This window comes from Schistocerca serialis, chromosome 4 (assembly GCF_023864345.2).
Source record: "Schistocerca serialis cubense isolate TAMUIC-IGC-003099 chromosome 4, iqSchSeri2.2, whole genome shotgun sequence".
In the NCBI taxonomy this organism is placed as follows: Eukaryota; Metazoa; Arthropoda; class Insecta; order Orthoptera; family Acrididae; genus Schistocerca; species Schistocerca serialis.
This window is the reverse complement of record NC_064641.1, coordinates 677821557-678109914: the sequence shown is the minus strand read 5'-3', so window position 1 is coordinate 678109914 and position 288358 is coordinate 677821557. Positions and strand designations below refer to the sequence as shown.

Sequence of the window (288358 nt, the reverse complement as noted above, 5' to 3'; positions counted from 1 at the left end):
CTCTTTATAATCAAAACATGACACCGGTTCCCAGGTGGATGGCGTGTTTCTTGACTTTCGCAAGGCGTTTGATACAGTTCCCCACAGTCGTTTAATGAACAAAGTAAGAGCATATGGACTATCAGACCAATTGTGTGATTGGATTGAAGAGTTCCTACATAACAGAACGCAGCGTGTCATTCTCAATGGAGCGAAGTCTTCCGAAGTATGAGTGATTCCAGGTGTGCCGCAAGGGAGTGTCGTAGGACCGTTGCTATTCACAATATATATAAATGACCTTATGGATAACATCGGAAGTTCACTGAGGCTGTTTGCGGATGATGCTGTAGTATATCGAGAGGTTGTAACAGTGGAAAATTGTACTGAAATGCAGGGGGATCTGCAACGAATTGACGCATGGTGCAGGGAATGGCAATTGAATCTCAATGTAGACAAGTGTAATGTGCTGCGAATACATAGAAAGAAAGATCCTTTATCATTTAGCCACTATATAGCAGGTCAGCAACTGGAAGCAGTTAATTCCGCAAATTATCTGAGAGTAGGCATTAGGAGTGATTTAAAAAGAAAAGACCATATAAAATTAATCATCGGTAAAGCAGATGCCAGACTGAGATTCATTGGAAGAATCCTAAGGAAATGCAATCCGAAAACAAAGGAAGTAGGTTACAGTACACTTGTTCGCCCACTGCTTGAATACTGCTCACCGGTGTGGGGTCTGTACCAGATAGGGTCGATAGAAGAGATGAGAAGATCCAACGGAGAGCAGCGCGCTTCGTTACAGGATCATTTGGTAATCGCGAAAGCGTTAGGGAGATGATAGATAAACTCCAATGGAAGACTGCAAGAGAGACGCTCAGTAGCTCGGTACGGGCTTTTGTTGAAGTTTCGAGAACATACCTTCACCGAGGAGTCAGGCAGTATATTGCTCCTTCCTACGTATATCTCGCGAAGAGACCATGAGGATAAAATCAGAGAGATTAGAGCCCACACAGAGGCATACCGACAATCTTTCTTTCCACGAACAATACGTGACTGGAATAGTAGGGAGAACCGATAGAGGTACTCAAGGTACCCTCCGCCACACACCGTCAGGTGGCTTGCGGAGTATGGATGTAGATGTAGATGATTCTCCACTGTTATAACACTGACATTGTGTTCATTTTATTTACTTTTATTTTTTTAATCCCGAGGAACATCTTAAATTATATGCTATGTTCCCATCGATAGAACGGTACCAAATAAGTCTAATGCGATATCCGTTTAACGCTAGAATACGAAGAATAACTATTACTCCGGCAGCGACTGAGTATCGCTGTTGCATGACGGTGGCAGATAGACAGTGCAGCTCAGGCCAGCGCACGAAACGAAACTCTATCGAAAGGAAACATGTCGTGTCAAACTGGCATTACAATGAAACGTCGTAATTATTATCTTTTTTTTTAACCAAAGTTTTAGTATGTTTAGTCCATAAGTAGTTTAATTCAAATATGAGACATAGTGTAATTTTAAATTTATATTCTCAAGGAGAAAACAATTTTATTTAACCGTTTTAATGAGCAAAGTGGTATCCTCCGGACATTTATTTAGAGAACACATCTCATTATCCTGCAAGGCAGGACAGACCAAGGAAAGAAAGGACAAATCTGGTGAGTTCAGTGTCCTGGGTCCATTTTCTGTAGGTCGCAGGCAGAAGGGTGTAGCTAGGTAGAGGAATTGTGGGCAGAATTAAACGGATTGTAAAGCCCGATTTGGAGAAGTATGTGCCACATAAGTGGATTACAGACGGAAAAGACTCAGAGTGGTTTAATAACAGAATTTGGAAAGTGCTGAGGAAACAGAAACTGTTGCACTCTTGATTCGAAGAAAGAACACGCAAATGACGGCAGGCCGAAACGTTAGTAGAGATTTGAATGTCCGTAAACAGATCTATGTGTGAAGCTCATAACAACTACCACCTTAGCAAGATATCATGCCGAGAAAAATTTTGGTTCTACCTAAAATAAAGATTTTGCGAAAGAGCTTGCTCCCCTTCTAGCAATAATTTATCATAGATCGCTTGAGCACCGAAAGGTACCTAACGACTGGAAAAAAAATCGCAGGTCATTCCCGTTCTTAAGAAAGGCTGTAAGACAGATCCACACAATTATAGACCTATATCGTTGACGTCAATCTGTTGGAGAATTATGGAACATGTTTTATGCTCAAGAATTATGACGTTCTTGGAAAATGAACATCTCCTCTATAAAAATCAACGTGGATTCCGTAAACAGAGGTCATGTGAAACTCAGCTCGCTCTGTTCCTCTATGAGATCCACAGCGCAGTGGACAACGGCGCCTAGGTTGATGCCGTGTTCCTTGATTTCAGTAAGGCATTTGGCACCATCCCGCATTTTCTGTAATGAAAAAAAAAATACTAGCGTACAGAGTATCAGAGCAGACTTGCGATTGGATTCAAGACTTTCTTGCAGATAGGACTCAATACGTCGCTCTTAACGGATTAAAATCGACAGATGTAAAGGTAATATCTGGAGTACCAAAGGCAAGTGCAATACAACCGTTACTGTTTCCAATATATATATATATATATATATATATATATATATATATATATATATATATATATATACATGATCTAGTAGAAAGTGTCAGATGCTCTTTAAGGCTATTCGCAGCTGATGCAATCGTTTATACCAATGTAGCAAAGCCAGAAGATAGTAAAAATTTGCAGAACGACCTGCAGATAATTGATGAATGGTGGCAGTTGACCCTGAACGTAAATAAATGTAACATATTGTGCATACATAGGAAAAGAAATCCACTATTGTACCGTAAAATATCCAGAGCGACCATAAGTGGAATGACCACATAAAACAGATAGTGGGAAAAGGGGATACCAGACTCAGATTCATCAGAGGAATCTTAAGGAAATGTAAATCATCCACGAAAGAAGTGGCTTATAAGGCACTTGTTCGTCCGATACTTATTGTTCATGTATCTGGGGTCCCTATCAGGTAGAACTGATAGAGGAGATAGAGAAGATCCAACGAATAGTGGGTCTTTTCGTCATGGGATCGCTTAGCTGGCGGGAGAGCGTTACGGAGATGCTAAACAAACTCCCCTGGCAGACGTTACAATAGAGGCGTTGTGTATCACGGAGAGATTTACTATTGAAATTTCTGGACAGCACTTTTCAGGAGGAGTCGGGCAACGTATTACTTACCCCTACATACATCTCGCGTGTTGACCACGAGTAGAAAATTCGAGAAATTAGAGCCTATACAGAGGCTTACCGACATTCTTCCCACGCACTATTTGCAAGTGGAACAGTGTTGGAAGGATCTGATAGTGGTACCGGAAGTACCCTCCGCCATATACCACTAGGTGGCTTGCGGAGTATGATGTAGATGAGGCCCAAGGCTTCTATCCAGTCACTCGTTACCAGTCTGGTGTAGCAATGGAAGACAGAAAAAGGAATGCTGAAGTTTTAAATTTCACGTTAAAGAAATCATTCGCGGAGAACGATCGTACAAACATACCATTGTTTGACCGTCGCGCAGACAGCCGTATGGACGACACAGCAATAGGCATCCATGGCGTAGAGGAGCAATTGAAAGAGCTGAAAACAAATAAGTCGCCAGGCCCAGATGGAACCTCAATTTGGTTTCACTGAGAGTACTTCTCGGCACTGGCTCCTTACTTATCTTGCACTTCCGGCGAATCACTCGCGCAGCGCAAGGTCCCAAGCGACTGGGAAAGAGCACAATCGAATCCTGTGTAAAAGGACGGACCCACAATATTACAGACCAATATCTACAGGCTGTTACAAAAAGGTACGGCCAAACTTTCAGGAAACATTCCTCACACACAAATAAAGAAAAGATGTTATGTGGACATGTGTCCGGAAACGCTTAATTTCCATATTAGAGCTCATTTTAGATTCGTCAGTATGTACTGTACTTCCTCGATTCACCGCCAGTTGGCCAAATTGAAGGAAGGTAATGTTAACTTCGGTACTTGTGTTGACATGCGACTCATTGCTCTACAGTACTAGCATCAAACACATCAGTGCGCAGCATCAACAGGTTAGTGTTCATCACGAACGTGGTTTAGCAGTCAGTGCAATGTTTACAAATGTGGAGTTGGCAGATGCCCATTTGATGTATGGATTAGCACGGGGCAATAGCCGTGGCGTTTGTATCGAGAGAGATTTCCAGAACGGAGGTGTCCCGACAGGAAGACGTTCGAAGCAATTGATCGGCATCTTAGGAAGCACGGAACGTGCATGGGGGCTTAATTAAATAAAATGCAAATAATTTTAATTTTTTTTTTTTGATTTAGTAGCTGTATGTCCGATTATGCTGTGTCTCGTAAACGGTTGGCCCTGACTAGTATTATTACGCAATCTGACTGCATAGAACAACAACAAAGAATGAAATGAAAATTTTCGTTAACACAATTAATTAATTAAGTCCCCAGCAACTATAAAACCTACGAAACCAAAGCACAAGTATAACTGTTCTGTGTGTGGAAGTATAACTCAACGTACACATCTGGCACGGTTCTTCTTCAATAAGACAAGAAATTTCAAATACCATTTATACTGACGTGATAAAAAAAATTAGAAATACTATAATTGCGCAAGAAAACCAGAATTACACTCTAATACAAGAACACAAGCCAGATGCTTTGTTGACTGAACCTGTAATGACACATTATTCAGGACATTGAAATAATGAGAGAAAAAAGAAAAGCAGTTTGTTACCTTCATTTATATTGATGAAAAGCACTTTAATCATTACAATATCTCCACACCGACTCGCTACTACCACATCTCAACAAGAACTGACTACTGCCACATCTCGACAAGCACTCTTCACTACGACATCTCAGCAAGCACTGCCTACTACGAGTTCTCAACAAGCACTGCCCTCCGCTACTTCTCAATAATCACTGCCAGTGGAGGCGGTGAAACAAAACTCTCTGGCGCTGTGGCTCAGTGTAGCCACCTTTCATATGCCCTTCCTCCACGGGCTAGTATTTGATGGTATTTTTGCCAGCATTGTTGGTGAAAATACCACCAAATTCGTCAAAAAAAATACAGACAAAAATAAAAGATAATATTAATACGTAAATATCACATAATTAGATAAAATTTTGGCTTTGCACTGACCTTTCAATAACCTAATATATAAAATACAGTAGGCAATACAAATTCTTTCATACATGTGGCTTTACATAATAGTTTACACAATACACAAAAAATCAGTTTATACAAATGTTCACATAAAATACTTTTAATTATTAAAAAAAAAAAATAGTTGATAGTTCCAGCAGCAGCACCCAGCAATGGTCAACAGGTGCAAACACCAATAAGTGACATCATTTTAGTAAAAGCAGTTCCATCTGTGGCACCCAGTAATGTTGAACAGGTGCAGACAGCAAGAAGCAACATCATTTCAGTAGAAGCAGTCCATCAGTGGCACCCAGCAAAGTTGAGCAGGTGCAGACAGCAACTAGTGACATTATTTCAGTACAAGCAGTCCATCAGTGGCACCCAGCAATGTTGAGCAGGTGCAGACAGCAACAAGTGACATTATTTCAGTAGAAGCAGTTCCATCTGTGGCACTCAGCAATGTTGAACAGGTACACACAGCAACAAGTCACATTTCTCAGCAGAAGCAGTTCCATTAGTGGCACCCAGCAATGTTGAACAGGTGCAGACCCCAACAAGTGACATTATTTCAGTACAAGCAGTCCATCAGTGGCACCCAGCAATGTTGAGCAGGTGCAGACAGCAACAAGTGACATTATTTCAGAAGAAGCAGTTCATCAGTGGCACCCAGTAATGTTGAGCAGGTGCAGACACCAACAAGTGACATCATTCAGCAGAAGCAGTTCCATTAGTGGCACCCAGCAATGTTGAACAAGTGCAGACACCAACAAGTGACATCATTTCAGTAGAAGCAGTCCATCAGTTGCACCTAGCAATGATGAGCAGGTCCAGAGAGCAGTCCATAATATTCACTACTGATCACACTGTTCATCAGAGTTTATAAGCAGAAATTAAACATGTCCTAGTGGCACCAATCATGTAGAAAAAGTACAAGTAACAGTCCATAATATTCACTATCACTAATCACACAGTTCATCAGCAGAAATTAAACATTTCTAAGTGGCACCCATTATGTTGAAAAAGTGCAGGTAACAGTCCATAATATTCACTATCACTAATCACACAGTTCATCAGCAGAAATTAATCATTTCTAAGTGTCACACATCAATGTTGAACAAGTGCAGGTAACAGTTCATAATATTCACCATCACTAATCAGACAGTTCAGGCATGAACAATAGTTTGAATGCACATACAAATGCTTTTACAAAATTATTCTCAATGCTCTTACACTAAACATACAAATTCTAATAAACACACAAATGATATCAGATAATTGTCATATTAACTATTACAAATACTCAAATATCAGTAAACCTATAATATTTATGGGTGTCAGTGCAAGCCACTACAAACAAATAAAATAATGTTTAGGAGATAGGTGGGTAGGATTAGGAAAGGAAAACACACAAAACACACTCACTCATCTTTCATCCACATTAAGTACTACTGTGTAATTGAATAGTGTTAACTGTGTAAATGCAATTCTGTCAAAATTTGATGTTCATCATGTGTATCAAGAGGTAGTGGCAGCAATGTATAACAGTCAATAATAGTTAGTCAACGTCATAGTCATCATGTCAAGACCAATGTTTGCCAAGCCAGATCAAAATGTACGGTTGCTGAACAACTGTCAGTGAGCCAAGATATGCAATTACTACCTCTCTCCAAAAAAAAAAAAAAAAAATATGTACTGCTTATTGATTTAACAAAGTGTGTGTAGACAATCTTCCTTCTACTTGAGTGTTCTAGTCTGCTATCTTCATCCTCCTTGTTCCATATAGACCAACAAAAAAAAAAAAAAACTTGCACCTCACTTACTTTACCTCTTATCCACCAAAACTCCAATAATCATCAGCATCACATAATCTCAATACTTCAATAATACCTCTTACGTCGATACATATAAATCTTATCATCAATATCATTTACCTTACCTCTTGTCCACAAAAACTCCAATAATCATCAACTTCATATAATCTCAATACCTCAATAATACCTCTTCAATACGTCGACACATATAAACCTTATCGCCAATATCATTTCACTTCCATAACAACTCTTTCCTCTAGTCAGTCTCCTCGAACAAGTACAGATAAAATCCTAATGCAAACCTCATCATCCCATACAATCCGAAGACACACTGTCAACACACAACCTCTGTGTAATCCATCTGACCCAAATCTTCTACTCATTATGAATTATAAGATGGAGTTTGGTTACCTTGTCCATCATTAAATAAAAGAAATGCATACATGACCTCTAACAGACTTAGTTCGAATAACTCTCAGTAATTAAGTACGATTACGGAGTGTGAATGATCATAATATTTCACAGTGTGTACATCACTTCAAGAATTATGGCAAACAGAAGCAAACATGTGGAGTATTTCTTGTGTCAAGTGTCACTTCCTATTTCAATTGCTCACGAAAAATGCAGTGTAATAACTGTCAATGGTCTAAACCTAGTTTTGGTATGTCATGTCGTTAGCTTCCTTCCTATTAGCAAAAATTTATACAGCTTCCATAAAACCTCCAGCTCATGTGACTTCTATGAAGTTTCTTGTACTAATGTCGTTCGTCGAATTATAGCAGTTCATTTTCTTATCTTAAAAATATCAGGCACTGAGCGTAAGCAAAACATGCAATAGCGAGTAAATATACCAGTAGAGAACAGAATGTCAACAAGTGGATGCAGCACAATTCCTACAATGAGGCTCTGCCAAGCAAACAATCTATAATTAATACCATAGTGTGACCTAAACTCTATGTTTGTACACAGTATATCAGCATTTCTATATACCAAATTAAAGAGTAGTTATGACAACAAACAGAAATGTATAAATATGCAATCCATACGCATAGCAGCAAACATATATCTTACGTAATAAACAGGTCATTAGCATCATATCAGCATAAGCAAATAAATGTTCATATGTCATCTTAATAAGTAAACATGAAGGCACAAGCAGATAAATCACAAAGTATAACTTACATACATATCAGCACAACTAATCAGGTGACAATTATAATTTAAATAAATAAGCACAGCAGACACATAATAAAAAAATATGACATCAGTGAAAAAGCAGTGCAGCCAAGCGATGCATAATATATACAAATAACAACCCTGTTCATTAATAAAACATTGACAAAAATCAGCAAATGTACGCAAGCACATCGCTTCACAAGTAAATTCATAGAACATGAAATTAGCACAAAGTATGAATCGCGTAATTGCGAGCAGCAAATTACGTCTAAAGTACGTACCTAAGTGGAAATATGTTACCTGAAAAAATAAACTCAATTAATAGTTACCTTTTTAGTTTATTAGTTTCTTCTTGGAAATTACATTCTTTCTGAAATTTTCTCGATAGCAAGTCCTCTTAACATCGGAGACACACAGAATTTACCTGAAGTTCTTAAATATTTTATACAACCGTATCCTGAAAAATACTGAACGTTAATAACATAATTCATCAAGTCACTATAGCTTTATACTGAATTTAGTCGGAGAAATTAGACTGTGTATTTGTTTACAGCTGTCAGTGCATTTGCACTGAGCGCTCGATCAGCTGTAGGCGCGTGACATAGGAAGCAATTGTTTGCGGTCAACGACTGCCTTGTGCGGCGCGCAGACTTGACTGTTGCTTTGAGTATATGCCGCCGCCAAAACACAGCGTGGTATCCTTGTATTCTCTGCATGTTTACATCTAGCTGTTAGTTTCTCAAAAGTATGTCATTCCACAAAAATTTTTCAGAAGTATATCATTCCACAAAAATTTTAACGTTAGATATATGATGTATTCCCTTAGAGCGTCGAGATTTAAGAGTTTCTACTTCGACAGTGTTATCATGAATAATTTTGCGAATTCTATATGGACCGTTATAAAGCAGAAAAAATTTGCGACACAAGCCTTTTCCTTTGTGAGACAAACGATGAGACTTAATTAACACCTTTTGGCCAACTGACAAGATTTTTAAACGACCAGGACGCTTAGCTGATTTCTCTCTTCTAGCAGCCGCAGATGCAATATTTTGTAGAGCCAGGTTGACAACTTCAGAATACCGCAGTTTCCGTGAAGGCGGAAAAGGAACGATTTCAGATATGCGATTTGTTGGTGCTTTGTTTTTTAATATCAGTAGAGGCGGTAAAGAAGCTGAGTCATTAGGAAGTTCATTCAGAATGTTTTGAAAAATATGAAGATACTGATCCCACGTTCTGTGATTCTGATGACAATAAAGACGACACAATTTATTGATTTCCTTCATCCATCTCTCTGTAGTGTTAGATTGAGGGTGAAAAAGTGAAATGAAAATTTGTTTAATTTTATGACGCCGTAGAGTACGAAGCCAAATTTTAGAACGAAACTGTGATCCATTATCTGATATAACCTTATCAACATGACCCACTTCCTTAAGAAAATGTTTGATGAAAGCGTTAGATACTGAACGAGTTGTTGCTTTGTGTAACGGTGTAAAACACACATATTTTGATGTCAACTCCACTGCTACGAAAATGTACGCAAAACCATCAGTAGAACGAACCACTGGACCGAACAAATCGACTGCAGCCATGTCCTTTAATTTCGCTGGAATGATAGGAAACAACGGTGCTCTGTGAGAAATAGTTGGCGGCTTAGCCTTTTGACATAATTTGCATTTGGCAAGAACAAATCGAATACGTTTTTCCATATTACTGAAGTAGCAATTTTCTCGTAATTTATGAAAGCATTTTCTGGGACCAAAGTGTGCATAACTGAAATGTGTGTACCAAATCAATTTATTGACCCACTCATCAGGAATACAAACTAACCAAACAGAGTTGTCGACCGATTTTCGTTTAAAAAGAACTTTCCAGATAGTTCACCAAAACGAGGTGTGGCCAAATTGTCCAATCTAACAAAGTGTCTAAGAAAATTACAGACACCAAGGAAACTACGAACATCACGTTTTGTGGTAGGAACAGCATAATTATGAATAGCATCTAATTTTTCTGGATCAGGAAGAATACCTTCTGTAGAGATAATGTGACCGAGAAATTTCACCTGAGAACGACCAAATTCAGATTTTTCTAAGTTCACTGTAATGCCAACTCTTGCAAAGATACGTAATAATGAATCCAAAATTTTGTTATGCTCACTCCAAGAACGTTTAGCAATAAGAATATCGTCAACATATGAAGTAATATTGTCATGAAGATAAACAGGTAAAATTTCGTTTAAACTACGAATGAATGCTGCTGAAGGTACAGTAAGTCCAAACGGTAATTTCCGAAATCACTTTTGGGTAAAATAGTTATATCCGGTTATTCTTTAACGATTCTCTAGATAGATTGATAGTAGAAGAGTTGTTTTTGACAGATGCAAAGAATAGTAAAAGAGTAGGCAGCGGTACAGAAAACTAAAAGGGAAATAGCACCACTACAGCTCGGGGCCCTATGCACGCTACGGCACATATTCACTTAGAGTAGTGAATCCCCTGAGGACCTTAATAGCCGCACATAATTTCTAGTTTGTGACTTAGTGGCAAATTTGGCGGAAGTGCGTACGCAAATTGACCTGACCATGAACATGGATGTATGTCCTTCTTAGAATTGCGGAAGATCTTAAATTTCCGAACAGTCAAAATGTGTTTATAGTCAAAGTTTTCTCCTCGTGGCGACAAAGACCTACCGCGACTGTTCCAGTCACAATGACGATTATTGTTAAATTCACGCGCCTGGCGCTCTGTTGTTGCATCCCGTACACGAAACAAATTATTTTCTTCAAAGCCCTCTGGTATCTGTGATTCTAAATTTCTTCTGCTATCTTTTCCTACGATTTCGCCTTCAATTTGCTTGACTTGCTTTCGTAATGCCTCAACTTCCCTTTTAACGCGTTCATTAAATTTTCCCTGATTTTCAACATGCTTATTTATGTTCTGGTACTCTTCGGTTTCTGCAAATGGCAATGGTGCTGTATCATCTGAATCTCTGTCCCCATTTAAACTAAGACTTGTCAATTTATCTGAAATATCCTCAACTCCTTCTGATAAGTCACCTAATTGTTCTTTCTGTTTATTTACGTCTTCCGTAAGTGTCGCGACTCGGGTTTCAGTATTGACACATCTGGTAGTTAGCTGTTCGTATTGTTGTGTTAGGTTATTTAATCTGTCATTTGGTACGGATTCCTCGATTCTCTCAAATATTTCATCCTTATCGTGTGCACGTTGTAAACTTAACTCTGAAAATTTTTGTACTATCACGCGATCTCTTTCTTCCTGTTCTCTATCCTGTTCCTTTTGTCTAATCTCTACTGCAATTAATCTGTTATTGTGAGAATTCAAAATCGGTTGTACTTCTTCTCTGATTTCTTTCTTTAATTCATCTTTCATATTTTTGAAACATGTCCCTATTCGTGAGTCTAACCGTGTTTCCATTGTTCCCATCTCAGTTTTAATTGTCCCTATTTGTGAGTCTAACCGTGTTGCCAAAGTTCCCATCCCTGTTTTAATTGTTCCTATTTGTGTTCCCAGTGAGTCTAACCGTGTTTCCATTGTTCCCATTTGTGAGTCTAACCGAGATCCCAAATTTAATATTGCACCCATCAACTGCTCCATATTAAATGGTTCAAAATTCTTTTCGACCCTAACATTTCCCGCAAAACTAACTTCCTTCTGCATACCCATAAAGCTATCTGTGTTCGATACTATTCCAGAATCTTCTGTCGTTAATCTCGGATTCTGTGAATTTTGTGATTGAGAAAAATTTTGAAATGGTTCCGGACTATTTTCCCGACTTATTAAATTGTTTTCCACTCCATTATTCATCATACTGTTCCCCTTTGTTGGCGAGTTCGCGATGTCAACAATTTCGTCATTCTGACTATCCATCATTTTTGCCTTTTTCATCGATCGCGTAATCATTTACAAAACATACAAAACTCGTCACTGTACGAAAATTACACACAATGCCTCCTTATCTCCAACAATACCATTCACACGAAATGTTTCCCTCAAACACGATTAACGAACAATTGAAATAATTGCACTAAATTGTCAAACGCGTATACAAGACAACTAAATTAAATTCTGAAAAAAAAATACCATTAGAAGAATGACAATTACCAAATCTACACATGCAATATAGACTACAATTACTAAACTACAAATTCCTACAACAATACTACTGTCTACTATTTTTACAATCAGAAGAATTCCAAGGGACGATCCGAAGCAGCAGTCGCCACGTGCATGGGGGCTTAATTAAATAAAATGCAAATAATTTTAATTTTTTTTTTTTTTTGATTTAGTAGCTGTATGTCCGATTACGCTGTGTCTCGTAAACGGTTGGCCCTGACTAGTATTATTACACAATCTGACTGCATAGAACAACAACAAAGAATGAAATGAAAATTTTCGTTAACACAATTAATTAATTAAGTCCCCAGCAACTATAAAACCTACGAAACCAAAGCACAAGTATAACTGTTCTGTGTGTGGAAGTATGACTCAACGTACACATCTGGCACGGTTCTTCTTCAATAAGACAAGAAATTTCAAATACCATTTATACTGACGTGATAAAAAAAATTAGAAATACTATAATTGCGCAAGAAAACCAGAATTACACTCTAATACAAGAACACAAGCCAGATGCTTTGTTGACTGAACCTGTAATGACGCATTATTCAGGACATTGAAATGATGAGAAAAAAAAGAAAAGCAGTTTGTTACCTTCATTTATATTGATGAAAAGCACTCTAATCATTACAATATCTCCACACCCACTCGCTACTACCACATCTCAACAAGAACTGACTACTGCCACATCTCGACAAGCACTCTTCACTACGACATCTCAGCAAGCACTGCCTACTACGAGTTCTCAACAAGCACTGCCCTCCGCTACTTCTCAATAATCACTGCCAGTGGAGGCGGCGAAACAAAACTCTCTGGCGCTGTGGCTCAGTGTAGCCACCTTTCAAACATTCCAGCCTATGACTCGCGACTGGGGAAGACCTAGAACGACGAGGACACCTGCAATGGACGAGGCAATTCTTCGTGCAGTTGACGATAACTCTAATGTCAGCGCCAGAGAAGTTGCTGCTGTACAAGTTAACGTTGACCACGTCACTGTATGGAGAGTGCTACGGGAGAACCAGTTGTTTCCGTATCATGTACAGTGTGTGCAGGCACTATCAGCAGCTGATTGGCCTCCACGGGTACACTTCTGCGAATGGTTCATCCGACAATGTGTCAATCCTCATTTCAGAGCAAATGTTCTCTTTACGGATGAGGCTTAATTCCAACGTGATCAAATTGTAAATTTTCAGAACCAATTCCATGGCCTCCACGCTCTCCTGACCTCAATCCTCTTGACTTTTATTTATGGGGGCATTTGAAAGCTCTTGTCTACGCAACCCCGGTACCAAATGTAGAGACTCTTCGTGATCGCATTGTGGACGGCTGTGATACAATACGCCATTCTCCAGGGCTGCATCAGCGCATCAGGGATTCCATGCGACGGAGGGTGGATGCATGTATCCTCGCTAACGGAGGACATTTTGAACATTTCCTGTAACAAAGTGTTTGAAGTCACGCTGGTATGTTCTGTTGTTGTGTGTTTCCATTCCGTGATTAATGTGATTTGAAGAGAAGTAATAAAATGAGCTCTAACATGGAAAGTAAGCGTTTCGGGACACATGTCCACATAACATATTTTCTTTCTTTGTGTGTGAGGAATGTTTCCTGAAAGTTTGGCCGTACCTTTTTGTAACACCCTGTATAACATCAATTTGCTGCAGGATTCTTGAACATATTCTCAGATCGAATGTAATAAATTTCCGTGCGACGGAAAAGTTTCGTTCCACATATCAGCACGGATTTTGAGAGCATAACTCATGCGAGACTCAGCTATCCCTTTTCTCGCGCGATATCCTGCGAACCATGGACGGAGGGCAACAGGCAGATTCCATATTCCTAGATTTCTGCAAAGCATTCTACACGGAACCCCACTGCAGACTGCTGGCTAAGGGACGGGCATACGGAGTAGGTTCACAGATATGGGAGTGCCGTGAAGACTTCTTAAGTAATAGAACCCAGTATGTTGTTCTCGACGGCGAGTGTTCAGCAGAGATAACGTTATCGTCAAGAGTGCCCCACGGAAGTGTGACAGGACGTCACTTATTCTCTGTAAACATAAATGAGCTGACGAACAGGGTGAGCAGCAATCTGCATCTGTTTGCTGATGACACAGTGATGTACGGGAAAGTGTCGTCGTTGAATGACTGTAGGTAGGATGGCACAAGATGACTCGGACAGAAATTCTAGTTGGTGTGATGAATGGCAGCTTGCTCAAAATGGGCCGGCCGAAGTGGCCGTGCGGTTGAAGGCGCTGCTGTCTGGAACCGCAAGACCGCTACGGTCGCAGGTTCGAATCCTGCCTCGGGCATGGATGTTTGTGATGTCCTTAGGTTAGTTAGGTTTAACTAGTTCTAAGTTCTAGGGGACTAATGACCTCAGCAGTTGAGTCCCATAGGGCTCAGAGCCATTTGAACAATTTTTTGCTCAAAATGGCGAAAAATGTAAGTTAATGCAGATGGGTACTAAAAATAATTACGTGCTGTTCGAATACAACATTTGTGGTGTGCTGCTTCACATAGTCATGTCGATTAAATACCTAGACATAATGTTGCAAACCGCTTTGAATGAAACGAGTATGTAAGGATGGTAGTTGGGAAGGCGAATGGTCATCTTCGGTTTACTGGGAGAATTTTAGGAAAGAGTGGTTCATCTGTAAAGGAGACTACGTATACAGCACTAGTGCGACCCATTCTTAAGTACTGCTCAAGAGTTTTGGATCGCCACGAGGTCGGATTGAAGGAAGACATCGAAGCATATCAGGGGAGGGCTGTCAGATTTGTTACAACACGCAAGTATTACGGAGATGCTTTGTGATCTCAAATGAGAAACCCTGGAGGGAAGACGGTGTTCTTTTCACAAAACGCTATTGAGAAAATTTGAAGTTGACTACAGAAAGACTCTACTGCCGCCAACGTGAATTTCGCCTAAGGGCAAGCAAGATAAGAGAAATTAGCGCTCGTGTGGAGGCCTGCAGACAGTAATTTTTCCCGTGCTCTGTTTGCGATTGGAACACAGAAGGAAGTGGATAATGGTGGTACATGGTACCCTCTGTCATAACCCACACGGTGGCCTGCGGAGTAAGTATGTATGAACAGACGTAGATAAATACTGCGTATTTTCCGTACCAGAGAACCCCTGGGAAGATGAGACCACCCTCTGTCGAGCTATGTGTTTCTCACAATTGTAGTATTATCGTCATGCAAAAAGTCATACACAATCTGATCAGAGTATCTGCACACCCCTACATAACGGGGAACTGATCACTAGCAGACACGAGAGGGGGACTCACCAGTAGAAAAGCGATAGGGTTGTATTGTTTATCAGTAGAGAAACAGTAACAGCACAGCGGTCTCCTAACCGACTCATTCGAGTCGGCGACCGCTGTGACTTCGAACGTGTACTAGTTACTGGATGTCATCTAAGTAACGGACTGATTAAGGACATTTAAACCCACCTAAAACTGATGACGTCTGCTGTTGGTGATGTAATAGTGAAGTGAAAGCATAAAGGAAGGACCACAACTAAACTAGTCCGCGTGGTCTTGCGGTAGCTCGCTTCCCGCGCACGGGGTCCCGGGTTCGATTCTCGGCGTGGAATCTCTGCCTCAAGATGACTGGGTGCTGTGTGTCTTTCTTCACCATTTTACCCTCATTCACTCGCAAGTCCCGTAGTGGCGTTAAAGAACTTGTGAAGCGGCGGCCGAACCGCCCCGCGAGGGGTCTCCTGGGCACCAATGCCATACGCTCATTATCATCATTATCATTACAGTTAAACTCAGACCAGACAGTCCTCATGTACTGACGGATAGGTATCGTCGAACATTGCAGAGAATGGTTATAAAAATACGCGTGAAATCAGCGGAAGGAATCACTCGCGAGTTCCAAAGTATTACCAGCAGTCCAGCTAGTACAAAGAGTATGCGTGAGGAGTTGAAAAGAATAGGGTAGAATGGCCGTGCAGCTCCTCCTAAGCCGCAGATTTCTGTAGTAAATACTAAGCGACACTTGAGGTGGTATAAAAAGCAATGCCGCCGTTGGATAAGCAGCTGAGCAGCAAGTCGTATACTCCTAGCTCACTCATTTGTTACATAGTTTAATTCTTAATTTCTTTGCGTGTTTTTGGTACTTGCATTGTTTAATTCATAAATTTCGAGCGTATTATAGTATTTGAGAGTTGTAGCATCGCGTTTTAGTACCTGAATAGTGTAAATTCGCGTAGTCGTTTGTCTACTGTTTTGTTTTGAACGGCCAGTGTCGGTTGGTCGCAGTCAGTGTGCTCCCTGCCGCCGTTGGATAAGCAGCTGAGCAGCAAGTCGTATACTCCTAGCTCACTCATTTGTTACATAGTTTAATTCTTAATTTCTTTGCGTGTTTTTGGTACTTGCATTGTTTAATTCATAAATTTCGAGCGTATTATAGTATTTGAGAGTTGTAGCATCGCGTTTTAGTACCTGAATAGTGTAAATTCGCGTAGTCGTTTGTCTACTGTTTTGTTTTGAACGGCCAGTGTCGGTTGGTCGCAGTCAGTGTGCTCCCTGCCGCCGTTGGATAAGCAGCTGAGCAGCAAGTCGTATACTCCTAGCTCACTCATTTGTTACATAGTTTAATTCTTAATTTCTTTGCGTGTTTTTGGTACTTGCATTGTTTAGTTCATAAATTTCGGGCGTATTATAGTATTTGAGAGTGTAGCATCGTGTTTTAGTATCTGAATAGTGTAATTTCGCTTAGTCTCCTTCCGCCGCCGAGCAGTGTCAGCAGTGCGCAAGTAGCAGCATTACTGCATTTACTAGGCAATCTTGTATTTTAATAACCGTTTAAATTTTGTCGATTTGTTTGCGCTCTCTGTAGATTAGTTCAGACGTTCTTAGCAAAACAGTTTTTAGCATGGATAGGAACTGCAACTGCTGTGTTCGGATGCAGGCTGAGTTGGCATCCCTTCGCTCCCAGCTTCAGGCAGTGTTGGCTTCGGTCACACAGCTTGAGGCTGTTGCCAATGGGCATCACTGTGGGGGTCGGGATGGGGGTTTGTCGGGGACGGCCAGCTCGTCCCACGCATCCCCTGATCGGACTACGACTGTGGTTGCCCGGGATACTGCCCGCATTGAGGCTGATCCCTCACCTGTGGTAGAGTGGGAGGTCGTTTCAAGGTGTGGCAGGGGGCGAAAGACATTCCGGAGGGCTGAACGGAAAGCCTCTCCAGTTTGTCTGACGAACCGGTTTCAGGCTCTGTCTCAGGCTGATACTGATCTTCGGCCTGACATGGCTGCTTGTCCTGTTCCAGAGGTTGCCCCTCAGTCTGCAAGATCCGGGCAGTCGCAGAGGGTGGGCTTACTGGTAGTTGGGAGCTCCAACGTCAGGCGCGTAATGGGGCCCCTTAGGGAAATGGCAGCAAGAGAGGGGAAGAAAACCAATGTGCACTCCGTGTGCATACCGGGGGGAGTCATTCCAGATGTGGAAAGGGTCCTTCCGGATGCCATGAAGGGTACAGGGTGCACCCATCTGCAGGTGGTCGCTCATGTCGGCACCAATGATGTGTGTCGCTATGGATCGGAGGAAATCCTCTCTGGCGTCCGGCGGCTATCTGATTTGGTGAAGACTGCCAGTCTCGCTAGCGGGATGAAAGCAGAGCTCACCATCTGCAGCATCGTCGACAGGACTGACTGCGGACCTTTGGTACAGAGCCGAGTGGAGGGTCTGAATCAGAGGCTGAGACGGTTCTGCGACCGTGTGGGCTGCAGATTCCTCGACTTGCGCCATAGGGTGGTGGGGTTTCGGGTTCCGCTGGATAGGTCAGGAGTCCACTACACGCAACAAGCGGCTACACGGGTAGCAGGGGTTGTGTGGCGTGGGCTGGGCGGTTTTTTAGGTTAGATGGCCTTGGGCAAGTACAGAAAGGGCAACAGCCTCAACGGGTGCGGGGCAAAGTCAGGACATGCGGGGACCGAGCAGCAATCGATATCGTAATTGTCAACTGTCGAAGCTGCGTTGGTAAAGTACCGGAACTTCAAGCGCTGATAGAAGGCACCGAAGCTGAAATCGTTATAGGTACAGAAAGCTGGCTTAAGCCAGAGATAGATTCTGCCGAAATTTTTACAAAGGTACAGACGGTGTTTAGAAAGGATAGATTGCATGCAACCGGTGGTGGAGTGTTCATCGCTGTTAGTAGTAGTTTATCCTGTAGTGAAGTAGAAGTGGATAGTTCCTGTGAATTATTATGGGTGGAGGTTGCACTAAACAACCGAACTAGGTTAATGATTGGCTCCTTTTACCGACCTCCCGACTCAGCAGCATTAGTGGCAGAACAACTGAGAGAAAATTTGGAATACATTTCACATAAATTTTCTCAGCATGTTATAGTCTTAGGTGGAGATTTCAATTTACCAGATATAGACTGGGACACTCAGATGTTTAGCACGGGTGGTAGGGACAGAGCATCGAGTGACATTATACTGAGTGCACTATCCGAAAATTACCTCGAGCAATTAAACAGAGAACCGACTCGTGGAGATAACATATTGGACCTACTGATAACAAACAGACCCGAACTTTTCGAATCTGTATGTACAGAACAGGGAATCAGTGATCATAAGGCCGTTGCAGCATCCCTGAATATGGAAGTTAATAGGAATATAAAAAAAGGGAGGAAGGTTTATCTGTTTAGCAAGAGTAATAGAAGGCAGATTTCAGACTACCTAACAGATCAAAACGAAAATTTCTGTTCCGACGCTGACAATGTTGAGTGTTTATGGAAAAAGTTCAAGGCAATCGTAAAATGCGTTTTAGACAGGTACGTGCCGAGTAAAACTGTGAGGGACGGGAAAAACCCACCGTGGTACAACAACAAAGTTAGGAAACTACTGCGAAAGCAAAGAGAGCTTCACTCCAAGTTTAAACGCAGCCAAAACCTCTCAGACAAACAGAAGCTAAACGATGTCAAAGTTAGCGTAAGGAGGGCTATGCGTGAAGCGTTCATTGAATTCGAAAGTAAAATTCTATGTACCGACTTGACAGAAAATCCTAGGAAGTTCTGGTCTTACGTTAAATCAGTAAGTGGCTCGAAACAGCATATCCAGACACTACGGGATGATGATGGCATTGAAACAGAGGATGACACGCGTAAAGCTGAAATACTAAACACCTTTTTCCAAAGCTGTTTCACAGAGGAAGACCGCACTGCAGTTCCTTCTCTAAATCCTCGCACAAACGAAAAAATGGCTGACATCGAAATAAGTGTCCAAGGAATAGAAAAGCAACTGGAATCACTCAATAGAGGAAAGTCCACTGGACCTGACGGGATACCAATTCGATTCTACACAGAGTACGCGAAAGAACTTGCCCCCCTTCTAACAGCCGTGTACCGCAAGTCTCTAGAGGAACGGAGGGTTCCAAATGATTGGAAAAGAGCACAGATAGTCCCAGTCTTCAAGAAGGGTCGTCGAGCAGATGCGCAAAACTATAGACCTATATCTCTTACGTCGATCTCTTGTAGAATTTTAGAACATGTTTTTTGCTCGCGTATCATGTCATTTCTGGAAACCCAGAATCTACTATGTAGGAATCAACATGGATTCCGGAAACAGCGATCGTGTGAGACCCAACTCGCCTTATTTGTTCATGAGACCCAGAAAATATTAGATACAGGCTCCCAGGTAGATGCTATTTTTCTTGACTTCCGGAAGGCGTTCGATACAGTTCCGCACTGTCGCCTGATAAGCAAAGTAAGAGCCTACGGAATATCAGACCAGCTGTGTGGCTGGATTGAGGAGTTTTTGGCAAACAGAACACAGCATGTTGTTATCAATGGAGAGACGTCTACAGACGTTAAAGTAACCTCTGGCGTGCCACAGGGGAGTGTTATGGGACCATTGCTTTTCACAATATATATAAATGACTTAGTAGATAGTGTCGGAAGTTCCATGCGGCTTTTCGCGGATGATGCTGTAGTATACAGAGAAGTTGCTGCATTAGAAAATTGTAGCGAAATACAGGAAGATCTGCAGCGGATAGGCACTTGGTGCAGGGAGTGGCAACTGACCCTTAACATAGACAAATGTAATGTATTGCGAATACATAGAAAGAAGGATCCTTTATTGTATGATTATATGATAGCGGAACAAACACTGGTAGCAGTTACTTCAGTAAAATATCTGGGAGTATGCGTACGGAACGATTTGAAGTGGAATGATCATATAAAACTAATTGTTGGTAAGGCGGGTACCAGGTTGAGATTCATTGGGAGAGTGCTTAGAAAATGTAGTCCATCAACAAAGGAGGTGGCTTACAAAACACTCGTTCGACCTATACTTGAGTATTGCTCATCAGTGTGGGATCCGTACCAGGTCGGGTTGACGGAGGAGATAGAGAAGATCCAAAGAAGAGCGGCGCGTTTCGTCACTGGGTTATTTGGTAACCGTGATAGCGTTACGGAGATGTTTAATAAACTCAAGTGGCAGACTCTGCAAGAGAGGCGCTCTGCATCGCGGTGTAGCTTGCTCGCCAGGTTTCGAGAGGATGCGTTTCTGGATGAGGTATCGAATATATTGCTTCCCCCTACTTATACTTCCCGAGGAGATCACGAATGTAAAATTAGAGAGATTAGAGCGCGCACGGAGGCTTTCAGACAGTCGTTCTTCCCGCGAACCATACGCGACTGGAACAGGAAAGGGAGGTAATGACAGTGGCACGTAAGGTGCCCTCCGCCACACACCGTTGGGTGGCTTGCGGAGTATCAATGTAGATGTAGATGTAGATAACTAAAACGAGCGATTTGGAAAGATGAATAACGTTATACCGTGTGCCAATCCGATGGAAGGGTTTGGGTTTGATGAATACCTGGAGAACGTTACCTGCCTTCATGTGCGGCAATAACAGTTAAGTACTGGAGCAAGTGGCGTCAAAGTGGTTAGGAAGTGGTCCCCTTATGGCTCTTGCGAAAAGTCTAAATGCAGAGGAATATGAAGGTATTTTTCAGCAGTGTGTACTGCCTACAGTAGAAGAACAGTTCGGAAACGGTGTATCAGCATGACAATACACCATGTCATAAAGTAGTACCTACACTCCTGGAAATTGAAATAAGAACACCGTGAATTCATTGTCCCAGGAAGGGGAAACTTTATTGACACATTCCTGGGGTCAGATACATCACATGATCACACTGACAGAACCACAGGCACATAGACACAGGCAACAGAGCATGCACAATGTCGGCACTAGTACAGTGTATATCCACCTTTCGCAGCAATGCAGGCTGCTATTCTCCCATGGAGACGATCGTAGAGATGCTGGATGTAGTCCTGTGGAACGGCTTGCCATGCCATTTCCACCTGGCGCCTCAGTTGGACCAGCGTTCGTGCTGGACGTGCAGACCGCGTGAGACGACGCTTCATCCAGTCCCAAACATGCTCCATGGGGGACAGATCCGGAGATCTTGCTGGCCAGGGTAGTTGACTTACACCTTCTAGAGCACGTTGGGTGGCACAGGATACATGCGGACGTGCATTGTCCTGTTGGAACAGCAAGTTCCCTTGCCGGTCTAGGAATGGTAGAACGATGGGTTCGATGACGGTTTGGATGTACCGTGCACTATTCAGTGTCCCCTCGACGATCACCAGTGGTGTACGGCCAGTGTAGGAGATCGCTCCCCACACCATGATGCCGGGTGTTGGCCCTGTGTGCCTCGGTCGTATGCAGTCCTGATTGTGGCGCTCACCTGCACGGCACCATACACGCATACGACCATCATTGGCACCAAGGCAGAAGCGACACTCATCGCTGAAGACGACACGCCTCCATTCGTCCCTCCATTCACGCCTGTCGCGACACCACTGGAGGCGGGCTGCACGATGTTGGGGCGTGAGCGGAAGACGGCCTAACGGTGTGCGGGACCGTAGCCCAGCTTCATGGAGACGGTTGCGAATGGTCCTCGCCGATACCCCAGGAGCAACAGTGTCCCTAATTTGCTGGGAAGTGGCGGTGCGGTCCCCTGCGGCACTGCGTAGGATCCTACGGTCTTGGCGTGCATCCGTGCGTCGCTGCGGTCCCGTCCCAGGTCGACGGGCACGTGAACCTTCCGCCGACCACTGGCGACAACATCGATGTACTGTGGAGACCTCACGCCCCACGTGTTGAGCAATTCGGCGGTACGTCCACCCGGCCTCCCGCATGCTCACTATACGCCCTCGCTCAAAGTCCGTCAACTGCACATACGGTTCACGTCCACGCTGTCGCGGCATGCTACCAGTGTTAAAGACTGCGATGGAGCTCCGTATGCCACGGCAAACTGGCTGACACTGACGGCGGCGGTGCACAAATGCTGCGCAGCTAGCGCTATTCGACGGCCAACACCGCGGTTCCTGGTGTGTCCGCTGTGCCGTGCGTGTGATCATTGCTTGTACAGCCCTCTCGCAGTGTCCGTAGCAAGTATGGTGGGTCTGACACACCGGTGTCAATGTGTTCTTTTTTCCATTTATAGGAGTGTATGATGCAATGGTTTGTGAACAATAACATTCCTCAAATGGATTGGCATGTCCAGAGCCTCGACCTGAGCCCAATGGGACACCTCTGGGATGAGCCAGAATGACGACTTCGCTCTAGATCCCAGAGTCCATCATCACTACCTTCTCTGGTTTCCGCTCTTGAGGAAGAATGGGATGCCATTCCTCCACAGACATTCAGGCACATCACTGAAAGTATCCCCAGCAGAGTTGAAGCCGTCATAAAGGCGAAAAAAGGGTGGACACACCTAATATTAATGTCCACTAATAGGTGCCCAGGTATTTCTGATTACATACTGTACTGCTCGGGCTGTCAAAGATTGCCACCAGTACTGCTAGATTTTAGACACAGTGCGAAATGTTCAAAAACAAAACAGGCACGAATCTGTGCATGCCAAATTACCAGCGCGGATATATACAGGGTGATTACAATTAAAGTTAAACTTTCGAAAGGCTGTATTAATAACACCACTGGTCAGAATGACTTCAAATTGCAACGGAATATTATCGTGGAAGGAGGAAAACGTATGGTTCAAAAACGGTTCAAATGGCTCTGAGCACTATGGGACTTAACATCTGAGGTCATCAGTCCCCTAGAACTTAGAACTACTTAAACCTAACTAACCTAAGGACATCACACACAGCAATGCCCGAGGCAGGAGTCGAACCTGCAACCACAGCGTTCGCGCGGTTCCAGACTGAAGCGCCTAGAACCGGTCGGTCACACCGGCCGGCAAAACGTATGGCAGAAGAAAAAAAATAGTGTGAAAATTGATCAATAGATGGAGCTGTATGTGTCAGAATACGTAAATGAAAACACCTGTCATGCCACGAGCCATTGAAGTTGGCATAAACTCGCTGGGTTCACGGCTTCTCCTCCTTACACGTCTGCGACGTTCGCCACGACTGGCCCAATGCAGGATCGCGCTCTGCTTGTAAAGCTGTATTACAAGAATGATGAGTGTGCACAAGTCGCTCTGCAGAAGTTCCGTACACTGAAGGGTTTGAAAAATGGTGTTGGTCCGTTGACTGCCGTGGGTCTGGAGAAAATCATTCGGAAATTAGAAAAGACCGGTTCTTTTGGTGTGCAACCTGGTAGAGGGAGGAAACGAATTGATTCGACATCAGAGGAAGCAGTGGCCACAGCAATGCAGGAAGAGACCAGTGGTGATGTGCAGACGTGTAGAGCACAGAGAATTGCCCAAACATTGGACATGCGTAAAATCCTAAGAAACATCCTTCTTTGCTATCCATTCAAAATCACTCATGTGCACGAGTTGCTTTCTGTTGACCTGCCAGCAAGAGCAAACTTTGCTTTAGAATTTCTTGCGCTCATGGAAGTGGACAATGATAGGCCATGGAAGATTTTGTGGACAGACGAAGCCCACTTCCATCTGACAGGATATGTCAATACACAGAATTATCGAATATGGACAACGGAAAATCCACATACAAATCAACCATTACCACTTCATCCTGAAAAGGTCACTGTGTGGTGTTGGTTTATGGCATCACTTATCATAGAGCCATATTTTTTCGAAGAGACAGGTGCTTCCGGTCCTGTTACCTGTACCGACTCTGGTAAGCGGCTAGTGTGTCTTTTGCGCAATCACGTCATTCCAGCTCTCCAAGAGTGTGGATGTGTGGATGGGATCATTTTTATGCAAGACGACGCACCTCCGCAAATTGCAAATGCAGTTAAGCAGTTGCTGAAGCGCCATTCCGGAAATGCTAGAATTATCAGCCGTCATTTCCCTACAGCCTGGCCGTCCCGGTCACCTGATCTTAATCCGTTTGACTTCTGGCTGTGGGGCTATTTGAAAGATGTTGTGTTCAGTGTTTCGATTGTAAACTTAGCTGCATTGAAGGCATGCATTGCGCAACACATTCTGAACTTGACCCTAGGAACATTTCGATCAGTTGTGGAATATGCTGTTTCTCGATTTCAACTTGTTGCAGAAAACGGTGGACAGCATACTAAACGTGTTTTGCGCCAGTCACACGCAAATTAATAATCCGATTTTATTTTATTTGATGGAAGGAATATATAGAGGGTCTATACAAAGGGCGATGTACTTGAGGACAATATTATGGAAATGGAATAGGATGTAGATGAAGATGAAATGGGAGGTATGATACTGCGTGAAGAGTGTGACAAAACACTGAAAGACCTAAGTCGAAACAAGGACCCCCGGGAGTAGACAACATTCCATTAGAACTACTGATAGCCTTGGGAGAGCCAGCCCTGACAAAACTCTACCATCTGGTGAGCAAGATGTATGAGACAGGCGAAATACTCTCAGACTTCAAGACGAATGTAATAATTCCAATCCGAAAGAAAGCAGGGGTTGACAGATGTGAAAATTACCGAACTATCAGTTTAATAAGTCACGGCTGCAAAATACTAACACGAATTCTTTACAGACGAATGGAAAAACTGGTAGAAGCCGACCCCGGGGAAGATCAGTTAGGGTTCCGTAGAAATGTTGGAACACGTGAGGCAATACTCACCCTACGACTTATCTTACAAAGATTAAGGAAAGGCAAACCTAAGTTTCTAGCATTTGTAGACTTAGAGAAAGCTTTTGACAATGTTGACTGGTATACTCTCTTTCAAATTCTTAAGGTGGCAGGGGTAAAATACATGGAGCGAAAGGCTATTTACAATTTGTACAGAAACCAGATGGCAGTTATAAGAGTCGAGAGGCATGAAGGGGAAGCAGTGGTTGGGAAGGGGGTGAGACAGGTTTGAAGCCTATCCGCGATGTTATTCAATCTGTATATTGAGCAAGCAGTAAAAGAAACAAAAGAAAAGTTCAGACTAGGAAATAAAATCCACGGGGAAGAAATAAAAACTTTGAGATTCGCTGATGATATTGTAATTCTGTCAGAGACAGCAAAGGACCTGGAAGAGCAATTGAACGGAATGGACAGTCTCTTGAAAGGAGGATATAAGATGAACATCAACAAAAGCAAAACGAGGATAATGGAATGTAGTCGAATTAAATCGGGTGATGCTGAGGGAATTAGATAGGGAAATGAGACGCTTAAAGTAGGAGATGAGTTTTGCTGTTTAGGGAGCAAAATAACTGATGATGGTCGAGGTAGAGATGATATAAAATGTAAACTGGCAATGGCAAGGAAAGCGTTTCTGAAGAAGAGAAGTTTGTTAACATCGAGTATAGATTTAAGGGTCAGGAAGTGGTTTCTGAAAATATTTGTACGGAGTGTAGCCATGTATGGTAGTAAAACGCGTACGATAAATAGTTTAGGCAAGAAGAGAATAGAAGCATTCGAAATGTGGTGCTACAGAAGAATGCTGAAGATTAAATGGGTAGATCACATAACTAATGAGGAGGTATTGAATAGAATTTGGGAGAAGAGAAATTTTTGCACAACTTGACTAGAAGAAGGGATCGGTTGGTAGGACATGTTGTCAGGCATCAAGGGATCACCAATTTAGTACTGGAGGGCAGCGTGGACGGTAAAAATCATAGAGGGAGACCAAGAGATGAATACACTAAACAGATTCAGAAGGGTGTAGGTTGCAGTAGGTACTGGGAGATGAAGAAGCTTGCACAGGATAGAGTAGCATGGAGAGCTGCATGGAACCAGTCTCTGGACTGAAGACCATAACAATAACAACTTCTTATGCGGTTTTTGACCTCAGGACAATTAAAAACCGATGTGAATGATGCTTTTTATGCGGTTTTTGGCCTCACAACAATTTCCCGTCCGATGTGATATGACCTTCCATTATGGATGGGCTTACGTAACTGAGTAGTACAGTTTGTTTAACGTCAAACGTACGCTTTAGGGATTGTTATATGATTCATTTGTCATTTGTAGTCGACCACTATTAAATTATGATACCTACAGCACCAGCTATTGCTACATTTTGTAACTATTTGTTTTTCTTCTGCCATACGTTTTCCCCCTTCTCCGATAATATTCCATTGCAATTTGACGTCATTCTGACCAGTGGTGTTATTTCTACAGCGTTTTGAAAGCATAATTATAATCACCCTGTATATAGGCTTCTAGCCCAATAGACAGACGGAGAATGAAGCTGAAGGCTGTGGAGTCGCCCATGTCACTTCATCGCTATCGCCTTTCCACTCCGTCCATCCACAGTGAGCGACCACAGCTGACCGCTGCAATCAATCTGTCGCAGCTACGGACTTCGCTGCAAATAGATGAGTAACTGCCTTTGCGATTGTTTTCTGTGACGATCTCTGGTTATATAGTTTCCTAATATTTAACTTTTGGGGAAAATTAAATAAACGAATGAAGACAAAGAAGATGAACTTTCCCAGCATTTCTCCGTTCTTTAATAGTTAGTTCCTTGAGCTAATGTTAAGTATTAGGAGACACGATCTCTACTACGATCTTCCGCCGGTGCCAGTAAGTCCAGAAGAGTACGCTAATGGCAGTTCAACATGTAGTACAGATAATATTGCATTTCTTCCAGCAACTGACTGACGCAGCACCACTCTTACAGGTACCTAAGGCTTACCAGAGATCTGTAAGGTGCCAAGTACGTCACAGTGAGGCAGACAAAATGTTTATCAATGGTTTCTGTGTACGATTTTATTGACTGCATTGGAAAGTCATATCATCATAATCAGTTATCTGCTATATTAGCAGGTCCTTTGCCTCTCCATTTTCTACGATCCATTGCTTCCTTCTTAAGGCTGCTGTATGTTGTACTGTCCATCAAGTCATCCAGCATCTGGAATCTCTTCCTTCCTCGCTTCCTTTTCCCTTCTACATAACCTTCTAAAACTGTTTTTATCAGTCCGTCATTCTTTCTTAATATGCCAAATCCAATTTCTTTTTCTTGTCTTTATTACATCTAGTAACTGTCTTTTCTCTCCCAGTCTTCTCAGTACCTCTTCATTTTTTACTCTGTCCATTCAACTTATTCTTTCCATCTTCTGCCATGTCCAGATCTCAAAAGCCTCCAGCCTTTCTCTGTCTTTTTTCCTCATAGTCCATGTTTCAGTGCTATATAGAAGAACAGTCCATACAAGACTTTTATGAGTCTGTTTCTGAGTTCTCTGCCCAGACCGCTGCAGAAGATTCTCCTTTTCTTATAAAACGCCTCTTTTGCAATTACTATCCTTATTTTAATTTCTGTGGTGCACTTCCAGTCGGTGTCAATCCTGCTTCCAAGATACTTAAAATTTTGCACCTGTTCTAGTGTTTCTCCATTCAGCATAATTTCATTGCCTTATTTCTTCCTAGTGCCAATACTTTTGTTTTATTTGTGTTAATTTTCATTCCATATTTTTTCCGTTAGTTGCAATGGTGTCCACCAAATCCTGTAATTCTTTTTCCCCTGTGGCTAGAAGGACCATGTCATCAGCAAATCTCAAACACCCTACTCTTCTTCCTCCAATTTCTACTCCTTTGTCATCTAATGAGCATTGGTCAACCATATTTTCCGAGTAGAGGTTGAAAAGAGTAGGTGATAAACAGCATCCTTGTCTTACTCCTTTTAAATACTAGTCTGATCCAGTTTGTACTTTCTCCTCTCACTTTAACTGAAACTTTTTGATTAAGATATAATGAGTGTATAAGTCTTCTGGTTTTCCAGTCCACTCTCTTTTCCCTCATTATAGTCCTCAGCTTGTCCCAAACCACATTGTGAAATGCCTTTTCTAGATCGATGAAGCACATATTTAAGTCTCTTCCATTTTCAATAAACCATTCTCCCAAGATTCGTAGGAGCCCTATTGCATCTCTGGTGCTCGTATTCCGTCTAAAGCCAAACTGCTCCACGCCAAGATTCTCCTCCATTACTTTTTCAAGTCTTTTATTAGTTATTCTTAACCTCACTTTGGCTGCATGTGAAATGAGGCTGATTGTCCTGTGCTCGCTGCATTTCTTGGTTCCTTGTTTTTCCGGTAATGGAATCATTACTGTTGTCAGAAAGTCCTCAGGTCATTCACCACTCTCATATATTTTATTACATAATCTCAATATTTCTCTTATTCCATCGTGGTTCAACCATTTTAGTATTTCTCCCGGTATTGTATCTATACCTACTGCTTTGCCATTTTTCATTGCAGCTATAGCAGACTTTACTTCTTCCATTATGATGGTCGGTCCTTCCTCGTCATCACTTCCACTGTTGTGTGATTCAAGTTCCAGAGTTTCTGGTTTGCTATTTGTGTCATATAGCTCTTTTATATATTCTTCCCATCTCTAGAGGACATCGTCACGTTCTTTGTACACTACCTCTTCGTCTTTACTCAAAATTTCCATAGTAGCACTTCCTGCTCTGTTTTGTTCCCATGTCATAGTCTTTACTCTGTTGTATAGTAAGTCATATCTTCCTTCCTGTCCAGTTCTTCATTTTCATCACATTCCTCTTTTAGCCCATTTTTCCTAGCCTGCTCTGTTTCTCTTCGCAGTTCATTATTTAACCTTCGGTATATCTTTCTTGCATCTTCAGTGTTTTTGTTTTTCAATTTTCTTCTCTTCTCCATCTTGGAAATCATTTCTTGTGTGACCCATGGTTTTTTTTACCTTTTCCCTTTTACATATCCTATATTTTGCTGTCCTGCTTTAATGATTCCTTCTTTCAGCATATTCCAGTGCTCGTTGGCTTTATCACGTGCTTCTTTGTCTCGTAATGTGTTTAGAAAGTCCCGAGACAGCATTTCTGTAATTTGTTCTTTGTTGGATCTTATCTTCTCTAAACCCCACTTCTTCACCATGGTCGCCTTCTTCAGTTTTTTCATTCTTATTTCTATTTCCGCCATAAGTAAGTTGTGGTCACTATTAATATCTGCACCTTGTAATGTGTGCACCTTCTTGATTCCATTCCTGTATCTTTCTTCTACCAATATAAAATCATAGCAGCAACATAAATAGTTGCAGTACTAAACAGTCTAGAACAGCACTGAAACAAGTCTACTGGAATTTGTTATTTGCATTTCTGGAATTTGTACATACTCGAGATGTCTCAAATGAAACGATAATTCTGAATCGCTTGTTAAACGCATGCAGTCTTTGGTCAGAGTAGCTGTGGCGCTGGAAGATATCCATGTTTTGTCATCGCTGCTTAACAGCGAGGAGCATGGGAGTTCTATCCATGGAGGTAAAAATAAGAGGAGTTGTCATGACGTCACAAACTTGAAGCCGACCCAAGTGAAGATCCGTCATGTTAGCTACCCCAAAACATTCGCTTCTGGTGGTTTGATTCCGTGTAGTCGTGAAGTGTTTTGATAAAAAGTGGCGGCTTGCGTCGCTTATGGGTGTACTAATCGTTCTGATTGTAGTCTAAAGTTTAAACAAATCACATTTCATTCGCAAGCGTACTTATTTAAACGCTATTTTCTTATATATACTTGAAATTCTGATGCACTGTAAAGTTTTACAGTACAGTTTTATTTCTGTGATTTCACTTTAGATTTCCTATCAATCCAACGCGAAGAGCTCTCTGGAGGTGAGAAGTACACTTGGTTTTCATTGTTTGGTTATTCCCAAGCAAACTGAAAAGTCCTGGGAAGAAATATCTTCGAAATGGGGACTAATGTTTTAAAACGCAATAATTTAATATATAAGTAATGTAACTACATGTGGTTAATTAAATCTCCAGTAAAATATTTGGAACACCTGTTACAGTGGCTAAATTATAAGTACTTAAAGTGTTACATATTTCTTAAAGCAAAGTTCCCTATCAAAGTCCAGACTATTTAGATCATTACATTAATCACTGTGTTGTCGTGTTACCCTGTAAATTGCTGTTATTTGCCGCACTGAATGTCACTTGGTAGGTACAATTTAAAAACAAAGCAGTTGTCTAAACTACAATGGGCCTAACAATCTTAAATTCAGTTCTTTTCCATCGTAATTTAACAAATCTTTCACTTTGTTGACATGACAGCTGGCTTGTTTATATCATCCCTTCACACATCTGTGGGACACCAAAGGAAATAAGGTAAGTTTCTGGCATACTGGAACATTTAAAATTTGCATTTGACTTGAAAATGCAACGAATACAAATCGTTGCCTCTAAACTATCAATCATTGCTTTTGGAGTTCTGGCTTTATCAATTATCGACACAAACACAACGAAAGTGAATAGAAATGGATTACGAAAGCACGCTTTTCATAGCACATACTTCTCTTCTCGGTTATTCGAAATGTATGAACAAAAAGGAATTACAGTACTGAGACCAGAAGCGTCATATTTTCGTGTCGTATTACTGTATCGAATGCGCATTTAAGGCCAGAAGAACGTTTGAAGTTGTGTTCCTTATAGTGTGTTGTTCACTAAAACAGAGTAACATTTACTATATAAAATAAATATCACCTGTACATGACAGAAATAACGAACAAGAAGCAATTGTAAACACTCGTCTGCTAATGTTCTGGGGGATCCAAGATGGCGGCAGGCCCCGCCCACTGGCTTCAAAACAACGTACAGCGTGGCTGTAGCGCCATCTCCCCTTATTCTACCTCTATGGTTCTATCGTTTGAGTGGCAGTGAGAAAGACGCCGAGCAGAGGACTCATGTTAATGTAGACATAAAGTTAAGTGCATCTGTGTCTAAGTAAAACGACATGTGTTTGACTATTGTGAAATAGAGGACAAAGATTTAATTAGCGATTTGGAATGAAAAGAGTATCTCGACTCAACACGCTTTGGTTAAGCTGCCTATACACAGACCGAGGGCCCCATTTTTTTTTCAAAAAATCGTAAAAATAGCTTATTTTGTAGAGTGAGTGAGGAGAATAGGCTCCCTAAGCAATGAGCAAGCGAGCGAGCTACCTACACTGGATGAAAACGTGAACCAACAATTTGCAGATGGCACCAAGGCAAATTGTTAGTTTCGATATGTAAGTTAAATTTAGTCTCAAGTTTCTATCTTTATTTATGTAGGTGGTCTAGTGTCGGCGGAAGAATTTTTGAAACACTTTGCATTGTTGGCGTACTTATGAGAAGTTGTGGCTTGGTGAAAAAAGATCGCATCAATCATTTGTTGCACTAATGGCATAGCTCACTTCTGGTTTCCCATCGTGCTGAGGCTCTTCATGTAAATGAAGACTTATTTTCGGTACTCGAATGTCCTGTGTTCCGTGAGCTCACGTATTCCCATAATTGCAATCGTACTTTAACATAAAAAGGGCATCACAGCATGAACCTCTTGTGTAATACCTGCAGCATTATATATAAAAAATATAATTAACTCGCATTTTTATGTTCTCTGACAGTGTGCCATTTTAGTAAATCAACTTCACAATTGCTACATCAATTTATGTCATTAAGTGAAGCTTGGATTTTCATTGAATATCGCACTTGGTCTCTAAACAATAATTTCCAAAAATCAATACGTTATTCTCTGTGTGGATAAAATACATTTGTAGAGATTGCCTATCAGGAACTACTTCAGACCTTTAAAACATGCATTTGCACATCAGAACACACTAAGAAATGATACAGAAAAACACTTTAAAAATTGTCACTGTTTCTGAAAAAATTTATGTGGTGGAATTTATAGAAATAGTAAGAGTTATACCAATTTAATGAAAATATATCTACCTTTCTTCTGTGTGTTGGTTTTACTTTAATATTAATGAACAGTTAAAGAATCTCACTGTTGTCGATCATAAATAATTAATACTTGTTTAGGTATTGCACCAATGATTTTTGTGGAAGGTGCTTTAATCCCACTGCTCAAAGTGAGGTATCAGTGGTATGCTTATCAGTCTTGCTGGACGGTCACCACTGTATTAACAGAAAGGTTATCTTGAATTCTGGTGATGTTCTTCAAAATATTATTCACGAAAAATGAAACTTTGCATTATTTCCATCTTTACCGTTATTTATTTCCCTTGAGCCCTGTTAGAATAGCGATTTGAAATTGTAGCTGTTCGTCTAGAGCTGGAACAATGCTTGTAAATCTCGTCAACATAAAGTTTTTATCGTTTAGCCAAACACGAAAATTATTGTTCACACAAGTCACATTTAGTTGGAGAGATAATCACTGAGTTGACAGATCCCACTTACACAGCCAATTGTACTTCACGCCAGTTTCAGATTGCAGTTATTGTAACACTTAGTACTTGATGCACTGGACAAAAAAAATAAACATTTTTCAGGTCAAGAGCATAAGTATTTCCATTTCACGTAATTTTTCACTCACAACACGTTTGGATCAGCCAGTTCATAGTACTTGTATTCCGAGTGGCTTCCTATAACGCTTTCATTTCAGTACAAAAAGCAGAAACTGTCAGTACTGATTTGTATTCCATCTATCCGTTCTTCAAACAAGCCAAATTTGTAAATTCTCTAATATCTGCTCTACATTATGCTCCCTTGTCTCTTCGCACACTATTTGAAAACTTTTACACTGTTTGTTTCTTGCTTTTTAGAATGTGTTCAGCTTTCATGCAAATCACAAATATCCCATCACTCCCGAAGTCCAAAGCCAAACTCACAAAATTACGTGTTCCTACTTATGCTCAGGTTTACAATACTCGCCTGGTATTAATAGCAAAATTAATACGAAAACCGTTGGAATTCGAAACACCTTCCAGTCGTCTCTGAATGGAAAAGTACAGGTTCTGTATGGTTTTCAAAGCAAGCTTATACTATTCTTCTAGCAAAATAGTGGCAAGTTCAGGTAACTATGATGATGGAGGCAGATAGCCACCCTGCACCTTCTCTCCAAAGTAGACCATAAAGGCTCAGTACTATTGAGATCTAGTGACTGGTGGCCAGGGAACGCGGCAGCACTTCCTATATGTAATGAACCTCTGACTTATTCAACTAAATCGAGAAACCTTCCATCCTATGTCGCAAATCGAGGAATCTCTAGCCTCCACAGTCGTAGGACCATCTGATCGTCTGAGTCAGACTCTCCACTGCACAGTGTACCAAAGGCTGCAGTCTGCCCTGTTGATGATGCTACAGATGGTGAGCTCTTCCTTATCTTGTCGCAAGACTGACGATCTTCACCAGTTCAGATTGCAATCTGAAAGCAGAGGGAATCCCTTATGATCCAAAGCGACACACAACGTTAGTACTAACATGATACACCACATGCAATTGGCTACACTCTGCGCATTTCATGGCAAACACCTGCTCCATATCTCGGATGACTCACCAATGTGCATGCACCCAGAGTGCATGCTGGATTGCTTTCCCTCCTTCACAGCCATATCCCTAATGGGCCCATTACACACCTAACATTAGATTTCCCACCTACCACCAATCCCATCCTCTCTGTGATTGCCGAGATCTTGCAAGCCGAGAGACTTAACCTGAAACAGAGCAAGTTACTGCACCTGACAGTGAAGGATCTTTATCAGACAGAGATAGCTCCTGAAACCTGTTTAGCAGATGGAGAGGCCCTTTGATAAGCCCTTCAAAAGTCTTTTGCTGCCTGCAACACCTTGGAATGACCTCCCAATAGACCACTGGTACCGGTAAGGTGTCATCTTCAGTGTGGGCAGTAACTGGGGTGGCCATAATAGTGGACCAATTGGGGGCACAGGGGTCGTGCTTGATGACTGTTGGATCTCCATGTCTGGCTTCCCACAGTATCACCCATTGGTGACAGCCTCAATCTGCATAACTGAACCCAGCATTGCCTGGAACTGTGAGCAAGGGGTCGCCTAATGAGCTCACACCTGAAATGAGCGATGACAGTCCCTATCAACACTAATGATGGCAGAAATTTACAGCTACACACCTATTAAATCTCAGACTTATGCTTGATAAATATGCAAACACGAAAGACATTTAAGAATTTAAGCTAAAAATCGTACAGGTAAATAAAAATAAACTGCTTCCTATTGCAAGCTGTATCAACTCACAAACAAAGCAATGTGTCTGCTGTGGCGCTGCAGGGATGGAAGCTGCTGTCTAATTTATTCTCTGCGTGCTAATCTTGTGAGTACTACTCGACAATTGTTGGGTTATGTGAGGTGTGTTAGAAAAGTAATGAAACTGATTTTTTGTAACCATGAATTTTATTTTGTTATATATCAAGGCTGTCCCCTCTGGCATTGCAAAGCGGTGGAGGTGTTATTTCCAGTCAATGAAATACCTTTCAGCTCGTCAGCTATGGCCTTCTGGATATTATCCCCAGAACCAAAGCGATACCCTTTCAACTGTCTCTTGAGATGGGGGTATAAAGTGAAGCCACAGGGATTGATAAAGGCGAATGGACAGGCTGGGGTACCACAAAATAGCTACATCGTGTCAAAAATTCATTGGAGATTATCACATGACAGTATGCATTGTCATGATGCAACCCTCCAAGTGCTTGCAATGCCTGTTGGCTCATGTGTCACCTTTTTCTTTATTTTTCACTTACTTCCCAGTAAAATGTTTGGCACATGATACGAATTCATGTGGACAATTCCTTTAGTGTAAAAGAAGTGTCAGTTTAATTTTGGATTTGCTCATACTCGTTTTCTTGGGACAGTGAAAGTTTGTGATGTACCGCTCTCGAATTTGGTGTTGTGTCTCGGGATCACACTTGAAAATCTGCTGTTAGTTATCTGTGATATGATGTCAAAAATTTCTTGCATCCATGGAATTGCTCCAGAAGATCATGATACAATTTCTTATGATGGTTCTGCTCAGTCGTGAGGTTCTTTGCAACCATTTTTATGTACATTTTGCTTCTCCAAATTCTGTGTTGAAATTTGATGGACACATAAAACACATCCAATTATGCCTCGCTACTGATTATTCTAATCGAGAAATGAGCTTATGAACTTACAAGAACTTCATAGTTTCCACACAGCCATCAATTCTTCAAGTTGATGGTCTTCCTACATGACATTTGTCCTCCATTCCTGCTAAAATGGAAGTGCCGTTTGAACATGTGTGCCATGGTTAGGAATGTTTTCCATAAGCTCTCTGTAACTTTGCATTAGACACAGAAGTGGTTTCATCATTCACGCAAGTAATTTGGTGGCACAGCTTTTGTCATACTTTTGTCAGCCCATGTTTGTATTGCACTTGATAAACAACTTGACTCGGATGCTGTGGACACTTGTATATCAACATATTTGTACTAAGACGACGATTCAACCTAATTGCCGTGAGTAGTGGAGGATTACAGATTTATTGGTTCACTTGACATTAAATCCTGAGCCTTTTGGGACCATGGCTCATGATGACAGGCCACCAGCTACCTAATACTGCCACTAGATGTCACACTGAACGAGTCGTTGTTTTCCAAACTTATGAAAAATACTTGAATGTATTTGAGCTATTGTCGGATTAGTTATGCACTGTATAGGTGTTTGCACTTTGGTCAGATATCAGGTTGTACAGATTTTATGCCTGTGAGCGTGTATTTGAGCTTTTACCTGACAAGGGGAACTTATGAACTGGCCCTCTTCGATTTTCTTTATGTATGTATTTATAGGATTTAAAAATTTGTGCCCAGATATCAATTTCCTAAAACAGTGTGACACTGTTTTAAAAAAGCGAAAGTTGAAAAAGTTGCATCTAAAAATGAGATGATATCTGGTCGCTGTTAAGTGCAAAACATTTTGCAAATGTTATACAAATGCCTGTTGCAGAATCCATAGTATTGAATCTGTTAATGGAAGGGTCTCTGGTTTTAATCTCTATTACAGAATTTTGTTTTTACTTTGATTTAAATTCTATATCTTTATCAAGTGGAAATTATAGTAAAGAAATATGGAATCATAATTTTCTAATGAAAATAGCATCTTTTTTATTTTCAGTTACAGGTCAATGAAACAAATAAAATTTGATACAGACATTTGAAAGAACTTACATCAATCAATAGTAGGCCTACTCCAAAATGAATTTTCACTCTGAAGCAGAGTGTGCACTGAAATGAAACTTCCTTACAGATTTAAACTAGATTAAGGGGGTAGGATGCCAAAATTTTAAAAAAATTGATTTTTCAAAAAATGCATATTTTGTAGCACACATCTTCCTGAATAGATTGATGTATAGAACATACATATTTGAGAGATTATAAGGCACGTTAATTGGTCTTAAGTGTACCAAGATGCAGTGGCACACCCATTTGCACAGCATTCTTCTGTCACATAAGTGTATTTCGCTCTGTAGAATTCGAGTGTATATATTTGCACCAGAGATTGTCATACATGAGATAAATGACTATTGAAATCGATATTTTCTCTGCTGCTATCGATGTGCATTGTTTTGATCCCTGATTTTCTTTATACTCTGTTTTGAAAGGCTTGCAGCTTGGTGATGAGAATTTCGAAACAATTTGCATATGGCTGTGTTGTTCTGTGTTCGTTTGTGGCATATTATCGCACAAGATGCCTAGAGTTCGTTGCTTGAACCGTAAACAATGTCACCAGGGCAACAGATGGACAGTAAAAGGTGCTACAACAAATGTTACACCAGTGGCTCAAGTCTGCAAACTCTCAGAGCTGTAAAAAAAAAAAAAATGTTGATGTTAACATAATGTCATAGTTAATATTGGACAATGTTATATGCAAGCATTGCTTTGGTGTGAAATGTGTTTCTGTGGTGAAAGATGAGGGTGCAATGAAAGGCCTTGCTACGAACTTATCTGTGATATGTGGCAAATGCAACGTTGGTACATCTTGCATGACATCTAAAATCGTAAACAAAGGTTATGACATGAATTTGAGGGTAGCACATGGCATGTGCTGTATTGATAGGGGACAGAAGACAGCTAGAAATCTTTGTGCAGTGATGAATCTTTCATCTCCTCCAGCAAAATTAGAGAAATAATATGGCTTACTGGTTGGGGCTGTAAAAGAAGTTGCAGAATTGTCAGTGAAAATTGCTGCAGAAGAATCTAGTATCGAAAATGATGGTGACAGGGACATAGTGGCCACTTTTGATGATACCAGGAGCAAATTTTGTGATAGTTGAGCGAAAGGGATTCCAGGTCATGAATGTAATATGAAATATAAAGGCTCAAGTGGAGGTATGGAAGTGCAGGGAGTTGTCAGCTTGTTTACCAGAACTGTTGCCCCCTGTGGCCTGTGATATGTGAAGTACCTTGGTGATGCTGATAGTAAAGCTTTCCTTGAGGTTAAAAAATATGCTCTATATGGAGCTGAGACTATTACACAGAAGTCAGAATGTGTGGGACATGTACAGAAAAGACTTGGCACTAGACTTGGAAGGATGAGACAAGATGTATCAGGGAAAAATTACCTGCTGGGAAGAGAATAAAAGGGAGAGGGAGACTGATGGCTGTAGAAATTGACAAGCTACAGGCATATTATGACTTGGCAATAAGAAGGAACACAGGTGACTTGAAAAACATGATGCAAATAGTTTGGGCATTATACCTTCCACAAAATGTCCACAGAAGATAAGCCTATCCACAACTTGTACCCGAAAGGAAACGAATCACAGTGTGGCTACCAAAGGTCAATTGCTCATGGTGAAGAATATCATCACATGAATTTTCTACCAACTGCTGTAATAGAAGCCATCGAACCTATATTCAGGAACTTTGCATATGAAAACTTCAAGGCGGTACCCAAAACCAAAATGGAAGTTTTAACCAATGTGTATGGGAAATATTTCCAAAAACCATTTTTGTGGGAAGAAATGCATTTGCTATTGGTGTTTGTGATGCAGTTTCATGTTTAAGCAGGAAATATGTTGCAGAGATAATGAGAATTAAGCCTGGAGTGAACTACATCAAAGCTTTGTGTGCAGTAGACAAAGAGCATGTAGTGAAAGCAGATAAATCATTTTTGGAGGTGATAAAATCAAGAACCGTGGATCATAGGAATGTGAAAAGAAAGAAAACTGATTTATAAAATGAAAGAGAACCTGCTTATGGTGCCAGACAGTTTTAAAGGAATGCCAAATACAAGCAGAAGCTTTAATGGCCATTTTCTGAAAAACATAAATGTCTGTGCTTAGGTATATGTAACATCCAAAATAAATATCCTATTGCTTTCAAACTTTGTGTGCTTATTAAACACAAACTCCTTAATGCAAAACTCTAGAATTTTCCAAACCTATTAAAAGCTTTGGTAAAAATTGAGATAATTAACTATAAAATTTGAGTTCTTCTCTGAACATGAAGTTTCAAGTGTAACAGATTATTCATTTTTCATACACTAAATAAATTCTAGAGTTTCATACATCTGTAAGTATGGTTTGCATGCTGCACAAAAGTCACTGAAGAATATCTCTTACTCATGTAGAAAAGTATACCTATAGCAACAAATGCAGACAATAGTAAGTGAAAAAATGATGAAATTTCACATGTACAAAAATTTATTTTGTTATATTTTTGAACTTCCACTGTTATGTGTGTGAATGCTGAATCCTTCCTGGTAATGCTGACAAAGTTTTATGAATTTATTTGTAAAAGTATAGACAATGGAAGTTAAAAAGTCCTGTGGTGCCTCTCCTGCTCCAAGTCGGCGCGGTTGACGTCCTGCCCCTTAATCTGACAAAATCATCAATAATATTGGTGAATTTTGTAAGTGTCTTTCTCCATGGAAGAAATTAGTAGGCGTTGTCAATAAACAGAAAATATGTAGCATTCTGGAGTGTTATTGATGTTTGTAAGTCATCTCACATGTCTCTATCAAATTTCTATTTGTTTCATACAATCCATTACTGAAAATAAAAAGAGTTTATTTTCATTTGAAAGTTATGGGTCAGTAATTGTTTGTTATAATTTAAATAAAACTTTAAAAATTGCTGTCATGGCGATTCACACCAGAGATCCTTTCATTACCAGACTTTGATTCTACACATACAGCTGCAGGAATCTGTATGACATTTGTGAAATATTTTGCATTAAAAAGTGATCAGCAATCATCTAATTTTTAGAGGCAACCCTTCCAATTTTTCCTTTTTTAAAATTGTGTCACATTGTTTTAGGAAATTGATGTATTGGCATGACTTTTAAATCCTATAAATATACATAAAGAAAACCGAAATGTGCCAGTCCATAAGGTCCACTTGTCAGATAAATGCTCATATATAGACTCAAAGATGTAAAATCTATACAACCTATTGCCTGAACAGAGTGCAAACTCACAGGAGAGTGCATAACAAATCCATCAATAACTCAAAAACATTGCAGTTATTTTCACCAGTTTTGAAAACAATGACTCGCTGAGTGTAACATCTACTGGCAGTGTTAGGAACTTGGTGGCCTAATATCAGCCCTGAAAGCCCAGGATTTAGCTTTGAGTCTCAATGTATGCCCAGAGTTGCCACTCTCATTACTTCTTAATACACCTTGCATACATTCACGTTGGCCAGAATCAGCAGCTTGATCACAAAAGTTTATCACTATACCTTTCGCCACAGAATGACAGAGACTAGGAGTAGCAGTCTCATCCACGACAATAGCATGACCCCACCATACCATACTGTTTACCTCCATGCATATTCCTCAAAGGATTGACAATCAATCCAAACTACATAATTATTTAAGCACTTGCTCAATCTGAAGTACTCAAGCCATATACTGAATTACCAACAAACTAACATCTGAAACACTACCTCTTAAATAAATAATCATGCTACTATTTGCAAACAGAGAATCATTTCTCTTTGTTGCAGGCCTATTCAGATTTTATCACTGTGTCAGCACTCAGATAACTAACTGGGTTCATGTCACTTCACACACTGTGTGCAGAAATCATTCATCAGGTAAGTATAAAATTTATTTGCATAGTGTATTTCTGCCTATCTGTTTTCCCTAATTTATAACATATTAGGGTCAACATATACAACCATTGTAAAGTGATTGTAATTGAGTTATTTATGTTACTATTTCAGGTTATGACCAAAAACGGTTGATTTTCATAGGTAGGTACAAGGACTTTGTCATTGAAAGTATGTGTGACCGTATTACCCCACATTCCCCTACAGAAACCATAGGTAACTTGTGTGCCTCAACCATACTGATAACCAGGTGCAGCCATATTAGAGTGGTATCAGTATAGAGTACAGACTAATAGATAGTTCTTGAAGTGGACCAACAGACTTTCAGTAGTTATAGGATGATTAATTTATTGACTGATCTAGGCCAGCAACGTTGGCGAATATTGTTTTCTATACTGGTATGAGAACAGCTGAAAGCAAAGGAAAACTACAGCCACTGTATTTAATGAGGACTTGTAACTGTACTATACGGCAACCTCAGAAAGCAAATCTGTCACTCTGTGGGTTGCATTGCAGAATGTTAGATTACTTGTCTGTACAGGTAGAAAAGAAAAACTTGAAAAAGGAAAGGGACAGGCTGACATTAAAGAAAGTGAGAATTGTTGAAGAACAGAATTTCTGTCAAGTAAGTGAAGAGTTTCAGTACAAAATCAAATAGGAATTGATATGTAGCAGCGAGCTGCTAACTCACTGGCCACATTCTCTTCCACTACATATTCAAGACAGTGGATTAAGATAAGAAATAATTCTGGAAAATAATATTTTTATATGCTTTATTTTATGTAAATTTAATTAATGCAAACCACTTCATAATATTATATTACATTTCAATTTCAATTGAATACTGGCATCAGAAATTATTGAGATATGCACTGGTAGAGTTCGACTATTGTTGCACAGTGGGCAACTGAAGGTCCAGGTACCTATGAGTCACCCAGGTGGGGACTGGGAGCGAGGCATCATAAAATTTCTGTGGACGTGCAGACGGGATACGATGGGAAAAAATTAAAAGATAGAAGCAGTTTGTTCCATTAGCAACAATCATATGAACTTAGCTGAAGTCTTGAAGCAAGGAGAGGAAAGGTAGTACATCCATAAAAATACGTTTTAAGTAGTTAGAGCGACAAAAAAATTGTTTTAAGGAGTGGTACGAAAGAGATGATACTGGCGGAACCAGTGTAGGAAAATGTATCATCAAAACTATAACTGTTAGGAATGTGACATGTCTAATATCACAGCCAACAGAAAAGTTATAGATAGGGATGACAGACCATTGCGCAGGCAGAACATGTTGTATGTTACCTGAGGCAGGACCTGTTTCTGATAGCAGTTTAACCTTAGTGCACAATAATTTGTATTTGTTTTGAAAACGAGAAGTCACTTGTGCAGCGTCTAATTGAGAAGCTCATTTCCAAATGGTTCCAAACCCAAAAATTTGAAAAATGAGATAACAGATGACAGCACTACTTAGAACCATTACTTGCGTAATAAGAACTTTTATATATGCCAAAATTCACCTTATCCGTTATATATTACGCCTTAAGACTTGCTGTTCATGGTGAAGAGTACCAAATTCAGTCTTATTTCGTTCCCAAGAAGTACCAAATCCTGGCAACAAACCGTTGTTCTTCATGGTAAAGACGCCAAACACAATGTGTCTCACATTTGCTTACATGAGATTGTCTGCTGCAAGTATGTATCTCGCTTTTTTATGTTTATTGTGAGTTTTTAATTAAATTAAGCATCTGATATGTCAGATGAATACTATGAATCATCAACAGAAACTCTAGAACAACATTTAGCAAACTTAACACATTTTTCTGCCAAACAGTAGCAAAACAATTTTTATTTATGCAATAACAATTAAACAAATAAACATTTAACAGAGGAATTGAGGTAATGTGTCTCAACATCTGTCTGAATGTAACAACAAAGCTACAAAATATATTCTGATACCATTGTGGTTTTTAAATGTTTTATGTCACTCCTATTAAATTAGATTTTATGGATTTGGTACCTTTTGGAAATGAGCTTCCCTCTTGGTGTTTTGAAAGTATACTTTTAAATGTAACAATACCTTCAGACTTAGACGTTGGTAGCATAAAGGAACAAAGCTTATTATGGAGATTTATATTATCTCTCACCTTGCTGTTTGTAGGTTGGACGGATCTTATTATCTAATTGAGAACTTTCTCACTGTATATTAAATCATCGTGGATGACATTCTGTCAGGACTGTAAAATTAAATTTTGTATCTTCTTGGAAAATATAGTTCAAATTGTTGCCAAACAGATTCAGACTTACGCTGACGTTTCGTTTTCTACTCCTTGGCGGCAGCAGGTGTGTTACTGCGATTTTGTATAGGAGTCACTATGCAATTAAAAGTAGAAGTGGTTCATGTCAATTATAATTTGTGTCTGTCGTATAGACTCCATGAATTCTCATGTGTGCCCATTGTAGCTTCCAGTCAAATCTTTTTTCCCCTTACTGCATGAGGTAGCACAGTGGTTGGCACATTGACTTCGCATTCAGGAGGACAATGGTTCAAATCCACCTCCAGCCATCCTGATTTATGTTTTCTGTGATTTCTCCAAATCGCTCCAGGCAAATCCCAGGCTGGATCCTTTGAAAGGCATGGCCAATTTCCTTCCCCATCCTTGCATCAATACAAGCTTGTACTTCATCTCTAATGGCCTTGACGTCAATGGGATGTTAAATCCTAATATTCCTTCCTTTCTTTTTATCTTGTGGTTCAAGAACACCACAAATCGAAAACATAGACTCTCAACAATATACTACAATTCCTCAGAATAGCGTTTTCTTTAATTGATGGTGTCCCAACCTCTCCCAGAGTTGGGTCATTACAAAGCTTAATAATGTCACACCAGCTAAAGCACAACATAGGATGAGCTGCATAACAGGTAATTGCAGATAAGGTTAACAGTCTGAGGATCTGTGGATGGACTTCGCGTACACAGACCAAAATGATAAGTCCCTGTCAGGTGCAGCTCGTGTGTTCTGTACTGGGGAAGGCTGTAAAATTTATCAGTCGGAGTTAACCTTGTCCTCAGGCTATGCTAGAGATCAGCTTGTCACCAAACCAATATTTCAGGGGGCTGGAGGTAATATCACACTCTGGCCAAACGTTTACATACTGAAACTTCCTTCCGTTTCATAATGAACTGCTAAGTAACATCAAAAGCTATCTGTAAGATAAAATCTATAGGTAGCTTATTTACCTTCCATTGTCGCATTTCCCAACATTTTACCACAACAAATGGCAGTAAAATGCGCGTTTTGGAGAGATGTTTATAGCGGTATATGTTAGCTTCTTATCTTCATTTTTAAACTTCAGATGTTTAATGTTTTGTACGGTCAAGCCGCGGCTTTTATGAGTTCGTTTGACGAAATAGTGACGTTGCCATGATGTAACTGATCTTGTGCTGTTATTGGCTGACATGAGCCATGAGCCACCTGATCAACCACCATAGTAGTTTACACATAGTATGTATCGTATCTATACTAGTGAATTACGAAAATATGCATTTTAAGTGTGGCCTCCACACCACCACTCATCTGCATTTTATACGTTGCTCTCTTAAAATTTCGGGTATACCATTGCCTGCTTTTGTTTTTCGTTCATGTTTACATCGGGTCTTGGCGCACCAACTCAAATGGCTCAAATGGCTCTGAGCACTATGCGGCTTAACATCTGAGGTCATCAGTCCCCTAGAACTTAGAACTGCTTAAACCTAACTAACCTAAGGACATCACACACATCCACGCCTGAGGGAGGATTCGAATCTGCGACTGTAGCGATCACTCGGTTCCAGACTGACGCGCCTAGAACCGGTCGGCCACAGAGGCCGGCCGCGCACCAACTACCTTCACTTTCATCCTAATGTCATGTTAAAAATTTTACCTGACAAATTGCACACTGATTTCATATTGTGTTGTTTTCGAACTCGTTGTATGCTGCTATTATTCGCATGAAAGAAAAAGGCACTAAACTCACGCATAATACACTCAGGAAAAGAAACTTGCTGTTAACACACGTTACCTGCAGCCAGCAAGCAAGGAAATTAAAGGAATGGGACATATTTCGCGTACTTGTTCTTAAATCATTCGCGAACTTCTCACTAGGTGGTGATACTTATGTTACCGTACTCTAGTGCACTCTGGCAGGACATATGCAAACTTATTCCAACAATAGATAGAATAGCCAATGGCAGAGCGTAGGAAAAGTCTAAAACATCATCAAAACAACAATACTAAACGTCGATTAATCACTCATAAAAGCATTATACAGATATACAGAGACAGGAATTTGATTGCGAAGTTTCACCAACTCTGTTCATTCCCTTGTGATCTAAGGAAGCCACACCCCCAAACTGCTGCTACAGAGAGCTAAGCAGCATTTCAAAGTGTAGCCTTATTACTAGCTGCTATCTGTTCGAAAATCATATATCAACAGTTCCAAAAACGTTGACCTGCATTACTTAAATTCATGTGAGAAATATGCGAAATGCGGTCTGATAATTTAAATTCTGTAATATGTTATTGAGAAATTTATTGTTATACATATTTTGATGAGGCTTCGTTTCAGAGCCTTTAATTAATAGCAAACCCTTGTCTCTGTTATCACACTGTCATGAACCCGTGTTATTTATCTGCTTCCTGTGCCAGGCAGTTCGTTCTACTGTGCATTGCAGAAGTGATTTTGTGCATATTCCTTCTCCCCATGCAAAATGATGTATGAATTTTCACGACTAAATTTTCTCCAACACCTCCCCCCCCCCAACCACTCTGGGTACGTCCATGGTCATTATGAATGGTTGATCACACAGATACATGTGAAGAGGCAATGAAGTCCCCTGTGGGCTGTGTGTATGTCCATAGCTACAGTTTTCTCTGTCTTCATTACTAAACGATCAGCGGAAAAATAATCTGAGATGCCATGTGTGACCTCCTGAACGTGTTTCATCTTTGTTTCTTTTGTCAATGCACTAAGCCCATCTGCAAATATCTTTTGTATATAATCTTTGGAAAACACAGTGCACTAATATATGGTTCTGAGTAGAAAAGAAATGAATGTTCGCACAACTACTTAGATATGAAGATGATCCAGGGCGATCGAAACATGTAATCTAATTAAAAATATGCAACTGAGATGGAACAATAAGTGAGAATATCTTAAATAACAGACGAAGCTTTAATCTCCTCTTGAATGCATAGTTGTTTTGCATAAGATGCAGGTGACAGGACATTTTGTTCTGCAGTCATGCGGCTGCAATGGACAAGGACATGGAGATAGATTTAATGTCATACAAAAGTACAGTCAAGACATATCTGACCTGGCATTGCAGTTATGGAATAACGATATATATTTGACATATGAACACAGGTATTGAGGAATCAAGTGACTAAAGTCGTGTTTCCACGACCCTGAATTACTTACACACATGCCCCCACCACCACTTGCATAAGTCAGCTTATATGTGGAAACACCCTACTTGTACACTGACATGTCAACTTACACATAGGTTATGAAAGTTTCTTTCATGCATTCCCTTCCCTCACCATTGTACAGGAGCTTCAGCAACTGCTGCTATGTGGATTTGCTCTCATTCTGCCAACATGGATCTTATTACATCGTTTGTTTATGTCATGGAGGTAAAACCAAGAGGTAGTTGTTGTGACATCAAAAACTTGAAGCCGACTTTATTATCTTAGTTGCCCGAAAACATTACCTTTGGGTGTTTTGATTGTTTTGAGTCATGCAAGTTGTTTGATCGAAAATATGAGCCATGTTCTGATCGCAGTAAAAAATCCTTTGTTGGAAAGTATTTCATCATATTTATAAAATACAGAATTCGCAGAAGAAAGCAACTGAGCACTGAATGAATAAAATAATAACTGTTTCAGTAATATGTTTCATTGGTTGAAATATTAAGAAGCGGAAGATTCTTTTAATAATTTACACAGATTACTTTCTTAATCACAGATTTTCTGGCCTTCAAATGTTGGGAACTCTCAATCTTGTTAAACTTGTCTGCTTTCCCCTTATGTTCTTCATGTTAAGTTGTTAGATTTTTTAGTTCTGGTTGAAAGTTTGTTTCTTACTTGCATCTTTCTCGTTATTTATCTGTAAATCAAAAAACCTATCCTAAATTTGTAACACATTGAACATCTGTCAATTCTGGGGCACCTACAATGTATTTTGTAGTCAGCCACAAAAATCAGTCGAAATTGTTTGTACAGACAGGGTTTGGAGGAATTTCTCTGAATATAACAGGTATAAATTTCGAATATTAAGTACTTCTGGTAAATAAAACTGTTTATTATTACAAATGCTATAATGTGCTTTGTGGCCTCTAAGTGACTGTGTGTGTTGATCCACTTTTGATATAGTTTTTCTTTTAAGTTTGTTTTGTCTAATACTATGTTTTCCTCTCATCTCAACACATGGTTTACCAGTAATTTTTAAGATTAATGAGATGTCTTTTCGTTATACCACGCAATGCCAAGAATGTTGTATGTGTCAATATATATATATATATATATATATATATATATATATATATATATATATATATATATATAGGAAAAATAGGAAAAATCATGACTTGCAGCTTTATCAGGAGTTTTCTGTGGTCTTCTTTGGATGACAGGATTTACACTGATTTGTACAGGTAAGTGAGGTCTGTGTATAATAGGAAACCATTTAATAATTGAATTACTTCATTAGTCTATTCCTTTCTATAAATGGAAAATTCTGAAAACATCTCTATCGTAAGCATTTGCCGTAATTGTCTGTAACATGACTCATGCCCCATAATCTTTTTACTAATCAGAAATACTGCACTAAACTTTCCTTTTCCTTGTATTTTTATTGTGCACACTTCATTCTCCAACATTTATGATACCCTTATTTCACTTAAGGAATAACTTTATACTTGGTAACAGTAGCCCAAAAGTGTTTCTGCTCAAATTACTGAGATAAACTCCTTTTCTGTCCTACTGTGTATGCACAATGTGACACTTTTATATCGACCTTTCTTTTATTTTTTAACATTGTAACAGTTTGAACTTTGCTTATAATATTTTTGACATTGGTGACTATTACTGGTTAACAAGTAGCATGAAGTGACAACATTAGAAGATGGAATATAAAAGGAAAAAAATCTCTAAGTAGAAAATGAATCCTGAACATTCTTCCTCAACGGCAAATAGTGTTTGATCGTTTTTTTATATACATCAAAACTGTAGCACAGACTTTGGAGCACCTTTATCGTTTTTACAAAAAACAAACCTTGCTGCATTATAGTGCTTCCAGTTCTCTATAAGGCGGCATTGTGAACTAAATTTTAAACTTTGATGGGCTTTGATCATTATTACCACATATCCTTCATCTATACATAATATTTCTTATTATGTGCACTCATGTTCATGATTGTATCTGACAAGTGCATTGTACCAAATTTGATCTCCTATAAGACTGATGAATGAATAAATGAAAGTAGTAGTGGCAGGGCATCCTATGGTTATTATTAGTTTATCACAAAGCTTGGTGGAAACTTATGTACTTTGAAAACTTCTAAATGAAATTCAGAAGTAAAATCAAGCAGGTTATTCCTGAATAATGACACAGAGAGTTCCTGGCAAGAAGTATTTTGGAAAGTGAAACAAATAGGCTACTCTTAAAAAATTAAAATAATTTAGTGTGCAAATTAAATGGCAAACTACATGCTATTAAGGGGCTCCGGAAAGGCTCAAAATCATGAAAGTTCAATTTTTACTTTTTTGCGTTTTCTGAATCTGCAGACTATTACCTTTTAATAGATATATAATTTATTCAATTCCGAAGTCTACAACTATTTTTAAATTTATTTTGAAATGTGTTCTACATGGGTGTGACCCACTATGGCGCTGTTAAACTGCTGTCAAATGGTGTTATTATTAACGTCCGTGTTCATCAGGTACATTTTAGTGATGTGAGATAAAGTATGTGTTGTGGCTAACCTGTGATGGTTCAATATATATCGCTGGTGTAATTGTCGATTGTTTCATGTTTATTTACTCTGTCGTTATCTCGAAAATATTCATAATTAATTCTCTTTCTTGAGTCTCTGTTTTGTTGAAGTGTAATAATGAGTAAAAGTAAAGTTATTAGAAATCCTCTGAAGGCTTTTAAGAAAAGGAGAAATGTTGGAAAGCCAAAGGTATGTGTTATTACTGTAAACAATAAAGACGATAACCAAGTGAGTGAACCTAACCTCTCAAGTACACCTGCCCATAGCAGTCAAAGTGGGAAAGAAAATACTTCACAGAAGAAGCTTGGTTCAATGAGTGAAAACTATGAATGTTTTATGGGCGAATCGGATGTGAATGAAATATTTGATATGTCGGTTCTCAAAGGAATTTTTTCAAACTGTGTAAGATGTATTCATTGTAGTGAAGTTGGTCTGGAACTCTCCATAATAAAGCACGTAGGACTTGCTAGTGAAATACAACTGAAATGTGATAAGTGTTCATACATGACCACCTTTTGGAACAGTGTTGCAGTAACTGCAACTGAAGAAAATGGTAGCAAAATCTACGAACACAACATTAGATTTGTTTATTCCTTGCGTTCAGTTGGTAAGGGTGCTACTGCAGGTGCAATTTTCTGTGGCATCATGAATCTTCCAATCCCCCAACCAAGTTTACGACCTATAATAAATTAATAGGGTCTAAAGTAGAAGATGTCTGTATAGAATCTATGAAGAACGCTGTGGAAGAGGCAGTAATGGAAAATAATGGTAACAGAGATTTGACTGCAGCGTTCGATGGTACCTGGCATAAACGGGGACACACATCTCTTCATGGTGTAGTATCTGCCACCATTATGTATACAGGGAAAGTTTTAGATGTAGCACTAATATAAAAGTATTGTAGATGCCCACAAAAATATAAAGGTACACATGAAAATAATTGCAAAGCTAACTATAGTGGTAGTAGTGGAGGAATGGAAGTGGCTGGTGTTGCCAGTACATTCCAGTGTTCTGAGGCGTGTGATAAAGTGCGATATGTTAATTACCTTGGTGACGGTGATTCTAAAAGTTTCAAACATGTTCAAGGACTGAAGCCCTATGGTGATGATGTTGTAGTGCAGAAATTTGAGTGTATTGGACACGTACAGAAGCGAATGGGAACAAGACTTCGGCGACTGAAAGCTTCGTACAAAAAACAAAAACTCAGTGATGGTAAAGGGTTGGATGGGAAGGGAAGGTTAACTGACAGTGTAATTGACAAAATACAGAACTATTATGGAATGGCTATTAGGCAAAATACAAAAAGTGTCGACGAAATGAAGAAGGCTGTTTGGGCTCTTTTTTTTCATACTTCTTCAACTGATGAAAATCCCCAACATAGCTTGTGTCCCAAAGAAGAAGACAGTTGGTGTAAATATAACAAAGGATTGCTAACTGGTGAAGTGTACACTCATAAACATAGTCTGCCTCATGCAATAATGGAGGTGATAAAACCTATTTTCAGAGGCTTAGCAGCACTTGAACTGTTGAAAAAGTGTATTCACGGAAAAGCTCAAAACCCCAATGAAAGTGTAAATAGTGTTATATGGTCGAGAATCCCCAAGACTGTATTTGTTGGAATAGAAACACTTCACTTTTGTGTGTATGATGCTGTTGCGACTTTCAATGATGGCAACATTGTAAGGTGCAAGGTATTTAGAAATATGGGAATGAAGATAGGTTCTAACATGGTACGAGCGATGCTTGCTTTAGACAAGGAACGCCTTCGGGCTGCAGACAGAGCTGTAAAGAGTCTAGAAATACAAGCAAGAGTAAACAGGAGGAGGAACAAGAGGAAGCTGGAGGAGGAGTTTGCAGAGGATGAAGATAATCCATCCTATGGACCTGGAATGCATTAAAAAGTTAATCCAATCTTTGTCGCTTGATTCGCAAAACTTTTATTTTCTCATACTAATTACATATTTTCTAAGGATCTTCCAAACATATTTGTTTCAAACTTTCAGTAAATGTTACACAGTACCTTCTGCATAATTTAACACAGCCTTTTTCCAAAAAACTGTATATTTTTGAATATATAAATAAAAAATTGCAAAAAAATGTTGTGAATTTTCATTACAATTGAAAAAAATCATCTTTAACAACTGAACTAAAATTTTGTAAAATCCCTGTTTGAGTTGTAGCCCATATTCCAATAAATAATCTGTAAAAAGTTCAACTTCCTACCTCAAATACTTTGTGAGGAAAGATGTAATTTATAAGTGTTATTTTAACATTGCAAGTATAGGGCGTTCCGGAGCCCTTTAAGTAAATCTTTATTAAAATATTTGTAAAACACCTGTTTTTAGTGCAGATATGTAAGAGGTATTCTGTCATTACTAAATAATAATCAGTTACATACTTGTTAGATTAGATTAGATTAGATTTACTTTCATTCCAATTGATCCGTAGTGAGGAGATCCTCCAGGATGTGGAACATGTCAGTAAAACAACAATTCATTCCACAGGTCCCTCATGGAATGATCGTCATTTTTTAATGAACACTACATGAAAGAGTCATTTTACTTATACTAATGCACTGAATTTAAAGTAAAAAAGTTTTTTATTTATTTATAAGGTAATAAACATGTAATCCAACTACTATAATACTTATTTACAATGAACACATTACTGCACTGAAATGGTGCAGAAGTTTGATTGTACACACACACACACACACACACACACACACACACACACACACACACACACACACACACACACACACATACATTTACAATGAACACATTACTGCACTGAAATTGTGCGGAACTTATATTGTACTTATATATATAAATCAGTTGGTTTTACTGAGAAATTCATCAATGGAGTAGAAAGATTTGGCCACCAATAAATCCTTTAGGCTTCTCTTAAACTGAATTTCATTGGTTGTTAAGCTTTTTATGGCTGCTGGCAAGTTATTGAAAATGTGTATTCCTGAATAATGCACACCTTTTTGTGCAAGACTAAGTGACTTTAAATCCTTGTGAAGATTATTCTTATTTCTAATATTGATTCCATAAATTGAGCTGTTGGTTTGAAAAAGTAATATATTTTTAATGACAAATTTCGTTAAGGAATAAATATATTGGGAAGCAGTAGTTTAGTTGAAGTTAAAGATACATTTTACAGGGTCTAGGCTATTTCAGTAGTCTGCATTAATAATGTAGGAGGCATTATTTTAAATGCTCATTTATAGCATCAGAATGGCCTACTGGTGATATTTATCGTGTTGCAAATTGCTGGAATATACATTCATAAATGAGTGTTTCATTTTTTGCTGTTACTGGGCACACACAGAATGACACTTCAAAGGTAAGATTTCAAAGCAAGGAGATATGTAAACTACAATGACATTGACATACTGACAGTTAAATAAAACAAGAACTCAGGTCTGTACAGAGGTATACGTCCAAGCAATAATGTTCTTTCAACATTTCAAGAATCTTTCACTTTTTCGACAACCACAAGTTACGATGGCATGCCTTGCTTATTTCTTTCCTCATTGCACACATGTATGGGCTAGCAAAGTAAATCTAGGAAATTTTTTTTTGCAAATATAAACATTAAACATGTTGTGCACATGATTTGAAATTTGAAAATGTAACTCGTAAGAATCAGCACCACTAAGCAAACAAGCATTGCTTACTGAGTTGCAGCTTCACAGGTATCGACGCAAATACAGTAAAAGAGGATTTAAAAAGGATTGCGAACGCATCCTGTTTAAATAACGTACTTCTGTTCTTGGTTCTTTGAAATGATTAAACAAAAAGAAAGTTACATTTACCAGGCCAAAGTTGTCATTGAGTCAAATACAAATTTAAGGACAGAAAAAGTTTGAAAATGCTTTCTAGACACTATATTAATAGTGTAAGCTCTGTAATATTTACTGCTTACTGGGCAGAAATTACGAACAAATTTAATGGCGAGCAGTCTCCATGTAACCAACAGTTTGCTAACATGGCTGCACTGGCCTCAAAACAACGTACAGCGTAATCATGCACGGCCATCTCCCCTTTTTTCACCTCTAGGAATTATGTACATTAAAAGTTAACATAATGACAAACTAATGGTATTACCCGTCAACTACGAAAATGAATACTTTGTGAAGTGACTTTCTTAAACCTTGTGATAAAAATCTCAGCATTCAGCAATCCCTTATAATCAGTTATTTGTAATAAAGTAACACAGCATTGTTTGGTGTGATGAAGTTGATTCTGAAAATATTGCAACTGACAGTGTGGACTTGCTGAAGTTCATATTTCTGCAGAGCTGTCAACATTGTAAAGGTATTTCTTATTTCAGTATAAACAAACTACTTCTTTTGCTTTAGTCATTGAATGTATTACAGTGAAGTGGAAATGAAAAAAAATATTTGTGCAATTGGAGATTTCAGGCTGCTTTTGGCTTTAATTAAAATCCTGCGTAAATACAAACTGTTCGTATTAGTGAAGTCATGGATTACTGATTGTTCTGCACAGCAGCACAAAGTTCGGATCCAAAGTACTGTACAGGTAAAGGAAACTTTACATTTACACACCTTTGACATACAATACCTGTATCAGCACCTTGACTAAACGTTAAAATGAAAACAAAGAAAAACTACTGCGAGAAAAACCTTACTTTCGTATGTGTCTTCAGTCTGTTGTAGATACCAACCAGTAAGCCTAATTCACATAAAAATTTAGAAATAGTGCCATTCGGAATGCGACACATGTATTGCAGTGATGATAAAGTGGGGTGGGGGGGAAGCACATGTAAGTAATTCGTGCTTGTCAAAACCCCCCTTAAGAAATTGATGAAGTAAGACAATGTGTAAAACTCACACTTTCTGGTCGTTTCCAGCACAAGGAAGGACGTGCTTGATTAAACAAAAGAATATTGTATACATATTATATAAAGCAAGCGTTCTTAATTTTGTTGAGTTGTAGATTTTCATTACTTGAGCCATTTTGAACTGCATCACAGTAGCGAAGATATGGCAGGACCAAAGACAACTGATTTTTGTTCATTTTGAGGTGGAAACAAGAATGCAGGTAGGCAGGAGAGACATTTCCTTCATTCTGCAACAGTTAATTCTACCAATTTAGATACTCACCCAAGTTCTTTAATTTTTTTATAGGGTAACTGGGTACCATTAAGTGGTCTTGGAGGACTGTTTTTGTTAAAGGTCTGCTGATAACCTTTCAGTGTGATACGAGCATATCCTGTGACTTCTTTAGATTTCGTTTGGGACCCAGATTTTATGCCAATAGTGGTACTGAACGAGTGGCGACATTTATATCTGATATGGCAGCAGAAACGTTTTTAGAGCTGCCGTTTCGATGCAATACGCTGAAAAAGCGGTAGTTACAGAATTATGCATGTATCAAACCATTTGGTTTGACGTATACTTACAAAATGTTTAATATTCATGAGTATGATACAAGGCAAAAGAAAAAGTTTCATGTCCAGTCAATATGGGCATCAGCCTTTAAAACTTCCACTACAAATAGTTCTACATAAATTTACGATCGTCATCCATATAATGTAGAAATTATCATTCTCACTTTTTGCAAAATTAGGGTATGTTTATAAGATAATTTCTTCCGCATAGTAACAGAATTCTTTGAACATGTGAAATACAAGAGACCTGAAACAAGGCAAAGCAGCTACTGCAAACAGTACCATCTCTATTATGGATAAAGCAAAAACATATTTTTTTCTGATATACTACTATTTTTGTACTTTATATGTGTGTGTGTGTTGGCAAGTTTTCTTGGATGAATGAATAAATAAATTAATTATCATGGTAGTTGGCCGAATACTTGTATCTCATTTTCTGTGTAGTTTTATCTGTTTACATATGATTTACACTGGAAGCTTTACGACCATTTGCATATGGTTATTATCACAGTTTAATCTGATACGGTCTACATCCTAGCAATAGGTACAATCGCGTGAAGGATCCAAAGAAATCGAAAATAAATAAAATAACTACTGGATTGGAATTTGTTTCGAGTCTGAATTACGGCAAATTGTTCACATGTCACATATTGTTTGAAAAAATGAACGTATATCGTTTTGTGCACCGACAGACTATATTTATTTTCTCTTAATCATTAATACGCTGTATTGTTGAAGTATGGTCGTGATAAATTTGTCAGAAACGCCATGTTGGGCGCGATTTCATAGTTTGTTGAGAGATCGTTTTTGGTCACCTTTCTCAACATTTTTCCTGGTGGATGGGCAATCTTCGACAGACTCTAATTTTTCAGCATTTAATCTGTTAGTCCGCAATGACTTGCTTTGTCCCAAAAGTCCGCCTAAGACCCAGGCGAATCTTCATCGCCTGTTTTCCTTAAGTGTGACAATTGTAGACGTAGACACTGTGCTGTCAGTTGGATCTTCCTATAGCAATCAACTAATGAGGATTATGTCCGAATAATAGGAAGAAGATAGTTTGCATTCAGCAAAATGCGACACCCTGATTGTCGCCTATGGAAACAAATCGAAGTGGAAGTTGCGTTAATGTGTCCTTTTTGGACGATAACTGCATCTTTAAGTTAAGCATTTTGTTCTTCAAATAAAAGATATGGCTGTCCTCTGTTTGCGATATACAAAATGCGACAAAACAAAGTAATTAAATATTCTAATAACAAAATCTTAAATACATTATATAAGCTGGACATCTTGCGAAACAAAAGAATAACTAACAGTCGAGTTCAGTGATACTCAATTGGTAAACTCAGTATGAATCAGCTGTGTGTTATGTGTTTTGGTTTGTTTACATAGAAAATTCAGTTAACCTCTTAATTCGGTAATAATTGTGAAACAAATTTCCTTTAAGTGCATGAAGTCTTATTAAAGTGACGTAAAGAACTTAGGCTCCCTCTATTTCTTTCTTTTTTGCCTTAAAATAATAGTTTGACAAGTCGTTCACTCAACTGCCAGGAGTTTGAAAAATGTTGTTTTGCTGAAGTGTTCAGGTCCACGTATTGTTACCTATTGAAGAAATTGAAAGAGTTCTCTTACGAAATAAATTAATTGTGTTGTTCTAATTAATGATGTGTGAATAATCTGATCTCATTAATCAAACCACACCGTCTCTGGTTTGACTACTCAGATTTTTTGTAATGTTTTTCAGTGCTTACACTGACTTTAAGAACGTGGGTTCAGTTTATAGTGTGATGTTACTGGCAATATTGTAAACTGAAAGAAGTCAGCTTACTTACCAATGTGGGATTGGCTGTTTTGTTTTTGTAAAATCCAAGTACTCAGACTGTAGAATTAAAGAAAATGTCAAAGTCATTAATTTCACGTTTGATTTCAAATACCAAGAGCCTTGGTTTGTAGTTTTCGTTCAGGAGTTAAATTTGCTTCTTATCATTTGACTTTTTCGTGCAGTTGAATCTGGAAATATTAAAAAAAATAATTTTAACTTTACAGTAATGGAAATATTGACAATGATAAGGGTAACACATCAAAAGCGCCCTTGATATGGGAATGAATTGATTTGATCGAGATGGTCCATATTCCTAACACATATGCATACGATTTTTGGCTTGAAAACACACCCGATCCAGTTGTTGAGCTGAGTTGTCTTATGCCAAATAGCATATTCATTCCTCTGAAAGTTAACAGAAATGCAACACTACATGAAATCAAGGAGGTATGTAATCTTTTCTTTTCCTGTGATAGTTATACCTATGATAAAGAAAATTAGTTGTATGTTACGTTTAGTGAAAATAGCTGTGGTGTTGTCTCATGAATCAAATTTTATTTTTAGTTCTACATGGTACACCAGACTGCATTCATAGAGCAGTGTGTTGGTGTACTCTTGAGATAAAGCAATCATATTGGCCAACAAGGATCACGTTAACAACTTCAGTTCCTACTCTTCCTATGTTGTTGTTTCCTATTTTTCCAGTATTCTCTCATTTTCTTCCCATCCAGTCTCTTCCTTTCTTCTGTCATGTCGTTCCCAATTTTGTATTTCTTCTGCTTTGAAAGCCTTCAAAATTTAGTAGTTTATTTTTAAAACTGTTTCTTTCTGCTATTTCTGATTCTTTGATGTTGTTTCTCTCTAGATCTTTTCTTACTTCTGTAATCCGTGCTATTGTTGATTTCTTCTTCGAGAAATACAGGAGTATTTGTTTTGTTTATCTATTTCCATCCATTCGGTAGAGGTGTCCGAAAAAGGTTAGTCTTCGTTTGGCCATTACTTCAGATATTTTCGTAGATCTCATCATTACTTTGTATTTTCCAATTATCTGCAGTTTTTATTGCACCCATTATTTTTCTAATAATCCTTCTTTCCAGTACCTTTAGTTTGCCCATCTTATAATTCATCATTAGGCATTCAGATCCATATAAACATTTTGGTTACCACTGTGGTATAGTATTTTAGTTTTATTTTTCTAGATAGACATTTCTTGTTGTAAATATTTTTGGCCAAACCATATGCTCTTTCTGTTTTGTTAATTCTTAATTTATTGCAGATTTTTGTAGTCCATTCTGTTGTATAGTTTCTCCAAAATATATAAATTTATTTACTTGATCTATGTTACCTATTCGTGTTTCAATGAATTTTTTTTTTATATTTGTCATGAATTTTGTTTTCTCAGGTGAAATTTTGGGACCAGTTCTATTTGCTATTTTTTTCCAGAAGGTTTAGGCCTATTTGAATAACTGCTTCTCTCAGGTTTTCTGGAAGTATTGCAAAATCATCCACAAAAGCCAAGCAGTTTACCTTAATTCCATTTGTTTCCCATCCCTGAGTTATTGGTTCAATTTTGTGATTTTTTTAATTTTTTTTAGCTCTGATTTCCAGATCCTTAACAATGTTTCTAGAAAACAATTAAACAGTAAAGGTGATAAACCATCACCTTGTCTAACTCCAGTTTTTGTTTCAAATGGCTGAGATACTTCTCCCATAAATCTGACTTTAGATATTGTACCTGTTAATGTTTCACGAATTATATTTACTAATTTTGATTTAAGACCAAATTCTCTAAAGACCTTATATATTGTTTCTCTGTCTATACAATCAAATGTTTTCTTGAAATCAATAAATGACACTATTATTGGTTTGCTTTTTAACATTGTATGGCAAATTATTGACTTTAAGTTAGATTTGTTCTGCAGAGGATCTTCCCTATTGAAAACAACCCTGATAGTCTCCCAGTTGTTTGTTTAATGTGTCTACCATTATGTTCAGGAGAATTTTTGATAATATTTTGTATGCTACTGGCAAAAGTGACACTCCTCTGTAATTATTGACATTTTGTTTGTCTCTCTTTTTATGTAGCAGGTGGATTAATGCTATTTTCCATTCAACTGGAATCTCTTCAGTTTTCCAGATGTTCTCAAAAAGCAGCTGTAGGCCTAGATCCTTTAAGATTTTTGTTTCTGACAATTCAATAATTCTACTGTAATCGAGTCTTCACCACTTGCTTTATTGTTTTTGAGTGTTTTGATGCCTTCATGAATTTCTAACTCTGTTGGTGGGAAATCTTCCTCTAGACTGTGAGGTGTCACTGGAAATTCTAATATATCTGTTGGAACTGGACAGTTTAACAGATTTTCAAAAAATTTTGCTAAAATTTCACTATTTTCTTTGTTATTTAACCCCATTTTGCTATATTCATCTTTGAAACAAATGCTTGGTGCCTGATATCCTTTAAGTATGTGTTTAAAAGTTTGGTAAAAATTTCTAGTATTATTTTTTGTGAAATTTTCTTCTATTTCAATAACCTGAGAATTTTCAAAGTTTCTTTTGATTTTCTGGATTATTTTTGATGTTTCTCGTCTTTGTTGTTTGAATTGTTCAAGGTCTTCCTCTGTTTTTGAACATCTCCATTTTTGAGCTCTCTGTTTTGGTGCTTTTTCACACTCCTCATTCCGCCATGTCTTCTTTTTATGCTTGGCCAAGCCTAAAGTTTTCTCTGCTGCTTGAGTTATTTGCATCTGGAGTTCATGCCAATCACCTTCCTTCTTGTCTCAATTTCTTCTCTAAATTTTTCCATGTTTTCTTTTATAATATTAGCTGTAGTGGTGTTGTATCTGATCACTTTCTTGGGTGCCTTTTTTGTTTTAGATGGGAGAAATTTTATTTTAATCTCAGAGAGATAATGATCTGTATCGAGTTCCCCATTTCTGACTATTTTAACATTCATAGTTTCAGGGATATACCTTTTAGATGTGGCTCAGTACATCCAGTTGAAATTCTCTTAGGTTTGGATTTGGATGTCTCCAAGTTTTGGCTTTCTTGGTAGTTTGCGGAAATGTGTGGACACGAGTTTTAACTGGAACATTTTACACATTTTGATTTCTTGTGTGTGCTGGATATTCACCTACAATAGTCCGAAATTTCTTTTCCCTCACAATCTGCGCATTGAAGTCACCGAGTAGTATTTTAACATTCTTTTTAGGTATGATAGAAATTTCATATTCTAAAAGATCCCAGAAATGATTTACTTTCTCCAGATTTCTTCTGTTGTCAGTATTTATAGGTGCATGGCAGTTTATGAGGGTGTAACTTTTATTCTTGCACTATTCTTAACATGGATATTCTTTCTGAATTCGATCTAAATTCTGTTACACTGTCAACAATATTTTTGTTTACATAAAATGCTGTTCCAAACATTGGCATGTTTTCCATTATTCTCACTGCTGGTTTCCCTTTATAAATTCTATAACGTTGTGTATCTACTACATTCTCATCTAAGAATCGTGTTTCCTGGACTGCTATAATTTGTATATCATTCTTCTGCAGAAATAATTCTAATTCCTTGTGTTTCCCAATTTTCAGAAGAGAATTTACATTTAATATTCCAAAGTAGTACTTATTCTTGAACTGAAACTTGAGAGGCTTTTGAATATATTCCATCTCTTCTTCAACGCAAATGTTGGGACTCTCCAGAATCATAGGTCCCGTTGCATTACATGATGTAATGGTGAATTCCTCATCAGAGTTACCACCTAGGGTAGAGCATCATTTGTGCGAACTTTCCATTTTACGACTTGAAGCTGTAAATTGTAAAGATTAGGGAATCTATAGTCATCCCTGAATTCCCAAAGTGAGACCAGGGTGTTAGCCTGGAATATTACTTATTCAGCTGCCACTAACATGTGGAACAGACACTGTCGGGGTACCACCACTAACATGTGGAACCATTGTGCCCTTGGTCCATTTTGGCCTTGGACAAGAGGCTGCCTCTTCTGCCAGCTCCGCCGTACTGAGTCCATCTTCTCTGCCTTCTCTGTCGTTGAGGTCTTCACCATATCCCTGGCAAGGGGCCGTCACGAGGTACTATCACCTGGGCCAGGTGAACCAAGGTTTTTTAACAAGGTGTTACTCCTCCCCCTCCTCCTCCTCCTTTCTCAACCGGACTTGGGACCGGCTATGGCGGAGTTACAGCATTATTTTAGGTAATCTTTTTTTTATGTGCTTCTCCAATTTTACTGAGCAAGAGGATTTTATATAAAGCAGGATTTGCTAATGAATAAATTAATTTTATTGTAGTTACTTAGAGTCTAAATTCTGGTTTGTATTTCGTCTTTCCAACACATCAACATGTCAGAAAAGCTCTGCGTCTTGGGCTGTCATAGAGTACTGTGCACCGTTTTGTGATTTTCAAGCTAAACTTTAGTTTATAATTATCAACAGCGTGAAAAATCTGACGGTACTGTGTGTCTACAGTTCATTAAAAAAAATTGCTATTTAACTTAAGACTGTTATAATAAAGAAACATCTGTGGTTCTGTAAACAGATAATCTCCATTTCCTTTCTGTCAACAAACTAAGCTTTTGAAGACTTCTGCAACACATATAATAGAACTACCCAATGACAAACAATAGACACCAGGCAACTGCAAATGTAGACATGTATGAATGCTGAGAAAATGTATGTGCCTAAGTGTACTCTATTAATTATTATGTATCTTACAGTTTGCCTGAATCACTTCTGTTGAGTGGAATAAAGTCATGGTATTGTCTACATTTTTATGTCTATCCTCCAGAAAATATGTTGATGTTCACTGTCAGATTTATCCTCAAAATAATTCAAACAAAAAGGAACTCACTTGCTTTACCAGTAAAAATGTTTCTATTATTGTATTGGTATTTCTTTCAATTGGTTTACTTTTTTTTCCAATAAACCTGGTCTGTCAGGTGAATTTTTGGGACTTGTTTTCCTGTTTCTTTCTTCTCCTGTCATTCTGTGTGACAGAAAAGGTAAAATACATTCTTTTTTGTCCAATTAAAACACATTGGATGATTGTTTTCCTGTCCTATTTTCAGATTTTGTGATGTGCTTGCTGACCAGTATTATTTTGATTGTTTCCGTCATTTTGTATGTATTAATGTACCTTTCCTCCCATCCTGTCTGATTCCACGCACACTTATTCCCACTTAGACCTCTCGATATGCTCTGCCCAACTCGCTCGACGTCTCGAGTGGTGTGCTCTTTCCAATACTTACTCGAGTGACCACTTCCCTTGTGTGACTCGCCCGTACAATCATACCCCGCCACAGCGGCCCGCTCATTGGAAATTCTCTCTTGCTGACTGGAGGCTATATTCCTTCTTGGCAGTCTTTGACGAACAGCCGTTTCCCAGCTGCGATGATCAGGTCGAGCACCTCGTGGATGTTATTCTCTCGGCTGCCAAATCCTCTGTCCCTCATACTACTACTTCTCTCCGTCCGGCCCCAGTCCCTTGGTGGAGTGTGGTAATGCGATTCGTGCTTGACGATGTGCGCTTTGTGTCTTTCACCGTCATCCTACGTTAACAAACTGCATCTGCTACACAAGCAACTATGTGCACAGTACCGTCGCACTATTAAGGAAAGCTAGAAAGCATGGTGGGTTTCCTTCACCAGTTTTACTCCATCCTCTCTCATTTGGGGTGCCCTGCGCTGGCTTTCCAGGACTACCGCCCACTCCCCAATAGCTGGTCTGACTGTGGTGGGAAACGTCATAGTCGACCCTGTCAATGTTTCCAACACTTTGGGCTGGTACTTTGCGGAGGTTTCAAGCTCTACCCATTGCCATCCGGCCTTCCTTCCTCGGAAACAGGGGGAGGAGGCTCGTGCACTCTCTTTTCTCTCTTACAATACTCCTTTTACTATGAGGGAGCTCGAGCGTGCTTTCTCCTCATCCAGGTCTTCTGCTCCTGGGCCCGATACAATCCACGTCCTCAAGCTGCAGAATCTTCCTCCTGCAGGAAAACTCATTCTCCTCAATACCTACAACCGTATTTGGACTGACTGTATTTCCCACGCTTTGGTGTGAAGCTATTATTGTTCCCCTACCTAAGCCTGGTAAAGATGAATCTCTTCCTTCCAGCTGTAATCCAATTTCCCTTACCAGCAGCGTTTGTAAGGTGATGGAATGCGTGATTAATAGTCAATTAGTGTGGTGGCAGGAGTTGTCACACCTTCTTTTCACTAATGCTCAGTGTGGGTTCCGAAAGTGCCGCTCAGTGGTAGATCATCTCTTCACCCTGTGGACGTTCATCATGAATAATTTTCTGCAGAAGCAACAAACAGTGGCCATATTATTTGATGTGGAGAAAGTCTATGATACCTGTTGGTAGACAGGCATTCTGTTTACTGTGCACACAGGGGCTTTCGTGGTCGTCTTCCCACTTTCATCCGGGAATTTTTAACGGACCAAGTTTACTGGGTACGTGTGGGTGCCTCCGTATCCCAAACCTTTTCACAGGAGAATGGGTGCCTCAGGGCTCTGTACTGAGTGTTGCCCTCTTCGCTATAGCTGTCAACCCAATTATGGACTGCCTTCCAGCTGGCATTTCTGGCTCTATTTTCGTTGACGACTTTGCTATTTATTGCAGCTCCCAACGGATGTGTCTCCTGCAACGCTGTCTTCAGCGTTTTCTGGACCGTCTCTATTTGTGGATTGTCACAAATGGTTTCCGCTTTTCTACTAACAAATCCATTTGTGTCAACTTTTGGTGGTCCAAGGCATTTCTTCCACTGTCCTTGCAACCGGGCCAAAATGCTCTCCTGTTCGTGGATGCAACGAAGTTCTTAGGGCTTATGTATGATAAGAAACTCAGTTGGTCTCCACCGAGCGAGGTGGCGCAGTGGTTAGCACACTGGATTCGCATTCGGGAGGAAGACGGTTCAATCCCGCGTCCGGCCATCCTGATTTAGGTTTTCTGTGATTTCCCTAGATCACTTCAGGCAAATGCCGGGATGGTTTCTTCGAAAGGGCATGGCCGATTTCCTTCCCCATCCTTCCCTAATCCGTGCTTTTGCTCCGTCTCTAATGACCTCGTTGTCGACGGGACATTAAACACTAATCTCCTCCTCCTCAGTTGGTCTCCCCACGTGTCCTACCTGTCTGCATGCTGCACCCGGTCCCCGGTCCCTCACTGTCCTTTGTGTATTGAGTGGCACCTCTTGGGGAGCCGACCGGACTGTCCTCCTCTGCCTATATCAATCTCTTGACCGCTCCAAGTTGGATTATGGGTGCATTATCTACTCCTCTGAATGGCCGTCTAGCTTACGCCGTCTAAATGCAATACACCATTTGGGGATCCGTCTCGCCACTGGTGCCTTCCGTACTAGCCCAGTTGAGAGTCTCTATGCATAAGCCGGTGAACTACCACTGTCATACCGGCACGACATCCTACTTAGTAGGTATGTGTGTTGGCTTTCTTCCGTGCCAGGCCCCCCAACCTTTGACCTTTTTTTTTTTTTTTTTTTTTTTATGACATTCTTGACCGCCAGTGCGAGATGTACGTTTCTTCTCCGCGGCCTCCTGACATCCGCTTTAGTCACCTGCTTTAGCGGCTGCTGTTCACACTCCATGCTACTTTCTGAACAGGTGAGAGCCCTTCACCACTTTGGCTTCAGACACAGGTTTGTGATCATTTTTACTTCAGCTCATTCCCGAAGGATTCGACTCCGGAGCTGACCTATCGCTGCAAATTTCTCGAACTTTGCTCACAACTTGCTGATAGCATATTTTTGTACACTGATGGTTTCAAGTCTGCCCACAGTGTTGGCTGTGCTTTTGTCATCAGGGATGATAAGTTTCAATACCGGCTTCTCGACCAGTGCACAATTTTTACCACAGAACTTTTTGCCCTCTATCAGGCTGTTCACTACATCTGGAGGCACCAGCTCACTCGCTGTGTGGTCTTCTCTGACTCCCTCAGTGCCCTTCAGAGTCTGGATGATCCAGATCCAGTCCACCCCATTGTTCGACGGATCCAGGACTGCCTCCATTTGTTCCTGGATGGGAGAGCCCAAGTGATGTTCATATGGGTTCCTGGCCATGTTGGTGTGCCTGGGAATGACACTGCTGATGCTGCAGCCAAGGCTGCAGTCCATCTCGGTCGGCCCGTCTCTTACTCTGTTCCTTCGCAAGATATTCTTACTTTTCTCTATCGGCGTATCCTGTCACTTTGGCATGACCATTGGTGCTCCCTTCATGGGAGCAAACTTGGAGAAGTCAAACCTGTCCCAACAGCCTGGTCCACTTGCCCCTGACCATCTCACCGTGAGGAAGTAATGTTAGCTCGGTTGCGAATAGGGCACTGCTGCTTTAGTCACCGCCACTTGTTAAGTGGTGACCCTGCACCTAGTTGTCCTTTCTATAGCCAGCCATTAACAGTGAGACATTTCCTGATCCTCTGCCCCTATTTTAGCCACTTACGTCTCAGGATCGGGCTGCTACCCGCTTTGCCGGCATTTTAGCGGATGATGTGCGACCTGTGGCTCGTGTTTTAAGTTTTTTAAAAAGTGGTAATATGACAAAAGAGATTTGATTTCTACCTGGTGAGTGCGGTGTCTTGTCGACGTCTTTTAGATACTCTTCCTTAATGTCTTGACATTTTAGATTTGTTTATTCTTCCTTCCTGTATTGGGCCTCGAAACGCTTTTTATCCTCACAGTCCCAGCATTCTATGGTTCTATACTGGGTGCTTATGACCTTAGATAATTTGTGCCCAAAAATAGCCTCCCACATATTATGAAGTTGTTGTTTACTGTCTAATTTGGTAATAGGCAGAAGACAGCTAAATTCACAATAAAAATATGAGAACCTACAAGTAGCATAAGGTCTTTGCTCTTACAAGGTTTTCTTTGAAGCAGCAATTAACCATGGACAAATGAAAAGAAATTAATACTTTCTGGACATGATTTTTAAGTTTCATTCCATTACTAGAGGCCATATGCAAGTTGTTTAGCATTTTTTGTTTGAAGATGTTGCGACAGTGATCACTGTGAAAACTGCTCTTTATTGAGCGGAAATATTAAGTATTAAAAAAAAAATCACTATATAGAAAACTTGTCCATTAACAATGTTAGATTCTGTGTGAATGTTACATTATGCAAAAAGAAGTTTACTTTCTGCATTACTTTTGCGATTGATTTATCCATTAAGTCTCCTGGAGATTCTTGATAACAGCTATTTGTATGCATCGTACAGTATTTATATTATGTTTTTTGCTGAATTCATTTTTATAACTACACTTGATGTGTTTTGTTTTCTGCAGGATCTGTGGGAGGAGGCTGCGCGGTATCCCTTATATGGGATGCTGCACGATGCCTCCTCATACGTATTCGCATGCATCAATTCGATGGCGGAGAACGAAGAACTGGATGACGAGAACAGACGCATATGTGACATACGCCCATTCTGCTCCGTGTTACGAATTATTGAACGTAAAGGAAATAAGGCGGAGAAGTCACTAAATAATCAGATCAGCCATCTTATAGGAAAGGGTAAGTTCTGCATATGTCGTCATAATGATAGTAGATCTAATGTAGCCTGTCAATCAGTCTGCATATGACACAGGTTGATGTGATAACTTCTGAGTTTAAAAGCTAGTTACCTGTCATTGTTTTTTTTTTTTTATTCTATTGTGTCCATTAAAGTTGGTTCCTAGTTGATTATTTAAGTATGAGAATTTTCCAGAAAGTAATACTTCTTTCTCTCAAAAAACTTAAAAAACAGTTATTTTTGAATAAATAAATTTCCAACTACATATTTTTGTTCTTAGTTACCATCCAAATTCAATAACTTGTTATACTGTGTGATGAATTTCTGTACACTGCTTCAAATAGCGCTGCTCAAGGTTGTTGAGTAAGAGAGTAATTAGTTCCTTAAGGGATTAAAATGTGAAAATGTGTACCTCACAATATCTAGTTTAATGTTGTAAAAATGTGATACTGCAAAAACTGGCTGTATCCTGGAGAATGCAACTAGGAATTGGAATGCCAGATTATAGATACTTTTGGAGAGATTCTTGACAGGTTGTAGGTTTTGAGGAGGAGGAGGAGGGGAGAATAAAACCATCTGAACATTACTGTGATTTGGAACTGAGCTATAACTGAATAAATCATATATGATTATTACTGATTAAAGTCAGTAAACAATAATACTATATGATTATTGCTGTGGCTCTTCCACCCGTGGTGGATATTAAGTTCTTCCAAAGATGGTGAAAGTTTACAAGAAATTTGTTCATTATTTTCTATAATTAAGTACTGTTATGTACGGGATGTTGTATGGCTGCGTGGGAAAATGATGATTGCAGTACAGCAGAAGGCAGGATGCATAAATTGATATTTAATACTAAGTTATAAAAGGAGATAAACTTTACATTTGAACAAAAAGGCCAAATAAAATAAGAAAAGACTAAAATGCCATACAGGAGAGAGTGAGTTCCTCAAGACTTGTTTCTAAAGAAGTGTGAAAGTTAGCAGCATGTAATGTAGTGCAGGCTGTAGAGTAATGTTTTCTGATAAGATATTGATATTTGTAGACCCTACAGGGAATGGAGATCTTGTGCTTCTAGACAATTAAGTTAGGTATCACTTAATGCTGGATAGTGTGCGCTGTTCTGTATCTCCTTTGAGATGTAGCATTATATTCTCTAACAGAAAAATATAGCAGCAAAATCTCACGTAAATTTTGAAGATTAATGTTTTTTGTAACACTTCATACTATCTCTGCAGATATACTGAATATTATTCAATTATTAACTAAGAGTTTTGTTTTTAGTGCAGTAATTGTAAAGGTTAAATTTTGCCACTTTTTAATTAGTATACTTTCATTTTATGTATCTACATTGTTGATAAAGTTATTGTATTTTTTAATCTTCCAATAATGTCCATTATGTTTTGTCACAGGACTTCATGAGTTTGATTCTTTAAAAAATTCTGAAGTGAATGATTTTCGTTGGAGGATGAAAAATCTTGGAGATGAAATAGCGCAAAGTCGACAAAACATGTCATGGTTAGATAAAATGAATTATCAGTACCCTCCAAGGCTTTCAGCATCTCCTGTTCCTCCTCCAAATGTGAGCTGTCGCTTGAGAGAAGGCAACTTTGTGCTTGTAACAAGATTTGAGAATACAGAGGTAAAATTAATGCTAAACACCATAGATGTTGACACAAGTAGTTATATTAATATTTTGCTTCAGGTATAATTATATAAATGCAGTCTGAATAGAACCCGTAGCATTGTGCTTTATATATAACAGCCAATAAATTGTTCAAATACAATCTGTTTTGATAAAAACGAAGCGGTATTATGACTAATTTTATGAAGAAAATAATATATTTAGAGTTTACAGACAAATTTTAACAAAAAAGTGTATAGATAGCTTCTTGTCTGAAAATGAGTGCTCAAGAAGGGAATACACAAGCTCAGTAATATGATGCAAATTGTGGAGAGGCCTGCAGCAACATAAAAATGAAGAAGGAAAATAGGTGTTACGAAGTGGTGAAAAAAAAAAAAAATGTGCATCATTCAATCCCATTCTTGAAGCAATCTAATGTAGACAGTACAAATTATTATTGATGTTTGTTTTATGGGCAGAAGGCCATGGTCCGAGACACAGTTCTCTGCCCAACCTTTCATCTTCCAATGCAGTGACATCATCAGAAGATTTAACAACTCAGAAGGCAACTACAGTCTAAACCAGTCTCAGCAAGCCGAATTGTTTATATGTATCAATGCAATAGTTGCTTCGCAATGTCATCAGACCGCTGCCTGAGATCACGGAGGTGCTCAGACATATGCTGTGGAGCTTGTAGTGAGGAAGAGTTGGTGTTGTTTGTTTTATTTAACATGAGCACTAAAGTCCAAAACTCGTCTAATTTCAGTCCTTCTTCTTTTCTATTGATGTTGTGCCTGTGCTTTCGAATGTCTGTGGCCTCTTAGTAAAGGAATGATTAGATCTTGTTAGAGAAAAATTGGTGGTTCCCTGGCCCCAAAGCATGATCTGCTACTTCTGATTTATCTGTCTTGCCCAGGCAACTGTTACTCTTGTGTTCCTTAAGTTGGGCATTAATGCTTCTTTTTCTAGTTCCCATGTAACTTGACTGCAAGTGCAAGGGATGTACTCCTGCTGTGGCAAGTGGCGGGTATATGTTTTTTGCAGTATTAAAATATTTGCTCACTTTTGTAGTTGGTTGAGACACTGTATCAATACTGTGTTTTCTGAGTATTCTGCTGATGTGATCTTTGACATTTTTTGCAAATGGAGGGAAGCCTGGCTCTTTATATGGTTATTTTTCTTTAGAACCTATTGACCTGTAGGATTAAAATTATGCAAGTTTTGGGCCTTAGTGGTAAATAAAACAAATATCACCAACTCTTCGCCCCCTAAAAGCTCCACAACATACGCCAGTGTGACTCCATGATCTTAGGCAGCAGTCTGATGATGTCATGAAGCAGCTGTTGCATGGATACATATAAATAGTGTTGTTTACTGATTTTGTTTGAGACTGTAATTGCTTTCTGAGTCATTTAAGCCTCTTTCGATGTTTCCCAGCATTGGAAGACAAAAGGTTAGGCAGAGAATTATGTCTTTGGCCACGGCTTCAAGCTCATAAAACAAATATCAGCAATAATGCAAATACTGGCCAGGAAAGCCTGCATTCTATGAGTACAAAGTATGGTGTAAATTTCTGCTAGGTTTCTTGGTGTTCTATTCACACATTCTTTGTTCATCGTAATACCAAGTTTGCTGCTACTGCTCCATCTGAAGAAACTTGTGTTCCAGAGTCTTGAGTTTAGGAAATCTCTTATATATATCTAATCATGATTTTTCTTATTGATTTGTGAATAAATTTATTGTCTTAACAACATTCATCTACAGAATGAGTTATTGTAGTTGATTTGAATTTTTGAAGTTTTTTGGACAGACAGTTTCTCCATCTCAACATAACGTCATACTTTTTGAAGTATTCTGAAAAAATTGGGAAAGATCTTCTTTAATCACCCAGGAATGAAAATTCAATAAATAGGTGCTAGTTTTGTTTAACTATTTTCTCATAAAATGCTGTATATTGCTCTTATGTAGTTATGGGCTGTTTCTGCTTTATTGGTGAAACCTGCATCACGTAATTTACAAACAATGCTGACCCCAGTTAAGTCACTTCGGTAAGCCAAAGGAAATGAAGGGCCGCAGAGTACAATTGCTTTAGTATCAGAAAGAGAGCAACAGTGAGAGAAATGGGTAGATATAATTGTTTTATAGATTAATTTTGCTTTTCTCACACTGGCTAGTTAGATATGAATTAGTGCTATGTCCATGTGTTTGATATTTTCATTGTGTGTTATAGGAATATATTTTTTATGTAATGTTGAATAATTTTTCAGACATCTTTTACTTTCAATATTCCATACACTATGACTCCGCACAAGTTGCTGGTGACTGTTCTGAACAAGAAAGCCATCACACTCAATTCACGAGGTGAACACCCATCGGACTTTGTGCTCAAAGTTTGTGGACAGGAGGAGTATTTGGTGGGTGATTATCCAATCATTCAGTTCCTGTATGTTCAAGAGGCATTAGCCGCAGATCTTACACCAACACTTGTTGTGGTTTCAGTCAACAGCGTTCCAGGTAATTGATTCATTTCTAATAACTAAGTTTTACTTACAAGGAGAGGTCCCCAGCAATGGGCTCAATTTTTTGAAACGATCTACACAGTGATGTAGGTTAAGGTCCAAGGAATCATATCCTGCATCAAGTGCCCTGGTAGGCACTCGTTAGTGAGTAGTCAGCGGGGTGGGGGCATTCATGTTCGTGTAGCATAATAATTAAGGTACTGACCTCAAACGCAAAAGATATTACGTTCGAATCTTGTGAGGTACTTTTTTTTCAAATTTTTTTATTGAAAGTATTTTGATCACTGTTCATTTTAATCAAAGCTTTAACTTCTTCAGTCACTCTTATTTTTTCTTCCTATCATTCTTTCTCCACTTGCAAGCTTTGTGCATGTGAATTTAAGTATTTTTATATATCTGTTATAACCTTTAAACATTTGAAAATGCTGATCGGTCTGGTAAAAAACAAAAGGTGACATAATGTATTTATATTGACAGTGGATTGACATTAAGAATGATTTATCATTACAAGATATACGTCATTTTGGATGGCGATCATCATACAAACATTTGAAACAAATTCTTATTGCACTATGGACAAAATAATGCGGATGAGGATTTAAACAAAATCAGGGTTTATCAGTAAAACAAAATTCGAATAAAACAAGGAACAGAAATAATGAATGTGATAACATGGACAAAAATGTAGGCTGATAAAATGGAAATAATTAAATTGAAGTTACTACATAGCAATAATCAAAATCATGCGAACAAGGATTCAAAATGGAAAAAGACTGAGAGGGAGAAAAATGAAAGCAAGTGATGTATTTCATATAATGACTAATATGATGTGACAAAGGAATAGAAAAAATTACACTTAAACCAATTAATTAAATAAGAATAATGATCAAAGTAATTCTGATAAAGATTTAAAAATAAAAAATTTCAAGATTCAAACCCACATCCTTTTGCGTGTGAAGTCAGTACGTTAGCCATTATGCTATGCAACCAGTCTGTGGATTCTTACTATTTTTAAAGCTATAGAGCGTGATGTGAATTTTGTTATTTTTTTCATTAATTACTTGCAAATGAGGGCTCACCAGGGTGACTGCTGCAGTGTGCAATTTCTTGGACCTTAATCTACGTTAGCATGCAAATTGTTTCAAAAAGTCAATCCCACCATTGGGAACCTCTCTTTGTTAGATTGTTATGCTGTACGTACTGAGCAATATTAGGTAATATATTTAAAAACACAAGTTATTGTAATGGTTTGGAGAGGCTCAGTGGAGTTAACCATATTGTTGTGGTGTGGAAGCCATCACATATAACTTTAGGTCATATGGTGCCATTTTCCGACAAGACGAAGGATATAATGGCTTTGTGAAACCCTTTTCAGCCTAACCAGTGCAAGCATCCAGTCAAGATAGGAGTTCAGTGTCATAGTGATAAGTGGACTCATTCTGCCAAGTTCTTTGTAAATTTGGATCAGTATTGTAATCGCTGAAATAACATCACAAGAGACCTGAAAATTTTTTATTTGTTCTAAATGCAAATATAGATGCAGCTTCTGTCTCAAAATTTGAAATTACCTATTAATTGCTATTTCATAGAGAATTGTCTCCATCTGAACTGTTTTATCAGAGGTGGTTTAAAATAACTGTATTTTCTCCATGTGGCCTTGAATCTTAGGACAAAGAAAGCATACATTTGTCTTCTAACTAAAGTTGAAAAGTTGGACACTTTTTATGTGGCAATTTTAGACGACAGATGTTTTGAACTACTGGGATGGGTTGAGCCTGAACTACCTCGTTAACGACTTCAGCAAGCACTTGCACAGTAGCCATTACTGAATGCTTTGCGTTGTGGATTGCTCATTGCTTTCATTTCTTATTTTTAAGTGAGAGGAGTTACTTTTCTTTTTCATCACGGAGTTCAGTTATGACTCACGCAACAATGGAAGGGGTTGGAAATCCATACGACCATATGTCAGTTCTGCTTTCACAGAATCTCAGAACATGGGTGTAGGCTGGCTGCCCTGTGAGAGAGAGGCGGGGCTTGTTCCCCCCATTGCTCCTCACCCATCTGGTGGTCATAATTCTAGTTTGATTATGCTCATGGCTGACTATCAATGTATAGTGTCCACACTCTGTATTGTAGTGACTGGAAACAAAACCTGTCAACATATTTCGACTGTGCTGAAAGTCTACACCTAACATGTGACTAGAGTTGTTTTTGATTTTATTTCTATGCTGAGTGCCTTATTCGTCTAGCTATAGTGTCGTCAAGTGAAGATTACGTTGCTATGAAAGCCCACGAAAAGTTGAAATCAATATTCTGCATGTTTTGTAATTATAAAAGAAAAGAAAAATAGCATCGGGAAACACCTTAAGTCAGAGCAGCACTCTAGAGCAGCACTCTTTTAACTGGTGAGAAAATGCTGCTGATTCTCAGCGATATGATTCATTGGAAGTTTAAATAGATCCAAAAGAAGTAAGTAAACAAAGATCATTTTGGATAGAATTGTTGAAGTTTTTGGAAATGCTAACATTCCTACGTATTTCAAAAGACTCGTAATTCATCTTCAGGCACGTGGCATTACAACCTTTAAATATATATGCCAAATCATTTACAAATACAAAAATTTTGATGCAAATATTGCCAAAAGTAATTGCTTCATTTTCAGGTCCCTAAATGTCACATACTCTTCAACCCACGAAGTTTCATTTCTTTTCCTCCTTCCCTTCTGTATGCTTCACTGTTTTTGTCAGGCATAGAGCAGATGGCAATAACTAGAACTGACATCTGTGAGGATGTCCATACTGAAACTTTTGTCAGTGACTATGAGGCAGTTGTAGCAACAACGGTTGCTAAAGTTCAAAAGGCATCCATTACAAGTACGAAGAGTTATATATTTAGTAAGTTTGATCAAGAGGCAATTGTAAATCTGAAAGAGGAACTGAAAACGAGTACTTTTGGACAGGAGCATGTAGAAGTACTGTGGCTCAAGTTTAAAAGAATAGTTGATCATACACTGGGTAGATATCTCCCTGGCAGAACAGTTCGTGATGACAAGGACACTCCATGGTATACAGTCACCGTAAAAAAAGACTTGTAAGGAATCAGCAATTCCTGCTTTATAGGAATAAAACAAAACATAGGTCACAGGTAGAGGAATGGTGAATGAAACACATTTGTTCATCAAGAGGGTAATGAGGGATGTCTTCAGTGACTGCTGTAGCAGAAACTTACCAAAAGATTGCTCAGAAAACAAGAAATGTGGTCAAATGTAAAGATGTGGCACCAAAGAATGTGTTCAGACTCTTCTGAATGACACTGTAATTGAAACTGAGGATGACAAAGCAAAAACAGAAATACTGAACTCTGTTTTCTAGTGTTCCTTTACTAAGGAAGATACAGATGTACTGTTTCAGGGTATTTCATGCACCATTGCAAAACAGAGTAAGTAATGTGGATATTAATGCTAGTGGTGTTGAGGAACAGCTAAAATCAAACACAGCTGATGGTATCCCTGTCAGCTCCTATATAGAATTTGCAGCTCAGTTTGCTACTGTTTTACCAAAATCATACTGCAGATCCCTTGAATAAAAAACTGTGGCCAGTGATTGGAAAACAAGCACAAATCACACCTGTCTACAAGAAGCAAAATGGAAGTGATCCACAGAACTACCATCCAATCCCAGCGACATCCACCATCTTAAAATCCTACAGTATATTCCAAGCTCAGACATAATGAGATATTTCAAACAGAAATACCTCATCTATGCAAACCAGCATTAATCCCAGAAACATCAATCATGTGAAATCCAGCTTGTGCTTTTCTCACTTGACATCCTAAAAGTTATAGAGCAAGAAAATCAAGCAGATGCAATATTTTTTACCTTCTGAAAAGCATTTAACACAGGGCTACAAAGATGTTTATTGACCAAAGTATGATTTGTGACTGGGATGGAGATTTCTTGGTAGCTAGGACACAGAATGTTATCTTGGATGCAGAGTTTCTGAGAGAAGTGGAAGTAATCTTGGTGTGCCCCAGGGAAATGTGTTGGGGACAGGACCCATGCTGTTCACAATATATATGAATGGCTTTCCAGATATGGTAGTGATGTTATCTGTAGTCAATTATTGCCTGAAGAAAGCTACAGAAATAGTTGGTAAAATCATGATAAGGTTTCAGAGTGGAGCAGAGATTGGCAATTTGCTTCACAAAACAAACAAATGTTGTACCCTGTGACTACAATATCAGTGATTCACAATTGGAATCACTCATCTCGTACAAAAACCTTGGTATACCAGTTTGTAGGGATATAAAAGGGAATGATCACATAAACCCAGTTGGGATAGTTGATATAGTACTGAATCAGCAGCATTTTAGAGATCAGTAATTATTGAGTCCATCTTATTACTATGACCCATAGCTTGCAAGATGTCATAGGAGAAAAGCACATGCTGGGTTTTGCATAACAGGTGTTTTTGTAATGTGTGCTGGTTGGTGTGGAGGTGGTCATTCTATTTGAGACACCTCATTACCTTTAAACTTAGAACATGTTCCAAGATCCTGCAATAAGTGTTGGATAGTAGTTTTGTGGATTATTTCTGCTGCTCTTCTTGTAAAGGGGTGTGAACTGTGCTTTCTTCCAGTAACAGAGTAGAGTTTTTTGTCCAAGGGAATAACAGTGTATTATGGTTAAGAGAGAGGTTGATTCAGTTGAAAATTTTTTGTACATTCTGTCAGTGATTCCATATGAAACTTTATTCAATTTTAGCGATTTCAGCTGTTTCTAAATGCCACTTACATTTATATCTATACTGCTCAATTTTGCAGAAGCACCAGAGGTGGTACTCTGTGGTACTCTGTGATCTTCCTTTGTAAAGAAACATTTGAAAAGAGAGTTCAGCATTTCTGCTTTTGAATTGCTGTCCTCAATTTCAGTTCTACATCTGCATCTACATCCATTCTGTGCAAGTCAATGTTAAAGAACAAGGTTAGAGGTACTTTCTACTGTACCAGCTGTTAGGGCTTCTCCCTGTTCTATTCACATATGGAGTGTGGGAAGAATGACAGTTTAGACACTTCCAAGCACACTATAATTAATCTGACATTGTTCTCATGATCCCTATAGGAGTGACATAGGAGGTTGTGATATATACCTAGAGTTAACATTTAAAAGTGGTTCTTTAATCTCTGTAAGAAGGCTGTGATCATCTTTTAGGATGGGTCACATGAGTGATTTGTGGGCAATCTCTTTTGTGAGACTAAATGCATTTGCCTAGTATTCTATCAATAATCCCAAGTCTGCCTTGAGCTTTACCTATGACTAGGTCTATGTGATCCTTCCGTTTCATATACCTACAAATAGTTAAACCAGGCTTTCATGAGTTGACTGGTTCCAGCTGTGACTCATTGACACTGTGGTCATAGGGTATTACTTTTTTTTTATTGCGGCATGCATAATTTTACATTTTTGAGTATTTAAAGCAAGCTACCAGTTGTTACACCACTTTGCAATCCTACCAAAATCCGACGAATTGTTGTGCAGCTTATTTCACACAATACTTTGTTATAGATAACTGAATCATCTGTGAAAAGTCAGAGGTTATTGTTAATATTATCTGTGGGTCATTAATATGCAATAGGAAGAGCAAAGATAGCAACACACTTTTGTGGGGTATGCCTGAAGTAACTTCTACTTCTATCGATGAATCTCCAACCAAGATAATATGCTGTGTCCTCCCTACCAAAAAATCCTTAATCCAGTCACAAATTCCACTCGATATCCCATTTGATTGTACTTTTGATAATAAGCGAAGATGTGGTACTGAGTCAAATGCTTTTTGGAAATCGAGAAATACTGCATCTACCTAACTGCCTTTATCCATGAGTTTCAGGATGTCATGTGAAAAAAGTGCGAGTTGGGTTTTACATGATCGATGTTTTTGGAATTCATGCTGGTTGGCATGGAGGAAGTAATTTTTGTTTGAGATACTTTATTACATTTGAACTCAGAATATGTTCTAAGAATCCACAACAAATGGACGTTGAAGATATTGGATGGTGGTTTTGTGGATCGCTCATGCTACCCTTCTTGTAAAAGGGGTGTAATGTGAGGATGTTTTCCAGCTACTGGACTTGGTTTTTTTTTTTTGTTTTTTGTTTTTTTGTTTGAGGGATCTATGGTAAGCTGTAGTTAAAAGAGGAGAGTTCCTGCATCATCCACAAGTGTCTGTGCACTGACTTTGGTGCCACTGTCAGCCTCATCTGTTTGATGCACTTCTTTGGGTGGTATACTAATAGGTCACATTCTACGATAGCTATCATTATTCAGAGTGAATGGAGAATCACCAATGCAAGTATGACGTCAAGACCAGGTGAGGGACATCATTCATTCCAGTAATGAGTTAATTCAGGTATTGCAATATTGGATATATATTAGCAATATTGCAATATTGAAATAATGCAGTTTGTTTTGCCTATGATAAGTGATTCATAAAAATTATTAAGATTGCGAGAAAAGCAGCTGATATATAACAAGTTGATAGGAAGACTGAAAGACATAGTCTGCTGTCAGGCTTTAATGTTGCAAAAAAAATTGTGACAATATTAGTAGTTGCCATCAGAAGCTTTTGAGTCTTTTGATTGATCAAGATGTTCTGAAATACTTACGTTTGAGTATTGAAAGTGGTGGTGAGATTTTGCAACTGGAACTAAGGGAAGTAAAATTCTTTAGAGCAGGTAACAAGTGGTTGCATGCTCCCTCCCTCCCTCCCCCCCTGCGCCCCTAATCCTCCCAACATACACCCCCCCCCTTCCCCCCCACACACACGCACACATTTAGCTTGTCAGAGCATTGTTAGTGCATCATTTGTAGAGGTCACAATGAACCAATAAATTGCTGGATTACCTGAATTGTGCGTGTTCACGGCAAGCATCGGGTTGACCTGACCTTTAAACTACTAAAGGCACTCCTGTATCTAATTACACATTACATCAATTAGCTCTGAAGAAGGACATTGTTTGGGAGCTTGCTATGAGTTCAAGTCAGTGTATGTGCCTATTTACTCTTCAACATACCAACTATACAGTGAGATGTAAAAGCGAGATTATTAGCGTAAAAGTGAATCGGAGACTAATACGAAGATCGAAGCTGGCGAGATCTGGTCTTCTTCCAGCTTGTGTACTGGCTCAGCCAACTTGTTTTGAGAAATTTGCTATTTTAATCTGAATTTTGAACTGTGATCCAATTTGGCATTTTTTATTCCAACATAGCTGTGCCAAAGGTAAATATTACACTCAGAAATGTGCAAAGATTTAAGTAAAACGAGAAAAAAGGAAGTTTGTCTATCATATCTAGTATCTGTCAGTAATGTCTGGTTTCAAGCTTATAATTTCAAAATCTTTCTGTACAGCCACTGAAATAGTCTGTTCCAGCTGAAATAAGCAGCCACAGGCAGGCGGCAGTAGGGGTGACACTCACATGAGTGTAGTCAGGGAACCATGCAGTATGGTGCAAAGTCTTACTGCCACTGCTGGGGACTCTTGGTCATGAGTGGCCAAGTGGTTTGCTCTTGCACCACCTGGAAAGTAGCCTACACTACCTGTGCCTGCCTATGAGCGAGCTGTCAGGTGTTTGTGGATGTCCATGGCCATGAGACAACATTGGAGCAGCCTGATTTAAAAGTTATTTGAACATGACGTTAATATTCATGAAAAATATTGCATTTTTCTTCATAGACCATTACGTGAACCGACTCTGGTTAGACTCTTTGATCCCAGGATAAAAAGTTAAATCATAGATACAACTTTAACTCAACTCATGTGTACAATAGCAAGTTAATCCTTGTCTCACCAGCAGTGCCAATGGCCTTGCCATGGTGGTAACAATGGTTCCCATCAGATCACTGATGTCACACTGGCCTTGGCTAGCAATTTGGTGAGGATGACAGGACACTTGTTGGGCATTCAAGGCCTGTTTGGATGGAGTTTGAGTTTCGACAGCAATAGTGGCGGAATATTTGAAGAAAAATTTGGAGAATATTTTGTGTAAATTTTCTGGTCATATTGTAGTTTTAAATGGAGATTTCAACTTATCAGTCACAGACTGGGAGACTCGGTGATTAGGGTGATAGTAGGAACAGGAAATTGTGTGCAATTGTTCTAAGTGCCTTATCTAAAAATTACTTTGAGCGTTCAATCATAGAACAGACTCGTAAAGGTGACATCTTAAATTTGCCAGTGACAAACCAATGTGAATTGACTCAGTTAACATAGAAAAAGGAATAAGGCCATTACATCATCATTAAATACAATTGTGATTTGGAATAGAAAGCAAGGTAACAAGATCTTTCTGTTTAGCAAGAGTGACCAGAAACAGTTTCAGATTACCTGAGCAGTCACTATAAAAGTTTCATTTCCAGTGCTAGCAATGTTGAGTATTGAGGGACAAAGTTTAAGAGTGTTGTATAATATGTTTTAGAGTGGTATGTGCTGAGCAAAGTTGTGGTTTGACAACCATGTTAAAAAGCTGCTATGAAAGCAAAAAGTGCTTTTCTGCAAATTTGTACAAACAAAAACTAAATGAACCCAAAATTAATGTAAGGAGAGCTCTGCATGTAGCATTCAGTGGATTCAAAAGTAAATTCTAGCTACTGACTTGACAGAAAATCCAGGAAGCATTTGGTCTGATGTTAAATCAGTAAATAGATTGAAGCCATCTATCCAGACACCCTGTGATCATAATGGCACTGAAGTGGAGGATGACTTAGAAAAGACCAAGGTTCTAAACATCTTTTTCCAAAACTGTTTCGCAGAGGGAGATCATATTGTAGTTCTTCCATTAAATTGTCACACAAATGACAAAAGACAGATTTTGAGACAAGTAACAATGGAATGGAAAAACAACAGTCTAATTGGATGCCAACAAGATTTTACACAAAATATGTCCCTCTTCTAGCAGCAGTGTACTGTAAGTCTCTGGAGAAGTGGAGTGTTCCTGATGATTGTGAAAAATCACAGGTCTGTATTGAACAGACACAAAAAACTACAGGCCTATATCTCTGATGGTTTGTTGTTAAATTTTGGAACATGTTTTATGCTCATGTATTATAACATTTGTGGAAACCAAAAATCACTCTTCAGGAATCAACAACAGCTCCAAAAATGATGACAGTGTGAAATCCAGCTCGCTCTGTTCATCCACGGTTCTCAGAAAGCAGTCAATACGGGCGCCCAGGTAGATGCTGTATCGCTTGACTTCTGGAAGGCATTCAATGCAGTTCTGTATTGGTACCTAATGGACAAAATATGAGCATACAGAATATTAGGTCAACTGGATTAGATCAATTGTGTGATTGGATCAAAGAGTTTGTAGCAGACAAAACACAGCATGTCATTCACAGTGGAGAGAAGTCTTCAGATATAAAAGCAACTTCAGTCATAGCCCAAGGGAGTGTTATAGGACCATTACTTTTCAGAATATATATAAGTGACTTAGTAGATAATGTTGGAATTTCCATCAGGCCTTTTGCAAATGATGGTGTTATGCACAGAAGTGTTGCAGTGCTAGAAAATGTGGTGAAATGCTGGAGTACCTGCAGAGGATCGATGTTTGGTGAAGCGAGTGGCAATTGACCCTCATTGTAAACAAATGTAATGTATTGTCTACACATAGAAAGAGCCATTATTGTGTGATTGCAGAACAATTGCTTGAGTCAATTACTTCCATAAAATATCTAGGTGCATGCGTACAGAGTGATTTAAAATGGTACAAACACACAAAATTAAATCAGCAAAGAAAGTAACTTACAAAACCCAAGTTTGACCAATAATTGAACATTACTCACAAGTCTTTCATCCATACAAGATAGGATTGATACTGGAAATGCAAAGAAGACCAACTTGTTTTGATACAGGCAGTGCCACCTCCCCCCTCCCTCCCTCTCTCTCTCTCTCTCTCTCTCTCTCTCTCTCTCTCTATCTCTATCTCTATCCCCAGGGGGCTCACAACTCTTTTGTGAATATGTGCATGGCTACCATGGGGTCCTCGCCTTTGCAGCATTTCTTCCTTTCCATATTGCATGCTTATACTTCCACACACTCTCTCTCTCTCTCTCTCTCTCTCTCTCTCTCTCTCTCTCTCTCCATTGGATGATTTACTTGATACCGACTCTGCTTGGACCTGGTTTATGATTGGGTCTTGAGTTTCCAGTCCAGCATATTCTACAACTTTTCATCAAATAAACACTTGGTCCCCATTGTTTCATTTGACCTGCTACCAATTTTCAAAGTTCCTCAGAAGTGTGGATCATGCAGAGGAGGTCGCCCAATGTGGTGTGTGCTCCATCATTTTCCCTTTCCATCTGTTTACTCATCCCTTTCATACAGTAATACACCAAAAACCCAACATGGTAGCCATCCTGTTGTGGGGGAGATGTTGTCAGGTACCTGCACAGTGGTAGCCCCCTGACCATGCGGAGATTTCTGTGTTGATGCCCGAGCTGAAAACTCCCCATGCATGTCAAGGAGTATATGCTCATAGTGATTCGAGCACAGGGACTCTGAGTAAGGGATTACTGGCCAGTCAGCCATTGCTGAGTCTGGGTGGTGCCTAGGGGGAGAGCCCCTGTTCGGAGTGGGTGACAAGTTTGGGGAAATGGCAGCCATCTCTAAAATGAAAAGTGGGTCAGTTCTGATTGAAATAGCATCCCTTGCCTAGTCATGGGCACTGCTCACTCATAACGAGCGGGGTGACGTACTGGTGACTGTCATTCCCCATAACAGTCTGAATTTAGTTCAGTGCATCATTTTCTACAGAGACCTGCTCTTACAGTGCGATGATGGGTGCACCAACTTGGAGCAATATGTTGTACACTTTGTCCGTCGTGTACATAGGGGGTCAAAGGACAATAGTGTTGCTACTCGTGCCTTCATCTTGGCATTTGAGGGTGATTCATTCCCTGAAAAGATCAAGGTGATAGTATACTGATGCGATGTCAAACTGTATGTCCCCACCCCTGTGTGGTGCTTAAAATGCTTGAAATTTGGGCACATGTATTTGTGTTGCGATGCTAGCCCCCTCTCTAGAGATTGTGGATGAGCGCTGCATGCGAAAGCTCCCTGTGCACCTCCTCCCATCGGTGTCAGCTGTGAAAGCACCACTCTCTTTGCTTACAAGATTGCGCTGTTTATCAGAGAGAAAAGAAAATTCAAGAATACAAGACTCTGGACAAGCTCGGTTACCAAGAGTCCAAGAAGAAGTACGAGAAGTTGCACCCAGCAGGCCAAATAATGTCATATGCTACAGCTATAATGACGCCGCCCCTTTGGCAATGGTACTCCTGCCCATTACACCTCCTACAGTAGGCCCTCAAAGCCGCTCAACCATGCATGCCCCTGTGATACTTGGGGGCTCTCCTCTTGCTGCGTCCCCCACACTTACTTTGGGACCAGTAGCTTCTCACCCACCAGGGACACTGGCCCCCACCTCTCAACCAAAGATAAATCCCCCTCTTCCAGCTTCTCTCTCCGGGAAGGGGTCCATTGGGACACTTCCTTCGATGTTTCCACCAGTCTATAACCGAACACCAGCCATTAGCTGAAGAAGCCACAGGTTCATGGTTGCAGGGATTCGTGTTCATCTCTTTTACCTGAAACTAATTCAGAGAAGCCCTCACATTCATCAGAATCCTCTAATGAGAGGAAAGACAAGAAAAAGTTCTCCAAGAAGGATATTCTGGTGGACCCCACACCACCATATCCAGCCGGTTGCCCTCCTGTGTCTGAGGCGGAGAGTCCAGCGGGCCCTGAGATCCAACCTAAGGCATAACCTGCCTCCATTGGTCCCTTCATGGCCTCACTGTACATCAATGATGTTATTCTCCACTGGAATTTGTAGCAGTTTTTTCCACCACCTGGCTGGGCTATGACATCTTTAAAGCATATTACCTGCCTTCTGCATTGCCCTTCATAGATACCAGCAATGCAAACCTGAGCCATTTATGGATACTAGGGATATTATAAGAATTGTGTTACCTATGACAGAGTGTCCGGCGGAGTTTGCACTTATGTGCTAGACACTCCATAGCAAAATCATGCCTCTTCATATCCCTTAGGAGTCTGCGGCTGTTTGGGTAAGGGCATTTCAGGATATATCTGCAATGTTTACCTCCCTCCCAATGATGAGGTGTCTCAGAACACACTTTGCATTTGTTTGTTTGCTGTCCCCACCTTTCCTAATCGTGGGTGATTTCAAAGTCCATAACCCTTTGTGGGATTGAAAGATGACCGCTGGCTGTGGCAAAGGCCTCAAAAATTTACTAGCACAACTTTACCGTTGCCTCTCGAATAGTTGTACCCCAGTCCACTTCAGTGTAGCATACAGAATCTTCTCGGCCATAGACCTTTCCATTTGTACCCCTTGTCTTCTCCCATCCATCCACTGGAGAGTCCATGATGACCAGTGTGGTAGTGACTACTTCCCGATCTTCCTGTCCCTCCCTTAGTGTTACTGCCCTAGATGGCTGCCCAGATGGGCTCTCAACAGTGCTGAGTGGAATGCTTTCACATCTGTTGTTGGCCTCGGGCCCCCTGCCCACACAGAGATATCGATGATGCAGTCCACTGTACAAATACAGCCATTCTTTCAGGAGCTGATGTAGTAACCCTCTTTTCCTCAGGCCTGCCCTAAAGGAAGACAGTACCTTGGTGGTCCTTGGAAATCACAGAGGCCACTCGAGATCATTAGCGGGCACTCCAGCAACATAAGCAGCACCCACCATTGGAGCACCTCATTGCCTTTAAGTGGATCTGTGCCCAGGTCTGCCACTTAATAGAAAGCCAGAAGGGAGAATGGTGGGAACGGTACATGTCTACCATCGGACCATGTATCTCTCCTTCGCAGGTTTAAGCGAAGATCAAATGTGTCTATGGATACCAGACAGCTACATGTGTACCTGGTATTACGTTGAATGGCACCGTCTACACAGGCCCAGGAACTGCCGCCAAACATTTTGCTCTGCGTGTGAGAATTATCAACATGCATTTCATTTTCTAGAACAGCAGTTGGAGCGAAAGCAGTTTACTACATGCCACCTGGAGCTATATAATGCTCCATTCAGTGAGTGGGAATTCATCAATGTCCTCGTCAACTGCCCTGATACAGTCCCAGGGCCAGACCACATCCACAACCAAATGATCAAGCACATGGCAGTGGATTGTCAATGTCATGTGCTTTCCATCTTTAACTGCATCTGGAGGGAGGGCCAATTCTCATCGGAATGATGAGAAAGCATCATTGTCCCAGTACTGAAACTGGGTAAGCACCCTCTAGAGACAGACAGTTATCACCAAATAAGTCTCACCTGTGTCCTCTGTAAGTTGCTTAAATGCATGGTGAGCTGGCAGCTGTGTTAGCTCCTTGAGTCTCAGGGTCTTCTGGCTCCCTCCCAGGGTGGTTTTCATCAAGACCGTTTCACTACTGATAATCAGGTTTACCTGGAGCCTGCCATCTGAACAGCTTTTACCTACATCAGCTCCATATAGCTGTCTTCTTCAGCCTGCAAAAGGCTTATGACACTACATCCTCGCTGCCGTATGTGAGTGGGGTCTCTGTGGTTTATACAGATGTATAGAAGTATCTGATACATAACATATTACAGAAAACATAAGAAAAATATCTACTATACAAGTCATAGTTTATACATATAGCAGGACATGGCATTCAGATTTTCAGATCTGTGGAACATTGTGTCACAAGACAATTGATACAAAGTCAAAACCACAGCATTACAACACTAAACTATAGAAATAAGTGCAGAGACAATCTAAATTACTAGAATTACAAATTGCAAATATAATCTATAAAGTAACACCTTTAAATTCTTCAAAAGAGAAGAGAAAGAATTCAGAGCCTAAGTGTACAACGAGTGAGCTGACTCGAAAAACTCCAGATGACAGGTACAGACCAGAAGAATATACTCAGTCATGAGTAGAAATATAACACAAAATCAATCAGCCAGATAAACCAGAGTATTTAAGGATATGTTGACTCCTGAAAGGACAAAATAATGAAACAATATTAGGGCCTAAGCATACGATGTGGGGACCGACCCATGAGTCCAAACTGCACCAGGTACACACCAGCAAAAAATGTTTCAACACAACAAAATGAATAAAGTTTATAAACATAGTTAAGCATGAGTTTGCCCACGGCTCATGTTCCAGTGAGATACAGTATTGTTCACGTGACTGTTGTCTCTAAACAAGTGCCACGTCAGTGCTCCTGGAAGAGAGCTGCGGCAGTGACATGGCTCCGTTATTGTTCCCACGTAGTGATTTGCGAAGGTGGAAAAAATCGAGATTTGAGCAGTGATTAAGTACTTAGTGAAGAAAGGTATGAAAGCAAAGGACATTCATTCCGATTTCCAGAATACACTGGGGGCTCTGCTCCTTAATATTCAACTGTTGCAAGTGGGCAAATGAATCTACATTTGGTCAGGAGAGCTTAGCTGATGGTCCACGCAGTGGTCGGCCAAGATGTGTCACTACTCCAGAAATCATTGCAAAAGTGCACAAAATGGTCTTTGAGGATCGTCGATTGAAAGTGCGTGAAATTGCTCACACTTGCCAGATGTCGTCTGAAAGGGTATATCACATTTTAACTGAAGAATTTGAAATGGAAAAATTATCTTCAAGATGGGTGCCCTGACTCTTGATGTTGGATCAACAACACATGCCGTAGCAAAATTACACAAACTAAGGTATGAACTGTTGCCACGCCCACCTTATTCACCTGATATGGCTCCGTCAGATTTCCATCTCTTCCCAAAACATGGACGAAGTTTTACTTCAAACGAAGAATTGATAGCCGGAATTGGCAACTATTTTGCGGGCCTGGGGGAAACTCATTTTCAAGATGGGGTCAAGGCACCGTAACATCGTTGGACCAAGTGCATTAATCTACAAGGAGACTAAATTGAAAAATAAAAAAAGTTTCAGTGATATAAGTACCTTTTTCTATTCTCTTCCAAGAACTTTTCAAACCACCCTCGTAGTAAATGCCTTCCACACTATTTGATAATTGTTCATATAAACTATTTACGTACATAGAGGTCTAGAAGATCAGTAGGGTACAGCCATACAGCAGTGTGGGAGTGGATCCACCCACATCTTTCAGTTTCCTCCTTAGATTTCTCATCACATGCTTCAACAGATAGCTTAATTCCGTTCTAGCATTCACATCAAATCCTGCAGCATTATTTTGTGTACTAAATATGCTGTTCAGTACCTTCCTCACACTGTACGGCATATGCTCTGCCTATTTATATTGCAAAAGTAAGTATATAGGGCTTACGTCATAATGGATTAAAAAGTGTTCGCATATGAAACTTTAATAAACAGAGCTAAATGCAATGAAAAAATGAACTAGTAAGGTGATAATGCAGTAATCTATTACAAAACATAATTATATAGTTGTATGAACCTGCAGATACAGTGTATCATAAATTTAAACTTAGTCAATAGATAAGACAGAATTTTAGAAATCGTATTGTACATACTACATTCCTGACAAGCAAAACACAACTATATAGTCATATGAATCTGCAAACATAGTGTATATCTTCTTCTGGACTATAGGTCAATATGCATTCATGTTCAAAGGTCTTGTCCTCTATACTAAAAGTTAATAGTACCTGAGATTTTACTAGTTTTCTTTGCTTACTCTTACTCCTCTTTACACTACAATGGACATTTCCACAAAATTCTTACTATACTTGACCTTGACTCTAGATTGTTCAGATATACCACAAAGTGGGCTATCTGTATCAATCAGAATCATCTTCTCTATTGTCAGACACGTCATGTAAAAGATCGATTTCAATTTCATCAAGTGCTACATCCATCCTGTCTTCACAGGGTTTTATCTGCTTTACTGTTATTGTAGCATTGCTTTTCTTACTTGTGTTGTCAGGTCAAGATTGAAGACAATGAATGGCTTCCATGGCATAACTAACATCGCATATTACAGAAGAACACAAAATATATTACTGTCAAAATTGCACCTCCTTCTTAGGTCTTCTTTCACTTCGTTCCACCAATTTGGATACAAATTTTGACTAACCACAGCTAGCTTATTCTAGAGTGCCCATTTATCTATCTTATCATCAATCTGGTTCCAGACAAACTTCAAAAAGTTTTCACCTTTATTCTCTAGGCTCACAAATAACTTATCTTTACTGTTTGATCATTAATCTGCATGACATTAATGAAAAACTGATTTGACTGGACTGGTATTCCATGACTCTCACTTACATACATCACTTACCTGACCTCTATTGTCAGCATCAGTCACAGGCAACTCTGACACTTCATTATTCTTAAACTCCACAAATACCCGATAATCATCATCATCATCATCATCATCATCATCATATTTCTCCAAAATTACCTCATCAGCATCATTAATAACACAAGTCTCATCTCCATCAAAGTCACTTACCTTACTGACATTCATTTGACATAAGCTATCAGTCTCATACTTACCGACCTCAGTTATTTCATAGCTCTCATTCACATCTACATCGAAAATACCACTTATTTCAGATCAAATACAGTCATCACCTGATTTACATACATACCACTGTTTTCTGACCAAGAGTTCATTAATACATACTATATATAAATTCTCACTACTCTCACATTCTGATTTGTGATTAGCACCTACATCACCATAGTTAAACATAATATCCCAAAACTTTTGATCAAAACATAAATGAGAAATCTGATATTACTTCTGTTCAATTTCAGGTACCTGTGTCGTACCATTAACATTGTTATTGTTGTCTAATTGCAAGTGCAACCTAGGGTTCCCATGCTTGTTGTGTTTCCTCACCTTCATTGAGGCGAACTGCCATTTCCCGAGTAGCTACTTCTATGATTGTTTCTTCTATTAAAATGCCTATCGTTATTCCCATTATTCCTGTCCTACTGATGTTCAAAATTTCTCTTATTGACACTTTGATCCTGATAGAAGTTACCATAATCCCTGTTTCTGTAATTATTCCCATTGTAATTTCTATCATTCCAATTGTTAATGGGTGGTTTATGGTCGACACTTCCTTATATTCTCACAAATATTTAAAATGTTTCAAACAGCCAACAAACTAAAACGTCTCACTACATTAATTAACAAAAGCGTTTCAGATTTCAGGTAATTGATGGGGAAACAGAACTTTCAGGCACTTTTGAGGCATTCAGAAAATTTGTAATATCTTTGTGGCTGTTTGGTGTATACATTAAAGTCGTACATTCTTTCTACTGCCCTATCCAGCCTGTCAACATATTGTAAAAATTGTTAAAGACAATCGTTGGGTCCATGTACTAAATCCCACTGCAACATTTCTGGTAATGTCCTTTGCATGAAATAATGAGTAGGCCACATGGTATAGGACGTTCTTTATAAAAAGAAATTATGTTCACGTCTCATCACAAAGCGTGGAGACCAGAGGATCGTCCACTGTGACAATAGTATACAAAGTACCCTCTGCCACACTCCATAAACTGGCTTGTTGAGTTTTGCAGAAATGTGCAGACATGAAGACTTGTGGCATTTTTTGGAGAGGCCTATAGAAAATTGACCAGACTTTGGTGGAATTTCATTGATAACTTTAAGAAAGTTACACATACACAAATTAGTGAATTTGTAAGTCATTTAGTACAGATGTAGTGCGCACATATAGTGTCCTATAATGTAGCACCAATTATTAAGATGACTATTACTGCATGCAGTAAGCTTTCTGGTTTTAATTGTGAACTTCCATGTTATGTTTTCACTTTTTGATCGACTATTTCTGCTGTTTTATAATTGGATAATTGTACAATACATTGATACCGTGCTTGGAAACAGTGCACAAGGCCAAAATTGGACATTTGTTAAAAAAAAAAAAGATGGGGTACTTGTCAAAAATAATGAAGCTGGAAAGCTTAAAAATTCCTTTTAACAAATACTTAGCTGTGGTACCCAACATTAAGAAGATAAAGCGAATCGTCTGTTCATTATTAAATTAAGGTAAAAATACTGACTTAGATTAAATGGTAACAGCTTTTGAATAAACATTTCTTTTCTGACTTCAAGGCAATTTCAGAATTTTAAATCACATTTACTGTCTGTGACAAAACTACTGTGTATATTCTTTGTTACAGAATTGCCATAGTAATAAGGAAAGAGAAACAACATTCTAGTTAAGTGAAATTTATATTAGTGTGGATGGTTGAATGAGGAACTTATGAAAAATTGAAAAGTGTCATTGTGTGACTTCAGGAAGACAATAATTGATTCTCCCATCCATTGTAAAGATCAAGGAAACCTGTGTTGCGTAAATTGTAGCCTTTGTTCCTTACACAGATTTCTGGGTATGAAATGAGACAACAGTCAGATTGACACATTTTTTTTTTCTTTTGAAACAATTAATATAGAGAAATCATCCCAGCACTGTTTACAAAAACTTCAGTCCAAAGACTGGTTTGATGCAGCTCTCCATGCTACTCTATCCTGTGCAAGTCTTTTCATCTCCGAGTAACTACTGCAACCTACATCCTTCTGATCTGCTTACTATATTCATCTCTTGGTTTCCCTCTACAATTTTTGCCCTCCACGCTTCCCTCCAATACTAAATTTGTGATCCCTTGTTGCCTCAGAATGTGTCCTACCAACTGTCTTATAGTGAAGTTGTGCCACAACTCCTTTTCTCCCCAATTCTATTCAGTACCTCCTCATTACTTACATATCTACCCATCTAATCTTCAGCATTCTATTGCAGCATCACATTTCAAAAGATTCCATTGTCTTCTTGTCTAAACTGTTTATAATCCATGTTTCACTCCCAAACATAGCTACACTCCATACAAATACTTTCAGAAAAGACTTCCGGACACTTAAATCTATACTCTATGTTAACAAATTTCTTCAGAAACTCTTTCCTTACCATTGCCAGTCCACGTTTTATATCCTTCCTACTACGACCATCATCAGCGATTTTGCTGCCCAAATAGCAAAACTCATCTACTACTTTAAGTGTCTGATTTGATAATCTAATTCCCTCAGTATCACCTGGTTTAATTCAACTAGATTCCATTATCCTTGTTTTGCTTTTATTGATGTTAATCTTACAACCTCCTTTCAAGACACTGTCTATTCCATTCAACTGTTCTTCCAAGTCCTTTTCTATCTGACAGAATTACAGTGTCATCAGCAAACCTCAAAGTTTTTATTTCTTCTCCCTGGATTTTAATTCCTACTCAAAGTTTTTCTTTCGTTTCCTTTACTGCTTGCTCAGTATACAGATTGAATAACATTGCGGATAGGCTACAACCCTGTCTTATTCCCTTCTCAACCACTGCTTCCCTCTGGTGCCCCTCGACTTTTATAACTGACATGTGGTTTTTGTACAAATTGTAAATAGCCTTTCGCTCCCTGTATTTTACCCCTGCCATCTTCAGAATTTGAAAGAGAGTATTCCGGTCAACATTGTCAAAAGCTTTCTCTAAGTCTACAAATGCTATAGCATAAAGTTTCCCATTCCTTGACTACCTCTGTAAATGTAACTACATTTCTACAGAATCCAAACGGATCTTCACCGAGGTCGGCTTCTACCACTTTTTCCATCCATCTGCAAAGAATTTGTATTTTTATTTTGCAGCTGTGATTTATTAACCTGACAGTTCAGTAATTTTTACACCTGTCAGCACCTGCTTTCTTTGGAATTGGAATTATTGTATTCTTCTTGAAGTCTGAGGGTATTTTGCCTGTTTCCCCACAACTTGCTCACCAGGTAGAAGAATTTTGCCGTGGCTGCCTCTCCCAAGGCTATCAGCAGTTCTAATGGAACGTTGTCTACTCCTGAGGCCTTGTTTCAACTTAAGTCTTTCAGTGCTCTGTCAAATTCTTCACACAGTATTATATTCCCCATCTCATCTTCATCTATGTCCTCTTCCATTTCCATAATACTACCCTCAAGTACATCGCCCTTGTATAGACCCTCTATACATTCCGGCCTATTTGCTTTCCCTTCTTTGCTCAGGACTGGTTTTCCATCTGAGCTCTTCACATTCATGCAGGTGGTTCTCTTTTCTCCAAAGGTCTCTCTACTTTTCCGTAGGCAGCATCTGTCTTATCCCTAGTGATATATGTTTCTACATTCTTATATTAGTTCTCTAGCCAGTCTCGCTTAGCCATTTTGCACTTCATGTTGATTTTATTTTTGAGACATTTTTATTACTTTATGGCTGTTTCACTTACTACAATTTTATGTTTTATCCTTTCATCAGTTAAATTCAATATCTCTTGTGTTATCCAAGAATTTCTGCTAGCCCTTGTCTCTTTACCTACTTGATCCTCTGCTGGCTTTGCTATTTCATCTGTCAAAGCTACCCATTCTTCTTCTACTGTAATACTTTCCCCTGTTCTTGACAATCATTCCTTAATGCTACCGGTAAAAGTCTCTAAAACTTCTGATTCTTTCAGTCTATCCAGGTCCCATCTTCTTTAATTTGTGCCTTTATTGCAGATTCTTCCGTTTTAAGCTAAAGTTCATAACCAGTGAATTGTGGCCTGTGCCAACATCTGTCCCTGTAAATGTCTTGCAATTCAAAATCTGGTTTCTAAATCTGTCTAACCATTATATAATCAATCTGAAACCTTCCGATGTCTCCAGGTCTCTTCCATATATACAGCTTTCTTTCGTGATTCATAAACCAATTGTTAATGATGATTAAGTTATGCTCTGTGCAAAATTCTATCAGGCTGCTTCCTCTTTCATTCCTTACCCCCAGTCCATATCACCTACTACTTTTCCTTCTCTTCCTTTTCCTACTATCAAATTCTAGCCCCCTATGACTATTAAATTTTCATCTCCCTTAACTATCTGAATAATTTCTTTTATCTCATCATCTGTGGTGCTAGTTGGCATATAAGCTTGTACTACTGTGGTAGGCATGGGCTTTATGTCTATCTTGCCTGCTGTAGTGTGTTCACAATGTTGTTCGTAGTAGCTTTTTATTCGGTATTAAACCTACTCCTCCATTACCCCTATTTGATTTTGTATTTATAACCCTCTATTCACCTGACCAGAAGTCCTGTTCCTCCTGCCACCAAAATTTATTAAATCCCACTATATGTAACTTTAACATATCCTTTTCCCTTTGTAAATTTTCTAACCTATGTGCTTGATTAAGGGATCTGTCATTCCAGGCTCTGATCCGTAGAATGCTAGTTTTGTTTCTCCTGATAACGATGTCATCCAGAGAAGTCCCCACCAGGAGATCTGAATGGAGGACTATCTTACCTCCAGAATATGTTACCCAAGAGGGCACCATCATCATTTAACCATCCAGTAAAGCTGCATGCCCTTAGGAAAAATTACAGCTATAGTTTCCCCTTGCTTTCATCCGTTCACAGTACAGACACAGCAATGCCGTTTTGGTTGACGTTACAAGGCCACCTCACTCAATCACCCAGACTGTTGCCCCTTCAGCTACTGAAAAGGCTGGTGCCTCTCTTCAGGAACCACTCATTTGCCTGGCCTCTCAACGGAATTAAGAGGAACAAGGAAAAAACCTTCTGAAAACCCATATTGGATGAAATATTGCAAATGGATGAAATACTGCAAAAGCAAATTGAAGAAATTTGTAATGTGGAAGCCATACCCAAAGAGTGGTGAATAGCATAGATCTGTCCATTGTGCAAGTGAGGCAGCATGAAAAGTGACAGCAATTACATATGATTTACACAATTTTATCATTTGCCACTCTGGAGTGATCAAAAGGTAATTAGCAAAGAACTTCAGGAAAAATTGCTCAGTAACCAAATAGATCCACAACCTCAAAACATTCAAAAGTATTGTCTGCTTAGCTCTAAACAGTGTGTGTCAGCCTTTGACATTAACAGTTTGACTCTTTATATTATGAGGCCAATGTAAATTTGGGGTTGACCTGAAACAGCACACCATAAGTACAGTCACCCTGGTAGACACAAAATACAAGATGAGTTTCTAAGGGTGTCGCTTTTATTCCTTTGAGGTCAGAATAGTAGTGCAGCAAGTGGATGACTTGTCTGTGCTGCTTTTCATCCAAACCTGATGAATAAAAATAACATAAAACAGCTGCATCCCCGGAAAATGGAAATGAAATATACTATTTTGTGTCTTATCCTCTCAAATAATGTAGAAATTGCTAGAATCCAAATCAACCTGCTAAAGGAATTTGTGGAATGAACTGGCACACACACATTCTTAAAAAGACGATCATCAAAGATCCCCTTTAAAATTCCATGCATAATGCAGGTACATCAATATATAACGCCCCTTATAATAGTAAGTTTGTTGGAGGTACCCTTTCACGGGGTTTATGACTATGATTGTGTAATTAATTGAGTATAAGCAATCAGACTATTACTTTTATCTTCTAAACACAACATGCAGGGTGATGATTATTGAACTATATGAAATAAAATTGTAATAACTTCTGAATGGTTTGTGTTGGGTTGTTCAAACTGCACAGTTGGCCACGGTGCATGATGGCAAATAGTATGCGCATGCGCCTTGTGGCTGTCGGCCATTTGCACATGAAAATGTCACAGTACAACTTGCCTGAGTTTATAGTGCCGGTGAAGGCTTACTACGTGAGCAGTAACAGCCCAACTGTGGCTCAAAGAAAGTTTGCAACTGAGTTCAAGATGAAGACAGCAGGTCCAAGTGTGCTAACTATCAAGAATTTGATTTGGAAGTTTGAGAGAATGAGTAGTGCTCGTGATGACGGTGTTGGCAATGTCGGTCATTCAAAAAGGGTGAAAACTCTGAAAACATCAAGAAGACGTGTGCTGTGTGTCAAACCAGCCCCAGGAAATCTATCAGACAAGTGAGAAATAACTGGGAGACACTGCGACAAATTATTGTTAAAGATCTGCATCTCCTCACACACAAAATTCAAACCCATCAGCCACTAAGCCCCAGGACCATGAACAGTGGTTGTGTTCTGTCAACACTATTATCCAGAGAACTGCCGAACAGGACTTTGATGTGAATATGATTTGGTTTAGTGACGAAGCCCACTTTCATTTGGAGGGATTCATCAGTAAGCAAAATTGGTGCATTTGGGGGACTGAGAATCTGCATTTCACGATCAAGAAGTCTCTTCACCCTCAACGGGTGACTGTGTGGTATGCAATATCCAGTCACGGAATAATCGGTGTGATATTCCTTGACGGCACGGTGACTACCGAACAGTACGTGAAGGTTTTGGAAGATGATTTGATCTCCAGTGACCCTGATCTCAACAAGATGTGGTTCATGCAAGATGGAGCTCAATCCCATCAAAGCAGGAGAGTGTTTGATGTCCTGGAGCAGCACTTTGGGGATCACATTTAGGCTTTGGGGTACCAAGAGGCTACTGACATGGGCCTCAATTGGCCACCATATTCTCGGAATCTATAAATATGAAACTCCTTGTATGGGCTATATTAAAGAGAAGATGTACAGCAATAAGACCAGAACCTTGCTGAACTGAAAACAGCTATTCAGGAGGTCATCGACAGTATTGATGTTTGGACACTTCAGCGAGTCAAGGAGAACTTTGTTATTCATCTGTACCTGATGATGGCAGGCATATCGAACATGTCTCAACCTAAATCCTGTAGTGATGTTTACATGTTGAGTAAAGTGTGTGCAAGCTTTAGTTTGTAACTAATTTACATTTTTCATATAGTTCAATAATTGTCACCTTGTGTTTTCTAAATGAGAGTAGAGATTAGAGTACAGTATTTGAACATTCGTTTAGCTGGTGTTATTATTTGTAAAGAGGTGAAAAAAATTACTGGCAGTCTAAGTTGGACATATAATTTTGAAATAAGTGTTAATAATTTTAAGCTTCAGAGATTCATTAGATAAAATGAAACCTTCTAACATTTATCTCTTGGAAAGAGTTTTGCAAAATCAGTCATTAACAAGAGCTTCTACATAGCACTCTACTATGAGGTATTAACAGACTAGCAATACTCTCCCTCACAATAAGGTTTACCAACTGAACAGTCTAACTTTGAAAGAATGTTTCTCGTACAGTATCTATTCAGGCAATGATCAAATGTGTTTCTAGAATAAGGAGGCCCTCTCAGTAGGTACACTTACTTGGAATGCTCTTAAAGCAAAATCACTTTACTCAAAATTCAGCTTTTTATCAATTCTTTGTTTAAGACTGGTTTCATAACAGAGTGGAATAATATGTTAGTTATTTTTTCAACAAGTAAATTTTCAGTTCAGATTGTGAAATCTAAGAAAGCAATCTTTCTTAAATTTGACTAGTGATTTTATTCCTGTTTTAAGCACTTCAGCTATTACATCATTATAATCATCACCATCATTATTAACAAAACCAAAATGCCCTTTAAAATTAGATTCAGTATTGTGGACACTCAGCATAACATCAGGAATTGGGAATAGGATATGAGCACAGGTTAAATGCCTAAGGTCAATGACTGTTTGGTAACACATGAAATTTAAATTTCACAAATATATTAGTTCACAATAAAGGAGATACTGATTCATGGATGGCATGTATTAGTATTGCGCAAGTGTGATTCATCACGTAAGTTGCTCTAATGTAATTCTTCTTTCTGGAGCTTGCACAAACATTCCATGTTGTAGTAAGCTGGTAATGCATTCATTTGAGGCTCATTTTCAGTAGATTTGCAGATAATTACCCATGCTTCTGCACCAAGATGTTGACAGTCTAAAGGCTAGTGACTGGCTGGTGGCCATTCTGCTCTTGGTGCATTGTCCACCTCCTACATGCCTAGGGTCTTCCCTCCAGCTTTTCCTTCCTTAAAAATACATTATTACCTATCAATCCCTGTGTACGAATCATTAATAGGACCATCATTTTTTCATACATAAATAAAACAAAAAATATTCATTGCTACAAATAGTGAAAAATATATACATTTATGAACAGACAATAATGATGCAGCAGTTACATTAATGGCATAAAGTATTGGTGCTACCGACATAGTAGAAAAAATTAAGTATATTGGTAATATCGTTATAAAAACAGCTTGACCATGAATATGCGAAGTTGCGATGACCTCTCTCAGCAGAATATGTAATTATACAACAGTTCTGAAACCATTAGTTTTGTAAGTAAGTGAAACCTTGTTCTTGGGTGGCAGTAAAGGACAAGAATGTGTACAGTATCATTAGAAGAAAACTGGGATCCAATAACAAGAATGGCATTCATGAAAATAATTGACAAAGGAATTTACAATAAAGTATATAAACTCATAGGGATGATACGCAAAAGATAAGCATGATGTTCTGGTCAGCTGAAATGAGTGGACAGAATTAGGAAGACTATAAAGATGTTTAAACTGTTTCGGTATAAAACCCTAAACCACAATGCCCCGGTTTACAAGTACCGGAGGAAGCATCCTATAAATCTAGCCTGAAGATGCTTTTGACAGATATCTCTTCCACAAGAAGATAGTGAGAAACAGGCTGAATTGAAACTAATGACCAAAAACAAGATGTGAAGTGTGAACAAACCATCTCATGAGCCGGCCGAAGTGGCCGTGCGGTTAAAGGCGCTGCAGTCTGGAACCGCAAGACCGCTACGGTCGCAGGTTCGAATCCTGCCTCGGGCATGGATGTTTGTGATGTCCTTAGGTTAGTTAGGTTTAACTAGTTCTAAGTTCTAGGGGACTAATGACCTTAGCAGTTGAGTCCCATAGTGCTCAGAGCCATTTGAACCATTTTTGAAACCATCTCATGAACATTGCAGGAATAGTGTGTTTAGAAGGAAGCAAAGCTCACTGCTTGTGAAAACGTTATGTAATCTCGTGAACTCAGTTCTGCCAAACCAGAAAAATTACCCTGTTGGCATTTTCAGTGATATTTCCATAACCTATGATTGTTGATTTATTTTACAGAAGTACCAGCAGCAGATGCTTTTTCCCTGTTAATGTGCATCTTTACTCATCCTACATCATTGAAGGCTCTCCTTGATGATGGAATTTACGAAATATGATGTGTGAATGAATGAATGCTGTATGCAAAATGATAGTGTGGTCCAAGAGGCCCTCAACAAATAAATAATAAAAGTATAATATTTGAATATGTCTGTAACAGATAAATAAAGTATTAATGTAACATCATCATAAGAGGCAAAACACAGATAATACTGTTCCTACCATGTCATGAAATGGTTGTACATGATGGAATGACATCAGGGACACTGCTAGAATGTAATGGTACCTGCTAGCCCAGAACCAAGTGAAACCGAAGAGGCCACTTTTCACCAGTGGAAGGACGATGGTTGAAATTGCTGACCATTTTACTTGCTTCTCTTTTTTCTGCACTTTTTTGTGTAGATATCTACAAAGAGGTCTACTTTTAAGTCTAAGCTCTTTTTCATTCTAACCAACAAGTCTTGGTCACTAAAAATTAAACCCTTTTAAACTAATTTTGCACCTGGCATTTCTAGTCTTGTGTGAAGGAAGTTCACGTTTTGTGATAAATTGTACAAGATATTATAATGTTTCTATTTGTAAAACTATGTTATGGACAAACCCATTATTTTCAGTTGATATTGACAATGTGTATGAGGATGCTGAAGATGTAGAAAGGAAACCAAGGTCATCGTCTTCAACTTTAACTTGGAAAAAGAAGGGGAAGCATTTGTCATCGTGGTCCATAGATGTGAAATTTGCATTCCGCATAAGTGCCATATGCCGCCTGAACTGCGATGTAACACGAACAGAGGTAATGTATGTGCATTAATATTTTGCATTATTGAAATTCCTTTTTATTGGTAAGGATTTGCACTATTGACACACATCTCTATTAAGAATGGTTGACTGTTGCATGTTAGAAGTTTTATTTACTGTTTTAAGTTTGGATGAATGAATAAACAAACTTTTGAACTTCTTGAAATATACTGTTCGTTAGCACAAGCTATAACTTGTCAAAATTCAATAGAAAAGCAGTGCCCACCATTTTAAAAGCTTTGTGTGATAAGTGTAATCTAGCAGTACATACTCTTATGTAATGGTACAGCAATGGAAATTACAGAATGAAAACAAACTAACAAAAATTACGAAAGGCAACTGCTGACCTGTAGATGAATGAAACATGACACATATCTATGCTCTTTATCAGAAAATTGCAACAGTTACGTGGTTCATTCCTTTTCTAATGGTCCCCCTCCTACACCTCTCCTCCCCCACCCCTGCCCCCCTTCCTCATTCCCCTCCTTTTCCTGTATTGTAGTGTTGGACACAAGATTCTCATCTCATCGGTTTAATATTCTAGCCTTTGAAATGATTTCCCAATCTCTTTTTTGAGTTAGATGTTAATGATGACTGCATCTCTGTCAGTAATTGACTTCTTCCTCAATGTTGCCATTAATTAACTTAAAACTCAGCCTCTGATCAGCACAAAATGTATATGTGAAACGTCTTCTGAAAAGTCTGAATCATATTAAAATCTTCCTCTAAAATGAAAAATATGTCCTGATACTCCAGCAAAAGTCACCTGTAGTTGAAGAATTCCACAGGCCTCATCTAGCTTAGAAGTCAGCAAAAATAAATGAGAAAACCATTGCTCATTATTACAAGGTAAGCTTTAAGTGCTCTGAAATGAGAACCACTTACTTGTGATCAATATAGATGTTTATTGTCTACATCGTGACTCTGATAACATTAAAAATGTCACACCAATGAATTAATAGCAAAATTATACAACACTAGTTTATTTTAACAATTCTAAGAATGTCCCAGGACAGTGAGTGTATGCTTCTCATTGAGTGATGGAAATTAGTGGGGCATGCAGTTAGTGACCAATTGCTTGTTGTGGCTCAGTCAGTGGAGGCATCACATATTCTCCCAGTACTCAGGAGTAACTGAAATACAGGACAAATGATTTTTCGTAGTAACAGAAAAGTGCAATACTCCTACTTTAAAATACATTAAATAATGATGAAACCTTTGGCATGTACATTCGGTTGGCGGCTCCTGAAAAACAGGTGCCACAAATGAATTTGCTACACTACACTTTGCATTGACGTACCCTAAAAATATATTGCCTGTTCTCCATTAGAGAACATGGTTTTCTTTCTCCAGTTTATATCCATCCAGCTGATGTGCTTTTCAGCAGTTGAAGACAGTATATAGGTTCCAGAATATCCAATTGCAGCAAAAAATCTAGCCTTTGTGAAAGTGTCTCATTTGATAACTGACTACATAAGGCAGTGCATACACTATCTGCTTGTGCATTTTTGTGGGGTCAAAATGATCCAAATTTCATACTGAAAAGCTTTTGTAAAATGATTGAACCTCCAATGGAAAAATTTGGTCAACTTAGTCAACTCTACTTTCTTTTGTTATGTGCATTCGTAGTACTTTCAAGATGTATTCATACATATCATGGTGTAATTCCTCATGTTCAGACAGTTATGTAGCAGCCCTTCTTTCCTAGCAGTTGTTAATGATTACTGGTGCTAGACAACTGCAGGTATACCAGCAAGTCAAGAGTTAGGAAAATATTACGTGAGGTCAAATAACTGATTTGGTGCCACACACATTAAAACAAGAAATGGCATTTTAATTCTTTAGTTTCAATTAAATGAAGATGTAAGTTAATTGCCCTGTACAGCTCAGAGTGCCTGGTGTGGTTGAAATGTTAGTTGTGAAGATAATAGCATTTTGCATCACTTATCACTCACTGATAGTGATTCTTTGATTTCAGGTGACAACTGCCTCTGGTTCTGGTGTGCACTTCGCACCATTGAATGAATTGTTAAATGCATTAGACACACAAGGTTATGATAAACACCTGCCTTTCTGAAAAAATGAAATATGTTAATAATGCATATAAATTTAAGTGCTAGAAAAAATATGGCTGGAGTGTAGTCTTATAAGAAGGTGATATCTGGACAATAAACAGTGTAGATGAGAACTGATTCAAAGGTTTTGAAATGTCGTGTACAGGAGAGTGTTGAAGACTCGATGGGTAGATTGCATAACTAATGTAGAAATAACTCAATTTGGAAGGAAAGAATTTTTGGCATATCTTGACTAAAAGAAAGATGTAGGTTGATGAGACATATCCTATACAGTAAATAAGTTTAAATGGGTGTGGATTGCAGAAGTTATTTAGAGATGACGAGACTTGCACAGGATAGTTTAGTGTGGAGCACTTCGCAAAACAAATCGTGCTACAGAGAACCACAACAAAACAACAACAACTCACTTAATAACAGATTCACAGATTATTGTAACACTTGACACTCACAGTTGCTTCTGTTATGAATTTTTATGAATCCTGCTACTTATTCTCTCTCTAGTAAATTGAACACGTTCATACTATTTCAGGTGGGAGTGCAAGCAGGCCTCTTTCATGGAGGTAAGTCACTTGCTGAGCCGCAGAAGACAAGTGAGAAGCAAGTGTCGAAGGATGGGGAGTGTGAGTGGGAGGAGGATTTGCAGTTTGACATACAAGTCTGTAACATCCCACGAATGGCACGTCTCTGCCTTGTTGTTTATGAGATCTCAAAGACTGCCAAAGGTTCCAAATTTCGCAGATTAAAGGATTCAAAGCAGGTAGGTCTCAAGTATTTTTTATTTGATAACAGGTATTACAGTTTGTTGAACTTTTTTAATAATATATGAAGATCATGTGTCATAATGAGTTACACAGCTTACCTTCCTAATGGAAATAAAAATCATACATTACACTGGTTGCATGTAAACTTGTATTGCTCCTTCCTTTGTTATGCTTTAATTACATTTTTGGCAAAAATGTTACTTACTGAAAACCCTGGATTTACTATTTTTTTAAAAGTTTACCACACAAAAATAAATTCTAATTACAATAAAACAAAGACAGAGAAAGCTTTCATTATGAACATCAGCTAATTATTCTATACTTACAGATTGTGAGAATGAGTGTTGAGTAAGAGTATAATAGATCAAAGTCCCTGCTAATTGAAAGAGGATGAGGAGACCAGTGTAACAAATATTAGAAAAAGAGTAAATAAAAATGTAGTTAAAACATCAACCTTAGTTCTAATGTTCCATATATTTATACCTTCAGAGCTCGCAACAGCAAGATTCATATGCCTAAAGTCAGGCTGTACGTAGAAAACTCAATATACCATTTTAATGGTTTGACCACACGATACTGGTCTCTATACTTCAGTTAAAATAACTTTGTGACCTATATTTCAATGAGTAAATTGGTAGGGGCTGGTATCAGACAATCACAGACGTTTCTCAGCTCCACATGCTCAGTCTGATACTTGTTTTGCAGTCACAAGCAGTACAGCCACACCAGGTGATAGAAGCTGCATAAGTTATTGAGAGTGTGAGCATATGATATGTTGTGTCTGAGCCAGAAACTTCACTCCCCACTATTAATGAGTGTCAGTGACAAAAATGATTTTAGTTGAAGTATAGAAGGCAAGTTATTCAAGTTTGTTCTTTATGATATTTTAAAGGAAGTGAAAAAAAAGTAGAAAAACCAAAATAATGAGGGGATAATCTATATGAAAGCAAAATAATCCTATAAGGCCAGGAAAAGGATAACATCTTATTTATTATCTTTCAAACAGTGAAATAGTGTCTGATATTTGCTATGTAAGTATTTTGGCCCTTTCATGTTTTATATTAATGAGTAAGACTGGATTATAATCATTTGCATGTTGTATGTGTATTTTGCATATTTACATCCTTCTCACCAGTCATTGTTGGCTAAAAATTGGTCATGATGCATGTTTTTGCTCTATGTTTACAATATTTTAAAAATCTAGATGGGCAATCTCTAGCTCAGTCTTGTTTCTATGTCTCACAGAGTGAGTGGAACCTATAACTGCAGGTGATTGCTAACCAAGAGACAACTAGCTAGTGGACTGATTACTGAACAGAAACACACAGGCAGAGTTCTTTCTTAATGCCCTCCTCTGTCATACTGCACATGTCGTGCATGTGCATTGTTTCAGTTTAGTTTTCATTTTATTTGTTCAGATTTTAATGTGCCTACATGTACCGTGTAATGTCTTGTGCATAATGCCACCTGGAAAAAGAAATCTTGATTTGTGGATAGCTGACCATTCTGTAACATTTACACATGACAGAAATGTTTTATATTGTTGAGTTCGTGAGGAAAACGTTTTGTGAAAAAAAAAAAAGTTTCAAATAAACCAGCATGTCAAGCCAAGTCTTTATCACTGGATGCAAAAGACAGTGGCAAGTAGCAGTAGCAGGGATTTAACCTCCAAAGGTAAACAAAAAATCACTTAAAAATGGATTTATGTGAAGTACTCATTGCAAGTAATATTCATCTTTGCACAAACTTAAAAGCCCTGTTCTGAAATATTTCCTGCACAAATATTGCTTAAATCAAAATATACCAAATGAATCAATGTTACATAAAAATTACATAGTGACATTTTACCAACATGTTCTGGAAAAAATATGCAAAGAACTTGAGGACAACTTTATTTGGCTTTCAGTTGACTAAACTACTGACACTTGTGGTTGTTACATTGGAAATTTAACTGTTGGTGCACACCAGATTTGTGAATGAGAGTATTAGAATAATATTTCCAGAATCTTTTGCAGGTCAAAGGGTGTTTCTCTCAGATGCTGCTTCCTATATGATAAAAGCAGCAAAAACACTCTTAAGCATTTTATCCCAATTTCATTCATGTGATGTACTTCGGGCACAGAGTAAACCGCCTTGCTGAAGAACTACGATCCATGTTTGTGAATGTAAATAAACTGATTTCATCCACAAATAAAGTGTTTCTTAAGGCACGTGCTTGCATAAAGACCTAGGAAGGAAAACTACCAAATGTGCCTTTACATGCAGAACCAGTGGTAACTGATTGGAGTATGTGGGTCGAAGCTGTGTTGTTCTACAATGAATGAATGTTTTGAGGCCATCAGAAGTGTAGTATACGACTTTGATAGAGCAGAGGCTTTGGCAGTTTTCCAGTGCAAGGAAGCATTTAATGATTGCTTCCAGTATTAAAAAAAAACATTGCTCTCATTAGCACCCATTTTTTCATATACCTGTGAGTATTAAAAAGCTTGAAACTCAAGGTTTGGTGTTGAATGAATCCTTTCATTTAACCAATAAAATTAGCCTGGTGAACTCCTCATTTCTGGAGGTATTCCTGAGAAAACTTAAAGAATAGTTTGAAAACATTTTGAACAATAACTCAAGCTTTGAATCCTTGTCTCATATTGATAGTTTTATTAATGGGATGGGTAAACTTGTGCCAGAAACAAGTGCTGTAGAATGGTCTTTTTCTGCTTATAAAAATGTTTTAAGTGTTTTACAACACAAACTTACTGCTGAACATTTGGAACAGTACCCAATTGTTTATGGGTACGGTAGTAACAAAATGTAGAATTTGTAAACAGTACTTCAGTCGGTAATATTAAACATTAATGTTGTTCAAAAAAATTCCTGATTGTATGTTGTTTTTGAAATAAAATGTTACTGAGTTATTGTATGTGCCCCTCTGGGTGTGACCTATCTCGAAGTTGGACCTGTGCATACCGATTGTTTTGCAACAACTGAATGCATGCAGCATGGCCACAGGTCTGTTTGACCCATGGGAGAGTGTCACAGAGATGCCAAAGAAACTGAACTGGTAGACTCTTGAACATAGATGTAAACTGTTCTGAGAATGTCTGCTGTTGAAGTCAAGAACCGGCTTTAAAAGATGACTTTAGGAATATACCACAATACACTACATATCACTCACATAGGGATCGTGAGGACAAGATCAGAATAATTGCAGCATGCACAGAGGCATTCAACCAACCATTCTTCCTGCACTCCATAAATGAATGGAATCATGGGAAACTCTGTTAACTGGCACAATGAGACGTACCCTCTGCCATACATTTCACAGTGGTTTATGGAGTATAGATGTAGATATTGGAAAATTCAAGTTTTAGCTCTCTTTAACTTTTACTTGTTCTCACATCTGAGACCCATCCATCACCACTTATAAAAGAATGAATTATAAAATATTTTGTGTCCAGTGAAGATCTCATGGTAATCATAGATGGTTATTTTGTATGGAATATTCTCAGTGGAATGATGTTGGACAGAATACATTGACCTAAAAAAGAATATGTAAAAAAAAGTACTTTTTTACATAACAGACATTGGTTCACTGCCAGGCTGAGAAATTTTCTCCTTGCCTTCATAATAGGCTATGGTGCTCTGTTACCATTTGCTACATAGCTTAAGCTCTTATGGTGGCCACTTATTGTCAGAATAAATATATATTCTCAGTGTGATGTAGCATACATACATAACAACTGCTGTAAGGCCATTCTCAGCCATTAAACTTGTAACATGCTAACTTCTCTCACAGACAATGCTCAGGGGAAGACATTTGATGACTTGCGCTCTACTGAGTGCACCAAACTGAACAGATCCTGAAATGAAACTGACAAAACAGTTGCTCAGCATGCTGAACTACACATGACATTACCTGATCAAAATTATCAAGATACCTATTACTGAACATTAATAGGGCAGCATCTACCTTTTGCCTTTGTGACAGATTGAACGCTGCTATACTTTAAATGCAGTGCCTGAATATCTATGGGGAAATGGCAGCACATCCTCCTCAAAAACCCAAACCAGAGAAGGTAGTGATGTTGGACACTGGGCAAAATTGATTTACTAACTTATCCCAAAGGTGTTCATTGGGTTCAGTTCAGGATGCTGTGCAGACCATCCCATTTCAGGAATATTATTGTCCACAAGCCATTGCCCCACAGATGATGCTGAATGACAGGATACAACATGAAACTTCCTGGCAGATTAAAACTGTGTGCTGGACTGTTACTCTGGTCTTGAGTTCGAGTCTTGGTCCGGCACATAGTTTTAATCTGCAGGAGGTTTCATATCAGCCCACAGTCAGCTGCAGAGTGAAAATTCATTCAGGACACAACATGTTGATACAAGTAATCACATTGAAATTGTTCATCTAATGTATGCAGTTCACAATACTGTACAATGTGTTCATATCCTTCCGCATTTATCGTTTTCTTAAGTGCGATAAGAGGACCACATCATAACCATGAAGCTCACTCTCATACCATAACACTACCTCCTCTGTATATCACTTTTAGCACTACACCTGATGGTGGGTAACTTCCTCCACGCATTCACCAAATCCCTTGCATCAGATTTCCACAGGGTATAGTGTGATATATTGCACCAAACCACTCATTTTCAATTATCCACTGTCTAGTGGCATTGTTCTGTACATGAACTCAAGCATCGCTTAGCATTGACCACAGAAATGTTAGGCCTATGAGGAGCTACACAACCATTGTACCGCAATCATGTTGCTAGTTGGAGCGCTGGTAGCACTCTGAAACTCATGAATGACTACTTTTGGTGTTTTTTTGTAACCACTCTTTGCAACTGTGAACAACAATTAAAAAAAACACTCCACTCAATAACCATTTACATTTTCATAAAAATTACAATAATTAAAAAAGGTAAGAATGATGAGCCATTTCCAAAAGCCGCATAGCTGTATGAAGGGTCTTTATTTGCAACTGCCAGTTTCATGTCAGTATAGACACATCTTCAGGTTTATAATGGTTGTATTTTCATAATGCAGATGGACATTACAGCATCCTACCATTCAGGAAGTTACCCATGTTAAGAATCAAACCACAGTGGTGGGTTGTCATAATAAAATTAAGTACACTCAAAAGATGTTTGTTGAAAGTGTGCAAAGCATGGCTGCTGAATGAGCCAGGCGAGATAACACCTCATAGAATATATTACAGGATTGGTAGACACCAGCTGTATAAAACGGATAGCAACATGGCATATATATGCATATCATACCCACCATTGTGGTGTGATTCTTAACATGGGTAACATGCTGAATGCCGGGACTCCGTAATTGTCCATCTACATTATGAAAATATAACCCTTATAAACTTGTAGATGTATCTATACCTATGTTAATCTGCTAGTTGCAAATAAAGCAGGTTTGTGCAGCTATGCGGCTTTTGGAGACACCTGAGCATTCTTCACTTTTTTAATTGTTATAATTTTTATGATAATTTGAATGGTTATTGAGTTGAGCATTTTTTAATTGTTGCCCCCCGTGTCTCCGAGCTGTGCTTCCCCTCTCTCGAAAGTTATTTTTAAAAGTGGTTTACTCTCTGCAATGTCCAGTGGTCCCTGTATGGTCCCTATCCATTAGTGTATAAGGTCTACCTGTTCTTGGTTCAGCTTTTATTCTTCCTAGGCATTTTCCACTTCACAGTCACATCACCATCAGTCATCTTGGGTAGATTTAAAAGGTTTGAAATGAAATGTCCCTGATAGATTTGTTACAAAGATGCTCCTAAAGATTCCATCACATCATTGTCGGAATGACTTAGTGACAACCTCTCCATTAGGATGCAATGGTGAGTGTCTGCTCTGTGAGAGTTAGGCATGGATGACTCTGGAAAGATGCATATGCAGTCATATTATTGATAACATTACAACATGTTGGCTAGTTAGGACAAACACAATCATATAATAAAACAGATAAAGGAGTAGTTGTGTCAGGACTACCCTCACCACTAAGTGATCACTGATGAGCAATGATACTTTACCAAGTCATGACAAAAGCCATTTAGTGGTAGCTTCACCATGCAGTAAATGCTAAGGAAGGTTTCATCATGTTATGTAAGTAAATGAAGGTGACCTGAAAATTTCCCTGGTTGTGGCTAGAAGCTGTTTCAATTTCCATATTAAACAAGGGAAGAACTGTACCCACCCAGTGTAATGCTAACACCAAGGGATTTTCAGGAAAGCCTTTGGAACATACGGTTAACTACTTCTGCGGTAGGTTCCTAGAATTCATCAGGTCCTCACTTACCACTATTATGGGTTTGGTAATGTCATTCTACCATTGTTAACCTGGCTCTGCTGTTGGGAGCAGTATAACAAGTGTTTTTGTGCAGACATCGCCTAATACCTAATATCTTGTTTCTTCAGTCTAAAGGGATGTGAATTAACAATACTAAGTGAAGACAGATCCAGTGGGTTAAGTGCAAGTTCATTTTCAACAGAAGAATGGTAGCCCTCAAAGATGTACAACAGTTCCTCATTCACTGACAATAATAGATCATCCACAGTAATAATTCCATGCAGTGCTTCTTATTTGTGGATGACATTTGATTTTCTGCCGTTCATGTAAGAATTACAAGGTAGCTGCATCTAGCAGTTATGGGGCTAAAGTCATCAGAAAAACCCAGTTTTAAGTTTTTGACTGAAAAAAAGTAATGAATTCTTTACAGAAGAATGGAAAATGTGATAGCTCACGTTGGGGAAAATCGGTGTGTATACTGAAGAAATGTAGGAACATGCGAGGCAATACTGACCCTGTGACTTATCTTAGAAGACAAGTTAAGGAAAGGCAAATCTACTTTTATAGCATTGGTAGATGTAGAGAAAACTTTTGACAGTATTGACTGGAATACTCTCTTTGTAATTGTGGTGCTAGCAGATGTAAAATATAGGGAGCAAAAAGCCATTTACAACTTGTACAGAAACCAGATGACAGGTATAACGAGTCGATGGCTGTGAAAAGGAAGCAGTGGTTGAGAAGGGAGTGAGACAGTGTTGTACCCGACCCACAATGATATTTAATCTGTACATTGAGCAAGCAGTAAAGGAAACCAAAGAAAAATTTGGAGTAGCGATTTCAGGGAGAAGAAATAAAAAACTTTGAGGTTTGCTGATGACATTGTAATTCTATCAGAGACAGCAAAGGACTTGGAAGAGCAGGTAAGGAGAATGGACAGTGTCTTGAAAGGAGGATATAAGATGAACACCAACAAAAGTAAAACAAAGATAATGGAATGTAGTGTAATTAAATCAGTTGACGCTGAGGGTATTAGATTAGGAAACAAGACAGTGAAAGAAGTAGACGAGTTTTGCTGTTTGGGCAGCAAAATAACTGATGATGATTGAGACATGGTATTTACTGGTATTAAGGAAAATGTGGAAGGGAGGACCCACCAGTGTAACTTTCTTTTCACACAACCAGTTTATTTAACATTATATAATAATAAATTTGTTTTCTTTACAAATTAACAAATGTGTTAAATGAATAAGCTTTTACAGGAGAAATCCAAACAAGAACAACATGGCAGTAATTACAAGGCCCCAGTCCTGAAGACCGCCCAGTATGGGGTGAAACAGCGGTGTTTACTATCGTGCTGTACACAGCTTCTCTTATTAAATGCCCTTTTGCAACACATGAAAACATATAAGTAATATTGATAACATATTATTTGGAAACTGTATGTGCAAAGGTTCGGGGTTAAGATGTGCACCTATGCTTAAAGGTTAAACAAATGAGGAAACAGTTATGAAAATGATAAGGCTTGCTTCAAAGCAAGCAACCTTTTCATTTCAATCAGGAACAAGGTGCGACTGGATCCCAACCCCTCCCTTTTGACAATCTTATTCTGACTAAAGTCCTGGTGACAATTGGCCATTAATATGTCAATAGTTAGATTGCTTTTCAGTCACGAAGGCCGCTCTGAAGGAACATTTTAAAATGTTACGTATGAGCACTTATTACAAGAGACTCACTTGGTGGGACCACAAGATCCAGTTAAAAATACAGCAATAATGACCTGGTCTTTCAAAGGCAGGAATGCACAGCTTAGTACAACAGGTAGTTCAGATTATCTCAAATACAGTTACAATCAAGGAATTGAACTGGTTAGCATCTAAATCTAACGACAAGACCCTGTTTGTTTAATGGCAACCTGTGCCTTGGTACAATTGTTCAGAGTGTATTTCCGACCAGGAGCTGATTCATTAAAACATTAATGATCGGGTATGAACTAGAAAGGAAGGGGAATATAATATCAGAACAAATTTTCAAACTACAACTAGTGTCTAGTACAATACTACGGTCTATATTTTCGACCAAAGAGATGCCTGAGTAAAACTCTGAGGGCAGATACAAACCAGAAAATAATTAGGAGGTCAGGTAGACAATGACACCAATCACCACAAGGATTACAGAATGTTACTCCCCTTTATCAGCAAGCAGCTCCATAGATCCACAGTGCGTCGTGGCATTTACTGAGTGGTGCTGTTGACAGCCAGGTAGAAGGGGGCAGCCAGGCCACGAGCAGTCATCCAACACAAATGTTGCCAGTCAACTGATGGGATGTCGGCCTGCTGCTTGTTGTCGACACAGAACCCGGTGAAGTACTCCAGGATCCTTCCTCTGCGCAGGCCCTCCTTGTGTAGCTCATGGCTTCGGCCACTCAGACCTCATGACCGCCTCTTGTCGCGATGCTACCACCAAACGAAAGCGCTGGCAGGTTGATAAATACACAAACATACACACGAAATTCAAGCTTTCGTAACCAACGGTTGCTTCATCAGGAAAGAGGGAAGGAGAGGGAAAGACGAAAGGATGTGGATTTTGAGGGAGAGGGTAAGGAGTCATTCCAATCCCAGGAGCGGAAAGACTTACCTTAGGGGGGAAAAAAGGACAGGTATACACTCGCGCGCGCGCATCCGCACATTTGGTATGTGCAGATGGATATGTGTGTGTGTGCGAGTGTATACCTGTCCTTTTTTCCCCCTAAGGTAAGTCTTTCCGCTCCCGGGATTGAAATGACTCCTTACCCTCTCCCTTAAAATCCACATCCTTTTGTCTTTCCCTCTCCTTCCCTCTTTCCTGATGAAGCAACCGTTGGTTGCGAAAGCTTGAATTTCGTGTGTATGTTTGTGTTTGTGTATCTATCAACCTGCCAGCGCTTTCGTTTGGTAAGTCACATCATCTTTGTCTTTAGATATATTTTTCCCTCGTGGAATGTTTCAAGAACTTCTGAGGACACAACCTACAGATACCAACTCATCCTCATAGATATTGGGAATGGGGCCGCAAGCTAGTGCTGCTACACAGAACAGTCTACTATCTTAGTGGCGCCACTCGATGACCAAAGTAGAGAGGATATAAAGTGTAGGCTAGCAATGGCAAGAAAAGCATTTCTGAAGAAGAGAAATTTGTATTGAATCAAGTGTTAGGAAGTCTTTTTTAAAGATATGTGTGTGGAGAGTAGCCATGTGTGGAAGTGAAACATTGACAATAAATGGTTGGGACAAAAAAGAGAATAGAAGCTTTTGAAATGTGGTGCTCCAGAAGAATGTTGAACACTAGATTGGTAGATCATGTACCTAATGAGAAGGTACTGAATGGTATTGGGGAGACACGAAATTCGTGGCACAACCATACCAAAAGAAGGCATTGGTTGATAGGACACATTCTGAGACATCAAGGAATCGCCAATTTAGTATTGTAGGGAATAGTGTGTGTGTGTGTGTGTGTGTGTGTGTGTGTGTGTGTGTGTGTGTGTGTGTGTGTGTATTGGGGAGGGGGGGGGGGGTGAAAATTGTAGAGGGAGACCAAGAGATACAGTAAGCAGATTCAGAAGGGTGTAGGTTGCCGTGGTTATTTGGAGATGAAGAAGCTCGCACAGGATACAGTAGCATGGAGAGCTGCATCAAACTAGTTTTTGGACTCAAGACCACAACTACTAATGACATTGAAATCTTGTTTTAAAGTTAACTGATTAAGAGTAAATGAAACTCTTCTAAATTGTAAAGAAATAGTGATGTTTTGAGGCCTCGAATTTGTTGATGTTGTTACTAAACCTAGGGAATACATTGTCAAAATCCCTTAGGTGTTAAAACACACTAGCCACAAAACAAGAGTAATAGACAAACCTCACTGAGAGCCTTTGTACAATTGTGACTTGATTATAGACCTACCAAACTATTATACCCAAAAGTATTAGATACAGTCCACAATGAGGGTATTAGGCTAGCCACTGTACTAGGACAAAGCCTGTGTCCAACCTGTAACACCCAAACCTCCTGATGTTAGTCAGTCAAATTGGTACCAAACATTGTATGTCTATAGAATATCAACCAAAACACTGATTTAGTTCATGCTGTGCACTGTCATGCAGTAGAACATGCGTAAATGATGATTAAAAGTAACACCAGAACTACGCAGCCTAGTAAAAGCACGTCTGTGAGCAAATGACACAAAGATCTTTTGTAGGTGAGTCGTTTGAACGTTGGATCATTGATCGAAAGGCCCTGTGTTCAAACCCCACTGACTACGATTGTTTTTAACTGTTTATGCATTAAGCTGTTATAAAGGGAGAACATTTTCCTGACATGTAAAAAGACTTCTGGGAGTTTGCAGCAATGTTCTTTTGGCAGTCTGCTTTTGCTTCGTTAGTTGAAAGTAGCAAACCTAGCTATACAAATGTAATCGATAAGCTTGCTACTTTCAACTAATGAAACGAAAGCAGACTGCCAAAAGAACATTGCTACAAACTCCGAGAAGTCTTTTTACATATCAGGGAAATATCCTCCCTTATAACAGTTTCATGCATAAACCATTTTTAAAAAAGTTTGTAACTGGTGGGATTTGAGCACAGGACCATTGGCTTGACAATCTGACGTTCTACAGACTCAGCTATGCAAGATCTTTGTGTCATATGCTCAAGACACACTCTTACTGGGCTCTATAGTTCTGTTACTTTTAATTACTGTTTATGCATGTTCTACTGGATGACAGCATACACCATGAACTAAATTGGTGTTTTGGTTGATACTCTATCGACATACAGTGTTTAGTACCGTTCTGAGTGTCTGACATCTGGAGGTTTGGGTGTAAGTGAAGGCTGGTGAGCTGTGACAATTTGTTATAGTTTATAAAACATCCATGGACTTCTTGCCACTTCAGTTCAGTGTAAAACCATGAGATTCGACGATTACCTCCATTGTGTTCATCAGGAGCAACTGACTGTCAAAGTTGCCACTGTGTTTACTGACCAATCAGAAACCATCTTTGGGCTTTATAAGGCCACCGCAGCAGCAATTTTGACAGTGTGTTGTTCCTGATGAAGATGATGGAGGTAATCATCAAAAGCTCGAAGCTTTGCCCTGAACTGATGCAGTAAGAAGTCCGAGAATGTTTTATACAACAGTGTTGTTGTGAAATACTTCGTTCTCAAAAAACTTCTTATGGTGTCAAAAGTTCCCAAAATATACACCACACCACCTGCTTATCATACTGTGGAATGAGTTTTGAGTAATTGTTCTAGACACTGTAGTGACCTGGTGTGCTAAGACCAGGAGGGGTGGAAGAGTCATCCTTCAGGTTTTCAGGGTGTCATCCAGCTCTTCCACTGGGCATTGTCGACTGATGAGGTCACAGGGATCCTTTGGAGGATTAAGGTGGTTGCAGCTTGACAGGCAATGTTCATGGAAACCCCACAGGCATGGACATCGGCAGTGAAGCATTGCTGTGAATATGTCAGTAGCTGCTACACTCAGTTTGGCTTTTGCACAGTGCAACCTTGGGTTGTAAACTTTCCTGGCAGTGCTATGTCAAATGTGGGCATGGTGGTATTGAATTGACATTCTGTTAGAGGGGTGGCCAGGGCCTGCCTACCAGTGGTGAGGGACAGAGCTCGGATGTCTGACGAGTGAACTCTGGTATGGCAACTGGCTGGCGGCACCTGTCTCTGGCAAGCATCCCTGTGGCTTGGTGACTAGGAGGGCCTCAGTTCAACTCTCAGGCTATCTGGCAGTGGCTGGTCCCCCTGGCAGGTAGTCCTGTCAGGATGATGGTGGAGAAGTAGTGACCTCATGCTGCCTGGCCAGGTGGCCAGCATTTACATGCGCCAAAGCAGGTTTGTTGTGGTGCTGCTGCCACAGATGTCACATAAGCTGAGTGCCAGTGTCTCCCTAATTTCAGTAATTAGCCTGACACTGACCAGCAGGTAGATGGCAGCATCCAGCAGGTGTTGTAGCATAATGCTGCATCAGCATATTGCTGCAAATGTCATTTTTACGGCTTCAACCTCTCGTGTGAACAAACACCAGGCTCATGCTTTGAATTTTGTCCACGTAAGGTAACTTGTATGTAATTCACTTATGCTTCCTGTAGCACTCTTCGTGAGGGGTACATAACATACTTAAAGTCTGTGTCTCTGAGTTTTCAGTTTGGTAGCAGTGCCAAACAAACTCATAGGGATAGGGTTTTAGGATTCTGGAAGGTGTGCTACAGCAGTACTCCCACTTGATTTGTCTAACCTTACTGAACTACATACTCACTCATTTCCAGAAATTGTCCTCTCCAATTGTGTACCTAGCTTCATCAACGTAGTCATCTTATGACCCACTTTACTTATTATCTTAATAGCCTATTACATCTTCCTCTACACCGTGAATTCCAACAAGAACAACTTAACATTACTTTAAAAAATCTTAAAACTTCATCCCTCGTTCCTGAGAGACCTGTTCAACGTATTGTGCTTCGTGAGCTCTGTGGTACCACTGACATATTTATTTAACCACAAGCCTCTCTACCAGCTGTGACCGGTGCCCCTTAACTCAACTCCTACTACTTGGTAACCTGTTTTTCTCGTTATATTTCCCTGAAAGCCAATACACGTTCCATTACTCCCTATTCCTCACACTGATTCCAACAGTTATCCTGCGTAGATTCTCTGCTGTCATATCAACTGACCTTTGAGGGACCAGGAGCGGTATAACAGTTGCGTCATGGCCAATGACTGATTCGCATTAATGTGGATTCTTAGTGCCTTGCTATGCTGCTTTGAGTCAGCTTTGCATTATGAGAAGACAAAGAATCCAATCAAAGACATTATTGTGACACTGATCTATTTTTATTCCATGAGCACTAGACTATGGCTTACAACTATTTCACTAAAAAAATTAGATCACAGGAGCAGAAGCATTATGATATAGAAGCAGAAAGAAAGAGAGAAGTTCCACACACTTCTCAGACACTTGGCAGTCATCAAAGCACATATCAGCTGGTATAGACCTCTGGAGAATTCTTAAATTTATGCTTACATAACAACCATAAATTATGCTACACTGTCTCCTACTTATGCTTGTCTATCCCTCCTCCACATCCATTCATCCCTAACATATTCTGTGCAGAAAAGGTAAAAGGGGATAGACATGAACAGAGGAACAATAAATCGAAGGAACCACTGGGGGATTACAGAAAACACATGCTGCTACGTACAACAGCATTAATGACTGCGGTATCACCTCCAATGATCTCACTTCTGACTCCAAGCTGTAGTGGCCTGATGTGCTATGACCGCTACAGAGGATGGGAAGAACAGTTCTTCAAATTGTCTATTGTTAGACTCTCCTACCTTGGTATCGTAGGTTTGATGGGTTGGTGAGGATGATTGGAGTCTGTTGGATGAGTAATGTGGCTGCAGCAAGACAGCTGGCATTCATGAAAAATATTTATTCTTCTAACAAGCTTAGAGCAGCTAGAGTTGTGTGCTCTCGGCACATGGCACAGGCTAGCATTGATGCAGTGAGTCCATGTACTGCTGGTGTGGTCAGGTGTCTTGCAACACTCAGTTTGGCCCAAGTGTGGAGTGACCTTGCATGGTAAATATTTCTGGTAGCACTGCTTCAGGTGCTGGAGTGGTGGTCTTGAGCTGCTAAGCCATTATCGAGGCTGCTGGGACCTGCCCAGGTGTGTGGATGTCCAGGGAATAAACCCTAGTCCAGCATCTTGCTGGCAGCGAATGGTGCAGGCTATGAGAGCTTTAGTTTGACACTCAGCCCATCCAACTGTTATTTGACACGTGGCTGGTGGTCCTGTCAGGATGACAATCAAGCGGTAGCAACTTCACGACAGAGGCCAACACTATGGCTGTTGCTATCTCGATGACTTGCAGTTCAGTGACCTGCGTGGAAAGGTGGCCATTATTTATTTGCATCAAAGTGTGTATGTTACGGTGTTGCTGCCACAGAAACCATGTGCTGATGTGTCCTTGCTTTCGGTAACTAACCAGGCACTAACTAGCATGTGTGCTGTGGTATCCAGCAGGTCCTGTGGCATTGCTGTGCCAGTGTATTGCTGCAGATGTCCTTTTTATGGCATTGAGCCCTCTTGCCTAGGCTTGTGCCATTACTGTACCAAAGTGATTCATCATTCCTTTGCTTTTTCGAATGTCCATTATTTATTTAGATTTGATCTGAAAAATATGCACACACGGTGTAGTTTTTACATCTTCCTTTCACAACAATGTAAATGAGCATCAAACTTTATTAATGCATACATGATGCATCAAAGTGAAGCACTTCTTTGTGTGTTCAACTGTTCATTTCTCAAGTCTTCAAGATTCACAATCCAGATAAATTGTCTGTATGGAATGTAAGAGACATTAGCAGTCATGAGGGTAATGGTAAAATTGTGTGACTTTAGGAAGAAGTTTCTCATCTGCTCTAAGTCCCATAAGAACAGCAGAAGAAAACAGAGGAGAAAAAATGTTAAGTAGCAGAAGCGTCTTACAAATTAGATGGTCCCATCAAGGGTGAGATGATGAGCCAATGGAAAGACTAGGAGAGGAAATAAGTATGGAGGGAGACACTTTTTGGGGAGAAAAGGTATAGTTTGGTTGGACTGTTGCTAAGCCATTCAGTAACAATTATCTTGGTATCGGAAGGAACAGAATTTTGTAACAATATTATTTTGTATAATTGTTATGGGCCATTTGGCTGTTACCTTTCAGTTATAATATTGCGTATGTAACTACGTTATTTTTTGAAATAGAGTCCAGATCACATTTCATGTAACTTATTGTTGGTTTTGTCCAAATTAGTCTGTCTTCAAATTTAAAACTAAGCTATTTTTTAAAAATCTGTTACAAAACTACTTTTAAATTTCTAGATTATTTAAGTAGGCCGAAGAGTCGCATAAAATACACTGTAGATTGACTATAATTATGTAATTGTTCATTTATTAAGTATTGTAGAAATTTTTTATCACAAATGAGGGCAACTTCTTATGGTTGCCAAGAAAGTGAATACCAAGAAATGTCTTCTGATAGATCCTTATCACATTTTAATAGAGTACCTTAATATTTACTTCATGTTCTAATGTCATCTGACTTTATTATCTACAGGAGCTGTTCATCAATCCTTTGGCTTGGGTAAATACAACAGTATACGATTTTAAAAATCAATTGAAGATTGGAGCAATGACACTGTACATGTGGACGTATGCAGAAGACACACAGACTGATGACATCCTACATCCATTAGGAACAGTTGTATCAAATCCTAACGTTGAACATGCTACTGCCTTAACCATCACTTTCCATAGGTAAGTATGTGACACACATTGCATACTACTGGGCTGACAATATTTTCAAGTAATATTTATCTAAATGCAATTTATGTGTTGTTTGTAATTATGGCTGTGATACTAACTGTTTTAAGTTCAGTTGTTTTTCTTTCTCCATATTTAATGATACAGACTCCAGATCAAAATCCTAAACATCCCATATTAATTTCCTTAATATTTTTAATGTTGGCGGGCTATATAACAGTATTCTGTGTAATAACAATGTGAAACTTAATCAAAAGTGTCAGTGAGCACTGTGGGGTGTATTTTATTGAGAACATTATACGCATTATCATCTTTGTATTTTGGACAGGTCCATGGCATTAGTTGGAGGTTTTGATAATATGAAAAGTTAATTCCACAGCTAATGTTAGACCCTGGACAGGCTGCGAGGTCAGATCTGAAACATTTGAGTCTCCTTTTTTCCTACACCTGAGAAAGCAGCAAGGATCTGTGTAGATTAGTATTGTTGTTTACCATCTGCATATTAGGTGTCTTTTAGTCATGCCCAGTTATGCCTGTAAGGATACAAATAAAAGTTCGGCTAGATATGCCCAGAGGTAAAAACTTCCTCCAGTGGTGTAAATCCTTACTTAATGTGTTGTCTGCCTGGACTGTACTCCAGTGTTATGATATAAGAATAACAGATGTGTTTTTGACAGCTTTGAAATATTCTAAAGTAAGATGCAGAGTGAAGGAAAGAAGTTAGATGGGTCATTAGAGATGGAGCACAAGCTTGCAACAGACAAAATAATGTTCCTTGCATAAGCTTTAAATGATTTAGAGAAACACAGGTAACCAAAATTTGAATGGCCAGCCAGAGATTAGAACACTGTTTATTTTGAGTGCGGGTCTAGATACTTAACCACTGTATCTCATGTTTAGTAAGAGCCTAAAGTCAAGGAGAAACTATTTAGCTCTACAGTCATAGCATTGACACTGTAAAAACAGCTAACTGTTGTTTGACAGTAGGAGAAAATGAAGCCCATTGGGCGAAAGTAGATAATGAAAATACAACCTCCTTTTGATTGGTATTCTTGGTATGAGACAGCAGACTGATACCTTAAATTATGCCAGTACATAAAAAAGCTGCACCAAAGAGAAACAGGCGGTTTCTTTTCTGATCATAAATGAAAGATGAGGTGCAAAATGAATTTAATTTCTTGTTCATATGAAATCAGTGACAGATTTTACATTTTACTTTATGTATTCTCTCCTTCACATAGTTTTTGGGACATATACACAATTAAATAGAAAACCTTATGCCTGAAAAGAATTTCTTTTACCATATCACCACTTGTGACTTTTATCATATTTTTTCTCATAATTTGCTAAATTGACACATTTTGCTTTTGGTCAGTGTTCAGCACCACCTGGTTTAAATTGTAAATATTCTGGCCCAAGCTGCCTGGAGTTGGCAGACGTGTGAATGAATGGTGTGTGGTTCTCTTACACACTTGCTTGTGTGAATGATGTGTTTCTCTTTTTCCAAAGAAGGCTGTGGCTGAAAGTGTATATGTAAGTGTCTTTTAATTGAACCTGTCTGCAACTTTACATGTTATCTTTATGCTAAGTAGCAGTCTATCTTTTTTATGTTGTTGTTATTCCTACCTGGAGTTCCTATTATTTTAAATGTACTTGCTATTAATGTGTTGAAGTAGAATATTGTTATTTAGTACAACTTATTACATTTTATCTTCCTGTTACTTGTGACATATTTTTTTTCCCTAAATCTTTGGTTCTAACAACTAATAAAGCAAAGCACATTTGGGAAAACAACAATTTCCCTCAATTTTCACAATTTTGTATACATTACAGAACAGATGTTGTCCGTCTATTCCTTACATATGTGTGATCTAGTTGAGCAAGAGCATTGCAAAAACTACATAGTTTACTCTGTTAGCCCTCTCCACATCCACTAATTTCATGGCATCATTGTAAACCCATATATCCTAATGCTAAACTCAGACTTCCAATCTGCCCAATCCACAATGGATATTTTGTAGCATTTGCTGGTTGTAAACTAACCTTTTATTACATACATTAGCTGTGCAGAAGCAGATTGTGAATTATGTAGTCTTTCACGATCTAGAACAGTTTACTAACTTTTTCCTCAAAAGCTTAGCTCTGTCAGCTCTGGTGTAGTCAGGGTTTATCATTTGTTTGGAACCTTGACAAAAAAGTTGTTATAAATATAGCAGTGTCGTTAATCACATGTGCTCCAGCCACTAGTCTGCATTTCATTGAATTCAACTGAACTGAATTTTATTGGATTATGTAGGATCACATTGTTTACGGTATATGTATGTGTAATATAGGACATGATAAAAACAGAAAACATTCAGTATCATGTATTTCCTAAGGAGTAATTGTGTTGATTACACTCTCTAACAGCATTTATTATGAAGAAGGAGAAGAACAAGGAGGAGGAGGAGGAGGAGAAGAAGAAGAAGAAGAAGAAGATACATACTATTTAATGCTGTAAAATGCCTTTTTCATCAGGTAGTCTTTGAGTTTCTCTGGGAAATTAATTACATTTTTAGACAGACTTTTTTGTAATTTGATACCCGAGTACTTCGATCCTTTTTCAAGGATTGTCAGTCAGTGTGGTATGCTTCATATCTCATTATTCTTCTGTGTGTTGTGGGTGAGTTGTTGTAGTCTTCAGTCTGGTTTGATGCAGCTCTCCATGCTACTCTCTCATGAGCCAGCCTCTTCATCTCTGAATAACTACTGCAACCTATACCCTTCTTAATTCACATGATGTATTCATCTCTTAGTCTTCGTTTATGACTTTTGCCCCTTGCACTTCCCTTCGGTACTAAATTGGGGATCCATTGATGTCTCAGAATGTTTCCTATCATTTGATCCCTTTAGTCAAGTTGTTCAACAAATTTCTTGTCTCCCTAGTTTGTCCAGTACCTCCTCATTAGTTACCCAGTCCACCCATCTAATCTTTAGGATTCTTCTGCAATACTGCAGTTCAAAAGCCTCTACTCTCTTCTTGCATAAACTGTTGATCATCGATGTTTCACTTCCATACATGGCTACACTCCAGACAAATATCTTGAGAAAAGACTTTGTAACACTTAAATCTACAGCACGATTATAATTAAATGTAAACTTTCAAAATGCTGTAGAAATAACACCACTCGTCAGAATGACATCAAGTTGCAACAGAATATTATTGGAGAAGAGGGAAAACGTATGGCAGAAGGACAAAAAAAAAAAAAAAAAAATAGTGTGAAAATTGATCAATAGATGGTGCTGTATTTTTCAGAACATGTAAATGAAAACACCTGTCATGCACATGACCCATTGAAATTGGTATAAACATGAAGGGTACATGGCTTTTCCCCATGATCCTTTCATGTCTGTGATGTTTGCCATGACTGTCTCAATGCAGGATCACACTCTGCTTGTAAAGCTGTATTACAAGATTGATGACTGTGCACACGTCACTCTGCAGAAGTTCCGGACACTGAAGGGTTTGAAAAAATGCGTTGGTCTGATGACTGCCGTGGGTCTGGAGAAAATGATTCGGAAATTCGAAAAGACGGGTTCTTTTGGTGTGCAACCTGGTAAAGGGAGGAAACGAATTGATTCGATGTCAGTGGAAGCAGTGGCTACAGCAGTGCAGGAAGAGACCAGTAGCGTGCAAACATATAGTGCAAACGTATAGTGCATGGAGAATTGCAGGAACATTGGACATACCCGTGAGCACGGTGCATAAAATCCTACGAAACATCCTTCTTTGCTATCCATTCAGAATAACACATGTACACGAGTTGCTTCCTGTTGATCTACCAGCAAAAGAGACCTTTGCTTTAGAATTTATTGCTTGCAGGGAAGTGGACAATGGTTGATCATGGAAGATTTTGTGAACAGATGAGGCCCACTTCCATCCGACAGGATATGTCAATACACAGAATTGTCAAATATGGACAACAGAAAGCCCACATACAAATCAGACAGTATCACTTCATCCTGAAAAGGTTACTGTGTGGTGCAGGTTTACGGCATCATTTATCATAGGGCCATATTTTTTCGAAGAGACAGGTGCTTCCAGTCCTGTTACCTGTACCGTCACTTGTAAGCGCTATCAACAGAATGGATGCATGGATGGGATCATTTTTATGCAAGATGGCACAACTGCACACGTGCAAATTCAGTTAAGCAGCTACTGAAGCGCCATTTCGGAAATGCTAGAATTATCAGCCAACATTTCCCTTCAGCAGAGCCGTCCTGATCACCTGATCTTAATCCGTGGGGTATCTGATAGATGTTGTGTTCCAATTGCAAACTTAGCTGCATTCGAGGCACACATTGTGCAACACATTCTGAACGTGACCCCAGAAACACTTCAATTAGTTGTGGGATATGCTGTTTCTCGATTTCAACTTGTTGCAGAAAATGGTTGACAACATATTGAGCATGTTTGGCACCAGTCACACGGAAATTAATAATTCCATTTGATTTTGATTGATGCTTTTTATGCTGTTTTTGGCCTCAGGACAGTTAAAAACTGATTTGATTGGTGCTTTGTATGCAGTTTCTGACCTCGGGACAGTTAAAAACCAATGTTTCCCAGCCGATTTGATATGACGTTGCCGTGATGGATGTGCTTACATAACTAACAGTATCACACCTGTACAACCCATGCACACTGAGTTGTAAAGTTTGTTTAACGTCAAACGTACACCTTAGACATTGTTGTATGAGACATTTGTCATTTGTAGTTGACCATTATTAAATTATGTTGCGTACAGCGCCATCTATTGATACATTTTGTAACTATTTATTTTTCTTCTGCCATATGTTTTCCCCCTTCTCCGATAATATTCTGTGCCAATTTGACATCAATCTGATCCGTGGTGTTATTTCTATAGCAGTTTGAAAGTTTAATTATAGTCACCCTGTACATTTGATGTCAACACATTTCTCTTTTTCAGAAATACTTTTCTTGCCATTGCCAGTGCACATTTTATACCTTCTCTACTTTGGCCATCATGAGTTATTTTGCTGCCCAAATAACAAAACTCAGCTACTACTGTAAGTGTCTCTTTTCTTAATCTGATTCCCTCATCACCACCTGATTTAATGTGACTACATTCCAATTTTCTTATTTTGCTTTTTGATCATTTTACTGTCCATTTCACTCAATTGGTCTTCCAAGTCATTTACTTTCTTTGACTGAAATACAATGTCATCAGCAAACCTAAAAGTTTTTATTTTTTCTCCATGAACTTTTAATTCCTACTCCAAATTTTCCTGTGGTTTTCTTTATTACTTGAACAATGTGCAGATTGAACGAATAACAGCTGGCCGCGGTGGTCTCGCGGTTCTAGGCGCTCCGTCCGGAACCGCGCGACTACTACGGTCGCAGGTTCGAATCCTGCCTCGGGCAAGGATGTGTGTGATGTCCTTAGGTTAGTTAGGTTTAAGTAGTTCTAAGTTCTAGGGGACTGATGACCGCAGCAGTTAAGTCCCATAGTGCTCAGAGCCATTTGAACCATTTGAATGAATAACATCATGGATAACATACAACCCTGTTCATGCTCTTCTCAACTGCTCATGCCTCTCGCCTCTTATAACTGCTGTCTGGTTTCTGTACAAATTGTAAATAGCCTTTTAGTCACTGTATTTTACATCTCCCCCCCATGAACCATGGACCTTGCTGTTGGTGGGGAGGCTTGTGTGCCTCAACAATATAGATAGCCGTATTGTAGGTGCAACCACAATGGAGGGGTATCTGTTGAGAGGCCAGACAAATGTGTGGTTCCTGAAGAGGGGCAGCAGCCTTTTCAGTAGTTGCAGGGGCAACTGTCTGGATGATTGACTGATCTGGCTTTGTAACACTAACCAAAATGGCCTTGCTGTTCTGGTACTGCGAACGGCTGAAAGCAAGGGGAAACTACAGCCGTAATTTTTCCCAAGGGCATGCAGCTTTACTGTATGTTTATATGATTATGGCGTCCTCTTGGGTAAAATATTCCGGAGGTAAAATAGTCCCCCATTCGGATCTCCAGACGGGGACTACTCAGGAGGACGTCGTTATCAGGAGAAAGAAAACTGGCGTTCTACGGATCGGAGCGTGGAATGTCAGATCCCTTAATCGCGTCGGTAGGTTAGAAAATTTAAAAAGGGAATTAGTGAAGTTCTGTGGCAGGAGGAACAAGACTTTTGGCCAGGTGAATACAGGGTTATAAATACAAAATCAAATAGGGGTAATGCAGGAGTAGGTTTAATAATGAATAAAAAAATAGGAATGCGGGTAATCTACTACAAACAGCATAGTGGACGCATTATTGTGGCCAAGATAGACACAAAGCCCACGCCTACTACAGTAGTACAAGTTTATAGGCCGACTAGCTCTGCAGATGATGAAGAAATTGAAGAAATGTATGATGATATAAAAGAAATTATTCAGGTAGTGAAGGGAGACGAAAATTTAATAGTCATGGGTGACTGGAATTTGAGAGTAGGAAAAGGGGGAGAAGAAAACATAGTAGGTGAATATGGATTGGGGCTAAGAAATGAAAGAGGAAGCCGCCTGGTAGAATTTAGTGCAGAGCATAACATAATCATAGCTAACACTTGGTTCAAGAATCATGAAAGATGGTTGTATACATGGAAGAACCCTGGAGATACTAAAAGATATCAGATAGATTATATAATGGTAAGACAGAGATTTAGGAACCAGGTTTTAAATTGTAAGACATTTCCAACAGCAGATGTGGACTCTAGATTAAAACTGAAGAAACTGCAAAAAGGTGGGAATTTAAAGAGATGGGACCTGGATAAACTGAAAGAACCAGAGGCTGTACAGTGTTTCAGGGAGACCGTAAGGGAACAATTCACAGGAATGGGGGAAAGAAATACAGTAGAAGAAGAATGGGTAGCTTTGAGGGATGAAATAGTGAAGGCAGCAGAGAATCAAATAGGTAAAAACCCTAGGGCTAGTAGAAACCCTTGGGTAACAGAAGAAATATTGATTTTAATTGATGAAAGGAGAAAATATAAAAATGCAGTAAATGAAGCAGGCAAAAAGGAATACAAAGGTCTCCAAAAAAGGTATCGACAGGAAGTGCAAAATGGCTAAGCAGGGATTGCTAGAGGACAAATGTAAGGATGTAGAGGCTTATCTCACTAGGGGTAAGATAGATACTGCCTACAGGAAAATTAAAGAGACCTTTGGAGAGAAGAGAACCACTTGTATGAATATCAAGAGCTCAGATGGAAACCCAGTTCTAAGCAAAGAAGGGAAAGCAGAAAGGTGGAAGCAGTATATAGAGGGTCTATACAAGAGCGATGTACTTGAGGACAATATTATGGAAATGGAAGAGGATGTAGATGAAGATGAAATGGGAGGCATGATACTGCGTGAAGAGTTTGACAGAGCACTGAAAGATCTGAGTCGAAACAAGGCCCCCGGAGTAGACAACATTCCATTAGAACTATTGACAGCCCTGGGAGAGCCAGTACTGACGAAACTCTGCCATCTGGTGAGCAAGATGTATGAAACAGGCGAAATACCCTCAGACTTCAAGAAGAATATAATAATTCCAATCCCAAAGAAAGCAGGTGTTGACAGATGTGAAAATTACCGAACTATCAGTTTAATAAGTCACAGCTGCAAAATACTAACGTGAATTCTTTACATACGAATGGAAAAACTGGTAGAAGCTGACCTCAGGGAAGATCGGTTTGGATTCCGTAGAAATATTGGAACACGTGAGGCAATACTGACCCTACGACTTACCTTAGAAGAAAGATTAAGGAAAGGCAAACCTACGTCCCTAGTATTTGTAGACTTAGAGAAAGCTTTTGACAATGTTGATTGGAAAACTTTCTTCCAAATTCTAAAGGTGGCAGGGGTAAAATACAGGGAGCAAAAGGCTATTTACAATTTGTACAGAAACCAGATAGCAGTTATAAGAGTCGAGGGACATGAAAGGGAAGCAGTGGTTGGGAAGGGAGTTAGACAGGGTTGTAGCCTCTCCCTGATGTTATTCAATCTGTATATTGAGCAAGCAATAAAGGAAAGAAAAGAAAAGTTCGGAGTAGGTCTTAAAATCCATGGAGAAGAAATAAAAACTTTCAGGTTCACTGATGAGATTGCAATTCTGTCAGAGACAGCAAGGGATTTGGAAGAGCAGTTGAACGGAATGGACAGTGTCTTGAAAGGAGGATATAAGATGAACATCAACAAAACCAAAACGAGGATAATGGAATGTAGTCGAATTAAGTCTGGTGATGCTGAGGGAATTAGATTAGGAAATGAGACACTTGAAGTAGTAAAGGAGTTTTGCTATTTGGGGAGCAAAATAACTGATGATGGTCGAAGTAGAGAGGATATAAAATGTAGACTGGCAATGGCAAGGAAAGCGTTCTGAAGAAGAAAAATTTGTTAACATCGAGTATAGATTTAAATGCCAGGAAGTCCTTTCTTAAAGTATTTGTGTGGAGTGTAGCCATGTATGGAAGTGAAATGTGGACAATAAATAGTTTAGACAAGAAGAGAATAGAAGCTTTCGAAATGTGGCGCTACAGAAGAATGCTGAAGATTAGATGGGTAGATCACATAACTAATGAGGAGGTATTGAATAGAATTGGGGAGAAGAGGAGTTTGTGGCACAACTTGACAAAAAGGGACTGCTTTGTAGGACATGTTCTGAGGCATCGAGGGATCACCAATTTAGTATTGGAGGGCAGCGTGGAGGGTAAAAATCATAGAGGGAGACCAAGAGATGAATACAGTAAGCAGATTCAGAAGGATGTAGGCTGCAGTAGGTACTGGGAGATGAAGAAGCTTGCACAGGATAGAGTAGCATGGAGAGCTGCATCAAACCAGTCTCAGGACTGAAGACCACAACAACAACATTTTACATCTGCTCTCTTCAGAATTTCAAAGTGTGCGTTGTAGTGAATATTGTCAAAAGCTGTCTCTAAGTTTACAAATTCTATAAACGTAGATTTAATTATCCTTAACCTAGTGTACACTAGCATTTGTAGTAATTTATCCCAAAGTATCTTTTGTGATGTACAAGGGTGAGTCAAAAGGAAACCTTAATTTTTTTTTTTTTTTAATATTATTTATTGTCCAGAAGTGGTACGAAGTTGTATCACTTTTCAACATAATCTCCCCCACGCTCAATGCAAGACCTCCAGTGCTTACAAAGTACATAAATTCCTTTAGAAAAAATTTATTTTGGGTGTTCGCGCAACCACTCATGCACTGCGTGGCGTACCTCTTCATCAGAACGCAACTTCTTTCGTCCCATTGCGTCTTTGAGTGGTCCAACATATGGAAATCACTTGGGGGCAAGGTCTGGTGAGTATGGTGGATGAGGAATACACTCAAAATGCAGGTCTGTGATTGTTGCAACTGTTGTACAGGCAGTGTGGGGCCTTGCATTGTCATGTTACCTGCTGACAGCAATCCACTTTGCTTTGATTTGATTGCTGGCTGCAGATGATTTTTTAGGAGATCTGTGTATGACGCACTGGTGACAGTGGTCCCTCTAGGCATGTAATGCTCCAAAATGACACCTTTTTTGTCCCAAAAAAGTGTCAGCATAACCTTCCCTGCTGATGGTTCAATTTGAAACTTCTTTGGTTTTGGTGATGAGGAGTGGCGCCATTCCTTGCTCACTCTCTTCATATCCGGTTGGTGGAAGTGAACCCAGGTTTCATCCCCAGTAATGATTCTCTCATTTCAGGAGTCAGCTACCATGGCACCCATCTTGCAGACACTTTGTGAAACTGGAGCACATCATGCACAATGTGGTGTGCTGACCCATGACTAATCTGTAAACATGCTGCAATGTCATTCAGTGTCACTCTGCGGTTTTCCTTCACTATGGCTTCAACTGCTACAATGTTCTGTGGAGGCACAACTCGTTGTGCCTGACCTGGACAAGGAGCATCTTCCACTGAAGTCACACAATTTGCGAACTTCCTACTCCACTCGTAGACTTGCTGCTGTGACAAACATGCATCAGTGTACTGAACCTTCATTCGTCGATGAATTTCAATAGGTTTCACACCTTCACTACGCAAAAACCGAATGACAGAACTCTGTTCTTCCATGGTGCAAGTCGCAAGTGGTGCGGCCATCTTTATACTGATACTGCGATGGTACGTGTGCATCTGCACTATGCTGCCACCTACAGGCCATTCTGCTTGCTGTTTGTAGCACGCTTACCAACTTACAGGATAACGGCTCGAAATTTCTATTTGTTATTACAAATTTAAGGTTTTCATTTGACGCACCCTCATATTTCATCATTCTATATGTATGTAAAAAGATGTAAAAGTTAAGAGGTATAGATTTTTAAGCAGTTTGTGCGTGTTTTAGAAGTCATCGTAAAATTTGACTGCCCCCCCCCCCTCCCCCCCTTTTTTTTTGGACCTTTTTTTTCTGAATGTTTGAATTTTTTCACATTGTCACTCCATACATAGGCTGAGAGGGTTCTTGGAGACAAAATTTGGAAAAATTATTCGTGAAATATATTCTGTTGCAACATGTTAGTTAGTTTCTTTTTTCTTCTAACTGCTTCCAGAGAATTTTCACTGAACTGTATAACAGTTTCCGTTTATTGCATCAAAATATAAATGTGCACTCTCAGTGTGGATATTTGCGTAAGACTAAAACAAAACAGGCAGCTTCTCATTTTTATTGGTACATTTTTTAATATGCAATCTCCCATGGTGGTTCTCACTGTTGTCTTCTCTGAGGGCCCCTTAAGCATCTGTGTGTTATTGGAAACCCCATGATGTGCTTGCTATGACATAAAAGCTTTTGCTGGTGAACTCCAACTGCCGCACACCACCCAGTGAGTACCTCAAACAAATAACAATACAATACAAACAAATATCTACACTAAACATGGCATAACCTATGCAAAAAATGTGGACCTGTTTGTTATTTGAAATCTGTTTTTTTTAATGTGACATTAGCAAATGATTCAATTACTCATTTATATATGACAGTGAAGATACATCGTGAACAAATGAGGGAAATATCCTAACTTTAACTGTGCAGAAATTCTGTAACCTCATATATGCAGCCCCATATAAATGAGTAAGTGTGTTACTATTCCTTAAATAATTCTAACTCAGACAATAGAAACTCCAGGCTGGAATATCAACTTATCATGAAGATGATACATTAAGTTGCAGGCAGGCACAGTTAAGACACTTACACATTAGCTTTCAGCCAGCTTTCATCAGTAAAAGAAAAAGAAAAGAAAACACACACACACACACACACACACACACACACACACACACACACACACACACAAAACGGCCATCTCTTGCAGTTTGGACCAGAAAACGAACTCAAACGTTCATATATGTTAGTACACCCCCCCCCCCCCTCCCACACACACACATACACACATTGGGGCATGAAAAAACACACATAAAAGATATGGAAATGCACAAACTTTTGGAGCCAGTGGCTCTTCTTTCTGGCAGAAAGGTTGAAGGGAAATGGAGAGGGGTGAAGAAAAAGGATTGGTGAGGCTTAGAAGTTGCAGAAAAGTCACTCAGAACCGCAGGTCAGGGAAGACTCGCAGAATGGAATGAGAAGGAGAGACTGATTGTTGGTGCCTATACCAGAATAGATTTGAAAACCTGAGAACTGGCAGAGATTACTAAAAATGTCATGCAAGAGTCACTAAGAGCAGAAAGCTAAGTGCATTACACATGGTATACTGTTGAGGGGGTGGAAAAAAATAGGTTGGAAAATAAAAGGTATGAAAAAATAAAATGACTTGAGGAAATGGATAGTTACTGAAAATAAATACTGAGGCCACACAAACAAATGTAAATTAGGCCAGGTTGGTGGCAAGAACCCAGTACATGTTGTAACATCTATGGAGTCCTGAGAAACTGGTGTTAGGAGAGAGAATCCAGATGGCACTTCCCCCCAGGGGGTCCACAACTCTTTCGTGGATACGTGCGTGGCGAGCACGGGGCTCCGAGCCATTGCAGCCTTCTTTCTCTCCCGCGCTGCATTTCCTTTCCCCTTCCCCTCCTTTCCCCTCCATACCCCTTTCCCCTCGCCCTCTCCTCTCTCTCTATTGGTGTCCTTGCTTATGTTGGCCCCCGCTATCCTCCTGGTTCTGTTGGTTTTACACTCCGGCTTTGTTGCGTAATCATCTCCTCCTTTTGGCATTCCTTGGTCCCCCTCTGGGGTTTGACCTCCATTCCAAAATTTCTCTTCCGTAGTGTGAGCCATTTGGGGAAGAGCACCTTACCTAGTGTCTCCGACGTGTGCCCTCATAGTACATTCCACCTTTTCTTTTACGTCGTTGTCTGATGCTAGGGTGCATAGCCAGCACGGTAGCCAGCCCGTGTGGTGGGGTCGCTATGTACCCTTTTGGTTGAGCCCCCTGAACACACAGGGATCACACTTCTGATACCTGAGCTGTGACCTCCTCATGCATGCCTTGGAGTGGTTGCTCGTCATCCTGGAGCATCGGAACTCCCGGCGATGGCCGCCGTGCCAGACGGCCCTTGCTGTGGCTGGGTGGCGCCCGTGAGGAGAGCCCCTGATCGGAGTGGGTGGTATCAGGGCGGACGCTATGCAGATGAAACGCATACGGGTCCAAAACTCTGGCCGCTCTTCTGCGGCCGTCTCTCTGCGTGGTACTGATTCCTCAAGTGCTGCTTCTCTTGCCCCTTCGGCCTTCCCTTCCGTGGCTACCCCCTGGGAGGAGGGTCAGGCGCGTCGTCTAGGGGCAAAGCCTTTCCCCCGTTATCTAGTTTGCACCAGGACTGATGGAGATACTTTCACCAGTGTCAAACCTTTATTCTTTGTGGAACACATTGAAGACAAGTTCGGCGAAGTGGACTCCCTGAGCAAGATGCGGTCGGGTTCGTTACTGATAAAAACTGCTTCGGCTGCCCAATCTGCGGCCCTTCGTGCCTGTACCCATCTTGGCACAATTCCCGTGTCCATTACCCCTCACCAGTCTCTAAATATGGTACAAGGTGTGATTTTTCACAGAGACCTCATCCTTCAAACTGATGAGGAACTTCGGGACAATCTCGGACGGCGGGGTGTTCACTTTGTTCGGCGTGTTCAGAAGGGTCCTAAAGATAATCGTATTGATACTGGTGCCTTTATCCTGGCCTTTGAAGGGGATACCCTTCCTGAGAAAGTTAAGATTATGGTCTATCGCTGTGATGTGAAGCCGTACATCCCACCTCCTATGCGGTGTTTTAAGTGCTTGCGTTTTGGCCACATGTCTTCTCGCTGTACCCAGGACCCTCTCTGTGGTGACTGTGGACGTCCACTCCATGAGGGGAGTCCCTGTGTTCCCCCTCCTGTATGTGTAAATTGTCATGGTAGTCATTCTCCTCGTTCAGCAGATTGCCCAGTCTATAAGAAAGAAAAAAAGATACAGGAGTATAAGTCTCTTGATCGTTTAAGCTACACCGAGGCCCGTAAGAAATACGCACGATTGCACCCTGTGTCCATGACATCTAGTTACGCCTTGGTTACATCTTCATCCCTTCCTCCCCCTTCCTTACCCCCATCCCGGACCCCTCTCCTTCCCCCCTCCCCTGCGGCTCCCACACCTTCTCCTCTGGGCGCTGCTCCCCCTCCCCAGCCGGAGAAGTGTCCCACTCCTTCGGCGTCTGCCGGTCAAGGGCGCCTCTCCCGGGATGCCCCTTCCCGGCACCTTCCAGGTCAAAGGTCTGCTGCAGCGCGGCGACCGCGAGAGCCGCGGTCTATCGGCCCCCCGGTCGCCCGGTCTCTTTCTGTTCCTGATCTTGCTGCAGCTGGCTCCATTATGCCGCACAGCCCTCCTCGATCTCAGCCTGAAAAGAAGAAGAAACATAAGTCCCGGGACAAAGAGCCTCTGGTGTCACCGGAGGTCCCTTCCCCGGCTTCACAACCGGATTCTGACCTGTCGTTTATGGATGTCGCCCCCTCCCTGTCGGTGACGGGTGGGGACCCGGCGGTATGACTGGATTTAGCGTGTTCAGCCCTCATTTAAACCATCGTTCTGTGGTTCTCCAATGGAATTGTAATGGCTACTATCGTCACCTTCCGGAATTGAAATCCCTTCTTTCGTCCTACTCAGCAGCTTGTGTGGTTCTCCAGGAATCTCATTTTACTGATGCTCACTCACCGACCCTCCGTGGGTTCCGTGTTTTCTGTCGAAATCGGGTCGGACCCTTGCGGGCTTCTGGTGGCGTTTGTACGTTGGTCCGTACAGACATTGCTAGCACGTGGATTCCTCTCCACACTACATTGGAAGCGGTTGCTGTTAGGGTCCACTTAGACTCTGCAGTCACAGTATGCAATCTTTATCTCCCTCCTGACAGGACTCTTACACCTGCTGCCTTAACCACTCTTCTTCAGCAACTTCCTCCTCCCTTCCTCCTCCTTGGGGATTTTAATGCTCATCATCCTTTGTGGGGCAGTGCCTTTCCATCTAGACGAGGTCTTCTTATAGACCAATTTATTGCAGACCACGACCTGTGCCTTCTTAATGATGGCTCCCCTACTCATTTCAGTGCTGGTCATGGTACCTTTTCTGCCATTGACCTTTCTCTTTCTTCTCCCTCTCTCCTCCCTTCATTACACTGGTCGCCACACGACGACCTTTGTGATAGTGACCATTTCCCGTTGATTATCACGCTCCCTTCCCGCTCCCCGATGGACAGGTTACCTCGTTGGTCTTTCCACCGCGCCGATTGGCCTCTATATACTGCACAGGTCGAGTTTTCTCCCTCTTTGTCGGGTTGTATTGATGACGTCCTACGTGACGTGTCTGACACGATTGTTCGCGCTGCTAACCTTGCTGTCCCGCGCTCACCTGGACAATTTCGTCGTCGGCAAGTCCCGTGGTGGAGTACGGCCATTGCCATTGCCATCCGTGATCGCCGTCGAGCTTTGCAACACTTTAAGAGGCACCCATCTGTAGCCAGCCTTTCTACCTTTAAGCGCCTTCGCGCTCAAGCCCGTTATTTAATCAAACAGAGCAAATGGATATGTTGGGAACGATTCGTTTCTTCCCTTGGTTCCACTGTCCCTCTGTCACGGGTATGGGCTACACTTCGCTCTCTCCAAGGTTGCCATCGGCCGTCCACCCTCCCAGGCCTTCACCTCCCAGATGGCATTTGTACGGACCCATTAGTTCTTGCAGAACATCTTGCGACCCATTTTGCAGTGGCATCAGCGTCGGCCTCCTATCCAGCTGCTTTCCTCCATCAAAAACAGCAGGCTGAAGCTGTCACCTTATGTTTCACCACTTGTGAGTCAGAATCTTACAACGAACCTTTCACTGAATGGGAATTTCTTTCTGCTCTATCTTCTTCTCATGATACGGCCCCTGGCCCAGATTCCATTCATAACCAGCTGCTTCAACATCTCAGTGCACCACAACGGCACCATCTTCTTCGGGTGTTCAACCGTATCTGGCTCCAGGGTGACTTCCCTTCTCAGTGGAGGGATAGCATTGTGGTTCCTGTCCTTAAGCCTGGTCAGAACCCCCTATCTGTTGACAGCTATCGGCCAATTAGTTTGACCAATGTTGGTTGTAAGTTACTTGAACGGCTGGTAGCCCGTCGGCTCACTTGGGTCCTCGAATCTCGGGATCTATTGTCCCCTTACCAGTGTGGCTTTCGAGAGGGACGATCTCCAATCGATCATTTGCTTCGCTTGGAATCCGCAGTTCGGCAGGCTTTTTCCCAGCGCCGCCATTTGGTTGCAGTGTTTTTTGACCTTCGCAAGGCCTATGACACGGCCTGGCGCCATCACATCTTACTAACCCTTCATCAGTGGGGTCTTCGGGGCCCACTCCCGATTTTTATCCGCCAGTTCCTGATCCATCGGTCATTCAGAGTTCGAGTTGGTACTGCTTTTAGTTCTCCACGGACCCAGGAGACGGGCATCCCACAGGGTTCTGTCTTGAGTGTCCTTCTTTTCCTCATTGCTATCGATGGACTTGTGGCCTCTGTCGGTCCCTTGGTCGCCCCTGCCCTGTATGTGGATGATTTCTGCATTTGGGTTAGTTCCTCCTCGATGCCATCTGCAGAACGGCAGCTCCAGGTGGCTATACGGCGTGCCTCTGCATGGACCCTCTCACACGGGTTTCAATTCTCTCCTTTAAAATCGCGGGTGGTCCACTTCTGTCGCCGTACTACGGTCCCCCTTATCCAGAGCTCTATCTCGCTGCACAAAGATTGCCTGTGGTTCCCCAGTTTCGTTTCCTAGGTCTTCTTTTCGACAACAAGCTCACTTGGCTGCCCCATATCAGACTCCTGAAGGTAGGATGTTTCCGTAAACTCAATGTCCTTCGCTTCCTTGCCCACTCCTCTTGGGGTGCGGACCGTTCCCTCCTCCTCCGTCTTTATCGTGCTCTAGTTCTGTCACGTTTGGACTATGGTTGTCAAGTTTATGGTTCAGCTGCTCCTTCCACGCTGCACGTGCTGGATCCAGTCCACCATCGTGGTATCCGTTTGGCCACCGGTGCATTCCCTACTAGCCCTGTTGATAGTCTCCTGGTTGAAGCTGGGATCCCCCCCCTTTCTGTTCGGCGGTCCCAGCTTCTGGTGTCTTATGCCCTTACTATCCGTTCTTCTCCCGCTCATCCTTCCTATTCTATCCTATTCCCAGACCGTGGACGTCGCCCGCCTGACTCCCGCCCTCGGGCGGGTTTACCGGTTGGGCTGCGCCTTGCGTCTCTTAACCGTGATTTTCGGCTTCCTTCTTTGTCCTGTCTTCCTCGCTCCCTCCCATCCACCCCTCCTTGGTTAGTTCCTCGGCCTCGAATTCGGATGGATCTCCGCCGCGGTCCGAAAGATTCCATCCCCCCGGTGGTGTTCCGTTCCTTTTTCCGCCAAATTTTATGGGAGTTTCGGGATGCTGTTGTTTTTTACACTGATGGCTCTAAATCTGCTGATCATGTTGGGTATGCCTTCACGTCCTTTGTTGGAACGGAAAATCATCTACTGCCACCCTCATGTGGGGTGTTTACTGCGGAATTGATGGCAATTTCCCGGGCCCTTACCTTTATTAAACAATCCCAACACAACCGCGTTTTGTTATGTACGGACTCGTTGAGTGGACTTCTTGCTATTGACCGGTGTTTTTCGCGCCATCCCTTGGTCTCTGCCATCCATGACCATCTCGCTGATCTTCACCGTGCTGCTTGTTCCATTGATTTCCTATGGGTCCCGGGCCATGTGGGTATCCCGGGTAATGAGCTCGCTGATCGTTTGGCTGGGGGAGCAGTTACTTACCCCCCGTTTTCTGTAACCCCTCCTGCAGCGGATTTACGGCTTCACATCAAATCCCACTTTGCACAGTCATGGGCCAATTCTTGGGAGGCTACTCCACTGTCTAATAAACTTCGTGCCATTAAGGTGAATCCAGGCCCATGGCGTTCTTCCTTTAGCCTCTCCCGCAAGGACTCGACCACACTGTGTCGTCTCCGCATTGGCCATACCAGGCTGACCCATGGTTTCCTTTTGCGTGATGAGCCACCCCCGCTATGTGGTTGTGGAGCCTTCCAGTCAGTGGCCCACATTTTGGTTGAATGCCCCCTTCTTTTGGCTCTGCGTACTAAGTACAGACTCCCCCACACTTTACCTTTGATGTTGGCTGACAATTCCCGGATGGTCTCTCTGGTTCTAGGTTTCCTCCGGGAGAGTGGTTTTTATTCTCAGTTTTAAAGTTTTTAATCTCCCTCTGGTGTTGGGGCAGGGCGGTGAGTGTTTGGGTGTCTCCCACTGTAGGCAGTGTTCAGAGATTCCCGATTCACCTCCCTGACCGGAATCCTCTTTTCTTTCCCTTTTACTCTGTTTTTACCCCTTCTTTTTAAGGCTTGGTTAGTTTTTCTATTCCCATACGTACTTTCTGCATTATAGCAGTTGTACCTTTTAAGTCACAGGTGGTTTTGCCTATGCTGCTTCAGCATAGTGTTGGGTCCGTTCTCTTGCTAACCTCCCTCATTTGTTTTTACTAATGACAACGTGACTGCCCTTTTACGTTTCCCCTTTTTCCGTTTTATTTTTCTGACTATACTGAGATGTCCCGTTAGCAGAATGGAGTCTATTTGAAACAAGGGACTGATGACCTTGCTGTTTGGTCCCTTTAACCTCAAACAACCAACCAGATGGCACTTTTGGTCAGACAGATGCAAAAGTCATGACTGTTATGTTGTAGAATATGCTCTGCAACCAGATATTGAGTGTTACCAGTATAGTCTTCTGTCTGTGCCCATTCATCTTAACTGATAACTTAATAGTAGTAATCCCAAAGTAGAAGGCCAAACAGTGTTCACGTAACAGTGGTGTGTCGTTTCACTGGTGGCTCCCTCTTTAGTAGTATATGTTTTATCAGTTAAAGGGTTGGTATGTGTTGTGGTAGAAGGGTGCATTGGGCAAGTCTTACAGCAAGGATGGTCATAGGGCTAGGAGCCACAGGTAGGGAAATGGATGCAGAAGGAACATGGGGTCTGACCAGGATATTGTGGAGATTGGAGTGGCAGGAGGGGGTCGTGAAAACCAACTCTAGGCGTGGTGGCCACAATATGGACATAATTTCAGGTCATAAGTTTAGGAAGTCATAGCCTTGTTGAAATTTAAAGTATTGAAGATTAATGTATTGAAGGCTAGGATAATACTGAGTGATAAGAGGTTTATTCCTAAGTTTTTTTTGGAGAGATCAGCAGTATCAGGATTGGATGCAATGACCTGGGAAATCTGACATTGCACAAGGCTTGTGCATAATTACAAAGAGGGATAAAAAATAAAAGCAAAAAATAACTAATTACTTAGATGGTAGGTTTAGGTGAGGATGGTGGTTTGTTGCTGTAAAGTACCTGCATCTGAAGAAATACATTTGCATCAAATTTCGAGGTTGTATGTGAGGGAATTTTGATGTGAAAGGGATGACAACTGTCAGAATGTAAGTATTGTAGTTTGTTGGTAGTTTTAATGTGAACAGAAGCATATAGCTGACCTTCAGTGAAGATGAGGTGGTCAGCGTCAAAGAAAAAGGCGTGAGTTTCAGAATAGGACCACATGAAATTTAAGTGGGAGAATGTATCCAGAGATTACAAATATTTCAACAGGACTGCCTCACCGTAAGTCAATATGCCGACAAGTGTTATCAATGTAGCTAATCCAGATCCGGGACTGAAGGCTTATGGATTGCAGGAAAGTCCCCTCCAAGCAAACCATGAAAATGGTAGCGTAGGAAGGATCCATCTTGAGTCCCTGGCTGTTCTGTTGCTCTGTTTCTATGTCTGCCACTCAGAGATAATGTAGCCATTCATAAGTATTAAGTCAATTAAAGTGAGCAGGAAGTATGTCACAGCTTTGGAATCAGGTAGGTACTTGGTGAGCTAATGTACAGCAGCAGACTGGCCACATACATGAAGAATGTAGGTATATAGAGGAAGTTTGGTATCAGTGGTGACAAGCAAGATGTGTGATGGCAGTGGGATGGTACAGATTTCTGATTACCTAGGAATTGGTTAGTGTCTTTAATGCAGTAGGGGAATCTTTGTACTATAGATTGCAGGCACTGATCAACCAAGGCAGACATACATTCAGTGTGTGCTTTGAAGCCAGCAACTATAGGACAGCAAGGGGTGATTGGGATTGTGGATCATAGTAAGAGGGTAAAAGGTGGTGAGAGTGAATGATTTGTGTGGAGCAGGAAGTTTATGGATTGAATTGTTAGTCCTAGTGGGGGACTGATGTTTTAAGGAGGGAATGTAGGTCATTTTGTACCACAGAGGTGGGATCTTGATGGCAGATTCTGTTTGTAGAAGTGTCAGAAAGCTGGCATAGTCCCTCACTTACATACTCCAATCAGTCATGTGCCACAGTGATAAATCCCTTGTCCACTGGGAGGTTAATGATGGAGTCATTAGTTTTTATGGAATGAATTGCCTGGAATTCTGCAGAGGGCAGCTTAGGATCATGTTGCTGGGATCCGAGAATGGGTGGTGAAGCAACAATGGATGTTACGAATTCTTGTTAAGTTTGTAAAAGGTGATTTCGAGTCAGTGGTGGTGGTTCAATCTGAGATCTTGGTGGAGCTGTTAAAGGCAGGTTTCAGTGTTAGGTTTTCTGTTGGAAAGGTTTTGAGGTTTGATTGCAAAGTTCTATTTCCTGTTGAAAAGGCACATGAGGGAAACAGGTCAAGAGTACTGCCATTGAACTGTGATGGAACCTTTATATGCCAAACTTTTCATGGGTCACTTGGAGGGGCTTTGCTAGGATTTGTAAGCCTTCAGCCCCTTGCTTGGTTTAAATAAGACCTGGCGAGACAGTTCTCCATGAGCACTCTAGCTGCGCTCCTGTCTACCACTGTAAGAACAGCCGCGAGTGGCACTGAGGGACTGAGGTTTAAAGAGGAACAGGACGAGGAAGGCTGAGCCAGACACCGCTAGAGCAAAGCTATTGCCATGTCAGACACCAAGCAGTTTGCTGACAGTACTGCTTGTGCTATATTTATATACTGCATTAGGAGTACTATGGTGTCTATGCACATGTCTGAGAAAGAAAATGTGGAGAAACCACATTGGTCAGTGCTGAAAAGGAATTTCCTTTGTGTATCATTTAAAGGCCCTGTAAAGTGCTTAATACGCTAATGCATTATTATGGTCTGTAAACACACTTATTGAAACATCATTACAACACTAGCCACAAAGGTGATACGGCACACTTTTTTTCTGCTGAGTGACAGAGTGTGTTGTCTGAGCTGAAGATAGCCATTAGGGACAAAACTAAGTTAAGGGTAAGTAGAGCAGTGACAAAATCTTTTATGGTGGACATCACCAATTATTTGAATTCATTAAGTGTCTTAATGCATGGGGAAGACTCATTTGATAACAGATATAGCAGACAAGATTGGTGCTATCAAACAAAAAGTAATCCTGTGGGAAAATCAGCTTCGAGATTATGAGATTATGGTACGGAACATTTTCTGTAGCTCAAGACAATCATTTGTGGGCAAGACATGACTTGACTATATTTGGCTAACTGAAACATTTCATCATGAGTTCTCAAAGATATTCCAAAACATTGCATGACTGAAGACAAATTTCAGTTTATTTGTTAGACCATTCTTGCTTTTGACTGCTAATGTACCTCATTACTTCCAACTTGACCTGATAGACATACAGTGTAGCACCCAGCTCAACAACCTGTTTGTCTAATCCAGTAATTTACAGGATGTGTATAAAATGTTACTCCGAGAGCACAGAGAAGCCACTAAAGCTATTTTAATGCTTGGCTGTGAACATGTAATAGACACTAAAATCCCTGACACAGCAATATTGCTCTCCTTTGATGTAGAAAGTATGTGCATTTGCATCCCTGTTAATGAAACCATAAAAATAATGGAAGAAAACCTGAAAACACACAACCAGCTACCTCATGAACACACAGATGAAACCATAAAATCATTACAGTTAATAACACAACAAAATTACTTAGAATTAAATCAAGAATACTACATACAAGAAGAATGTTTACCCATGGGTTCACCTATCTCAGGAACATTAGCCAACATTTTCAATGAATCACATAGAAAAATTAAATATTTGAAGACATAATAACAAAGAAAAGCGACAACGTCATCTACTGGTACAGATACATGGATGACATAATATGCATGGTAGATGAACCTAAAAACAGAATAAAGCAACTACACAAAGACATGAATACTGTACACAAAAACATAAAATTCACAATAGAAGAAAGAAGAAAACACACTCAACTTTTCGACATATCCATAAGAAAAGACAATAAGAAACACACATCTGACATATACCGAAAACCCACAACAAATGACATTATCTTAAATGAAACTTCAAACCACCCACAGAACCACAAACAAGCAGCAATCAGATACATGTTAAACAGGATCCCCCTAAACACTTCTAATTACAAGATAGAATTAGCCATTATAGAACAAATAACATTAAAAATGGACACAAATAAACAATGGTAGACAAACTAAACAAAAAATACAGAGACAAATAATGAAAAAAACTAACCAAACCACACTAACTCGTACAACTTGCACTACAACAAAAAAATGACATACAATGACCTACCACAACAAATTCACTCATAAAATAGGAAACATATTCAAAAAAACAAAGCATAAACATTGCTTACAAAACCTACAATTCCATACAAAAGAACATCCCAAAAGTAAAATCAAAACCAGACAGATACCAACAATATGGTATCTATCAGCTCAGTTGCAGAGATTGTGGGAAGATATACACTGGAATGACTGGCACGACATTTGACACAAGATATAAAGAACGCATCAGAGCATTCAAATATGGTACAACGCATTCAACATTTGCGGGTCATCTAAAAGAACAACGCCATAGACCAAGCAATATTGAAAATGATATGAATGTCATAAAAATCAGTGAAGACAAGACACCACCTCCATTTCCAAGAAAATTTCCACATACAAAAAGCATTAACACAAAGTAAACAGTTCCTCAATGACCAGATAAATATTAGAAACTAGACTCTATATAGAACAACTGATGAAATTATATGAAAAAGAAAAGTCTTTTCCATCCTTCACCCCCTCCCACTCTCCCGTAACTCCCCCCCCCCCCCCCCCCCTCAATTTCAGTTCACTTCTCACTCCTCACCTTCACCTCTAACTCATACTCCATCACACTTCCATATACTTATGTCCACTCATCATAGTTTTCTCCTCCCCTAAAAAAATATATTGCCTTTTCTTAGCCAAGTGTTGGATGCGTCTTGATCAATGTGTGGCTGTGTTAGGTGATACGGGTGCTTGCCATGTAGTGTTTTCTTTTTCCAATTTACTTTCTTTGTATCTGTTGATGTTATGTGATCTAAAGGGTTGTAGAAGTGGTTATGAAATTGCATTGGTGTGGCAGATGTACACTCCTGGAAATTGAAATAAGAACACCGTGAATTCATTGTCCCAGGAAGGGGAAACTTTATTGACATTCCTGGGGTCAGATACATCACATGATCACACTGACAGAACCACAGGCACATAGACACAGGCAACAGAGCATGCACAATGTCGGCACTAGTACAGTGTATATCCACCTTTCGCAGCAATGCAGGCTGCTATTCTCCCATGGAGACAATCGTAGAGATGCTGGATGTAGTCCTGTGAAACGGCTTGCCATGCCATTTCCACCTGGCACCTCAGTTGGACCAGCGTTCGTGCTGGACGTGCAGACCGCGTGAGACGACGCTTCATCCAGTCCCAAACATGCTCAATGGGGGACAGATCCGGAGATCTTGCTGGCCAGGGTAGTTGACTTACACCTTCTAGAGCACGTTGGGTGGCACGGGATACACGCGGACGTGCATTGTCCTGTTGGAACAGCAAGTTCCCTTGCCGGTCTAGGAATGGTAGAACGATGGGTTCGATGACGGTTTGGATGTACCGTGCACTATTCAGTGTCCCCTCGACGATCACCAGTGGTGTACGGCCAGTGTAGGAGATCGCTCCCCACACCATGATGCCGGGTGTTGGCCCTGTGTGCCTCGGTCGTATGCAGTCCTGATTGTAGCGCTCACCTGCACGGCGCCAAACACGCATACGACCGTCATTGGCACCAAGGCAGAAGCGACTCTCATCGCTGAAGACGACACGTCTCCATTCGTCCCTCCATTCACACCTGTCGCGACACCACTGGAGGCGGGCTGCACGATGTTGGGGCGTGAGCGGAAGACGGCCTAACGGTGTGCGGGACCGTAGCCCAGCTTCATGGAGACGGTTGCGAATGGTCCTTGCCGATACCCCAGGAGCAACAGTGTCCCTAATTTGCTGGGAAGTGGCGGTGCGGTCCCCTACGGCACTGCGTAGGATCCTACGGTCTTGGCGTGCATCCGTGCGTCGCTGCGGTCCGGTCCCAGGTCGACGGGCACGTGCACCTTCCGCCGACCACTGGCGACAACATCGATGTACTGTGGAGACCTCACGCCCCACGTGTTGAGCAGTTCGGCGGTACGTCCACCCGGCCTCCCGCATGCCCACTATACGCCCTCGCTCAAAGTCCGTCAACTGCACATACGGTTCACGTCCACGCTGTCGCGGCATGCTACCAGTGTTAAAGACTGCAATGGAGCTCCGTATGCCACGGCAAACTGGCTGACACTGACGGCGGCGGTGCACAAATGCTGCGCAGCTAGCGCCATTCGACGGCCAACACCGCGGTTCTTGGTGTGTCCGCTGTGCCGTGCGTGTGATCATTGCTTGTACAGCCCTCTCGCAGTGTCCGAAGCAAGTATGGTCGGTCTGACACACCGGTGTCAATGTGTTCTTTTTTCCATTTCCAGGAGTGTATTTATATGAGTGATTGCTTTGTGTATTTTGCTAGTTTCTGCTCGTTCTATAAAGAATTTTCTTAAAATTTCTACCTGTCCATAATGTAGGTTTTTTATGTCGATAAATCCCCTTTCTCCTTCCTTTCTGCTTAATGTGAATCTTTCTGTTGCTGCATGTATGTGATGTATTCTATATTTGTGGCATTGTGATCGTGTAAGTGTATTGAGTGCTTCTAGGTCTGTGTTACTCCATTTCAATGCTCCAAATGAGTAGGTCAGTATTGGTATATCATAAGTATTTATAGCCTTCGTCTTGTTTCTTGCTGTCAATTCTGTTTTCAGTATTTTTGTTAGTCTTTGTCTATATTTTTCTTTTAGTTCTTCTGTAATATTTGCATTATCTATTCCTATTTTTTGTCTGTATCCTAGATATTTATAGGCATCTGTTTTTTCCATCACTTCTGTGGAGTCGCTGTGGTTATCCAATATTTAATCTTCTTGTTTAGTGTGTTTTTCCTTGACTATGCTATTTTTCTTAAATTTGTCTGTTCCAAAAGCCATATTTATATCATTGCTGAATACTTCTGTTATCTTTAGTAATTGGTTGAGTTGTTGATTTGTTGCTGCCAGTAGTTTTAAATCATCCATGTATAGCAGATGTGTGATTTTGTGTGGGTATGTTCCAGTAATATTATATCCATAATTTGTATTATTTAGCATGTTGGATAGTGGGTTCAGAGCAAGACAGAACCAGAAAGGACTTAATGACTCTCCTTGGTATATTCCACGCTTAATCTGTATTGGCTGTGATGTGATATTATTTGAATTTGTTTGGATATTAAGTGTGGTTTTCCAATTTTTCACTACTATGTTTAGGAACTGTATCAAATTAGGATCTACTTTGTATATTTCCAATATCTGTAGTAACCATGAGTGGGGTACACTATCAAAAGCTTTTTGGTAATCAATGTATGCGTAGTGCAGCGACCTTCGTTTAGTTGTAGCTTGATATGTCACCTCTGCATCTATTATCAGTTGCTCTTTGCATCCTCGTGCTCCTTTGCAGCAGCCTTTTTGTTCTTCATTTATAATTTTGTTCTGTGTTGTATGTGTCATTAATTTCTGTGTAATGACTGAAGTTAATATTTTGTATATTGTTGGTAGGCCGGTTATGGGGCGATATTTTCCTGGGTTTGCTGTGTCTGCTTGGTCTTTAGGTTTCAAATAAGTTATTCCTTGTGTAAGTGTATCAGGGACTGTGTATGGGTCTGCAATGTAACTGTTAAATAATGTCGTATGTCTGCTTGTGTCTGTATATGTGCGGATGGATATGTGTATGTGTGCGAGTGTATACCTGTCTCTTTTTCCCCCCAAGGTAAGTCTTTCTGCTCCTGGGATTGGAATGACTCCTTACCCTCTCCATTAAAACCCATATCCTTTCGTCTTTCCCTCTCCTTCCCTCTTTCCTTATGAAGCAACCGTGGGTTGCGAAAGCTGGAAATTTGTGTGTGTGTTTGTGTTTGTTATTGTCTCTATCAACGTACCAATGCTTTCGTTTGGTAAGTTACAAAATCTTTGTTTTTGGATATGTTACATAATTTAGTTAGATGTGAATGTGTTGAGGTAAACTTCTGTAGCCAGAAATTTGCTATTTTATCTTTTCCAGGGGCTTTCCAATTGTGTGTAGAATTAATTGCTCGGGTGACTTCATGTTGCAAAATTATCACTTCAGCCATTTGTGGTATCATCTTGTATGTGTCTGTTTCTGCTTGTATCCACCGTGCATGTCTGTTATGTTGTACTGGGTTTGACCATATGTTGCTCCAGAAGTGTTCCATGTCTGTTATGTTTGGTGGATTGTCTATTTTAATGTGTGTGTTATATATTGTCTGGTAAAATTTCTTTTGGTTTGTGTTGAATGTTTTTTTTTTTTTTTCCTTCTATTTTCTCTTTTTTTGTATCTTCTAAGTCATTTGGCCAATGCTTGTAATTTCTGCTTCTTTTCATCAAATTGCTCTATTGCTTCTTGTTGTGAGATTTTACGTAACCTTTTTCCTTTTTTGTCTGATATTTAATTTCTTATAAATTGTGTTAGCTGCCCGATGTCTTTTCTCAGTTTTTCTATTCTGATCTGTAGCCTGTGTTGCCATGCTGGTTTTGTGGGTTTCTTCTGTGTGTTGGTTGGTTCTGATCTCTGCCTAGTGTGTATATTTATTGTAGTGAGTGCTCCTATATAAACCAGTAGTTGTAACTCATAGTCGTGTTTTCATTTATTTTGTTGTGTATGATTGTGTTGATAGTTTTTATTGTTGTCTCGACTTGTGGGTTATTTGGCGGTCTATGCAAGAATGGTCTAATGTCTGTATTTGTGTCTTTGTGTTCTGTATATGTCAGCTGAAATTTTTCTTCTGTATCTAACATGTGTGTCACTTCGTGTTCTATTTGTGCTTGTTCTGGTGGCCGTCTTAAGATTTCGTTTTCCTCTGATTGTTTAACTGATGCGTATTGTTCTTTGTTTGTTTGCTCTGGGATGTTTGAGTACATCACTGTATTTTTTTCTTCTTCTGATTACACATTATTTTGTTCCAGTATTTGTTGTACTTGTTGTTTGATGTTTTCTTATTCTGACTGGGGTATCCTGTTATTTTTTATTATTACGCGGATCTGATCAGCTAGTCATAGTTCTGGTAAAAATTTTAATTCTGGGTATCTGGTAATAAATGTTGTGTATACTTGCGATCTGTATCCAGTTGTGTTGGTTCCTAAGTTTGTTGCTTGGTAATAACAGAACATGAGGTGTCAGTTAACTTCATCTGACCATCTCATCCTCTGTCTTTGTTTTCCTTCTAGAGTGGTTGCAGGAAGCATATCCTGCAAAACACCTCTATTTGGATTTAAATCATTTTCCGTGTGGCTGGCAGTGTTGTTACCATTGTGGACGGGCATAGGGTTCAAGCGTCGTCCCCGACCATGACAGCGCTTGTCCGAGGCTTCATTAGTTCTGTCCTGAACCAACTAATCACACCAAAAGGGGGGTTAGCCCTATTAGTGGTTTGTTCTTTTCGTCACCTTTTACGACTGGCAGAACATACCGGAGGCCTATTCTTTTCCTGGGCCCCCACGGGTTTTATTATTATTTTTACTACTATTATTATTATTGAAGAAAAATCATTGCAAAGAACAAAATTAAGAAAAAAATAAATGTTTGCATAATGAAATGGATCAGATTAAAAACATTTTGAGAATGTCATCAGCTAGTTTTGAGTGTCTCTTGTCTATTGTAAAATCAAATATACAGAAACAGTAGACAAAAATGCAGCAAGCTATACCTCCAAGAGATGGCCTTTTAATTACTCATAGATTTTTGCAAACAGTTCTGATATTTATTAGTTTTATTACAGATGTAATTCATTTATGTTTATGATACATTTAAAAAATCTAAAATTGAAAGGCATATGTGCTGCTGTTCTAGTTCCCCTTCTGGTGAAACAAAATAATCTGTAAATTAATTTTGAACGTCCTTGGCTGTGGTGGTCAATTTTGTGGGTTTAGGAGTTCCAGTGGTATACAACCTCCGACAATAAAGTTTGGTGGAATAGACCTGTAACATTAATGTAGATGAACTATGAACTACAGTTACCTTACTGTCCTTCGAAATAGTCACCTCTCATTACTATGCACTGCTGAGCTCTGCGATACATGTCCTGGAAACTTTGCACGAAGTCGTCCTTTGGGATGGTGTTCAAAAGCTGCATCATGTTTCGTTGGATGTCAGGAATATCGTCAAATCTCTTTCCTTTCAAAGCGAGTTTTAGTCAAGGGAATAGGAAGAAGTCGGGAGGATTTAGATCTGGCGAGTATGGTGGATGTTCAAGTTGCTCCACCCCCTTTTTTGCCAGAAACTGTTTGATGATATTGGCTGTGTGTGGGTGAGCAGTTTCATGAACAAAAAACCAGGAACCTTGTTGTGCGTACTGGGTTCGTACCCTGCATAGGCATTGCATGAAAAGGGTCAAATTTTCAACATACCGTGCAGCATTCTACATCGTTCCCTCAGTTAGAAATTCCTTGTGGATAATGCCTTGACTATCGAAAAAGGTGATGAGCATCATTTTGATGCTTGGTGTTTTGGCTTTGATCTTTTTCCGACAAGGTGATGTCAAAGAATTCCATTCCATGCTTTGCCATTTCATTTCAGTGCCGTACTGGAGACACCAGGTTTCATCCTCAGTGACAATACGGTTCAAGAAATCGGGTATTGCATCCATCGTTTTGATAAAATCCTGTGAAGCCTCTAATCGTGTCTATTTCTGATCATCAGTCAAATGATGTGACACAAGACAACAACATTATTTTGCTCTTCCCTAACTCCTGAGTAAGGATTCGTTGCACAGTTTCACGTTTCATCTGCAGTTCATGCACACGGTTCATTGATGATCGTGTGTGATTAATGTCCTCACTTTCTCAATGTTTTCATCACTGATGGCGGTCGCTGGTTGTCTGCTACAGGGATTGAACCACTTGTACACATACTTCATGGACAGTGCTTGATCTCCATAAACATGTGCCAGCATTGCATGTGTTTCTTTCGGTGTCTTGCCAAGCTTAAAACAAAACTTTAAATTGATCCTTTGCTCATTCATTGTCCTGTTCTCAGTTCAGAACCAACGCACTAAACAAGCAGTTTGTCCAACAGGTCTGACACGAAACACACATGATGCTCAACTGAACTATGGTGAGGGCAGGTTATTAACTCAGGCTTTTATGCAGGGCCCACCTGCCTTTGTGCCTCTCCTTTCCAATACTGACATTTTGGTATCAATATTGCAAACACAGAATTTTTGCAAATTTGAGAAACACTTTCAGCAACTGGCAAGTTCTGCAAGTAGTTGCAACGAGATGTCGGAAACTGTTTCCACTAACTTGTGGGTGCTACTTCTGCAAATTGATGAAACTTGTGAAAGTTGACTTGCTGGGAGTGTTTCCACATCAAATAACTTGCAGAATTAGCTTCCACAAGCAACTTTTGGAAGCTTCCTTGCTTGTGGACAAGCACTTTAAACTTCCTTCCACCTTAAAGTGCCACAGTTTTCCAGTTTTTGTATCAATAGTTCATGGGAAGTGGTGTCGCATCCTTAAGAGCGACCAGAAACATTGCAGTTACAAACTTTATTCTTTATTTTATTTATTTATTTAATCTGTTGACTATATAAAATATTCTGTCATATTGGCAGTTGCTGATTCTGTAGATTTACCCTTTCTGAAACAGTGCCATGATGTTAGAAGAATGTTATGTTTGTCTAGATAAACAACTTGTCTGTGTATGTGCGGATGGATATGTTTGTGTGTGTGTGCGAGTGTATACCTGTCCTTTTTTCCTTTTTTCCCCCTAAGGTAAGTCTTTCCGCTCCTGGGATTGGAATGACTCCTTACCCTCTCCCTTAAAACCCACATTCTTTCGTCTTTCCCTCTCCTTCCCTCTTTCCTGATGAGGCAACAGTTTGTTGCGAAAGCTTGAATTTTGTGTGTATGTTTGTGTTTGTTTGTGTGTCTATCGACCTGCCAGCACTTTCATTCGGTAAGTCACATCATCTGTGTTTTCAGGTATAAACAACTAATCTGTAATGCATGTAGAGTTGCCAGTTATCTTCCAGTAACGTGGTGGAATAATTTGTGACAGTTGCTCAGTTTTGGTCCTCTTGTGCCAAAACAGCATTTACTATTGCTATATCACCCTTGTCTCATTTTTATCTTTTCATGCTTGAACAGTTATTAGCTTATCTGGCATGTCTTATATAGTATGTCACATTTCTATTCTTTTGTGATAATGCCATTTTCTTCCACACCCCAAATCACAATACTATTCTGATATCAACGAAAAGATTGTATATCATTGCCATTAGTGTTCATAGTTGCTGTTGTCAAAAATATTGGCCAGTTTGTAAGCTGAAATCAGATGTGCAAGCACACTTCCATGACATTAATTATGTGAATAATCCTCAGTTGTAAATCGCACAACCATAAATTATTCTCACATCAGTTCATAATTTTTTATTATTTGTCTCTTAATTTTAAAATCCGTATAATAGTCTTACCCATTTTTGATATCAGGTATGATGCAGAACGAACTGTCATGTACCCATCACCTGAAAAAGTATTGGAGTTTGCAAGTAGCCAGGAGACCCCAAGTGGCACAGAAGGGGAGAACATGGCTAGTGCTGAAATACCAGGCATGCAACCAATGGTGTTCCTGGAACAACTAAGACAGGCTGCTGAGAGAGATCCATTGCATGAATTGCATGAACAGGAGCGCAAAATAATTTGGAGTCTTCGATACGACTGTCTTGCACATTTTCCACAGCTGCTCCCAAAATTACTTGACTGCGTCGAATGGAATGATCACAGAGAGGTGAGTAATTCCTTTACTTAGGTAATTCTTTATTCTAATAAGTTAGCCACATTGGTAGCTGCTCCAAATGAAGACTTGCTTTGTTGTTGTCCTACAATTTTTGCTGTTTTGAGTGTGGTAAACTGACACTACTATTTGAAACACGAATACAGATTATGTTACTAATTCGTCTTATCTATGAACAGAATCCCTGCATTTTACGTATTAATTTACGTAAATAAGATGATTTGCAGCTTTTCCTTTGTGAGAAATTATGTCTCAGATATTTACCTATTTATTCATTCTAGTCCACTCTCTTGATAACTGCAATGGACAGTTGCATATCAAATTACATTTATGTGACTCATTGTGACAGTCTGCTTCTTCTTCTTCTTCTTCTTCTTCTTCTCTCTCTCTCTCTGTCTCCTGAATGTTGAATCGAATTTATAATGTCTGTCATATGACCTTTCCTTGTTTCTTTTTGTTTCTGCTACTATTCCTCTAACATTTAGAGAGCTACCAATATGCTGTTCCGAATGCACTTACCCAAGGGCATCTTTTTCCACTCTCTGTCAGATGTTCCTATAGTGTCGCAGAAAAACAACCGTAAGTTTTTAGTATACAATTTGTTTCATCTGCTGGTGTAACTGTTATTACAGTGACTAACACAAGAAGTCTGTAAACAACAGCAACAATAACAACAGCTATTATGAATTTTAGTACGCCCTGTTACTGCCACCTACACAACCACCACCTCAGTTTTATAACAGCAACCGATAGCTGTAGCAGACCTCAAATTATTAGCGTAAGACCCAAAAATATGCAACCACTGGAGACAGTGAAAATTTTAGGATTATCTGGTGAAAAATTTGCAACAAAGTCCTAGAGTTGCACACATTCCTAAAAACAGTGTAATTGATGGTCAAAAATGTTGGAGTTGGCGGTCGTGTGTGCATGAGGTGTGCCTGCCTGCTTTCTTGCTCTTTTGTGTGTGTGTGTGTGTGGGAAGAAACCCACTTCCTTCCCCTTCCGTCTTTCCCTCTCCTTCCCTCTTTCCTGATGAGGCAACAGTTTGTTGCGAAAGCTTGAATTTTGTGTGTTTGTTTGTGTTTGTTTGTGTGTCTATCGACCTGCCAGCACTTTCGTTCGGTAAGTCACCTCATCTTTGAAAATAAGAAATTTACATATTACAAAAAATATTTCTGAGCACAATGCTCTTTGCATATCAGTCTTTGTATAAGGTCTTTTTGGTGTGTATCTTCTTTAGGAGTCGTAACATTAATGTCTTTGAATAGCAGCGTATTATCGTTGCTTAGCACAACGTTTGAATTCAGTTCACATGATTCGTGTTTACAATGGAATTAATTCGAACAATAAATGTTTCTATTATATTGCTCCAATGTCTTTAAACATAGTATCAGATTTTGAGTGTGTGTGTACTGCCTGGATCTCTTGCGTGTGACTTGAAGGAAATCCAAAGTTTGTTCAATGTGTCAACACGAAATTGTGATCTCCAGCAGTCGAATTTTGGTGGCGTCTACCGGGGTATAAATGGTCAATGAGGGCACAGGAAACACCTCACTGCCTACGACAGGTGATGAGCTTGTCTTTTACACCAACCTGAAGACCTGCCGGCTTCCACTACACCATACACTTCAAGGCATATTGACACTACGTAAATATTTCTTGACCAGTGTTCCATCACGTTGGTTTCTTCTTTGCATTTTCAGTTCCATATATGAATCATGTGCTACATGCACAAGTCCTTTGCAGCTCATTAACATCTCCTTAAAATACATTTCTTGATATAGTAAGTACATAAATATACAAATATTTACAATTAATCATTACATGAGATAGTTACATTGTTGTCATATAGTACATATACAGAATTAAATGAAAAATATAGTAAATTTTTACGTTACATTCAATATCATTGTGCTGACGTGTGAATTACATTACATTCAGATTGAAATATACATTTTATTTTTTTTTATTTTTTTTGTTCCTTTCCCTTTCGTTACACTTGCAACATTTGAAGATAATTGTGGCAACTCGCTAGAATATTCAACTTAAAATTCATCTTGCCTCCTGGAATAAAATTTACACATATTTCAAGCTTCAAGACAACCCTCTGTAGGAGGATAGGTTCATGGGATGGTTGCTAACTACTTCATAAATACTAGTAAAGTCATCTCCTACAGTGGACTACACAAAATAAAATATGATAAATAAAATACATGTTAACTTAATATAATGTAAAAGTTCCTATACCTAATACCGTTTCTAAGTGTGGTGTCCCCACTATTGCTGTTTCTAAGAGTGATACCCCTCTATTACCGTTTCTAAGAGCGATGCCCCTCTAAATATCTTAGGATCCTATAGGTATGTACATCAGTGTGGTAAGTGTGTGTGTGTTTTTATATATATATATATATATATATATATATATATATATATATATATATATATATATGTGTGTGTGTGTGTGTGTGTGTGTGTGTGTGTGTGTGTGCAAGTCAATCAAGTTCCTATAGAGTTTGTGTAGTTCATCTTCTTCCTTTCACGAGTATCAAGCAATATAAATAAATGTTTTACTTAAATGTGTGTGTATGTCTCTCCATAGTGTCAGATAATCACGAATTATACAATGTCAAATATTTCATCAACATGTATAAATTTCTCTAAGGGAGGGATGAGAGTATGAGCCGCAACAGAGGACTGACGTTTTGTTTTCTCCTTATTCTCCTTTCTATTTAATGGCACATTAGTTCAGTACAGTAGATGAGCTTTAATTATGTCATTAGATGACTGCTAAATATGTTCTCTTAAATAATTCTTCCAATCTGAAGTGTCAAGCCTACATAACTCCAAAAATTTCATTACAAGTTCCCATTAGATTAGTGTTAAAGTGTTATAGATTTAAATCTTCTAGTATATTTCCAACAGTGGCTGCTGTAAATAATTCTTTCCACATAAATCTATACTTTCACCTTTAGTTATAAGAATATATAAGACATTACATAAGTTATTATCTCAGGCATACCAATCTTTCAGTAAATAATATTCTTTCCACTACTTTCATTCTGTATTCCATGAGTACATGTGATATAGCATTCAAATCTAGTTTCTCCCCTCTCAACATATTCTCAATTACTCATAACATTCTCACCTATCCATTATTCATATTTCACAAAATAACATATACTTATTCCTCAGCCTTATATATTCCTCTTATTCATCATCATTTACTTTTTTACTCCAACAACAACAATAATAATAATAATACCCTTTTCTCATCTTATATTCCATTTACCTCTCTCCATATTACTATTTATCCTCTTATTAAACTAAAATTACATTTACTCATCTCATTCAGTCACTCACATCACTCATATCAACATTACTATCATCACATGCCTCCTAAAGAAAATAATTCTGTTCAGTTCTCTGCCTCCTCTAATGTGTATATGCCTCAATAGCAACTCCTCTTATAACCAAATATCTTATTAGCTATTGGATGGTTCACATTGCTTTCTAGACTTACCTGCATTCATTAGATTGTAAGTATCTGTATAACTTAAATGTAGTCTCATCATAACTGTATATCATATTAATTATCTTCTCCTCATTAGCTAACATTTTACTGTATGTATTTTTCAAATGTCTGTGTGGATGTAGACCTCTGGGTTTATGTGTTAATGGATATTCTAATGAATAACAGCCAGGGTGTGGAATATTTACAATTCGGTATGGTCCAGAGTATAAGATCTGCCATTTCCTGTTTAAATGTTTCAGTTTTGTGGGTTTAGGATGTGTTCTTAGTAAAACTAACTCATCAACTTGAAATGTTTGTGCTTTCCTGACACCTCTGCCATATTTCTGCTTTCTTTCCTTAGCTTTGTCACATAATGTTGTGTAAGCTTGTCTTACCTTTTCTTCTAAACTAACATGATTTGTTGTTGCTGTAAATTTAGGTAGAGGGTCTGTCCATTCATTTCTTTCTGTTTTATCCATAATTAATTCAGTTGGTGTGTATCCAGTAGAAATGTGAGTTAAATTGTTCACTATTTGTTCAAATGGTGCTAGGTATTCTACCCATTTTGTGTGCTTCTCTGGTGTGTGTGTTCTCATAAACTGTCCAAATTCTCGAAATGTTCTTTCTACTGGGTTTCCTGCTGCGTGAAATCTTGAAATTAAAATATGTTTAACATTCTGTTCTTCAATAAAAGTCTTCCATTTTAAACTGGTAAAATATGCTGCATTATCCGTGATCATAACTTCAGGTTTTCCTGTTCTTACAAAATAATCTGTTAATAGACGTCTGGTAATAGCAGTGGTAGAAACTGAACGTAAAGCATATAATTTTAAATACTTTGTGAAAACATCTAACACAGCAAGGATGTATTTCATTCCTCCACGTGCTTGTGGATAGGGTCCTGCAATATCTAAAGAAATTAGCTGTAATGGCCTCTTAGGTATGATTGGGTGCAATTCATTCATGCTTGTGCGATTAGAATATTTGGCTTTCTGACATATGATGCATTTCCTAATATTACTCAATACTCTCAGCCTTAAATTTGGAAAATAGCAATATTGTATAATCTTATCTGTACATTTGGTTACACCATAGTGTCCCCAAGTTCTGTGTGTAAATAAAATAAAATCACAACATGAGCTTCAGGTAAGCAAACACACCAATGCTGTGATTCAGGGTTTCGTCAGTGAAATAATACTTCTTTGTGTAATGTGTAATATTTTTCAAGATGTGGGTCTGTTCCTGCACGTAATTTATTCTTTATCTGGATCCACCTGGGATCATTGTCCTGCAATATGGCTAACTTCCTGCACATGTTTTTGTAGTAAGGTGCAAATGTACCGTCATACATGAGTAAAATTTTGAAATCTGATGTTTGTTCTGTCACATCTGAAAATTCTTGTAGGCCTTGTGGCAAACGAGATAGAGCATCAGCTATAATGTTGGATTCTCCTTTTATATATATAAAATATCAAAATCATATTCTTGTAGTGATGCACACCAGCGTGCAAGACGTGAATGTAATAACTTGCATGATAGCAGGAAAGAAAGAGCTTGATGATCAGTATAAAGCTTAGTACGTTTTCCCCATAGAAAGTAGCGAAACTTGCGAAATGCCCATACTATGGCAAGTGTTTCGCGCTCGGTCACTGAATATGACTTTTCGCATTCAGTGAGCATGCGGCTAGCAAAACTTATAGGTTTGATGACTGTTTGTTCATCTTCTACATGAATTTGGAATAAAAATGCTCAGAGCCCATAGGAACTTGCATCTGTTACTAGGCAAAAGTCTGACGTCATGTCAGGATGACATAATAACGGTGCATTAACTAAAGCATTCTTAATTGCTTCAAAATCTGTCTGACAGAACTCTGTCCATTTCCAAATATTATTTCTTTTGAGTAAAGATAGAAGATGTGGACTGTTAAAGAAGGTGGTAGGGTACAAATTTCCTAAAGAATGAAGATAGACCAAGAAAGGCTTTGAGTTGTTTACGATTCTGTGGGGATGGAAAATTCTTTATTGCATCAATTTTTCTTGAGTCTGGATAAATGCCTTCAGTTGATATGATGTGACCAAGGAATTTGATTTCTCTCCTCCCTAATTTTGTCTTTGATAAATTGATAGTGAAACCTGCGTCAGAAAACTTAGTCAGAAGTTGCTTCAAAAGATTTACATGTTCTTCCCAAGTAGTGGTGGCAATGACAATGTCATCAACATAAACTGTGATTTGCAATAACAATTGTGGTCCAAGAACAGCATCTAAGGCTTCAATAAATACTCCAGCACTCACTCGTAGACCAAAGGGTAGAACACAAAATTGATAACTACGTCCCTCACATAGAAATGCAGTGTATTTACGACTTTTTATGGAGGTTCACCTGCCAAAATGATGAGCGGAGGTCGATATTGGTTAAATACTGTACATTATGAAATTTTAAAAGTTGTTCTTCCAAATTTATAGGTCGTGTGTTGATTGGGATTATAACTTTGTTAATTTCTCGTGCGTCCAGCACTAACCTTACACTACCATCCTCTTTATTAACTGCTAGTATTGGACTGCAATATGGTGAATGTGACCTTTCAACGATACCCCAAGCTTGCATTTTTTTCAATCTCTTTCAAAACTGCGGGTTTCTTTGACCAAGGAATGTTATAATATGTTCTACAGTATGTTTTGTGTGGTTTAACACCCATCTCATAAGTATAGCCTCTAATAATCCCAGATTTCTCCACAAATACCTCAGCAAATTGCTGCAAAACTTCAAGTAATTCAAGTTGTTGTTCCTTCGTCAGATATTCAGGTTCTGTGCATTTCTCATATAAATCATTAGGTTTAATTCCCTGAGATAAAGCTTCATTAAAAGTTAAATCACATATGTTTGTTGCTGGTGGATACACAAAATGTAACTGTTCAAATTTACCTTGTTTACTGTTTAAGTTTTTACCCTGTGTTAACTCTATTGTCAGTTGTTGTTGGTTTACGGTTAAATGACATTTCCCTTTTCCTAAATCTATGATTGCTTGATATTCATTCAAAAAGTCAATTCCTAATATGCAATGCATAACTAATTTGTCTACTACCAGAAAACTGTAATTGAGTGGTATATTTGAAAATGTGAAGTTAATTAGCTCTTGAAATTTCACATTCTTTGATTTGTTACTGGTGGCACTTATAATGTGACAATTCTGTTCTGGCAATTATTTGTTTGAGTTCGTTATATAAGGACATTGAAATGACACTTGCTGCTGCTCCTGTATCTAACATTACTTCCACTTCATAACTAGCAATCATAACTCATGTTATAGCCTGAATAATCTTCTTTGTTTTACTGGTACTATTAAAATCTACATCCTGATATAATTCTTTTTCTATTTTCTTACTGTCATCATATCAGAGAAAACAAATCATCGGTTCCGTTGCGCTCTGCTCCCTATCGACCGTAACTCGAGCGCTTAGCTCGGTCGTCGTTCGTTTTCCGGCAAATTCGGTTGTTGCTGCGGGTTTGGTTCATTGCCCAACTCAATAATATTTACATTTCTGTCGCCCGTCACCCAAGTATCAGCTGTTTGGTTGTTGACATTACCTCGCGTCGCATTAGGAGTTCCGTTAGGTAGGAATTGAGGGTTGCTGTATTGCATGTGTCGTGGCGGTGGTCCATTGTGATTTCCCCATACATTATTTCGCCCATGACTGTAACTGGTATTGTCATTACTGTTATTCCTGCAATATGTGTTTGGATGTTGTTTCTCTGAAAATATCCTGGATGGTACCTGTTATCCTCTCTTCTTTGATCTCTATGATTTCGGTTCCTTCTTCTGTTGTTGTTATTTTGAATATAACTGTTATTGTTCTGATTGTAATTACTGTTCGGATAACCATTATAGTAATAATTACTGTTTCCTTGCCAAAGCTGCGAGTTGTTTCTCCTAATATTGAATGGATTTGTCCCAGTGTAGTGCGAATTGTTTCTTTGAGTGTTTTGTTGTGGTGTCGGAGGCGGATTCCAATAGCCTCTGTCATTTCTGTTGTGCGTACGCGAATTGCTTGGATGGATCGGATACAATTAATTGAAATTCCTGATCTCATCTCTGTAAACATCATCTACCTCATCAACATAACTAAAAAAAATTCTTTATGTTGTCCTCGGACACTCCTATTAATTTATCATGGTAAGGAAATGGTAAGTGGCTTTTAAGTGTTCTAATTACGTCTGGTAAATCTGCTGGTTTTGTCCAATATAATGTTTTGTCTAGGTAGCGTTCAAAGTATTGACATAAAGTCTCTTTCTTCGGGTTGTAAATTTCTGGATTGTATACGTCTCGTTTTAAACTTTGCTGTTCTGTGATGGGCCAGAATTCCTCAAGAAATGCTTGTTCAAACTGTTCAAATGTTAAACGTCGTCTTTTCATTGCTGCTCCCCACTTAGCTGCTCTTCCACGTAACAAATTTGTAACATATCGTATTTTATCGGCTTCTAACCAATGTCTCGGGAAAATACCATCAAAAGAGCGGATGAAAACAATCGGATGCACTTTGTCTTTCTCATCACATGAAAATGTCTGAAAGTATCCATGTCGTACTAATGTTTCATCAGCTACTCCTGATGGTATTATGGGTCCTGCATTTTGTGTCAAACTGTGCATAGTATGTGGTGATGTCTGATAGTAATTTTGATCTTGTGGTAGCATTGAAAATGGTTCATTGGACATCGTCCTGTCACGGTCGCCAATTGTAGTGTACCCTTCTCCTCGGGGTTCTGCCGTGAAAAATATAAAATAGAAAATCTGATTGGGTTTGGAATTTTGGTGGTTTCAGTTACGGATAAGCCGGACTTCGTATTGTTGATTGAGATCGTGCTGTAATTTGACCGTGCATGGCAGACCGGGTTGGCAACACTACAAAAAGCGACTGTACGGAAATAGCATCAGAAACTAATTGAAATTTACCTTATAATCTTGTTAGATACGCAGTATTAATTACAATGTAGTCTTCATGGCTGTCCTCCTAATTTCTCTTGTAGGACGACCCGTCTTTCACTTTTCTCTGTCTGTTGAAAACTTCTTCAAGTTGTCACTGTCATGATCAATTTACAAATTTGATGATAACCACCTTGAATCACTATTGAAACAACCTCACTTTGTAATGTAATTTTAATTTCCACCCAAAAGCACATTCAACACATCGCCGAAAAATACACGTCTTTCGTATGAAGACAAGAGAGAGAGTGTAATCAATTAGTTGTTAAAAACAAAAACCTACACAAAAGTAAAAAAAAAGAGCAAAATTATTTATAAAAATCGGTCGCTGGTGCAGCGCTCTTCTGCGTGCGCGATCGTAAATTATATCTTTGTATTGGCGGAGGCGCAGTAGTCAAAGTACCATTACAGCGTGCGCGCGCACATTTGTCTATTGTAGACGAAGGCCACTGGCCGAAAGCTCTAAGTGTGAAAGTCTTTTTGTTGTGCCTATCTGTGGCTCAGCATCTCCGCTATATGGTGAGTAGCAGTTGTTGGTACAGGATCTCCAATGGTATGTCCCTGTTTCCATAATAGATGTAGAGGTTTTCAGTTTTATAATATGCATTATTGAATGATAGATTGCTACTAAACATATAGCAGACGTGGTGAGTCACAGTCAGACACAACAAAAATCTACTAACTCCGTAAGTGTTCTGCCAGAAGGACTTCTTCCAAAACAGACAACATACACACACACGTTCGCGCAAATGCAGCTCACACACATGACCACTGTCTCTGGCTGCCGCAGCCAGGTCCAAAGTCTTTTTGTTGTGCCTGAGTATGACAGCGATTCCACTTCACACATTCCAAAACGCAGCGCCATACACCATCATGATCTACACACTAAAACTTCAGAAACATGTGTCTATCACCGTTCACTTTCTCTCTCCAGGAGCACAACTCCAGAGGTAACACAGTTCATAAGATATTGATCACATCGCAAACAAAAGCAACTTATACATCTTTCACTTACATCTTATTTTTTTAGTACTTCAGATTGTTTCAATACTGATAATAATAATCACAATAATAATAGCTAATGTACCGAGTTACATAAATATGCAAAATGTGTATGACAATTTTGAAATTACGTCATTTGAGCAAAAATATCTTACATACCTATATGTTTTGTATTGATACCTATGCAAATGTTATGATGATAATATTTGCATTACAAAATTAATAGAGATGTAAAAATGTTTTTGTATGGAAAGTTTTATTGGATTGTGATGTGAGTTAAGTAAGTGTATCATGTTCCTTAGAAAATAATGATAGTGTCCCAATGGTGAGTTTTGTTACAAGATGGACACAGCATATTTCCCTGCTCACCACCACCACCACCACCACAACCACAACCACCACTACCACCACCACAATCAGACATATGCACACGGCAACATAGCTTGCTTGCTTGCTTTGTGTCTTAAGCAGTATCTCTGTGAAGACATCATTTGCGGCAAAACTTCTCAAGCAAAGACTGAACAGAGAGAAAGATGTAAGGATTGGGTTAGACATTTTTCTTCATTTATTGATTGACTGATTTGTTTGTTGTTCAGCACTCTCTTAAGTCTAACCAGGCATTCTACATATTTCACATTACATTCATTACAATACGCATGCTATAAGTTATATCATATTTACAGTATCGTACAGCATTTAGAAATTACAATCATCCAGAAAGAAATGAAAGCCCAATTTACATTAGTAGAATTGCTACAATAAAGGCAAATTACATTATGGTATATGTTGCTTTTTTGAAATTGTGCCTGCCATTGATGGTACACTAAGTGGCTATTCCCTCAGTTTTTCTTGCACCTTATAATACATTTATAGAAAGAAAATCATGCCATGAATAATGGTGCTGCAGTAAAACTAAGCTATCACACAGCTCTTAAAATAGCAGTAGCAGTGCATCCTTTCACCAATGGAGAATTTGTTAAAAATACTTTGTAAATACGAGAACAATTTTGAAACAGTTCCTCTTTCAAAGTTTGCAAATGTAGTGAGGAAATGGTGAACAATGAAGGAGCGCATTTGAAATACGGGAAAAAGGTTTAGTGTTTTCGTCTTTGGCTTGGACAAAACCATAGATGTAACTGGTGTTGCTCAACTTGATGCATTTGCGAGAGGTATTGATGCCAAGTTTGCAGGTGAACACTCCAATTGGAACAGCGTACTCTACTGTGTTGCACTGAGTGATGTGGCTCAATGGTAAGGCACTGGACTCACTTTTGGGACGAAGGCAATTCAAATCCCTGTTCAGCCACTGAGATTTGAGTGTTCTCTTGTTTTTCTAAATCACATAAGGCAAATGCTGGGATGATTTCTTTCAAAAGGATGCAGACAGTTTTCTCCCCCCAACCTAAGGTTGTGCTCCACCTCTAACACTTGTCACTGACAGAACATTAAATTATTATCTTCCTTCCTTTTCTGTAATAATGAATAATTTCCAGTGCCATTAAGTTTAAATGTTGTTTTGATGCAAAGGGAAAGGACGTGTGTGTTTGTGGATAATCCTCATCTTTAGAAAAAGGGTTCTTGTAATGGTGCAGTGTTACATGATATCTCAAAAATGCTATATTAACTCTTACCCAGAAATAGATAAGTTGCCATATTTCATTACTTGTCTAAAAGAAGCTTGCATTCCATGATGTCTTAGATTGGGCACATTTCTTTGAGAATGTCTATCGTCTCACTGGCGCATTTCTTTGTGAAATTCTATCATCTCACTGAAACTTTGTAACACACTGTAAATTCCAGTGTGGAATACAAATAATGGAAAAATTAAGGTAATCACTCCTTTTATAGTTGAGCACTTGAGAGGCACCTAAATAAGATTTAAAGCTGAACTTTTGAATAATTTTCTGTTTTAAAGATAAGTAACTAAAGTGCGCACGTGCACACATGCGCGCGCGCATGCGCGCGCCTACACACACACACACACACACACACACACACACACACACACCACTACTACTACTACTACTACTACTACTACAACTACTACTACTACTACTACTTTGCCCCAACTCTGATGGCTGGAAGGCAGCGAGATAGCAAGGAATGTGACACCATTGAGCCCACTGTGGCGCACATAGGGGAAGATTCATGTGGTACAAATGAAGAGAAATAATTGATTGTCAGTAGTTGTGCAGAAAAGGGAAGGGGTGTAAAACAGAGGAAGAAAACATGTAAGTGTAGGTTATTGGTACATGTAAGTGTAGGTGAGTGGAGTGGAGTGGGAGGTGTGGGGATAGGTTTGGCAGTGGATGTTGTTTAATGATGGCCTAAGATATGACGTATATTGGGAGGACTGTGGAGTTCCATTTTGGGAGAGGTGGGAGTTATTTTGGGAAAGATGTTCATTATTTCAGGGCACAATGAAAGGTAGTTGAAACCCTGGCAGAGGGTGTTGTAAAATTGTTCCAGTCTCAGGTGATACTGGCTAATGAATGGGATGCATCCTTGCAGCTGGTTTGCATGTGTAACGAAACTGTACTTTTTACTTGTGGGGTGAGAGACTGAGGTTGTTGCAAAAATTGCAACGTTAAAAGAGATTATTTGATTTAGACAAGAAATCTCAAAAGTTTGTTGTTACAATTGTCTTCCATAGACATCAAGACTGCGTGATCATGGAAGTATCTTCTGATCACTTTGGCATCCACCACTTGAAGATAACTTTGAGACAAATGCTAATGTTTACTGCTATAACAGTTTCCAAACATTACATGTTAGTAATTTGTTCTGCAATGGCACGTACATGGTTCACTTCATTGTTCACACATATCTTAGTTCCGTGTAACTCGGAGTAATCTGGTTCCTGCTGCTGCTGCTGCTGCTGCTGCTGCTGGACCCGTCGTTATCCAGGTCCATTTCATCTGCTAACTGAATCAAGTTATGTGAATTCCATGACATAATCCAGGTACCAAGTCATTTTATAGTGGTTCATTTATGACAAACTGCACCACTTCTTAGTGGACACCCACTTCAATAACAGGCTACATAGTCACAATACTGTATTACAACAATTAGATTATTGCACAGACGTGCAATACAGTGGTTTCGGCTCAAAACTGTCTCCAACTGACCTCCTCTGAGCCTTGTGCTCCGATGAAAACAACAAAACTACGGTCCAAGTTTATTAATTAAAAGTTTAACATTAATATGAGTTCCTATCCACAAAACCTTGCTTAATTTTATGCTGAAACTGGCGTGTGCAGTAAAGATTTTTCCATAGGATATACATCATATTTTATAAAATAATGAAAAACAACAATGCCAACATAATTTTTCTTAATTATGGCTTCATTACTGAAAGCAAAATACTGCGAACATATATTTGACAAACATTACACCCAGGTAAACAACTGAAATAATAAATTTTATGAGATATGATGTATTAGGTGAAATCACTTATTAGATACAATTGTAATCACAGAACTTTCAGTGAATTGTCTCTTCGGAGAGTATATCGTTAGGGCATTGAAACAGGAATGTAAACATGGGGTTGTTTTATTTCACAGGGATAGTTGAAGAATTAGAGATCTGTTTGTGGCCTAGGTTTGGAATGAATTGTCAGTCTGTGCTGGCCTTAGTAAGATCTACAGTGCACTAGACAAAGAATTTCTTATGACTGCAGATGCATTGTCCACATGTGGCCAGACTGTATGGGGGAAACGAAAATGTAATGAAAAGTAATAAGTTTGATAATATCAGATGAGCAATAGTAAACAAGAAGTAGTAACCCCTTGCCACATAGGTCGTACTCCTGTGGAAGACCTAGTTGCAAGACCTGTCCAATACACCCTTTGCATCATACTCCACTTCAATCACAGGCTTATGTTGTCAGATGCCGGGCCATGTATGAAAGCAGTTATGTTACATACCAGCTCTGCTGCAATGTATGCTCCGCATTTTATGTGGATATAATCACCATTGAGTTGTACATCCAAATGAATGGCCATCCTGAACAGTCGCCAATAGCAGATAGAAGTGGTAAAACACATTCCTGAACACAAAATGCTCAATTTCAATGGATGATTCATTGCCTGAGCCAACTGCATCTCTTCACAACACCAGCTTGTTGTAATTATGTAAATGAGAAATGTCTTTGCAAGAAATCCTTTAATATTATAATTCTCATGGCCTTAATCTCTCCCTGCCCCACACCCGTCTCCAACACTGCTCCATGTCACTAACTTTACTCTTCTTATACTCACACTGTCTTCCCTGCAGTCTCTCTTTCCTCTTCTTTGTCTCCCCCTGCCAATCCTGTCCTTCAGGTCACGTCTGAAGTAACCAGTGTAATCTTCCCCCCTCTCCCCTCCTCTTCCCCTCCCTCTTTCTCTTTCACTCTCCTGCTCTCTTTCTTTCTGTTTCCCTCTTCCTCCCTCCCTACCGCCCCTTCTCCACTCTCACCCCCACCTCCACCCCACCCCCACATTATCATCCCTTTCTGTTATAAATGTGACACGGGTGTATAGGTAATATGAATGGTTATGTGTGTACTCATAATTATATTCCTGTGAAATATTCAAGAGTTTTTGTCATGTGAAAACCCGTATAAATAATTTGTTCACTTATTTTCAGGTTTCAGAAGTGACTGCACTTTTGAGAAGGTGGCCGAAACTACCAGTGGAAAAAGCACTTGAGCTGCTCGACTATGCATATGCAGATCAAGCAGTTCGTAGTTTTGCTGTACAGTGTCTTAAAAGTGTTAGGTAATTATAACTTCACTTATATTTGCTTTATGTCTCTTACTACATGAGGAAGGCTATTGCATGTGTAGAAACGAAGGAAAAAAGAGAACCAAAAGCAAAGGAAAAAAATAACACTCACCTTAGATAGAAAACATTGAATGGATACAAAGTTTCCATTATTGCTGAAATTCCTTCTAGTATACTAAAAATTGGATATCACCTCCAGAATTCCACAATGTGGTCGAGAGGTTCCGGTATCTCTTGTCAACACAGTATCTGGTATCTTATGGAGTTCTTTCGAGTTTTGCTCCAAGAGGCTTCCTTGACTTTTTACACAGTTCTTTATTAGTCTTGTACCAGTGTTGGGTCATGTGGCGCTTAATTATTCCCTGTAACAGGTTATCTGGCATGGTAAGGTCTGGGTTGTTTTAGTGGCCATTCCAAAATGGGCTGGAGATGTTGAATCACACCCAATCCAGTGGCCTTGAAATTATTTATCAAGAAACTGACAAACATAAATAGAAAAACTGTGCTGGAGTTTTGTCAATGACTTCCTTGTCTTTGAGCCGACACATGATCCATGATTTCCTTGTCTTTGAACCGAGGTTTAACCACATTTGCAACATGTCCAAATAAGAAGTTCTGTTCACGTACCCTACAAATAAATGTGGTTCCAAAAGATACTGTGATGTCATCCTGGCCCGTATTATTACATAGGAAGGGTTCCTTTCCAATTCTACCATGTAATAGGATGTTCCTTAAACAAGAAAACCACATTCCACCTGTGTGAACTGTGATATATTGCACATTCATCAGAAAATACTCTAGAGCAGGGCTTCCCAACATGTGGTCTGCGGACCTCTTAGGGGTCCACCGGCTCTTTCTAGGGGGTCCGCGGCCACCTTTCACCAAATCGTGTAAAATAATGAGTAAAATTAGTGAATAAAAGTGTGAGAATCAAATTCAATACCCCCCCCCCCCGGTGTGAAAAGCATGTGTACTTTTACTTTAGGTCGTATCCCAAGCAGCCTTTGCGGTTCATAAGTGAGAACGTATACACAGGTTAGTGCTGGAGAATGCAGATTCTCTGATCGATTGTTTAGCAACAATACGGGGGTTGTTTGTGCGCCGGCTCACAGCGCTAGATGCGCTGAAACATTTTACGCATGCGCGGAACAAGCTTTGTCGACCAATCACAGTGCTCACTGGCACGTATGCGGTCCCAGGCATAATTAAATGTTAAACGTGCTTTGTAAGTGCACTACCTATTTCATAAGTCGATTTTTGACCAGTTTATTACTTCTAACATGGATCGGTGGCTCAAGAGGGGTTAATTGAAGAAGGGTGCAGTTTCTCCATCGCCTTCACAACAAGGGAAGTTTCCAGTTGAAATGAATGAGGAGGCAGGACGACCAAAGGAAGACTTTACATACATTTGAACATTTTTCTTCGGATTTGATGAAAAATCACACACACACACACACACACACACACACACACACACACACACACACACACACAAAACTGTTACGAAATATGCATGCTCCTTACACAACAGTAGCCAAATAGTGGAAGTGAACAGACCATAAGTGACAGCTTGTCAACAGCGAACAGTTTGGACATGACGTTGGTTGCTCTTGGAGGAAGACAGCCCCATCGTGTGAAATTTCAATTATCAAGTAATTTTAATCAGGCTATAGTGTGTTGAAGAAAGGGAGTAAATCCACTAGTAAGTGTCTGGATGTGCTCTTGACTGACTAGGGGTCCGCGATGGATTTTTGACTGAAGAAGGGGTCCGCCAGCTGAAAAGGTTGGGAAGCCCTGCTCTAGAGCAAGACGCACAGCAATCTTGCAATCCTGAAATAAAGCAATAAAAAGCACCACATTATTCAACAAACCTTTGCTGTGAAGACAGCTTTGTTAGCCTGACACAGCACTGTTCTGACCTGTTGATCATAAACTGCAAAGATATTGACATGCATTCTGGTCATGCTCTGATGTTGACATGGTGGTTTTCTTTATAATGTTGATCCACAAGGTCTCTGGTTTGAAACTGTCAGTAGGATAATTTCCTGACCACTATTTCACGTCAACCCAGGCTCAAGTATTACTTAATACCTGAAGTGTTGGGAGAATGCTCTTCTGTTGCAGTTATAGGTTTATTGCTCATAAAAAACGTGTTGATAATGAAATTATAGGTCTTACCTTACCAGTTCATGGCATTAATTGAAACTGGTAGTGATGGCCAACAAGTCTTTTTCCATCACTATGATCCCTACACTGCCTGAGTAGTGTTCCCTCAGAATGAGAAGTTACCTCTGCTACTGACTGTAATTAACTTTCAGGGTCTTTAAAGTTTTGTGATTTGCCCTAGTGATTTTTTAAAGTTATTCCATGCCCTTTTTGTTCGATAAATATTAAGTTAGTATAGTTTTCATAATGATTATACATAAAAATTTATCATAATTTTTTATTTGTTTCAGTGATGAAGACCTCTCATTGTACCTGCTTCAGCTTGTCCAGGCACTGAAACATGAAGCTTATTTGTACTGTGATCTTGTAGAGTTCCTGTTACGCCGTGCTCTGATGAACCAGAAAATAGGTCACTATCTTTTCTGGCATCTCAGGTAACGATGAGACTATATTTAGTGTGACACTTATTTGTGATAAGCTAGTTGCTAGATGTTTCATTTTGGCAGACATATCATTTATATTTTGTGCAAGTTTGCAGCGTTGCTTTTCGTATCTTGTGAGTGCGTTAAGATCGCTAATTGTTTGAGTTTGTGGAGGTAATATTGTGTCTGAAAAGAAAAAAATTGTAATGAGTGTGTTACCAGTTTTGATTTATGTCATTAAATGTGAAAGATTTCCAAAAATGGAGATTCGTTAGTGAACAATGCAGATAGCATGTTGAGAATTGTTAGGATAGACCACAAAACAAACAAATGGATCAAGTGCAAACTGGCATGAATTACATAAATATTACTGTAGTGAAAATGAAATGGAGGTAGTCAGGACACGAAGTTGGGTGGATAGATGGCAGATGCACTAAGGTAGTTCATTGCTGGATTCCAGTAGGTAAGAAAATATTGAGATGAAAACCTAATGAAAGATGGGTAAATACCCTTAGCAAACATGCAGGAACAACGTGAAGGTATGTAACTGGAGCTCATAATCCATGGAGAAGTCTGGAGGAGACCTTCATCCAGCAATATATCTCAAATGGCTGATGATACATATTCGCTCATTTGTTTGCAGCTTGTGTTGAAGAAAACTTGATCTATAAAACTACTCCATCTAGTCTGATTTTTGTGATAAAGCTTTTTGTATATTACTGCAATTACACCATCTCATTTCAGATAGTGAACATCTAGAACCTTAGTCTTTAGCATTATTATTTTTTAGCGTACTTTTTCTCTGACATTCGACTGTGAACAAATTTTGTACTCTCATACTGATTTAAAGACGTTACCACCACCAATGCACTTCCTATTTTGCTATGAAACTAATATTTTAATACCATATGTAGTAACTATGTGCTCCTCAATGGGGAATCTGATACTACCATCCATATGTCATTCATTGAGTGAGTTATGATTGCATTTGTATGTAATTGAACTGATAGACATTTGCTAAAATGTGTTTGAAAGATGAACGGAGAATATTCAGTTCAGATCTGATGAACAGGGCAATTGTGGTTAAAGTACAAATACACCATGAATTTGAGTCTAGACAAATACATATGAAATAAGACAGTGAAGATGCACCTGTGTTTAATGGTACCATTTGAAGAACGTTGCAGAAAAAGAGATTATTACATTCTTTCTACAAATGTGTGCTGGGAAACTGGTAGAGAAAACTTAATGGCAGTTCAATCATGCATGAAGCCTGCAATGACTGCAGTGACACTGGTGGAAAGTCTATCAGAAAATTCTAGGAAAGGCAATGTATGGATCCAAACCCTCCATCAGTCTGCTGTGAATTACTCTGGTTTTGAAGATGAAAAGAGTAAACAGGAAGCTGGAACGTTAAATTCTGCATTTAAAAATCATTTCATGCTTGAGAGTACGATCATATCGATGTTGGGTCACCACACAAGCTCACATATGAGAGAGAGACCGATATAAGAATCCACAGGAATGAAAAACAATTGTGACTGCTCAAAGCTGACAAGACACCAGGCCGTGACAGAATTCCGTATACATTTTACACTGAATATGCTGAAATATTAGCCTCTTTCCAACTTCATACATATTGGAAATCTCTTGAACAGTCGAAAGTCCTATGCAATTGGAAATGAGCCCGTGTCACTCCTATTTGCAAATAATAATAATAATAATAATAATTTGGATGCATAGAATTACAGACAAATATGTTAACATTCATCTTTTGCTGAATCCTTGAGTGTATTCATACATTATGATGTTGCTGGGGCACAAGAAGCTTCTCTGAAAACATCAGAACAAAATCAAGAAAAATCACTGCTTGGAACATAGCCTGCTTTATTCACATTAATCTTGCGCACAATTTCAGAAGAAAAGCTAACAACTCACCAGATATTACAGGAATAGGATTGTCAAACGTCTAGACTGACAACTGTGCTGCCTTTCAGACAAATCTGTTTCTGAGTTGTAGTACACACATGCAACATACATACGTGCGCATTCACGCGCGCTTACGCGCGCACGCGCGCGCGCACACGCGCACACACACACACACACACACACACACACACACACACACACACACACACACACACACACACACAGATATGCATGTATGACTACATTGTGCTGGATGAGTTACATAATGCCAGCACTGTAGCTCTGCAGGTTGTCTGGGGTGAGAGGTCATGTTGCGTGTAGTGGACGAGGGGAGAAAGGAGGTTGGGAACAAGGGGGAAGGTTGGGGGAGGTGGTTGACAGCTGAGAGCAACTGGCAGCAGGTGCACAGCATAGGAATGTCGCACTAGTGAGCTTATTCTGGTTGCAGGTATGGGGTTGGGATGATGTGTACATTGCACAATGGCCTGGAAGACTTGATTGGGAGGAGCAGGTAGCACAGATGGATAGGAGGGATGTGTCACATAGGTGATGTGTCAGCTGTGCTTAAATGTGCATAAATGTAATATAATGCCTGTAACATAGAAAGTTTACAAGTTTAGCAGTGGACATCTTGAACATGTCACATTGATATAATATTTAGTGGTGAACTCATGCATTATGTACTCTTAATAGGAAAGGTGAATGGAAGACTTAAATTTGTTGGAGGAATTTTGGGAAAGTGCAGTGTAGCTGTCTGTATAGGTAATTGCATACAAGGTGTTAGTGCAACCAGTTGTAGATTACTGTTTTTCTTTTGGAGTCTTTATAAAGTAAGAATGAGAGCAGTCATCAAACAAATTCTGAAGTATGCTGCTAGGATTGTAGCAGGTTGATTTAGCCCATTTGAAAGTGTAACAAATATTCTCTGACAACTTCAAATGGGAATCTTTGGAAGAAAACTACTGATGTTCTGATTAAATCTTGTTGAACAAATTCGGAGAACTGGTGTTAGAAGAATACTGTCCAACAATTCTGCTGCCATCATTATATTGTTGCGTAAGTATCACGAAAATCGAATATATTGCTTCCCCCTACTTATACCTCCTGAGGAGATCACGAATGTAAAATAGAGAGATTCGAGCGCGCATGGAGGCTTTCCGGCAGTCGTTCTTCCCGCGAACCATACGCGAGTGCAACAGGAAAGGGAGGTAACGACAGTAACATGTAAAGTGCCCTCTGCCACACACCGTTGGGTGGCTTGTGGACTATAAATGTAGATGTAGATAATAAGAGAGAGTATGGCATTTACAGATGCATGTAGGCAGTTCTTTTTAGTCATTGTTCAATATTTGAATAAAATAGGACAAAACATTTCTTATACTGATACATGTGTACAGTGACTTGCACAGTTTATATGTAGATTTGGCCAAACGCAAAAATTATTTTTCTCTTACTTCTCCTCTCTCCTCTCCTCTCTCTACCCCCGCTCTGCCATTGTACTGTCGCTCCTCCCTCTTTGGCTATCATCTTTCTCTCCCCTTCCATTCTCTACCTTCACTTCTTCCACCTGTGTTTTCTCCCTGTTTCACTCTCATTCCTTCCTACCCACCATCATGTCAATCTCTCACCATCTTCTTTTGCTATGATCTACCCTTCTCCTCTTCTTTACTTTATCATTCTCATTCTCCCCCTCCTCCTCCTCCTCCTCCTGCTCCTCTGGAGGATTTCTTGCATTTTGAAATATATTTGTACACACTATCATGATAGATTATTAAAAAAGCACTATGATGTTTTTCACTGGAAACACTTGATTCCAGAAGGACAGCTGACGACTGTGGAGGGGGAATCTTATTTAGAAACTAAATTGATACAAGAATGTGTTATGCCAATGCTTCATGCTGTGTCTCAGCTGTAAGGTACTATCAGCGTTCTGTTAAATTGAAACTCGCATGCAGCATATGAAAACCTGAAAGGATTTTATAAATTCTCTTAGGATGCTGTGTTGATGCACCATAAAGTCTTTACTTTTGTTTGTACATGTTTTACACCATTTTATTCTCTAATTATTATTCGTAATGTCCTGAAAAATCTGACTATGTAAAAACTCAGTATGTAGTATTCGTAAATTAAAATTTAATCAGTTTTGCAGTGCTGCTACAAAAATGTAATTCAGAACCTTCTGACACAGGTCTGAGATGCAGGTGCCCTCAGTTTCAGTGAGATTTGGGCTGATACTGGAAGCATACTGCCGGGGAAGCAAAGAACACATGAGGGTCCTGGCACGACAGGTATTGTGTGACTTCACATACTTTAATGCTGAGCATGAGAATTTTGATTTATAAGATAACAGAAAATCTGAAATGCTGTAGAAATTTTTCCCCATTATCATTATTAACTGGGGTATAAATTCCAGTGGAAGATGTGTACTTGTCTGTAAGAATGCAAATGTGTTGGCTGGCAGTTTGTGTAATTAAAATTTTTGTTAAAGCCTCATTTCTTATCTGTGATGCTTGAGTACTGTAATAAATAGTAATTGGCAATGTCCAAAAAGAACTACATTTAGATTTCAAAGCAAGTGATATTTTCAGTCATTCATAAATAAAAGAGAATAAACCTGGCACATTACATGAAACATTTGCAACTATTTGAATTTCAGGTAAAATGAAACACTGGGAAATCTGGGATGGAATAGCACCAATATGAAAAGGATAGTTTGCTATTCACCACATAGAGGAGCCATTGATTGGCATACTGGCACATTGAAAAAAAGACTGATAGATATTATTAGCTACTGAACTAAATTGTTTGTGAGATGCAGAAAAAACAAAACAACACACACACACACACACACACACACACACACACACACACACACACACACACACACAGAGAGAGAGAGAGAGAGAGAGAGAGAGAGAGAGAGAGAGAGAGATACACTGTCATCTCCAGGCACAGACCAACTGTGATTGCATCTGATGTGAACAGCGATCTTTGACTGCAGTGGGTAGTCAAGGGTACAGAAGCAGCATGGGGTGGGGAGGTATAGCAGGCTAGGGTGGGGCTAGATACTAGAGTTGCCTTTGGGATAGTGCATCAATGACATGTGGACAGGGCAGTGGGCTGGTAGGTGCAATGTTGGGAGATTGTACTTCTTGGAAGTGGGGAGGAGAGTGGAGGGGTAACAAAGTTAGAGGAGTGAAACTGACTATGCAGGTGTGCTGACTGGAGAATAGATGCCATGTGTAGGGCTGGACTAGGAGTGGGGAAGAGGATAGGTAGTTGAAGGACAGAAACCAGTAAAGGTTGAGGTCAGGGGGATTACAAGAATGAAAGGTATGTTGCAGGGAGAATTCTCACTTGCACAGTTCAGAAAAGCTGATGTTAATGGGAAGAAACCATATGGCACATGCCATGAAGCAGTCATTGAAGTCAAGCAAATTATGTTATGTGGCTGTGCTGTGCAATTTGGTGATCCAGCTGTCTCTTGGGCACAGTTTGGCAGTGGCCAGTCATGCAGACAGATAGTCTGTCAGTGGTCATTCTCTTGTGGCATGGGATACAGTAGTATTCCGCCACCTACGCAACATGCTCCACAGCCTCTGCCATCTGGATTCTTCCTACCAACTTCAGAATTCCTGAATTGTATAGATGGAACTCTCCTTGCAGAATATCTTTCATATCTGTAACCCCACTGGCCTCAGCTTTCACTATTCCCTGTCCTCAACCTGCCTGTCCTCTTCCCTGCTCCCACGTCAGCCCTACATAAACCTTCTAACCCACCCATGCACTTGAATAGTCCTTTCAGCTTCTCTACTTATCTCTTTTCCTCTTTGCCCTCTCCCCACCTCTCAGAAGAGCCTCCCAATGCTGCGCCTAGTAGCTCACTATCCTGTTCCCACATCCCTGCCTGCTCCCACAGCCAACAGTAGATCTTCCCACACCCTACTCTGCTGTCCTTCCTCCCTTCGCAACCCCCCCCCCCCCCCCCCCCCCACCGCTTTCTATATCTCCCACTACCAATGCCATCAAAAATAGTAGCTGCTCACATCAAATGCAGTTACAGTTGAGCCACACACATGTTTAAAGTTTAAATATGTGTGTGTCTGGATTTCAGGTAAATTACATACAGAGAGAACTTCAGGTTTCTTAATTGCCACACATTGGCAAGACGTGGCATGTAAAGGCTAGTAATGTGTATAATGTCCAGATTTTTCCTTGTCCATTTTAGATTGACCACATCTTTACACAGAAAGAAGACAATGAGATAAAGTCTTTGTGCACCCAAAATGTGCCAAGTGATTCCTTGAGACATTTCAGTGCAAATTGCTTGGCTGCAGGTGGCTAGATAGTAAGTAAGAACTCTCTTATCTGTGAAGTACTGGTGGTAATGGTACATTCATTATGACATAGCTATCAGTGGAGGAATTTCAATCTCATAGAAAATGACTGTCATCAGAAGGCAACCAAATGACACAGACAGGAGGAAAGGTATTAAATCCAGAAGGAATGAGGAACATAGGTTTTACTCGCGTATTCACATCACAGTTTGTCTGTGAATCTTAATCATCCCTGTGGATGAGCACCTCCAACTTAATGCCGAGGTTTAGCCTTCCTTATTAAGCTAACCAACCATTTCTTTGATTTTTCCACAGTTGTTGTCCCATTACCACAAGGCATGCTCTTTGTCTGTGTGTGTTCCAGCTCCTTATGAACCAACATCTTCCATGATCATCCATTTCTGACCTTTATGTGACATTAAACTCCTCTTTGCCTGTTTTGTTGCTGTCTTTAAACACTTCTCCTCCCAATTCCATGGGGACTTCAAATCTACCACATCATGCCATATAAACAAACTCCTCTCACACAATTAGTTTTCCTTCAAAGTCAAGATCTATAAACAAATAAATAGTGTAGTCTATGCTGTTTCTGGATCATTCAGAAGAATTCCTTTGGAACAGTAAAAAATCTTAAATTTTTCAGTCGGTTTACATCCAATAGCAACATCTTTATGGATGGGCATGTGACTGAAGTACATTCTCCTAATTCCTCCAAAAACTCAATGTACACATTCCAGTCTGTCAATCTATGTTTACTTATTTGTTTGTGAGATCCATGGTCTAATGCAAGCCTATCTAGATATAATTTTGGCAGCTTGTAAGTCAGATGTAACTTTTGACTTTTTGGTGTAGGCGACTGTAACAAGTATGAATTTGTGTAGTTTCGCGTTTGTGTTGTTGTTGACGATTACAGCTACTTTCCTGGATGTTGACGTGCATCCTTCTGATGGCTTTATAAAAAGTTCCGTCTAATTTCAATCCACCTATTCTCAGCTTGCCAAGATTTACAGCTGCCAACCCTTACATATGAAACATTTGTTTCATACTCTGTAGCAATACACGAATGCAGAATCTGCAGTGATAAACAGTCCTCCTCCTAATTTGCCTCTTCCATCTAGTTTACAAACAGATCTCCTGTGCTAAATATTCCATGATCATTATGCCTTGCCCCTATTCTCTGAGCAGGCTGATGCAGTGGTGAGATTCTAAATGTGTATTCGAGAGGATGTTGGCTCAAATCCCTGTTTGCCCATCCAAATTTAAGTGCTCTATAATTTGCCTAAATCTCTTTAGGAAAATTCCAGGCTTGTTTTATTCAAAAGAGCATGGATGATTTCCTACCCCATCCCTCCCCAAACTCTCTCTATTGAGCCTGTCATCGACTCCTCAAAGTGGTTTTCAGCTTGTGATTCAACCCACATAGTATTGTAGTCTGTCCTCATACCATTCCAGTAAATGCCTCCCTTACTTTGGTCCCCCACAATGTGTTCCAGTCCTGTCTCTGAAATGTACTGTAATATTAGTGACAGGCGTCTCAAGAAAGTATCTGTGCTGTGTATGATTATAGCTGCACCTGCTTCCATGTTACATACGGTGTAGGCTAATGCTCTAGCATAATAGTGAAGCACTGTGTTTCAAAAGGCATAGGCATCAATATTTAGCAAGAAATGATTTTTGGAGATTGATTTCATTACTGCTGTGCTTATGATCTACATTTCTGGATATGTTTTAAATTTGCTTTTTATAAATTTAACATATTTTTGCTGTTTTAGCTTCTGGGTTGGAAGCACTAATAGTGTATGTGCCCAGTGCCTCAGTAGCAGTGCTTGGAGCTAAGCTATGTTGTGTGCCGCCTGCGACTTGAACCAGACTCTCGCCTTTCATGGGCAGTGCTCCTATTAGAGACTGAAATATTCAGGCATATCTCGTGGTCCAGCTCAATTATTTAGTATGCCCATATCTTTTTTTCCTGCTGTCAAATCTGGTAGTTGCCATGAGGCACCCATAAATAGTTCAGGCAACAAAAGCATTGTATTCAAAAGCAAGTGCCTGGGGGTACCATACAAGGGTAATCCCAAAAGTAAGGGGTCCTACTTCTTTATAAGTACATAGACCTGTTAATTTCTACAATGGTTTACATCAGTTTACAGCTTGAACATTTAGCTATTTTTCGACATAATCAGCATCTGTCAATGCATTTTTGTAGATGCTGTGGCAGTTTTTGTATGCCCATGTCATACCAGCTCGCCGTCATGCTTAGCTATTTTTTGACATAATCAGCATCTGTCAATGCATTTTTGTAGATGCTGTGGCAGTTTTTGTATGCCCATGTCATACCAACTTGCCGTCATGCTGTTCAGAAAGTTATGAACCTCTTTTTTCACCTCATAGTCGGAGCTGAATCACTTTCCGGCCAAATGTTCTTTTAACTTAGGGAATAGGTGATAGTCACTGCGTGCCAAGTCAGGTGATTGTGTTCCACTGAAACTGTTGCAGGAGAGCAACGGCTTGCCGAGCGATGTATGGGCGAGTGTTGTCATGGAGAATGTGTACGCCCTTGCTCAACATTCCTCTTCTCCGGTTCTGAATTGCCCGTTTGAGTTTTTTCAGAGTCTCACAGTACCTGTCAGTGTTAACTGTCCAGTGGGCATAAAGTCGACCAACAATACCCCTTTCCCAAAAAACGGTTGTCATGACTTTACCAGCAGACTGCGTTTGTTTGAATTTCCATGGCTTTGGCGAAGAAGGATGCCGTCACTGGCGTGATTGTTGCTTGGTCTCAGGTGTAAAGTGGTATATCCAGGTTTCGTTACCCGTGACAATTGAGTCCAGAAAGTTGTCTTGTCCAGCTGCAAGGTGGTGAAGAAATGTGTGGGAAGATTCAACTCGTTGCCGCATATGCTCCTCAGTCAGCATGCGTGGTACCCATCTTGTGCACACCTTCCAGTAGTTCAATGTTTCCGTTAAAATTCTGTGAGCGGTGCTTCGGGAAACCTCAGGAACCAACATGCAGAGATAATCCAGGGTGATCCACTGATCTTCACACATGCTTTGCTCAACCTTCAACACTGTCTTCTCAGAAATTGACGGTCTCCTGCTCCTCTGTTCGCCATGAATTTCGGTCCAACCAGCTGCAAACTCTGTATACCGCTTAAGAACATTTTTGACATCCATGCACGACTCACCATACACTTCCGTCAGTTGGTGATGGATTTCAGTCAGCGCACTGCCCTTTGCATTCAATTTTGGTGGCTGGTTATCCTGCACTAATGTTCTACTGCATGCATCAAGATCACACTAAAACTGATGCCATTTCACTTTGAATAGGAGCCAGAAATTGCACTAAAATTACACCATTTCTCTTTGAATGCAAGCGGAAATTGCACAAAAATTACACTGTTTCTCTTCAACTGTGTGCTGGTATGCAAATAAAATGGACGAAAACATGTTTTGTAGCACTCTGTCTGTGATGATTAGAAACAAGTGTCAAGTGCTGAAATGGTATTGAGCTGCACTATGATCAACGCAGAGAAGAGGGGCAGCTGTCTGTTTTCAACTGCTTATGCTGTGATGCGACGTCATCCCTTCCAGCACTGTGGGTGTGACGTTGCTCACAGCAGCAGCAACGTTGCTCACAGCAGCAACATGTAGCTTATTGTGCAAGTGTAGATTAGGAGGGACTTTTGAGGAGCTGTTGTTATAACGACATAGTGGTTGAGTTGTCTAAGGCATGGAGTGGCAATTCATGGACCAGAGTTCAATTCCCACTGGTACCACCTTCTTCTTCTTCTTCTTCTTTTCTGTCTGTTTTTCTTTCTTTCATTTTCTTTTTTTTAAATTCCTCAGAATGTTAAACTGTTAACTGTGAAACGTAAATATACAGGGTGATTCAAAAAGAATACCACAACTTTAAAAATGTGTATTTAATGAAAGAAACGTAATATAACCTTCTGTTATACATCATTACAAAGAGTATTTAAAAAGGTTTTTTTTTCACTCAAAAACAAGTTCAGAGATGTTCAGTATGGCCCCCTCCAGACACACGAGCAAAATCAACCCGATACTCCAACTCGTTCCACACTCTCTGTAGCATATCAGGCGTAACAGTTTGGATAGCTGCTGTTATTTCTCGTTTCAAATCATCAATGGTGGCTGGGAGAGGTGGCCGAAACACCATATCCTTAACATACCCCCATAAGAAAAAATTGCAGGGGGTAAGATCAGGGCTTCTTGGAGGCCAGTGATCAAGTGCTCTGTCACGGGCTGCCTGGCGGCCGATCCATCGCCTCGGGTAGTTGACGTTCAGGTAGTTACGGACAGATAAGTGCCAATGTGGTGGCACTCTCCATACAGTTGATTGTGGAATTTGCAGCTCTCTGCTAGCTCTGCGAGTCGATTTTCCTGGGCTGCGAACAAATGCTTGCTGGATGCGTGCTACATTTTCATCACTCGTTCTCGGCCGTCCAGAACTTTTCCCTTTGCACAAACACCCATTCTCTGTAAACTGTTTATACCAACGTTTAATACACCACCTATCAGGAGGTTTAACACCATACTTCATTCGAAATGCACGCTGAACAACTGTCGTCGATTCACTTCTGCCGTACTCAATAACACAAAAAGCTTTCTGTTGAGCGGTCGCCATCTTAGCATCAACTGACGCTGACGCCTAGTCAACAGCGCCTCAAGCGAACAAATGTACAGCTAAATGAAACTTTATAGCTTCCTTAATTCGCCGACAGATAGTGCTTAGCTCTGCCTTTTGTCGTAGCAGAGTTTTAAATTCCTAAAGTTGTGGTATTCTTTTTGAATCACCCTGTATTTAAAAAGTTCGGTTTATATGCATAAAATTAATATATGCAGTTCAGTTATGATTACAACCCCTCTAAGTCAAAAAGATTATTGGTCAACACGTTGGCATAATTTTGCACAAGCCATCACTGGTAAGCTTTGAGCACGTAAATTTTTTTTCATTGAAACTCTGAAGCTAAATCAGTGAGAACTCATTTGATTAAAAAACAAATTAGGATGGCATTGGCATTCCTGATTGTTTATTGAAATCCTTTCATGAAATTCCATTGTTCTGTACCAAAGTTGAAACCCTTGATATCCAACATTTAGAGCAATATTTCAGACACCATCTCAAAAAGCTGTCTGATCTACCATCTTCCTACTCACATCACAGAATACAACTACATAAAAAGACCTGACCTATTATACCCTCAAACTCCCCCAAGTTTGTAGCCCCTCATGACATCACAACTCCGCCCTGCCGATCTCTTCCATCTGCCACATCGTCCAAAACTTTCTTCCATCATGCCATAAAACACAGAAAAACTCTAAACACTGTTTGCAACCTGGCTGCTAAGAACCTCAATCCATAGAAATTTAATACTTTCCAGAGTTCTGACCTTAAGTCCCGCACTCAGTCTCGGTCATGTACATGTCAGAGACGTAGATTTTTCATTCCAGTCCCCACAGTGGAAACACTTTTTTTGTCACCAGCCTCTCTAACCAAACCTGAATGAACCCCCACTTCACCCCTCTATTCATCCATGGCCGTCTCTCATTCCCACCCTCCCACCTCCTGGCTACCTTCAGGAATTACATACCTCAAACCTGTCCTCACCTTTCTTTCTTAGGTCTCTTCCCAAGAACACAGACCTCAGAGGAGAGAAAAGAGTAGCTAATCACAATATTAAAATGGACCCCAGTTTGCTTACCCTCATTGCAGACAAACTGTTGCAGACAGTATCATTTGATGACTGTAATTCATCAGCAGTTTCCTTTATGGGGCAATGTAATGGAGCTGTTGGAACTGCAGCAAGTGTGTTTATTTTCGTACCATAAAGAGTTTCACATATTTGTCTTAATGCTTGCCAATGTTTTTATATTGTTAGTGAAGTCTCATAACACTTCCCTTTAAGAAATGTTTTCATATTTGGGACAGAAAGTAATTACTAGGGACAAAGGTAGATCTGTAGTCTAATTGAAAAGATTTTATTGGAATTAATGCTAGAATACTACAGAGATTTCTTGTGATATTGACTTGATGGACACTGCAGAACTTGAAAACATTTTTCAGAATTTGAAAATAATCAGATGATGAAAATGCTAATGTCAGAAAAAAGCTTTAATCAAGATTAGGAAGATTCTAGCTTCCAGCTATTGTGAGTAACTATGTCATTGTTTAAGATGATATCGAAAATGCGTGTTAATTGAAGACTGTTAATGGGAGTGTATTGTTCTGAAGATTTAAACACACAATGACCAGAAGGAGAGAGAGAACTAAATTTTAATTGTAATAAAATGGAATTTCCTGTACTATAAGTGGAAATTTTTGTTTTGGTTGCAGGTAGAATTTCTGGAGCGAATGAGGGAAGTCAGTGAACTTGTGCGACAGCGGCGTGACAAAGATAAGGCACGAGCTTGTCTTCAAGAAAATTTGGAACAGCCACACATTGGTGATGCAGTTTCACGTGTTTTGTCTCCTCTTGACCCTAGTTATCGGTGTAAACATGTCAAGTGAGTTTTTTTTTTATTTTAATGTAAAATGTTTAGTTTCACTCCAACAAGCTTTTACTCAGTCTGTTCAATTTCTCTTCCTGTTTAAGCCCTCTGATTTCAAATTTTTTTAAAATGGTGCTAGGCAATTGTAAATGAACTGTAAGGGACCACAGATGTGCTCTGACAAATGGCTTGAATATCACATACTGAATTAAAATGAAAGGTGGGCAGCAAAAAATCTCCATAGAAATTTCTGTGTCAATATTGTACCATTTCATTGAATTTTTACAAGTTGTGGTTTTCTTGAATGTCACAAGAAACTGCTTGTGTCTTCTGAGAAATATGTGTAGTTTTCTTTCTTGCCTGTATATCCAATATTTATTTTGTCTGTGTACCCTTCACATTTTTTTAATGTAATGGTAAAAACTTTAATTTACTTTACTAGCACTTAATAGGGTCGCCCCTCATTCAGAATCTGATGGAGGTAGAGGAAATTCAGTATAAAAACCATTGCAGCTGCGCGCGCGTGCGCGCGCGCGTGTGTGTGTGTGTGTGTGTGTGTGTGTGTGTGTGTGTGTGTGTGTGTGTGTGTGTTTTCATTGCATGCAGTGAGTTGTTTCCTTTATTCCTAAAGTATTGAAATTTTATTGTTTTTTAAATTGGCATTTGGGTACTAAGTGCAAAATTGCAACTTTTCAAGGAAATTTATTTGATTGGCCAGTATTATTTACAAAATTGTAGAGTGAGTGTTTTTTAAATTTCAAACCTTTATTAAAGAAGTTTTGTGCATTATTCTGGTGCAAGGCCACTGTCATTGTCAAAAGTTTACAGTGAATTTCTAAAGAAAGAACAGAATTTGCAACTGTAGAAACTATGTTTAACAATTGAGGCCAACAAATAATATACACAACAACACATTAATGACTCTATACTAGGAGAAACAGAAAATTCATCCAAGTATATGTATGTACAGCATATTCAGCAGTATAACAATGTTATGAAAAAGAAAGTTGTTACTCACCATATAGCAGAGATGTTGAGTCACAGATAGGCACAACAAAAAGACTATCACAAATAACTTTTTATTGTGCATATCTGCGACTCAGCATCCCCGCTATATGGAGAGTAGCAACTTTTGTTTTCATAATATTGTTTCATTCCATCCTGGATTTTCCTCCATTGTTTTATATTCAGCAGTGTGGTTTGTTTGCATGTTAATTTCCTTGAAAATTCAGCTGTCAAGATAAGGTCAACAGAAACCTCATCATCAAATACACACACACAAGTTTAGAAGAGTACTTGACAATGCAATGCATATGTACCCAGTAGAATAGTTCCTAATGGGAGGGACTCTTCATGGTGTACAGTCTCTGTAAAGAAACTTCTAAAGAAATAGAAGTTACTGCATAGTAGATGTGAAACAAAGCAGAAGACTATAGATAGAGAGATGCTGAATGAAATGCGTTTGGCTGTCAAGAGAGCAGTGCTTGAAGTCTTCAGTGACTACTGTAGCAGAATATTATCAGTTGATCTTTCACAAAACCCAAAGAAATTCTGGTTGTATGTAAAGGCTGTTAGTGGCACCAAAGTTAGTGTCCAGTCACTCATGAATGAGACTGGAACTGAAATTGAGGAAAGCAAAACAAAAGCTGAAATACTTAACTTAATAATTGACCCAATGTAATCCTCGTACCACTCAAAAGATGAGCAGAATAAGTGTTAGTGTCACTGGTGTTGAGAAAAAGCTGAAATTGTTAAAATTGAACAAAGCTCCAGGGCCCAATGGAATCCCTGTCAGATTCTATATTTGATTTGTGCCTGAGTTAGCCCCCCTTTTAACTATAATCTGTCATAGACCCAGCAAAGAAAACACCATGCCCAGTAGTTGTAGAAAGCACAGGTGACACCAATTTAAAGAAGGGTAGTAGAAGTGATCCACAAAACTGCTGCCCAATATCCTTGACATTGATATGTTGTAGAATCTTAGAATATGTTTTGAGCTGCAACATAATGAGGTGTCTCGAACAGAATGACCTCAATGCTAACCAGCATGGATTCTGAAAACATCGAGCATGTGAAACCCAGCCTACTCTTTTCTTACATAACATAATAAAAACTTTGCATCAAGGCAGTCAGGTAGATGCAGTATTTTTTGATTTCTGAAAAACATTTGACTCATGACCACATCTACACTTATTGTCAAAAGTACAATCATATGGGATATCAAGTGAAATTTATGACAGGATTGAGGATCTCTTGGTAAGGAGGACACAGCTTGTTACCTTGGATGGAGAGTCATCGTCAGATGTAGAAGTAACCTGGGGTGTGCTCCAGGAAAGTATGTTGGGACCTTTGCTATTCATATTGTATATTAATGAGGGTACAGACAATATTAATAGTAAAATCAGGCTTTCTGCAGATGATGCAATAATCTGTAATGAAGTACTGTCCAAAAGATGCTGGATAAATATTTAGTCAGATCTTGATAAGATTTCAAAGTGGTGCAAAGATTAGCAACTTGCTTCAAAGGTAAAAATGTAATGAAAAAGAAATGTAAAAGTGTGCACTTCAAAAAAACAAAAAAAACTAAGAATCTTACGACTACAATATCAATGAATCAAAGTTGAGATCAGCCAACTAATATGAATACCTGGGTGTAACACCTTGTAGGGATGTGAAATGGAATGAGCACTTAGGCTGTAGATGTTGATTGACTCATAAGGGGATGGTCCATTGCAACATGTCGAAACCTACTCTGAAATTTTTCACACAGGAAGAGTATACTGAAAGAAATGCACTGGCAAAACTTTAGCTGATAAGGCACATTGCAAGTATTTTTAAAAAAGTGTAAAGTTACTTGTATTTGCTGCACAAAGAGCTGCTTATAACAGTGGTTTGTACAGCTCTTCCAGCTGAGCTTGCAAAACGGAAAATAAACATATGCAGCTGTGGCAAGAGAATGTAGTGCCTTGTATTTGGAAGTCCAAAGTGCTCACACGTGAATTGTAAGCATTTAAATGACACCTAAAATGCCTAAAATCATTAATTTTTTGAATAACTCACAGTTCATATTGACAGCTAAACTGTTGCAGATGTAATTGCTAGACAAGAAAAGAAAATCAAGCCAATTTTTGATGTTACATTACAGATGACTTCCATCAACTGGAATTTTAATTTTTAGCCATGAAATATTTTATAACAATTCCTGTAGCACTGTTCTTATGATACATAAAAACAAAGATGAGGTGACTTACTGAACGAAAGCGCTGGCAGGTCGATAGACACACAAACAAACACAAACATACACACAAAATTCAAGCTTTCGCAACAAACTTGCCTCATCAGGAAAGAGAGAAGGAGAGGGAAAGACGAAAGGATGTGGGTTTTAAGGGAGAGGGTAAGGAGTCATTCCAATCCCGGGAGCGGAAAGACTTACCTTAGGGGGGAAAAAGGACGGGTCTGCTTGTGTCTGTATATGTGTGAATGGATATGTGTGTGTGTGCGAGTGTATACCCGTCCTTTTTCCCCCCTAAGGTAAGTCTTTCCGCTCCCGGGATTGGAATGACTCCTTACCCTCTCCCTTAAAACCCACATCCTTTCGTCTTTCCCTCTCCTTCTCTCTTTCCTGATGAGGCAAGGTTGTTGCGAAAGCTTGAATTTTGTGTGTATGTTTGTGTTTGTTTGTGTGTCTATCGACCTGCCAGCGCTTTCGTTCGGTAAGTCACCTCATCTTTGTTTTTATATATAATTTTTCCCACGTGGAATGTTTCCCTCTATTATATTGTTCTTATGATACTTTTGAAATAATGTGTATTTTACTAACAATGAAACAGTTCCTTGTTTATTTCCTGTAGTTGTCACAAAAATATGACGTGTCTATTGGATGACAAAAGCAGACATTTTCCTTACACCAGGCACAACTAAAAGAAAAGTTAATGCATTCAGACATTTCACTGTAATTATTTGTTTCATTTAATGCATAAATGTCTGAAGTTTAACAGTACAGATCTGCTGGTAAATATGAAATGACAAAGAGCTATTGGAAATTATATTGCCTGACATTTTTCTGAAAAATGCTGTACACTGTAGAAAAACTTTTTTATTGAGAAAACGAATCACAGTATTAGTTCGGGTGTAATCTGGATTATATGAACATTGCCCTCCTAAAAACAGAGGTTTTGTTACATCCAGGCCAAGAGTCCAACAAAAGCAATTAATTATTTTCTGCAGTTGATAAGGAGAGGTATTTGATTTAATACGGAAACTTATTCCCTACCATTGTTGCAGATTTTGCTACATCGATTACGAGATTTTTGCAACTAAACAGTCATTCTTTTAAATTTTTGGTCCTGGTTTGCCCTGAGGTTCCTGAAGAAAGATAAGAGCTTCAGAAACTGATACTTACAACTGGCATTGTCATATATGATTGTGTCATAGCATTCATCGACTGCAAAGGAATTCTGTCTCCTTTTTTTTTTTTTTTTTTTTTTTCTTTTTCCCCACTCAAAATGATAAAGAGTGGTTTGCACACAGTTCTTGCATGGAACCTGAGTGACTGGCTAGATACACAGTATTTTAGGAGGTTTCATCTTATGTCAGCTACAAATCCCTCTGTATGCCTATTATGTCATCTCCTCTACATGTTTATTTGAAGTAAATTTCGTAATTTTACAACTACCTTTTCTGCATGATTTTATGAATCTGTTTAACGAGATCAAAGAAGCCTGGAAATCAGTAATACTCATCTCACTTGCAATTCAGAAGGCCCAGTCTTGTACATCTCGGTGCATTGACTCACATGAGCAGCTCTAAATATGTTATAGTTTTTCTTTCACACTTTTGTGAGTTTCATTTTGACACGTAGTTAATGTAAATCTTTCTTCCATTTACACAATTCACATTGATTTTACAAAACAAATTATGCTTTGCACACTGCTTGACTATAAGCATTTTCTCCCATCTTTGTTTAGCCAAAAATTATACAGCCTTTTATTTCTCCACTGATAACTATTACTGTAATGTTTTCTTTGGGCTAGGGAAGTACTGTAGTTTTATTCAGGATTTTTATTAGCACTCATTGTTCAAACCACAATTCATGGAATTGTCAGTTATTTCCCATTTCTTCTATTGTTTCCACAATTTCTAACAAAATATTGACATCGTTCAACTTAATGTCCCAGAAATTAAGTACTAAATAATACATATGTAGGTCTTCAGGAGAATTAGGTGATTTCAATAGTTTACTACATTCTTTTCTTCATATTTCATCTGAGCAGGTTGTAATTGGATTCCACATTACTGTAAAGCAATGGAACCTACATGAAGACAGATACTTTTAGTAAGCATATACGTAGAAAACACAAAGAAAATTAATTCAGTTTTATCTCCATTGTTAACAGTTAGTGATAACACAAAGGCAGCTGCTAATTATTATTGATATAAAATGAGTTGGAAATTCGGGCAAATATTAACTGTGAACAATTGTATCAGAGAAACTATCAACAGTAACTGAAATTTGCTTACAAATTATGATCATGTAGTGCTGTGTTAGCTGTTTATTGATGCACTGTCAACAAAGGCTATGCACTAGCCATGTTGTGCGTGCACTGTCTGCTACAGCTAAAGTAGGGGTGTACATTTCTCCAGTCTCGGGGTGAACTACAAATTCGGCAATTTTCAACTTCCTTAAAAAAAATACTTGTAGTGTGTCTTAGCAGCTAAAATTTTGATATAGTGTTTCTTTCTGTGATCCTTTATACATAAAATAAATTCGGAGGAGGTTTTGACTTGTTGGATTGGACTGTTCCTTTGTCAGTCATTGGTAAAGCAAGTTTATTGGTAGAATACTGGGGAAATGCTGTCACCTACAAAGGAGATTACTTGTAAATCACTTGTGTGACCTATTATAGAATATTGCTCAAGTGTGTGGGACCAATACTAAATTATACTTATAAGAGATATTGGATGTATACAGAGAATGGTAACATGGCCACAGGTTTGTTTGGCCCATGGGAGACTGTCACAGAGATTCTTGAAGATAGGTGTAAACTATCCTGAGAAAACCTACTTGCAAAGTTTCAAGAACCAGCTTTAATTGATAACTCTACAAATATACTATAACCTCTATGTATTGCTCACATAGGGATTGCGAAGACAAGATTGATTTAATAATAGCATACATAGAGGCATTTAAACAATCATTCTTCCTGCACTCCAATGTGAATGGAATGAGACGAAACTCTAATAACTGGTAGAATGGGATGTACTCTCTGCCATGTACTTCAAAGTTGTTTACAGAGTATAGATGTAGATGTAGACAACTATTGTAGAATATCCTGGGATGTTGGAAAATGGAGTTAATAACGTAACTACCACTGACTCAAATCAGTTACATCTGGACTGTTAGGGTGCAGCTTTGTTACTGACACATTTCTTATCCTCGATTAAAGTACCACAGTATTGTCCCCCCCCCCCTCCCCCCCCCCCTCCCCCACACACACAGAGAAAATTACATTGTTTCATTGTTGTGCCAAGTCACTTAATGATAGAAATACTGATACTGTACGTCCAAGTTCTCATTTGTTAGTATTTGGTTTTCTTAGCTTTGTGTAGTTTTGGACATTACTGGGATTTGTTCTCTGTGTTGTCAGTACCCTGGATATTACTTTGTAATACCGTACTCTTGCTTCTCTGTGAGGATGTGGCCAATGTGTCTGAGCTTTCATTATTTTGAAAGAGTCCAGTATAAACAAATTCGCTATTACCATTGGGTTATTGTTGCACACTTGTATGTTGCTTGGTTAACCACACTAGAATATTGATTAGCTAAAGTATTGAACAGATGAAACTTATGATAAGTCTTGTCTAAAACTTACATTTTGGACATGTATAATGTTACTTGGGTCAGTTCTACTATTATGATAATGTGGTTCATGTTGTGGGCTTTTATGGTTTCTTCAAATTATCCACGGTGAGTCGTGAGATGTTCCTTCAGTAATGACGTGACAGATACTTTTCTCACTGCTTAACATAGTCTCAATTTTCAGTGACTTGTATTCTTGTGGAATTTGAGATCTTCAGAAGAAAAAAGTCTACTTGTCAGCTCTTGATTAAGTTCACTTTGCTGTACTCATATTCTTGACTCAAGCTCTTTCTTGCCACTTGCAGTACCTGCAGACACACTTGAAGACAACAACAAATCCATTTGCAGCTTCTTCTCAGATAAACTCAATTATTATTGCTATTAACTCTCCAGTTTGCACACATCTATCATTATGAAGTCCAAACCTACATTCTGTGTGGCAAGATTGAAAGCACTACTGCTGTCTGTAAATTATACCAGTAGTAGTTAAAGTATTCCAAAGTGACTAGTTATGTAAAGTGCCTGGCATTTATAAGATGGGGCAAATGCCTAGGATGAATGCCTAGGCAAATGCCCAAAATTCATAAATGTTTTACACATTTTAAAGATTAATTGATCAGAGGTGCTAGTAAAAAAATTTTAGGCTGATACTTTGTATTGGAAAACATGTTTTGCAAAACTGCTTCTTTAGTGGTTGGGTAACCAAGTTGAAAAAGATGCTGAAGAGTTTATATGAATATAATAGAGGGAAACATTCCACTTGGGAAAAATATATCTAAAAACAAAGATGATGTAACTTACCAAACGAAAGCGTTGGCATGTTGATAGACACACAAACAAACACAAACACACACACAAAATTCAAGCTTTCGCAACCGACGGTTGCTTCATCAGGAAAGAGAGAAGGAGAGGGTAAGATGAAAGGATGTGGGTTTTAAGGGAGAGGGTAAGGAGTCATTCCAATCCCGGGAGCGGAAAGACTTACCTTAGGGGAAAAAAAGGACAGGTATACACTCGCGCACGCACACACACACACACATCCATCCGCACATATACAGACACAAGCAGACATTTGTAAAGGCAAAGAGTTTGGGCAGAGACGTCAGTCAAGGCAGAAGTACAGAGGCAAAGATGTTGTTGAATGACAGGTGAGGTATGAGTGGCGGCAACTTGAAATTAGCAGAGGTTGAGGCCTGGTGGGTAACGGGAAGAGAGGATATACTGAAGGGCAAGTTCCCATCTCCAGAGTTCTGACAGGTTGGTGTTGGTGGGAAGTATCCAGATAACCCGGACAGTGTAACACTGTGCCAAGATGTGCTGGCCGTGCACGAAGGCATATTTAGCCACAGGGTGATCCTCATTACCAACAAACACTGTCTGCCTGTGTCCATTCATGCGAATGGACAGTTTGTTGCTGGTCATTCCCACATAGAAAGCTTCACAGTGTCGGCAGGTCAGTTGGTAAATCACGTGGGTGCTTTCACATGTGGCTCTGCCTTTGATCGTGTACACCTTCTGGGTTACAGGACTGGAGTAGATGGTGGTGGGAGGGTGCATGGGACAGGTTTTACACCGGGGGTGGTTACAAGGGTAGGAGCCAGAGGGTAGGGAAGGTGGTTTGGGGATTTCATAGGGATGAACCAAGAGGTTACAAAGGTTAGGTGGACGGTGGAAAGACACTCTTGGTGGAGTGGGGATGATTTCATGAAGGATGGATCTCATTTCTGGGCAGGATTTGAGGAAGTCGTATGCCTGCTGGAGAGCCACATTCAGAGTCTGATCCAGTCCCGGAAAGTGTCCTGTCACAAGTGGGGCACTTTTGGGGTTCTTCTGTGGGAGGTTCTGGGTTTGAGGGGATGAGGAAGTTACTCTGGTAATTTGCTTCTGTACCAGGTCTGGAGGGTAGTTGCGGGATGCGAAAGCTGTTTTCAGGTTGGTGGTGTAATGGTTCAGGGATTCCGGACTGGAGCAGATTCGTTTGCCACGAAGACCTAGGCTGTAGGGAAGGGACCGTTTGATGTGGAATGGGTGACAGCTGTCATAATGGAGGTACTGTTGTTTGTTGGTGGGTTTGATGTGGACGGATGTGTGAAGCTGGCCATTGGACAGATGGAGGTCAACGTCAAGGAAAGTGGCGTGGGATTTCGAGTAGGACCAGGTGAATCTGATGGAACCAAAGGAGTTGAGGTTGGAGAGGAAATTCTTGAGTTCTTCTTCACTGTGAGTCCAGATCACGAAGACGTCATCAATAAATCTGTACCAAACTTTGGGTTGGCAGGCCTGGGTAACCAAGTAGGCTTCCTCTAAGCGACCCATAAATAGGTTGGCGTACGAGGGGGCCATCCTGGTTCCCATGGCTTTTCCCTTTAATTGTTGGTATGTCTGGCCTTCAAAAGTGAAGAAGTTGTGAGTCAGGATGAAGCTGGCTAAGGTAATGAGGAAAGAGGTTTTAGGTAGGGTGGCAGGTGATCGGCGTGAAAGGAAGTGCTCCATCGCAGCGAGGCCCTGGATGTGCAGAATATTTATGTACAGGGCTATTACAAATGATTGAAGCGATTTCATAAATTCACTGTAGCTCCATTCATTGACATATGGTCACGACACACTACAGATACATAGAAAAACTCATAAAGTTTTGTTCGGCTGAAGCCGCACTTCAGGTTTCTGCCGCCAGAGCGCTCGAGAGCGCAGTGAGACAAAATGGCGACAGGAGCCGAGAAAGCGTAATTGTGCTTGAAATGCACTCACATCAGTCAGTCATAACAGTGCAACGACACTTCAGGACGAAGTTCAACAAAGATGCACCAACTGCTAACTCCATTCGGCGATGGTATGCGCAGTTTAAAGCTTCTGGATGCCTCTGTAAGGGGAAATCAACGGGTCGGCCTGCAGTGAGCAAAGAAACGGTTGAACGCGTGCGGGCAAGTTTCACGCGTAGCCCGCGGAAGTCGGCGAATAAAGCAAGCAGGGAGCTTAATGTACCACAACCGACGGTTTGGAAAATCTTACGGAAAAGGGTAAAGCAGAAGCATTTCTTAAACAGGAGATTGGAAAATCGATGGATCGGTCGTGGTGGAGATCATGATCAACAATTCATGTCATGGCGTCCACGCTCTCCCGAGTTAACCCCATGCGATTTCATTCTGTGGGGTTATGTGAAAGATTCAGTGTTTAAACCTCCTCTACCAAGAAACATGCCAGAATTGCGAGCTCGAATCAACGATGCTTTCGAACTCATTGATGGGGACATGCTGCGCCGAGTGTGGGAGGAACTTGATTATCGGCTTGATGTCTGCCGAATCACTAAAGGGGCACATCTCAAACATTTGTGAATGCCTAAAAAAAACTTTTTGAGTTGTTGTATGTGTGTGCAAAGCATTGTGAAACTATCTCAAGTATTGAAGTTATGGTAGAGTGTGAAATCGCTTCAATCATTTGTAATAACCCTGTATAAGGAAGTGGCATCAATGGTTACAAGAATGGTTTCCGGGGGTAACAGATTGGGTAAGGATTCCAGGCGTTCGAGGAAGTGGTTGGTGTCTTTGATGAAGGATGGGAGACTGCATGTAATGGGTTGAAGGTGTTGATCTACATAGGCAGAGATACGTTCTGTGGGGGCTTGGTAACCAGTTACAATGGGGTGGCCGGGATGATTGGGTTTGTGAATTTTAAGAAGTAGGTAGAAGGTAGGGGTGCGGGGTGTTGGTGGGGTCAGGAGGTTTATGGAGTCAAGTGAAAGGTTTTGTAGGGGCCCCAAGGATTCCTCGAAGCTCTGCCTGGACATCAGGAATGGGGTTACCTTGGCAAACTTTGTATGTAGTGTTGTCTGAAAGCTGATGCAGTCCCTCAACCACATACTCCCGACGATCAAGTACCATGGTCGTGGAACCCTTGTCCGCTGGAAGAATGACGATTGATCGGTCAGCCTTCAGATCATGGATAGCCTGGGCTTCAGCAGTGGTGATGTTGGGAGTAGGATTAAGGTTTTTAAGAAGGATGGAGAGGCAAGGCTGGAAGTGAGAAATTCCTGGAAGGTTTGGAGAGGGTGATTTTGAGGAAGAGGAGGTGGGTCCCGCTGTGACGGAGGACGGAACTGTTCCAGGCAGGGTTCAATTTGGATAGTGTCTTGGGGAGTTGGATCATTAGGAGTAGTATTAGGATTTTTTTTTGGCAAAGTGATATTTCCAGCAGAGAGTATGAGTGTAGGACAGTAAATCTTTGACGAGGGCTGTTTGGTTGAATCTGGGAGTAGGGCTGAAGGTGAGGCCTTTGGATAGGACAGAGGTTTCGGATTGGGAGAGAGGTCTGGAGAAAAGGTTAACTACTGAATTGGGGTGTTGTGGTTCCAGATTGTGTTGATTAGAATTTTGAGGTTTTGGGGGAAGTGGAGCTGGAAGTGGGAGATTGAGTAGATAGGAGAGACTGGGTCTGTTTCCAATGAGAGGAGGTTGAGGTTTGCTGGAAAGGTTGTGGAGGGCGAGTGAGTTGCCTTTCCGGAGGTGGGAAACCAGGAGATTGGATAGTTTTTTGAGGTGGAGGGTGGCATGCTGTTCTAATTTGCGGTTGGCCTGTAGGAGGATGCTCTGAACAGCCGGTGTGGATGTGGGAGAGGAAAGATTGAGGACTTTTATTAAGGATAGGAGTTGACGGGTGTGTTCATTGGCTGAGTTGATGTGTAGGTAAAGGATTAGGTGGGTGAGGGCAATGGATTGTTCAGTTTGGAACTGGTATAAGGACTGATGGAAAGAAGGGTTACAGCCAGAGATGGGAACTTTAAGTGTGAGGCCTTTGGGGGTAATGCCAAGTGGCAGACGAGCCTGAGTAAATAAAATATGGGAGCGTAATTTGGCTAGGGCGAAGGCATGTTTGCGGAAGGAATGTAAATAAAAATTTATGGGGTCGTCGTGGGGATGTTGTGAGGGTGACATGGTATTAGAAGGTGGAAAGTGCAACATGAGGCTGAAATGAAAATGAAAATAGAAATATATGGGGAGAGATAAAGGTGAACTGGAAAGCAACTGGAGACCTGGTGTGAAAAAAGTCGAAAAAGTGTTGGTTAAAGCTAGGCTATGTTGATCCTGTGGTGAACTTGGGTTGGTAAACAACGATGTGCACGAAGGTTAGGTGGTTGTGTTGCCTCCAAAACACGTTAAAGGGAAAATTTCGAAAAAACTGCATGTAAATGTATTAAAAGGAGTGGTATTGTGGTGGCAGATTATGAAAATGAGGCTAACAATTGTCTGACGAAGAAATAATGACATTAAAACCTGTGGGAAGTGGCTAAAAATGATCAGTGATGTGGGAAAAACGGAGATGGAAATAAAGTGAAAGTTGTTAGAACTAGCTGAAATGGTTGTTTAATAGGTGAAAGGAACTGTTTGTGAACTGAAAACGGTGGATTTTGTAGCCGCAGTAGTGTTGAAAGCGGAAAAAAATTTTTTGGTTATGGTTTGGAAGTGGGTTACATATTATTGAGTATATATAGGTGGGATAAAATTGTATGGTAGATTACGGTAAAAAGGAGAAGGTAAATACAAAGTGAAACTACTTGCAAAAACAGAGAGAGAAAGAAAGATGACAGAAAAGATTTCGAAATGCAACAGTGACAATAACAAACGTAATTGTTGGGTTCATATTAATGTTATGAATATAATAGAGGGAAACGTTCCACATGGGAAAAATATATCTAAAAACAAAGATGATGTAACTTACCAAACGAAAGCGTTGGCATATTGATAGACACACAAACAAATACAAACACACACACAAAATTCAAGCTTTCGCAACCAACGATTGCTTCATCAGGAAAGAGGGAAGGAGAGGGAAAGACGAAAGGAAGTGGGTTTTAAGGGAGGGGGTAAGGAGTCATTCCAATCCCGGGAGCGGAAAGACTTACCTTAGGGGGGTACTCAGCATTGCGGCTGTTGCTTTTAGTTATTACAAACTCAACAGAAAGTGGTTCAGGCTTTGAAACTGTGGTGTTAGTAATGGATCCGTTTTTGAAATTGCTCCAGCCATCACTCTACAGGTGATATCTGTAGAACTTCAAATAAGACAAAGACGAGCTTAATTTGCTTCTCACTCAACCTCATAGACTTGAGTGGCTCAGTCAGTCAGTCAGACAGACCAGTGTTGCCAATTCCAGTTAAGTAAATAACTAACAGAGTTGCAAGAATTACCTGAAATCACCAGCCACTCACTCAAAATTCAGGTACTGTTTGCAATAATAGCAATAGCACTAATATTTACTTAGACTAACTGGAATTATGGTAAAAATAGTTTCGCCATAATGATTTTAATTAGGGATGTGTCATGTACTGACTCCAGTTCCATGATACCAAGAATCGACAATTCCCTAGGAATCAAACAGTATCGGAATTATCTAGAGTATTGATTCTTTGTTATTAAATCTTTTTTACATTAGTCTTCTCATTTTATCTTCACAGCAGTGTAGCCATACAAAAGTAGGTAAAGAAAGGAGCAGAATAGAAAAGTGTAGTCTGTCTGAAGTGTCGTTACATCTAACAGTGAAGCATTTTTTTTCCCCACTGAAAACAGTTTAACATTTAAGAGTACATTTATCATCAATAAACACGTCACCTGTTTAATACATTCAGTAATAATTATGTTTTTAAAAAAACTTTAAAAAGCATTTTTCTTTCTATAAATTTTCAAAGTTTGGGCACGTAGATCTGCTTTGGGCAAATTCCCAAGCAAATACCCATTTATTATTCCTGCCCACTGGGCATTTGCCGTCCTCATCACTAAAAATGATACATGTGATAATGTCATTTGCCTCCGAGAGCTTCTAGTAATTATTCGTTAGAATGGAACCCACTTCTTATCTGCTTACGCTCTAAAATTACATCTCCTTTTATTGTTTAGTTATTCTATTGTCTTTTGTGAACTTTTCATCACAGGCTACAAGAAAAAGTAGCTTCTGATAATGAAAATATAATACGTAGTTCTTCCAATGCATGCAAGTAGTTTGAGGAAGTTGTGGTTAACCATTTTATTTATTTATATATTTAACCTGATCTGAATAGGGCCATCAGGCCACCTCTTGGATTGGACCAGAGTTTCACACATACAGTACCATTTTTACATCATAGTTATCTAAGAAATAACAATTTTAATAAGACAAATAGTATTAAGGTGATTTGAATGTCTATAGAGACGCAATGTGGTTAAAAAATACTAACTAAAAACTAATGAAGTTAATAATAGCAGTACTTCTGCTACTGCTGCTGCTGTCACTAGTAATGACAACAGTGATGATGAAGATGATGATGATGAAAATAGTAATAGATACAAAATGAATTTAGGTGTTTCTGATTAGCAAATTCTGGGGAAATGTAATTTACGGAGATTGCACCAGCTAAGAATATTGGGAAATGAAGAAGACATGGTTGGAAAGAAGGATGTTTAGGGGTAATGAGTGCGTGCAGGGACAATTTTATTCATTAGTGTTGGTTAGGGGTATGTAATTAACTGTCTTGTGAAGTTGGGAGATGTTATTCAGTTCTGTAATATAATGTGAGAGGTTATTCCAGAGTCCGGTTCGTGCTGCTGAAACGACTTTGAGAAAGCCTGTAGATGCATACAAGAAAGCATGTTGTTGTTGTTGTTGTTGTTGTTGTTGTGGTCTTCAATCCAGAGACTGCTTTGATGCAGCTCTCCATGCTGCTCTATCCTGTAGAAGCTTCTTTATCTCCAAGTAACTATTGCACCCTACATCCTTCTGAATCCACTTAGTGTATTCATCTGTTGGTATCCCTCTATGATTTTTACCCTCCATGCTGCTCTCCAATACTAAATTGGTGATCCCTTGATGCCTCAGAACGTGTCTTGCCAACCAATCCCTTCTTCTAGTCAAGTTGTGCCACAAATTCCTCTTCTCCCCAGTTCTGTTCAGTACCTCCTCATTAGTTACATGATCTACCCATCTAATCTTCAGCACTCTTCTGTAGCGCCACATTTCGAAAGCTTCTATTTTGTCCTTATCTAAACTATTTATCATCTATGTTTCACTTCCATACATGGCTACAATCCATACAAATTCTTTTAGAAAAGACTTCCTGACACTGAAATCTAAATTCATTGTTAACAAATTTCTCTTCTTCAGAAACACTTTTCTTGTCATTGCCAATCTACATTTTATACCCTCCCTACTCCAACCATTATCAGTTATTGTGCTCCCCAAATAGCAAAACTCATTTACTACTTTAAGTGTCTCGTTTCCTAATCTAATTCCCCCAACATCACTTTATTTAATTAGACTACATTCCATTATCCTTATTTTGCTTTTGTTGATATTCATGTTATATCCTCCTTTCAAGACACTGCCCATTCTATTCAACTGCTCTTCCAGATCCTTTGCTGTCTCTGACAGAATTAAAATGTCGTCGGCATACTTCAAAGTTTTTATTTCTTCTCCATGGATTTTAGTTCCTACTCCAAATTTTTCTTTTGTTTCCTTTACTGATTGCTCAATATACAGATTGAATAACATCGGGGATAGGCTGCAACCATGTCTCACTCCCTTCTCAACCACTGCTTCTCTTGCATGCCCCTCGACTCTTATAACTGATATCTGGTTTCTGTTCAAATTGTAAATAGCCTTTCGCTTCCTGTTTTTGACCCCTGCCGCCTTCAATATTTGAAAGGTATCATTCCAGTCAACATTGTCAAAAGCTTTCTCTAAGTCTACAAATGCTAGAAATGAAGGTTTGCCTTTCCTTAATATATCTTCTAAGATAAGTCGAAGGGTCAGTATTGGCTCACATGTTCTAACATTTCTATGGAACCCGAACTGATCTTCCCCAAGGTCAGCTTCTACCAGTTTTTCCATTCGTCTGTAAAGAATTCGTGTCAGTATTTTGCAGCCGTGACTTATTAAGCCGATAGTTCGGTAATTTTCACATCTGTCAACACCTGCTTTCTTTGGGACTAGAATTATTATATTCTTCTTGAAGTCTGAGGGTATTTCACTTGTCTCGTACTTCTTGCTCACGAAATGGTAGAGTTTTGTCAGGGCTGGCTCTCCCAAGGCTATCAGTAGTTCTAATGGAATGTTGTCTATTCCTGGGGCCTATCTTTGCTTAGGTCTTTCAGTGCTCTGTCAAACTCTTCACGCAGTATCGTATCTCCCATTTCATCTTCATCTACATCCTCTTCCATTTCCATAATATTGTCCTCAAGTATATCACCCTTGTATAGATCCTCTATATACTCCTTCCACCTTTCTGCTTTCCCTTCTTTGCTTAGAACTGGTTTTCCATCTGAGCTCTTGATATTCATACAAATGGTTCTCTCTTCTCCAAAGGTCTCTTTAATTTTCCTGTAGGCAGTATCTATCTTACCCCTAGTGAGATAAACCTCTATATCCTTACATTTGTCCTTTAGCCATACCTGCTTAGCCATTTTGCACTTCCTGTCAATCTCATTTTTGAGACATTCCTTTTTGCCTTCTTCATTTACTGCATTTTTATATTTTCTCCTTTCATCAATTAAATTCAATATTTCTTCTGTCACCCAAGGATTTCTACTAGCCCTCGTCTTTTTACCTACTTGATCCTCTGCTGCCTTCACTATTTCATCGCCGGCCGAAGTGGCCGTGCGGTTAAAGGCGCTGCAGTCTGGAACCGCAAGACCGCTACGGTCGCAGGTTCGAATCCTGCCTCGGGCATGGATGTTTGTGATGTCCTTAGGTTAGTTAGGTTTAACTAGTTCTAAGTTCTAGGGGACTAATGACCTCAGCAGTTGAGTCCCATAGTGCTCAGAGCCATTTGAACCACTATTTCATCCCTCAAAGCTACCCATTCTTCTTCTACTGTATTTCTTTCCCCCATCTGTGAATTGTTCCCTTACGCTCTCCCTGAAACTCTGTACAACCTCTGGTTTAGTCAGTTTATCCAGGTCCCATCTCCTTAAATTCCCACCTTTATGCAGTTTCTTCAGTTTTAATCTGCAGTTCATAACCAATAGATTGTGGTCAGAGTTCACATCTGCCCCTGGAAATGTCTTGCAATTTAAAACCTGGTTCCTAAATCTCTGTCTTACCATTATATAATCTATCTGATATTTTTTAGTATCTCCAGGGTTCTTCCATGTATACAACCTTCTTTTATGATTCTTGAACCAAGTGTTAGCTATGATTAAGTTGTGCTCTGTGCAAAATTCTACCAGGTGGCTTCTTCTTTCATTTCTTAGCCCCAATCCATATTCCCCTTCTACGTTTCCTTCTGTCCTTTTTCCTACTACCGAATTCCAGTCACCCATGACTATTAAATTTTCGTCTCCCTTCACTATCTGAATAATTTCTTTTATCTCATCGTACATTTCTTCAATTTCTTCGTCATCTGCAGAGCTAGTTGGCATATAAACTTGTACTACTGTAGTAGGTGTGGGCTTCCTGTCTATCTTGGCCACAATAATGCATTCACTATGCTGTTTGTAGTAGCTTACCCGGATTCCTATTTTTTTTATTCATTATTAAACCTACTCCTGCATTACCCGTATTTGACTTTGTATTTATAACCCTGTATTCGCCTGACCAAAAGTCTTGTTCCTCCTGCCACAGAACTTCACTAATTCCCACTATATCTAACTGTAATCTATCCACTTCCCTTTTTAAATTTTCTAACCTACCTGCGCGATTAAGGGATCTAACGTTCCACGCTTCGATCCGTAGAACGCCAGTTTTCTTTCTTCTGATAACGATGTCCTCTTGAGTAGTCCCCGCCCGGAGATCCGAATGGGGGACTATTTTACCTCCGGAATATTTTACCCTAGAGGACGCCATCATCATTAACCATACAGTAAAGCTGCATGCCCTCGGGAAAAATTATGGCTGTAGTTTCCCCTTGCTTTCAACCATTCACAGTACCAGCACAGCAAGGCCGTTTTGGTTAGTGTTACAAGGCCAGATCAGTCAATCATCCAGACAGTTGCCCCTGCAACTACTGAAAAGGCTGCTGCCCCTCTTCAGGAACCACGCGTTTGTCTGGCCTCTCAAAAGATACCCTTCCGTTGTGGTTGCACACACGGTACGGCTATCTGTATCGCTGAGGCACGCAAGCCTCCCCACCAACAGCAAAGTCCATTGTTCCTCAACTACAATCTGCATAACACATGTCAGTGCAACTCCACGATTTTAGGCAGCAGTCGTATGATGTCATGACACAGCTGTTGGGTAGATCCATGTAAACAGTTTGACTTGCTGAGCTAGTTTAAGTTTGCAACTACTATTTGAGTCTTTATAGCTTCTGTTGATGTCTCCAACATTAGAAGACAAAACAATGAGCAGAGAAACATGCCTTACGCTACAGTCTAATACCTGTGGAATGAAATTGCCAAAAATGTTAGTATATTTTCCATGAAAAAGCTGTAGCTCTGTTTTGTGCTGCTTGGTTTTGGTGATCTCGGGATTAACAAAACATTAAAACTGACTATGCTACCTAAGTTTTTTTTCCTAAAATACAGAAAAAAGTAAGAGTTTTGGGTGCTAAAATAGCAATTCTGTGCAGAGAAATCTACTTCATGTGTGTATATTACAGAACTCTTTAGAAACACACAGATGTTCTAGTTGCAGAACATATAAGAATTTGTAAAATGTAATGAGGCTTTATCATTACACTACCAGTAGTCTTAAGAAACAAGTATATACCTGAACAGTTGTTGCATAGCACCTACAGTGTACTCCCAATTATTTGAGAGGGATGGATGGAAGGATGGATGTGGATGGATGGAACTAAATGCTGATTGTGGTACTGGAATGCGGACTATTTTAGATATTACAAGGAATAAGCAAGAAATACAGGATTTTGTCAAGAATTCTGTTTCTAGTTCTGGGCTATCTGCACCAAAAAACATGAAGAATTTTTTTTATTTAATAAAATTGCAGCCAAATACACATATACAGTTACTTTGCTTAAAAATGTTAAGGCAAAACATGAAGAAATCTACATTTTATAAATCTGGCTATGGGTTTAAATGGTTTTTAAGATGTCGAAGAAGGAAACTTGAATAAGTGGTTGAAGATCGATGCATCTGAACTCAATTTCCAGTACATGAGTGTCGCCAAAATTGTGACTACTGCTTCACAACAACACAAAGAAGAGGGCAGTGAATGTGAAAGTGGGGATGAAGATAATGACATTATCGCTGCAAGAAAAATTCACAATCCTGCACAAAAAAATGTCATCACAGAATATTTTAAGCAATAAGCAGACCTATAGTACCTATGCACAGAATTTGGACAAAATATCAAACAAATAATACATGTTTGAAAATACCACAATTGCCTGTGTTTTTGATTATTTGTGCATCTTCTCCCCCACATTATCCCAAATAACTGGGAGTATACTACACTTGTGGAGCAGTACAACCAGAGTGTTTTTGATAATTAATTTCTTCTCCTCTCCTCTTCTTTTAATTCTACTCACAAATAAGGAATAGTTTATTGCAGACACAAATAGTATCAGGTATAAAAAATTATTTTTTGTTCCAGGATTTACTTACACTCGGTACAAGAACAGGTCCTTCAATGTCCCTGCTAAATGAATCATGGCACTGTGCTTCCCTCATCATCAAACATGCATTTTGACTTGTTGAGGTGTACAGTAAATCCTTTCAAACTTCTTTTCACTGTGTGAAATAAGTGTAATTACTGGTAATCTCGAAAAGGGATATGTGAAAGATTTATACTGGGTGAGCGAAATAAAACTGGCCTGACTGTGTGCGCTTTTGCTCCATCTGTACATGTTTTCCACAGCCATTCAACTTATGTGATTATGGCCTAATAATCTTCACGACCCATATAGCATTAATAATTTGGTGCAATAATCATTGTGATTCAGATATGATACATTGCATATGAAACACGAGTCATGAGATTATGCAACATAACTTCAGAGTATTGCTGGGGATGTTCTGATCAATAACATTGCTTGTTTGGTGACTTTACATACACTGGCAAGCTGAACCAGACCTCATCTGAAGGATCCATCTGAGGATCCAAAAGTCATGACTCCACTTCAGTCAGAAACCACCGACAGAACTCAGTATGGAAAATGAAATTACAATGAAATCCGGATCTTTAGCTGCTGATAGGTGTTGATAAATATCAACGGTGACAGTTGAAAATGCGTGCCCCGACTGTGGCAGACGCTCCATCTGACTGAGCCACTGAGGACACAGAGGATAGTGCAACTACAGGGCCTTATCCCTGGCATGCTCCCCGTGAGACCCACACTTTCCAACTTTTTGTCCAAACACTACATTTGTAGTGCCCCTGCCCACCATACTCATTACTCGCGGCAGTCACTCTATCAATTTCCGTAAAAGTTTGGGCAATGTGAGTGCATCCGCACTGAAGATGATACCATCTTCATACAATATGAAAAAGTTAATTTGGACCCTTTAAGTCATGCGTGTTGCACATAGATTAGCACAGTGTACACATATGTTTTGTAAGAAAAATATACCACTTTTGCTACAAATGGATTTAAATTTGGACATAGATAGTAGTCAAACTGGTATTTATTACTGATAAGTATAACGTATGGTTGGCTGTTTGGTCATGAAGCCAGGCCAATAAAAATAAATAAATCTCATGCACAACTGCAAGTTTGTAAGGATACAGACGCAGGTTGTCTTTGTCGCTCAAGCAATGTTGTGGGGTGTTCAAAATCTTTTACAGTAGTTACGGATTTTATTAGCTACAAAGCCTCTATTGTGCCATTTTGCCACTAAGTTTTGCATTCCAGACTTTGTGAGAGGTTTCATCAGGACGCTTGCTGTCTTAAACTCTTCTGTAAACTTTCCTGTACACATTTTTCATGAATTGTGCTTTGCATAAAACTTGAAAATGAAGATACATTGTTCTATCATGAGCACTTTCTTGTGTCACATTCAGTTGCTTATTAAGCGTGCCTGCTCCTCTAATGTAATGACACAGCAGAGTACTCGGAACAGAGCATGTGGGGGATGCAAATGTACGGACATGTGACAGCGATCAATTGGTGCATCGAAATCAGTTTCCAACATTTTCTGTGATGGTTAGTTCCCCTGTTCATCAACAAGAATCAATTCAGTTCCTATCGTCTGTTTCGTCTTCTTCTTTTTTTCTTCTTCTTTGCTTTTTAAGTAATTTTTCATTTTGCCTCATCTTGATTACTATAAAAGAAATTCTTTCTTGCACTAATTTCCATACGTGCTTCAATGTGAACTTCTGTAGCAGCTAGTCTTGGTACTTTTTTTTCTAATGACAGAAATTCTTCATTTTAACAATAATTTCAGGATTGAAAAATGCAGAGTCATGGATAGCAAAATGAGGCCTTTGTGGATTGTGTTTGAAAATGATGATCCATATGGTGATGACATATTTATCATTTTTAAAAATGGTGATGACTTGAGACAAGATATGTTAACACTGCAAATGCTGAGAATAATGGACAAATTGTGGAAAAACGAGGGTCTGGACTTGAGGTAAGTGATTTCAACAGCAGCAGTTAATATTGATTTAGTCCCTTATGAATGTTTTGGGACATTCATTGCCTCTTTTTCAGCTCTATGTTTCATATTGAATCATAAACCATACAGTATTAATAACATGTACATTATTTGTAATTTATGGTACCAGGATTTTGAAATATTGTTCATTTTAAATCTCTCTCTCCCCTGCATGGCAACAGGTCGAACTTGCTGCATGCCTCTATATATAACTGACTTGACACAGAAAATAATGGACCTAGATAATCTAGGAAATTAATAGAAGTGAGAGTACAATTTGTCAGATGTCATCAGGAGAATGATTTGAAGAATTGGAAGAAATGTAATGAAGAGGGAGGAGGACTGTTCTGCAGTATTAAAAAACTTTATGAAATATGGGAGCTGCCTTAAAGTAATGATAATCATTTGTCTGCAGTCTGGCTAGCACTAATTTGAGCAGCCAATGCAATCAGTGCTATTTTTTAATGATATTTTGGGAAATTTTCTGCTTAGTGGAATGTGCCAAGGCAACATGATGATTTCAAGCTTTATTTCCAACCAGGGAATAGAGCAGCAGAAATTGACATGAGTCTCTTATTTTCCTTACATGATGATGATCAAAATCTAACACCACAAATAAGTTTGTGAATGGAACATAAGTTAGAGCAGCAAGCAGTAGTTTTTGGAGGCATAATTTTACTTCTGCCCACATTATATTTATTTAGTTATTTATTTATTTATTCACCCATCAACAATCACCATTGTGTGGATGTAGTCAAAGGATACACAGGAAGCAATTTTTGTATAACTTGCACAAAACGCATGGTCCTTCTGATACAGCTGCTCATCAGCATGAATAGTTTATGACTACCTGCACATACACCTCTTTTAATATTATTGACAAAATGCTAACAACCCGGATGTTGGCACTGAATTGTGTGTGTTTGGAGAGTGGCATATGACTCTAAACCTAAAGAAATGTGTAATTGTACACTTCATCTGATTTGTTACACTTTCTCTTCTTACAGAGACTAAACGTATAACTTCCTCAAAATATTTTATCAAGAACAGACTTTCCAGTATACTTCTTCATACATGATTTCATGAGATTATTAAGGTTTGAAAGAGGAATAACATACGTGAAACATGCCACCATTTTGTCGTGAAAAAATTTCTACTTTTTTTTTTTTTTTTAAGTTGAAGAGACCAGTGGCTGACCAAATAAACTGCTGTCACATGGTGGCAGTTTATTGGTCAGCCACTGGTCTCTGGTGTGCTTTGCTCTTCCATACGCTGCCGATCACTGAACTTTTAGGGTTGTAGCACACTAGGCAGCCAGGCTGTAGCAGCAGCCAAGAAAACAATGACAGTGCATTGTAGACCGTACACTGGGCAACTAGGATTTCCTTGCTGCAGAAGCCATTAGAACACATCAGACTGCATGACCGCCAGATGGCTCCACACATTTATAGTCATCTCTTTCAGGCAAATAATTTTGTAAAACACAGAATGGTTTTATTCTGGCAGTTGCAAATTCTTCTCAGACATCATTTGGACATTGACAAATTCTCCATTTATTTGCCAGAATGCCAAACGTGCATCCTGTAAACCACCTAGTCTGAGACAGTCAGTAGTTAAACATTCTTTTGTTGTGTGTTAAATTTCTTCCCCTAAAGGAGGCATTAAATTTTTAGATTTTTCCAAATGCCTTGCCGTCAACAATTATGACCATAATCTGTACTCCATTGCTTGATATGGGGCTTTTCTCTGATATTCATAAATTTTTATTAATGAGTTTTTCATGTGAAATTGATATATTTTTCCCACGTGGAATGTTTCTCTCTATTATATATATATATATATATATATATATATATATATATATATATATGATGATTCAATATAATAGAGGGAAGCATACGCGGGAAAAATATATTTAAAAACAAAGATGATGTGACTTGCGAAAGCTTGAATTTTGTGTGTATGTATGTGTCTGTCTGTGTTTCTATCGACCTGCCAGCACTTTTGTATGGTAAGTCACTTGTTTTTTATATATATATATATATATATAAAAACAAAGATGTAGTGACTTACCAAATGAAAGTGCTGGCAGGTCGACAGACACACAAACATACACACAAAATTCAAGCTTTCGCAACAAACTGTTGCCTCATCAGGAAAGAGGGAAGGAGAGGGAAAGACGAAAGGATGTGGGTTTTAAGGGAGAGGGTAAGGAGTCATTCCAATCCCGGGAGCGGAAAGACTTACCTTAGGGGGAAAAAAGGACGGGTATACACTCGCGCACACACACACACACACACACACACACACACATGTCCATCGACACATATACAGACACAACCAGATATACAAAAAGAAGTTCTCACATAAAATTTGCAACTGAATTCAACTGAATTAGCCCCCCTTTTTTTAACATTACAATCTATTGTAAAACCCTCAAGAAGAGAGAGAGGAGTGAGGGGGGGGGGGGGAGAGAGAGAGAAACATGCCCATTAGTGGGAAGAAAGAAAATTCAGACCCGTTTATAACGGGGTACTAGAAGTGATCCACAAAGCTACCCTCCAATAACCATGACACTGATATGTTGTTGAATCTTAGATCATATTCTGAGCTTGAACGTAATGAGGTATCTCGAACAGAATGGCCTCCTCCATGCCAAGTAGCATGGATTCCAAAAACATGGATCATTTGAAACCCAATTTGCACTTTCTTCACATGACATAATGAAAGCTTTGGATAAAGACAGTTAAGTGATGCCCTGTTTCTTGATTTCTGAAAAGCATATGATCCAGTACCACATTTACGCTTGTTATCAAAAGTAGAACTGTATTGGGTATCAATAGAAATTTGTGCCTGGATTAAAGATTTTTTGGTAGGGAGGGTGCAGTAAGTTATTTTGGATGTAGAGTCATTGCCAGATGTTGAAGTAACTTTAGGTGTGCCCCAGGGAAGTGTTGGGACTCTTGCTGTACATGTTGTTTACTAATGACCTTGCAGACAATATTAATAGTAACCTCAGATGTTGTGGTTATCTTTAATGGTGTACTGTCTGAAAGAAGCTACATAAATATTCAATCAGATCTTGATAAGATTTCAAAGTGATGCAAAGATTGGCAACTTGTTTTAAATGTTCAGAAATGTTAAATTGTGCAGTTCACCAGACAAAATAACTTTTTATCCTATGACTATAATATCAGTGAATCACAGTTGGAAATCTGTGACCACATAGGATCAGTTGTGGTTACAGCAGGTTGTAGGCTTCAATTTGGTGGTAGAATATTGGGGAAATGCAATTGGACTACAAAGGACATTGCTTACAAATAACTCGTGCAACCCATCCTAGAATATTGCTCAAGTGTATGTCACTCTTACCAGAGAGGAGTTACAGGGGATATTGAATGTATACAGAGAAGGCAGAGAAGGGCAGCAGAATAGTCACAGGTTTATTTGATCCATGGGAGATAGTTATAGAGATGGTGAAGAAATTAACTGATAGACTCTTTAAGATAGAACTACCTTGAGAAAGTCCACTTACAACATTTCAAGGACAGCCTTTAAATGATGACTCTAGAAATATGCTACAACTTCCAACATATCACTCCCATTGGCATCTTGATGAAAAGATTAGATCAATTACAGCACACACAGAGGCATTTAAACAATCATTCTTCCCAAGCTCCATATGTGAATGGGACGGAGAAAAGTCCTAATAACTGGGACAATGGGACAAACTGTCCACCACGCGCATCACAATGGTTTGCGCAGTGTAGATGTAGATATTAAATTTAGGAGACAAGACCTGTTAAAAATCAAATGAAAACAGCCTCGTTCACATTTTCAGTTTTTTATTCATTAGCAGCCAGTTTCAGCCCTTTCTTCAGACCATCTTCAGGCTTTTCCCTGCCATTATGACTGCTGGTGGTGGCAGATGGAGCGAGATCCATAGAAGTAAGGATGTCACAGATCTCGCTCCATATGCCGCCACTTGCAGCCATAATGGCTGGGAAAAACCTGTAGATGGTCTGAGGAAAGGACCAAAAGCAGTTGCTTACAAATAAAAATCTGAAAATGCAAATGAGACTGTTTTTATTTTATTTTTAGCATTTTATACTAATCACTGCTTTGCTCCAATTACAAATGCTTTCTAAAATTTTAAATAGAATCTGGATTAAATATGACTCAATTATTTATTATAAAGTTGTCATTCTTGGAAACTAGAAGTGGATTCCATTATGTTCTCAATGTAGTTTTTTAATATCTTTATCATTATTGGGTGATACCCTTTTTTAATCTGTGATTTTATGAAATTGTTTCTCTTGCAACTGGAGAAAAAGGAAGAAGTTAGAAAAAAGGAAAATGGGAGAAAATCTTTATTTGAACATCAGAGCTACAATACTATCCCATTTTTCATGCATGAGAGCATCTTTTTCATTTAATCATTTGTTATTTCTTTGTGTGTACTTTATTTGATTTGGAATCATTAACTCTGTGTCACCATTGAATATCAATAGGATGAATCCCTATGGATGCATATCAACTGACAATCGTGTTGGTCTCATTGAAGTAGTTTTAAATGCTGAAACAATAGCAAATATTCAGAAGGAGAAAGGAATGTTTTCTGCTACATCAGCATTTAAGAAGGGTTCACTTTTAGGTAAGTACAGTTTTTTGTGAAGAGATGTAAAGTAGTTGTTCATCATTTGATGAAGTGGAAAACGCAGCTAGTGCCTGTAAATAATTAATCAAACATTACATTGATGTGTGTTCGTATTTGGTCCATAGTGTGTCCATGCAGGAATCCAGCCTTATGCCAAATTATAAAAGTCAACTGTTTTCATCAGTTTTTGTCTTATAAGCAGTCATTGTGTTAAAGAATGACTCTGGAGACTTGAGATTTCCTGGATTGCTGTTAATTATTTCATTTCCAAGTAAGATGGCCAGTAATGGAACCCACTGTTGGATCAAACCACAGTAGAAGACATAATATGACTGTAACAAAAATTAAATATAGGTAGAGTGTACATGCAGCCAAGCAAATTGATGGTAAATAAACCAATGAAGTTCTTTGCTGGATTTCAAAAGATGAGGTGATGACCTAATGGCAGATGGATAGATTACATAAGGAAATACGCAGGGGAAACATGGGTGTGTTTAGCTGAAGGCTGGAAAAGTCTAGCCGAGGCCTTCATCCAGGAGTGGATGTCGGATGCATTGCATGGGGGGTGGTGGTGGTGGTGGTGGTGGTGGTGGTGGTGGTGGTGGAGGTGGAGGTGGAGGTGGAGGAGGAGGATCTTGTAAACATTACTGTCTTAGTGTTTGAACACCAACTTAGTATTCGACATTTTCAAGAAAACATATTCACTTTGAAGGTAATTTAATTTGGAATATTAAACCAATACATATCTTCACGTGCCAATATTTGTTCAGATAATAAAATAAACTAATGTTAATACTTAACTTTGATGTTCAGCAAGGAGGTTGTGGGTTACTCGATGGAAATTAATTGCCTGCTATGGAAATTAATTGCCTGATAACTTTTCTGTATATGACTCTTCCATTTATTTTCTTCAAGTGCAGTGGATGCATTCACAGAATTTTAACAAACTTTAATTCAGACTATTCCAGTTTCTCGGGTCTTGATTTTACAAGTAGACTGGTACAATTATTGTAAAAATCCAGTTTGAACAACCACTCACTGACTGTATGGAACCTGAACTGAACAAAACAATTTGTGTGGACACAACCACTGTTGACTATATACGAGCGTAACAGTAGCAGATTACATGTGTGTTGTTATAACAGTTACTTTAGTTACTCACAAATATTCATGTGCGGCATTATGCTTTACCAAAAGGAAGAAAATGTCAAACACAAACTGTATTTAAGCGAGATTTGATTTTTTATGTAAAATTTTGTAAAATAAATCTCTTTAACAGTTCCTATACAAAAATGCAAATTATAATTAAAATTCTTAATTATTTAATTACTACCATTTATTTTATGAACAATGTTAAATTTCATAATTTACAACTTCAGTAGTCAGACTCGGATGTTACTAACTGTTTTTCCACAACTTTCTGTTCATTAAATTTATGTAAAAATAGCTGCACCATAAAAAAATCCTATTTGTACTCCTCTAATGTTGACACCTCTCTCCAATCAGGAACCTGGAAAGATATTAAATTGTTAAAATTTTATGATATTAACAACAATATATTGCACATACTATCATCAGTGAGCACACAATTTATGTTTATTTCATACAGTATTAAATAATGAAAAATAAGTTTGAAATGTTGTCACATAATAATAATAATAATAATCACTGTATCATGTTCATCATTAATCGGATGTATCAGTAGTACAATAACAGCATATCAGTTTATGACATTATAATCTACTTTCTGACTTCTTGCCTGATCAGTCTTTTTCATTCTAAGTTTTTATCTACTTTTATTTCTTTGGCCTCTTCAAGCACTAAAGTGGTTTCGAACCCTCATGCCATTCAATTTCTGTATCTTTACATAAAATGTTTTACCTAGTATTTATGTTTCATTTTTTCTGTTTACAAAGAATTTGTTAAGGATAAAAATGTTTGTCTAAAGGCAAATTTCATTAATATATGATCCCTGTCATAAATTTTTCCACTGAAGGTTATTTCTGTTCTATTTTCGCATTAACCTCTGCCCCCACCCCCACCCTCCCTCCATCCTATTCTGCTTAAGATTTATTCAATGTCTGCAAATGACTTTTTATTTTTTAATTTTTTGATAAAGGCTACTTTTAAAAATCGAATCCTCAAATAAGGACCAATATTCATCACACAAACCCCTCAAATGGCTCTGAGCACTATGGGACTTAACATCTGAGGACATCAGTCCCCTAGAACTTAGAACTATTTAAACCTAACTAACCTAAGGACATCACACACATCCATGCCCGAGGCAGGATTCGAACCTGCGACCGTAGCAGTCGCGCGGCTCCAGACTGAAGCGCCTAGAACTGCTCGGCCACCCCGGCCGGCACAAACTCCTCAACAGACCAAAAGGTGGTAATGGCGCTCAAAGAACTGCATAATTACAAGACATGTGTAGAAGACCAAATTTTCAGAGAAATGTGCAAATATACCAGTAACACATTTCCACCCTTCTACATGCGGTTTTATCAAAAAAAAATTTATTACAGAAAAATTCCCTGAATGTTTGACTGTGGCTATAGGCCACTCACTGTACAATCAAGGAAGTAAGAATAATCCAGGTAATTACAAACATATACTTCTTTTGGACTGTGCATACAAGATTTTCTCCAGAATTTCAAATGGGATTATTAAACAGCAACAGGAGGAAGACATAGGTGAATGCCAGGGAAGCTTACATGCTGGAGAAGCTGCGCAGGACAAATCACAATTGTACAAATAATTCTTGGCATGTTACAGGAAACAAAACAAATCTCTTGCAGTGATAATCATTGTAGATTTTAAGATGGAATATCATTGCTTCCAAGATCATCAATATTGAAAAGCTTGAGAAATGCCAGACTCCACTCAAAATTAGTCAGATTGATAGAACACGTTTTAACTAAAAGGAAATGTGATGTCAGGTTGAGTGGAGAATTTTCCAAGCCATTTTAAGACATGGAGACAGCTTGTCAACACTGCTGCTCCAACTTTATGTTGGAATACATAATTAGAGAATCAATATTGTAAGGTGCAAACATAATATAAATTTAAACTGCCTGGGATTCACTAATGACCTTTCTCTCCTGCCCAACAATTTTTAGGAAACTTGACAAGAAGTCAATCACTACAGGATATAGTGCAGAAAATTGACTTCACTATATCCCTTGAAAAGAAAGAAAGGAAAAAAATAAATAATATTAATCATTGACAATAGAAAACAAAATCATAGAGAAATTTAAATATGGAAACCCTGTATGGCATAATATAACAAATAAACCGACAAAAAGACATTATACTACCAAGAATACATAAAACAAAAAAGACCTCTTAGTAGCCACCAAATTAAAACATTACGAAACAGTGTACAGCCAACAATAACATACGGAAGTGAAACCATTTTCAAAACAGCCAAGACTTCAGAAATAGATGTAGTGCTGAAGATAGAAAGAAGCATAAACAGAACCTGCATAACAAGAAAACTGTCACTAGAGAACAGCTTGTAATGAAACAGTATACAAGTAAATGGAACCTGGAAATGAGCTTGATCCAGAAGTCATCCATTAACTTGTAATTTCTATCTAGGTAGTATGAGAAACAAATTCAGAAGCTTGGTGTGTGTGTGTGTGTGTGTGTGTGTGTGTGTGTGTGTGTGTGTGTGTGTGACTAGAATGCATGCTGTACCTGCATATGGGTACTTTGGAGTATTGTATGGGAAAATTAATTAAAAAGCTTATATTTTTACCTCATTTTATGGTATTTATTGTATTTTTAAGCTTGGCTGAAAGACAACAACCCAACTGATGTTCAACTAAATAAAGCAATAGAGGAATTCACATTATCCTGTGCTGGCTACTGTGTAGCTACCTATGTGTTGGGTGTTGGAGACAGACACTCTGATAATATTATGGTGAAGAAATCAGGACAGGTAGGTGACATTAGGTGTATTTAAATTCATTAAAAATATTGTCAATGACATGTATTTCATGTTATTTGTGTTTTTATGTTTGCAGCTGTTCCATATTGATTTTGGCCATATATTAGGTCATTTTAAAGAGAAGTTTGGTTTCCGGCGCGAACGAGTCCCCTTTGTGTTGACACATGATTTTGTTCATGTAATCAATAAGGGACAAACAAAAAAGGAAGCGTTGGAGTTTCAGATTTTTCAGAGGCATTGTGAACAGGCATTCCGAATTTTGAGACGACACGGAAGTCTCATCCTTTCATTGTTTGCAATGATGATCTCCACAGGACTACCTGAGCTTAGCTCAGAAAAGGATCTCAATTACCTAAGGGACACTCTTGTAAGTAATTTATTTTGAAAATAATTATTGATTTCTTTTTTTAGAAGCATTGAGATTACTTATAGTACAATTTTTGTAATGATAGGACAGTCATCTTTGCTTGGAATGACTGATAACTGAGGGGAAAAATGGAGAGAGAGAGAGAGAGAGAGAGAGAGAGAGAGAGAGAGAGAGAGAGATGAGCAGTGAAAAGTTGCTTTTTAATTTGTGAATTATACTGTTCTAAAAATTTAATGGGGTTCACATTGTAGCGTGTATTATTTGCATAATAGATTTTAATAGTTAAATATCACTCATCCGTAGTCTGGGTACCCCAGGACAAAATCTTCATCTATTAATGTTACAAAACATTAAAAATTGTGGTACCAAATGACTGTCCACACCACCCCATGCATGAAAATAATAAAAATAATTTCCTTGTAGAGTTTGCCTCCCTGTCTAGGATTTAGACTGCGGTTCTGTAATCTTGGTCAAAGCTCTTCAATAAGCTCCCATCCGACACACATCAGGAAATTGTGAAGATTTATGCATCTGAAAGAAAGGTAAAAACATATCAGCCACTCCTCCTACAAAGTATCTGATCATCTCTATACAGTGACTGAAATTCATACTGACAGCACTGAGATTTTCTTGTACCTGTCTTCATAGGAGAAAAATCCACTGCTGCCATCCACATACTCCAGGCAATATGGGAATTCATATGAGTCTGTTATGAAACATAATTACAGCACCACCAGTGGATGAAACAATAATTTGCATACCTGCATCAACTTCCTATTCTCATCAAATTGCTTTCAGAAGTATCACCAAAATCACTTTTATATACGAGGCAAAACTCATATTTCACTGATACGAATCGTGCAGCTCTCAGATTACTACTCAGAAAACCTCGTATTTCTGACTACTGGACTGTAAGATAAAATGCTGCTTGTCACCACGTCTCAACTGCCTGTTTGTGTCCCACACAAAAGGGATGTCTCCACAGAATAGTCGTTGTATAATGCAGAGTGATCTGATTGAGATGTCAGAAAAGCATAACATATTTATTAAGTTAATGTATATATCTCTGAGCATTTTTCTGTAATATATGTAAAAATGATGTGAGTTGACAATGATCCATGAGGAAAGCCATAGCGTGTAGTTCATAGCGCAAACACCATATACCGAGTGAGCTAGCACAGTGGTTAGCAAACTGGACTAGCATTCAGGAGGACGATGATTCAAACCTGCGCCTGGACATCTTGATTTAAGTTTCCCGTGATTTCCCTGAATTGTTTCAGGCAAATACTGGTATTGTTCCTTTGAAAGAGCACGGCTGATTTCCTTGCCTATTGCTCCCTAATCTTATGGGACCAATGACCTCGCTGTTTGATCCCCTCCCCCAAACCAACCAACCAACTGAACAGCCAGCAAGCTTTCAGACATCAGTACAGTGTTGGGTACATCCAGTCACATCAAGACATTGTTAAATTGCACTATGTGTTCTTGGAAAATGGATTGCAGGTTCCTCACACAGGCGGAAGGCAGTGTCGTAAAAATGAGGTGGAAGATGCTCGACAAGCCATGACACAGAGCCCATGAGAGTTACCCAACTGCTGAACACCCCATACACAACATGTTAGAGCATTATTAGATGGTATCTTAACATGTATCCATACCGTATTCAGCACAAGCAAGCACTGACACAACTGAACTATGAACCTCAACTTACATTTAATGTGAGTGGCCAAGTCAATACGCATAACTGTATCACATATCTCATACAACCAATCACCCTAAAGTGAATGTGTGGTGTGGAGTGACTCATGAGAAAATCTTCGGCCCATTCTTCTTGCAGAGGAGACTGTTCATGCCATCATTTACCTTGAAATGATTGAGCAGTATGTGGTCCCTCACTTACTGCAAGAAGGGTTACTGGAAACCATTATTTATCAACAGGATGGCTCTCGTAGTGTGTGAACAATTATTAAACCAGATATTCAATGACTGCTGGTGCATCCATGGAGGGACCTATCCCATGTCCTCCCAAGAGCCCTGATCTAATGCTTACAAGGTTTTCCCGGGTGAGGGGCTATGTCAAGTAAACAGTGCGAGCACAAAGACCACAGCATCTAGCCAACCCACAGAAGCAGATTGCAGTGAACTTCCAGCACATCACCCCAGGAAACCTGCACATCACATGGTGCAACGTGGATGTGAGGTATGATATGAGCCGCATTCAAAGTGGCAAATATCTTGAGCACTAAAGTGCTGTGACACAGACTTCAGACACAAACTCCAGACTCTCTACACATGTGTGTACTTTTAAAAAGCAATAAAGTTGCATTGTTTCTTGTATATGCTTCTTTATGTTTCTGACATCTCAAACAGATCACCCTGTAGGTACAAGATATTGTTGTTTGGACTACGGTGGGAGTCAGCACATTCACAAGACACAGAAGGAGAGAAGTTGTGATGGTCAGTGGCAGGAATCCAAAATCTTCTGTACAAAACACTTTCAAATTAATGGGAAACTTTATTTTTGTTAAGGGAAGAGACAATACTTAACTTCCTATGCTTCCTGGGCCTCCTATGTGCAATTACGTTGACAATCTATTACGACTTGCAGAACACAGGCTAAGCAACGTCTTCCTATTACTCAGCACTGATGCTCTTGAAGTCTGCGACCAAACTGGGATGACCAGCGATGGTTGGCTGGTGAAATCGGCGTTGACAGGGAATGCTGTACTCTGTCTTCCTGGAGATGTGGTGCTGCGTGCTCTTTCCACTGGTGTGCGGGTTAGCGCCTTCTTGATGCCGGTTTCCAGTGCTGCAGTGCCCCTAAAGCAGTCAATGCTTTAGGACTGCACATTACTCCCCATAAGCCCGCCACACCACTGGGGGGGAGGGGGGCCGACAGGAAGCTGGGTGGCGTGAAGGGCCAGGAGCTGCAACTGGGACTGATGCTGGTCCCCTACCGTACCCCGACATCCATCCTGTGTTTGGAGGGGAATATTAGTCAGAAGACCACTGAAAGGGTGCCCACCTTCTTCCTGAGCCGTTCCCACAGAAAATGGAGAGTGTGGCGATATCAGTGTCTGGGAAATTGAATTTCTGCAGCGGTGAAGGCTATGGGTCCAGCTCCATCGATTCTGCATGTGGCACCGAACAAGCGCTCGGGGTGACTGCTCTGGCCGCAAGATCCCTGTAGAATGCTAACCTGGGGACAGAAAATCTGCGGAATAATCTTACAATTGACAAGCACCAATCGGAACTTGAGTTAAATACATGCAAGCACCCAAATTTTGAAGAATCGTTCCTCTCTCTCCCATCACCTGGTGTGTCCAAAAACTCTGAAAAAACAAAATCATTAGATGCAAAGTGATACTTGCAGAGTGCAGGAGGTGCTGTGCTCTGTGGTGGATGCATAAACTGGAGCAGCATGCCCTGGTGCTGGCCATGTAGAAGCTCCACTGGTGGTAGACTGTCATGGAGCTGGGAATGTTACGTTGTGAGGAAGAGCAGCAGTATTTGCTCCCGTGAGTGGGAGGCACATTATTTGTTCATCTGTTGGAAGATCATATGTACAAATCACTTAACTTCTCCATTCGACTGAGGATGAAATGGAGCACTGGTAAGGTGACAGTGTGTGAATGGTACTATGCAATGTAGTCGAGTTCATGTGGACTGCAAATGGATATTTGCCAAAAGAGTCTACAGCGATAAGCCAACGAGTGTTCCAGAAGGTACCAACAAAAACAACATGCACTCATTGCCAGGGCGATTGAGACTTTGGCCAAGCTGAAAACGTTTGTGGTAGGACTGACAGATTCACAGCACAAGTGTAACACTGTGACATCGTCTGTTCGGTGTGGGCATCCATGCCTGGCCAAGCATAATGCTGACATGCTAACTGTTTTGTGCATACAATTCCCCCATGTTCTTGGTGGAGCAATTGCAACACATCTTCTTGCAACATATTTGGAATAAGCACATGCGATTGTCCAGGGGCATTTTGCAATGAAATCACACCATGTTGGATGGGGAATCTATGCCAACAAGCAAAACACTGCTGCTCAGAAGAATTCTGAATGTTTTTCACTGAACGAGGCCAGGCAGTATGGATGCAGTGCAACGAAAGGTTCAAATCAGGGTCTGCTTCTGTGGCTCGTTCAGTGCAAAAGTCTGCAGAAGTTTGGTGTCCTGCTCATCAAACTGGCAACAAGATGTGGCAGTTGCATCAGATTTAGAATTGGGACCACCAGGAAGGCGAGAAAAGGCATCAGCACTTGTATGCTTCAACGTGAGCCGATACTGTGACAAAGCCCAACATTGCAACTTCTGAGCTGTGCGTGGTGGAACAGGTTTGGACACATGAAACAAAGATTGAAGTGGCTTGTGGTTTGTCACTAGGTAAAACTTCCGACCAGACAGATAACTGTGTAACTTTTTCGTGTCATAGATAATTGCGAGCACTTCCTTTTTGACTTGGAAATAGTTACATTGAGTCCTGGTCAATAACTTTGAAGTGAAAGTAATTGGACTACCCTACGAATCAAATCTGTGCAAGAGCATAGCTCTGATTTCACATGAAGAAGCATCCACTGTCACAACCATAAGCTTAGCAGGATCAAAATGGACAAGGCATCTGTCACTCAACAAGGCATTTTTTAGCTTCTGGAATGCAACCTGACACTCTTTGGTCCAAACAGAAGGCACATTCTTCCAGTGCAAATGATGCAGTGGAGCCATGATCTGGGTATAAAATTGAATAAAATATGTCAACTCCCCCAGAACTGGCTGCAATTCTGTTACATTTTGCAGAGCAGGCAGGTCCTGGATGGCCAGCAAATGAGATTGGAGGCAATGAATACCCTGGTTATTAAGAACATGGCCTAAGTACTGAATTTGACTGAAAAAAGGCACATTTGTCCAGGCAACACTTCTAACCTGCAAATGAAAGTACTTGAAAAAGCATACAAAGGTTACTGATATGTTCCTCCTCTGTACGTCCTGATACCACAAAGTTTCACACTTTCTGAGACTCCTCATCAACCGAAATTTGCAAATATGCATTGCATAAGTCAATTTTTGAAAAACAGTGGCCTGCACCAACCCTGTCCATTAATTCCTCAGGGTGAGGCAATGGATAAGAATCAGTTATTGTTTGTGGATTCACAATGGATTTAAAGTCAACACAAAGAGAAGTCATCCAGAAGGCTTTGGTAAGATTATTAAGGGAGAAGCCTGTTGACTAATCTGGACAGGAGCAATAACATGATTGTCTTACCATTCTTTAAATCCAATTGCAACTCTGTCTCTAACTGCGTGAGGGACGGGACACACCCAAAAAACTTAGGTTGCACATTTTCCTTCACTGTTATGTATGCCGCAAAATTATTTGCTATGCCAATTCTTTCAGAAAATAAAGTAGGAAACTCCTCAATCAACTGAGTAACACTGTCTTTTGGGTTGAAAGCATAAACAGAAAATGCATTGTCTTGAATAAGAAGATGAAACAAATCAAATGAATCTAACCCAAAAATATTTTCACTGTCTTGCGGATGCAAAATTATAAATGTCTCGATTCTGGTGTGAGACTAGAGTGTGGCAGGTAAACTATGTACCAAGCACTGGAATGTCCTGACATTTTATACGTAGTAAGTTACATGCAAGATTTAACCAACTGTGGCAAGACCAACTGTTCTTAAGTGGCATGATTAGGCAATGTAATGGAAGCACCAATGTCAAACTTAATTCACACACAGTGTCTGGCAACGACTAAGTTCACAAACAGTTTGACTGTCGTTGCACAACACTTGGGTGGGATGAAGGCACATCCTGAATTCAGTCATTGCTTGTACCCGTAGCCAGTTTAGGGAAAACGACATTCACTGAGTGAGAAGGTGCTCCATGCTTACGAAAACAGAAGTGGGTGGAGTTCCTTTTCTTTTGCTAGCACACAGACTGTACACGACCTGGCTTCCCACAAGCAAACCAAGCCGCGTTCCACAAAGGTTTTGTGTGTGGCAATCGGTCGCAAGGCCATACCTGTTTGTCACTTTGCGTTCCAATGCAGATGGGACCTACTGCAAAATTTTCCACAGTAATAATAATTGTGATGTTCAATAATTTGCAACACTTTTTTTGAAGTAGGATCAGAATGTTTGAGAATTTGTTCACAAATCCTACTGTCTGATACATTGTATGTAATTGGATCCCGAATCCTCGCATCACGATAGTACTGTCCACAGCTACATTGAAAGCAGTGGACGAACAAGTGTACTGTAACCTACTTCCTTTGTTTTCGGATTGCATTTCCTTAGGATTCTTCCAATGAATCTCAGTCTGGCATCCGCTTTACCGATGATCAATTTTATATGATCATTCCGTTTTAAATCATCCTAATACCTACTCCCAGATAATTCACAGAATGAACTGCTTCCAGTTGCTGACCTGCTATATTGTAGCTAAATGATAAAGGATCTTTCTTTCTGTGTATTGGGAGCACATTACACTTGTCTACATTGAGATTCAATTACTATTCCCTGCACCATGTGTCAATTAGTTGCAGAACCTCCTGCATTTCTGTACAATTTTCCATTGTTACAACCTCTCGATATGCTACAGCATCATCTGCATAAAGCCTCAGTGAACTTCCGATGTTATCCGCAAGGTCATTTATGTATAATGTGAATAGCAACGGTCCTATGACACTCCCCTGTGGCACACCTGAAATCACTCCTACTTCTGAAGACTTCTCCCCATTGAGAATGGCATTTCCACAATTGAAAGAATTTGTAATGAGCTGCAGCAAATTGTACCTGATCCTTATAATCTTTAGTGAGGGCAGAAACTAAATCTTCAAAAATTAGCAACTCTAGTCTGCTAGTCGGAATAACTTCTAAGTGAGATAGTTAACTGCTGTGCCAGCCATTGACAAGAAATGAGAAGGTTTCACATTACCTTGCTCCTGATGTGTAATGCAATGAGTGGCAAACTGAACATAATACTCGTTCCTCTCCTTGTGCTCGTCATTGAAAGCTCAGAATGGTGGAATACGCAACGGCGGTGCCATAGATGTGGCTAGCTGTTGTGGCAGAGTTGATGTAGCAATAGCTTCTGCATTAATGACTGCTGAACTGCTGTCAGCAACTGCGATATTTGGTGTTTCTGAAACTGAATAAACTACATTAGATCAAAGCCAGCAGCAACCAGAGGCATAGGCGCAGGTGGTGTAGGAGGCAGGTAGATGCCATTTTATGAGAGGAGTTCCACAACAAAGTAATTATACACAAATAGTGAAAGCATTGCAGCTTGTCTGCAATAAAGAACACCATTAGTAGTAACACGCCTCTGAACAAATAGAGAGAAATTAGTGACAGAGCGGCATAGAGCGAAGGCAGTGCTGGTTCTGGAATCCTCATTGCCAGATGTTGTGTCAGCTACTGTGGGATTCAGCATGGACACAAATAAGGAAGGAGAGAAATTGTGATGGTTGATAGCAGGAATCCAAAATCTTCTGTACAAAACATTTTCAAATTAATTAAAAACTTCATTTCTATTTACAGAAGAAGTAATACTTAACTTCCTGTGTTTCATGGACCTTCTACATGCAATTACATTGACAATCTAGTACACAGGCTAAGTAATGTCCTCGTGTTACTCAGTATTGATGCTATCAAAGTCTGCGACTGAACTGTGGTGACCAGCGATGGGCAGCTAGTTAAATCAGTGTTGACAGGTGGGACTGTACTCTGTCTTCTGGAGGTGTGGTGCTGCCCGCTCTTTCCATTGGCATGTGGGTCAGCACCTTCTTGATGCTGTTCCCGGTGCACACTGGTCAGTGTGCAGTTGATGCTTTAGGACTGCACAGATATGATAGTCAAACTGCCATATCTAATAAAATATTTTGGATTCCATAGGAATACCCACAGTCAGTGCTGTGTAGTTTATTTTTTTGCGCTCATAGAATTTTTTGTAGAGGTTTTTGCAGATGTTACTTTTATTTTTAGTTGGTTTCCAGCACATCTTCTTAGTGTTATGGATGAGGCAATGTGCGTACAATACGGGCATCTCTTCCAATGGTCTTCCACCAAAATGTCCTCTGCATTGTCCTTGATGTAAAAACAACTCCATCTCCAAACTAAAATTAGTAATATCTCTTACAATAAATAGCTGTCTGTATTTTCACAAATGTAAATGAATATTGTTGTCTGATAAATTTCATTGTAGTCATGTAGAAATTAAAGCAGACATAAACATAAGCAATTTGAGATAATTAAGGAAGCATCAGCTCTTTAAAAAAAAAAAGCTTACTATATTAAATGTAGCTTCAGTAAGCACAAATAGTTCGTAGCAGTTTACTGACAGTTATTTGTTCTTTCACTTTCTAACTGTTGCTAATTTTTGTCAGTGTATGTATTGATGTGTTTTACATTCATGAAGCATCTGCTTTATGGAGGCTAGTGAATGAATGAATGAATGGTTGAATGGATGAATGAGCAATAGATAGAATGAGCTCATCCATTCGTGTTTTGCTGTATTTATTTCATACTATCTTAAAAAAGAGATCGTTACAATGTTGTACATTAATGAGTCAAAGGAGGATAGCTATCTTTGCAAAAAGGTCACTCTTATTCTGCTTTCTATTTACCAACATAACATGTGATACTTGTTTAAGATCTTCTGCCATCTCCTAAGACTGGCTTACTAATTTACAAGTTTTCAATGATCACGTGTGTGTGTGTGTGTGTGTGTGTGTGTGTGTGTGTGTGCGCGCGCGCGTGAGAGAGAGAGAGTGAACCTTGTGTGTATGAAGAATAATACACACAGCATGCTTTGCTATCTTTCTGAAACTACCTTGTGCAAAATTTGGAGAGGAAACTGAAAAAGTTAGATGAAGGTAACAGCATACCATATTTTAATTGCATCAATTCCCAGCAGTGAGGTGTTTAAAATGAAACAGTTGCCCTAGGCAGCGAGTTATTTGAAACAAACAGATGTCACCAAAGGCATGAATACATACATCAGCATGTAAAATACAATTACAAAGCCAAAAATGGCAGTCTGTAAACCAGTTCATAACAAATCATAGCATGGTCACAGTCAGTCCGATTAACATACATAAAAATGTCCAGGTTGTGCAGGGATCATTGTCCACAGGCCAATCTGGTGGATAGCTTGAGTAAGCATTGGGATGAGCAATGGACACCATGTGACATGCTCAGGCTCTTAGTGCAGCTCTTAACTGTTGCATGATGGCTCAAGAGATGTCCACTGTATGTGTGTTATCTATCCTGTTTTGATCAGTGATGTGTTGTCATCAGGTGAGAAATTGCCCACAGCTGTGATATATCGATGTCACTATGTAACTCAGTGTTTAAGGTTGGAAGTGACCTAAACGGTGCCTTCTAGGTTAAGGGGAAGACAGATTGGTTATCTTGAAGTCCTGCAGAGGCTGTGAAGATGGAGTTACATTGTGTGTGGTATCTGCCTGCTCAAAGGAGCCTTGAAGCATCATTGGCCAGTGTCTCCCAGTCGAGGACTAGTCTATAATGTGCTGTGATCTAGTGAGGGGAGGTGGCATTTGTTAATGTGTCAGTAGCTACTCCTGGTTGGAGCAGGTAATTCAGTGGTTGAAATGTGTTGCACCTGCTAGATCTGCGACGACAGATGGAGTGGTGGAGGCTCCTACGAGGTGTGATTGGAAAGTTTTGAAAATGGGCTTGTAATTGTACATTGGTGGTACTTACATGCTACTGTGATGCATCTCCTTCAAAACCTTCAAAATTGTCCCCTTCTGACTGAACACACTGACTCCAATGGTGTTTCCACTTTGGAAACTTTCCTGGAAATTTTTTTTTCCCTGAAGTGTGTTAAGGATGCTCTCCGTATTTGCTTGGATGTCTTCAATCGAGTCAAATCACTTCCCTTTCATTTTAGGAAACAGGAAGAAGTCCATAGGGGCCAAATCAGGGGAATGTGGTGGTTGTGAAAGCACAGGAATTTTGAATTTGGTCAAAAAGTCAACGATGGAGAAGGCAAAATAAGCTGGAGCATTGTCATGGTGTAGCAATCAACACCTGTCTTTCCACAAAGCAGGCCTTTTCTTCTGCACCTTTCCACGCAAATGCTCAAGGACACATTTGTAGTATACCTGGTTAATTTTCTGTCCTCCACAGGTAAATTCATGATGAACAATACTGGCAGAATAAAAAAACAATCACCAACATTGTCTTCACCTTCGACCGACTTTGCGTGCTTTTTTTGGTCGTGGTAAACCTGGAGTCTTCCACTGCGAAGACTGCTCTTTGGTTTCAGGGTCATATCCATATATCCATGATTTGTCACCTGTAATTGCCCTATTTAACAAATCTGGATCATTTTTAGTAAGATTAATCAGTTCTTGGTACACTTCAAGTTGGTATTGTCTCTGGTCTCGTGACAACACTTTTGGAATGAATTTTGTGGACACTCTATGCATGTTCAGATCTTCAGTTAAAATTGATTGAACTGCATAGAAACTTAAATTAAGTTAATCAGCAATCTCCCTAATTGTAAGCCTACGATCAGAGCACACTAAGTCGTGAACTTTCACAACATTTTCATTTGTTTTTGAGGTGGAAGGACGGCCAGACTGTGGTTCATTTTCAGATGATTTGCAGCCATTTTTAAATCTGTTGAACCAGACAAAAACATTTGACTGACTCATACAATTATCTCCAAAAGCTGTTTTTAATAGTTCATAAGTCTCAGAAGCTGATTTTCTAGTTTTAAAATTGAATTTCACAAAAAGTCGTTTTCCCATAGACTGACTCTGGCAACAAGCCCTAACAGACCCACACTCAGCCAGCTGACACAACAAATTGAATAAAGGAAATGCAGTTTCCTGTCTGATGGCGTTCAAGGACAAGGCAATGACTCACTCCCCACCCTCCATGTACCTGCTCGCCAAACCAGTAAGCAGTAGCGGATCCGTTCTTAAAACTTTCCAATCACACCTCGTGTGGCTACAATTGGTATGCTGTTGCATACCCTGCCTGGTGAGTCTTTTTACATGAGATGGACTAGGAGGCTGCCACAATAGCAGGTGTCCAAGGCCTAAATTCTTAAGCTGGGCTAGAAATGCATGAATATGGTGTGCATGGTTGTCTTGCTTCGAAGTGGAGTAGTGTTGGAGCAATGTTTGCGGCCAGCAGCCAAGCAAGATGTCTGCAGGGCTTTTCCTGTTGATGAGTGTCATCCTGTAAATGCTAAGAATTATGTTAGGGCTGCCTCTGCAGAGGCCCCTCTCATTGCTTTTGTCATTTGATGTTTAAATGTGCAAACTATCCTCTCCAGCTCACTGTTGCTATGTAGGTGGAAATGTGTTGAAGTGACGACTGAGGGTCACTTCTATTACAGAAATTGCTATATTGTTTTTGTAAATTGTGATCAATCTTCTGTTGCCCTCACAGTGTTCTTTGTAGTGGTGTATGACATTGGAACTATGTACAGGAAATTGGCTGTACATCTACCATCATTAACTACATAGACTTCTTGAAAGGCCTATCAAAATCCATGTAGATATGATTGCATAGTTGGCCAAGATAAGAATGGGACATGTGGGGCCTGCTGTTGCTGCTCATTGCACTATTGACAGTGATGGAGTGTTGTCTCAATGTTATCAGTGAGATTTGGTCACTAGGCGTGTTTTCTGGCCAGTGTCTTTGTTCTTGTCAATTCCAAGTAACTTCTGTGTAACAGTGCTGGTAATGCATTGGCATTTGTGGTCATTGGCTAAATGGAGTCTTGTGCTGTATAAATAGATGTGAAATTGTTTAGGCAAAATTATAGCTGAAGCCTCCTTTACAGTTTGAAAATAATTACTTTTAACTGTCAGTAATGTGTTAGATGTACATGAGATTGGTTGTCCAGATCGGTCTCTGTTTCTGTGTGCCATCACTGCTCTGAGAGTGTACTGCAGGGCATACTTCTCTGCTGCTAATGTCCTGGTGTATAAGTGGAACATAATGTCCTAATCTTAGTTTTCTGTAAATGATTCAAATGCTTTTCTCATATCTCTCACCATACAAATGCAACTCCATTGTGGTGTACCAAGTTTAAGGGATGTATTATGTAGGCAGTTTTTGGAATAAATTTGTCATCATAATTTATTTTACCCAAAAAAGCTATTAGCTCTGTTACGGCCTCCCAACACAGCAGTATATTGCTTTCAGCTATGTGCTTTTCTGTGGGTTTCATGTCCATTCCTCTAAAAGTGTAACCCAAGTACTCTTTTCTTTTTCTTCTTTAAAAGACTTGTAATGTTGCAGGTTCCATTTCACTATGTCACACTTCAGTCAGCTGAATACTGCATGCAAGTCCTTTCAGTGTTCTGCTTTTGATGTTCCTGTGAAAATGTAATTGAATAAGTAATTCATATGGCAAGGAATGTTCACTGTGAGCTGCTCCAATTGTTTTTGGAAAATAGCTGGCACACTCACTATTCCAGATGGAAGTTGTAAATATCAGTGAGGCTAAAAGGCATGTTTGTCATCAAGATGTTTTGTGATTCAATGTTCAGTGGTTATTGCAAATAGAAATCTGCTAAATATTAGAAAAGTGGTTCTCACTACCTATTTTTTCTTGTAATTCCTCTGACTAAGGAATAGGATAACACTCTACTAGGAACTGTGAATTGGCTGTAAAGTGTTTACAGTCACAGTGCTGTATTTGGTTTTTTGATGCATTCTATAGTTGTTTATATTTATAAGTGAAATATCACTAAGATTCTGGTGTCACTCTAATTCCTCCTCGATTACCACTTTAACCAAAATTGCTATTGGCCATCCCCTGCAAAGCTTAGGTGTTGCTGCTGGTTTCAAGGTAGTATTGGCTTTGAAAGTTTTCATATACGTGAGATTGTGGTCAAATAACTCTTTAAATTCTTCGCATATGTTTCCTAACTCAATGAAAGGAAAATTTTGTTCCACCATCTCAGTTGCATCTTGTGCAGTGAACCAGAGAATACTGAATGCATTGAGACCATGCCTTTGTGCGATCACTAGAATGAGATTGTTTGGGACCACTTTGTTGTAGCTTTTTGTGAAACATACCCCCAATATTCTCAGAATTTCGAACACTTTGCACCATTTTACATTGTCAAATGCTTTTTTCAGGTCAAGAAATCCTATAAATGTGTCTTGATTTTTCTTTAATCTTGCTTCCATTATTAACCACTATGACAGAATTGCTTCTCTGGTGCCTTTACCATTCATATTTATTTCATTCCTAAGTGACTTATGTTTCTGAATTTCCCTGGACATTTTTGTATTTCCTTCTTTCCTTGATCAACTGAAGAAGAATTTCTTCTGTTGCCCATGATTTCATCGCAGTTACCTTCTTTGTACCGATATTCTTCTTTCCAACTTCTGTAATTGCCCTTTTTAGAGATGTCCATTCCTTTTCAACTGAACTACCTACTGAGCTATTGCTTATTGCAGTATCTATAGCCTCAGTGAACTTCAAGCGTATCTCCTCATTCCATAGTACTTCTTTGATCTTTGATTCTTCCTAACTATTCTCTTAAACTTCAGTGTACTCTTCATCATTACTAAATTGTGATCTGAGTTTATATCGCTCCTGGGTACACCTAACAATCCAGTATCTGATTTCGGAATCTCTGCCTTACCATGATGTAACCTAATTGAAATCTTCCTGTATCTTCTGGCCTTTTCCAAGTATACCTCATCTTGCTGTGATTCTTGAACAGGATATTCTCTATTAATTCTCCATTAATAGCTGAAATTTTTTGCAGAACTCAGTTAGTCTTTCTCCTCTCTCATTCCTGCAACCAAGTCTGTATTTCCCATAACCCTCTCTTCTACTCTTTCCCCCACAAGCACATTCCAGTCCTCCTTGACTACTAGATTTTCATCTCCCTTTATGTACTGAATTACCCATTCAATGTCCTCATATACTTTCCCTGTCTGTCTATCTTTGGCTTGTGATGGCATGCATACCCAAACTATCGTTGTCAGTGTTGGTTCGCTGTCGGTGAAAATACCCCTGTCACTGAACTGTTCACGGTAACTCGCTCTCCATTCTACCTTCCTATTGATAACAAATCCTACTGTCTGACATTCCATGCCTCAACTCGTAGAACATTATCCTTCTGTTGGTTAGTCAGTTTTTTTCTCTTAGTCACCTCCCCCTTGGCAGTGCCCTCCTGGAGATCCGAATGCAATACTAGTGTGGAATATTTTCGATTACAGCCCTCATGTCCTGTGGATACACATTATGTGTCTTCAATAGTGCTTTCCATTGACTTCTGCATCCTCATGTCTTTGATTGTAGCCGATTCTTCTGCCTCTAGGGCCTGTTTTCCACCCTGAGGGCAAAAGAGTGTTCTGAATCTCTGCCCTCTTTGACAAGGCCAGTGGCAGACTGAAGGTGACTTATGCTGGAAGTCTTGAGCCACCATTGCTGAAGACTCTTATTCAAAGAGACCTTCCCCAGCAGCATGCCAATCTCTGATGTGATATCAGTATCACTATAAATTCACCATAAAAATCTTCAGTGATGTGTAAATTAACATTTGATGTTTTATTTATTACCTTATATTTTTCGTATCGCATTTCGCTTAGGACTTAGAAAAAAAAAAAAAAAAAAAAACTCTGTTTTTACAGGTATTAGAGATGTCCGAGTCTGATGCTCTCACACACTTCCGTTCCAAGTTTGATGAGGCACTGTGTAATTCGTGGAAGACATCACTGAACTGGGCAACACATAATATGTCAAAAAACAATACCCAGTGAGGTGCTGAACTGAAAGTTGCTGAGTCTCCATAATGTCTCTTCACAGATGGTTCTTTGTGATATTCTTCCAGGGCTCAAGCAGTTAACAGAACTTAAGAATTTTATTTCCGCAATAACTAGAAAAATGTGTGTGTGTGTGTGTGTGTGTGTGTGTGTGTGTGTGTGTGTGTGTGTGAAGGGATGGAAGGAGACTGGGAATGGAGACAGAAATACTCAATGATTTTTAGAGGGTTTCAAGTTCACTATTTAGTCTAAGTGTGGAGTGGCTTCCAGTACACCAAATAGGAATCATCATGTATTGTTTGTTTGTTTTTAAAAATTGCTTGAAATATTTGTGTCATCTGTTATCAGTGCACAGACCCAGACTAGTGTTTTCAGTATGCTTCTACTCAGTATTTATTAAACAGCACTCATATCTTGAGCATGTTATATTTTAGTTCTTAATTATGCGCTGTGCCTGATAATTTTCTAGTTCACCACATTTTGGTATTTGTTCTGCAATACAAATGTGAGTACAATGTTGTAAATATTTGGATGTGTATATTGAAAGTTGTATGTATATAGAGTACTCATGAATGTCTGAGTAGGCTTGTTAAAAGTAAGTTTTATGTATGTATACGAAGCAGAGTAATATTTTGTTACACCTGAAACCTAACTATTTTATTAAGTTGTTGATGTTGCTCCATAAGTTTTAGTCAGGAAATTGAATAGGCCCTTGAACATTATGAAATTATTTCTTACATTTTTGCATTTGTTTTATTTGCATCAGGAGATCATGCGCCTGAGCTGTTTTCATCTTGTTCATTGATTATTGAAGAAGTTTGTTGACGAGTGTTTTAAAAGTCACAAACCATTGTTCATGAAAGTGAGAGTGACATAATGCAGTATGTATGAATCATTATGATGAAGCAAAGTCCTACGCAGTGAACTACATTCTGTTACTTTTCCCTTATTCAAAAGAAGTGATAAAAAAAGAGACCTGGCACAGTTCTCATGCTAAAGAACTCAGTACCAAGAAAAATGGTTTATGGTCTGTAACCACCACCACCACCACCACTACTCCTACTTCTTCTTCTTCTTCTTTATGTTTCATATTCTGTATTTATTTGTTTTCATTAATTTGTTTTGGTTGATTTGTTGTTTCATTAAAACTTTTTACATCCTGTGAAACATGAAAAGACATAGCAATGCCTCTTACATATGTTGCGAAAAAGACGTATGGCATTATTTGTGATATCTTTGTAGCCTGTCACATTGGTGTTGCTCAATAATTCCCATAAAGAAACAATTAATTCCTGTTTTTATCTAACAAACAATGTAAAATCCAGAATGGAATGTAACAATATTATGGAAAGGAAAGTTGTTACGCACCATATGGCGGCGATGCTGAGTCTATTTTCGACAAAGGTCTTGTTGGCCGAAAGCTTATATTGTGACAGAGTTTTTGTTGTGCCTTTTTGCGACTCAGCATCTATGCTATATGGTGAGTAGCAGCTTTCTTTTCCATAATACTGTTTTTATCTATTCTATTTAAGGGTTATGTAACTTATGCAGCATCACAGAAAAAAGCCAGTTTCTTCATTGATAGCAAGTATTGTGTAATTGGGTTGCAAGTGGACAGATGACTTTTATGCCAGCACACAGTGTTGCTAACAGGCGCTGCAAGTTGATTGAATCTACTAACTATCCTGATGTACTTATCTTACTGTGCCCTGAACTGAAATTGCGTGCTGTATCCATCTATATTGACTCTAATTCATGTTCCCCTGCGAGCATTGGATTTAATAATGCCGTTAGTTGCCTGGAAATCATATCTATTTTGTTTCCTTTCATATTATAATAGTTGTTATTTCAAGATACATAACTTTTTCAAAAACGTCACTGCAGTGATCATTATGAGGAAGCATTGTTTAATGTGGGTACAGCAGTGTACCTTATTAATCAATGCCAATTTATGTAATTAAAAAAATAATTCTGCTGTTTATCCCATGCATGTAAGTTGATTATTTAGGAAGTAAGTCACTGAATGATGTGAAACTGAAGGACATAATGGGTAATTTAAATAGTCTGCTTTGAGATCAGCTCTACTTCAAGCAGCTTTTGTTTTTGTCTCAGATATATCAAAAATATATAAGGAGGCTGGCTTGAAGGTCAAAATATTCGATTACAAGTTGAGCTTAACGTTATCTTAAAGCCTTAACTACATTTCTGGCTGTTATATGAAAGCAGTAATTCATAAAAAATTGTAACATTACATTATAACATTTCCAAAACCTTGTAATCGTATGCAAGTACTTTTTACAGTTGTTTATCAAAGGTTTGCTTTGGCTTAATTTGCCAGATTTGACTATTATCACTTCATTTTTTCATAATAAGAGATGTAGTGTTGTACTTCCAGTAGAGAAATTTATTAAAATCTCAACATGCCAAAAATAATTTCTTTACAACCACTGGAACTTACATGACTATCGTCATTGTGAATTCTTTTCAAATTTTTCATGGTAGTTATAGGTCTCACCCTCAGCTGAGTCTTCAAATGTAATGTGTTAATATTAAATGTTGCCTTTTATTCAGTAGAGAAGAAACAGTGACTGCTATTTCTGGAAGTGTATGTCATTCATCTGAACACACATTTCATTCAGAATATATTCCACAGAAGAGGAAAAGGATTCTTTTCTTGACTGCAGATGAGCTAATCTCAAAACACCTTGCACCCTGTGTTACAACAGTTATTAAATGTACCTGTCTTTACACTTTGTCATAATAATACCTAGTGAACTTGTTCGGAATTAGAAAATAAGCCATAAAATGCATGTCAATGCATAATTCAAGCATGACAACTGTGTAAACAAATCAGTTTTAAACTGTTAAGCAGTGTTTGCCAGTTTTTGTCTTTAAAAATTTTAATTTAAGAAGCTAAATCTGAAAGTAGCTTCTTTTTTTATTTATGTTTCTTGTAGAACTGTGATATATCATTGATTATCTTGTTTTATGTGTGTCTTTCATAGCTCATCATTCAAAAATGTTATGTATTACTAATATTTTTATTTTGTGTTTAAGGGTTTTACTATCTCATTTACATGTGGCAAAATTTATAAATCATATCTGTGATTTTGAGTTCTGTTTCATAGTTTTATAATTATTACTGCCATTAAAAAATATGTAAGGAAAGGTAAATTCATAAGAAGAAGATCAGATTTTGGCTATTTCATAATTTGTCAGGAAATGATTTCTCAACTCGTTTTTTTTTTTTTTCCATACAGCTGTAATAACCTTTTTAAAGATAGAGACTTTTCCTTAGTGCACAAAAGCGAAATACGCAGTATGGTTCTGAAATAGAGTTCTGATGGAAGAGTTTTTTTTTTTTTAGTCACGTTTACTAGTTTATAGTTGGACAGGAGGACATTTGTAGAAAGTTTGTGCTCACTTTTGCTCCCTTGACACTTAATTACCTTTTTTAAAGTATGGAGGTGGAAATGTCTTATTTTACAGAGAGAGAGAGAGAGGGGGGGAGGGAGGGGGGGATGATGATGATGATGATGATGATGATGAGCTTTGATGTAAATAAATCTTGCTAATGCAATTTCATTTTGAAGTACTATTGGTATGTTTAATGCATTGTAGTACGTACAGACATAATAAAAGTCTACTCTTATGGTTGCAATTTCATGATGCATTCAACAGTTATAACTTGCTCAGATCATTCACTGTTACACATTATTATATCAGTAACAAAGTACCTGCCCACCATGTGGGTTCAGAAAAGTGTCTTGGTAGCCTATGCAGTCTCAATTTTTAAACTAGAAGTAATGTATTGTTTAAAAGCAAATTCTCCCATTACGGAGCGACAGTTAGTGAACTTCACATCAAATTCAGATTGTATACCAATAAAAAAAATATTTTGTATACTACTTATATGAATGACATGACCAATATTTTACATGAGACCTAGAAAGTAAACTTTCAAGCTATGGTCTATCACAACCTGAATGAGAAGAAATAACTATACAAACTTCTTAAGTCATCTGTTGTGTGCTTTGGCCAAATTATCGCACACAGTGTGTATGATAATTTGGGAATATGTCTTTTATTTCTTGGCTATCTGAAATTACATATTTGCTGTATGACAAATGGAATACTGTAATTTTTTAAAATATACTTTGTATGATGACTGTAATTTGTTTAGTTTTCAGATCTCATGTTTCACAGTTCATCTTCTTGTTGAAACTGTACAGGAGGTTATCGTGATCTTATAGTAATGTCTTTTCAGTTTCTCATACTATCCCCCCCCCCCTTCCCACACACACACAACTTTTAAACATTTCTCCCACTGTAGGTGTGGTGGTGTGGCAGTCAGCTACTAACTTTGCTCTCTTGCTTTCTGGACATCTCAACTCATTTAACATTTCCTATAGCATGGCATTGTTCACCCAGATTAATTTCAGCATTCTTTTCCTGACCAGGTAAATTGCCACACTCTTAAGACTCTAAATTATTTTAATGGATAAACTTGTTATGGCTGTGACTGTTCCCACCTCTGCATCCTATGTGGCTGTGCCCTCAACCCATCCCCCACTTCCTTTAATTATCCTATTGGTTTTTTGTGTTTTATACTAATATTTTTAATTAATGCTTGTTGAAAAAATCTGCTATAATTTTTTGTCCTGGAAAGGCACTTTCTGGCAAGAATTACTCATTAAATTGCACAGAATTAAGAGAGATCCACCATGTATGAAAATGATGAAATGAAATGCTTTATGGCAAGGGCCTCCCATCAAGTAGAACGGTCGCCTGGTGGAATTTTGTTCAGTTGATACCACTTTGGCAACTTGTGCATCAATAAGGATGGCATAATGTTGAAGACAACACAACAATCGGTCCCCGAGCGGAGAAAAGTTCTGACCCAACTGGGAACAAACTTGGGCACCTCATATGGCATTATGCCGTGCTGACCACTCAGCTATGGAGATGGACCTTGTTAATGATGAAACACTCAGATTTCAAGCCGGATTGTTAAGATACTGCAACCTGTTGAGGAGTATCATTCTCATCATCTTGTGGCAAAGACAATGAGTATGACATTCGTCAGAACGTCAAAGTATCCTAACACTGCTACCAGCCTGGAAACCCAAGAACTTTTCATCAGGAGTATAAACAATGAAAGTGTACGTTCTTGCTAATGTTCTACCTGCACTGAATGTTTCCTCACACACTCATTTCAGATTTCTATATTATAAAATTATTTATCTCATATTTCATTTTTGTTGCAGCTGTTCATTTCCTTTTCTTTTGGCTCTTCATAAATTGTTATCTGCTAAGTGGATCTCAGTTTGTCTAGCTGCAGACCTTTTTTATCTTTTTCATTCTGCAAGCCAATATTGATAATTGGCCTCTAATTCCTTAACAATTCACCCCTTTCAAATCCTTTGAGATCATGCTATTATCAGTTATCAGCCATTGTACCATATTGAAAAGGCTGTCATTCAGGTATTCATGTTAATTTCTGTGAGTTGAATTGATGCTTCCCTTCATCACATATTGGTTGTCTTAAAGACAAAAGTAATACTGTGTTATACGCTGATGAATTAGAATGATCACTTGCTTTAAAGAGAATTGTTGTTTGAGGCAAATTCTTATTCTGTTGTGGTATGTTTGGACTATGAATTAGTAGTAAGTTATTACCTACATGAAAACAATCTTTCATTAAGAATTTGCAGGGTAACTTTTATTTAGTTTTGGACACGCACATCAGAAAGTCCACCTGTCTATATGAAATTACTGAAAACACATCATCATAAAAAACAACAAAAAAAAGAAGGCTTCAAGCCAGAGTGATTAAAAATAACAGAACTTTAAAAAAAAATCAGGGTATAGTGATTCACTGTTGCTCATTGCACGCCTAAATTGGCTGGTTTTTTATCTGACATTAAACAGAAGTTAATTGTATGATACATTCAATAGCTCAGAAATAGTGTTCGCACTCTACTGCTTATGAGTGACTTACAGCATATTGCATAATTCTGCGAGGGACTGATTTTCGTCTCTGTTGTTGCCTATGAAAGTCTGGGTGATTTACATCCTTATTGAAATATCTGGAGGGAATTAAGGACGACACCCTTGTTTTGTCTTCATTTTTGACCAGTACCTGTGATATAAGATGAAAAGTTTTTGGTGATCACACCATCACGCATTTGATAGATGATCAGGAAGTTGAACCAGATGGTTGTAACAGACACCAATCTTTTGAACAGCTTTTAAGTTTTCTCCCCTGTTACCAATTCTCAATCCTTTAGTTTTGTGCTGTTTCACATTTCGTGTTCTTATATTTCTCGATATAGAAAAATATTTTTTTATTGCTTTGTGAAGAGCTCATTCTTTCTGTTTACAGTTTTCATTAGTAAATTTCACATTATCACTCTGAACCTTCACACAATAGTCTTGTGAAGGCATGCGAACAATGTTTGTGACTTGCTTCAGAGATAATTGAGTTAATCATTTTTAGATCTCTTCTGGCTTTCAGAGGGACCTTGCTGTGAAGGAGTACTGTGTTTTTTCTTTTAGATAATATATTACACTTGAGTGCATATTTGATACTTCATTTTAAATATGTAAGCTTGCTGGTGTGCTGTGATACATTGTGCAGAACTTGTCTAAAATGTATTTAATTTGTTGTTTAAAAATACTAGTGTAAAATGTGTTATCAGTCATTGTCTTTGTGCTATACTGAATTAAGAGGAAATAGTCCAATTATATCATGTAACTTTAATAATACTGCTAGTTATTCTGTATATTCATTTATTGAACAAATCATTGTTATAATTTGAGTGCTTTGTCAACAGTGTTACATTCATATGTGAATTACATGGTGCTATTGTATTGAAGTATTTTAGAATGTAATGAGCATGAATGAATTCATAGTGAATATAAAAATGCCACACTTTTCTCGTGAAGTGTGAAATATTTTTGCAAATAACAATTTCTAAGAAAGGACACTGCATCTCACATAGTAGTGTTGTATGCTGTTATGGGAGGTAATAGTTAAATGTTAACAGCTCCCATAGTGATGATTATACCTTTAAATATTTTTTTATTTGTCACAGAGATTATTATATTAAAGTGCATATAAAACCATATGTCAGTGTGAAGAATGTTACATAGATGACTTTCATTTTGTGTACAGTATGAGGCATAGTGTAAACTGTTAACATGATCTCTTAGGCTCTTTAATGTTTGTATATTGCTGAGTGTGTTTTGTACAGACTAATCATCATGTCATAGGTATTTCGTGATATACTTTGAGTAATGTGGGCATAAGCATCTTGTCAAAATATGGATCATCACTGAGTTCAATATGACAATCTTTATATTTACAGTAAAATTTGTAATATACATACATTATTACCATTGTTGTTTATACTACTACTGATTTGTGTGCCAATTTGAAGTGTGTTGTTTTGTATTTTAAAAGAAACTGTTGGAGTCTTGAGTGTCTTAAAAATTTGTAAAATATCTCTTTGGATATATGCTGCATAATAAGTGTATTTGTCATGGCTGTAAGGTATAAGAACAAACGAAGGCTTTGAATCTGTCTTATGTTTAAGTTTGATTGAAACTCCTTATAATGGGTCCACTTCTTTCATGACTCACCAGTGCCATTTTGTCACTCTGTTGCTGTTTAGCTTTGTTGCCACATTTTTAGCTACCTGTTGTTTTAAATGGTATATTTTGTAGTGTGCCTGTGTAAAGATTATTTATTTATAGCCGCATTCCAGAAGATTAATTAAAGTGCTAGTAAACATTACAGAACAAAATTGAGAACATAGTACCCAATGTATGGCATCCATGCATGTACTGTTCAGATATGTTAAAAATTATGTTTCAGTGAATGTTTTAAATAGTGTGTTTTCATGTTTTTAATTTTTCTCTGGCACATAAAGAAGCTGACACATTGCCAGAGTTCTTGCACAAACAGTATTAACTTGCAGATGTGCAGAGAAGACTGGAAACTAATAATTTTATGTTTAGGAAGGAGACAGCCCTGAACTCTGATAAAAAAGAAAAAAAGTTGATGAATTTCTCCAGCCAGCAGTTACTAAATTAACACATATGTCACTTTTTGTGACTTCATTATTTCTGTATTATGATGAACAAATATCAGGGCTCTGTTTTATATGAAATAAAGTTATCAGTTTCACAATGGACTGCTGGAGTCATTTTCTGATATCATTTTTGGTGTCCCTTTTTAAAAGAGTTACAGTTATTTGGAAATAAATAATTGCTTGTAGAACCTTCACAAAAAAATCAGAACAAATTCAGCGAACCATAGTAGCATAAAATGTGTATGTCTGTTGTAAAACAACCCTCTTCTCATCGCTCATGGGTCTGTTCCTGGTTTTAGTGAAATATTAGTTATAGATATTGGGCAGTTTATTACTTTTGAAATTACTGACCGCAAATTGTATGTATGGGTTAGCATAGTTATGAGAACACACATTTGTTGCATAAAAGTATGCAGGGATAAGACATGTGTAGTATATTCCAATTTTCATCATTATGAATCGTCAACTTCATTTACATTGCTTACAAAGACATCACAGGAAAGCAAATTCTGAGTGTCATTGTGTAATCTGGTTTTGTTTACAGTCCATGGGATGAAGTGTATCCTTATATGTTACTAACAAAATTGTAATCTGTGAAAAGGTTCTCGAACATCATAGCATTTTATTAATTTCATATTCCAACTCGAGGATGCACTCGCCTATCCTGATCTGGAGGACCTATAATTTAATGTGAAACCTGAACCACATTTAAACTTGATAGTAGCTTTGTGAAACCAAAATCAATCTCAAGTGTAAATAATGGAAGCTGTATTGTTTTATCAGTATTGGTGTAAAGTCGTTGAATAATTTGTCCATGTCTCTTGTGCTGAATGGAAATCTATCATTTTAGTTTGAAAGTATGCATATAATGAGTATTTGGAGGCTGACGGTTTAATTCCCTGTTCGCCACGTAGTTGACAAGTACATGAGAAGAATTAAGTTGTTGTTGAAGCATGAAAAACCAACAAGCAAAATAGTCTACAAAAAGTGATCTCTGTCTTACCTAGTTTCTTGAAACTTCAGTCTAAGTGTATTGAGTTTGAGAATGTGGTTAAATGCACCTATAGCACAAATCACATAAAAAACTTAACATTCTGCAAAACACTTCAAGTTATTCAAGAAAGTATCAGTTGGTCAGTTAATACATACTGTGTACAGAACATCAACACCACATTGCATATCAAGATATGGACAAAGCAGTTGCTGAATGGCACCTGACGGTCAAGCACGCACTTCCGTTTGACAAGACAAAAACCCATTGTCTGTGCATTGTCCTATTAGGATTCTATATCAAGATCATAGTACGCCCCAAAAACTTCAATTGCTACATCAGTCATGCCTTCATGGAATATGAAAGTGGGTGCTTGAGCGGAGAGACTTTCCAATTTGATCAGTGTCACTACCAGCATTCTTCTAGCATCGTAATCTCTAGAAGCGTGTCTAAATTCCTTGACCTTTGTTTGATGTCACCATGACTTAATTTGGTGGACTCTCACATACAAAATACCAGCACAGCATAAGTTATAACAGTTGACTCCTAATGGTGACAGCGGAACAAATTTACCCAAGAATGCCACAATAAAAATTTTTTCCCTGTATTGTGCAACTGTGGGATTCTGTGGCCATTGTCATCTTCAGTAAAACATTTCTGGGAATGTGAGCCTGTTGTCAAGTTTTATAAACCATTGTTTTGGCCACAGTTGCAAACGACATTCATAAACGTGAAATATTTAGTATGAAGCTAGCACTGCATTTATATCTTACATAGGGTAGTTTCATCATGTTCATAGAATCAGTTTGCCGAGAACATAATTTACTGTTTTTGATCCAGTGGCAGAAATGTGAAAACGGGGACTCCCAACGTTTATTGACGCAGTCACATACCCAGAATCTCTTTATTGAAGTTTCTTCCCAAATTATTTTCCTTGATGAACCTGAGACACTGCCTTTGAAATCCTCATGTCTGATGATTGCTTTGGAATTACTGTCATATTATGAAGGCTTTTTGCATATACAGGGTGATTCAAAAAGAATACCACAACTTTAGGAATTTAAAACTCTGCAACGACAAAAGGCAGAGCTAAGCACTATCTGTCGGAGAATTAAGGGAGCTATAAAGTTTCATTTAGTTGTACATTTGTTCGCTTGAGGCGCTGTTGACTAGGCGTCGGCGTCAGTTGATGCTAAGATGGCGACCGCTCAACAGAAAGCTTTTTGTGTTATTGAGTACAGCAGAAGTGAATCGACGACAGTTGTTCAGCATGCATTTCGAATGAAGTATGGTGTTAAACCTCCTGATAGGTGGTGTATTAAACGTTGGTATAAACAGTTTACAGAGAATGGGTGTTTGTGCAAAGGGAAAAGGCAGCCCGTGACAGAGCACTTCATCACTGGCCTCCAAGAAGCCCTGATCTTACCCCCTGCGATTTTTTTTCTTATGGGGGTATGTTAAGGATATGGTGTTTCGGCCACCTCTCCCAGCCACCATTGATGATTTGAAACGAGAAATAACAGCAGCTATCCAAACTGTAACGCCTGATATGCTACAGAGAGTGTGGAACGAGTTGGAGTATCGGGTTGATATTGCTCGAGTGTCTGGAGGGGGCCATATTGAACATCTCTGAATTTGTTTTTGAGTGAAAAAAACCTTTTTAAATACTCTTTGTAATGATGTGTAACAGAAGGTTATATTATGTTTCTTTCATTAAATACACATTTTTAAAGTTGTGGTATTCTTTTTGAATCACCCTGTATTTTCTTTAGTTAGACAAAATGTAAGAAGTTCTGGAGTAAACATGATTTTATATAATACTAGCCTAAGTTTGCAATTGCTACTCTGAAGTGAAAAGGTTTATAGGAAAGGAATTTGTGGTAGACAACATCAAACCAGTCAGAAGACCGTTGAAAAAAGCTTATGTTTATTGAAAGAAGGATACTGCTTATTCTGTACAAACTTAACTTTGAAGCCCACATTCTATATACGGTACTTGCCATCTCTCGTAATCTGCAGCTCCCTGACCCTATCAGCTGTTAATGAGTTGATATGACCAAGACATCCCATTACAGAGTAATTATGATGAAGGAATCATTTCTGCTTCTGCACCAAGCAGATGTTTCAATTCCACTTCTACATCACTTCCACACCTATCATGGATATCATCATTGGACTGGAACAGGCCATGTGGCATCTCTCACAGGACATCACTGATTGAATCAGCCTTGATACAAGTCACATAGTAACAACGGACAAATGTCCCAACTTGGAAATCAATACAACAATGAGAGTAAGGCTTCTTGTCTTGCATAAAGATGAAGGTATAGTTGTGCTACAGGAGCTGACAAGGGAAAGACCCTATTGTTACAGAGTATTGTAGTTTCATTTCAACCTATCATCAGCACTGTTGGTTCTACCACCTATGAGCCAGCCAAATATCTACCCAATCATTGCCACCCACAGTAAATCACTGTGAAGATTAAAAATTATCAAATATTGAGACATTAAATTAATTTTCTCTAAGCAACAAAACCATATAATGGAAAATGCCGAATAGAATAAAAAGAATATGGAAAGGATAGATCGCTAATCATCCAAAGAGGAGGCACTGAGCAGCAAACAGGCAGAATGATAAGGACTGCTAAATATTATTTAGCTATGAGAATAAAACCATCAGACATAGAAGAAAACGAAACTCGCACACAAATCAAACATACATGGCCTCTATCACCTCCAGGTGCTGAGGCCCAGCTATGGCTGCATGTGAGGTGAGTAGCAATCTTTGCTGAGGTGGGTAACAGGGGCACAGAAGAAGCAAGGATTGTGGGGTATGGAGAGGTGAATATGCTAAAGCTGCCTGGGAGTGTGAAGAGACATATTGGAAACAGGATAGTGAGCTGCTAGATACCACATTGAATGGCTGTGCTCAAGGCAGGCGGACCCAAAAAGGGAGAGGAAAGAAAGTTCGAGTTTTGAAAGTCTGGAAAGTTAACAGAGGATGATTTTGGGGGGGGGGGGGGGGGGGGCAATAGGGTTGAATCACAGTTAAATAAAGGAGTAAATTGCAACAGGCATGGCTCAGTATTCGTGTGGGTTGAGTTTGATTGTTAGGGTTAGCTGAGAAAAAATGTTTCCACTGTAGGTACCAGGAGAAGAAGAGAGAGTTTTTAACAAGCCCAGTGTGATTGAATTTGGGAGACAGGCAAAAGGCAAAGCTTTAGGAAAGAAGTAATACTTCTGTGGAACTGAGGCTTCTGGAGGAATGGTTCATGACTGTGTTGCAGATCTGTTTAGGCTCTGGGTTCAGTAGGGTGGCAGGCACGTGTTTCTGAGGGTGTGGTAAATGGATGTCTCAAAGGTAGGGTTTAGTAATTATGAGGGGCTGAGGGCCTGGTTGTTTGGTAGCTTTTGCAGTATGGTGGATAGTGGTAGTCCAAGATGAGAATATGAAGTGAACAGATTAGACAGTTTTTTGAGATGGCATTGTGCATGTTGCTCTAGTTCACGAAGGCAAGGGTTTCAACCTGGGAGATAGGATATAGAAACTTGGGATAACAGAGCAGAAGGATTTTACAGATGGAGTCAGTACCACCCCGGACTGGAGCAACTGAATCGCATTCACCAGGATTTTGACTACCACTAACCTGAAATGAGAAATATCCTTCTATCGTCCTCCCCATACCTTCCACAGTGACATTCTGTTGCCCACCCAACCTGTGCAATATCCTTGTCTGTCTCTGTTCCACACTTGCACCCAACCTCTTGCCCCATAGGTCACATCAATGCAGTAGACCTAAATACAAGCCCTGTCTCATATATCCTCCCACTACCAACCATTCTGGTCCTGTCACAGGCATCTCTTAATCTGTCAAAGGCAATGTCACACGTGAAAGCAACCATGTGATCTATCAACTTGTCTGCAACCATCGTGCTGCATTCTATGTGGGAGTGACAACTAACAAGTTATCTGGCCATGTGAATGACCACCACCAAACTGTGGCCAAGGGGTAACTGGACTACCCAGTTGCTGAACATGCCACCCAACACAGTATGCTTGACTTCAATGACTGCTTCGCAGCCTCTTCCATCTGGATTCATCTCAACAACAACAGGCTTTCTGAACTGCACAGGTGGGAACTTTCCCTGCAATATATCCTCTGTTCCCATAACCCTCCTAGCCTCAACTTTTGCTAGTCCGTGTCCTCCATCTGCCTCTACCCAGCTATCCTTTCTCTACCCACTCCTCCCCCCCCCCCCCTCCGTCTTTTCTGTACCCCTTCTATCCACACCAGCAAAGATTACTGCTCACTTCAGTTGTAGTCATAGCAGGCCTCAACGCACAGAAACAACAGTGGCAGCGTGCGTGTGAGCTGTGATAGTGTGAACTTATGTGTGTGTTTTGTTTTTGTTAATGTCTGATAAGGTACTTAGCCCAGTAGCTGAATAAAATCTAGCAGTTTTTAGCATTGTGCCTACTTGCCAGCGAGTGCCCCCTGTATGCGATAAGTAGCATTCTGTCCTTTTCATGTTGTTAGTGAAACCACACATGCATGTTCTTCATCACAACTGACCTTCCTACTGCCGTCCTTCCATTCTGCAAGGCTATATCCAATCAAATAAGCAGTGTTTTGATGATACAATGCAGTACACATCTGTCCAATCGCCCAAGAATACAAACTGTGCTATTCCCAACAGAAGTGTTCTAGAAATGTATTAAATTCCTTGAGAGTTCAACAGGGTCAGTGAATTTAATTTCAGTATGTCTTGCAGTCACATATTCCAAATTAAATATAAGAAGTTAATCATTATCAACAGTGGTTACGTGTAGCACTGAGCCCCTTATAAGATGAAATAAAACCAAGGAATGTCCAGTATGGAAAACAATAATATGACACCCTTCTGTTTCAGGAGAAGGCCTTTTCGACGAAATTTGTCTTTGTTGTGTCTGCCTGTCTGTGACTCAGTGTCTCCTCTATACGGTCAGCAGCAATCTATCCTGTTTATAATACTACTGCTTGATGCTAATTACGAAAAGTATCTAGTCTGACAAAGCAATATCCATCCTATTCTTTGAAAGTGCTCTTTAGGCCTTCACGGCAAATTCATCACCAAAGACTGAAGTGCGATAAAATATGGTTACAGTTGAAACAGCAAGAATTTTGGCTAAAGCCATAAATGTTCACAAAAATTTATTTACGGTATTCTATCATAGCAACCGGAATCGTCATTTTAAATAGGATAAGCTACTAGTAGCCTATCCACATTGGGATGTCAGCAATTTGTTGTGGACTTCAGACCAGCAAATGAAAATTGAAACAACAGATTAATCTTAATTAGACTTGCAACGAATCTGCTGCTATTACTCGGTATTCGGCTACTTTTGGCCTATTCGGCCTAATACCGAATATTTAAAGTAAGATGTTTTGTTGTAGTCAGACAACTGGTAAAATAAAACATTGATTTATTTTATAATACTAATGTGTTTCTTGTAATCGTTAAAGTAGTAATGGGTACATAATCAACTTCCGTATTATAAAATTAACAAAAAGTTAGGTATCATAAAATAACATATATACCGTACCGGTATTTGCATGTGAATTCTCGTAATTAAACTTTGGGAGTGGAAGATTATGGTGCGAAAAGACAATTTTTTCTGCATTTTTAGGCAGTGCCTTACTCCTTTTCTTCACGTGGACATGCTCAGCTGCACACAAAAGCAGTAAGGCTCTTTTCTCAACAATACCCGCAAAAGTGACGTCACGCACAATATCGACGACGGCATTATCGGCTGCCGACTTTATGATAAGGAAGAATTTGAATATTATTGCTCCTCGATTCACTCGCAGCAGTTTAAGCTGTCCTCTTAGGTTCACGCCTAACCACAACATCGGAAAACGCCACTCATTCGTAAATAGCGAAATATTTGTAACAAGGATGAATCTGAATGTTAATGCTCCTGGTTTCACTTGCAGCAATTAAACCGATCTCTTACGTTCCTTCCTAACGACAAACATGAAAGGGTAGTAAATTCAAATTAAAGTAACAGATTGTTAACAACGCTAATATGAAAAAATTGCATGTCACGTGATGAGAAACAACAACTTTCCACTCCAGAAACCACGACGTTATTCATTACGCTTTTTTTTTTACAACATATCCATTATTTATAACAAATTTCCAGTTGTAAGTCACAAAAATGTACAATTTCGTAATTTTTCAAAGTTGTAAAAGTATACAGCATTATTGTCATTTCTCTCTAAATATGATTTTGTTTGTGAACTATTCCCATTTCCTCTCAAAACCAGAACCACCACCTCCTAGGGTCAAGTTATTAAGTAATTCGTGGCATTTTAGAAGAACGCTTGTAGCCTATCGTTGATGCCTTATTGACGTTTAATGATGACGTGTTTGTGATAAATTTTCAATGCCCCGTTCCATTGAAACTGCATACTGCAAACTATAAAAAGAGGGGGTTTCATTCTTAATCAGTAAATTATTGACGATAATAACTCCTAAGAGAGCACTCTTACACGAAGACATTAACCGTCGCTAAATCATTACGTGGGATTTTACTGTAGCCATAATTGTAATAAATCATTCAAAGAATTACATGTTTTTCTAAATCTCCACAATGGGCACACGAAATCTCGTGTGAGGCCCATTTTGAGTGCTAACAAAAGTCTATAGCCGATCACGCAGTCGTCGATAGTGTGTGTGAAGTCAAAAAGCAGGTCACGTTTGCTGGAATTATTGTGAAACGATCGACCCCAGAGGAAAGACGCTCTAAATAAACTTTATTTCCTGGCACCGACAAATATTTTGCAACAAGATTTACGAAACACGTAATTTTATCTTTTCTTGCTTGCATCATGTGTACTGATTGTCATGCCGTGATGTGTCCTTAATATTTAAATAAAGGTCTACTTCAGTAGCAACAGCATTTTTTTTCTTTCGATTTTCCGGTATGAGCTGTGTTTGTTTGTTTTTTTTTTCCTGCGACGGCCTCTTCGAAGCTATTCAAAAGATGAGTGAATAGTCTTACTTAGAATCTAGCCTTTGGTTCTCATCACAGTCTAATATAAGACTGTGATGTATATTAGACTGTGGTTCTCATCCTCTTGGCCCAAATATTGCTATCATGGAGGTAAGAATTACCTCCATGATTGCTATGGTCGTTGCTCTTTTCATAGTTCATCTTTGGACTAGCGATCAAAATCATGTAGATCAAAATATTCTGCCATACTTTTACTCTTTGCAGTTGACTAGTGAAAAATTGTAAAGCGTGGGTCTAAAGCGGTAGCCACCAAGTAATTTTTACTTGTTGTGATGTCTTTTACATAGTTCTTACAATCCTTGCTTTATGACAAGCCTCACCTGGCTTCATTTGGACTTGAGCCCTGATGTGCAGATTTGACACAATATCGCGTTAATATAGCAACATAAGGAATAATTTCAGAAATACAAGCGTATCCAGAACTTGTAATTTCTGTTGTTTCCTTAAATGCTTGTAATAATTTCAAAAGTTGCTCTAAAAGCTCCCATTGTGCAGCAGTCAGATTGGCAATGTCACAGTCCGTGAGGTACAGTGAAATGGCCCATTTGTGTTATATTAGCCTTGCAAACATATAATCGATGGAATTCAATCGTGTACTGGTATCTTGTGCCAATTCGTGTTGAGAAAGATCCAAATGTTTTAGGATAGGCCAACTCTGCATTACATACAGTTTTTTGCATTATCATGAATAACTGCAAGAATTTTTGCCGGCTGGATGACCCATAAACTTGCAGTTTCCTGTAAACCAATCGCTGTGGTTTCTGCTGAGTGTTGTCCCTCAAAATTCTTCATGCTCAATGCTACATGTTTGGCATTGAACAAACGGTCAATAAAATGCGAAGTAAAACTAAAAACCTGTTTTCATTATGCAAGCACGTCCATATGTGGCATGTCACAGAGATATAATCAGTCACTCAAATTAACCTTTTAATTGCCTGAAGCACCTTATGGTATATTTCTGGAATTATCTTGTCTGAAAAGTAAGGGCGGCTTAGCATTTTATACCGCCCCAAAGTGCTATTACTCAGTCTTCTAAAACTAACCCTTTCTGCTGTATTTACTGCCTCATTGTCAAGTATGGTATTTCTTTATCCCCAATTTCCCACGGTTTACATATTTCAGCACATTCTTCAAGGCCCAGTTGCTTTTTTAATGTCGAAGGTTTACTTATTTGTATCTCGACCTGTAATTTCTTGCCCCTTAGCGAAGATTTTCGTCGCTGTTTATAGTTTACAAATGATTTATCATTCCTGATGTAGTCAGCTTTTTCCCAACGCCACCAAAAGAAACTCATATTTCGCACAGATTACACTCAACATTTTTCGGATTATTCTCATTGTTCTCAAGGTACTGTATATCCATTAAGGTGATTATTTGTGAAAGCTTAATCAAGAAGAATGGGTAGCTTTGAGAGATGAAGTAGTGAGGCAGCAGAGGATCAAGTAGGTAAAAAGACCATGGCTAGTAGAAATACTTGGGTAACATAAGAAATATTGAAATTAACTGATGAAAGGAGAAAATATAAAAATGCAGTAAATGAAGCAGGCAAAAAGGAATACAAACGTCTCAAAAATGAGATCGACAGGAAGTGCAAAATGGCTAAGCAGGCATGGATAGAGGACTAATGTAAGGATGTAGAGGCTTATCTCACTAGGGGCAAGATAGATACTGCCTACAGGAATATTAAAGAGACCTTTGGAGAAAAAGAGAGCCATTTGTATGGATATCACGAGCTCAGATGGAAACCCAGTCTTAAGCAAAGAAGGGAAAGCAGAAAGGTGGAAGGAGTATATAGAGGGTCTATGCAAGGGCAATGTACTTGAGGACAATATTATAGAAATGGAAGAGGATGTAGATGAAGATGAAATGGGAGATATGATACTGCGTGAAGAGTTTGACAGAGCACTGAAAGACCTGAGTTGAAACAAGGACCCGGGATTAGACACCATTCCATTAGAACTACTGACGGCCTTGGGAGAGCTTAGTCCTGACAAAACTCTACCATCTGGTGAGCAAGATGTATGAGGCAGGCGAAATACCCTGAGACTTCAAGAAGAATATAATAATTCCAATCCCAAAGAAAGCAGGTGTTGACAGATGCGAAAATTATCGAACTATCAGTTTAATAAATCACAGCTGCAAAATACTAACGTGAATTCTTTAAGGACGAATGGAAAAACTGGTAGAAGCCGACCTCGGGGAAGATCAGTTTGGATTCCGTAGAAATGCTGGAACACGTGAGGCAATGCTGACCTTACGACGTATCTTAGAAGAAAGATTAAGGAAAGGCAAACCTACGTTTCTAGCATTTGTAGACTCACAGAAAGCTTTTGACAATGTTGACTGGAATACTCTCTTTCAAATTGTGAAGGTGGCAGGGGTAAAATACAGGGAGCAAAAGGCTATTTACAATTTGTACAGAAACCAGATGGCAGTTATAAGAGTCGAGGGGCACGAAAGGGAAGCAGTGGTCGGGAAGGGAGTGAGACAGGGTTGTAGCCTGTCCCCGATGTTATTCAATCTGTATATTGAGCAAGCAGTAAAGGAAACAAAAGAAAAGTTCGGAGTAGGTATTAAAATCCATGGAGAAGAAATAAAAACTTTGAGGTTCGCCGATGACATTGTAATTCTGTCAGAGACAGCAAAGGACTTGGAAGAGCAGTTGAACGGAATGGACAGTGTCTTGAAGGGAGGGTATAAGATGAACATCAACAAAAGCAAAACGAAGATAATGGAATGTAGTCGAATTAAGTCTGGTTATGCTGAGGGAATTAGATTAGGATGTGAGACACTTAAAGTAGTAAAGGAGTTTTGCTATTTGGGGAGCAAAATAACTGATGATGGTCGAAGTAGAGAGTATATAAAATGTAGGCTGGCAATGGCAAGGAAAATGTTTCTGAAGAAGAGAAATTTGTTAACATCGAGTATAGATGTCAGGAAGTCGTTTCTGAAAGTATTTGTATGGAGTGTGGCCATGTATGGAAGTGAAACTTGGGCGATAACTACTTTGGGCAAGAAGAGAATAGAAGCTTTCGAAATGTGGTGCTACAGAAGAATGCTGAAGATTGTATGGGTAGATCATATAACTAATGAGGAGGTATTGAATAGGATTGGGGAGAAGAGAAGATTGTGGCACAACGTGACTAGAAGAAGGGATCGGTTGGTAGGACATGTTCTGAGACATCAAGGGATCACCAATTTAGTATTGGAGGTCAGCATGGAGGGTAAAAATCGCAGAGGGAGACCAAGAGATGAATACACTAAGCAGATTCAGAAGGATGTAGGCTCCAGTTGGTACTGGGAGATGAAGAAGCTTGCACAGGATAGAGTAGCATGGAGAGCTGCATCAAACCAGTCTCAGGACTGAAGACCACAACAACAACAACAACAATCAATTATTATTAGTTAGACTTTACACAATTTCACTTTCAAACAAATCGAAACGTAGAGATTAGGATAAATTGTGCTCATTTATTTATTTATTTGAAATTCCATGTAATGATGAATCATAAGGATGTGGAAGGAGTCAGGTTTATATCGTTATAGATTTACAACAATCACTAGTAAAATGACAAGAACGTATCAATCTGGTGATATAAGTTAAAGGCTGAACTAAAATCAAATAAATACAGTTCAAACAAATATGATGTAAACTACTGAAAATAGCTATTGGTACAGAAAAAAGAAAATTCGTACACTGACCATCCCAGGCAGCGAAGACAAATTACAGCTGACATAATATAAACAGAGATTTGGATATAAATAGGAAATGCAATAAAAAGTTACAAAGACAGTCACTGATTAGGCTTACTCTGCAGGTACTCACCCAGAGAGTAGAAGGATTTGTCCCTAAGGCGTTTTCTTAACTTAAATTTAAATGTAGGTGGGGAATTAATGTGGGCTTTGATATCTGATGGAAGAGAATTGGAGAGTCTTGTGACAGAATAATGAACAACTTTTTGTATGATACTTAGCTGTTTTAGATCTCTGTGTAAATCATTTTTTGACGTATTGTGATCATGGTATGCAGTAATGGATGTAAAGATAGAATTGTTATTCAAGATAAAAATCAACAAAGAAAATAATTACTGACATGCAATGGTTAATATTTGGAACTTACAGAATAGGTTTCTGCAAGAATATCTTGGCTGAACACCACTCATGATTCTGATTTCTCTCTCATGTCCAGTAAAGATCTTTCTGGCTAAAAGTTGATTACCCCAAAAAATTATACCACATTACATGATGGAGTGAAGATAACCAAAGTAAGCTACTTTGATAGCATTCATGTCACCAAGATGGGTAATTACATGCAGGGCACAAGTTGCTACACTTAGTTTTTTTATCAAGATCTATAATATGCCCAGACCAATTTAACTTGTCATCAACTATAATGCCCAAAAACTTAGAGGTGTCACAGTGTAATATATTTGACTGTCACAGTATAAGTTAATTGCTTCATTTTCGTGTGATGATGTATGAAATTCAATATGTTGTGTTTTTTCAATATTCAGTGGTAATCCATTAGACGTAAACCAGTGTAGGACATCTACAAGTACAGCATGATGTTTATTTACTACTTCATTGGTTGATTGACTCTCAAGCAGAATAGTAGTGTCATCAGCAAAAAGAGTAAATTTGCTCTCAGTGTTTGTACAGAGTGGGAGATCATTGGCAAAGATAAGAAACAGTAAAGGCCCCAAAATGGATTCTTGTGGCACTCCACACTTTAATGTTCCCCAGGCAGATGGGACAGGAAGCCATCAATACCATTTGGTATCACCTTCTGCTTCCTATTGTGTTGATATGACTCAATCCATCTACCAATACTGCCATTCAAACCATAAAAATTGGCCTTCTTTAAGAGAATGTTGTGGCCAATGCAGTCAAAGGCCATTGTCACAGAAAATTCCAATAGTTGACATTTAATGACTCAAGAATTTCATTTGTGAGAGAGAAAATGGCCTGCTCTGTTGACCTGTTCTTTAGGAAGCCAAACTGATATTTGTTGAGTATGCTGTGGATGGTGAGGTGCTCTACAATTCTTTTGTACATTACTTTCTCTGGTATTTTTGAGAAGCAATTTAACAAAGATATTGGATGGTAATTGGTTAAATTAGTTTTGTCACCCTTCTTAAAAACTGGTTCCACAACAACAATTTTTAATCTCTCTGCAACAATACTGTGCTCAAATATTCATTAAAAATGTTGCACAGGACTTGACATATATAATCAATACCGTGTGTTACAACTTTTTGATTAAATGTTGTCAATACCTGTGGAATTTTTGTTTTTTAAGGATTTGATTATATTTTTGACTTCAATAGTGCTGACTGGAGCTATACAAATTGGGTCATATATTTTGTGGTAAGCTCTTTGTAATAAATTCATGGCCATATTTAATGAACCCTTACAATCAATATGATCTGATGCAGTTAAGAAATGATTGTTAAATATCTTAGAAATTCCTGCAGGTTTATGTGCTACCTTGTCATTATGGCTTATCTCTAAGGTGTTATCTTTATTTTTATTCAGACTCTCGCTTTATGACATTCCAAATGGTTTTAATTTTGTTTTTATGAGTATCAGATTCAATATATAAGCTTTTGGATATGTTTATCACCTTTTTTAAAACTTAACAGTACAGTTTATAATAAGATCTTTCAAGGGGATCATTTGACAGTCTTAATGAGGCATGTAATTCCCTCTTACTCCTACAAGAAAATTTAATTCCTTCTGTAATCAATGGTTTACTAGAAGAAGAAGCCCCAGCGTCTTTCATGACAGCTCTTTTCAGAAAAGATATTTCAAATTAGGAGATAAATTCATTTAATAAAATGTTAAATTAATCATTTACAACATTATCCTATAAACTGGGTCCCAATGTATTTGTGATAGATGGTAATTTAAGCTGGAAAGGGTTTCAGTGTTTATACATCTAAAGGACTGGTAGGTGTAGGAGACTTAGCTGCACAAACTGACATTAATAACCTTAAGCAGTTGTCCATTGTGATCAGAAAGGCCGTTTATGACTTGGCTCATACTTGCATTATTGATACCATTCTTGTCAGTGAAAATTTTGTCTACCAGACTTTTGGAATTTTCTGTAACTCTAGTGAAAAAGTTAACTACTGCATGAAGTGTTAAATGTACCAGGTCAGTCCTATTGTTACTATGAGTTAAGAAGTTACATTAAAGTCTCCAGCAACTATTAAATTTCTGGATTTGGAATTGAGAAAAATACAAAATTACCTCCTGAAACTCTGTAAATTGTAAGCACTGTAACTGACAGGTTCTTTGCACTTATTACAGTCCCACAGACTTCAAAATGTTGATCTGCAGAATATTTGTTCAAATCTAAAGGTTTATAAATAACTTTACTGTCAATATAAGTTACATGGAGAAGAAGTAAAAACTTTGAGGTTCGCCGATGACATTGTAATTCTGTCAGAGACAGCAAAGGACTTGGAAGAGCAGTTGAACGGAATGGACAGTGTCTTGAAAGGAGGATATAAGATGAACATCAACAAAAGCAAAACGAGGATAATGGAATGTAGTCAAATTAAATCGGGTGATGCTGAGGGGATTAGATTAGGAAATGAGACACTTAAAGTAGTAAAGGAGTTTTGCTATTTGGGGAGTAAAATAACTGATGATGGTCGAAGTAGAGAGGATATAAAATGTAGCTTGGCAATGGCAAGGAAATCGTTTCTGAAGAAGAGAAATTTGTTAACATCGAGTATAGATTTAAGTGTCAGGAAGTCGTTTCTGAAAGTATTTGTATGGAGTGTAGCCATGTATGGAAGTGAAACATGGACGATAACCAGTTTGGACAAGAAGAGAATAGAAGCTTTCGAAATGTGGTGCTACAGAAGAATGCTGAAGATAAGGTGGGTAGATCACGTAACTAATGAGGAGGTATTGAATAGGATTGGGGAGAAGAGAAGTTTGTGGCACAACTTGACTAGAAGAAGGGATCGGATGGTAGGACATGTTTTGAGGCATCAAGGGATCACAAATTTAGCATTGGAGGGCAGCGTGGAGGGTAAAGATCGTAGAGGGAGACCAAGAGATGAATACACTAAGCAGATTCAGAAGGATGTAGGTTGCAGTAGGTACTGGGAGATGAAGAAGCTTGCACAGTATAGAGTAGCATGGAGAGCTGCATCAAACCAGTCTCAGGACTGAAGACCACAACAACAACAACATAAGTTACAGCACCACCTGTCTCTCTGCTTGTTCTGCAAGTACAAGTAGCTAAATTATACTCCTCAAATTGCAGCCCTTCAGTTCAATTTATCATATGATGCTCAGTAAGACATAAAACATGTGCATGATTAACAAAATATACTGATAGAAAGTCTCATTTATTTTTGAGACCTCTGGTATTTTGATGAAAAATAATACGATTGTTAGAGCTACCTTCGCTGTCCTGTTGTGAGTCCCTTTGTTTGTTCACACCATACTTCACTTTTTCACTTTGAATTGAATTTTCCCTGTTACGACCTATGTCGCAGTGAGCAGTTTGTCCACTCATTGATATCTCTCTGGTTGTGAGAGTTCCAGCCATAAAAAATCAGCGCTTCTCTTCAGCACTCTTCTAACTCTTGTTGAGACTTGTGGTGCAGTTTTTTCACTGCTGTATAAAGCAGCAGAAAAATGCTTCCAGGCTCTTTAGGCCCTTTGGATGAAGCATCTGATGACATTGATTTTTCTGTGGATGAAGTATGTGAGGAACTATTGTTGATGTTTGCCCATGAAGAAGACTTTACCATGTGTAGAGGAAGCAAGCTATTATCTCTAAATTTAGCAATGTTAGGCTGAGATGCATGTTTTTGTGTGTTCCCTGCACTCTTATTTACTTCCTTGATAGACCGGTATGGAGTATCCTCTGCAGTATAAGAGGTGACTTCTCTTGAAGAGAAGGTTGAAAGAGTTTTTAGTATTGCAGTCCGATTCCATGGTTTTGTTATTATTGATGCGATGTTTTTGCATAGTTAACATCCCAATGCTGTTTAGGTGTAGCCCATGGTTAGTGTAGTCACTTCTTTGCAAAAACGGATTACGTATTGACGATGTGTATAAAACTGAACTTGCGAACAAAACATGCATGGCGGTAACAACTGAGCGCACGGAACGGCGGGAGGTAAGAACGTTGAACAAACGAGCGAGAAACCAACACGTCGATACGACTTTGCCCGCCCACTCACCGAATACCTTTGCCTAATATGCGGCAGGAAAGCCCGCAAAATATTCAGTATTCGACGTGTGGCGAAATGTACTATTCGTTGCAAGTCTGTTCTATTTGGATTCAAGGTAACATCATACTACAGTAGAAGCAAGTAAAAAAAAATGGTGCGATCGAACGAGGTGGCGCAGTGGCTAGCACATTGGACTCGAATTCGGGAGGACGACGATTTAAACCATCATCCGGCCATTCTGATTTAGGTTTCCCGTGATATCCCTAAATCGCTTTTGGCAAATGCCAGAATTTGTACATTGAAAGAGCACAGCCAACTTCCTTCCCTAACCGATGGAACTGATGACCTCACTGGTTGGTCCTCTCGCCCAAACCAACCAGCCGACCAAAAATGGAGGGGGTGGCCTTATTTGTGAAGCTCTGGTTGACAGTACATAGAGTAGGCCTACCATACGTCCAGGATTAGCCTGGACAGCCCTGGTTCTTTATTGCTGTACAGGGTAATGTCCAAGTAACAAAAATATCTGGGGTTTAAGAATTTTATGATTGCTGGGGAATTTTTTTAAATTTTAGACATATACGTTCAACATTGAGTTTGTAAACATTCTCTTATGACTGTACCTCCCTCAGCTGACCTTGGAGAAAGCGCCAGTTAATAATGCCACACGATCATTTCATTCCATTTCGTCTACACGTTTTTAATCATTTTATACCTAATCGTTTTTTGTCTCATTGTTTAGCAATGGGCAAAAGAAAGTGTGTGTTTAATGTTAATCTCCAATAGGAACACAAATTTCTGAAATTGTATAATGACAGCGACAAGGAACATGTTTATTTCATGCTATGGACAGGAGAGTTTTCTGTTGCACACTAAGACCATATTTTCTAAAACAGCTAAATATAGTAGTGCTATGAACGCTAGTGTTTCACCAAACATAAGAGATTTTTTAAAGCCAAAGATGGAAATAACAGTGATATGTAGCACGCTGCTTAATAGGCTACACTTTCAAATCACACTGGTCAACATGAACTCAGTTTCAAAGCAACAGACTGTTTATCTTAACTGGTTAAAATTTACGTCGGCTAGAGCCAATACAGAGGCAGTCGTTGTTAAAGCATTATTTCGTCATTTATATTTCCTGACCTGTTGAATCATTTGAAAAACATTGATGATGTAACAGTAATGTTGCACAATTTAGAAACAAGTGAGTAAAACTTGTTCTGATTGTTATGAGATATTTCAGTATGGAGGAGAGAATTGATGTTAAATGGAACTTTTAAATTTAGATCAAGACAATTTAACTTATCTTTTCAAAAATATTCCTACAGCACTTTGCTTGTTTTCTCCTACAACAAACCCGATTAAAACTGACCATAAGAAAGGAAAAGCAAAGGAAGACTTTTAGGGATTATAGTATATCATGATAGGAAGAGACAGCTCTACTTAATTCAAAGCCTAGAGTTCAGACTTCATTACCAACAATGTTGGAAAATCCTCCATTCCGTTCTTAAAACAGTGAAAAACGAACATTATGTTAAAAAATAGAAAATAATTTTGAAACTTATTGAACAAGAGACAAACAAAACTAGTGAGTCAAATAGAATTGAACCTCCAGAAAAATCTGCCAGAACTTCCAAATAACTGAACACCAAATTGAATGATTATTTTCTGACAATTATAGCAAAATGCATTAGAGTTACTTGTACAAACATGGTGTACATTACCAATAGATGTTAATTTCAAAAATAACACCACTGAAGAGATTACAAAATCCATTGGCAGTAAAAAGCAGTACTCCTGCTGGCTATAATACTACAAATATAAAATATTAAAAGCATGTCCCAGCTTGATAAAATTACCCTTTGCCTGTGTAATCAGTCAATTGTTTTGGGGCATATTTCCTGACAATCTTAATTATATGATACTAACACCCATCTATAAAACTGATATAAGCAAACCACCTCTAATTACACACCCACTTCACTGCTTCCAGTCTTTTCAAAAGTGTATCATAAAATAATGTACAACAGAATACTGTTGCCTATAACTGAGAAGAACCTGTTAACTCCCTGCCAGACTGGCTTTCACCAAGGATTCTCCACAGAGAAAGCAATACAATGTCTCACAATTGAAGTGGTGGTAGAACTAAACAAGAAAAATTATCATGTTGGCATATTCTGTAACATTGCCGAATCCTATCATTCTATGGATCATGAACTTCCACTTGTCAGACTTAAGTTTTATGACATAAATGGCATCCCTCTTGCATGTATAGAATTTAATCCTCACAGCATGAAACAGAGGGTCTTGTTGATACACTGCAGTACAGGCAAGAAACTAGCCTCAGAATGAGGGAACCAGAACATATGGGGTTCCAAAAAAATTGGTACTGCTTTTATTCTTGTTTTTAACCTACATAAGAATTCAAAAGATGCTTCATGATCAAACGAATATAATTTTGCAGAACATTAGGAATTGTTTCCTATTTAATACTGAACTTCCAATTACTTGAGATGGTAATTCAAAAACTGTAATACACGCCAATGACACAAACTACGCCTTCATCTTACATAGCTGAACAAGTCTACAAGTGATTCACAGATAACAGGTTCAATCTTAATCTCACAAACACCTTTTATGCTATTTCAAACAAGCAGTACTGATCTGTTAGCACCAGAAGTAGACAGTAATGGTCCTATGTAATTGCTAAGTGGGTCTAGGGCTTCCATTCACTCCCTTGTTGATCAGTCTAGTGTGGCATTTGACGACAGTAAAATGGAAGCCTAAGTTTTAAATTTCACGTTCTAGAAATCGTTCATACAGGAGAATCTACAAACATCTGACCATCGGACAGACTCCTGTATGGACAACTTAGTAATAAGCGTCCCTGGCATAGAGAAACAACTGAAAGATTTGAAAGCAAATAAATCTCCAAGTCCAGATGGACTCCCAATTCAATTTTACAAAGAGTCCTCTATGGCATGAGCCCCTTACCTAGCTTGCATTTATCGTGAACCTCTCGCCTAGCACAAAGGCCCAAGCGACTGGAAAAAATAGCAGGTGACTCCAGTATAAAAGAAGGCCCAAAGAACGGACCCGCAAACTTCGATTTGCTGCAGACTCCTTGAGTATATTCTCAGTTCGAATATAATAAACTTTTTTGGGACTTAGAAGCTTATGTCCACGAATTAGCATGGTTTTAGAAAGCATTGCTCGTGCAAAACTCAACTTGGTTTTCTCACATGATATACTGCGAACTATGGATGAAGGGCAACAGGCAGATTCCATAATTCTCGTAGATTTCCGGAAAGCAGAAAACCATAAAAACAAAAAATTAGAATGATATCAAGTTAAATAAACAGAATCTCTAATGACACGGTGCCCCATTGCAGGCTGTTAACGAAGGTACGGCCATATGGAATAAGTTCACAGATACGTGAGAGGTTCAAAGACTTCTTAAGTAACAGAACACAGTATGTTGTCCTCGATGGCGAATGATCATCAGACAAGGCTATCATCAGGAGTGCCCCAGGAAAGTGTGATAGGATCGCTGTTGTTCTCTATATACATAAATGATTTGGCAGACAGGATGGGCAGTGTGATTGTTTGCTGATGATGCTGTGGTGTGCGATAAGCTGTCGAAGTTGAGTGACTATAGGAAGACACAAGACGACTTAGACAAAATTTCCAGTTGGTGTGATGAGTGGCATCTAGCTCTAGATGAGGAAAAATGTAAGTTAATGTGGATGAATAGGAAGAACAAACCTGTAACATTCCGTTACAGTTGACACAGTCAAGTGGTTTAAATATCAGGGTGGTAATGCTGCATAGCAAAGTGAAATAGGCGTAAAATAAAGCGTAGGGCTATAGATAGATGCCGAATGAAACGTGTTTGCCTATCAGAAGACCAATGCATGATGCCTTCAATGACTACTGTAGTAGAATATTGTCAAATTATCTTTCATAGCACCCAAAAGAAATTCTGTTGTATGTAAAGGTTGTTAGTGGCACCGAAGTTAGTGTCCAATCACTCGTGAATAGACAGAAACTGAAACTGAGGGTAATTATCTATAGCTGACATTCTTAACTCCGTTTTCAAATGTTCTGTTACAACGAGGAAACCCAGGAGAATTGCACCAATTTAATCCTCGTTCCACTGAAAAGATGAATGAAGTAAGTATTAGTGTCAGTGGCGTTGAGAAACAGCTAAAATCGTTAAAATTGAACAAAGCTGCAGGGCGTGAAGGAATCCCTGTCAGATTCTATACTGCATTTGCAGCTGAGTTAGCCCCTCTCCTAATTACAATCAATCGTAGATCCCTCAAACAAAAAGCAGTGCCCAGTCCTTGGAAAAATCTCAGAGTTAACACCCATCTACAAGAAAGGAAGTAGAAGTCATCCACAAAACTACTGTCCAATATCCTTGGCATCGATTTGTTGTAGAATCTTAGAACATATTCTGAGCGCAAGCATAATGATGTATCGTGAACGGAATGACCTTCTCGATGCCAAAAGCCGGCATTTGTGGCCGAGTGGTTCTAGGCGCTTCAGTCTGGAACCGCGCTGCTGTTGCAGTCGCAGGTTCGAATCCTGCCTCGGGAATGGATGTGTGTTGTGTCCTTAGGTTAGTCAGGTTTAAGTAGTTCTAAGTCTAGGGGACTGATGACCTCAGACGATAAGTCCCATAGTGCTTAGAGCCATTTGAACCATTTTTCAATGCCAAACACCATGGATTCCAAAAACATCGAGCATGTGAAACCAACTAGCATTTTTCTCACATGACATACTGAAAGCTTTGGATCAAGGCAGGCACGAGGATGCAGTATTTCTCGATTTCCGAAAAGCATTTGATTCAGTAATACACCTACGCTTATTTTCAAAAGTACGATCATACGGGGTATCAAGTGAAATTTGTGACTGGACTGAGGACTTTTTGATAAGGAGGATGTAAGATGTTATCTTGAATGGAGATTCAGCGTCAGATGTAGAAGTAAATTCAGATATGCGCCAGGGAAGTGTGTTGGGGCCCTTGCTTTTCATGTTGTATGTTAATGACCTTGCACACTTTATTAATAGTAGTCTCAGACTTTTTGCAAATGCTGCAGTTATTTGTGAAGTAGTGTCTGAAAGAAGTTGCATCAATATTCAGTTAGATATTGGTAAGGTTTCAAAGTGGTGCAAAGATTGGCAACTTGCTTCAAATGTTCAGAAATCTAAAACTGTGCACTTCACAAAAAGAAAGAGTCAGTCAACTCAAGCAAATACTTGTGTAACACTTGTGGGGATGTGAAATAGAATGATCACATAGGCTTAGTCGTGAGTAAAGCAGGTGGTAGACTTCGGTTTATTGGTAGAATACTGGGGAAGTGCAGTCAGTCTGCAAAGGAGATTGTTTACAAATCACTCATGCGACCGATTCTAGAATATTGCTCAAGTATGTGAGGCCCATTCCAAACAGGGACTAACAGGGGTTACTGAACTTATACAGAGAACGGCAACACGAATGGTCACTGGTTTGTTTGATCCATTGAAGAGTGTCACAGAGATACTGAAGGTACTGAACTGGAAGACTGTCGAAGATAGAGTTAAACCGTTCCTATAAAGTCTGTTAGCAAAGTTTCAAGAGCTGCTTTAAATGATGACTCTAGGAATACACGCGTACTACAACCTCCTATGTATCGCTCACATAAGGATCGAGAGGATAAGGTTAGAACAATTACTGGCATTCAAACAATTATTCTTTCCACACTCTGTACGTGAATGGAACGGGAAGAAACTCTAATAACTGGAAAAATGGGACGTACACTCTGGCATTCACTTCACGGTGGTGTGCAGAGTACAGCGTTTTGCCTTCTGAAGCTTATCTTATTGTGTTAATATAAACAAAAGAGAGTTGGTGTGTTTAGCATTTTTCTTTCTCTGTTTTCACGAAATTACGTTCTGGGGCAGCGCTGCTAAAGTACAGAAAGTGTTTATTCAGCAGAAGCAAGCCATAAGAATATTGTGTAAAGTAAATACCCGACATCTTGCAGACGTCTTTTCAATAATATTTGAATTCTTACACTTACGTCTCAATACATTGATTTTTCGCTGGTTTTTGTTGCTGAGAGTAATAGTTGCACCTGAGCTGTTGTCTACATTATCACAACCACCATCATCAACACTTCATCTTTCATAGTTGAAAGTTGGTGATCCATCATACAAATGTCTTAACAGTCTGTCCCCATCTTTGAGGTCTTCTGCGTCTTGGATTAGCTGGCCCCATGTTCAGTGTGTCTTTACTTTTATCTGGTCTATCCATCGTATCTGGGAGCTTCCCTGAAGTCTTTTCCCTTCAACTCTGCTTTGGATGATCATCTTTTGAAAGTTATCTTCCTGTCGTCGAATTATTTGACCAAATAACTACAGGATTCGTTGGAAACAGATAGCAGACAGTCTCTTCTCCACCCCGAGTTCTTGAAGGATTTATTTTGTTGGTCCGTTTGTCCATCTACGGTATTGTCAGCAACCTCCTATGTGTCCACATCTCGAAACCATAATTTCTTTTGCGTTCCCCTTCATTTATTGTCCATGTTTCAGCGCCATAAAGGATGTCACAATTATCACAATACAAGGCAAAAATTTGTTTTATTGAGACATTTTTCCCTTCTCTATTGCTAAAAGTGAGTTATGTACTCTGGTGCAACATAATTGCATGTAATACACAGCAAGTATCTGGGAATGCTAACCAGCTCAAAAGGAAATTCAAACAAACCTTATTAGCCACTTTTTTCTACAAATCAGCTGAATATCTAGGTTCAAGAACTGTAAAGTTCTGTTAGCTACAAGGCAAGCAGGGGTTAAGTCCAAATCTCACGAAAATGAGTTAGTGGTACAATTATAAAGTTCATCAGATGTACTTTCAGCTGGGTGAACTTAATTGAAGGTGATGGTATATTCAAGGAGTTGTAGCCAGATTAAAATGTGGTATAATGGAGAAAACGGGTCAAGTCCGTCCAATACACGGACAGAAAGAGTGAAGTCCAGCAGGTGCGGATTTCTGAGCTGTATTGATTTTTTGTCTGCTTTTATGGAAGTCTCATTGTTGACAATGTTAAATGCAATGTCATTGCTGAACTTTCTTATGTATTGTCATAGCTAACAAGGGGCCGATTTGACAGTAGCTTCTTTGCTTTGTGCTGTGGTGGAAATGAATTTCCTGCCGTGATGTGTGGTAACACAGAGCAGCCTTGACAATCGCTTCAGCGCTTTGTGTGATAGATCGAACTGAATTTCGTGTAAAATCCAACTAAGGTCGGTGTTTCAACTGGTGATGGAATATCCAGAGTCAAGCTGCCGTGGTAAGTCTAGAAAAAGACAGAGCTATGGTAGACAATCTGGAGTATCTAAAAAGTTAAGAACAATGGCACATGAAATAAGAAAGCATTGTAACTGCAAGAAGAATTGTACTGATTTGCTAACTGATGCAGAGAAGTCTACACTAACATCTAATTTCAATTTGCTGAAGGAATGGAAAGAGCAAAATTGTCACCTGACAGGACTGGTTTCTGTTGACAACGTACCACGCCAAAGGCCTCGCAGAGATGAGACAGTAGCTACTTTGCGTGATTATACATTTTATTATAAGGTCAGAATAATGAGAGACAATACTGTGACAAAATTGTCTGTTTGTCAAAAGGCCTTTATATCACTGCATGGTATTTCAAGAAAAAGATTAGGAACTATCAGGAATTCCTTAGAAAATGAAGGCATGGCGCCAGTTGATAAACGAGGGAAACTCGGAAACCAAGTTCATAAACTTTCAACAGAAACTGAGCAAAACATCTGCGCTCACATCAAGTCATTTAATGGACAGTCCAGTCATTACAATATAAATGTCGTGTCGTGTGACTAGGGCCTCCCGTCGAGTAGACCGTTCGCCGGGTGCAAGTCGACACCACTTCGGCTACTTGCGCGTCGATGGGGATGAAATAATGACGATTAGGACATCACAACACTCAGTCCCAGAGCAGAGAAAATCTCCGACCCAGCCGGGAATCGAACCCGGGCCCTTAGGATTAACATTCTGTCACGCCGACGACTCAGCTACTGGGGGTGGACACAGCATAAATAAAACACAGATGATGTATCTGTGTGAAGAACTCACAATCAATATGATGTTCAAGATGTTTGAAGAGACACATTCTACTTGCTCCATATCATATGAAACTTAGCATGAAATATTTAATAAAAAATTTAATATCTCATTCGGTTTTCCTCGAAGTGATACATGCAGTACTTGCGATAAGTTTTCTGTAACTTTCAAAGCTCTAGAGGCACACCTCACACAGGCAACAGATGGAAAAGAAAGATAAGGCGTTCAAAGTAATATTAAGGGAGAGGAGACTGAATATGAACTGCACCACCATAAAGCTGATGCATTCTATCAGCGTAAAAGACAATTTCGACAGAGAAGCAGAAAGTTTTCAAACACAGATTTGATATGTACGGATTTCCAACGAAGTCTTCCATGTCCAAACATAAGCACCAACAGTCTCTAATATAAACGACAGCTTTCTCTCTGTATCTATTTAACTTACATCGACTCTCAGACAGTAATGCTGTGTTTTATGTTTATCCTAAAACTACAGGTAAGAAAGGTTCAAATGAAGTAGTTTCTTTCCTGCACCATTACGTTACTTCGTTTCTGGATCCTGAGGTGGAAATTTTCTGTGACTGATGTGGTGGCCAAAACACAAAGTACACCCTTTTCAGGTTCATCCGTTATCTTGTCCATCATGTAAAGCGATTTGAATCAATTCATGTGACATTCCCAGATAGAGGACATTCATACCTGGAAAGAGACAAAGACGTGGGCTTCATCAGATGTAAACCAAAAGTCGAGCTCCCAAATGACTGGACAGACATAATTAAAGATGAGCGTGTGAAACCCACTACTTTTCAGGTTGTTGAAGTTGATGGCTCAAAGATACGTGGCTGGACTGATTTCTTGCAACCAAGATACCGACCAAAATGTCCATTTCCATCGCAATTTATTAAGGAGATGAAGATAGAACGTCACCATCCAAGGCTTATCATAGATCGTGACACTTACAATGGATCTTGGATCACATCAGTTGTTACTGCTCCTACTGGACGAATGGAAGAGGAACCAGAACTTGCAGAAGGAGAATTTTTATTCCCTTCACCCTGTTATGAAGGTAGGCTGGTAAAGACCTTAGTCACAGAAATTAAATGAAACTAGATCATATCAGTGTGTGGAATACCAGGTCTTGCTTTATCATAACAGACCTATTGAGATACCATGCTAATGAGAGGTCGCATGTGCAATGTTTCAGGAGTGCTACCTATCACCATGGAAAAGTATCATGATCTGAAAGAACTGAAGGTGTTCTGTGACACAGGGGGCCAAGAGTACTATACAAGTATTCCTTTTTGGCAGTGAATTAACAAACACTTTTTTTGTTATTTGTTTGTAATAAATAAAAAGTGGGAAATAATGATTGCATTATAAAAACTGTAATTTATGCTGCAACTGAAATTACATCCTATTAGCTATAATTTTAATGTATGTGTTGTAACCATTTATTGAATAATTGTTGGTAGTTGTATACCAGGTGATTAAAAGACACAAAAATTGAGACATGGGCTTATTAATCATTATAATTTACATGAGATCAATGAAAATAAAAACAGAATATTGATAAACAGTATTGTTCCTAAAATCTGGTTAGTCATGAACATCCTGTACAATAATGACTAAACTCAAAGATGAATAGATCTTTGTCAAGTGAGTTGCAGGGAAGTTTTATAGTGAAGCATCATCCCAATATCACATTACATTCTGACTTTTACAATCTCATTAGTGCATTTTACAAAGAATTAAAAAATAGATATTCAAATAAAAGGACATACAGGATCCAAATTTTAATAATATTTTTTCCACTTTTAAGGAATCCTAATCAATAGATCGTTGAATGAAGCGTATAAATCACAAAAGCATATTTCAATAACAAATAAAACTTTGACAGTTTAAAGTTTAAAATTGCTCTCCTGAAGAATCTATAAAATGGACTTAATCCCTTCTTTCTGTGTGGTCATCAAATAAATAGTAATGTAGGCTTTGTATTTGCAGATTTATTTTCCTTGGTAAATATCAATATAATCAAGTAAATATCATCATCATCTTCACTACATGGAGTAGGTTGCACAGTCTGTTCCAGAAAACAATCTTCTCCTCAGAAATCCAACATTTCACTGTCCCCTAGCCTTTTAGTTCATGTCAGATATTCTTGCAGCATTCTTTCTGAAGAGTTACAACAGGTGACTTTACATTTTTTTTAAATTTTGCTTTTTAAGACTCTCATCTAATTTCTGTGCTTCGTATTTTGTAAATCACTGCGCAGGCTTTGACAACCCTACAAAATTTCGTGTCAATTGGCGTAATTATCCTTCTGTCTTTCTTTAAGAGTATTGTAACCACCCTGTTAAATTGTTAAAAACTTAGTCAGCAAGTGATGTAATTTTAAATGAGAGTTAGTATGAATGTTGCATAATGAATATTATGCATGAAGCGCTGTTGTGGCAGAAGCAAAGGTCAGTTGTGAAAACTAAGCCACTGAATATTAAAAGTAATCTCATTAAGGAATACACCCCACTGACTACACAAAATGAGAGGGCTCATACGTTCATAAGTGAGTGGTTCAAAATAAGAATTAATATTTTAAGGGAAATGGGTCATAAGTATAGTTACATCGGTACACACTCAATTATATTGAAAGTTAACCTGGCCTGAGATGCCACAATGAAAGTTATCCTGGCTGGGTCACCACAATGAAAGTTAACCTGTTTGGGGGCTATATAAAAAAATTTTTGACTGAGAATGTATGCAAAATCTAGTTTACTGACAACACAATGAAAGTTAACACTGGGGGATATATAAAAATGACTGATAATGTATGCCAAATGTAGTTTACTGACAACATTTATTTTCCCAAAAACAAAGACTTACATAATTTATGCAAATCACTTTATGATAGAATATCGTAAACAACTTACAGGTGGTTTAAGACCACAATGGACAAGAATACTGGGTGGCAAAAGAGAGTCAAACATGCCAATTCTAAGAACTAAGAACCATAAAAATACCTCATGCTTTTAGCACCCTACCAGACTCCATCAATGCTTGCCCAATCTGTTAACTTTCTATAGTATCTCCTAAGTTGTGTAATGTTGTAACAAAATCTTTATGAAAATTAGGTGGGAGTGTAACTTGTCCTCTCTCAGTATCTGAATGTACAATCAGGATAGAGGTACGTACATTCTAAGCACTATCATTCCCTGTGGCCTGGGTAAAAAAATCGTCGTTAAAATGCATTTATTCATCCGAGAAAGAAAATAATTGGACTTCGTTATTGAATGAAAAGAAAGATTGTAGGTTCTGAATGTCGTAAAAATATGAACTAAATTTTCAAATTGACATTGGCAGCCATGAAGGTAAAGAGATTAACACATTCACGTAATTCTGCTGCTGAGCAGTGCTGTCTTGAAGATCGTGGCCTCCATCTAAACTCTCCATACAAAATTAAAATAATAATAATCTTCCAGAGTTACATGAGCTGGGATCCATGCTACTGTAAATGAGAAAATCGTATTATTTCAGTAGTTGATTTCATTATTTAGCACAATTTCACCTAAAATTACAGAACCCTTCGTTTATACATCTTATTACCAGGACATGAGGACAACGAAAGGTAACAATTACTAAAACTAATAAACGAAGAACGTAAATATTCTTTTGTCTGTCAGTGTTTTTGTCAATAAGAAAGAATTATTAAGCTTCTTTACATTGCTCCCTTTGCCGAATTGTTGGAAGACATCTCAAATTCTGGGCAATGAACCCAATCGCTTTACACACTGGTAGTTCTTTCACTTCTTTACACAGGTACTTGAAATGCGCTGTTCGTGTCTTTTAAGGAATTTCTCATCACGACTTTGCTTATACTCGTATATGCTCGCATATCTCTCGTAGTTCTGGTGCTGGCCCTGGCACTTAGCCAATCACTTGTTGTAACATTAGTTTCTCTCGTATACTATACATTTATGGTTTTTTAGCAATGAAAACATACACACTAGTGTACACAAAATATACATTAACTTACTTACTACACACAAAAATCACTGCATCGTCCTTTACATCAAATACATTACGTTTTACACAAGTCCATAGTCCAGTTCTTTATGACTGGTTTGTAGCGTGATTGTTCCTGCGTGCAAATAACATTTCCAGTAGCACGTTGACAACAAAACTTACATTTCACAAGTGTTTTCTATGACTCTACAATTAAATTTTTCCTGAAAATAATAAAAAATAATTTCACAAGAACTTCGTATATTTTGGTGTGCCGATCCAGGCTGTAGGGTTAGCAAGGAGATCTGGAGTGGTAAGTGTTATAAATTCTTCGTTATAGTTGCTCATGCTCTCCACTGCCTCCCTCTTTTATACCAGAGTCTGTTTGATAACGTCCCAATATATCTCTTTTCTGGGTTTTATAGTTGTCTCATCATTGGCAAGATAAACATGTAACAAATGAAATTAACAGAGTCAGTACTTAGGCTAACTTAATCCAACATATACATAAACATAGGTGCTGTTCTGCCTTAAGTTCAGTGAAGATGGGTGTCGTTTTTATTTCGTAAGGTTGGATGTAGATCATGAGCTGTAGTGTTAAGGCTTTATTTAGAGGGTCAGCAAATCGTGTCTCTGCATTTCTTTGCACTACGGTGAGTGCCCAGTGGAAGGTAGATTTTGCTCTCCATTCAAATTGTCCTCCTGCATCACGCTGTCAATCTAGAATGCGTCAGTAACAAAACCCACGCACGTAACAATTAATGTGCGCACCGTTTGGAGTCCAGTAGCCGCGAACCCACCGTCGGGGTGCAACGCCGCGTGTGCCGGTCAGTGCATCTTTGTGAAGTGTTAATGTGCAGCGTTCGCAGCATTTACGAAACTACTGCACCTAATTCAACTCGTCGTACGGGACCAAAGGGCTCCTCCTGCGCTCACTGCACGAAGGAAAGTACTGCACTTTTTTATTTAGCTTGCCAACGGCACGCTGTATTGGTGCACAAACACCCCTACCGTATCAGGCTTCATCGATCCACCAAGTCTCATTCATTTCGAAGTAGAAGGCTCGTAGTATAAAACTTGGTCTCATATGTCACTGAATAAATCACTGTCCCTGAATAACTGCCTGTCACTGGATAGCTATACACTGTTCCGTAAGTCTTTACTGTTCAAAAAAATTGTAGCTCATGAGACCACTGGCAAGGTTTCGGCAGTTTATGCTCACGTTCGCTATTTACTCCTGTATCCTCTTTCAAGACTTTATCTGTGTACATGCTGCTCAAAATATTTTATTACACAAGTTGGTACGTGAATGACTCAGAAAATACGTGCCTCTGGTACCACAGTTCGCGATCGCGATACAATCTTACATCTCGCAGGGCATAAGAGAACACGTTTTCGAGACCAAAAGTACTTCCCTAACTTAGGATCTTATGCATCGAAACGACTATACAAAAAAATGAATGCACCAAAAGAGCTTATAGAAATTGTCTCCAAATAAGGTAAAATCTGTGCTTTAAGTACCCGCGAGTTACTGTGGAGGGAAGAATCTCATGTTTACGTCACCCAAACCTACGTAACAACGGATGATCAAGCACTAAAGAAAGAAAATAATAAATGACACACAAGTAGAACAAATCCCTATACCCTAAATCGCATATGAATACAAAACAAGCAAGAATAACCTGACAAGGAATACGAATAACGTTAGTAATAAGGAAGCTTGGTCGCTGTGCGCTGGACTGCTTCTGAGTATCAGTGCACTGTACATGTCTCGTGTTTGCTTCTTCGGTGCACTCTTATGTGCACGTATTAATAATCATCGTGCCCTCTGTCACCTCTCAACTCTCATCACACACAAAATATATCCCACCTATGTTGAGTAAAATTGAGAAAATAGAAAGTATGTACATGTTTTTTATTTTCATTTTTATTTATTTAAATAGTAATCATATCATGACGTAAAACTCATGTTTTCACTGGCGTTACTGAGCGCCATGTTGTGTGCAGCCAATATTCGTGATAAACTTTACAACTTTGCCTCAAATAGTTGTGACATCTGCATAACTTTACTACTTTTTACCGTCGGATGAAATCTTGTAGAATTTCGACGGTAAGCACCCGTAAATAATAGTATATGACTCGGTGTTAGGTAGTATTTCTCCCCAGATTTACGTTTGTAACTTACCTTGTACTTATTTGTAGACGGTGTCGTATTTACCTTGTTTCAGGTTTACAAATCGTACCTCATAAGGGTAGTTACCATCTCACATATAAAGATAAAGATAAATGTATCCTAGCCAGTTCACACTAATTCTCTATCATAATATTGTCTCTTGATGCACATAACTTGGGCTAGGTTGCTGAGTAAATAGTAGATGATCCGAGAAACTTTCTTCAGCAGCTCGAAATCAATTCACCCTCGTAAAACATACTATAATTAAATCAATTCTAATCAAAGTTGCGTCGGAATTCCATAGTGGTGTGGATACGTCGTTAAAGTTTCTATGCACCATGCCATGTACCTGTGTAACCATGTACTAATACCGTGCCTTAGGAAATCCAAATTTTTTACGTAACTTACACAGATTCTTATTATCCTGATACACAAGGGTGAAAAAAAAACTTGCAGCTACTTTATTTTAATACCACGTCTGTTCTAATTGTTCGCTCCAGGTATCAGTAATCATAAACTTAAAACTAAAACCACCGTGATGAAAAACAATCATTCAATCAAAACCTTACAAGTACATTCTATGCTTATTTCACTAGTCACTTATTCCTGTCTGCGAATCCTAGTTTAATTACGTATCGTGTCCACATTCCTTTGTGGTGAAAACAAAATTGGCATTACTCTGACAGTTGGCTTTGCTGCATAGTGTAAACGTAACTTACCTTGGCCAGATATTCTTTCTCTTATCACAGAGTACAAAGAGTATTTATGTGCACAAAAACAAGTGTAACTAGTGATCCTAAACGTGGTGAAACTTCTTTAAGTCTCGGTGTGAGTAAAGTCCTTTGACTCTGCCGTTGTGAGGGTACGCTATTAGGTAACATCTGTCGTGTGGAATACGAGGTGCGGCTAGAAAAAAACCGGACTGATGCTGGAAAAAACATTTATTTACAATTATTTACAATTTCATGTTATCTCCTTCAATGTACTCTCCTCCTCGGTCTCTACACCGCTCCATACGAATTTTCCACTGTTCATAGCAATGCTGCAGATCATTTTCGGTAAGTCCATACATTACTTCCGTCGCTTTTTCTTTTACTGCTTCAACAGTCTCAAATCTAGTTGCTTTCAAAGCTGACTTGACTTTAGGGAAAAGAAAAAAGTCACAGGGGGCCAAATCAGGTGAGTAGGGTGGATGATCTAAGATGGGAATGTTGTGTTTTGCCAAAAACGTCTTCACTGACAACGCACTGTGAGCTGGGGCATTGTCTTGGTGAAGGATCCATGACTTTTTTCTCCACAAATCGTTCCGTTTTCTCCGTACTCGCTCACGTAGGGTAGCCAGGACGCTAATGTAGTAATGCTGATTCACTGTTTGTCCCTCTGGTACCCAATCAATGTGCACAATCCCTTCGATGTCAAAAAAAACAATCATCATTGCCTTGAATTTCGATTTTCACATTGGTGCTTTTTTTTGTCGTGGAGAACCAGGAGTTTTCCAGTGCATCGATTGGCGTTTAGTTTCGGGATCGTAAGTAAAAAACCACGATTCATCGCAAGTAATAACATTTTGTAAGAAGGTGGGATCACTTTCAATGTTTTCCGGGATGTCAGAACAAATCATTCTTCGGCGATCCTTCTGTTCAATTGTGAGACACTTTGGAACCATTTTTGAACACACTTTGTTCATGTTGAAACTTTCATGAAGAATCTGCCTAACACTTTCCTTGTCAACTCCTGTTAACTCAGACACTGCTCTGATTGTTAAACGGCGATCTTGTCGAACAAGTTTACCGATTTTTTCAATGTTTGCATCAGTTTTTGCTGACAATGGTCTGCTGCCAGTGCGAGTGTCATCACTGGTGTCTTCGCGGCCATCTTTAAATCGTTTAAACCACTCAAACACTTGTGTTCGCGATAAACAATCATCGCCGTACACTTGTTGTAACATTACAAACGTTTCACTTGCAGATTTTCCTAGTTTGAAACAAAATTTGATGTTAACACGCCACGCTGTTCTTTCTGTACACTCAACATTTTCCGACGCACAGACAAAACGTCAACTACTTAAAACAGACGCCACGGGCAGACTGAGTGCAGGAGGCAGATGAAACTCGAGCAGTTGGCGGAGCGAGAGTCACGTGACAGGCCACGCGACTTTCAGCCTTATTGCATTCGTTTTATTGTTTCACCAGTACTAGTCCGGTTTTTTTCTAGCCACACCTCGTATGTACAGTGGTGTAAGGACCAGTATATTTAATTTGCCACTTAGCGTTTCTCTTAGCTAATAAAGATGATTTAACATGAGTTATAAGCAAGATCTTCTCTCCAATAACAAATCTGGTTATATATGTTTCTCCTTACGACTGGCATTCTCTGTAATAGAAACTAGCACTTGTCTCACCTTCTCATATAAATTTACTTGTTCTCTTGGAACAGATGAGATAGAATTTACCCACTCGTTTTCCTCCTCCTTGTTATGAATTGGATCCGACGGTGTACCTGTTGTGCGGTAAATCGGTAGATTGTTTACGATCTGTTCAAAGAATTTAAGTACTCGATCCATTTTGATTGCTTACCGGCTACATAAGTTCTCATGAATCTATTTATCTCACGGAACATTCTTTCAGTGGAATTAGATTGCGGGCTATACTTCGATATCAAAATTTGCTGGATCTGCTGCTCCCTTAAAAACTGTTTCCAAGCTGGCAGGTAAAATTAGTTGCATTGTCAGATAAAATCACCTGAGGTTTCCCACAAGAGGGAAAGTAGTCATTTAGTATTATTATTATTATTATTATTATTATTATTATTATTATGTAGTATTATGCCTAGTGGCAGGTCCATGTCTTGGTACGGGGAATTTCTGATTCCACTGTTCCCTGTCTTCAGCTTCTTCATTCAGTCCGTTGTATCTCCTTCCATCTTTCATGTCGTCCAGATGTTAAATTCTTCTTCTTCCTCGTTCTGCGTTTCCTCTGAGTTTCCCTTCGATGACATCATGTATGAGTCCCTCGTGTCTAAGTACACGTTCAATCCAGTTGACCTTTCTCTGAAGAATTGTACTCACAATAATTCTCTCCTCTCCTACTCTTCGCAGCACATCGTCATTTTTTATGCGATCTGTCCACTTGATCTTTTCCATTCTCCTCCAGCACCACATTTCACAGCTCTCTAAGCATTTTTCTCCTTCTTTCTCATGGTCCATGTCTCTGCTCCATACAGTGCAATGCACCAAATGTAGCACTTTATCAGTTTTTTCCTCAATGCCAAACTCAACTTGCTGGTCAGCAGAGTCCTCTCCTTGCTGAAAGCAGCTTTGGCCATGGCGATTCTTGTTCGGATTTCGTTGGTGCAGTGGGCATCCTTTGTGATAATACTTCCCAAGTACTTGAACTGATTCACATTTTCCAGTTCCCAATTGTCAACAGTTATCTTCAAGTGTTTCTCACGTTTTGATATGCGCATCACTTTTGAATTTTCGATGTTGATTTCCATACCGTATTTTCTTCCCGTTTCCACCAAATTGTTCATCATGTGTTGCAGCTGTCTCTGATTTTTGGTCGAGCACTACCGGGTTGTCTGCATACTTGAAGTTTCCGCATCCTTTCAGCGCTTCTCTCGCCAACATTTCTCCATACAGGTTGAAGAGACTTGGCGACAGACAACATCCTTGTCTCACTCCCCTTCCTATTTCCACACTGTTCGTTTCTCCATAGTTCAGTCGTACCTTTACCCTTTGTCCCAGGTACAAGTTCCTTATAAGTCTCCGATCTGTCCAGTTGATTCCTATCTCCTTAAGGATGTTCATCAATATATTCCAATTGACTCTGTCGAAGGCCTTCTGCCAGTCTATAAAACAAGCGCAAACTTCTTCGTTAACGGCCAAAACTCTCATCATGACAATGGCGTCTCTGGTCCCTTTTCCTTTCCTGAAGCCAAACTGGTCTTCTCCCATCACATAATATAGGACTATTATGTACTTAACACCACCTCGAGCAGAGGGCATGGATCCTGTAGCATCAATACAAACTATTTCTAGTAGATTCTTTGGCAGTATAGGACGCAGTACTGTTTCACAGCTCTGGTTGGAAGGCTTAGCCTTCTGGCAAACAATTCAAGTTTTTAAAACTTACTGGGTGTGCCTGAGCATGTTAGCAAAATAGCAGTAAACATTTAACTTCTTACAGCACTTACAGACACTGTAGTGCCCCAAGCGAAATGAGTGTGCCAAATTAAAATCTCTTCACACGCTTTGGAAATACAAACACAACACAAATCGCTGTATGGATTTCTCCTATAAAATAACACGTGATACGGTTGAATAACACGTGATACGGTTGTAATGCTGCAACGCAGGTACCTGTGGATTGTTCCTTACTTTTTTCCACCGCAGTTTAGCCATGTTATTACACATATCCAAAAAATGTTTTCTAAACTTAGTATCCTTTATAAGTATAATCTTAAACTCAGTACCCTGTTCTACCAGTTTCTCGAATTCAGATAAACCTTGAGGCAATAGTGATAAGCTATCAGCAATTACGCTATCTTTACCATTCACATGTACAATTTCAAAACCGTAGGCTTGTAAGAACAGTTCCACCTTGCAATCCGATTGTGTAACAATGAGAGTGAGTAGAAAACTTAGTGCTTGATGATCGCTGTATGCTCGCGCGTGCTTACCAAACAAATGATAATGGAATTTCTTAAATGCCCACATAATAGAGAGAGCCTGCAACTCTGTTGTTGAGTGCCTGCGCTCACATTCAGTACATGCCCTGCTAGCGAAACTGATGACTTCTAAATCGTCGATGTGCCCCCCCCCCCCCCCCCGCCCCCTTCGTTCATAGGAAAGAGGCAGGCACCTGAACCTGAAAATGATGCATCGGCAGCGATACAAAAGTCTTGCCTCATGTCTGAGTGGCCAAGAACGTTAGAGTTTACCAGAGCATGTTTTATGTCCTCGAAGTCGGCTTGGCACTCTAGTGTCCAAATCTACTGCCTGTCGTTCTTTAACAATTCTAACAAGGCTGTACTATTTGGCAGTTGATTAGGTAGAAAACGGCGGAAGAAAGAACACAAACCCATGAACGCTTTTAGCTGCTGTTTTGTGCAAGGTACAGGAAAATTCTTAATCGCCAGCAATTTTTCAGGGTCAGGCTTTATTCCAGCGGGTGAAATTAGGTGACCTAAAAATTTAATGTTTTTCCTAACAAACTTTGATTTCTTAAAAGTCGCCGTTACCCCAGCTGCCGAAAATCTCTGTAGCATTCTCTCTAATAGTGCTAAATGCTCATCCTAGGTAGATGTTGCGATTAACATCTCATCAGTGTACACAGTGAGCTTGTCTAGCAGATCAGACCCTAATACAGTGTCAAGTGCAGTTTATAAAGACTCCAGTACTAACGCTCAACCGAAAGGGTAAAATGCAGTACTGGTAGGACCCGCCTGCAAAAATAAAGGCTGTGTACTTTCTGCTTTCAGGTGACAGTGCGATTTGCCAGTAATAACTCTGGAGGTCAACACTGGACAGATACTGCACGCCATGAAACCGTTGTAATTGTTCCTCTAAATTTTGAGGCCGGGTTGTTACTGGGACAATAATTTTGTTAATTTCCTGGGCGTCGAGAACGAGCCTCACTGTGTTATCTGCCTTGTTTTACCGCGAATAGCGGGCTGCAGTATGGTGATAACGAGGTCTCAATAATATTCCAAGACAACATCCTTTTTATCTCCTGAGCAACCGCCTCTCTTTGCGATCAAGGTATGGAATATGTGTTCTTGCAAAACGTGTCGTGGGGCCGAATATCCATGTGGTACTGATACGTTCTAGTAACTCTGGGTCTCTTATCGAACGCACGTGCGTATCCAAACAATAAACTTCTAAGTTCTTTTTGTTGCAGAAAAATCTCTGTGCACTCTTCTACCTTATTTTCGATTTTATCATGCTCCACTTCTTGGTACCACTGTTCTGTCGACTCATGGCAATGAAGCACCTTGATCTTCAAAATTAGAATGTATGTGTTTTCACAAGGCTTACCAATCCTACCTTTAACCTCTATTAAATCTATTACAGTTTTGGCCATTGATAAACAGATGACATTACCCAGATTCTAAATCAATTTTAGCACATTTCTCCGACAGGAAATCCAGTCTGAAAATACATCGTTCTGTCAACCCTTCGACCACCATGAAAATCTACTGGAATACGATCTCCTCAATCTGTTCTTCATCATGGTTTGCACTTTAATCATCTTGGATTTGCCGTCTATGGCACCTAGTATTCGACAATTTTGTACTGGGTAGGTTGGTATAGGGCCTTGTGACTGTCAATCTCTTTGAAAAGGGCTTTCGATAACACACTAATCTTGGCGCTGGTATCCACTAAGATATTGGTCGGTATTTTTCCTACTAGCGCCTGTATACTTCCAGAATGAGATTTTCACTCTGCAGCGGAGTGTGCGCTGATATGAAACTTCCTGGCAGATTAAAACTGTGTGCCCGACCGAGACTCGAACTCGGGACCTTTGCCTTTCGCAGGAAAGTGCTCTACCATCTGAGCTACCGAAGCACGACTCACGCCCGGTACTCACAGCTTTACTTCTGCCAGTATGTCGTCTCCTACCTTCCAAACTTTACAGAAGCTCTCCTTGCACTTGCCCGCGAAAGGCAAAGGTCCCGAGTTCGAGTCTCGGTCGGGCACACAGTTTTAGCCTGTATACTTGTTTGAACTATGCCATCCTCCTGGTACAAACAGGATATTTCATCTGGCTACGAAGTCTTTCACGACGTATTTCTTGAATAAAAATCTCTCGGTGTACATGCTGTGTCAATTCAGGATAAAACTCCAAGCTTTCGACCACTACCTCCAGTTTGAGCATTCAGGATATTTCATCGTTTGTCAACACATCACTTATGTCGGCCTCATCTTGATATCTCAGTAAATTGTTATGCTGATTGCATGGATTGCCCTCCCGACTATTCATGGCGAGTATTGGAGGGCATAATGTGGCGACTTTTAGTTTAACGCCACATTGTTGTCGGTTGGTGTCTCATTCGTCACTTGGATGATGTTTACGACTGGTGTGTTATTTAAACGTTGCGCATCTCGGTTATTATTTGGTCCTGAGTTCACAAGCGTAATATTATTTTGTGCCTGAAATTGAAACGGTTGGTTCGTTTGAGAATACTGCCATTGCATATTTCTGGGATCCGCTAAGTTGTTATTGCTATTGTGCTGTGATTGACACTGGTTATAAGCGTTTCCCCACTGATTTCTACCATTCTGCCTATTGCCTATTCCAGTTTCGATTTCCGTTGCCAGAATAATTCCTATCGCCATTCTTCCACTTTCTTTTAAAGCCTTGATTGTAATTAGAATTGGAATTGAAATTGCCTCCAGAATTTGTGTTTTGTATTTGCGCTGCAGCGGCTCGATCGACAGAAGCCGGTCGTGGCTCAGCCGCCCGCTCGGCATTGTTGACGCCGGATTGCGCTTGGTGCAGCGGAGACTGATTTCCGCCACCGTTACGGTAACTATTTTGGCTGTTATTGCTGTGCCTCGCGTCTTCATAAATCAAATCTATGGAATCTAAGATCGATAAGAGGTGCTCCAAATTGCTCTCAGGTACCTGTACAAGTTTTTCTCTAATGTCAATGGACAATTTGGCTTTCAAAATCCGCATAACATCAGTTTGTGAAACTGGTTCATCCCAGAAACGCGTTTTGTTTACATTCTTTTCAAAGTATTTTCGTAAAGATCCAAACTTTGGATTGTATTGCTCAGGAGTGAACACCGATTTCCTCAAGCTTTCTGTACACAATGCGACCAGCACTTACAAAGAAAAGCCTTTTCGAATTGCACTAATGTTTGGCAAGTTTCAGACATTTCGGTCGCCCACAGCGCACCATCGCCTTGAATGTATCAGGTACACTACTGGCCATTAAAATTGCTACACCACGAAGATGACGTGCTACAGACGCAAAATTTAACCGACAGCAAGAAGATGCTGTGATATGCAAATGATTAGCTTTTCAGAGCATTCACACAAGGTAGGCGCCGGTGGCGACACCTACAACGTGCTGACACGAGGAAAGTTTCCAACCGATTTCTCATACACAAACAGCAGTTGACCGGCGTTGCCTGGTGAAACGTTGTTGTGATGCCTCGTGTAAGGAGGAGAAATGCGTACCATTACGGTTCCGACTTTGATAAAGGTTGGATTGTAGCCTATCGCGATTGCGGTTTGTCGTATCGCGACATTGCTGTTCGCGTTGGTTGAGATCCAATGACTGTTAGCAGAATATGGAATCGGTGGGTTCAGGAGTGTAATACGGAACGCCGTGCTGGATCCCAACGGCCTCGTATCACTAGCAGTCGAGGTGACAGGCATCTTATCCGCATGGCTGTAACGGATCGTGCAGCCACGTCTCGATACCTGAGTCAACAGATGTGGACGTTTGCAAGACAACAACCATCCGCACGAACAGTTCGACGACGTTTGCAGCAGCATGGACTATCAGCTCGGAGACCATGGCTGCGGTTACCCTTGACGCTGCATCACCGACATGAGCGCCTGCGATGGTGTAATCGACGACGAACCTGGGTGCACGAATGGCAAAACGTCATTTTTTCGTATGAATCCAAATTCTGTTTACAGCATCATGATGGTCGCATCCGTGTTTGGCGATATCGCGGTGAACGCACATTGGAAGCGTGTATTCATCATCGCCATACTGGCGTTATCACCCGCCGTGATGGTATGGGGTGCCATTGGTTACACGTCTCGGTCACCTCTTGTTGGCACTGACGGCACTTGGAACAGTGGACGTTACATTTCAGATGTGTTACGACCCGTGGCTCTATCCTTCATTCGATCCCTGCGAAACCCTACATTTCAGCAGGATAATGCACGACCGCATGTTGCAGGTCCTGTACGGGCCTTTCTGGATACAGAAAATGTTCGACTGCTGCCCTGGCCAGCACATTCTCCAGATCTCTCACCAATTGAAAACGTCTGGTCAACGGTGGCCGAGGAACTGGCTCGTCACAATACGCCAGTCACTTGTCTTGACGAACTGTGGTATCGTGTTGAAGCAGCATGGGCGGCTGTACCTGTACACGCCATCCAATCTCTGTTTGACTCAATGCCCAGGCCGTTATTACGGCCAGAGGTGGTTGTTCTGGGTACTGATTTCTCAGGATCTATGCACCCAAATTGCGTGAAAGTGTAATCAGATGTCAGTTCTAGTATAATATATTAGTCCAATGAATACCCGTTTATCATCTGCATTTCTTCTTGGTGTAGCAATTTTAATGGACAGTAGTGTAACATACTGAATCTTTTGCTGTTCGGACCATGCCTTGGGCAACACATTCCTGAATGACTTGATAAAAAAAAAGGATGTACTGATTTGCGTTCAAGGATAAACAGCTGAAACTGCCGATATTTTATAAAATTCTCTTCGAGCAATACAGTCGACTCAGTTGGTTTTAATGTTGTCTGTTTCCTATTCACATTCTGGTGTCGTTGATTGCCATACCCCTCATAGTTAGGCGAATACGTATTAACATTGGTACTGAGATAGTTACTATGTGAACTGTCGTCTTTACCTGCATGTTTGTTTTCCGGTCTTTCTCTTCTTCTGGGTCTCTACAGTGCGCCTTAATGTCATGAAGTTGCTTGTTAATTTGCTCTATGTCCATCTGTAATTTCGTAACATGTGTTTTGTTTAGTGTAAACTTGTTCTACTGTGTTATTTATAGCTTTCTGTAATTATGTTTCTAAAGTGCGATTGTTATGAATACCTTTCTCCTACAAAAATTCATCAAACTGCCGCTCCTGTTTTTTACTTACCTCTTCAAGTGACAGGTTGCTCCTTTTTTGTGTTAAGTGTTGTTTGTTGTAAATGCATAGCATTAAAGTCTTCAATTAGTTTTCTTATTTGGTCAGGTACATCTTTTACCGTTGTTTTTAATTTGTTGTCGTGATTCATATTATTTAAATCGTCCCGCATTACGTAATCAGCTAATCGGCCACTTCGGTTTCTATCTGTGTTACATGTGTTGCCAGGTTATTTTGCATTCCTGTAAGATACTTTACATCAGTTTCTAAACTGCTCATCTGTGTATTGACGTTAGTTTCTAAACTGCTCATTTGTGTGGTTATCTGATTTGCGAACTGTGTCAACAGGCCAGTTTGCATGGCTTTGAACAATTTTAACAATTTTGGCTCTGCTGGAACCTGCGTAATTGCAGAGTCTGGTATGGTTCGTAGCGTGCCGCATGCGACACAGTACCACTAGTCACTGCGACCGTGGTATCGCTAACGTGTACTTTTTCTACCTCAGGATTTATTAAAGGCTGAGCAACAAATTCGTCGTCCGATGAACTATACATTGCGATAGTTTGAGACCTAAGTTTCACCATCGTTATCTGTACTCGTTAGTCAATGTATAACCAAGCTTCACTGTTGGAGTAATTCATATCACAAGTAAACAAATCACAAATGATGAAGCGCTGTTCCTTTAAATTAATGCAGTAAAATAGCTCTCTGCTAAAACAATAGACTGACGATCAAGAATCCCGCGCGCAACTACTAAAAATTTTCCGCCATCTTGTGATACGTTCACGTATAATATATTTACAAAAATCAACAAAAATATCTGAAAAAGGAATGTTGAAAAAAAAATGCGTTCTACGCAGCGGGTGCCGCAAAAATGCAAATTTATCCCAAATTTTCGGTCAACCAAAAGCATAGTAGTGCTGTTGCTCTTATCTTACATATTTTCTTTTGCCGGTCGGTTTTCTTGGTATTAGGTTTAATGTTCCATAATTTCCTTCTTTTCAAATTTTAGGATAAATATTTGGCAACTTTGTGGACGGATTTCGGTAATAATTTTCTTCTCTGGCACGCAGTTGGCGTAACATGTTCTACCGTATCTTCCTTCGCCGTCGGCGTTGTCGTGGTTACCGTGAGACACCGTTATACCAAGAGGAAAGGCGCGTCGATCTTAGAGCATGAGATATGATGACCTTAAGCCATAGACAACACACAACGGTCACGGTAGCACCTGATTCCAGAATAACTGCAGTAGTTAAGATCTACGAACAATCCCCTGTTGACCAGGTCCCCAAAACTTAACTCGTAACGAGATCCCTTCAAAGCAAACCGTCATAACGATCGTCTATAAAGGCTTCGTACAACGAGAGTACATGTTACGGTTTATGGAATAATAACAGATACGACCAAACTGTCTTGTCTCTTCTGCTTTATTTAACATAACTTCGTTCACAGTTTCATTTCGCATTCACCACTCATTCACCGAAACCCTTTGATGAACAGTTTTGGTTGCATAACACCAACAGTCAATGATAATGATACAGCTTTTCTCCTTTTTATAAATTGAAGCCCGCTCTCCGTGATATAATAAAAAAAACCGGTCTCAATACCGCGTGCCTCGTGAGACGCGAATAGACTTATCCTGGAATTGACCGCCCTGTAGGTGTACTCAATTTAATGACCACACTACACTGTCCGCTATTTCGCGTAACTGAATGTCCATTTGTTAGTCTGATTATACACTGTAGCTATTTAAAATTCGCCCCTATATTTTTCACAACGCACAAATAGCACTTCGTTACTGGTTTTCTTTTTTTTCTTCTAAGAGTAAACGGAAAAAAAGACGCCGTATCATCGGCTTAGTCGATATAAAGCAAAACACCTTAATATGCCCAATTTTACCTCTTCTTATAGGATCGGCTACCTTAATCATTAATTTATTACATATTATTTCCAATAACGCTAAACAGGTATCGCCGTTATATTTTAATTGTATTCAAAAGCATGTTACTACTATTATGACCGACCAAATCATAACAAATCGCGCGGCGTGCGTTTTTAACGATAACTTTACGCTCTTCAAGTTCCGTTACAGCTGTCTTGACTCGTAATGTTACACGGCCCCCCAGACTGTGATGTCTTGAAGAGGGTTCCAGACAGAACAGGCTTATTTTTTTTTGTGTACTGTGACAGGAGAGGGTATTTGTTTCGGCGAATACACTCACTCTCAGATTCACTCAACAAGTCAGTACATACATTCTACAATATTTAAGTTGAGTTAATGGGCCTAGACAAAATGCCCTTAACTAAATTCCACATTTGTTTATAGGTTGTCTTAGAAGCATTTCGCATTAATCACTTCATATTCAAACCACATTTTTTTTCTTGGATGAAGCCCTCAGTTCTTCAACCGACTGTGCAAGGCAGGGATCACAGCCGGGTTCGACGATTGGCATCCTAGGCCAAAACCCTTATCAGGCCACTTGTTTAACCAGAGAGGATTTGGTCCTTTTCTGTTCCTCTTAATTCCACTTTTAAATCATCCATCCTCGCTGTTCGGTGAGAGGATAAATCGTAATTCAGCGTCGTCATTGTTGCTGATACCAAGAAGGTATCTCATGGAAATCGTCGGTACATTCTTTAATTTTCTTTGTAAGTTAGTATAAGTACGTATTTATCCATTGGTGCTTTTATTTTGTCCACTGAGTGTAGTCTTGGTATCATTCAATGTTTCTTGAATCTATATTTTGCTCATTATTGATAATACTTCTTCAGGTCTATGTGAGGGAACAAGCCTTTAATTACATCAGTATCACAATCTGTCAGGAGGTAGCTCCCTTCATGAGGTATTTTCATTATTTTATATGGACCTGTATATAAATATTGCCATTTCTTATTCAGTCTTTTCCTGGTTGATGCTTTTGGGTGATTTCTCAATAAAATTTCTTCCCCTACATCATATGTGACTACTTTCTTCACATTTTTATCAAAACGGGTTTTTCTCAATTGTGCTTGATGCTTCAGGTTTTCGTAGACCTTCTTCACCATATCTTCTTTCTTGGTAATCTTTTGTTCTATTGCAGGTAATTTCTTCATCCATTCTGGCACAATACTTTCACCAAATACTATTTGGTTAGGTGAATAACCTGTCGATAAGTGTCGTAAGTCATTATACACTTTCTCAAATTCATAAATCCAATCGATCCATTTATAATGTTGTTTGGGTATGTACGTCCGTAAAAATCGGTTCAACTCTCGGAAGATTCTTTCAACCGGATTTCCACAAGGGTAAAATCTTGAGATGTAAATGTGCTGGATTCCTTGTTCTTTCATAGTGTCTCTCCATACTTTGCTTGTATAATAAGCAGCGTTGTCTGTCAAGATCATTATAGGTTTGCCAAGCTCAGTTATATAGTTGTTGATAAATTTGCGTAACATGGGTCGAACGTGGAGATTTTTCAAAGGATATAATTTCACATATTTTGAAAAGAGATCATAGAAAGCCAATACATATTTGAACCGTCCACGTGTCATGGGACATGGCCCACAGACGTCACATGACACCAACATTAAAGGTTGTTGTGGGATGACAGGATGTAATTCTATCTTCCGACAATAGTTTATGGGTTTCGCCTTCTGACATATTTTGCACTTCTTAATAATATTTGTAGCTATACGTCCCAAATTTGGATGATAGCAGTATTGTGCTATTTTGGCTGTACATTTAGCGGCACCAAAATGACCCCAATTCAAGTGAGTGTACCATACTAGTGATTCTAAATATTTATTTGGAACACAAACTTTCCAAACATCTTCTTCATCCTTCCTCCAATACAATATTCCGGATTTTAATTGATACTGTTCTTGAGAGTGACTTAGCGTTTTGCTTTCAACAGCATGCCTAATGGCTTTCCACAACTTATCATCTTCTTGCAGTTGTGGAAGACTTCGAGATAGCTGTGAAATCTGCCTCTCACAATATTGCCTTGATAAATTCATGACTTTAAAGTCAATAGTCCGTTCTTCACACTCGTCAGCATTCTTTCTTTTCGGTAATCTTGAAAGAGCATCGGCTATGATGTTGTCTTTCCCTCTGATGTATTTGAGCATAATATCATATTCTTGCAGTAGCAAGGCCCACCGGGTTAAACGTGAATGGAACATCCTTCCTGTTAAAATAAAAGATAAAGCTTTGTGGTCGCAGAATACAATGATCTTCTTTCCATATACAAAATAGCGAAACTTTCTAAGTGACCAGACCACGGCCAGTACTTCCAATTCAGTAGTACAATATGCACGTTCACAGCTAGAGAGTGTTCTGCTGGCAAACCCAATTATCTTGATGGTACTGATATCTTCTGGATTATCCATCTGGAAAAGAGTGGCACCCAATCCTGTTTCAGAAGCATCCGCAGCAATATAAAAATCTTGATCAAGTCTCGGATGATGTAACAGTGGAGCATTAGTCAAAGCATTGCGGATGTTATCAAAAGCTTGCGTACATTCGGAATTCCACTCCCACATGACATTTTTTTCTTAACAGCCGTAACAAACAGTCTTGGCTTCCTAACTGATTGTGTAAAAATCGTCGAAAAAATGAAACTAAGCCGATAAATGACTTTAATTCCGTTCTATTCTTTGGATAAGCACATCTGTTAATCGCATCCATCTTTTTAGGATTTGGTTTTATCCCTTCAGGAGTGATTATATGTCCAAGAAATTTCAATTGGTTATGAGCAAACTTGGATTTTCTCAAATTTACAGTAACTCCGTATTCCAAAAATTTCGCAAAAACTCTTCTTAATAAGTCCAAATGTTCCTCCCAAGTTTCAGAAGCAATTAGCAAATCATCCACATATAAAGTAACTTCATTCAAAAGGTCTCTGCCCAGTACGGTATCTAATGCCGATATGAAAACACCACCGCTTATTTTCAACCCAAATGGCATGACAGTAAACTGGTAACTTCGGCCCAGAAAAACGAATGAAGTATATTTTCTAGATTCTTTCGATATTCTAGTTTGCCAATATGAACTACGCATATCCAAAGAAGTTAAGAAGCGGGCACCATAAAACTTTTGTACTAACTCTTCTAGGTTCTCCGGTCGCGTTTGTACAGGTATAATGAACTTATTGATCTCTCTGGCATCCAACACCAATCTGATGTCACCATTGGGTTTAATTACCGCCACAAGAGGGTTACAATATTCAGAATCTGAGGGCTCAATAATACCCCATTCTAACATTTTATTGATTTCCTTTCTGACTACTTCTTTCTTTGTCCATGGGATAGAATCGGAAGTACGACAAAAGGGTTTATGTGCATACGTCTTTATATGGTATTCAAAGTCTTTTGTTATACCTGGACGTTTACTAAAAATTGACTGATATGCTTCCAACAAGTAGTACAGTTCATCCCTTTGGATAACAGATAAATATTCTGATTCTAACACCTTTTCCTGCAATGACATTTTATCCATCATTTCTTCAGAACATTCAATAAGGCATATATCATACACATTTTCATCATCAATACTGACACATTTTATCATTAGATTCATACACAATTGATTTGGAATTACTCGGCCCTTTCTCAGGGTAGTTGTCAAAACATTACCATTTGAATTAAATATACATTCACCTTTCTCTAAATTAATGATTGCACCGGTCTCACATAAAAAATCCAAACCCCAGATACATGGTACTGTCATTTTAGGAACAACCAGGAATGTACTTTCTATTTGAGCCCCCTGTATTGTAACGTCAACACGTACCTGTTTCACAACTTTTTGCATTTTTGCGCTGAACGCGCCAGACACGGTACATCCTGTAATAGGAAAAGTGGGCATTTTTACCCCTCGGCTTATCTGTTTTAAACAGTCCAACGTCATGACACTAATAGTTGCTCCAGTATCAATTAATATTTCAACATCAACATTATTTATACTTGTTGGAATTATTGCCTGTAAAATTTGTCCACATTTATTAGTAACTTCAGGTTTTTCTTCAATTAATTCATTCCTTATATCCTGATCATTATTGTACCTTAATACTCTCAGTTCAAATTGATGCCTGCCTTCCTTCTCCTTTCCAGTCATCCTAGGAAGGCATTTGGTGACTGGTATTAGTTTAATCTATCTTGTTGAGTCATCGGTGGGGGTTCATGAACTTCCACAATCCGTACAGTATGATCCGAGTTATGGTATTCACCCCGTCGCACATTGGAGGCTCCTTCACCCATTGGTATAACTCCTTGTGCTGGATGAGGACTCGAGGCATTTGTTCCATCCTGCCAATGAACATTATGCTTCGAATTATCTTCCCAAGGTCGAATGCAATTGGGTTCATCACTTGGGCACCTGTTACCCTTATTAATATCACTACTATGCACATTCGCGTCACCATATCGAGGTTTACCTCTAGCACAGTAAGTATCTCTTCTATATTTATTATAATCATTGTTTTTACTGCAACCATAGGATGAAGATTGTCCACGCTCCTGTGATGCGGGTTTGACCTGGTTTTCGGTATTATTATTATCATACGTTAAATTATTATTATAATTATTCGTATTACTATGAGTGTGAGTCGACATTTGATTACTACTCATTTGTCTTGCGTCTTCCATAATCATATCTATAGAGTCAATCACCGACAAGAACTGTTCTACATCGTGGTCAGGAACATTTATTAACTTTTCACGTATATTTATGGGCAACCTTCCCTTCAAAATTCTGATCACTTCCTTGTGAGAAATTGGATCACTCCAATAACGTGTCTTATTTATGAACTTTTCAAAATATTGCCTTAAAATACTCCTTTTACTGTTAAAATACTCAGGTTGGTAAACCTCTTTTCTTAATTTCTCTTGTTTACTCGACGACCAGTATTTAGCCAAAAACAGTTGTTCAAACTCAGCGCAAGTATGGCAACTTTCACTTACTTCGGCAGCCCATAATGCGGCTTCTGCGGTAGTTTTGGATACTATAAATTGAAGTCGGTCGTGTTCTGACCAGCTACGCGGAAATATTCTTTTGAAATTATTGATAAAGATTTTCGGATGCAGGTTGTTCTTTTCAGTGGAGAATGTTGGGAATTGTCTACTTTTAAAAATGCTGTTCTCCACCTTTAAAGAAGACAAATATCCTCGCTGACCAAAAGAATCATCATCTTTACCAACCGAATCATCAACTTCCCAATGCAAATTTTCACCACAATTGTACTTCGTATTATCACATGTTCGGTTGTTTTTCGACCTATTCTCCGAACGTTCGTCCTCTGTCAACAAATTTTGTGATGACTTTCGTTCTAACTCCGCCAATTTATGATTGGTTTCTTTTTGCCATTTAGCTAACTCATCAACTATTTTGTCTTTTATTTTCTGAAATTCGCTAGTGAAGAGCTTAATTAATTCATCATTTCTACTCAGGTGCTCATTGATATTTTCATTTGGCTGGGATCCAATAGTAGTCTTAACCTTGTCTACAATTTCATTTCCTTTTATTTCTATCCATTCAGATAGATCTTCGTCAAGTCTTTTAGTTTGATCTACTAAATACTTGTCAATCCCCTTACGAGCATCAGACTCAAACTCGACTATTTGTTTCGAAAGCTCTTCTATCTGTGCGCTAGCATTGAAACAGCTGCTTTCACACTTAACCATCCTATTGGACAGGCCATCATAACTCTTCGAAACTACCTCATATTTCTTTTCTACGTCATGAAGTTTTCCCATTAAATTATTATATTGCTTTTCTAAGGTGTTAGAAAACTCTACATCTAGTTCTCCAAATTTCGCATTTAATTGAGTCTCCCAGTCCGCCTTTAATTCTTTCTTAGTATTTTCCAGTTTATAATCAAAGGTGTTCAGTTTGCTTTCCAAAGAATCCATTTTAACTTCTAATGAACCAAATTTGGCCTCAAATTTTTCATTTAACTTTTGATTGTCCTCTTTTAATTGCTTATTATCTTTTTCTAGTGAACCAAGTCTTCCATTCATTACACCCATTTGAGTATTTATTGATACCAGCATATCAAACATTTTTTGATTAATATTTCCATTTTGAGGATCAACTCGCTGATCTACATCCGAAACCTCAAGATCTTTATGTTCTCCCACGCTGCTTACCTTACTTATCATTGTATTTGAATCTCTTAACGGCTCTAAATCAATAACTGTATTATTATCTGTACATGTCTCCTGTCCCACATTGAGCTCATGGGATGCATCATCCCTTTCCTCTTCACTTTCCTCTCTCTCTCTACTCATTACTCTACTCAACTGCACATTATCATGTATTCTTTTCGTTCGTTTTGACATGATTATTCACTACCAAGACATACACTTATTTTCACTATGTATTTATATATATTTTTCTTCCGAAATCACAAGTCTCAACTTCCTTTTTTTTTATAATTATACAGTTATTTTAATCATACCTGGTAGTATCGCTCACTTTTAGCGATTATTGAAGAATACCTCTTTCATTGGACAGACTCACTGGCTGCTACAATATTTTCCAACTCTAGGGTTCGTGAATCCGGATGACGCTCGACTCGATGCAGCAATCCTCCTCGATCGAGCCGCACATTGTGGCGCCACTTCTACCGTATCTTCCTTCGCCGTCGGCGTTGTCGTGGTTACCGTGAGACACCGTTATACCAAGAGGAAAGGCGCGTCGATCTTAGAGCATGAGATATGATGACCTTAAGCCATAGACAACACACAACGGTCACGGTAGCACCTGATTCCAGAATAGCTGCAGTAGTTAAGATCTACGAACTATCCCCTGTTGACCAGGTCCCCAAAACTTAACTCGTAACGAGATCCCTTCAAAGCAAACCGTCATAACGATCGTCTATAAAGGCTTCGTACAACGAGAGTACATGTTACGGTTTATGGAATAATAACAGATACGACCAAACTGTCTTGTCTCTTCCGCTTTATTTAACATAACTTCGTTCACAGTTTCATTTCGCATTCACCACTCATTCACCGAAACCCTTTGATGAGCAGTTTTGGTTGCATAACACCAACAGTCAATGATAATGATACAGCTTTTCTCCTTTTTATAAACTGAAGCCCGCTCCCCGTGATATAATAAAAAAAAACCGGTCTCAATACCGCGTGCCTCGTGAGACGCGAATAGACTTATCCTGGAATTGACCGCCCTGTAGGTGTACTCAATTTAATGACCACACTACACTGTCCGCTATTTCGCGTAACTGAATGTCCATTTGTTAGTCTGATTATACACTGTAGCTATTTAAAATTCGCCCCTATATTTTTCACAACGCACAAATAGCACTTCGTTACTGGTTTTCTTTTTTTTCTTCTAAGAGTAAACGGAAAAAAAGACGCCGTATCATCGGCTTAGTCGATATAAAGCAAAACACCTTAATATGCCCAATTTTACCTCTTCTTATAGGATCGGCTACCTTAATCATTAATTTATTACATATTATTTCCAATAACGCTAAACAGGTATCGCCGTTATATTTTAATTGTATTCAAAAGCATGTTACTACTATTATGACCGACCAAATCATAACAAAACGCGCGGCGTGCGTTTTTAACGATAACTTTACGCTCTTCAAGTTCCGTTACAGCTGTCTTGACTCGTAATGTTACAATGTAACAGAAACAATCATAATAATGGATGGAAAAAATTACATAAATATCTCAACTTAAAATCGGTACAATTTTTTTCTGAAACAAAGGTCAGGGCACTCGGTCGCCATTGTAACCGCCCTGTTAAACAATTAAAAACTTGGTCAGCCGGTGACGTAATTTTGAAATGAGAGTTGGTATCAATGTTGCGTGATAAATATTTCGCGTGAAGCGCCATTGCAACAGAGGCACAGATCAGTTGAAGAAACTAAGCCACTGAATATTAAAAGTAACTTTATTGAGGGATACGCCCGACTGACTACACTAAATAAGAGGGCACGTACATTCGCGAGTGAGTCGTTCAAAATAATGTTTAATACTGTAAGGGAAATGGGTCATAAGTATAGTTAAGTCGCTACACACTCAGTTGTATGAGAAGGTACGATTGGGACACTAACTACTATCATTCCCCGTGGCCTGGGTAAAAAGAATTGTGGTTAAAATGCATTTATTCATCTGAGAAACAAAATAATCGGACTTCGTAATTAAGTGTAAAGAAAGACTGCAGGTTCTGAATGTCGCAGGAAATATGACCTAAATATTGAAACTGACATTGGCGGCACGAAGGGAAAGAGATAAACACATTCACGTACCCCTATTGTTGAGCAGCACCGTCGAAATGGTCGTCACCTCCATCTAAACTCGCCATCCAAAATTAAAATAATAATAATCTTCCAGAGTTATACGTGCTGGGATCCATGGTATCGTAAATGAGAAGTTGCTTTCATTATTTAGCACAATTGCACTTGCACTTACAGAGGACTTCGTTTATACCACCAGGACATGACAACAACGAAAGGAAACTATTACTAAAACTGATAAACGAAGAGCGTAAACATTCTTTTGTCCGTCAGTGTTAAATACTTTTCAAATGAATCTTTGGTATGAATGTTGAATAATTATCTATACATTTATCAATAACGAAAAATTATTAAGTTTCTTCAGAGGACTGTGTTTACTTACGAAAAGGCAAATGGCCACGGGCGGTGGGCAACAATGTTGTATCAGGAGACCTATCCCTGCCGACAACAACCACACCATTCAGTGTTTGAACAATGTTTATCCGTTTGTCTGAGGCAGGGTCGTTTCAAGAAGCAGGAAATCATGAAGGACGTTTCCGAAATGTCCGGACACCAAACATGGAGGAAAATGTGATGAACACTGTGGAAGATGACCGCCGTGTCAGTACCAGTGCAGGGTAAGCCAGATGACCGTGTGGAACATTCTCTAGGACAATTGTTACTACCCTTATCACTTAAAAGCTTGTGAAGGGCTTACTAGCGACAGAATCTCCACATCGGGAGCAATTTTGTCACTGATTTCTTCACCAAGCAACCACGATTCCGGGATCTATGTTATTCATGGATGAGGTCACCTTTATGCGGAGTGGTCCTTTAGTTTTTGTAACAGTAATCTGTGGGATAGTATGGAGAACCCCCATGGTATGGTGACAGCAAATCATCAGATGCGTTGTGTGGGCCGGGATAATTGGCGACCGTATTTTGTGACCAGTCTTCCTTCCATATCGCCCAACAAGCCAGAACTACCGGCGTTTCTTGCAGGTGACTTTGCCTCCTCTGCTGGAAGAAGCGCCATTGATGATTCGAAGTGTTATGTGGCTGCTACATGATGGTACTCCAGCCCACTTCGCCGTTAACGCCCGGGCACATCTCAATCGTGTCTTCCCTGGTCGATGGATCGGACGAGGGGTCGAATTGCATGACCTTCTTGTTCACCGGATCTCAGTCGCTGCGATTTCTGGTTACGGGCTATCTCAAAAGTATTATGTAGGCAGAGCCCATTCCAGATGCGGAGACACTGGAGCAGCGTATTAATGCTGCCGTTGACGTTGTTTGGATGCAGCCTGGCCGATGTGATGAATAAGACAGATCATGATGTGGCGAGAGCACACATGGGTTGACGCACATGAAAACCATTTTCAACACATACTGTAACAGTGGCTGCATTGTTCAGTCCGTAATAGACTGCAGCCTTTGTAACAAATGGTTCAAATGGCTCTGAGCACTATGGGACTTAACGTCTGCGGTCATCAGTCCCCAAGACTTAGAACTATTTAAACCTAACTAACCTAAGGACATCACACACATCCATGCCCGAGGCAGGATTCGAACATGCGACTGTAGCAACAGAGCAGTTCCGGATTGAAGCGCCTAGAACCGATCGGCCACAACGGCCGGCGGTCTCCGTAACAATGTATGTACGAGGGCTGCCCAGAAAGTAAGTTCCGATTGATCGCGAAATGGAAACCACAGTAAAAATCAGAAAAGTTTTATTTGTAGCAGTTAGCTACACCTTCAATTACTTCTCTATGTAGTCACCGTTCTGACTGAGACATTTGTCGTAGCGTTGTACCAACTTTCCAATACTCTCATCATAGAAGGCAGCCGCTAGCGCTTTCCGCCAATTCTCTACGCTGGCCTACAGCTCGTTGTCTGTGCCAAAATGTTGTCGTCATAGCCAGTGGTCCATGTGAGCAGAGATGAAACTCGGAGGGAGACAATTACGGGTTGTATTGTGGGTAATCAAACACTTCCAATTGAAAACTGCTCCTACAGAATACGGCTGAGAATTGTCTTGAAGAAGAAATCGCACGACAGTTATGTAATGTTGGCTGCATAGCTTCAGGCGAAATTTCTCACCAGGCCCTCGTACTTAGCAGGAGACACTAATTTCTAGACATTTTCACGCGCTCACTGGGAGCTCAGAAATGAGAAGAGCGACATGATGCTATCTAGAGACATACTAGAGACACTGCCCAACACGTCTGTGCAAAGCTTTATCTGATTTTCATAGTCTTTTCCATTTCGCGACCGATCGGATCTTTCTGGACACCCCTCGTATGATTCAATAAATGGTCTTTAGCATGGAAACTATGAATTTCCGGACATAAGTTCATTAGACCTTTTTTGTTCCGTATCCTTTCATCGATAAATCCCTAAAGTTTGTACACGGTGGAAAAAATCATCCTGTAGAACTCGTCTGACCACTTCTCGGCAGCTGCGGCTCTTTTCAGATCAAAAGATATCCAGTGGTCACTTTTTCCCTCTTGAGTACTTTACCACACCCTCCCCTACGGATTTTACCATTAACTGGTAACGTAAATAATTAGTATGTTATATTAATTAATAAGAATAATTGCAAGATGAACCACAATCACGGATATTTACTAAATGTTTTGAATGTAATTTTTCTTTTACTCACTGTATTGTATTACAACTGGCTTTGATTTCATATTTCTTGCTACAAACATATACCACATTTGAAGATGACAGTCTGCAAACGGGTATTCACGAATGCATATTACTTCAGTTTTATATTTATACCAAAGCAGCTGATCGGAGCTATTTGCGCACGCTCAGAGGTTTCAGCATTGGAAGACAAGCAACAAAATATTGCCCCTTTCATTTCTATAAACCTCGCATATTACGTTTCTTTACAGGACTAGTGTTTATTTACGAAAAGGCAAATGGCAATGGGCGGTGGACAATAATGTTGTTTCAGGAGACCTATCCCCACCGACAACAACCACAGCATTCAGTGTTTGCAACAATGCTTATCCGTTTGTCTGAGTCAGGGTCGTTTCAAGAAGCAGGAAATCATGAAGGACGTTCCCGAAATGTCCGGACACCACATACCACTCTGTCTCTGATGTAAACCCATGGTCAAATTCACAGATGTGAGTTAAAATTAAACACATCTTAAAATATTACTCTCTCTGTATTATTGTTTGTTACTGAACCAGAAAAATATACTCTTTAGAAGCTAGTAACATTAGATGCAGTTTTTGGAGTGTACTATTTGTTGCTAGAAACATATTACAAAATATAGCTGAGAACCGAGGGTTGCACGATTACTTTATTCGGGCCGTATGCAGCCCGCGGGCCACAGTTTGACAACCACCGGCCCATATTCTTATGTTATATTTCTTAAGGTGCCTAATCCCATTTGTAGATTTCTGTCTATTACACAATAGCATCATCATCTGCGTATAAAACACTACTTAATCTGTACTGCAGTGAGTACCAATTGAAGATAAACAGCACCTGTTTATTGTAACTAAGAAGGAAGAAGCTTGTATCAAAGTAGTACTTTATTTCTAATTTATTTCATTAAATTTACCTCGCATAAGTAGGATCCCAGTGAAGGAGTGGGAAGAGGTTCTTCTGTTGGTCAAGATGTGATGCCTGCACCCCAACAAGTTGTTTCAGGTTTGAACAGTAGTCGTGTAGGACAGGGTCCAGAGTGGTTCCCAAATTGGGGGCAATTACCCCCTGAAGGATAAAACTAATTTTCTGAGGGGTAAAAATAAAAGGGCATGATTGTTTTGGTCACGAAATTAAATTTGTTTTTAAATTTTTTGCTGCTATCACTATTTCATAAGACTGTAAAACTGGTTGCGTAAGTGACAAATGATTAAATTTCATTTTACAAATACTAGTTTGCTGCGTGACACAGTGTGGTTGAGGTTACAGCTTGTGAAACGAATCTGAGAACATCTTCCTCACATAGTGCACCCAATACACACGTACTTTGTACCATGCACCTATGACAGTAAAAATGAAATATAGACTATATATACGCAGACTGAAGTGACGAATGAAAATTTGTACCAAGGCTGGGATACGAACCCGCGTCCCCTGCTCCCTAGGCAGATGCGCCAACCACTACGCCACCCTGCCACAGTGGCTTTGCACAACTGCATGGACTACTCTAGCACGACTCCCTCGTCCGTCCGATTTCCATTCACGCCCCAGCGCACTTGCTACTCTCTCTAATCTTGAACAGCCCTTGTGCAAAGCCAGTGTGCCAGGGCGGCGTAGTGGTTAGCACATCTGCCTAGTGAGCAGGAGGCACGGGTTCGAATCCCAGCCTTGGTACAGATTTTCGTTCGTTGCTTCAGTCTGAATGTGTACATCATAAATGTTTGACACTTCATTTGGAATATGTACGCCATATTTTAACGGCACAGTCTCCCCCAGGACTCATATGAAATGTCCGATACCGCTTTTTTTATATGCGTCTGGATAGTTATCGGACAATTCAGTGCTTCCTAAGGCCTCGTATGTGTGTCTGTATATATCATTCTGTCCTATTTCATAAAAATCTTGATATTCATTGCGAAAGCATGTGGAATATTATGGGAGGAAGTGCGTTGTCATAATTATAGGTAGATTGTTGTCATTGATAAAAATATGTACATATATTAAATTAAGTAACTAATCAAGAAATTGAAATAATAAGTCCATAGACATAAATAACTAGAGACTGCCGAGATGTTAGCATGAAAAATCAATGCTTTTAATTAACAAAATGGTAATCTAAAAATCCAGTAACAGAAGACCTCACTGTCTTGAGAATGAGCTTAAAAGTTATTACTAAGCGGTGTATTTTCATTTGTTATTTATTTTTTGTCTTCCTCTGTAATTAATATTCTTTGTAATTACATTTCTAATTAACTCTCCAACTGTTTACATCTCACAGTTTTCCAATTTATTTGCGCATTTTATGTATGTAATCGAATAAAGCACGAGCTCTGTACTACCACTGAATATTAGAAACCAAACCCAAACTAATTAATTATGTAACTAAAATAATATGACAGACATTATTGTAATTAAAGTTCAGAATGATTTTCTTATGCAGAACTAAAGATATTACTGTAAAAGATTGTCATTGAATATTGTATTTTATACCTTATTCGTCTGTAACATCAGTTTCTTTACGTTTGGTAAATTTTAATTATACAAAATTAATAATGCTTTATTTTGGAAGTTATTGTTAAATTCTATATAAAGCGATACAGTGATGCCGCAACAAGTCAGTTTTGAAGTTACTTTTGGAAGTCAAAGAGATCTTTGAAGTCTGTCTGTGTTTTGTATACATGACAAATGTGCAGTTCGGATGTCAATTAATGTGAATAAATTTTGTGAAACATGAAAATTTCGCATTCATTCATCAATGGACCAGGCAGAAGAAACTTAATTAACATTCAACAAGAATCGTTACAATATCTCACGAAACTGCCTTCTCCAAGTTGTGGGTAGTTCCTGCAATGGACCAGAGATTGATTGTTATTCACTTCTAATTGACAGTACAACAGAACAGTAATTATGCAATGACTATTTAATCGCTTTTGGGATTACACAGTATTTTTATTGTGGGATTGAAGGGACCAGACTGCTACGGTCATCGGTAGTAGTTTTTTTTTGTATTCTTATGAGTATTATTATTGCCAGTGGTCATACACAAAGCCTTAGCGACATCAGGTCTTCCAATTACTGTTTAATAAAACCCCACAAAAACTACATATCATTTACCTTTAGCCATTTTCAAAATAAAAATGTACAAAGAGAGTAATTTTTTTATTTTAAAGCTTAGTTGGGGGTGGGGAGGGAGGGAAATGGGGGGTACTAACTTATATCAGATTCCACTCGAGGGTAATGGTTTCAGAAAAGTTGGGAGTCACTGATCCAGACAACGGGAAGGGATGTCATAGTAACTCAACAAAATGTCACTAACAGTATCAGACTTTTTTATTCCAACTGCATATAACATTTCTGGAATCGAATAGATCCCAACATCCCCAAGTACAGTCTGGTGACGAACCCTGGACCATGTTGAGTTGGTGTGACGATGGCGACACATTGGAAGTGGTGATACTGTGCAAAGGCTCGAATTTTGGCAACTAGCACTGGTGGCATCTTATGCCACGCTGTGTAAAACACTAGCTGAAGCTGACTTGGTGTCCTCTTGGCAGGGCCAGTGCTTTGGGTGACATGATATCATTGCTGTCAGACTATCCGCGGTGCTAGAGGCGACTGTAAGTCAAGGTAGCCCAGGCTATGCTGAACCTTGACTCTGTACTGATGACCCTTAATCTTTGAGTGGCAGCTCTCGAACAAACATTGGCTGCCCAGTGGATGACAATGGATGAACTGAATACCATCAGATGGATCCAGCCCACTGGTTGCCAAATGGATGTCATGGTGGTTAGGTCAGAATGTATCAATAGCACCTTGGTGATAGATAATTTTGTAGCTGTTGGGAATGGAGTCATGTAGAGGTGGTCGCTTTAATGCTGATGCAGCTACCTGTTTGATGGCTTACTCTAAGGCCACTGTACTACTGGTAGCGGCCAGTCCAGTGGAGATGTCATCAGCTGTAATACAACGTCAGAAATAGATGCGGGAGACGCTTGAAGCTTTTGTTCCGTGACAAGTTTTTTTAACACACTGACTAGAACGAAAAATGCAACTCTTCAATTTCTTAAAAAATTATTTTAAATTTATGTCACTTTTATGGCACTAATCTTTTATAATAAAATGTTCTGGTATGGGCCCATGTAGGTGTCTAGTAATGGAAAAAAGACGATTATAGACAAATTATGCCATAGACGCTGAAGTAACACAAATGGATTCGCACTTCAGGCAGATTTTTAGAAGGCTCTTGAAAGTAATGCAACTGTGATTTGGTTTTCTAAACTTCGCCTTACGTTTCATAGACGTTTCTTCGCATCTTTAGAAGTGTGTACGACGTCCTCTTGCACCAATCAAAGTATCCGACCATGCTGACATGGTCCAGATTGATGCTACAATGTCCTCTTGAGGAATTATCTCCCATATTTTCAGGAGGGCTTCATATATCGTCTTCGAAAAGTACTGATATGTCCTTCTCCCCACACATGCTCAGGAGGAGTCAAATCAGAGCTTCGAGCACGCGAGGCCATAGCATAAATCTAGCTTCATCCCAGAAATCTTGCACAATTTTTGCACCAAATGGGCGCGGATTGTCGTAAATTAGTATAGAACCATCACCAAGAAATGGAGCGGATGCTCCAAACTGGTTTCCTCCACATACTGACGTGCTTAAGGTTCCCACACTCGACGAAGACCAAATTCGTCTTTTCTGTCACACTAATTCTTCCTAACAACATCAGAAAACCACCGTGTAAAGGCATTCTGGATGAGGATGTGCAAGGGAATTACCCCTCCGCAGGCCTAATCCGACTCTCTCTCTCTGTCTCGGCCGTTAGGTGACCACAGGCAGATCGCGGCTCATTGATGAACAACTCTTGCTCCCATATTCTACTCACTATCTGTGGTATTCCCCTACAAAATGTAGTCGAGCTGTGCGATGTTTCTGGTGGGTTCTGGTCCTGTAGCAGGTCTTCTTCATTGACAAGTGACTTCTTCCAATCTTATTGGGACGGTTCTCTCACTGACAGCCAACCAGTCGAAATCGGAGGAGTCGATTTTGTGAGTCAATGGCGATAGTGTGAGCCTTGCGGGGAATATGAAGTTGTAAGAAGTGGTCATCTCTTGCCAATATTACTCTTCTCGGACCTGAGTCTGGTTTCCTTGCATAGCCACATGTTTTCCCATAACTTCTGATGGTTCTGGAAACCATACAATGTGTCGTTCTCAACACTTGTCCAACGTAATGTATGCTGCAACCATCTTCCACCAAAGTAACAGCTTTTGAGGTATCTTCAGGGTTTAATGACTTTTTTTGCCCAGAAAGCTGATCACGATAATGACAGAAAGACCCTACAAACACGTATGATTGAAAGGGCCAATACAAGGTACAACAACAAATGCTCTGATTGATGGCATCCACTTTGTAGATACATAGTTGCGAAATGGTGACATTGGCCCAGGTTACCTAAGGTTTCTGTTATGTTTGGCATCAGGTAGATGTCTGATACTGTTTTCTGATTTAAGTAGTGTTAGTCGCAACAGAACCAATAAACGTTGCTGCCACCTAGCGATTTTTTGAGGATGATGACAACAGGTGCCAACCAGGGGCTATTACTTGTATCTATGACCCCATCTTGAAGTTGCTGACTTATGAAGTCCTCCATTACAGGCTGCGGGCTTTGAGGAACACGACATGATTTCTTATAAACAGGAGCTTCATTTCTAGTAGGAGTGTAATGTTGGGCTAGAGGAGCGGTAGACAGTGGGCCCGAAGGATCGGACAACTCTACTTATTCCTCTAAAGGTATTTCCATGTTCTTGTCCCGTCCCTTTGAATGCGCTACTTTATTTCTTAGTGCGACCAAGCTGACAAGCTGTTCCGGTGATGTGTAATTTAATGTGAAATCCCTGTCCAATTTCTCTTCATCTAGTACTTCTAAATTAGCTATCAGGATACTACGTGATAACTGTGTTTCCTCAGGGCTAAAGTTATCGATACTGGCAAGCACTACGTTGATTCCTGCAATTTCCTGTACATAGGATAAACTACACCATGCAAAAATTTTCACATCTTATTCTTCATTTTCAGACGAAATATCAACTCTACATAAAGAATTCAACAGCAGATCAGCTCCTACACCAACCTACATTCTCTTCGCAGTACCTTTCGGTATGATATCCCGCGATTTGACTTTAAAGAGACCTTGTACGCAGTTTAAGCGGCTGCTCCTGGCCTAGAGTGAACCTTGCGACAGCTGCCGTGAAACGGTGCTCCACCCTATTCTACTATACGCAGTTCCAAGCCAACTTTGGCCTGATGTGCAATCAGGAGATCTAATCCGAGAATGATTTCATAGCCACTGCCGACCAGGAGAAGAACTTCTGTAACAACCTGCAAATTTCCTTCCCCCAATCGAAAACTTATTACCTTTAAACCGAGTGAACCTACACGACCCTCACCTTCGCCGCTTAGTGCCCAGCGTGGCAGATTTAATTTGACTTTATCAAGTGACCCTTACTGGACACATATACCTGAGATGCAGTATCTAATAAAAAATTTACACAACTTTTCTTTTACGTAACCGGTCAGGAAAAAGTCTGCCACTGATTTCGTACTTGTGCTAACCCTTACTGGGAGAGTTGTGCAGTGAACCCACATCCTGTACCATTTTCCTGTGGCATGTGAAGTCTGCCCTCTGACTGTCTTCCATGCCTCTGCGAAATTGCCATTACAGGTCCGCTAAGGATGGCCAAACCGTCT

The 288358-nt window shown here is 39.3% G+C and overlaps 2 protein-coding genes across 3 annotated transcripts; one reads left to right on the top strand and one right to left on the bottom strand.

The window, feature by feature from the left end:
* The first annotated feature begins 55216 nt into the window (after positions 1–55216).
* Positions 55217–220692, top strand: LOC126473159 (phosphatidylinositol 4,5-bisphosphate 3-kinase catalytic subunit delta isoform). Its single transcript, XM_050100021.1, has 18 exons — positions 55217–55323; positions 55953–56175; positions 65033–65261; positions 66672–66901; positions 69151–69397; positions 96017–96195; positions 98805–99032; positions 114495–114694; positions 145163–145460; positions 159589–159719; positions 162182–162325; positions 166431–166530; positions 174935–175104; positions 196250–196438; positions 200974–201116; positions 204914–205065; positions 205151–205441; positions 220093–220692. The coding sequence occupies exons 2-18, from the start codon at positions 56029–56031 to the stop codon at positions 220219–220221; spliced, it is 3207 nt and encodes a 1068-aa protein (XP_049955978.1). The 5' UTR covers positions 55217–55323; positions 55953–56028; the 3' UTR covers positions 220222–220692.
* On the bottom strand, positions 202505–235236 carry LOC126473160 (uncharacterized). 2 transcript variants are annotated; one of them, XM_050100022.1, is made up of 3 exons: positions 234896–235236; positions 212387–212599; positions 202529–202629 (listed from the first exon to the last, which is right to left on the bottom strand). In XM_050100022.1, exons 1-2 carry the CDS (start codon positions 235200–235202, stop codon positions 212466–212468), a joined length of 441 nt encoding a protein of 146 aa, XP_049955979.1. In that variant the 5' UTR covers positions 235203–235236; the 3' UTR covers positions 202529–202629; positions 212387–212465. The 2 variants fall into 2 exon arrangements, with proteins under 2 accessions (XP_049955981.1, XP_049955979.1); XM_050100024.1 differs by lacking the exon at positions 212387–212599 and having other exon boundaries at positions 202505–202629.
* Between the last annotated feature and the right edge of the window lie 53122 nt (positions 235237–288358).

What these genes read in the sequence shown, in the direction of transcription:
- LOC126473159 (XM_050100021.1), top strand. Translation starts at nt 56,029, where the DNA reads ATGGTCCATATTCCTAACACATATGCATACGATTTTTGGCTTGAAAAC. An exon ending in CACTACATGAAATCAAGGAG is followed by an intron (nt 56,176 to 65,032) that starts GTATGTAATCTT and finishes TGTTTTCTGCAG; the next exon opens with GATCTGTGGGAGGAGGCTGC. An exon ending in AATGGAATGATCACAGAGAG is followed by an intron (nt 145,461 to 159,588) that starts GTGAGTAATTCC and finishes ACTTATTTTCAG; the next exon opens with GTTTCAGAAGTGACTGCACT.
- LOC126473160 (XM_050100022.1), bottom strand. Translation starts at nt 235,202, where the DNA reads ATGTTGTGGTTAGGCGTGAACCTAAGAGGACAGCTTAAACTGCTGCGA. An exon ending in GAATTCACATGCAAATACCG is followed by an intron (nt 212,600 to 234,895) that starts GTACGGTATATA and finishes TAGTTTATTCAG; the next exon opens with TTTCAGAAACACCAAATATC.